At 40.0% G+C, this 240,688-nt stretch overlaps 8 protein-coding genes and 2 long non-coding RNA genes across 17 annotated transcripts; 6 read left to right on the forward strand and 4 right to left on the reverse strand.

Annotated features, from left to right (window-relative positions):
* The first annotated feature begins 6,728 nt into the window (after nt 1-6,728).
* On the forward strand, nt 6,729-26,471 carry rin3 (Ras and Rab interactor 3). Its single transcript, XM_038728783.1, has 14 exons — nt 6,729-6,931; nt 11,649-12,231; nt 13,614-13,725; nt 13,875-13,947; nt 15,038-15,129; nt 16,772-17,834; nt 20,031-20,211; nt 20,368-20,539; nt 22,352-22,473; nt 22,660-22,846; nt 23,021-23,152; nt 23,309-23,475; nt 23,813-23,927; nt 25,202-26,471. The coding sequence occupies exons 1-14, from the start codon at nt 6,897-6,899 to the stop codon at nt 25,465-25,467; spliced, it is 3,300 nt and encodes a 1,099-aa protein (XP_038584711.1). The 5' UTR covers nt 6,729-6,896; the 3' UTR covers nt 25,468-26,471.
* Nucleotides 26,472-29,764: 3,293 nt separating this feature from the next.
* Nucleotides 29,765-35,177, forward strand: pth2 (parathyroid hormone 2). 2 transcript variants are annotated; one of them, XM_038729245.1, is made up of 4 exons: nt 29,765-30,038; nt 30,870-30,974; nt 31,177-31,356; nt 33,848-35,177. In XM_038729245.1, exons 2-4 carry the CDS (start codon nt 30,871-30,873, stop codon nt 34,023-34,025), a joined length of 462 nt encoding a protein of 153 aa, XP_038585173.1. In that variant the 5' UTR covers nt 29,765-30,038; nt 30,870; the 3' UTR covers nt 34,026-35,177. The 2 variants fall into 2 exon arrangements, with proteins under 2 accessions (XP_038585173.1, XP_038585172.1); XM_038729244.1 differs by lacking the exon at nt 29,765-30,038 and having other exon boundaries at nt 30,075-30,974.
* An 81-nt stretch (nt 35,178-35,258) lies between these two features.
* tedc1 (tubulin epsilon and delta complex 1) lies at nt 35,259-40,451 on the reverse strand. Of its 2 annotated transcripts, none has more exons than XM_038729242.1 (8): nt 40,142-40,451; nt 39,854-39,941; nt 38,497-38,702; nt 38,257-38,391; nt 37,915-37,977; nt 37,340-37,426; nt 36,882-37,025; nt 35,259-35,929 (listed from the first exon to the last, which is right to left on the reverse strand). In XM_038729242.1, the coding sequence occupies exons 1-8, from the start codon at nt 40,283-40,285 to the stop codon at nt 35,561-35,563; spliced, it is 1,236 nt and encodes a 411-aa protein (XP_038585170.1). In that variant the 5' UTR covers nt 40,286-40,451; the 3' UTR covers nt 35,259-35,560. The 2 variants fall into 2 exon arrangements, with proteins under 2 accessions (XP_038585170.1, XP_038585169.1); XM_038729241.1 differs by having other exon boundaries at nt 35,259-35,932.
* A 328-nt stretch (nt 40,452-40,779) lies between these two features.
* dnal1 (dynein, axonemal, light chain 1) lies at nt 40,780-45,866 on the reverse strand. Its single transcript, XM_038729243.1, has 8 exons — nt 45,797-45,866; nt 45,292-45,330; nt 45,046-45,155; nt 43,626-43,681; nt 43,473-43,528; nt 43,202-43,328; nt 42,864-43,004; nt 40,780-42,206 (listed from the first exon to the last, which is right to left on the reverse strand). Exons 1-8 carry the CDS (start codon nt 45,797-45,799, stop codon nt 42,157-42,159), a joined length of 582 nt encoding a protein of 193 aa, XP_038585171.1. The 5' UTR covers nt 45,800-45,866; the 3' UTR covers nt 40,780-42,156.
* A 24,532-nt stretch (nt 45,867-70,398) lies between these two features.
* On the reverse strand, nt 70,399-72,506 carry LOC119910994. The gene is made up of 2 exons (XR_005445733.1): nt 72,442-72,506; nt 70,399-70,692 (listed from the first exon to the last, which is right to left on the reverse strand). It is a non-coding gene; the product is annotated as an uncharacterized LOC119910994 (long non-coding RNA).
* gphna (gephyrin a) lies at nt 71,706-118,403 on the forward strand. 2 transcript variants are annotated; one of them, XM_038729873.1, is made up of 24 exons: nt 71,707-72,623; nt 79,962-80,040; nt 81,049-81,106; nt 81,448-81,540; nt 83,074-83,168; nt 83,336-83,402; nt 87,182-87,484; nt 89,836-89,937; nt 91,781-91,918; nt 95,433-95,475; nt 95,797-95,934; nt 96,125-96,217; nt 96,496-96,551; nt 99,715-99,834; nt 100,470-100,528; nt 100,648-100,801; nt 100,923-101,044; nt 102,328-102,415; nt 102,640-102,713; nt 103,725-103,789; nt 112,512-112,615; nt 113,469-113,565; nt 114,429-114,567; nt 114,687-118,403. In XM_038729873.1, exons 1-23 carry the CDS (start codon nt 72,422-72,424, stop codon nt 114,560-114,562), a joined length of 2,484 nt encoding a protein of 827 aa, XP_038585801.1. In that variant the 5' UTR covers nt 71,707-72,421; the 3' UTR covers nt 114,563-114,567; nt 114,687-118,403. The 2 variants fall into 2 exon arrangements, with proteins under 2 accessions (XP_038585802.1, XP_038585801.1); XM_038729874.1 differs by lacking the exon at nt 91,781-91,918 and having other exon boundaries at nt 71,706-72,623.
* Nucleotides 113,399-119,744, reverse strand: LOC119910993. The gene is made up of 3 exons (XR_005445732.1): nt 119,594-119,744; nt 114,781-114,868; nt 113,399-113,548 (listed from the first exon to the last, which is right to left on the reverse strand). It is a non-coding gene; the product is annotated as an uncharacterized LOC119910993 (long non-coding RNA).
* Nucleotides 119,745-119,856: 112 nt separating this feature from the next.
* Nucleotides 119,857-155,908, forward strand: mpp5a (membrane protein, palmitoylated 5a (MAGUK p55 subfamily member 5)). The gene is made up of 17 exons (XM_038729875.1): nt 119,857-120,018; nt 138,638-138,969; nt 139,438-139,615; nt 140,158-140,258; nt 142,466-142,573; nt 145,452-145,529; nt 145,641-145,781; nt 147,318-147,479; nt 147,862-147,939; nt 148,048-148,231; nt 148,442-148,513; nt 148,737-148,808; nt 151,351-151,518; nt 151,611-151,700; nt 152,639-152,751; nt 152,870-152,980; nt 153,172-155,908. Exons 2-17 carry the CDS (start codon nt 138,763-138,765, stop codon nt 153,346-153,348), a joined length of 2,040 nt encoding a protein of 679 aa, XP_038585803.1. The 5' UTR covers nt 119,857-120,018; nt 138,638-138,762; the 3' UTR covers nt 153,349-155,908.
* A 3,458-nt stretch (nt 155,909-159,366) lies between these two features.
* Nucleotides 159,367-207,269, forward strand: ccdc88c (coiled-coil domain containing 88C). 5 transcript variants are annotated; one of them, XM_038729656.1, is made up of 32 exons: nt 159,367-159,662; nt 159,761-160,019; nt 161,651-161,763; nt 163,486-163,594; nt 175,932-176,001; nt 177,248-177,306; nt 178,255-178,338; nt 179,487-179,630; nt 180,002-180,216; nt 180,785-180,866; nt 182,556-182,714; nt 183,020-183,166; nt 183,405-183,555; nt 183,667-183,848; nt 184,027-184,164; nt 184,269-184,553; nt 184,665-185,462; nt 186,095-186,222; nt 186,344-186,485; nt 186,830-186,961; nt 187,290-187,451; nt 187,561-187,838; nt 189,657-189,800; nt 190,046-190,232; nt 190,520-190,665; nt 190,948-191,037; nt 191,193-191,497; nt 197,145-197,234; nt 197,864-197,974; nt 198,062-198,199; nt 198,416-198,654; nt 202,442-207,269. In XM_038729656.1, the coding sequence occupies exons 2-32, from the start codon at nt 159,960-159,962 to the stop codon at nt 203,207-203,209; spliced, it is 5,856 nt and encodes a 1,951-aa protein (XP_038585584.1). In that variant the 5' UTR covers nt 159,367-159,662; nt 159,761-159,959; the 3' UTR covers nt 203,210-207,269. The 5 variants fall into 5 exon arrangements, with proteins under 5 accessions (XP_038585584.1, XP_038585583.1, XP_038585586.1 ...); XM_038729655.1 differs by having other exon boundaries at nt 159,367-160,019; XM_038729658.1 differs by having other exon boundaries at nt 159,367-160,019; nt 198,080-198,199.
* Nucleotides 207,270-209,598: 2,329 nt separating this feature from the next.
* LOC119910855 (ovarian cancer G-protein coupled receptor 1) lies at nt 209,599-239,987 on the forward strand. Its single transcript, XM_038729666.1, has 7 exons — nt 209,599-209,788; nt 231,372-231,668; nt 233,272-233,421; nt 236,300-236,433; nt 236,603-236,825; nt 237,143-237,323; nt 237,412-239,987. The coding sequence occupies exons 2-7, from the start codon at nt 231,567-231,569 to the stop codon at nt 237,885-237,887; spliced, it is 1,266 nt and encodes a 421-aa protein (XP_038585594.1). The 5' UTR covers nt 209,599-209,788; nt 231,372-231,566; the 3' UTR covers nt 237,888-239,987.
* Nucleotides 239,988-240,688: the final 701 nt, after the last annotated feature.

Raw genomic sequence — 240,688 nt, forward strand, 5'->3', positions numbered from 1 at the left:
CACCTACAGCAACACAAACTTCATCCAAATCAAAAAATCCAAGGAAGAAGATGCCGCCGGGCTGCCCACATTGTTTGACTGACACATTGCAGTAAACATAGCATAAGCAATATACTTCTTCATAGAAGACGATATTTAATAGAAGATGAGATCTAGAAATTTCTAATCTGTATCTGAATCCTGAACTGTGTCAAGATTAAAGTGCAAATACTGAGTTAATGAGGGCGATACCAATGTCAGTATTTGAGGGTTTTAATAATCAGATTATGATATACTGGCCAGTAATGATTTTTCAATACATCAATCAACAAAATTATATGAAGGATCTCTCAAATTTGGTCATTAGGGGATGTGACCAAGATATGAAGTGAGTGGGACATTTTACAGTTGAAAAATAAACTTGTCTATGCTCTCTGGTGGACAAACTATGTAATGGAGACACTGTTTCTAAATTCCCTGAAATGTTGTTGAGATTGACAGTTCATTTCAGTCACATCCACATTTCCATGACAACTGGGAAGATCCATCTGCTGACTAAGATTGTGTCTCAAACAGCTACTATGTGGGTTTTCTTTACTGCAATTTCTTGTTACTTATCAGCTGACTTATACTCTGATATAGCTGTGATAAGCTCTCATTGGACAATATATAGTCTCTATGCAAAATATACAGCGTGACAGACACGATGGTGGCCATGACTTTTAGTCATCAAAATCCTATGCAGGAACATCAGGATCTCATAAGAGCCCAAATTGTGCACAATTTCGAATTAGTCTGCATCACAACCACTGATTCATGACCTGTTACATTCCGAATTTATTTCCATAGTTGATTTGTGCCGGCACATTTTAAATTTTGGTACAGTTACACTCTATGTTCAAGAGTTACAGCAGTTGATTTTAATTGGACCATGCGTACAAGAAGTGGAAAGTGGTAACCATGTGGACTATTGAAAAAGATCATCCAAAATTAGGAGTAGACAGGAATAAAGTTGTAGCAGGAGTAGTTTTGCAAAACTTTATAAAAAGGAAAAGAAAATGTGTTGAGAAACGGGTATGGAATCCCTTCCTTCTGGGCTCTTTGACCACCTTTCCATCAAAGTTCATTGAAATCTACAAACTATAAACTAATTAACTACTATAAAATGTCCTAACTAAAATACAAGCTGAATACTCAGACTCAATATTATCACTGTGCACAAGGGAATCCTCCTTTTTTAGAGCTAATTTGGAAGAAATTAGGAAAACATTTTGACTTTTTGTCAGTGAAATCAGTGAAACAAAGCGTCCTTTAGCATCAAACAGTCCTGCAAGAAACATCAGGCTTACTCAATGCCAAGGCAGTGTGTCCACAAAGAGGATACATGTGGTTCACTACACAAACAACTGTGCAGTCATTGTGCATTAAAATGAGATAAATGAAATCAATAACATACAGAGAAATACCATGAGGGTTTCAATAGCAAGCTGTACCATTCACCACAGTCTTGTTAAAATTGGGCCAGTCGGTTCCATGATGTTTTCTGAGATTGACAGAGACAAAGACTGACTCACACTCCCCTTTATTATGCTTGTTCGCTATGTGAGCTCAAGTGGTGTTGACTCTGTGAGTCTGTTGGAGAGAAAGACAGACGGGAGACAGAGAGAAGCAAGAGAAAGAGCTCAGTCAACAGAGTAAAAAAATACATTGTCTGAAAAGAAAGGGTGAATTTGCCTGAAAATCTGTGGAAAGTTGGATTTCCTGGTGTTTCCACACTGAGCAGTTGAGCATGTTGTGTTTGATAAGACCAACAGACCAACATGAAGGCTGACAGTAATTAAGTTTAAGCTTATATGTTTCCTGAGGTCTAACCTGTTAATGGGGGGTAATGGTTTTATCTTAATGTAAGGCCACAAGCTTTGGGTTGTGATCCAAACATACCCACGGTGCAAATTTGAGATACTTGCACTTCACTTGCACACTAAGCTCAGCCATTGCACTACGGTTGTGCAAATTCCCCAAATGCTGGAATCTTGCTGACACTGAGGTGTAAACTGTCACGGTATATCAAATCAGCAAACAAGAACTCAAGGCAGAGGGCCCAGATGCAGACACAGTGGCAGAGAAGGTTCAGTTCAATAATTTAATAATAATAAAAGACAATACTGTCTAACAACAAGGTGAAAGCAGACAAGGGTCCAAACAAGGCAAGCAATCCACAAGGGAGCAGGCAATAAACAAAAACCAAAAGGTCCAGAAAATAAACCAATCCAAATCCAAAAAACACAAGGAATAGTGGGAAAGGACAGGAATGCTTGACATGAAGTCGACAACAGACAAACTGGGTGTGAGGGGAGGATAACACAGGAGAAACTAATTAGGGCAGCATAGACGATAAAATCATGGGCACGTGTCGAGGAGCTGAAGAATGGAGCTGGTGATCCCACATGGCCAGCCTGGGGGCAGGACCAAAGCGGAGCTAGGGACCTCAGGCAGGCGGCCTGGGGGCAAGACAGAAGCAAAGTCCCAATGAAGGGAGAACAGTTCTGCAGGCCGGTGGAGGAGACAGCTGCTGCAGCTGAACATGGTCAGGAGAAAGCTGCTGCTGGTAACTGCAGTGCAGGAACTGGAGACAGCAGCAGCTCAGGAGCAGGCCCCAAACGAGGAGCCAGGAGCAGTGGTTGATCGGGCTGCCCGCTGGAAACGAAGAAGCAGGAGTCAGCCGGGCCGCTGACTGGAAAGCAGACAGGACTGGTGATCCTGGGCAGCTACATCTCTGTGGCGCTGGCCAGCAGAGTCGCTGGGGTGCCTGCAGGATGACAGGGAGCCTCTACATCTTCGAGAGCTGCGCCTTCATAAGGTGGGCCAGCTTTAAGGCTAGAAAGAGAATCACTGGAGGTAGAATCAGGCATATAACAGGCCAGAGTGAATGCTGGATTCTAGCAGGCCAGCTGCTTGCATGCTGGAGGATAGCACTCTGGGGACTCGCAGGCTGGAGGTTAGCTGTCTGGAAAGCAGGCTTAGATGCAGGCTAAAGGCTAGAAGACTGGAGCTTGGGTGACTCAGGAATTGAAGCTAGCAGGTGGCTGGCAGGCTCCATGCTAAACCCAGCCTTAGAGTTGTAGGGTGAATCCAGGCAGGACTACAAGCTCCTCTTTAGACTGGCACTACTACTAAACACTAGATCAGGAAACAGGAACTGAAGGGAGTGGGACCAGACACAGGTGCCAAGGCAGAGCAAGTTCAGTTCAACAAGGTGGAATCTATTTTTTCTTTTTCTGTATGGATTGTAATCTGAGCACCACCCTATCCTCAATGTAAATGTGTAGATATAAAGAAAATAAGACATAGACCAAATAAAGATCTAGAAAAAGAGCACACAATTCATTACATTTCATGTGAGATGGTGAAGGTTTTCAGTAGTTTATGTATTCGGGTGTTTTTGAACATAACATTTCAGTGTGGAAGTGACCGTTTTAGTGCTATATGTTAAATTATATATGTCTAATATTCCATATGTGTATGTGAATGGTACAGTACCTGGCCTCAGCTTCATTATCTCCATCAGTCGTGTCTATCTCCATCAGGGAAAAAAAACTCATGCTGTACGAAGAGACAGCTGCGTTCCTCCTCATTTATTGTCATCAGTAAGGAATTTTGAAAAGACAGTCATATCCCACAGCCAGGCCCTGCTGAACAAATGAATCACCTAAACCAAATGCTCAGTGTCTCTTTCAGCGCAAACAGAGTAGAGTGGCTGTGTTCAGAAAGCAGATAAAAGATAAAGTACTGGTTGGAAATGTATTCAGAAGCACCACAGTAGGCGTCTGGCACAGCATATGGTGGCCTCTAACTGACACAAATACCACAAATCATATTTTCACAGTAAGGCAGTGAGCTTGCAAGTAGGGCGGAGATAGTGAAATATAGAACATTAACTATACAGTATACAGGAGTGATAATAAATCTTTTTAATCTTTTTACCTGCTATTTTGCAGTGATGGGTGTGGATGCTGCTGACCTGGCTGATGAAATATAGGTTAGGTTAATTTAGTTATACCCATAGGTAGAAATAGGGTCAAGTTTGCCTATGTAGTGGATCTTTAAAGCTGCACTATCAATATTTTTACATTATCATAGGCTCAACTAATGTGAACAGGGTCACTCGTAATGATGAACCCACAGACTCAACTCTGCAGTTCCCCTCAGCGCTACGAAGTATTTTAGCATCTTTTAGCTTATTATTTAATTTTACAAGCCTCTCAATAACCATTTCAAGCAAAAAAGCTCTGATAAACCCATTGCAAAACCCAGCACCAAACAGACAGACAAAGTTAGAGACTTTGCTGGTTCAATTTTAAATTTTGTTGTTGTAATTGTGTAAAACGACAAAACACTGAGCCACATGTAAATGGAATAAAGTAAAGTGATTAAAAATAGATAGAATGGTGCGGGAGTGGCTAGGCCTGGGAGAGTTTGTGTATTTGTGTTGTTTTGCTTTATATGCTGTGTGTTTTTTTATTTATATTTGTTTTAAGATGGGTTATCTCAAGAGGCTAAGCCTTCTAACACATTTTTTTCAATTGCTTACAAGCATTGGTCAAAACTTTTTCAAAACTCTTCAAACAGTCTGTATTACCAACATTCCAGTTCTCAACTCCAAAACTCATTCAAACCACCAAAACACCTCATGTCTCAAATTAAACTCATTCGTCCAAACACTGACAACAGTTCTCGCTCATAGCACACACGGACCTAAAAAACACTAACAACAGGGACACACATAAATCAATATTTCATTATAGAATAAGAACATATTTTCTCTTTATTGACTGTAGTAAAGAATATGTAACAAGAATAAATCAGAAATGCAGAAATTTCCTTCAACATCCTTTTCTATATCATTGTCTATAGCAATTTACTTGTGAAAAATAAAAACAAAAAACTGATTCATAAAATTTCAGAGCTATCATACAGTTTTTCTCAATTGTCTAGACAACAACACTGAAACTTGAGCTACAATGACCACAAACTGAAATTCATGTACGAACAACCTTAACAAAGTCTACTAAAATACAAGCACATTTCCTGCTTTACACTCAGTTCTAACCACACTTCTGTCCAAAACTGCACACAGCTCTCAGTGCACATAGACATAAACATAGCTTTTACGTAAAGATATTCTATATATTTCAGTCTGATTGCTGCAGAAATGCAGGATATTTGCATCATTCTGTTTTGAATATGTTTTTAACAGTTTTGGACACAGGGTAACAGCATTTGAAAAAATGTGCTGCAAATACACAGTGTTTCGGAGGTGGTGGAGTAGGACTGAGACATTAGAGAAAGTGGTCACTGATTGCATTTAGTGTGAAAGCAATGAAACATTTTTCACAGTTTGGTCCACATACACTTCCTTTCTGTTGCCTGTTCAATGAGTTTTGACATTGTGACTTCAGTTTTGAACAATGCATGTTAGCAAAAGTTGAAAAAAACTGTAGCAGTCCACCACCATCACTGGTAATGGGTTGCCAATCTGGTTACTACTACTGCCACTACAGTTTGTAATGCTCTGTACCATAACTCCCTCCAGTGGTTGCTCAATGCTGGTGGTAACTTGTGGCAAAGCAATTTCAGGGCTAATCTGAATCTGAAAAAAGTTCAATGGAAAGGTTAAGAGGCTGCAGAATAACAACAACTATGACCACCTATGTTTGCACAGGAAGCAGCTGCACAGCCAGCACGCTTGGCTGCATTGTGTGATTTTGTGTGTGTGTCCTGACCACATAAGCATGTCCATGCACATGCACCTGTAGGTTTTACAATAAATGTGAATGCGACCTCTGGGACCTACAGGTCAGAGCAGGGTGGGGGAATTTTATTTTGCTTTTGAGCTTCAGTTTAGGAATAAAATGCAAAACATGTGGACCAGTCCAAAGTGAGACAGTGACCTTTGAACCATGCTTTTGGTAAACTGAAACTGTGCTGATGGTAGCTTCTGATTAGGATCATTATTTTCTTCCAATATTCAGAAGTATTTATTCTTTCCTCCTGGTTTGTATTCTTTACACTCCAGTAGGCCTACGTCAGTCCAATCTCAGTGATCTACGCAGATGCAGAAATCAAAAAAAGTGAGGAGGTTAAAAAAGATTGCAAATGAGAGGAGGTGGGGAGCAATGACTTTTAACTGTGAACGTAAAAGGCTGAGGTGAGAGGCAGGGAGAGAAGGGGGGGAGGGCGCAAAGAGTGAAGCTTGCAGCAAACATGAAGTTGTACATTCCACAGTTTGAACGGGGGAACATCTGGAAATCTTTAGAGGAGAGGGGAGGGGAGAGGGGAGGGGAGGGGAGGAGGAGGCTAAACGAGCATCTGTTGAATATTCACGCCACATGCACACAGAATGTGAGCAGGGTCGTATTTCCATAAGACTTTTTTTATTTCAAGATGTGTGTCGACCCGTTTGAATATGCAAAGAAATGAGCAAAGATGAAAAGATCAGATCAAATCATTTGGATGATTTGTTCATTTGACTGCTCACTATTAAAAAAAAAGAGTAACAACACTAGAGGGGAATGTCAGCAGCAGAACGAAAAAGCATTACTGCATGAGACAATTATAAAACAGTATGTCATAGACCAAAAAAGACAGCGAGAGCAGGGGAAGTCTGGCCTCAGTGCTCAGCCTCTTCCTGCTGACGAGCAGCTCAGGAAGTAAGAGGCAGAAACAGAGGAGAGGGCTGACACACAGAAACATATTTTCCCCTTGGCCGTTTAGTTTTTCCTTATTGAGTCCTGCTAAGATCAACAGGAGAAAGAAAAAAAAGGGGGGGAGCAGAGAGGGGGCGGGGTTTTAGATGGAGCTGAGAGAAAGACAGGAAAGAGTGTCAGAGAGCAGTCGAACACCCAATCTGTGGAAATATGATGGAAGCCAGCGTTGTTTCCAAGGACACAGGGTGAGTTTGAGAGGGGTCTGGGATCATGTATAGCTGGGTGAATATACAATGCAGGAACTGTACTCTGTCGGGATTGGGAGATGTTGTAACTGTCATGGGGGTGGGGGGGTGGGGGGGGAGTAGGGGTCGAAAGTCAGGCAGCCAGAGCAAGAAAACCAGATGTGATGACTCACTATTAACTAATAAATAGGTCAGTATAGCTTCTCAGGGTTTTTGAAACACCAGATCCTGATTTCATGTTGTCTCACCAAGTCATATTTCTAATATGTGAACTGCACCAAGAGTGTGACCATTTTGCAACAGAAGTGCTGACGAGTTTGTTTGATCCTACTTGTATGGGAGAATGCTGACCATTTAAAAAAAGGCAGATCAGACCGTTATAAGGCATATGGGAATGTAACGTTAAGCATTTTAAATGAACACAGCAAACAGAGTTTAAAAGTTAGATGAATAATTCACTCTTTACAGTATAGCTACAACTATAAAATATGTTTTGGTTATGATGCTGACGCAAAATGGGATTTAGGATCCCCTCTACTTGAGCCATAGCTTTGTCGTTGGACTTTGATGAACTTCAGTTACCATGTCAAGCCTGTCAATGCTGAATCTACAGTGCAACAGGTTATAATGGCATTTATGTTTTGTCCATTTCTGTTGTGGAAGAGCTAATGCCAGGATGGTGTTGCCTTTTTTTATACTTTCATGAAAATATGATTATCCTAAAGGGTCAGGGGTTGATGAAGTAATCTATTCAGATCCTTTACTGATGTAAAAGTATACTGCTTTATAAAAATACTTTATTTCAAGTATATGTCCTGCATTGAGAATGTCACTCAAGTAAAAGTAATACAGGAAGTTGGCCCCTTTGAGTGTTATATCCTACCCATTATTTATTTTCTAACTGAATTATTATTATTAACGATTGTTTAATATGTAAGAAACATTTTACTGTTGATGTTAGTCGAGGTGGAGCTGATTTTAACTTCTTTTATATACTGTATATAAATCAGAATTTCTAAAGTAACTAATAACTAAAGCTGCCAAATAAATGTAGTGGTACAATATTTCTGAGTGGGGTAGAAGTATAAAGTAGATTAAAGTTTAAATACAATTAAATTAGCAAAGAAAGCATTTCACACATTTAAAACAATTTTGACCCTTTGGGACCATATAATTATATTACTTGTAACATCCCCTATTATAATAATAATATGTAGTAAATATAAATGTATGATGTTACCAAATGGCAATAAAGAGAAACATCAAACACAGTATGTTCCAGGATGGAGTGTTTTACTGACAACTGCTAATTCCAGTGCGATCCCAGCTCGAATATTTAGCTGACCTAACAGTAATTCTACCCCTTTCCTGTGAGCGAGCATGACACATGTGGCACAAACGGCTTTTGCGGTGTGTTCTCTAGTCATGGGATTTTTCTCAGTTTTGCAGGAAATTCCTTTTAAATTCACAGATTATTTTGTTTATTCAAGAGTGACCTCACTCAAAACTGGAGTCTGTGTGGCTTCAAATGTTAAAAGAGATTCAGTGGTGTGCTTCACACCACATTGAAAATTTACATTAAAAAACATTTAATTGCAATTACTCTTTTATGAAGCGGTGTCCATGTCAATGTGAATACTCTACATACCTCTCTGGATTATACAGAGGCAGGGCGTTGGGGTGGAGGAAGAAATTTAACAGATGGATATCTCAAAACTGGGCAATAAAAAACAAAACTATCTGTATGACCAGACTACTAGAGAGATGAGAGAGAGACAAAATTTGTGGTGGTTTCCCACAACAAAAGAGTACTTTTTTCTCTTGTTCAAACACAAAGCTAAGCTGTAAAGCAGAAGCGCAAAAGCAGCATATTACTTCATTCTTGTTGTGATGCATTATACACAATTTACTACAACATGTCAACTGTGATTCATACTAGCTAGCAAACCTAAGATTACAAGGGGGAAACAAGCAATCTGAACAGCACTGGAAGCCACTGTATTAAAGAAATTCAACTGACAAACTATTAAAGTGAGTTAATATCCGCCTGCTGTAGTATTTAATACAGTGCTGGTTGCAAGTGGAACTGGCTTAGAGATCAATCAACACCACAACACTAGAAGCGTGTAGTTCTCTGTCATCAGTAGGACAAGTGGAATTTGCTGGTTGCTAGTTGTAGCATGACTGGCACTGCAGCAACTGGAAGGAAATGCTGTGACCTGGCATGCAGTTTAACATGTAGCATTTTAAACATTAACGTGACATAAGTTTTCCACGTAACCTCAATGTTTCCTCTTACATTGTTGCCACATGACATCTCTTCTCCCTTCCTAGTGTTAGAAGAGCAAACATTAGGATAAGAGACAAAAAAAGCCACAAGCCCTAGATTAGTAGCTAGTGATGTTAGCTATCAGCATGCTGACCATAGACTGTATAAAAGATTCTGACCAGTTAAAGGATAAAAATAAGGGTAGTCTCCATCAAATGCACCTGTTTGACTAATGTTAACTAAACACTACTTTGCTCAGCTGTTTTAGTAATTGCGTAGCCTTTAAAAAAAAATTTATTGTATAATTGTGACCTAATTTTACAGCATTAATCAGTAATTTTATCTCATTTAACTATGTGTAGGCCTAATGTGAAAACCCACAGAAAATTATCACCAGCACTACTGGGTAATTTAGTGTTTTTCAGCTCATTGTTTTGGTTTTACCCGTCGCTTTCATCAGCGTTGTTCTCAGCAACAGCAGGCCTTCAGTGAAAAAGCTCTTATAAACCCACTGAGCACTGCAGTACCAAAGTTACAGTTAGGGTGACCAGACGTCCCCGTTTTCCGGGGACAGTACCCCCTTTTGGTGGCCTATCTTCGTCTAGAGCTGTCCCTGGAAATGTCCCCGTTTTTAACTGTGTGTTAATCATAGACTGTAGAAGGTGTTGACAGACCTGAAATCAGATTTTATGTGGACAGCAGATCATGTGTCGTGCCCAAAACTGATTGCCGTCCGCGGGAGCACGCACAGCACGTGACCTTATCGCCCTGTCTCTTTACGTCTACAGCTGCTTTTATCTGGATCAAACAGACATAACGTGCAAATAAACATCACTTTATGTCCATGGTAACAGCAAAGGTTTGTCTTTGTGATACTTTAACATTTCTTTTAACGGAATAATCACAATTGTGGCCAAATAAGTGTTTTCACTTTATAGCATAACCAGGTGTGACATTTACGTGATTATAGACAATAATAGAAGCCTGTTGTTGCTGATAGATTATGTGTTTGGTGGGCCTATGTCTAATATCCTTGTTTATATTTAAAAAACGGAATGTATCCTATAATTAACACGACTTACTGCTGAGTTATATCCTATATAAAATAAAGACATGATCTCTTTTGCAATTATCCTTATCTACATTATTTAACTTGCTGTGGACCAACCAATCCAGTTCTTTTTACCTGTTAAATATGTAATAAAATTATATTTTTTAATGACATACTGACCACCAAACCAAAAATGCCCCCTGTTTTCATTTAAAAAATCTGGTCAATCTTAAGTTACAGGCAAAGTTAGCAACAAGCTGGTGAGCATAATGGAGCATTTAGTAACTAAAGGGACAAAAACAGAGTTGAAGGAGAATTAATATTGGCCTCATATTCACTGGGTGGGCAGAAACATGACAAATAAATGATAATGAAATAAATGTTGCTCTGTGGCTAACATGCTCACCGTTACAACTTTGCAAGGTGATTTTATGTCAATTTCTCAAGTAGCCAAAAATGGTTTTTAATCCACCTTTAAAGAGTTTTAAGTAGCGGGCTGTGTGCTTCAGATGAGGAGAGGAGTAAGGGACACTGGGAGGTATTGTGTGATGGGCAAACATGTTTTCATGGTTTTGGTCTTTTCACAGAAATAGATGACAAGAAGAAAAATATAGAATAACGCCGGCTTTATCCTTTGAGCTTTATGTCAACTAGAGGCTTTTCACTGCAACAGGAGAGCGTTTGTCTCTTTTTTGCCATAAAGCAACCTCTATGCAAAACAATCCAACATATTCCTTAAAGCATTGCAATGGCTGCTGATCTTCTCAACAACAGTTTCAATTATTCATATCATGTGTCACAAAATGTATGCAGTACACAATGTACACTTTAACTCCAGTCAGTGTTTCAGCAGTCAAAGAGAAGGAGTCTGAACTCATTACTACACATAAACACAATCCCAGGTTTCTGTTAAAGACTGTGGATCAGCTGGTAAACCCGACCCCTCCTTGTGCCTCAGCTGGAAGTAATGATGACTGTGAATTGTTTTTATCTTATTTTACCAATAAGGTGGTGTCAATCAGAGCTTCTATTACCCCCGCGGCCTCTTACTCAGAGGTTCCTCACCAGCAACAAGAGAGTTTTAACCAGTTTTATCCCATCGACTTGTCTGAGCTTTTAAACGTGTATTTTAGTCTCTTCAATGTTTTCTTGGTTTTATCATGTATTGTTTTTGTGTTTTCTTGTCTTTACACTTGTTAAAGCACTTAGTAACTTGTTTTTGAAAAGTGCTCTACAAATAAAGATTATTATTATTATTATTATTATTGTTATTATGATTATAAAGTTCTGAAGACCAGATACTTGTGTCCGGAGGGAAACTGAAGCAGAGACCAGCTATAAACAAATCCTCTGCATGTTATTTCTATCCCTGACCTTTTGGTCCTTTTTCTTTACAGCCACACAAGCTCTCTGACAGGAGCACTTAACACTCCATCCATCCCCGCTCCTGCCTCCATCCCTCCATCTTCTGTCCTCTCTCCACCTTCCCTGCCCTCCTCTTACCCTCCGGCCCGGCCATCTCGACCCAAACCACCACCTCCTGCAGCAAAATCCTCCCAGCTCCCCTCTTGTCCACCTCTGCCTCCATCCGTTCCTCCGTCCCTCCTTCCTCCTCTACCCCCTTCATCTGTTCCTCTCCCTCTCTCCTCCAACCCTCCTCCCCCATGTCTTCCTCCTCCTCTCTCCCCTACTCCAGTCTCTCCTTCTCCCCTGGTTTCTTTGCAGACAACTGTCTCCTCTGATGTTACTCCCTCTTTTACTCCCCCTCCTCTTTCTTCTCCATTATCTCCAACAATCCTGTCCTCCTCCTCCTCCTCCTCCTCACCTGATCCTCCCCCTCCGTCTGTCATCCCACCATCCTCTCCAAATCTTCCATTGCTGAGTCCTTTGGATCGGCTGGTTGGGAGTACTGCAGTATGGAAGCCTAAAGGACTCAGCCAAGACCAAGCCACAAGTATAATGGAGAAAGCGACTGCAGGGGTGAGGCCAACGCATTTACACACTGTTCCACCTAAAACTGCCATCACCAAATCACCAAATTGTCAAAATAAAATGTATTAGGTCCCACTTTATTTGACAGTTCCATCATTTTCTATATATTTGTGGAAGTTTGTTAGTCAAGTATGTTTGAGTGTTTGTGGTTGTTGGACATGAGCGGTTGTTGGTTTCCTCCATACTGTCTCACTAAGAAAACTACGACAGCCAACGACAACCAAACACTATTGGTTATTGCTATTGGTTGAGGCTGCGACTTTGCCGGTCAAAGTTCCATATTTGCAAGTTGACATTTAGGTTTCCGTCGGGTTGTGGGTTGTGGGTTGCCAGGTTGCGGTGACAGGTGCGTTGAAATTGTATGTAGTGTATGGATTTTGTGTGTAGATTGTGTTTCATTGATGATCTGGCAACTTGGATGACATCAGACAAACATCCAACACTTGGATCTGTGTATGCTGATTATTCACAATAAAGATTGAAGGCCATGCAAATTACAAGAGTTTCCTGGGAGAAACAACAAAGTAGGAGGGGGCCTGGGAGATGGCATTGAAATAGGGGAAAAATCAAGGGAAAAGAGTTGACAAGTATGAAGTTAAACCATGTCATGTGAAATTCTACATCAGTACACTTTAAGAACAACTATTACTGGGGCCACTACAGAAAATTGCAGATGAGCTTTTCATATCTAGGAATTCACATTATAGACACTACCGCTGACTATCCGTACAACAATTTGGCCACAATATAGCACATTGTCTATATATGTATTCAATGTGCTATATCCTCATATGTCGAACTGTGCCTTTGAACCCAAGTTACGATTCATTCATTTTTTATTTAATATTGGACTTCCATGATTAAATACTGAATTAAATGCTTGACTATAAAACTTTTGCATGACCTGCATGCCACTGAACAAAATAGTTTTTTAGACTGGATTACACAAGCAATTATTTGGTAAGTTTCCTGTCTCAACTTTCCCTAATTGCATAGTCCTTTCCATTACTCTTCCTATGTATTTACATTTACATAGAAAGTTGATTCCTTCTATGAAAGTATAGGAAACCATAGGACCAGAAAAATAAAGTGTTGCCAGATACTGTCATAAAATATTGGTAGCTGGAGCAAAAAATATTAGTATCAGCTTTTAAAACTGATATTGGTTGAACTTTACTACAAGCTGTAGTAGTTGGTGTGTTGTTTTTGCTGTTGTTACAAAATCTTAAATTGTTATGACTGAATTATTTATTTATGTTTGTGTTGTGTGTCTGTGTACATACTGTATGTCTAAAACCATTCAGCAATTTTGCTGTACATGTTTTCTATTCCAACCTCAAAACTATAACCGCTCATGCTCACATTTGCAGGCATTCCTGGTTCACAGCACAGAGGACAAGGGCACGGCACTGTCAGTATGCCTGCCTGATGAACAGGGGGTGCCGCTCATACACAAGCTGATGGTCAAACAACACAAGAAATGTACGTGTTACACACTAGTGCAGCTTCTGTTTCTGAGAGCTATTATTGAAGCTTCGTGTAGTGGAACTACAAAACAGATTTGCTTGGCTGAGCACAGATAACATGGCAGAGTGATTTCTGAATCATTAATAAACTGTGTTCTGTCTCAGATGTCCACTTAGACGGTTCCTATCTGGTTTTTGATGACATCTTCAAACTGATCTCTTTCTACTGTGCCAGCAGGTAACACATGTACACACACATGTGCACATACAGAAAGTATGCATATACACAGAAAATCATGTTGTATTATGTGTACACTGATTAAAAGCATGACACAGTGACAGTCAAGTAATACACATGAAGTAAACAACCATAAACATACACATATGGACAATAAATAAACATACATTGTAGCACTTTACATTATAGCTCGGTAATAACATGGTAAAAGGTAATAATTTGATCATAAAAAAGAAATAATTAAGTAATACCATGTAATTACCAAAGTGATAACCAGGTAAAAGCTCAGTATTAACAAAGGTAATATCACACTGACATTTATGTAACCAGGTGAGAAGGGGCCAAAAACAAAGGGGGAAAATGGGGAAACACATTTAAAGATTGCAACGAGGCAAAATTATTTAGTAATATTATAGTAATATTTTGGTAACAATATGGCAACCTTCTAACAATAAAACCAGTGCAATAGTCGGGTTAAATATGTTAATATGGTAACATTGATGGGGTAATAATCTCATAATAATGAGGTATAGGTTGATGTTCTCACAGTATTATATGCTACTATCCCTATACCTTCCCTTTCGTTTCAGGGTAATACTGTTCCCATTTCTGTTTAATGCCGTGACTTGTTACCTGGAAACACTTGCAACAATGCAAAAATTTCTGTTTCTACTTAATTTCATGGTGAAGAGGATTAATGATGACCTGGGAACGCTTGTGTTAGTTTCTGAGTAATGACCATGAATCAGGGGTGCTCAACAAACAGTTTCTGTTGAATGTCATGGTAATGTTCTCTACTTGCACAATGTAGTGTGACATATACCGATTTTAACTGCAACTCTGTTTACTTCCTGTCAACTCTACATTAGCGTACCGTTCACTTTTCACATTTAGCTTTGTAGGTAATTACATGGAATTACTTAATTATTACCTATTATTATCAAACCACTACCCCAATAGTACCATGTTATCACAGAGCTGTAATGTAAAATGCACACACACACAGACACGGGAAGATTGTGTAATGTCATATTGTTAAACCTTGCTACTTACTTAATACTGGCTTTTTATAATCAAATCCACCAATCAGGGACATCCTGGCCATCCCACTGCGGTTACCCCAGGCCATTACCAATGCAACTAAAAGAGAGGAACTGGAGGCCATCTCTGCTATGGGTGCAGGTAGATAAATCTACATCACTAGTTCATTCAAGTTGGATCATTACTGTTGCAAAGAGCAAGATACACCAATGACAGACAGAAGATAAAGGGAATCGCATTAATAAACACTATTTAGCAGAAATTTTTTAATTAAAATATAGAATGAAAATATATATGAATGACAACATGTATGAAAACATACAAACACAGAATGAATGTACACGCTGAAAAACACAGTGAATTAAGCACTAAGACAAGCAATGTAAAATATGTTTACACTGTAAAAATTATCTAGGTGGTTCAACTTAAAAAAAGTTCAATTGCTGCCTTAAAAATGTGAGTAAACTCAACTTTAAGAAAAGCTTTGTTTCAACTCATGATGTTACATTATACAATTTGTTAAATTAATGATAATTTGTTGTTTGAACTTATTACTGTGAGTTAAAACAACTATCTATGTAACTTGAAGATTGCCTTTGTTTCAACTCATAAATTTAAGTTCATAAAGTGGATATATCTACAGTTTTCTAGTTGTCCCAATGTTAGTTAAATGAACAAGTTTGAGTTATTCTAACTCATAGTTTCAAGTTAAAGCAACTTAACCAAACTAATACTACTTTCCATTTCAAGTTAAGGGATTTAAATTCCAAATTTGTTTCATCTTACATCTATAAAGGGCCTTGAAGACAGACCACAACAACAGCACCACTGTGCTATTATCTTCAATGACTCGTGACAGGGCAGGATAGCTTGCTGGTGCGCCTGTGAACGCCACAGTCAAAGTTCAAAATAGCAGCAGATGTCACCTCCTTTCTGAAAGGGCCTTAAGGCAGTTGTCTGGAACCCTTTCCACAGGTGGAACTAGTCTTGTTTACCACAGAAGTGTCTATATTTAGGTTGGAATTAGAAAATATGACTTATCGGCAGTGTATAATTAGCAGGGGTGAGCAAGAACACCAAATTTTCTGTATCTTAATTTATAAGTGGGCGGTATTAACTGGAAGTTATTTAAGCCTGAAATTTCTATCAGAACTTGCTATATTTATTAGAAAACCATTTACAGAACAGCCTCAGAATTGAGCTTCAGAGAATAGTAATTGATTATTTTATATTCATATATTTATAGTTTATAACAAAACAGATATTGACACATTTTACTCTGATGATACTCATAAAAAGTATCTGTACCGGATACTCGTTTTAACCGAGTACTTGCTAAACCCTAATAATTAGTTGATTATGTATATGTTTTTCTCAAACTCAAAAGACGCAGCACCTAGGCTATCCTCATACTCTCGCCTTTTTTTTCAACTGATAACTTACATATGTAAGTTTAATCAACACGACAAAAGTGTCAAATAGTCAACACAATGAATTAATGCAAGTTTAACTTTCTAAAACTCATACAGTTGAGTTCAAAATCCAAAACTTGTCAGAGCTATTTGAGTTAAAAAGAAGAAGTAAGTTGACATAACAAAATGGGTCTATGATTCTTTTCAGTGTATTTATATAGCCTATATAACACATGTCCTCTTAGGTTATATTATTATTTTTCTTAAAGGACTAGTAGGCCTTTTTGGAAAAAAATAGGGAAGTTACTGAATGATAAATCTGGTAAATAAGTACAAAGCGACGTTTTTGGCACTGACTGAATGTGTTGCAGATTTCTGGACGTGTGACCTGAACCAGCAGACAAAGAACCAGGATCAGAACCACAGCAAACTATACTTGTATGTCAACCCAGTTACTGTGGAGGAGAGCCCCAACAAAGACCTGAACCACACCTCTATCTCTAAGCTTGATATCATTACCAATAAAAGCACCACCTCCTCCCTGCAAAATGGAGAAGCCCCACAGAAGGTCAGCCCAGAGGTTAAATGTCAGCCCAAAACCACGCCCAAACAAGACATTAAATACAAGCGCCCTCCACCCCGACCCCCCAGCCTGGGCTCAGGGTCTGGGATGGGCCTGCTCTTCTCCTCTCCCCCCTCGCCTCACACTTCATCTTCTGTAACTCCAGCAGCTGAGAGAAAAGAGGAAGGAAGGGGAGGAGTAGAGCAGAAAGAAGAGAGGAAGTCAATGTCAACATCACCTCCTCCATCAAGGCCCCCTGTCCCACTTCAGAGCCGAGGCGCTCCCCCTCTGCCTCCTGCTCCTTTCCGTCGCACCCCGTCCAGGAAAAGCTCTGACCGAGAGATAGGAGAGGAGAGAGAGAGAGAGAAGGGACAGAATCCTGCAAAGAAAACTGAGAGAGACGGGGGAGGAGAGAGAGTAGTGGAGAAACCAGGAAGCAAATCAGGTCTGCTGGGTGAGGGGGATGAAAAAGAGAACAGCAGCCAGCAAGAGGAGGAGGTAAAAAAGGACAGAGAAAAGAGAGAGAAAGAGGATGAGAAGGAGGAAAAAGAGATGAAAATGGATAAAAAGGAGGACAAACAAACATCCAGCACCCAGTGTCCATCATCAAAAAAACCGTCCCGTCCGGTCCCTCCACCGAGAAGGAAGCCATGTTCCCTGGACGCACCTGTGTGCCCCAATCAGGCTGGAAGAGGATTAGCCAATCAGAGTGCTGGGATAAGAGTGCCCCCTCCCTCCCCAGCGCAGCGGCCAGATGTGTCGTTGTACTCACCACAGGGGGGCATAGTGTTAGGAACCGACCCCGACTCCTGCTCTACCAGCAGCACAGAGGAAGAAGGAGATCTGAACCAGGAAAAGGAGCAAAACCAAAAGTAGGTCTGCATTGGCTTGTCTGCATTAGTGACTGTTGCTATGCCTGTCAAGCTGTCCATTCTCACATCTGTTTAATTCGGCTTCAATAAATAGCATGTAAATAGCCAGAAAACCTGCAAAAGAAAATGCGAATGAATGTGCATTGCCATCCACTACAGTGCAAATATCAGTGCACAAGTAATGAGTTTCACTCGCACATTGTGCGAACACGGCAACACTGAGCGCTTGGCTAGCTTCTTCTCCTCATTCTGCAAAGGACATTTACGTGACACGTGCTGTTATACGAGAAGTGAAGTAATTTAGGTCCTTTAAGGGCAGTGCAATGTGTGTGCGTAGTGAGTGTGTGGGTGAGAGCGAGTAACAGAAAGTGATGTTGTCAGTCTGGCAGTAAATATAGGTGTAGGTCACAGTGTTTCTGATAATTAAAGTCTGTTGTTTCCCCAACTGCTGGAAAGTGAAGGCAGTTAGCGCTAGCTAACATCTCCTCTGAGCTTAAGGCTCTGGTCTGGACGCTGAGCAGGACTGGTTGGGGCGGAGTCACATGACTACACACATGGTAGTATGTTTTTAAGGGGAAAGTACATGAACAATCACAGTGGGGAAAAAATAAACAAATTTTCCCGACGTGGGAAATTAAATTGGGCCATAAATCATGTACATAAAGTCACATTATGTGTAACATTTCATGTCTTCCCACAGGGGACACTACAGTAACATTAAAACATGATATTTCTACAATTCTGTTGTCTGTAATAAAATGACACTTGGTACACAAGTTCTCCATAAGCATATGCATGACATGAAGACGCATGGCACGATAGCTTCACCTTGAGGCCAGTTATAAAATCCTTTGTGTTTTAGTCAATAACCGTGAGGCAGAGACAACAAATATTTGGAAGACACATCACCCGTGAGAGTGTGTTCAACACAAAATGGGGATGGGGTTGACAGGTATGATGTAGCCTGCAGCCTCTAACCTTAAGCAGACATGTGAAGCGGGCTACAGAGATCTGGTAATTTTTAAACTTGTAGTCTTCAGCCCCAACCGAAGTTGACTCAAGTGACATCACTTGAGGCAATGTATCAGATTTCACACAGCTCCCTCTGAAGGCTTTATACAGCTTTTTTGAATATGCTGTACAACACCTCGGAGGAGTTCCTCTTTAATGGTCCTCATGTCATGCACCTCACATATTCAAGAGTGCACTTCTCCTTTTTTTTTTTGAGAATAATAATCACAACCATTACTATCATGATATATTGCTTATGAAAATTGTATCATGATATATATTATTCTAGAATAAGTAATATATTACAAGACAGTTAAATCCATGCATTACATTCAGCATTTAGTTGTACATTACATAGTATTTCCCATCTCAAATTAACCAACTAATTGTATTAAAGTGAACCAGTAAAAGTAAAAGTACATTGACTCTCAGCCTTTTCCACACACATGCAACAAACATGTAGGGCAGTGCTTAAAGATGTAAAAGTAGTAAAAAAAAAAAAAAGAAAAGAAAAGACAACTAACAGAGAGCAGTTTTCCAATTAAAATGTCTGTGTATTTGGTAAATGAAGGATACATCTCTCTTTCATATAAAATAAAATCAATAAGTCACAAAAGTGGTTCAAGTGTATTAGCACCGTATCGTAGTGTAGTGTGGTGTTTGTGTTGGAAAGTCAGATGGAAATATTAGGTCCAAACAGTATTCAACAAATAGAATATGATTGTATATAAAAGCATATGATTTTTTGGAAGCCCCTTACATCTAAAGTTAAATCAAAAGATTCCACTACATTCAAGAACTGAAGGGCAATAACCTTCTCAGAAGAGAAACTACAAATATATTGTGTCAAGTACATGTAGATTAGTCATGCAAAATGTCTGCACGTACAAGGTTGCTATTTATTCATAACACAGAAAGCAACTTTGTACAAAGTTCAAATCATCAAAACGTTTTGAGCTACACACAAAAAACACTTTATGACACACTTCTTTGCACAGAGGTTCTCAGAGGAGTGAAGGCTGGACCTTATACTCAAACGGTACCATCATGTTGTTCAAAAGATTCAAAGTCACGTGTCCTGCTTGACAGAAAGTTTCTATGTTTGAATGTTTGAATGAGGGTTACTAGTCAATGTAAGACAAAATATAAGATGAAGAAAAACTAAAGAAAAAGACTTCCTTTCAGTCGCCTTGCAGAGAGCTGTAGCCCCAAGGTCGAAGTAAGAAGAACTCCCACCACTGTCATGTTGGACCGAGCCCGCTATCGCCTATCAACCGTCCTAACCGGCCTCATCAGCCATGACCGCCGCCTCACACAGCGCATCGTAGAGCTGGCCAGGGACCCTCTGAGCTACTTCGGTAACCTTGTGAGTACACTGAGGGAGAAAGATCCTCTTTTGTTTTGGATTTGAAGTTCAACAATCAGCTGATATATTTGAATCGGCTTTTCTCTGAATAACAATGTGAACTACAAGTCTAAAATATAAATGGAGTCAAGTTGCGCTTTCATATTTTCTGTTTAGGTAAAAGAACACCGTGCATTCACCTTGGAGACCATGTCGAACCACGCCTCCTCCACTGAGCTGTTACAGGAGATCAGACAGATGGTGACTCAACTGAAGAGTTACTTACTGCAGAGCACGGAGCTGCAAGCCATGCTGGAGCCACAACATCAGTATACACAAGACAAACTGGGTGACTATGCTTTAAGTTTTTTTCAAGTTCAATTGAATTCTTAAAGTGTTATGTAGAACAAGTTATAGGGGGGATTTTGTATATTTTACTTCTTTATATCGTACTGCTCAGCCAGTGAAAATAATGTATAATGTTGTTGGCATTGCTATGTTAACACGTCAGCACCACATGTTAGCCGTACTGTTATGTTGGGGATTTGGGTTTAGATGGCATTAAGATTTATATTAAATAATAGTAATAATTATGATTATTATTATTACTATTATTTAATCATTAATAATAGAATATAATTTAAAGTTATATTCACTTTGGGGCAAAACTCTTGAAACAAGAGAAATTACAATTACCTAGTTCTCATGAAATATAGTAAACTATTTAGTGGGTTGAAGAATTTGGAGTTCTAAACAGCAGAGGTTGGAATCATATTAATTCTTATTCAATATTAAAAGAAACCAACATGTATATACTCAAGCACTTCATTTTAAAGTAAACAAAGCAACAACACACAATATGAAACTGCACTAACTAAAACAAAGAGAAGACAAAGAGATCTGCATGTCTAATAGGGACAGTGGTGTGTGTGTGCGTATGCGTGTGCATGCAGTTGTGAGTGTGACACTATGTGGTCAAACAACATGTGTGGTTATTTTAAGGCCAAATTGTATTAATGTGCCAATGTAAAGGAGATAGTTAGCATGCAAAGACTGTGTGTCTGTTTGAAACATAGCATTTCTATGAGGCTGAGAAATGTAACATTAGATACATAATCCCACGTTAACAATGATCACAACAATAAAACTTAAACAATGAAAAACACATTTACAATGCGATGCCCAGTGCGTTACCAGTCTGTAAAGGAAGAAAGTTGATTTTGGTGTTGTTAGGTGTTTTAAGAATCATTTGGTTGAATTCTTTGCTGTGTCGTGATTCAGATGAGAGGGTCCGGCCGCTCTGTATGTTCTCCTCAGATTTAACTGAACTGGGTTCAGTTTTCCGGTCTGAACAGACCAAGCTGGGAGTCCGCTGCAGCCGGGGAGTGAGTCCAGAGTGAACAGACCTTGTGCTGCAATTTTATCAGCGCGATGTCTTCCGCAATGGGTCATTGACCAATCAGAGCTTGCGGCTGGGTCTGTTGGCTGAGTTCAATTGCTGGTGTGACTTTTCTTGGGGGGTTCACTGACTCACCTGACCAAGTTAAGCCCAGATTACAAATGAACAATCTCACCTCAGTGAGGTCCCTGTGATCCCGACAATGTCTTTTGTGAGTGTGGAGGAGCTTTGTCAAATCTGAGAAATTAGGGGGGGGGGTTTGGGTTTGGAAAGTACATGTTTACAACAGAAAACCTGCATAACGATCTGGGGACATGGAGTTTGAAATATATTTATCAGGCAATTTAACGAAAAGATACTACTGTGTTACATTATCAGAAATGTAGGATCCTGGCAAGATATCTTTGACCATTCTTTTTTTTTTATCTGCTACTTGTGAGTGCCAATTCTTTATTAGAGTGTAATACTGCAATTGCTGGAATATCATTTGAAACAGCCTTTTACTCTGAAAGCACTTAAATGAGTCTGGTTTTCAGTGAAGCTTTTAATGACATGTTTTCCACCCATGATGAGAACACAGTTCCTTTGCTATTTGCTATTAACATCAGTACAGTCTAATAAAAGCCAACAGATCAGCCCTGCTGTAGTTTCAGGTTTTGTGAAGCTGATAGTTAGTGTCTAGTTTGTCCATTGTATCCCATTTAGCAAGACGGGAAAATTAGAAACATACTGAATGCTTTGTGGGTGTGTGTATCCATGCAGAGAATATAGTAGAAGCTGCTCTGTGTAAGAGTGTGCTGAAGCCACTGAGGGAGCCAATTTACCAGAGTCTGGAGAAACTGCACACCAACAACAACAGCCTGAAACAACTGGCACAGAACCAGGTAGGACTGGACTTGAGCGCGTTTGTAGTGGTTACACTAACAGAAGCAAAGAAGTAAAAGTATTATCAATATTTAAAGTGCACTACAGCTGCAAGAGACCACATACAGTGCTGTACAATCCATTTATATTCATAGTAGCAGTAGCAGCTGTGATGCTAATGGTGTGTGCATTATTGTGTGTGTTAGTCTGTTGTTCTAGGCAGCACCACCACAGCATTAGGCATAACCACCGCCGTCCCTGAGGTATCCGCTATGGAGAGGATCAGCATCAAGCTGAACAACCTCCATCTGGAGTATTCTCCCCAGAAAAAGATTGAGCTGCTGCTGAAGGCTTGCAAGATCATCTATGACTCCATGTCTGTCAGCAGTCCAGGTCAGAACCACAACAATCGTATTCAGAGAGTGGCTGTCTTTGCACACACTCTATGTGGATACCAGTCTGCATGTAAAATACAAACTCAAATCTAAGCAGATTACATAACATTCAAATCTGTTTACTTTCTGGAGTTTACTCTGTCAAAATATTTGTGTGTGTGTGTGTGTTTAGGGCGGGCCCATGGTGCTGATGACTTCCTGCCTGTAATGATGTACGTCCTGGCTAGATCCAATCTGTCCACCCTGCAGCTGGATGTTGAATATATGATGGAATTGATGGACCCATCTATATCACTAGGAGAAGGTGTACACACACACACACACACACACACACACACACACACACACACATACAGTATACATACACTGAAATATGCAGTTTCAACCCAGTAAATACAGTAATACCTGTTGACTGCTGATCTGTGATTACATTACTTCACATGCCCGTGTGTGTGTGTAGGTTCTTATTATCTGACAACCACCTACGGAGCTCTAGAGCACATTAAGACTTTTGACCAGCAGAGGTCAGCAACACGGCAGCTCAGCAGAGAGGTTCAGGACTCCATTCACCGCTGGGAGAGACGACGAACTCTCAATCAGGAGCGCATGGCCCAAGGATCTGTTCGGGTACACACACACACACACACACAAAATACTTTATGAACAATGTTATCCTGTGTGGCCTGGAAAGGTCACAGTGACTCACATGATGGAAGAGCCATGGAGGATTTGTATTTGTTGCTGCCAGTCAGTCAGCACTGTGGCTCAAAGCACAACATGATTTGGATGCAATTTTCATCAACACAGATTTACAAATGAACAAATAATAAAACATACTGATAAATGTGCAAAGTATAGTGCTTATGTGTGTGGGGGGGGGAGTGAAAATATAAAGTATCAAGACAAGATGAAAAAAGAGAAACAAGCTGAGATGTGTGCAACTTTTCCTACATGTGTTGTATAGGACTTTCTGACAGTGTGTTGTCCTGAGATTGAAGCCAACCCAAAAACTCTGGGTGTCCTCCCCACCACGACAATCGAGCAGCTAGCTGAGCAGTGTGCAGCACGCTTTGAACAAGGTAAATGTCAGGGATTTTACACTTTCATTTTTCTCAGTTCCTGACCTTATACAGAAGAACATGATTTCTATAGTATTACTCTCAAAGTCACACTATTTTAAAGGGGTACTCCAGCAATTTAATATTTCACTTCCATAAAGTTTGGGGACTTATAAGAGTCAGATTTTTTTATTATCAGCATTGATGCAGCGGACGATGAGATATAGAAGTATGGCTCAAGCTCTCAAACTGCTACCATAATGCAACTCACTACAGTACATCATCAGGGTTATTTTCTCAGCCATGCCAAAGCTTCTCCAGAGGCACAGAAGACATTGTACAGTTTTGACAGGCTAACTTTGCATTCAGGCCAAACGCGAATTTAATCCTCTCAACGCTTTCCTCGTGCAGGTTTTATTGCTGGACTACAGCCAAGTGTTCACACACAACGCTATAACGTAAATAAACATAGCCCGCGATTACTACAGCTGTATGAACCCAAAGTAAACATTTTGCTGTGATTTAATTGCAATAAACAGATCAAACTGATGCCGATTTGTTAAACATATGAATTCATGCTTTGTCAGGTCTGTCAGCAAGACAGCAGGACAACAACTTCTAAAATGTTTGTTTTCTGAATGGAGTTTGGATCGATCAGGGCTATGCTGTGGTAACTTGGTCACAGTAAAGTACAACAATAGCTGGAATAAAGTTACAGACACATGTTTTCTGGACTCACCAGGTAGTTCAATCTCCTCGCTTTCTTTTCTCCAAGTAATGTCCAGTTTTGTCTGGGTTTTATATAAATATGAAGTAGCTCTGGGTGCGAACAGATGCTAACAACAACAGTGGAACTGGATGTGCACAGAAGCTTGCTGCCGAGAATCTCGAGTGAAGATAAATCAACCTTGTAATCCCAATAACTAAAGTAAAAAGCTAATTTAATAAAAGCAGTTAACTCTGAGCTCCTCCCGTGAGTAAACGGCGTAGTGGTCAGAGCAGAATCCAGACCGACTACGGGTGCTCTGGATTGACTTTGTATGTAAACTCACCGCCCCCAACGCTCACTTGGCTTTTGGTCTGAAAGCAGCATAAGTAGCACTTCCCATGACAAGTAAACTGATCTTTAATTAGCAAAACTGATAGCAACAATAGTTCTAGAAACAAGTAATATTTGAGTAGTGTTCACGTTTACTGGTGTAAAGAATTTGCTCTTTGCTGCACTACTATTATATTATATTATCTATTACTACATTGTTATAATTATTATTCTCCTACTTGCTTCTGTCCCCCAGACTCTTATACACTCAGTGTGTATATCGATGGTGTTCATCGGCCCCTGGCCCCTACAGAGCTGGCCGTCAGTGTTAAGAAGAGCTGCCAACCTGGAGCCTGCAGCTTTGTCTATCACCCTATAGAACAAGTCAACAACCAGCCCGTCCGCAGCTGCCCCACTGACCCGCCCCCAGCTCCGCCTGAAGAGAGCTTTTTACCAGCTGACACAGCAGCTATCAATTCTGAGAAGCCAGAGGTGGAAGAGGAGAGTCTGATTAGCTTGTAACTGCTCCAGCATCACAGTGCTACTGTAGTACTGCATCAACAAAGTACTGATTCAAAAGAAGAGGGGAACAACATTTAGGACAGTGTTTCTCACTCAGGTCTCACTTGAAATATTGACCTACTTGAGACTTAAATGAAAAGAATATAAAACTGGTGTGGATTAGAGCATGCAGTATATCACAAAATACTATGATGTGATGAAATATGTTGAATGACTCCTTTCTTTTGAATATATTTTTTATGGGCTAAAGTCTCTGACGCCACATGTTCCAGCATTACTAAAGAGAGCAGTGGCCAACTAAAATGAGACAACAAAGAGTTACAAGACTGATTCTGTATCTCCACCTGGGGCTGGAACCCCAGGCACCACAGGGGGATATGGTTTTATAGAATGTAAAAATACACGTAATTCTAACATGTACAAATATGATCATGTTTATACTGTTTATACTATATGTTTTATGATGCTTGACGCTACGCCCGCTGATGCTCAAGGCTTCTGCTTCAAACAGAACACGTTTTATTTGCTTTTTTTTTTATTTAAAGCACAGGTATGATAGAAGCTATATGGACCAAAACCTTCATTTTCATTCCAAAATCTCAAGTAAGCATCAAGATTGTTGTTTTGTTGTCCTGGGTTTGCTGCATGTCATCCCCCCTCTCTCTCCCCCTGCCTTTCCTGTCTCTCTCTATTGTGTCTATTAAAGAAAGCAGAAAGGCTAAAAGGATAATCTACAAAAAGAAGTTTCATTTCGCATTTTTCTTCCATAAACTGATACTGACTGTATTGTAAATAAACTGCCTTTTACAGTTTACAACAAAAAACAACATATTAAGTTTTAACGTATAACAAACATTTTAAAACTGCATTATTACCAAAAGATCATTTTTCACTACCTGGCAACCACATATGTGTTCTTATAATGGCTAGCAACAGCTCTGTAAAGTTTTTGTAAATTATGTATTAACCCTTAATAAAGTCAGCTGTTCAGCTGAGTCAGTGAACTCTTTTAAGTCCCTTCTTAAAACATACTTTTATAGGAGAGTCTTTACCAATCTTATTTGATTTGATTTGTATTTTAGTCTCTTAAGTGTTTTCTTGTCTTTACCATGTAATTGTTTTGTGTTTTATTGTTTTTACACTTGTTAAAGCACTTTGTAACTTGTTTTTGAAAAGTGCTCCACAAATAAAGATTTTTATTATAATTATTAAATGGAGAAAAGATCTTTCATCTACAAAGGACACTTTTGTCTAGACTCATTACTTCCTCCAATTTACTGGAAAGAAATGTAATAATTACAGGTCCTAAATGCTCAATTACCTGAAATTGAATGAGAAATAATACTGGCTGTGTATGTTATAAGAAGAATGTGTATTCATATATTCTCTCTCTGTTTACCATTCAACTTTTAGGACATGAATGATGGAAGGTCTCTATGGTGTCTTTAAGTAAAAAGAATGACAAGGAAACCATATCCATTGGCTTTGGTGATATTCAGGAAAGTGATTGTACATACCCATGACTATTTATGTTTTTCAGGTCACATTCCACTGTAGTCTGGAGAGCAGAGAATTAGTATTATGCTTCTGTAAAGTAACACATAAACATCGGTGAGAACCCAAACAGTTATGCTATGGGTTATGGGCAATTGTGTAGACCCTCTCGTCAGTAGTTGGTTTTAAAATGAGGAAGAAAAAAACATAAATGTTATGCAAGTTGTATGTGCATGTATTAAAACAAATGTCAGAATGAGCTCCTTGCACATAAACAGTTCTTCCTCCAGCTCTCTTTGTTCATTTTTCACAAACATGAATACCTAAAAAGAGAGACTCCAGGAAAGCGTGCGCCCTGAACACTATTTATACAATTCATTGCATTGAGGATACAAAGGCACACAGAAAGCAAATTTTTCACCCCCAGCCTTAAGTGGTGCTATATTCTAAACAGTTTTGCCCTTACTGTATATGTGGTGCATACTACACACCTAACTCCCTGATAAAAACAGAGTTTTACTCAAAAGCTTCTTTCTGTTAGCTATCTGCTCTGCACTGCAAAGGACAGCAATTAACAGTATTAGTGAATAATGCTTATGCCAGGGGTGTCGAGCTTTAACATCAAATTTGTTCAAAAGCCACCAAACAACATGATTCACTCAAATTTCTGCCGAATTTGATCATTGGTTTAATCAGTGGTTGGAAATCACCAGCTGATGAATAGAGAAACAATTCAGTGATGATGGCACAGATGGGAGCTGACGGTGTTTCTGATGAGAATATAGGTAGTGTGAGGTGACTCAAGTTTTGTGTCTGAAGCTTGTTATCCTCTGAAACATCATTGTGTTGCAGAGCCATTGTTAAGGAAAGCTGCTTCCTGTCCGCAGGTCATTATTTCCAACAAGGTCCATAATGAGGTCCTTAAATGGTAACCAGCTTCCTGTATGCTAACAAACTGCAGAATCTCCACCACTTCAGCTTTTGTCTTGTTTCCAGCCTTTCTCAATACTGACATACTAACAAGGTGTCTCTGCCGTAGTAATGGCTGAGAGTGTAGTGTTCACCTTTTTAAACTGATTTGTCCAGGAAATATTTACCATGCAGCACCGCCCCTACTACAGAGTATCGGATTTAAGAATGCCTTTAGTTTACAGATGTGTTGGCGTGCTTGTGAAATTAAGCTCAGATGATGGAATTGTTCATTATTTTTATTTTCATTGCTGTGTCTCCTAGATCTATGCAATAAATACATTTGTAGGATGACGTCCAGATCTATTTAAATCTGCGTTAGTTATTCTTTGTTATAAATCCCTCATCTTAGACATATTATTAAGACGTAGGCTAGTAGCCTGTGCTCATATTCCTGCAGGTGGAAAAAACAACTGCGCCAATCAGACCTTTGTAGTTGCAATTAAAAATGCAGTAGAAAAACTGCCATGAAAGTGACAACAAGCATGGATGAAGATGGTATCACAGCCTCTGTGTGGACAGATAATAATGTTTATGGGATGGATAATTTATTCACTACTGATGAATGGTTGGGATAAAATAACTTGAGAAATTGATGGCACTACTTTGGATCAGTATGCTGGTCGGTCACAGTGTGATTACTAACTACCATGGAGAATTTAGTTACCAAATATCAAATACAGTCAAACTTAGTAAGGTCATTTCAAATATTGCTTTGAGTGTAGCTGTGTACATCTGTAGTGGAACAGTATACAGTATGCTCTCATAGAATATTTGAAAATATGAACTGAAAAAAACTGACTATGGCATCTCCTCATACATTTGAAGTATTTCTGTTAAATGGACCTCGAATGTTAAACATGGATTTAACAGCCCAAAAGGTAAACTTGATTTACCAGAATTTTTGAATTGTTATGTTTTAATCATACATTATTACTTGCTGGTTGTTTCTACAAAAGAAGCATGTTACATACAGTAGATCTGCCATTTAGTTTAATACATACCATAAAGTTGTAGCCCTTCATGCTACACTGATTACCGACTACCCAACCCTACCGCAGCAGGCAGCAGTTTTCAGTGAAAACCAACTGTGCACTACATGCCCAGCAGCAAATGGCAGATAAAGACTGTTAGCAACTAGCTAGCATAGCATTTAGCAGCTAAGGAGCCAGATATTTCTCTCAGGAGTTGGTGAAGACCAAAACAGAGCTAAAAGGAGAGTGAATAATGGATTTACAGTAGGTTCACTTAGGGGTGTACTCACTTTTGTTGCCAGCGGTTTAGACATCAATGGTTGTGCAATGTGTTATTTTGAGGGGACAGCAGATTTACACTGTTATACAAGCTGTACACTCACGACTTTACATTGTAGCAAAGTGTCATTTCTTCAGTGCTGTCACATGAAAAGATATAATCAAATATTTACAAAAATGTGAGGGGTGTACTCACTTTTGTGAGATACTGTATATATTTCTGCATAGACAAATTGAGACAGTAATGCCTTTGTCTTGGAGAGAAACAACCTGTGTTCGGTTGGCACGTATACACACACAAGCACTATAACGATTTTCAGTAATAAGATGGTGGGCTCTCCACAACAGCGCCATGACTAAGAGTCTTTGAAACAGGACACTAACAAGCTAACAGCACTTCCACTAGGGCTGTCCTCTTGTACGTTAAAGTCAAAGTTGGTTTCATCTAGAGAAGGGTGTGTATGCTTGTTTATATGTGTGGGTGGGTTATGGAAGTCAGGGAGGGGTTAAAGCACTCCATTCCACGATATATAAGTATGTATGACGAGAAACTGTTTTCATCCACCACAGACCTGCAGAAATCCACTTGCAGAAGCAGTCAGCAGTGGAAACACAAAATAGCACGAGTGGAAATCCAAGTTTTTATCCAAACTTCTTTGTATTTAAATTACATGGTAGATAGTAAGCAGCAACAAACAGAAGGTACCTGGCTGCACAAAGTCGTTTCTGTTGCTGTGGTTAGTGGTTTGCCCTGGAACATTTATCTGCTTGTGTGACGTCTGACCCTTAACCTCTGAAGTCCAACCTTGAGAGTCTGCTCGCTCGTACAGACAGAGCAACACCACTGAGAAGCAGGTAAGAAATGAGCCAACAACCAGTATAGTAACTTTAAAAAGTCCCATAACCAATAACCTTTGCATGAAGCTAATGTTAAAGTTAATCTATTAATATTTTCAGTGGTTTAAGAATGCATTCACAGGAAATCTATTTGTTTTTGAAGAATTAGAAAATAGCGTCTCATTAATTGCATCCATGTTGATGAACCACATACTAAACTTCAAAACAGAAGCGCACTGTTTTGGAGTGCAATCTTTTTATATTTTGCTGGTTATGTATTTGTCTTGTTAAAAATGTCAACAAATGACAAAAGAACACTCTTTGGCTGTCTGGAATATACATGCACAGTCTAAAATGGCTCTTTACAGCAGAGGCGACTTCAGGGTGCCTCAAACATTTGAATTCAGCATCTTTTAAGTTGACAGGTCAATTTCAGTACATCCTCTATTTTCAAAACCTTGGAGAGAGCTCCAAGTGAATTACATAGAAATGATTAAATATTCTAAGCTCATTTTATTTCATTTAAAATATAATGTTTCTCAACTCAAAGGTTGAGAAATTGCTTATTTTCTGCATTACACAGAACCTTGACAAAAGTGAAACAAGCCTAAGAAAAATAATGTAAAGAATCCTCTTTGTACATGCTGGTATAAATAAATGTAACAATAAGGTACACGATGTGAGTTTTTTGTATTTTTTTTTCTTCATAAACATCTCTTTGATTTTTATTAATAAAAGCTGAATTAAGCTTCTATTTCCATTGTTTTATTGTTAACTAGTTTGAAGAATATAAACACACAACTCAGTTAATATGTACTTATTGTCAAGGAAGCATCTTGTATTTCTTAGGATGCCTGAGCTGCCTGCTTTCCCCCGCATGTCCTTCCTGTTGCTTTGCATTCTGGGTATGACCTTGGTGACATCTGGCTTCCCTCAGCCTCGACTACCGCTCAGGTGTGGTTACTCACTAAATCTCATCAAGGCACCATAAACTATGAGTGTTAATGGTTCAATGGTTTTGAGTAAATAAGTACCCAAAGTAACAGACCAATCAACTAACTAGTACCTCTGATACCTAACTTTATTTTCTCCTAGAGTATTTCGTATGTATTCGTGATTACAAAAAATCATTCAGTTAAATCTTCTCTGATTTCAGAAGTCCTGATGATTCAGATGAACCTAAACAAGATGTCTGGGACGTCCTCTTCCCCTCAATCTCTCTTCGTGATTGGAGCATTCAAATGATGTCAGCGCCCAGCCTTGCAGCAGCAACCGACAGCAAGGCAGGACTGATGAGGGAGGCGTGGCTGTTTGCCCCAGAGAGGGCTGAGGCGAGGTAACTGCATCGTGCGGGAAAATGCTTATGGATTCACACCTAAGGGTCCAGTTTCTGAATCGAACCCACGCAGGGATGACACATTGTTTAAATTTTCCAACTGGTCCAGTTTGTTCGCAAAGGCCAGTGGTGGAAATGGCGTTTGATTATTGGTCAAACAGTCAACGGGTTTAAGATGATGTAATGTTGAGACAGTTTTTTGACAATGCTCAACAGTTTGCTGGAATCCATTCTACATTTTATATATATACATATACACACACACACACACACACACACACACACACACACACACACACACACACACACACACACACACACACACACACATACATACACACACTGAGGTATTATATATAAATGTAATATATTTACATATTGAATACCTCAATATGTAAATATATGTATTACAATTACATATATTACAATTACATATATTACAATTACATATATTACAATGTTCTTATGCACCTTCTCTATTAACTCATAAACATTCTCTACAGCCCAAATATTCAGCAGGAGGCATCCCACTTCGTCGTGAGTCCAGGTTTGTCCCGGACTACTCGACAATTTGTAAGCAAACGCACTACTAGTCAACAGTCACCAAAACAGCATAAGAAAAAAAATGTAGTCAATCAAATGACACATATAATATTACACTTCCCATTATTGGTTTGAATGGTGATAATACCAGAAATAAACCGCTCCAGAGTTCACTCGTTGGTTGGTCTGCAGCAGAGTTCGAATCTGGCGTTCGCACTAACCCAAACTAACAGCACCAAGGGAATAAACGCCCAAGGTTTTGGTTCCACCGTCTATTTTCTCTTAAATGGCACCATAACTTACTAAATGAAAATCATGCTGTATTGAAGAAGACTGGAAACTAATAAACTCATTAGGAAATTGTTTACTGAGGGAGTGAATCAGTTGAGAAGTAGGGTCATTGTGCCATTATTGTGTCATTGTGCATTTATTTCGGAACGGAACTGGACTTTTTGCAACCAGAGGAGTCGCCCATGCAGATCGCAGGTTTAAGTTACTTCCACATGGCTTCAATTTTCAGACCCAACAGGTTCACGCTTGGTCTGAACACTCAGTTTTAGATTGTGTCTCTTTAAGCACCCCGTTTCTAAAAGCCCACTTTCTTCTGAATGGCCAATTTCATTAAGGTCTGCAGAGGGGCAAGACCTAGCTGGTACAGCACAGCATCGATGTCTGGAGATAGGGCTGACTACGTGAGATTAGGCCTCACTGATTACAGTACAAAAACACAACTTTATTCAACTGTTTAGGTGAAATAGGGTCATATTTTATGGAGAAAATATTTTCCGGTTTCCCCTCTGATGTCGAACTTTAGGAGATTTACAGAGTTTGTTTGTTAGCAGTTAGTCTAGCCGCTAACTACTACTAATGGTAGTTAGTTAGCTAGTTAGTTCAATTAGCCGTTTTGCTCACTCTGCCCGGACTGGGTGTGTTGGTGTTTGCACCTCTAATATTAGTGCAGAAGCTTTGGAGCACTGGAAGAGGGGAAGAGCCAGCTGATTACATCAATTACAGTTAGCAGTAGTTAGTGGTTACTGTAGCATTAGCAACAAGCTATCTGTCCATAAGGAAACACCAGCAGCCAGAGGGAAAACCAGAAAATACATACCTTTCCTTCCTAACCGTAAAAGCACTTTCTGTGAGACCTACTGAACAACCTCCAGCTCTTGCTCTGCAATGGCATGTCAGCTTTGTGTGGTGTCTTCAGTAGGTATTCAGTGGGCGGGGCCATCTACTGGCTGAAGGGCTGGAGGAGGTCTTATGTTATCCAGATCCCTCCATGACAAAATTAGAGCCAAATCCAAACGCCATCTTTGCCCACACATTTACCGAAAGACTGAGCAAGAGAAAAAGGAGAGAGGATGTTTTTCTCTCATAGTTTGGGAATCTTTAGACACACAGACGCCTATTTATGTTGAAATATATGAAAACGTGGATTTTGTATACTATAGCAACTTTTAATTGTTTGTGGCAAAACCATATTTTCTTATTTTTTATTCCTTTAATCCTTTGCAACCTTTGGGGGGGGGGGGGGCACAGCAAAGGAGGGGACCACACTATGTGTAAATTAGAAAATGTGTATTTTTGTAATTTGGGTGAACTGGCTATTTAAAGAAATAGTCACTTGACCTTGTTGAGAGTTGGATGAGAAAATTCATGCTACTCTCTGAGTAGAAAGGCAAAAAGCGTAATCCCCATAATATCAAACTATATCTTTAAACAGGAAGTCTAAGAGGAAATTTTGGGCTTTAGGGTGCTATGGGAGCCTCAACAAAATCAAGCAGTGCATCTTAAAGTAAAGCCTACATTTCACGTCTCACATTCAGTAAAACAAACAAACAAAACCAATAAAAACCCACCAGCAAAATATTAATATGAATGTGGAGCATCTGGTACCTGACTTGTTTGCTAGTTACTGATATTGAGGTCTTGGTTTGTGTATCTCTAGTGTGGAGAGGGCGTGGCCAGCTGAATGGTCACCTCAGGGTGCTGACATGGTGAAGAGGAACATGGTAGTGGCTGATGACGCTGCCTTCAGAGAGAAGAGTAAACTCCTCACCTCCATGGAGAGACAGAAGTGGCTCAACTCCTACATGCAGAAACTACTGGTGGTTAATTCTTCATGATGATTTCATTTTTACAGCTATTTTATCATGTAATCAAACCATTCTCTGCACCCTGCACTAGCAAAAAGCATTTTAAAGGGATATCCTACTCTGGAGAACAAGATAGTGTAGTTATCAAAAGTCAGTAACACCTGCTGTATTTTTAATATCTAGCCTCTCAAATTTCCCCAAAGGATGGTTAAATTTATCAAAAATTTGGTATTGAACATTGAAATGTGTTTGTTGGTCCTGCTGAAATTAATTTGGTGATGGAAATTATGTTTTTGACAACTGTAGCATGTGTTTGACTCTATATAGTAGTATTGGTTTATGACAGCTGAATTTAATATTATTAGTCTAATAACCAAAATAATTTTAATCATCTGTCTATATATTTAACGTAGTTTAACGTTAGCCAAAAGCAGGATGCAAGTCTTTGTGTTGGTTAGATAAATAGCTGTAAAGGTCCATTTCCACATTTTACAGATACATTTAGATATATCTAGCTTTCAAGTAATTTACATTACATTAGCAGTTTCAAATGTTGTACAATATGCTTGTTTCTCTTTCTTTCCAAGAGTGAGATGAGAAGGTACCAATCTCACACCTGTGTGTTAAGTACTAAGCTGGAGTCAGGATGTGGTTAGCCTAGCTTAGCATCATAACTTAAAGCAGGGGGGAAAGCTAACCTTGTCTCTGTTTAAAGTTCAGAAATCTGCCTACCCACACCCTTGAAGTTCACTTATTATGTTAATTCTTGTTGGTTTAAACTGTACCAAAAGCTGTACTCTCCAGTTGTATCTGGAAACCAGCACTATAACTAGCTATATTAAACCTGTGCAGGTGGACACACATAATTATATTTATGTTTTTAATTTATTATTTACCGTTACTGTGTGTATGGATTAAATTGTTTTTTGTAGACAGGTTTCCCCCTGCTAACAGTCTTGTCCCCAGCAACCTACCCAACGCAACAAGTGTATTTCCCTAAATGTTGTATGTATTCTTTTTTCTTTCCTCTATAAAATGTGTTGTTTAACACTCATACACATTCTGAGGACACAGGACTATTTACTCCACAATGTCTCAATATCTACAGTGACTTTGACTGCTGACCTTGTTCATTTTAGCTGGAACGTCTGTGATGTAGGAATTTAATTCCATTCTGTTACATTCACTGCAAGTCATTTTGTGAACTAGATAAATGTCTAAAATATATATTTTTTAATTTGTAAACATTTACGACAGCTTGCATACATATTATTAGGAATTATTTATTTGCTTTATGTTTAGGTTTTCAGATTTATCAGGTGTCTATTGTCTCATCTGTTTTTTAAGTTAGTAACATTACAAAATGACATATAAACGTAATTATCATTTTCAGCTACAACAAACTGAAGTTGTTGAAAGATGATTTCTTTGAAAACTGCAAGAAAATAGCTGGTTTCCATCCAAATGTCAAGTGAATTTTTGGCAAATTAAAAAATGAAAACTGATATTTTGTTGATTTCTTTTCCATCACACTCATCCCATGCTGACTGAGGATAAAAAAAAATCTATGGTGGTATCAACACCAGTTGGTCCAGTTTGCCAACCATCTCCTGCAGCTGCATCCTACTGGCCAGCCTCTGCCTGTCCCTCCTCTCCAGCAGAAGAGCCTCTGTTTGAAGAAGCAGCTGCTCAGCCTGAGATGCTGGGAGCTCACCTGGAGCCTCGGCCCCGCTGTGGTGGCCCCCTGCTGGGTCGCTGATGTTTCTGACTGGCCTCTCAGTCAGGAGCCTGGCTCGGTAGACCTGGGTGAGGGAGGGCATGGAGGGGAGAGAGGAGAGAAGAGGAGGGAGGGAGGAGGTGTCCGATCCACCCTGCAACTTCTTTACTCTTCTTCCTCTATCCTCTGCATCGCTGTTGCCTCTGCTCTGTCCTTTCTGCTAAAAGATTAAAGGGATTTAGACAGGAACATACAGCAGGAGCACACAAATATCATTACAAACAAGAATAACACTACAGTCAATGTATTACAAAATGTGATACGGAGGCAGAAGTGTTTAAAAGTGGGCTGGGCATCAAAGCTCAATTTCTGTCCTTCAGATTCAAGCCCTCGCCAAACAAGTTCCCACAATTCTGATTACACCTATCACCGCCAGGTAAATCTCTCTGTATACGCAGTGTACAGGAATTTTTAAATCTGCTGTCTGCGGTGGCATTCATACATTGGCACAGCGGTAATGATCATCAAACAGCAATGATTGGTCTGCCAGAGCTGAAGGGGATCCACGATCCGCCACTGCTGTACAAATGGTCAACTGGAGAGAATGTTTATTATTGAGAATTGTTTATTTTGTTTAATAATTGTTAATGTGCTTAGGCAACATTGTATTGTATGCAGTCATGGCAATAACTTGAATTTAAATTGAACTTCTATGACACAATCCTCTCTACATGGCTCTGGGGCAACCATAGTGATGGAGTTGGCTGGTGGCTGAGCCTGTGGCTGAAAAAGAGGCATCAAAGAAACATTTCTGATGCTCCAGATAAAAAAGAAACCTGGCATTCAGAAGAAGTATTACAGTTACGTGGTACTGCTCTTGGATAGGTTGTTATTTGTAAAATATTTGGAGTAGGCTGTGTAGCTGTTACATTAACTCATCATGGGCAGACATGCACAGCGTTAACTGTCACCGCCAAGTTCCACACTGCAGGTTTAAAAGCGAATATGACTCAGTACATGACGCTGTTTTTTTTCCCCATACACCTTCATTTTCAGCAACTTCAACAACCTAATTTCTGTCTGAAGTCTGAAGTCTGACCAAAACCAGTAGGCAGTGCCCTGTAGGAGTGAACACCTTTTGTGTATATTGTGTATTGTGTGTTGCACACCTGTCCTGTGGGCAGTCTCAATAACATGTCCTCCAATTTCTCTAGCCCCCGGTTTCCGTGGTGACACACTCTTCCGCTGCCATTGGGTGCATGTGTAGGCTCCTCGACAACAGGATCAGTCAGATGGCAGTCCACCACACTGTCCTACACATACACATACACACACGTGCTTTGTGTTACATTTTCTGGCACACGTGGCTGCTGCCATCTTGGAGATCACAGAGAGGAGAATTTAGCAAATGTGTTGGCTGGTAGCAATAACAAATAAATAAATAATACACCAGTATCCAAATCCAGTCACCTGTTCTCTTTGGTGTGGATTTGCACATTTACTCTTTCAATGTTACATTATTGTTATTATTACTATATCTTACTAGAATTATTAACCATAATGTTGGAAATTACTTCTGTGTTGAATTGTGCTGTTGTTTTCCTGTGTGTTGTTATGTCTAACTCACCATCCAGGTCCAGAAGACTTTCTCCACCTGTTTCCAGTTCAGATATCCTTCTAGGATGTCACAGAGATGCCGCGTACGAACACAGTCCTATAACACACACACACAACCACACACTATAGTTTTAAATACACCCCAAAGCACATTGTGTTACAGTATAAAGATGTACTCACCGATGGATCATTAACACAACTCTTTTCCATGGACAAAGCTCACTGAATTAACTGTTCAATACTGAATTCTTAAACAAAGTACGCTATAGCGTCCAACTTCACTATTATGATATTGCTACACACTGCTTTTCTTTTCACATAGAACATGTTTCCAAAACCATTACAGCCAAACCCTTGGTAATAAAGTTTCAAATAGACAATCAAGAACACGACACACAAAACTATTTTCTTAACATTTACAAAACCAAAATTATTAGTAAAAGATAAATAAGATAAAAAAAATTAGCACTCATGAAAAAGGGAGTTGTAAACAAATTGTTTTGTTATTTAACTATAACTATTCTATAACAATGAGCAGAGCATAATATTAGCAATACATTTTAATAGCAGCACAAACAGCCTTACCTCCCTTAGCACTGTTGATGTTTGATCAGAAGACACAGAGGAGGGGAGGCTGGCAAAAAAAACCTGACAAAAATATAGATTTCTTGGTTAGACATGATTATAACCTATTCCAATAAAAAAAAATCAGTTCCTTGCATTTAGTATTTTATAAGCATTTGCTGATTTTCTGCAGAAAAGCTACTTGTGTACTTTGGCTACTGTTTGGAAAAGTGACTTCTGTCATTTGCAGTCATCCTGCAATTATGCTGGCAAACTTCTAATCTGTTGAACTTTCCCTTTGCAACGACTGACAGATACAGAACGGTAGCCTGGGGAAAGATGGAAAAGAGAAGATTCTCTCACAGCATGGAGCAAACGAGCCCGCTCTTCTTGCATAGACTGCAGGGTCCGCCCCTGGTATCTCAGACAGCCAATGAGCCACTGAAGTTTCCTCAGAGATCCCGAGTCTAACTGGAACTCATTGGAAAACTGAGGGTCCTACCAAAGAGAGAGAGAGAAAGATTTAAAAGCACACAAATACAAATATACAAAAACAGAATTAAGTTTACCAGTATGATGTGGTGGTACACCCGAGGGACTTACAGGTGTAGGTGTGAGTAGTGTTTTGTCCAGTTGCTGTACTTGCTGTGTCAGAAGTTTCTCCAGTGTTCCTGTAGCGAGCAGCCAGCCCAGCGCCAGGAGGAGGTGTCTGCTGGAAAATCTCCCTCCTTCTCCTTCCTCCCTCCCATACATCCAGTCAGCATGGTAGCCAGTCTGCCAGAGGCCTGCAACCACCAGTTTCCTGTGCTCTGAGGTTATTTACAGACGGAAAAAACACATTCAGTCACCCAGCACGTCCACTTACCTGCAAGGAGCAGCACATCTGTGATTTTGTTCTATTTACTGCTTCTCAGGAAGGTAATCAATGGAACTGGATAAGGTTATTAAAGTGGGTGCATGATCATACAGATGTTTTTATACGTTCGCAGAACCCTTGGTAGCGTCTGTCGTTACGAACCCATGTTGTGTGGACAAGCCTTTCACAAACCAAAGATATGTAGCACAAACATATAAAAGCATACTTACTACAAGGGCTGGGCGATATGGCCAAAATGTTATCACGCTACACACATTTCATAGCATTCGATATCGATAATTATCACAATATACATCAAATCATTATTTCTCTCAGGTTTAAAGGCTGATTTTTGCTCCTGAGTGAAAATTGAAGAAACCAGATGGTTAATTATGTGGTTAAACTTTTCTTTATGGTCAGAACGTTACAAACACTTGATGCCAAACAGTGGATCACTTCACAGATCTGAGGGACAACATTCAAAACAACTTTGATAAAATCTTTTTTAACAATATGATTAGTAAATCTTTTATCAGTCCCTTTTTTTAACAAAATAAATATTTTAATAGAAAACTAACTAAAAGTGCTAATTTGTTTGTGATTCAAATGAATTAAACCAAATATTTACTGACGATATATTGAACATTTATTATATTGTTATTGAGGAAAATTATATTGCGATAATTATCATTATTGTTTTATTGCCCAGCCCTACATATAACTGTCAATGAATGAGATGGGTAATTTTGCATGGACAATGTGCCATTGTCTTTTTTGGGTGATGTACCAATTTCAGACTTTACTGTGATGTGTAAAGAAGAAAAGAGTTAGTTCACAGCACAATCTAGAAAATATCCAGCCGATCTGATGGTGCAGTCAGGGTAGGGACTGTTTAGTGATTTTATGCAGAATCACATCATGGGGATGTCATTTTATGAAATTCTGCTGTACAAATGAATGACTCTGAGAAAACTGTAATTTAAAATGTATAAAATGTGTTTTGTAATGGGATGTTCTCAAATCATTCAAAAAGGGGAAGTCCTGAACAAACGGTCGTAAAATCCATTAACACATCTGGAAAACAAAACAGACAATGTGACTGACCTAACGTTACTGGCTGTGCACCAGCTTCACAGGAAACAACACCAGCTGCCTGAAGGATGTTGGTGAGCAGCTGCCAAAACTGATCCTCCTGTAAAAAAAAAAATCAAGAAACTAGTAACTAAGGTTGTCCAATAACTGAAGTAACATAAAACGTAGATTACTTCCCTCGGACCTGCAGAAATGTACTTAAGTACGGACCTCGAGTAAATATAGTAGATAGACTGTATGAAAAACATTTACATTTAGTTAGGTCCCATCCCTGACAGTGACAACCGATAATCAACGTACCACCTCGAGACCACCACCGAATTTAGCCCGCCTGAAGGTCTCCGGTGCGGGCACAGCTTCCACGCCGAGGGCCGCCAGCAGTCTGCACAAAGCTCCAATCACCTGCTTCACCTCCACACTCACTGCCGCTTTAGTCCGCTGCATTCCAGCCACCGCACACTACACGCATATCACCAACCTTGCTATCCTCTCAGCTATCACACTTAGTCCAGTAGAGACACTTTTAAATTCTGAAAGACATTTCCAATAACATTTCTACCGCTTTGAAGTTGAGCAGTTGATACTTCGCGGCGAAGAAACAACTTCCGGGTACGAGGCCGTTGCCAAGGAAGCGAATGGAGGTTGTGATTGATATCTTAGTTGGCCAATTACAAATGTGATTCTAAAAGAGGTAGGTCAAACTTACTTTTCATTGGTGCGCTTGGTGAAGTGTTTTTATGTATATTTATGTAAATTACATATTATTATTCACATACGCTGTAGGAAAATATTATTTCTTAAACTTTCTGTTTAATAGGGGCAAATCCTGGAGAAGAAATATGCCAATTACACGGCCTTAAGTAAGCTCTTGGTTTGAATTACAAAATCCAGTCCTGTTTTTAATTAATTACCATTATATGAAAGTGACAAGGTTCAGCTTATAACTTCAATTGTATTTATTTAAACTATTAAAATAATTTAAAAACCATAAACATCTTACACTTGTATACACAAACATGCTTAAAATGATTAAAAACATGAAAATAATTTTACACAGACACTGGTCTGGACATGCTACACGCATTAACCTTAGTATCACATCGGAAAGAACAGGAACAATGTGGAAATGTGCAGATCCAAAATGAACCTACAACTGACAGTACACTACATGACCTCAGTATTATATAGTCAGGAAGAACTCAGACAACACAGTACCAAACAAAGCTGTGGACGTGTATTTGGTCATGTACGTTTTCACTCTCAGCTATGTTGACTCCACAGTCCTGCCCAAAGGCTGCTGCAATGTAGCAAGCAATGGTCCCTTCATGCCACATAAGAAGTACAGTACATACTAACTTTCTAACTACCTGAGAAGTCTGTGGCTGGCAATAGGCCCTGATTTCAGTGAATTCCTGAATTCCGATAATAACTAGGAAAAGCGGTATGCTGTTAAGTACCACGGCAAGATGCAACTGTTTGCTGGACTTTTCATTTATGGTTGACACTAAAATGTATCACTCCAAATCACTTTTTCTAACCACTAAGTGTTCCACTTCCTAGTCCAATGTGATATAAATGTGGCATAACACATCTACTCTTTAGCTTTATTTGGCCAGCTCTACATGGTGATGTTATGGTGGGAGGGACAGTGTTAGGTATTTACAGCCAACTCCTTTTAGGCTAGAGAAGGTCCAGGGACATGGACCTAATAATATTACCTGATCAACATCTGGTCCGCACAAATTGTTCTGCTCAATTTTGTGTGTGTGTGTGTGTGTGTGTGTGTGTGTGCGTACTACACTGTGCTTTAGGTCTTGCTAGAAGAACATAGAGAGGCATAGACATCAAGGGCACTCTATGATAAAATTGTAAAGTTTGTGTTTTTGGCCCACAAATGGTATGGTACCACCAATTTCCACAGTAAATTTTTAGTTAACAAGAACATTACAATTAGTTTCAATATCCTTCATAGTTTGACAGTAAAAAAAACATAATGCTGTAAATAGCATTAGGAAATATGAAATCATGTAGTTTCACCTACAGCATAAGCTCTCATCAAAACATCTTCCTGGTTCCAAACCCACAAGACTTGCTGTAAGTATTGCAAATTTTCCCTTTTTGTTTTGCTCGACATTTTTTAACATATATAAATTCTGTGTATTTGTTGGTTATTTTGTGCTTGTCGATCTCCAGCAAAGTCTATGCTGTTGTAAAAAATTGTTTTATATAAAGAAATGCATCATAACAAACCATTCGAAACTTAAAAAAGGGAAGACTCTTAGGGAAAAGAGTAGTTTTGCAGATAGTCGTGCTTCTCAGCTCTCTCCATCTCCCTCATCCTCTACCTGTTTGATGACTGGGATTCCTGGAAACAACAGGAAAAGAAATCACCAATCAGACATTCCCAGCAACAAATTGTTGCTAATATGTGCATTGACAATGTAAAAGTTAGTTGTTGTTTTGTATGGTTTCTCCTATTTATTTCACTGATGTTCCAGCCATTTTGGTAAAACTTACAGTCCATAATTACCTCATCATTTTCCTAGATAATAGTGGGCATGTGTTTTAAAAAATTGTCTATTTAAGTAAATATGTTTCATTATTCATTTAATTTACTTTGATATGTTACATTTATTTGTCAAGGGCCATATTGACCAAACATCAATCTCATTCGAGGAGAAAAGATGCATTGTTCCAGATTTAGATACCAGTTCATCTCCATCTGCAATCTCCCTTATTGGATTTAAACTTTTTATGTAATGTATTTGTTGAACTATATGTTTTGCTGTAGACAAATTTTACAATTTTCTCAGTTGACTTACTAAGAGGCTCTGGCAATTAATTTGATATAAATTAGAATGTACTGGAAATTATGCAGAAATTACAGACCGGTAAATTTCTTTCAACATAACATGTAATCATATGGGAATAGCAAGTTCACTTGTTAAAGGATGACAATAGCTGTAGAAATGCTGAATAACAGCAGACATTCTTAAACACACTGCTGCTAAAACACACTTACCATCTAGTTTCTTCAGATTAGGTAGTCTTTTAGAGGCTTCATCCATCCAGTTTGCCTCAGCTGAATGCTTCTCCTCCAGAGGATTTCCAACAAACACCAGGTCTGCAAGGCATGGCAGTTCAGCTAGCCTCACAAACTCTCCTACACAACACAGAAAAGACACCATTAACCAAATTAAATGGTGCCACATTGAGAATTTTAACACTAATAATTCTATAGCTTTACCCTCAACTAAAGGGACTGTTGCTGAGTAATCACAACATAGTCATTTCCAACCTAATTAGCTGTGTCTATTTCAATTGTAATATGTGTTGACTATGTTTATGAATGTAGCTTACCCCATTCTTTGACCAGATTGTTCGACATGTAGAGGACTCTCAGTTTCTTCATGCATTGGATTCCCTTCAGTTTCTCTATCAAGTTATAAGAAATCCACAACTCCTCTAAATTGTCCCCTACTGCCTCCTGTCCGCGTTCACACACATACACACACACAAAAAGAAAGAAAAAAAGGCAGAAATCAAGAAAGAAGAAAAAAAAAAGGACAATGCTAAAACACTGATTGCAATCAAAGTAGTTTGTGTTAATTCTGTTTCATTTGTAACTTACCAGCCCAGTGAGGGCCTTTATATTATTTCTTCCTAATGACAATATCCTCAAGTTCTCTGGAAGGACACAGTACAACATCACATAACAACACCACATCTCCATTCGTAAGTGTGTTTGTGCGTGGTTGTATGTATTTATGCAGTCAGTACTCACTCAGGCCATTGAGATTTGTTATTTTCTCAATGCAGTTTGTAGACAGAGACAGCTTCCTGTGGAGGATACAGTATGACAACGTATCTGGTATTTGAAGTATGATATACTAGTCCAGTTTAAAACATTGGTGAAGAAACACTATCACTATATTAGCTGCTCAGTTACTTGCTCTTAACTGATCTGCATCAGAAAAGTCTGTTCCGAGGAGCCAGTGAACTGTTGGGAGCATCTCTTATGTCCACTTTTATAGTTTTTGTGGAAAACACCAATATAATTGATCTAATGTAGTATCCAATCATTCAGGTACTTCATACACATTAGAGAGAGTGTGCCGAATTTTAACTTAGCATTTGATTTGACCGTTATCTGATTTGTATCCAGTTATTTTGCTTCACTTGGTTTAGCTGATTGTGTAAATTTCTGTGCAACAAAGCACTAAAGTGTTGTCACTCTGTAAGATACAGCACATGTGTTCGTGTACACAGTCTATGATTGGAACTAAAATCTACACAGTGACCTATCTACATACCTTAGCTGCACTTTTGGATATTTGTAGGATCAAATCATAGCTGCTTTCAGAAGCAGGAAACACAACCTTCTCCTTAGTCCTTTGTGCACTGCCTTACACATTTTCTTAACAAATGTTTTCACAAATATTAACCAAACCCAAACAATTAATTATACTTTGCAACTACTTACTGACTACAATCATTGCCTGCCCTTTTGTGGCAAAAAGCTCACTCCTTTGGCACATACAAATTAAAGCTGAATGGATCCGGTGTTTGATCTAAATAATTGGCACATTGATTGGTAATGTAAATGATTGATAGTTGAAGCCCTGGATATAATATGATACAAACATTAGCCGTTTAAGCTTAAACGCATGTATGTTACTAAATGTAAAAAAGGTGAATACCAGCCATCCATTTTTGCAGAGGTATAAAGCTGTATTTCTCCGGACTCCCAAAAAAGCAAAGCAAAACTGTACACAGGAGGAACGCTGATAAACATGAGTAACTCTCAATTTATACTTTCGAAAGTGCAAAACACATTCTGTACCACATTAACAAAATAATATAATATAGTGCCAAATAATAATGCGTAACAGCTAGTCTACTAAGATAACCACTGCATGTTGGGAGGATTCTTAAATTTGTAGCTGTAGGGGATAAAATGGAATGTGTATGGTCTAGTCAAGACACCCATGTGTCTGTTATAAAAAATTATGTTTCACTCTAAAACTATGTGCCATTGAACTGGGCAGCTACTTGATCCCAAAGACAACAATAAATTAGTTAAACTTGGCTAATCTCATGGTATAACATGACATCAAACTGCATGCAAAAACATAAAAAAGACAACCATGAGTTTGTATCACTCCAGGTTAGGTATGGAAATTGTAAATTTCTACAGGACTCACTCGCAGTTGGTTAGTGTGGAGAGAGAAGCATCCATCTTCTCTATAGGAGGAATCTGACCATACAGTTTTATGGCTTTAGCATCGCTCACTTTTTCCCCTGATTTCTCCTCCTGTACACACACACACAGATTACAACAACTAACTTTATACAACTTCCAGTCACGAATTCTACATACTTGTATGAACATAAATAAATTATTTTATTCCACCGTATTGCATGGCATTGTGTCTGTGTTTGCCACTCACCCATTTGGCCAGTGCTTCTCTCACAGTCGTTGCTTTGGCCTGGAGACATTGGATGGCATTTAATTATACAGGTAGAGGCTGGATTATCGCACCACTGTAACATTAAACACGTTTTTTTAAAGCTATAGACTTCGGATATAAATACTGTTTATTAACTTATGTGAACAGCAATTCGATGTAGCTTAACGTTAGTCCTCCTCCTCCCAGTACATGATTTAGCAGTGGGAAAAACGACAAAATAGGCAGACATCCATGCGCGTTTAGTACTGAGTTGATGTTAACCAGCTATTTAACGCTAGGTTACGCTAATTGACATGTAGGGCTAGCTAAATAGCTAATTAGAAGTTAGCCCACCTAGCTCACAGCGACAACAATACTGTAGGTAAGGCCAAATACAGCCTACACACACGAATATACGGAATGTTCGCGTTTGTGGTACAGTTCAGACCGTATATATTATCTAAAAACCGCAAATAGCAACACAAATGAACCGAGAAACACTCACCATGTTGATGGTTGATGTCTGCTCTGGTTGCTATGGCACTGACAGGCAGCCTACAAGCTGCGCCTGCGCAGTGTAAATGCTTGACCCAGTTCAGAAAACAAAATGTAATTGCAGATGAACAAGATTACAATATGTTGCTTTTTATTATTAATGCTTTATTTAGTATTGTATACGTGGCTGTATATGCTGTGAAAGATTCCTCAGCCATTATCAGAAGTGGGTGAAAATTGGATCAAGGGGTGACAATGACAAATGGGCCCCTATTACTCACTAATGTTGAGCCCCGCCTAGGCTAATAGCCTGTCAATTCAAGTAAATTGTATTTATTCCAGTGTCACAAATCAAAAATTTGCTTCAAGGGGCTTTACGGTCTGTACAACATGTGACACCCTTCTATCAGTTAGCCCTCAATTCGATTAGGAAAAACTCATCAAAAAAACATTTAACGGGGGAAAAAAGAAAAAAGGAGCAACAAGGTAACTGTCCACCTTTGTGAATATAGGTGTCATATTGTATTAGAAACAAGTTAGCCTAGTTTTTCAGTGTTTAAATCTGCGACTCCTTACTTATAATATAGAATTTAATATTTTCCTGCAAACCTGACAACTTGAAAGCAAAGACTTCAGACACTGACCATGACTTTCTGTGCCTGCAAACTGAAGAAGGCATATTTCTCATTAGAGATGGGAATTTATGTGATACCCCTTTTTAAAGTATTGCAATATCGCCCTCCAGGGATGAAACTTTAGTACTGCATCAAAGTGTTTGAAACAATACAGACTTTAATGCATTTCTGGGACATCAGCCTTGAAAGTCTTTGACTTGAATCACCTGTGGAGATTCCATTGCAATTTTAACAGTTATTTCAATTAACTCCTGATGTACTCCTGATGTGAAAATACTGTAATTAACTTTATATAAAAGTTGCCTATACAGGAACATGTTTATGGCAATACTTTACTGTATTTTAAAACTGGTTATAGGCAACACATTTCTCCATACTGAGTTCACATTTTCAAAAGTTTTCAGACAGTTCTCTTTACCAACACACAGCTTGGCATAACAGTTAATCAGACTAAATGCACTAATGAAACCACAACACTTCTCAGGAGCACTTTGTCACTCATTAGACATTTAACTAAATGAACACTAACAACAGATAGCATTAGAGTATCACTATTGTCCTAGGATTCAATTACAACAAAAAAGAAAAGCATGGCGTTATTGCCAGGGTTGTGGTGCCTTCATTTTTCTTGCAGCTAGTTAAAACTTAAAACACAGAGAGACTCAGGCACACAGAGTAAGGTACATACACATGATAAAATACACAGAATATCAGTTTGGTGACCTTAGAGATAAATGAATAATTCACCCTGTGAGTAGCTCAAACTCTCCATACAGAGGATAGGGATAAGGGATAAAAACCTTAGAAATTGCTCTCTTACAAAAATTGTGAGACAGATTGGGCAGTTTAACACCAATTATCATACTGGCAACTTTAACTATATGTTGCAACCTGTTCTTGTCACTTATTAAGAGATTACTAAATCAAGTAATTCCAAGTGCAATAAATGAACTAAAGTAATTCCAGTAATGCAATACAAAGCAACACATTTTCACTATAAGTACTTGTATAGGACAGCAGATCTAGAAATAAAACAGTGCTAGTCAACCCCGTCTTCTGCAATTGGCCACAACATCACACCTTATGTCATCTCTTGCAATACACATGGGAAATAACCTTTTTTCATGCCTGATCCATCCCTGGCAATCTTCTGCAATTATGTCCAGACATCCAGCATTCCAAGAGGGACTTTTGATCATGTGGCAAACACCCCCCTCTGTGACAAAATTTCTCTGTAAGATTGAGGAACGAAGAGTAAGGTGGAAGGAAAAGTGACAATATGCTGTGACAGGAAGAGAATGATTAATGCTACATTGTCCCATACAATTATAAAATGTTCCGGATTCTGCCTCACTCGCCCACTTTCCTCAATTGGCGCAAATTTTTCATTGAGTTTATGCAATTTTAGTTTTCTTTTTAGGTGTAGCAGAGTGTAGCGAGCTGCTGTCTATTTTACAATAATTTTGTGTTATTTGAACATTTGCTACAATAGTATGTAAACATGAAAAATGGCTCTTTCCAGGTCTCCATGGTGGCGAGGTCGAGGGGAGGTCATGTGGCGTTCTCATTGATCCATATTCTTCACATGTGTTTACAATCGATCTATAATTTTGTCCTTTCACCCTTATTCTTCTCCCTATACACAGACAGCTGCACCTCTAGTGATCAATCCATCAAGCTTCTGAAGTTTGACACCACCTTCATCTCTGGCAGGGGTGATCATTGAGTCCATCCATCCTCACCTCCTCCGTTACCATCTGGTACGCTGCTGTCACTGCCAAGAACAAGGGCAGACTGCAGCGCATGATTTGCACTGCTGGGAGGGTGATTGGCTGCAATCTGCCATCCCTCCAGGACATCTACGCAACGAGGACCCTGAGTCGCGCAGGAAAGATTATGAAGAAATGTTTTGAAAAACTCCCCTCCAGCATAAGGCTGCATCAAGATCAAAACCTCGTGCCACAAGAACCATTTCTACCCAACTGCAGCCGGCCTCATCAACAAGTCCTGGGATCTCTACTGACACTGACTCTTATCCAGCCCCATGGACACTACAAGTTACATTACATCTGACTCATGCATTACCGCACATTTTTAGATTATTGTCTGTGGTAGAAAAAATTACTTTTAGGTTCAAAATGAACGTGTTTCTGCATTGTCATGGTTAACCGACCCTGACCTTCCAGCTACTTTGCCAAGCATGTGAGGGGGTTCAGACTGTGTGAAAAAGCGAGATTCTGTTATTTAGACTAGGAAGAGCCGTACACACCTTTATTTGTGTTTTCTTGGGTATAATATACAGTGGGAAAGACTGAAGAGAGACTGAACTGAAAGTAAAATTTCTATTCATTATTATCTTTGCACATTGCATGTATTCTTTACACTTTATACTGTGTGTACATATATATTTTACATTTTTTATTTTATTTATGATTCTTGACATTTGCAGTATTTGCTTTTTTGTTTTCATATTCTCTTGCTTATGCACCAAAACACCTAGGCAAGTGCCTTGTATGTGAAAACTTACTTGTAATAAACTTGATTCTGATTCTGATACATTACACTAGGTTTAACTGGGATTGCTTAATTGGCAATATATGCCAAAGATAGCTTTTCACAGTCAGTTATGATAAAATATCCTTCTATGCGGAAGAGTCATTACATCCTGATGATAGCCTGCTAGGAATAGCTCTGACCTTATAAACTGCTGTACTTTATATTCCACAGTAGCCTCACATGTGGCCCTTCATTAAAGCAATAATTCTGACCTAATAAATCAAGTTATTTTGTCCACAAAGAGAGCATCTTTGTTTTATGTCCATTCATTCCTTATCTACTGATAATGATCCTATCATCTATCATCTGAGCTATGGCCCAAAAACACTTGGCTAAAGTTATAACATTTGGGCAGAACTAAAGGAAAACACACACCTATTCACACACAAGTGATGCAATCTTGAATCTGAAATATCAAGAACTGTAACTCTATCTTGCTCATGAGCTCACTGTCAGTTGCAACAGTGGCAATTAAAAAAATAAACTATGGATTGTAATGCAAAGTTTAGGTCTCATAATGCTGTCTCAGAATTTTTTTTCACCAAATAGTAAAATATTTTGTAAATGTAAGAATTCAAATCCACAACTCTGGCTAGCAGAATATGTGAGCTTCCTTTGAAATCTGAATTTTGAACTGCCCTCCTGTCACATAAACATATGCATCCCTCACTGGCTGTCAATGGAAGAAGTGAGCTCATTGCAGTAGGCTGGCCGGCCCTTGCAGGCGGTGTATAGTGTCACTGACCAAAACACACAGCTCATAATACATCCACTGCAACTCTAGAGCTGATGCCTGTCTCAGACACATTGTAGTGTACAGTATCAACATGTTTAGTGATGTAAAAACTGAAGGGAGCGATACTGTCGTCATTTGTCTTTCTGAATTGCCATCATTTTGGGTGCACAGTATTTGTAAGACCATCCAAGGCAAATAATGTTGTCTTAACATTTAACATTTGGTAGATTCTGTCAACATTTGAGACAATCTTATGTTTCTTATCATCATATGATCATTTTCTTCTTTTTATTGATTCCAATCACAGTGTATTGCAAGACTTGCACAATGTCTCTGACAGCTGCTAAATAAGCCCCTGCTCCCCTTCCCTATTTGAACAGTAACTGTAATTAAATGACAAAGAGGATTTAGATGGAGTCACTGAGGAGCTCTTAAAAAGAGAGCTTGAAAATTGAAACCTTAGGTTTAGGTTTGCAGTACACACTATCATCATGTTCTGCTCTAACGATCTCATCCTATATATCCACAGTAAGAGATCAGATACCATCAGTGGTGAATATTTTACAGGAGTCTTCATCCGTTGTTGTTTGGAAGACTGTTGCTCTTGTCAGGTGAATGAAATGCACCAAAGACACAGGGACAATAAAAGACATTCAAGGAATAGTTCGACATTTTGGAGATAGGCTTGTTTGCTCTATTTGATCCAAGATTGAAATGAGACTATGATAGATGTTGATATCAATATCTTGTATGTGTGTTAAGTACAGTGCTGGCTTCAGGACATGGTTAGCCTAGCTAGAGAAACAGCTAACCTGGCTCTATGTACATGAAAAAAATACATATATATACAGTTTATTTAAATACAAAAATCTAGGATACAAAAATATTTAGGATGGGTTACATGCTGGAAGTCATGTGAGGTTGTCAGGTTTGGTACAATTGTTCCTGTAAATAAAACCTGTGTTTACCAACAGCATCTGGCAACTTCTGCTAGAGCCAGAGATGCTTCACAGAAGTGCTGGGAGGATAGATCAGTCGTTGTTTGTCAAGAAACAATGAAAGCACATAACCACATTTAGCCTACAGATTCAACGAACGAGATTCAGCATGTGAATCAATGAGCTCTAGGGGTATGGGTGTGTATGTATTTTTGAAGTAGGCTAGCCATTTCCCCCTGCTTAAAGTCTTAAAGCCTAACGACATAACTGAACCATGGGGAGCAGCGCGACAGGAAACATATGGAGAAAGACTGATCAAAGAGGAAACAGACTTTAAGTGCATTTTCATTAAGCATATCCATCATATTTTCCACTTGGTTTTCATTTATTTGAGGTTTGATTAGGGCCTTTTTACTGTAATTATGTCATCTCGTTGCGCCTTCTTCTCCTGCAGTGGTTTAATGGCACCCAAATGAAGAATTGTTGCCACCACAAAGGGACCATGTGTAGTTTTCAGTGGCCTCTAGCGTTGAGGTTTCAGATCGCAACCACTACTTTTCTGCGTTTCCAAGAGTGTGCCCCAACGCATGCTGGAACTCATGAGCGAGCACTCGGCATCGGCCAAAACAGAGACATAACAAGAGACAGCATCAAACAAAATGCTGGAAACTCAGGTAAACACCCACAGCAACGTTACAGTAGCCTAATGTTTTATCAGATTGACACTGAACTAATCCGTGCTCGTTATGTGATAACACTACATTGTGGCGTTGAGGATCTTTCACCAAAGAGGCTCAGCAGTGTCAGCATAGCTAAAATGTTTTGGATGATACCGAAAAACAGTTAGTGAGCTAGACTTAATATTAAATGAGATTGTTGCCACACTAAGTATATAAGTCTGACCATAGTAAGTAACATTACTGTCACTTACTGAATGGGATTTCAACTTTGTTGTTGTCCTGCACTCTTATGTTGCATTATTGTATAAGTAATGTACTAAAACATTACATGTAACTAAGCTGGCTGGCTCTGCCTTGTATCACTATTGGCTAGTATAAACAAATCACTTGACATTTGCTTTGTACCGTTACATCATTTTTTGCAGGCTAAAATCAACACTTTGACATAATACCAGTGGTACACAAGATATGGACCACGTTAGCTGGTGAAGTGGAGAGCCATGCAATGGATAACGTTAGCAACTGGTCGGCGTAGCCAGAGACGTTTTATAGAGGAGACACGCCACTCAATCACATCCTCGATACAACTCTACGGGGAAAGCCTGTAACGGCAAAGATGGCTGTTATCCTGCCCCTCCCGCTAGAAAGCCAATCGTCTGCTTTTAACAGCCAAAGCGGGAATCATATTTTAGCCAGTCGTGTGGTTCCACTGACATAAGGGTCTGTTTTACTTATGTATAAACTGTGGGGAAAAACGCTTTTGAAACCTTATTTTGGGGCAAAGTCGTCAAGTTTTTTTGCCGATATTTATTAGATTTTCCTGCTGATTCTATTCATCTTCAGTTTTCATGTTCAGGTCACAAGTAAATGCGCAGTTCTGACTCTCTCCCCAGTCTTGTTAGTCTGAAATAGCGGCCCGGAGGCGTTGCCAAGATGGCAGCTGAGTGACATGACTTGCCCATAAGGACTTTGGCGTAGCTGACAACCTAAAATTGTTTAATTTGACTCAACTAAAGCACAAAATCACAATATATTTGCTTTGCAGTGAAAGTACAACCTGTTCAGAAGCAGGCAATAAAAAAGTGAAAGTGATTTCACTAAAAAACTACAAATAGCCCCTTTAATCTTGTACACCAACTCTTTTACACTGGCACGAAAGAAAGATTCTCCTGTGTGGTTGTGTGTTGATGATGCATGGCTTTTCATCTACTGTGAAAGAGTTTTGTTCCTTACAGGTAACCAATTAAGGGTAATGTTACAGATCAAGTGTCTGCTCAGGGATGTGTGTGTGTGTGTGTGTGTGTGTGTGCACTTACCAACCTATCTAACAGTGGACCTCGACGTCGTTACACACCCACTAAGAGGGGACTAAAAAGTGAACAGGGGACATTTTTTAGGTCCCCTGTTGGACATGCTTTAAATCATGCTAAAATCATGTCTAAAACCATCTGGTAAATTTTTTAAACTATTGTCAAGAGGGGACCTGCAGGTGTGTGAGTGTTTAAGTCCATACTCAGCAGTGCCTCTAGTGGATCAAGCAAAGATTTTAACGACTCATTCACACACGTCGTTCTTAACACTCCCCTATAGAGTGAATGGCTTGCAGCCCCAGGGAGTCTATCAGACTGTAGAGGGGCTATTATACAAGCTACTCAGTAAAGAAAGCTGTCTCTTGAAACACAATTTCTTAATTTTTTCTAACAAAATATACAGGCTGAGTTTTAGTCGATGTCTTGTGTTTTAAGATCAACATGTATTAAAATACAGGGCTACACTGAAGGCCTGGAGAATTTTAGATTCTAAATAAGGGAACAAAAATAGAAAAACAGCCAGGGTAGAATTATAAATAAAATGGTCAGTATAAAGATACTTTTATGGTTTTAATTCATTATAAAAAATGAATGAATTAATAAAAAAATATTTGACATTTGTTATCTAGAGATTTTAACTTGTTCAGTCGCAAAATACTAACCTGACCAGATTTCACAAGCACTGGACATCAATACTTTTTTTCCCCCCATTATATTTGTGTGCTTAGTCTACACTTAAAGATATGCATTTCATTTATTGATTTGAATTACAGAAAAAGGGACCACACTTGTACTGTGTGGAACGACAGGAGTCCACTGTTCGCTTGTAGATGATGACACAAGTTCCCTCTTAGATAGCATGGAGCGATAATCACACTCCAACTTGTGTGAAAATAATAAGCAAATTTAATCATACTTTTGAGAGAAAATAAACTAACTAAATAGTCTCTTTATTTTCTATACATTCTTTTGAAACAAAATATAAAGGCTGAGTTTTAGTGGATGTCTTGTGTTTTAAGATCAACATGTATTAAAATAAAGGGCTACACTGAAGGCCTGGAGAGTAAAATGGATTTTAGATTCCAAAAAAGGAACAAAAATAGAAAAACAACCAGAGTTGAATTATATATTAAATGATTAGAGGTAAGATACTTTCTATTCAGTTTTAATTAATTGTTAAAAAGTATTTCACATCAGACTTTGACTACAGCTTTAAACTTGTTCAGTCCTAAAACACCAAACTGACCAGTTTTCACAACCACTGAATGTCAATACATTTTGTCATCATATCTATGTGCTTAGTCTACACTTACAGAAATGCATTTTATTTATTGATTTGAATTACAGAAAAAGGGACCACACTTGTACTGTGTGGAACGACAGGAGTCCACTGTTCTCTTGTACATGATGACACAAGTTCCCTCTTAGATAGCATGGAGCGATAATCACACTCCAACTTGTGTGAAAATAATAAATAAGCAAATTTAATCATACTTTTGAGACAAAATAAACTAACTAAATAGTCTCTTTATTTTCTATACATTCTTTTAAAACAAAATATAAAGGCTGAGGTTTAGTGGATGTCTTGTGTTTTAAGATCAACATGTATCAAAATAAAGGGCTACACTGAAGGCCTGGAGAGTAAAATGAATTGTAGATTCCAAAAAAAGGAACAAAAATAGAAAAACAACCAGAGTTGAATTATTAATTAAATGATTAGAGGTAAGATACTTTCTATTCAGTTTTAATTAATTGTTAAAAAGTATTTCACATCAGACTTTGACTACAGCTTTAAACTTGTTCAGTCCTAAAACACCAAACTGACCAGTTTTCACAACCACTGAATGTCAATACATTTTGTCATCATATCTATGTGCTTAGTCTACACTTACAGAAATGCATTTTATTTATTGATTTGAATTACAGAAAAAGGGACCACACTTGTACTGTGTGGAACGACAGGAGTCCACTGTTCTCTTGTACATGATGACACAAGTTCCCTCTTAGATAGCATGGAGCGATAATCACACTCCAACTTGTGAGAAAAAATAAATAAGCAAATTTAATCATACTTATGAGAAGAAACTAATTACAGAGTGTCTTTATTTGGTATAATCTGTTATTGTAAGAAAATATAAAGCCTGAGTTTTTATTGAAGTTATTTTCAACAAAATACAAAGGCTGAGTTTTAGTGAAATTCCTAAATTGTTTCAAGCTTCAGACTACTAAAATGATAGACTACCCAGTAGACAGCAGAATGAGTATTTTAAAAGCACAAAAAAAGTGAAAGTAAAAACAAAATGAATACAAAGGTCAGCTGCAAGATCTCTTAATTTTTAATCAATGGATTTAATGCTGTTAATTATCATGACCAGTGTTTGTATGTGTCCTAAATCTATATTTAGGAAGTTGTTGCTCGCAAACACATTGACAACAGACCTGTCTGTCAATTGAATAGTTAGTTTCCTAAACTGCTGACAAATCTATCCAACACAATGTTGTCAATGTCGGAGACCCACCTTCAAAAAAGTTATCAGCAAGCATGTAAGGAGCCTAGCTAATAAGGATAGCTATGTTAGTTTTAGAATACAGCTGAAAAGTTAGAACGCTGTGCATAACTGGTAGTCAGTAGGTGTGGCCGAGATGAGCTACTTTTATACAGTTGAAATCACATCATGTCAAACTAAAGTGTGAAATGTTGAAAAGGTTAGTTTAGCTACAAATGAACAAGTTCATATGTGCGTGTTTAGGTTTTATGATGTGGTAATTAAGGGGCTAAATGAAGCCTGTCTCTGAAAAATTGAAAATCTTTCTAAAATGCTTCGGCAGTACATTTGTTCTTAGCCTTAGAGAAAGGTCCACAGAGACATTCAGACACACTTTACAAATAATATGAAATAAGCAAAATGGACAATTCGAAAATTATAATCTAAACCAAATATATAAGCTGTAGTGTTGTTGTTTTTGTTTTTTAGAAAAGTGTCACCAGCAATGTTCTCATTGTAGCTTTTTGAAATGTGGGGTTAAACATTTGTTGGCGAATAGAGAAGCATATTTGAGGGCTGTCAAATGGTGCAGCATCGTAACAATGGAACTTAGAGTTTGCATCAACTGGAGAACACACAACCAGTGCTGCATTAAGTTCACACTGATATTTGGCAGGTATTTGTCTTTATAGATTTTTACATCTCAGTATTTTCAACTTCTTTCTTTAGCATGTACAGTTTAAATGTGTGTTAGTGATTTTAATAGCCATTGAAATAGTGATGAGTTACCTATAGATCATCTCAGAACCATCACAACGTTGGATGGCTATTCATAACACAAGTTGTTCAACCACAAATAGAAAACAGTACAAAATATACAGAACTATGTTGAAGCAAACTTTATTGAATGTGCTTTTAAGCTAAGACACACACAAACTCCTAAACTGAAAGTTCCTCATGTGCCCACCCTCTTCTGTGTTCTTACACTGAACAAAATTATAAACGCAACACTTTTGTTTTTGCCCCAATTCCTCCGGTGAGTATGCTGGCCATGCAAGAAATGGGATGTTTTCAGCTTCCAGGAATTGTAATCCTTGCAACATAGGGCCGTGCATTATCATGCTGCAACATGAGGTGATGGTTGTGGATGAATGGCACAACAATGGGCCTCTGGATCTCGTCATGGTATCTCTATGCATTCAAAATGCCATCAATAAAATGCACCTGTGTTTGTTGTCCGTGAAACACGCCTGCCCATACCATAACCCCACCGCCACCATGGGCCACTCGATCCACAACTAGGACATCAACAAACCGCTCACCCACACGAAGCCATACACACGTCATCTGCTCTGCACAGTGAAAACTGGGATTCATCCATGAAGAGAACACCTCTCCAAAGTGCCAGACGCCATCGTATGTGAGCATTTGCCCACTCAAGTCGGTTATGATGGCAAACTGCAGTCAGGTCGAGACCCCAAAGAGGATGACGAGCATGCAGATGAGATTCCCTGAGATGGTTCCTGACAGTTTGTGCAGAAATTATTTGAGGATGCTAAACGATTCTTGCAGCAGCTGTCCGGCTGGCTGGTCTCAGACAATCTTGGTGGTGAAGATGCTGGATGTGGAGGTCCTGGGCTGTTGAGGGAATAGAGAATCGGTTTGTTATCAAACCCAGACATTTGTTTTATAGTACTTTAATGCCACTGTGTAATCGTTGAGGACTTCTTTAGTACCATAACAAGGAGTACTCTCAGAACCGGGCCCCTTCTTTGGAGTCAGTGATGTGTCTTCAAATATATTCCTGCAAGAATTCTCCTGGCTCAGTGTTTTTGGTGGTGATTTTTATACTGAATAAATGAATTATCTGTCAGTCTGTCTGTCATCAAATTCCATGAACGACCAACACTATCTCAGCAATTCTAACACTCGATGGGATCTTATGCAATGTCACCCTAAGGGTTTGGATTTGTATCTACATTTATATAATACACACAAAATTGTACACTATGTATGATGGCAGTGGGTATTTCTTATTTTAATTGTTGCCTGCTTAGCTTGACTGACTTGCTGAGAGTTGAATGACAAGATCAATATTGTTCTCATATCTGAACACAAAATCAAGCTATGCCTTTAAACCATTTTCAGGTTGCACCTTACATGGCAACATATAACTATATATAGTGTATAATACTATGCACACACTTAACAATGCTCCATTTCCTTATAATTCATTAGCAACCAAGAAAGTTGTAGTTAAATACAGTATTGAATAGAGAATCTTATGTTCTGATCTAATACCTTTCTCCTTGTAGATGAATCCTTTCTGAAATTTGGCTTTTTCTTTCTCAGATGCAGTGAAGTTGCAAGGCTTCCTTTTTAGGAAAAACCCTTCTGGTTCTCATTTTCCAGTGAAATGTTTTACAATATATTATACATCATATGGTGTCTTGACTTATAACAAGTTAATTTAAGATTATTGTTTATACAATGAGAAGAACAGCATGATAACTTGGGTGACTTTGTAAAACAATATAAGCTATCAGTACTTTTTCTGTGTACATATATGTATATAGGAATGTAAGGAATAAAATACAATAAAAGTAGAATCAGTTAAAATTCTATGTATTAGTATAAATAATATTCATACTATATAACCCTATATACAATATACAGGTAACATTCTACATAGGTGTAAAAATATTTACACACTAAGCAATCAATATACAATAACAAACTATCTGTACAATCTGATACAGTCAGAATATACTATGTTATACATATATATATATATATATATATATATATATATATATATATATATATATATATATATATATATATATTTAATTTGATAGTTTAGTTACAAACAGCCTTGATGAAAACATACAAGGGGTATTGGTAAAAATGTTCAACTTACCTCTCGCTTTGGTCTTCAGGATGGAAAGATGAAAAAGTTTTTCAAAAGAACAACACAGGTGAAATATGTCTACATACCGTTAAGATAGACAGATAAATGGATGACTGGTAAACGATTAGTAAGAATAGTAAAGAAATTTTAAAGTTGGTTTTCTCCTTCAAAAAACTGCATACTTGTCAACACTTCCACAAGACACCAAAGACTGCCATGCACCTTCTCTGAGGAGCCCAGAATATATACACAATCCTGACTAGCTATCTGGACAGTGATTGGTTCTTAGGATAAGACATCAAATGCTAACTACTGCTGGCATAGTAATGCAAATGTTCTCTGGCAATTAGATATAGGTTTGATTTACTTTTGTTTACTGTGGTAGACATGTCAGACATACTGCTTGAAGGTATTGTTGTGGATTTTTTAGAAAGAGTTACACATGTCTTCAGTTAATGATGTAGATTTAAAAGAATCCTCTACATTTAAGTGACTAGAGCCTATGTGATTCACAAATGTTTTAAGGTTGAAATGTTGAGAGCTGTCTCTGAGAAGTCATCTTGGGTGAGGGTTGTGAAGTTTCAGTCATTGTTCTCCATTGTGTGCAGCGTGGGGGATGGTTTCTTGTTGCTGACGATGGTCGTTAGGGCGTCAAGATCGCAAACCAGTGACTTGGCCTTTAGTAATGCAACTTCTCTGGAGTCTTGTGGGAGATATTTTGAAACTGTAAAGAGCGGATGTACAATACTCCACTTTTGTTGAAAATTGTACCCTATGTTACAAGCTACTCACAAAAAGTAGCTAAATAAGGTGTTTTATACCAGAAAACATCTACTAAGAATTAGTATAATAACCATACATATGTGCGATTTAGTACACCCCCCAAATAATGGGGTTGAATAACTTTTAAAATATCACCAAATTAATTTTAAAGCGATTGTGTATAATATGGAGTTAATTTATTACACTAGTATGGACAAAAATACAGCAACACCTACGCATTACTTTTATGACATCCCATTCTAAATCCATAGGCAAGATTTCCCTTAACAACCCATGAAAACACAGCCCCTACCAAATTTATTAGGACAGGGGTAGCACCTTTGTCCATATAGTGTATTTGGATGGAAATCTATCTCAAAAGAAGGAAGACTGATGGTCTCTCTGATTGGTCTGACACATGATCAACAATGCTTAAAGTCACTGAAAAGGTTTACAAGCAGTGGGAATCATTTAATATGTAAGGCTTACAATGAATGTCAACCAGGCATTCATAGTCATTCAAATTCTAGGTCACTCTCTTCTGATGAATTTAAACTTCTACGTACATTAAGTGTAGTGGTGGAGTTACCTACAGCCTGTCTCAGAACCAACATAATGCCTTATTATCTTGCTCAGATTTTTATTATTTGGTCATTTGTCCTTGCTTTTTGTGCTTCTACCATAGGTATTTAGGCTATGTAGTTAAAAGGCTTCTGTTTTATTTGCCTTAATTGTGTTTATTGAGTGTTTAATTTATTTTGTGTTACATGCCACTTGTGTCAGGGATACTATAATTTAACAGTGGTGAGAACTTCTCTCAGGCTTACCAATATTGTAAATATGCTATACAAACTGGCATACATTTCTTTTAAGCGTATTGTTGAAACCCAAAATGTAGAGTGGCCATTATAGTGCAGTATACAGTAAATTGAGGGTCAAAGTTAAGAGAGAAGAGAGCAAGAAACTTTCAGTTTATGAGCGTGTGTCTTCAGGAGCATGTGCACCATACACAAATGAGTTCTTACTGCAGTGGCCCAGTTCTAATCAAACCTGTGGCTTATTAGCATGCATCTCCTCTCTCCTGTATTTATTTTCTCTCTTTGGCTGTACCATCATCAGATTTTTATTAGAATTGGGTGTTTGGGCACTTTTACTAAACATATGTCTACATATATTTCTACCGTTTTCTTTTTGTGGTTGTAGGAAACTGTGTTATGAATTAGCATCCAATGCAGAGTTAAGCTAAATACAAAATCCTGGAGAAAGTGTGAGTGCGGTCTCTGAGAGGTGACCTGGAGCAGGTGAGGGGTGTGAACGTGTGTCTGATTGTCTGCAGTGAGAATCTGTGTCTGATTGTCTGCAGTGTGGGGGAGGGTTTCTTGCGACCAATGATGATCGTTAGGCCTTTGAACTTGAACTACTTAACATTTCACACTTGCACCCAATATTGTGTCTCGCCTAGTCTTGTAAACTTAGTGTCTCTTCAAACCCCAAGTAACTACAGATTATATTTAGTTTAAATTATAAGTTTCTCTTAGAAATTATCAATTTCTTTTTTATTTATTCATGCTGGAGTGTGAGTGTCAATCCATGCTATCTAAGAGGGAACTTGTGTCATTATGTACCAGCCAACAGTGGACATTTTTGTAATGCAAAACAACAAACAAAATGCATTCCGTTACATATAGATTAAAGATACATGTACATTGTAAAATTGATTGAAATCCTGTGATTGTCATAATTGGTCAATATACTGGGAAAATTGGGGGGCTAAATCCTTTCAAAGGGCTGGTGAAAGTTCATAATAAATCTGTTTTTAGCAAATAAAAAAAGAACATTAAGAATCTTCCTGCTGACCATTTACTTCCTAATTTAAATTTATTTATCATGCTTGAGGAATATTTAATGATGTTGGAGTGTGACTGTTGCTCCATAGGATCTAAGAGGGGACATGTGCCCTATGTAGCAACAGTGGATTCCTGTCATTTAATGTCTCATCGGTAATAGTCTTTTTGTCATGGGTAATGTGGGTTACACATTTCTTAGCAAAGGACAGCAGCTTCTCAGGTGGAGGATCAAACTTCAGGCTCTTGAATTTTTAAGTTGGTAAAGTTTTTTGCTTTAATGTTTTGTTTGGAGAAAGGAGGCAAGTTCAGAATAGGGAATGTGTGTGGGTCAATAAGCGTCAAATACCAGTGAACTAGTTATGAGCAATACTTTTGAATGAAGAACATATTATGAGTTGGAAAAGACTTAATTGAGAGTTATTTGGAAACTATTACTTGTTACATAACAATAGACCTTATTTACAAGTATAACTAAAGATTCTATTTAGGTTACATTATAATTTTCTTTTAAGAATCATACATTTCTTTTTTACTCATCCATGTTGCAGTGTGAGTGTCGATTCATGCTATCTAAGAGGGAACTTGTGTCATTATATACCAGCCAACAGTGGACATTTCTGTAATGCAAATCAACAAACAAAATGCACACCTATAAATATAGATTAAAGAAACAAGTACATTGTAAAATTGATTAAAATCATGTCCTAATTGGTCAATATCATATTTGGAAGATTTGGGGGCTAAACCATTTCAAAGGTCTAGTAAAACTTAATAAATATGTTTTTAGCAATTAATAAAAAATTAATACAAAGTATCTTGCTGCTGACCATGTTGTTCCTACTTTTTATTTATTTATCTTAAAGTACTTATGACTCTCCTGACTTGTGGGCAGCCCTTCATTTTGATGCAGTGTCAAGATTGAAAATGGTTAAGCCATCAACTAAAGCTGAGACATCATATTTCATTACAAAACAATAATAACAAATCATGCTTGAGGAATATTTAATGATGTTGGAGTGTGACTGTTGCTCCATACTATCTAAGAGGGGACATGTGTCGTTATGTAGCAACCAACAGTGGACTCCTGTCATTTAATGCCATACAAGTGTGGACCTTTTTTTCTGTAGGCAATGCGGACCAGTAAATATTATGCATTCCTGATGAAAACTCATCAGGACATTAATGCTTCATGAATTAATTTGGGTAGCCCTTTATATTAGGGCTTGTCCATAAAGTACACAGGTACATCGAAGCTTGCAAGTCTGTAACTAAACCAGCATTTTCATTCCACACTTCAACAAGGGATCGACTTTGCCTCTGGATGTCATGTCATCGGTAATAGTCTTTTTCTCATGGGTAATGTGGGTTACACATTTCTTAGCAAAGGACAGCAGCTTCTCAGGTGGAGGATCAAACTTCAGGCTCTTGAAGGTTTAAGTTGGTAAAGTTTTACTTATGACTCCCTAAACTTGTGGGCAGCCCTTCATTATAATACAGTGTCAAGAGTGAAAATGTTTACGCCATCCATTAAAGCTGAGACTTTATATTTCATTACAAAAACATAACAAATCATGCGGAATAATTATTGATGCTGGATGTTGGAGTGTGACTGTTGCTCCATACTATCTAAGAGGGGACATGTGTTGTTATGTAGCAACCAAAGTGGATTCATGTCATTAAATGCCATACAAGTGTGGACCTTTTTTCTGTAGGCCTAATGCAAACATGAAAATACCATGCATTCCTGATGAAAACCCATCAGGACATCAATTTATTTGGGTAGCCTTTTATCTTACAGTCTGAAGCTTAATACTAGTTAGGAAATCTACTATTGCTGAGCCTTTAAGTTTTGTTTCAAAAGCATATTATCAAATCATGTGTCAACAGACTGCTTAGTTGAGATTATATTTTAAGTATTATTGTTTTTGCTTTCGTTTGTCATACATGCTATAGTTTGAATGTCAAATTATCCTTATTAGAAAAAGGATAACTCATTATCTGTTGTCTGACCTTATTATATTCATAAATGACTTTAGCCCCTAAAGATATCCAAATAGCCTTAACAGAGTGTAGTGGATGTGTGATTCAAAACCAGTCTAAGATTCAGTTATTAAGAGCAAATACAAAGTAACTCTTTAAAATGCATACATCACCATTCCACACAGGTCATAAAAATGACCATCCCACACAGAAGAATATGAATTCCCCTAAGAGAAAGTTAAAATAAGTGCACTAGTGTAATAAGATATTTTATTATTATTTAAACGGTATTTGAAACCTAGATCAAGTAATTTTTGTTGGTAATACTGTAGTGCTTGATATCAATGCATGCAGCAAAGTTACTTCTGAATTAAAGTTTAAAGTTTATTTATTTTCAGTTAAAGTGATTAAAGTTTGGATCACGGTGAAATGTTTACACATCGCTCACATTAAAGTTAAATGATCCATTTTTGAAAGAAACAAAGAAAGTCTTTGAAGGTAAAAACACTCATTAGGTGAGAATGAGCACAGACAGTTCCACTGCATAACAATGGAGGTCCCCTCTTGGATAGGTAGCTATCGTTTAAGGATCTAAGTCCCCTCTTGGCAATTTCTTTAAAAAGCCAAAAAAAGCAAATTTGCAGTAATATTATGTTAAAAGACAGTAAAAGTAAATTTTGTATTATATTTATTTTACTTCAAAAGGACTGGAAACACAGGTCCACACTTGGCAGTTTACTCCGACGGTGCACTGTTGGATAGGTACGCGTGTATGTGTGTGTGTGTGTGTGTGTGTGTGTGTGTGTGTGTGTGTGTGGAGTGGGCGGTTTCTTGAAGTGACAGGCAGTATAAAAGAAGGGTGACAGTCAAGTGGGTTCATGTGCATTAAAGATGGACCACTTTTCCTGACAGAGGATGCAACAAACTGTTGAAGCTATGAAAAGTCCGCACACAGATTTTCACAACAAGCAGGATCGATCAGATTTAAACAGGAGCAGAAGATTCAGACGATGGGGATTAAATGTTACTGAAAGGAAAAGCCTATCTTTGGGAATCGGCATCCAACGGATTGACAGACCAATTGTTGCAGACATCAAAACGCAATCACGCAATCAAATTTGTCTCCAAGCAGCTGCAAAATTAGATAACACAGTACACGTCCTGTCCAAGACAAAATGTCTCATGGGTCGGTCTAAACCAAGCATCCCTCTACCACCTATCAGTGGATCAAGAACCATCTCTGGCAAAGTGGAACGTGATGCTCTTGCAGTACAGAGTAAGGGGTCAGCCAAACCCAAAGGATTTAGTAACAATTTACCAACTGGTAACGTGATGATCGAAAATACGTTTCACGTTTTGGTTACACAGTATGGGAAAGTGAATCAGGAGTCTAACAAATGTAATAAAATCAGTGTTGCTTTTTCAGCAGGAAACAAAGCAGCCGTCCAGGATTCACAGACGTGCAGCAGACTGATTAAACGGACCTTTGATGGTCAGCCAGCTGCAACATTGACTCCAGCACCAGTGGACCCTCTTGTACGACAAAAGAAGAATGACGCAAGTGATCCTGGTGCCAATGACAGCAGTACAATGATGTCAGTCAGGGTTAAACATGATGCCTGTCTCTGCAAAGCAAGACAACAAAGAGATTTCTGCTCTGATGACTCAGCTATTGAAACAAAATCTGAGGGCTCTGAAGACAAAGGTCGTCTGGAGAAGCTCAAGGACAGTAATGAGGAGTACTACACTGACCAGAGAATCACAGAATGGGTCCTTAAAGTCAACTCCAGCCTCTTCTCAACAGGAAATGATGAGTGGAACAGCTCAGAACCTGCAGAGGAGCAAGATGTGGCAACTATAAAGATAATCTACAGTGGAGACTGAAACTGATATAGTATTAGTTATCGTAAGGACAAGTTCCACTCTCTAGCTTTTTTAAAATCTTTCAACCTCATCAATACTGTCTTCATCAGTGAATGGAGTTTGCGCATTTGTGTTGAACTTTCATCCGAGGACAAAGAATTAGGTAATGACGGTAGTGACGTGTCCCTACTAATATCCAGCTTCTACAAAATTGTTCCTAGCAATAATATGGAATAAAAATGTACAGAATATTACAGCTAATAACAGAAAAACAGAATAGGCTTCAAGTCATATGTGCATGTTTAAGTATAGAATAATCTGGTTAAGAAAATATTGGTGTCAAAAGTCAGATAGGAGAAGTTAAGAAAAGGTGGGCCTTGCATTTATGTTTGCTTAGAAAAGCTAGTTAGAAAATCCCTCTACATTGAGTGTGTCAAAAAAGAAAACAGAAAAGCAATGCAACTGATCACTGAAAACTTTGACAGAGGTACAAAAACAAACATTTACTCAAAGTAACTTTTCCTCAAGGGCTACTACCATCAATCAATCATCAGTTGAGAACCGTGGGGTGTAACCAGGTCTTCTTAGCCAGATTCCTGGCAGACCTTAGTCATTCTCAACATTTTAGGTTTTGCTGGTATGATAAGTGTATGATTGTGAATTATTTTATATTCACCAATAAATATCGTCAGATTCTCCTCCTCCTATTGCACCACTTGTCCCCATCCCTCCACCTCCCGTGCCTTCTAGTCCTCCATACCAGTTTTCAGATTTCAGATTTCCTCAGATTTCCTCTGAGGAAATCTGAATGTGGTACTACAATAAATTCTTTTAGTTATCATTACAAACTACAGAACTCCCCAGTTAGCTCCAGTGCATCACATGCCCTCATGTCCTATGCATCGGATCTCTTCCACACCTCTGTCGGATTTTTATCCCCACTTTCAGAGTTTTGAAGACCAGCATTGGACCTGCTCCTTGCTCTGGTAAAATCCTTTTGAAGCAGTCTGTCACCATATAAATGGTTTAAATAATAGCTATTATTATAACGTATTTGTAGTTTGACAATATACTGTAGATGGACATTCGCTCTCAACAGTGGCTGTAAGCAAGCTGCTAGCAGTGCGGACAGTGAGAGTGACTCATATGCTATTCAACAACCTGGCGCCTGACCAGAGAGGTGGCTGCAAAGATCGTGCCAAGGCTAAAGAGGCATTAACTGCAATTAATTTCAGATAAAGCACTGTGTCAGGCAATATTTATGTTTTGTAATTTTAACTTCACAATTGGTTGTTTATAGGCATCAGACATTTCACAGAGCAACAGTGTGCTGACCTCTTGATGACAGTCTGTATTTTATATATTTAGCATGAATGATGCATCTGTTCCAGTCTGCTTTGGAGTGTCAAAGCATACAGGATTTTATACTTATTAATAATGTGTGTTAACTGTGAAATGATCTGCACTCTAAGTTACAGGTTTCAACAGACTTCAAATGTCATATGCTTTCTTTTTATGACAGTCTGCATACAGAGAAGTAATGCGCAGCGTATCTTCCTTGCTATTCATTTGCTGTCACATGAATGGCATTCAAAATATTTATCTTTTTTGTGTCCCATTTTAAATGCATAGCTTTTCACTTGGTCCTAAATAAAAAAAATCAAATCTGTAATCAGTTGAATCCTCTGAAAATACGGAGCAGTTGTGGCCGCAGTCACAATGAAAATCAATGTACTTGCAAAAACATATATCTAAATGTATTTTAGAACAGGTTATGTTTGGCATTTCATTCTGACACAGCAGATGCAAATTTTAATTACAGCAGTGGCATAGAAAAAAACACACCCACCATGCTGTGGGTGTGTGCTGATAACAAATTGAAAGAGGTGCTCAGTTTACTCGACAACCCAATACTGCACTGTGGTTGTGACCTCTAGGGCTTAGGTTTTAATGTCACATTCCTGCTGCGTTTGAGGGGTCAAGCTGATGTTCAGGTTTTTCTGGAGTTAATTCACCATGGGTAGAGGACACACTACAGATTTTTGTACAGTGAACAACCAACAAAACATCTTATGTTTGTGTTTTTCATTTCAGCAATACTTCATTTTTAATTCTACATTAGTGTTTTAAATCAGTCACAGTCCAGAAACCCCCATCTCCACAGCTTTAATGGGCTAAAGATAGGTGTATGTTGGCACCTCAGGTATAGAATGTTTTAAATACAGTGAAGCACAGAAGATATCCTGTGATAAAGGTCTAACATTGTTATAGGTTTTTGCATCACCATTTTTTCTAAAAACATAATGTACTGCATGTGATACAAAACGGGGAGATTGACAAAACAGAACATTTTTGGCCTCTTTGAAATAGTCATAAGGGAATTTTACAGGCTACATGCAAAAACTAAACTTTATTTATTTTTCATTGATTTATTCATTTACCCATTAAATTTCTGTTACTACAAAATGCTGTTAATACAGACTCAATACTTTCTGTATTTATTTCAAATTAAGTGCACAAAATCCCTGTATTTCCCAACAGGGCTTTCATTGTGAAACATTTGCAGGACTGTGTTGTGTCAGAGACTTCCATGGTTCCCAGGTACTTTTGTAGTAATTTTACTACAAAATACAGTTTGACTAGGACATTACATATCTACAACAAAACACACAAACACCGCCACCACTTACTGAAATCGGACAATAACACTTTAGATAAGTAATCCAGAACAATAAAGTGTTGAAGATAGCACCATTATATTGTTCAAATTTATTAAACAAATGTGATGGAAATATACCTTATGTTTAGTTGGTATGCACATTACATAATTTATCCACCCTTGTTTTTTCTCTTTTCTCTAAACTTCAGAGGCTAGTGGTTTGTCTGTGCCGTTGTGTGCATGTATCTGTAAACCCCAGAGATGGCTGTGCGTGAAAATCCCAGTGGATCAGCAGTTTCTGAAATACTCAGACCAGCCCGTCTGGCACCAACAACCATGCAACGTTCAAAGTCACTTAAATCCCCTTTCTTCCACATTCTGATGCTCGCTTTGAACTTTGTTTTTTAGGGGGCTTAATTGATGTTACAGGGGAAGATAAGACAGGTCCATCTTAAAGCCATTAGCTGACCCTACAAGTGTTCACTGACCTTTCAGCTCTAGTTATTTCTCCTTATTAGGGAGATGACAGTTTAACTGATAAGGTAGAGACAGTAGCCCAGGCATCAGGCTAGCAGATATCAGTGTTCTCTGGGAATCTTAAGGTTGAGTCTTACAAGAATATTTACAAGAACTGACTGGCTCGACAGATTAGAGTACAACTCATGGGCAGTGATAGATTCCAATATGACGAAGCACTAGAGTCTAAATATCAGATAGATTTGTTGTTCTAGGTTAAGGCCAGCTAAAGATGACCTAATAGGGAAACCTACAGGCTCTAGGGGGAAGACAGATACATAAAATGTTGTATGCTGCCACTGTATCTCCTCAGCTGGGCTCAGTTAACCATGCTATGTTAAGTTTTCATCAGTCTCCAAAACTACTTCCCACCTGAACCTTGCTCACAGTATTTCTTCAACATTGTCGATGTCTACATGCCTAAATGAACTGAGTGATTGAACAGGTGCACCTAATAAAGTGGCCAGTGAGTGTATAGCGTTACTGACTTGCGTCATGTAATTTATATCATGTGACTTAAGTAACTTACTTATTTAAATCCAAACCACAATGTTTGCCTAAGCCTAACCAAACCGTATAACAATGCTAACCACGTGTTTAATGTCATATGACATGGCTGTGTGTAAACTAATCACCCCTTACTGATAGCATATAATAGTGGGTGCCACAACCACAGCAAAGATGGGGCATTCTCACAGAAGAGCAGGACATTCTTTAGTGCTGCATGGAACATAGCTTGTTGTAGAATTGTATGGCTGTGGCTTTACCATTGTTACTCTTTCTTCTGAATGTTCACTGTTATTCCTGTTTATCTAACAGAAATCTGTAGTGAAATGTACGCATGAGAAAAATAGAAACATAAATAAACCACCCCTTGTAACTTTTTCTAATACAGTGAAAGTACAAAATGTTAAAGTGACTACACATGTACTTGATTTGTAAAATGTTTTTAATAATTTTAGAAATGTGTCTCCATCTAACTGAAATTAGTTTAATATTACTAATCTCTGTTGATTTAATGCCACTTTTGATGGCTATTTTCAGTTGAGTAATCACTCGTTCTTTTATCCTTTGCAGAAATGGCATCCACAACATATCATAACATTTGTTGCTGTCGTGGGGAATCGTAGTATACCTCGGGAGGGATTGAGCAAATAATTGAGTTACAACAAATCGTTGTCTTTGAAGAATTTACTAATAAAAGAGAATAAACAGAGAAGTACTATAACACAAATCAGCTGGACCAGAGGTTCTGTCTCCTAGGACAGTCATAACGTCTGGCCCAGAGCAAAGGGCTGCATGATCATTTACACAGTCTGAGTTTCTATGTTTTGGAGAACAAAGATCCTCTGGGACCAGTCAAGGCTGGGAGAGGAACAGCTAGTAAGGAAAACAATAAAACAACTTCATATCTCTGACCCAACCCTACACATGTGGACAGACTAGAATAATAAGGATAATAATACACGGAAAAGGTTAAAGATTAAAAACAATATATAAGACATAATAATGATAAAAAAAATAGTGCTATTATAAGTACTTGCCTAAAAGATTATAAGAGAAAAACAATTTTCTGCCATCACAGTTGTATTTTAAATATTTCTGTTCCATTTCTCGTTTTCAGTCCTCAGTGTGAGGTATTCCTGCTTTACTCTGTTTTGTATCATTGCAAATTAAACATCATTTAGTTTTGGACTGCTGGCTTAACAATATAAACAATTTTACGATGTCACTTTATGATGTGAAGCAATCCAGCAATTTAATCTCAACTATGGTGTCATTTTATTACCTTCATTAAACAAATGTCAGACAGCTGATGAGGTGATGACTCACAAACATCACATTTTAAACAAATAAAAGACTTAAATCAACTAAGTATGTTGGTTTCACATGATTTAAAAAAATGGGGAAAAATAATTTAAATGCCAAAAATAAGATCTATTTTGACAGTGTATACATTACCTGTTACACCAAAGCAGGCTCACAGGATTGAGACTTCACAGGCCCAGAAGAAGACTGTAGCAGGCAGAGGTGATGGTTGTCCAACCTAATTGAACCAAAATGTTGAACACTACTGCCTCCTACAGCCATCAAGCTTATGACACTGAAGTTCTGCTGGGGACTAGACTGGCTCTTTGAGAGGTAACAACTTATCATACAAACATTATCCTCGCAAGATGAGTTAGTAGTGCTCAATGGATATTTGAATGGCAAGTCTTTACTCTGTCTCAAAATACAAAAAAATACTAGACTCTGAAGGCATATGGAAATTCTGGGCTTTTGGATCAGCGATGCCTTCGTGTGTTTTATTTTATTTTAATTTTTTTTACGTTTTGGCCATTACATGATTCCTCTGTGGGTTTGATCATTCTGACTGTTTGCAGATTTTCTATGTTTTATCTCTAATTTCTTTCTAGTGTAATGGAAGATGGAGCAATCTGAATTGGTATTTTTTCTTTGATTGCTCTGTGACTTGCGAACAATATCCAATGTAAAGCAAATTATTTTGTTTATTCAGATTCCCATTAGTTAATAATGCAACAGCTATTCTTCCTGGGTTCCACATATAACAAACATAAAATATGCATAAAATACCACAAATATAAGAGTATGCAACAGTAGTGCAATGAAGACACACAAGCCTTTACCAAGTTTATTGATTGCAGAAACGAATACAAGTTTCAGATGAAACTTAACAGGAATGAGCCCAGATGCACAACTCAGAGACAGTAATACAAGGCAAAGTTCAGTTTACTCATAACTAAGCAGACTGGATCAAAATACCAGGTTATCAGTCTGAGAGAAAGGCAAACAAATCAAAATCCAATAGGCAGAAGAAGGTCCAGGAAACAGGTGAAGCAGGCCAAGACTAACTAGGGAACACTGAAACGGTAGGCTGAAGACTGGCCAGTTTTGCAAGAGGCTGGTACAAGTGCACAGACTAATAAGCAGCAGGGCAGGTGAGGAGCGAGGCGGGGACAACCAGGTGAAGGGAGTGAGGTGAGGATCAGGAGGAGGAACTGAAATCTGAATTTACAAGAGAGTAAGTGAACAAGATCAAAATAACAGGGACCAATTAAAGTAAAGTTTATGAGCTGGGGAGATTTGTGACAACAAACTTTTAAGAAAAAACTTACATTCTATGTAAATACACAGGAAGTAAATGTAGGACTTTGGTCTTCAACATTAAAGACAAAATATTGCTTTAGAGAGTTATACATTCCCATTGTATTTACGATTAGGGGATGTGTTTTCTTAATTAATAATTTCATGATATTGAATTTCTCTATTCCACCATTACATAGAACTGCCTATTTTGTAATAAGTCAACTTCTTGTGTTTACTTTGTCTCAGTGTTTTGTCGTTCGTTTTCTCAGCTCTTATTGTAACTCTGAATGTTACATGTGATGTGTTCCATTTTTATAAGTGCTGTAATATGTAGAGTAGCTATTGCACTTCCAAAATCTCTCAGTGGTATAAAACTGTGTTTTAACTCTCTCTTAGAGTCTGTTGTGCAGACATTTGCAAGACAAAAAGTGTTTTGCAATTCGGACTTCTCCTGAAGATGAAAGAGCTTTCAACTATTTTTCTGTACATTTAAAATTATTTATTGGTCTGGCTGAAATATGGCTTTTACCATCACAATTTAACGTAGAAGAAGAAAATAAAATAATTAAAATAAAATATTGCAAGGACCCATAGTTTCAATTAATAATGTCACTAAAAGAATTATTTATTTTAAAATTATTTAGTAGTGAAAACCAAACCAGAGATAAAATAAACACACACACACACACACAAAATAGATACATTGCAAAAGAAACTCTTAAAATACATAACAAATATGCCAGTATTAATATATTTCATTTAAGCAGTATTCACTACCATCTGTTCCAAGTCCCAAATCCAAATGTAATGAAACTGTTTAAATTACACAAGTACCAAACCAATCATTACCAGACCCATATGTCAATTCTTAACCTGTTTGTGATTCAGTTAATGTACAGTGAAGACATCATATAATGACATGCATTAGAAAAAAAGAAATAAATTTGGCCTTCAAAAACTCTTCTCATCCAGATATTACAGGTCAAAGGGTGTGTGTTCATCTCAGCAAGCTGATTTTACAGCTGGTCCTCGTGATCTGTCACACATCCATCACTGTTCCTCCCCTGGAGGGGTGGGTTTAAATGGCAGAACAATAAAAACTATTTAAGGCTTTCAGAATGAAAAGGCATTATGAGATTATATTAAAGACAAATGTATTAAAGGATATATGTGTCATATAAACGGAAAAATTCAGTAATTAGTAGTTGGTCATTTTAGCTTATACTGTGCTGCAGTATGCCAAACAAACATTACCAGACAAATCTGCAATCGAACTCGACAAACTACTGAGCACAAAGTAAACCAATGGTCCTCAAAGTCTAGAGGGTCTGCGGCCAGTTGCACCTTTGCCAGCTTTGGTGTGCGACGTGAACATGTCTGTGGTCTCACTATATCTCCATAAGTGCCAAACGTTCTCTTAAAGATAACTGGAAAAGACTATAATAGACTAAATGTGGTACAAAGTGAAGCACTGACTGATGATTGACCAGCCACATTATGGCCAATGTAATGTATTTAAACGTTACACATGGGTCACCTAACTCTTATTTTGGGGTCTCACAAAGTACTAGTCCTGCTTCCTGACTCCATTCGCTACCAGTGTTTTGTTTGTTAGTTTTTTTTGTGTGTTTGCCCCAAATCTTCACTTATGAGTTGGAGGACATTTACCCCAAAGGACACGCGCGCTCACACACATACAGAGTCGTCCTCCAGAGGTGCAGCAGCAGCCCGCACACCACACTGTTTCTATGTATGTGCCGGCACAGTGCAGACAGAGGTTGTAAACATGGCGGCGGACGGTATGGTGCTCACCAACCACGACCATCAGACCCGAGTAGGGATTCTAACGGGTAAGTAGGCTGATTAGTAAAACGTGATAAAATGCTTCGGAATTGTGCACCTCGGTGTCGTTTTGCCGTCGGTTGCCTGTGCACGTTGGTGTCACGATACGAGCTGTCCTCGCTGCCGAGCTAGCTATCGTTAGCCAGTATGCTAAGCTAACCGGTTCCGTTGACTGTCATTGCTCTAACGTTAGCTGCCTGCCTTTTGACAGGTCGGGCAGATGTGGACTTTGCTTTGAAACGACGCTATATGCCATTCTGCTTTGGAGTTTGTAACGTATATATTTAACGTCAACGTTACATGTGAATACTGGCCGTCACATTCGGTGTTGGAAGTTACTAACTTAGATAGACACGGCAGAGGAACGAGATATTTTAATCAGCGTCAAGTGAGACATTAGGAAAAAGAAAGCCCAGCAAAGACTTTCACAATTAAGGGGCTATACCTGTGTCTATACATGTGCTGCAATGGGTTTTAAACTAAAATTGGCGCTTTTATTTTGAAAGCAAAGGCACCATTCTTCCGATTCTTGCTGTGCTGGATGTTTCCAACTTCACGCGAGGGAACGGTATATTTTCTTAGCAATGTAGCGTTACCGAGCCTACATCAGCTGCATTATTCATGTCCCTTTGCAGATCCGATATGTTGGCCGCTATTGATGGTGATTTTCATTATCATTTCTATCACGGTTCTTTTGACAGATGTTTCATACGGGCTAAGTGTCTGTGTTTCGATTTAACGCAGAAATATACATTTATTAATGACACATGCATTTGGTAGCTATATTAAAACTAGTTAGTAGGCAAGGCGCAACGCCAAAGCGAAATGAATTCCGTTGTGCAGGGTCTTTAAGCAGCTTCGCTAATTAGCTCAGCTGATGTTCGCCTCTGAGTCGTGCAGAGGAGGACTGGGACGAGTATACAGTCGTGTGACAGCCACCAGTCACCGGTAGCCCTGCTGCCTCCTTGCCAAGGCAGGAGGAGACGTGAGAATCATGCTAAGAGGATGCGAGCCAGCAGCTGGCTGGGAAGTCTGTCGTGGGTTTGATGAGCTAGCATCTCGGCTAAGAGCAGCTAACCCTGCTTTTCATCCAGCTCAGAGGCACAACCTCCTGTCACATGTTATCACGCCTTGTTTTACACACACGAGTTAGGTCAGCTTTAGGGTCAAAAATTAATGTTAGAAAATTGACTTAGGACATGCTTAAGGGGACATTATATGGAGCGAAAGGTGTCGGAAAACATAAATGCCATTTCGCTGACCTAACTGGTGTGTGTAAAACAAGGCGTAATTAAAAAAAATAATAATATTGACAGTGAATAAATATAAACGGTTGGTTTGTCTCAGGCTAATCAGCATTAGGGGAAGATATGAGATTTAGCCACCTGTAATATTAAAAAAAGCTACTTGTCTCCTGTGATTACTGGGTGGAAGGAGCTTGGTTAAAATTACAGAAGGTGTGCTAAAATCAGCTGAAATGCTTTTAAAAATACTTAATACACAGGCCTTTGCTTTACCAAACATGGAAGTGTCCAAAGGAGAAACTATTTAAAGGTTCAGTGTTTAATATTTCTGAGGATCTAGTGACAGAAATGCAATATAAGATCCATAACTATGTTTACAGTGGTGTATAAAGACCTTACATAATGAAATGTTATTACCTTAGAATGAGCCATTTCTATCTACATAACCGCGGGCACCCCCTTCCATGGACGTCTCCATGTTGCACCGCCATGTTTCTACAGTAGCTAAAAACGGACAACAGAGCGCGCTTCGTCAATACGTTCTTCTTCTTGTAGAATTCTGGCAGTGTAGATGCTCATCACTACATTGAATGTGTACGTTCAAAGAAGAAGAAGTAATAATATACAGCAGGGGTCGGCAAATTTGTTTTGCATCAGAGCAATTTATTTTATCCATTAGATAGTGGGCATAATATTTGAGCACAATTTTGTGGTGTTTGGTTAGCTCAGTTGGTAAAGTGCAGGACTCTCACCTGGAAGGTTGTGTGTTTGATCCCATGTAGGATGGAATTTTTTTTTTATCCCTGTTCAACAAATTGATTATAAAGCCACTTTTTCAAATGCTCACAATAAACCATGTGCTGCAGTGTGTCTGTTCCGGTGTTTGATCACATCCATCATATGGTCGCTTATTTTTAGTTCCCCAGTATCTCCTGGCACAGGACAGTTTGGGTAATCACGTTTTCTGACCGCTATTTCAGAGGTGTGTCAAGCAGGCTACAGACTCTTTTTAATATCCTTCAGAATTTAAAAGCTCTCAAATCAACTCTAAAAAAAGCATTGTTGCAAAAAACGTCATTGTGCTTTTATATTGCGCCCCTAGTCGGTCTGGATTCTGCTCTGACAACTACGCTGTTTACCCACAGGAGGAGCTCAGAGTTAACTGCTTTTATTAAATAAATTTTTTACTTTAGTTTTTACAACTTGATTTATTTTCACTTGCGCTTCTCGGCAGCTAGCTACCGTGCACATCCGGTTCCACTGTTGTTGTTAGGGTCGGATGGCACCAGAGTTCTGCTGGACTACATATTTATATAGGGTGACCAGACTTCCCCGTTTTCCAGGGACAGTCCCCGGTTTTGGTGGCTGGTCCCTGTATGAAAATGTCCCCGGAAATGTCTCCGTTTTTAACTGTATGTTAATCATACACTGTATAAGGTATTAACAGACTTGAAATCAGATTTTATGTGGCCAGAAAGACTGGACAGCAGAGCATATAGGTGTTGTGCTGAAAAGTGATTGTTTGCCAAAAATTGATTGCCGTCCGCGGGAGCGCGTGCAGCATGTTAAAGCTGTATCTGCCGGTATCTTTACGTCTACAGCTGCGTCTGGATCAAACAGACATAACGTGCTAATAAACATCACTTTATGTCCATGGTAACAGCAAAGATTTGTCTTTGTGATACTTTTAACGTTTCTTTTAACGGAATAATCACAATTGTGGCAAATTAATTGTTTGCAATTTATAGCATAACCAGGTATGGCATTTACGTGATTATAGGCAGAAGCCTGTTGTTGCCGATGGATTATGTGTTTGGTGGGCCTATGTCTAAAATCCTTATATTTGGAAAATGGAATGTAGCCTAATTAACAGGACTTACTGCAGAGTTATATATAAAATCGTTCCCCTTTTTTATTTCATATACAATCACATTATATTTTTTGATGACATACTGACCACCAAAATTTGAGAAATCTGGTCACCTTATATTTATATAAAAACTGGACAAAACTGGACATTACTTGGAGAAAAGAAAGCAAGGAAGGTAAACTACCTAGTGAGTTCAGAAAATGTGTGTCTGTAACTTTATTCCAGCTATCGTTGTACTTTACTGTGACCAGGTAAGCAAAGCATAGCGCAGCTCGGTACGAACTCCATTCAGAAAAAATATTTTAAAAGTTGTTGACTTGCTGACAGACCTGACAAAGCATGAATTCATATGTCTAACAAAACGGCATCATATTGTAGTTTCGGCATCAGTTTGAGCCGTTCATTGCCATTAAATCACAGCAAAGGGTTTACTTGGTTTTCATATAGCAGTAGTATCCTTGGGCTGTGTTTATTCGCTTAAAACGCATTGTGTGAACACTCAAAATGTCCAGCGGTCAAACTCACGCGAGTAAAGCAAGGCGAATATATTAATAATAAATTCGCTTTCAGTGTGAACAGACCTGAAGGAGTTGGACAAGTCACTAAACTGCACCAAAGTATCTAATAAACTAGTAAAATCAGCTGATGAAAGTATGAATGAAAGCGCTGCTACGCAAAAAAACAACAACGTTGGATTGATATGACGGAACGTAGCGATCGATTGGTGACTTGCAAATAAAATGTATGCAGTAGTGTTAAAGGATATCAGAAGAGGAAATAAACGGAAAGCCAAAAACTGAGCTTTAACTTTGATACACGTTACATCATTTCAATTTCCCTGAAACATTTAGGCTAATAAATCCCAAGACACCATGATCATACTCAGACACAACATATTCAATAGCAAATTTACAATCAGAATCAATAAATATAAATGCAGATAATATAAGCATTGTGCCAGTAGAAATAATCCTGTGCCTCTGAGCAGGACATACAGTACCTAAATAAAGAGCCGACTGACAGCTGATCCAGCTGTGATCAGCTGTCGCTATCATCAGAAACGGACATCGCTTCACGTGACGCTTCGGGACCAAGGGGGTAAGCCTGAGATCGGACAGTGAAGCCGACCAAAGCCTGCATGGAGGGATCCATGGGCGAGTTCAACGTTTTGCTACGTTTTGTCGGCGCTGAACTTGCCCCATGTAGGGCCAAAAATGACATCAAAACCCTGTGACACCTAGTCGCACATGAGAGATGTAACCGTATTGCTTAGATTATAAACTCCCAGCAATCTAAAAAAAACTATTCGGCCATCAGTGAGGCTGCATTGGTGTTTGGCAGGTGAAAACTGGCTTCACTGCTCTCCATTCAAATCAGCGGGGTGGCTTTGTCCTGTAATTTAATGTCTATGTCTCTAAAAACATATTTCCTCGTTTCCTTCTCTCCTGGCCTGGTTTCTCTATGCATCCCCGGTGGGCGGGATTAAAGGAAGACGCAAGGAAAAGACGCAAGTGAGGGAAACGTGGATGCAATTAAGAGACTTGAGAAGCACCCTGAGTGATGGACTATCAGATTTTTGTTTTTGGTGTTGTCATGGAAGTTGCTCACAGTAAGAAAGATGTGGAATAACACCAGCTTTAGGTTGGTGGCTGTGACTAAGCTTGGTAAGAGTGGGCCGTCCACTAATCGGAGGATTGGTGATTCGATCCCCGCCTTCCCCCAGCCCGCATGTCAAAGTGTCCTTGACAAATTACTGAACCTCAAATTGCTCCTGAAGGCTGTGCCATTGGTGTGTGTGAATAATGACTTCCATTCTGATGTGCAGTTGGCCTCCTCCGCCATCAGTGTATGAATGTGTGTGATATGATGAATGTGACATGTAGTGTAAAGCGCTTTGACTGGTCGATACATATATAGGCCAATTTACCATTTTACTTGTAAAGACCAGACTGGCCAGAGGCGTAACTTGGAGCACAACAAGTCCAACAAGAATTACTGAAGAATATTTAGAAAACATGGATCCATGGTAGAGAAATTCCCAACAGTTTAGGATGGGGTGCAGGTCTTCTACTACCAAATATACAATTACAGTATAGGAATGTACTAAAATAATGAATTAGAGCCCAGCCAACATTAGCACACAGATACATCAGCGTATATGTTGGCCAATGATTAACAGGAAATGGCTTTATAGAAATATTAAAGATTTATTTGTCATTTAGAAACAATGTCTCCATCAAAGAGCACTGGCACATTTATTTTTCACCTGTTGAATGTACCACTCAGTACATGGCCTTGTCACAGTTCTTTCAAAAACTGATTTAAGAAATCCTAATCAAAAATGTTCATGTTATGTACCTCAAAAACACAGTATTGGTGGGACAAAATGAGTGGGAACATGAGTAAATTTAAGAGCTCAGGAGCTTCAACGGTTACTTACGGCACCGGTAATTTAGCTTTGTCTTATTATCCATCCTTGAGAGATTACAGCTGTATCAGTTGGTGACATTGAGTGAGTTGGCAAGCTCAGTTGGCTTCACTCTTATCGAAGCAGCACACTGTGACAAGTCACACAGTTAGGATCACCCTGTCTGTTCATTTTACAATAAGCTCAATCCAGTTAGTAAAATACAAGAATGCACCAATTATTAAATCCAATGTCTTTATAAAATCACATCCTGTAGCTAACCTTTCATTGAAGTCAAGAAGCCTTATTATTGAATCTTCACTACACACAGCCAAATCTCTCAGAACTGCATATTGATGAAAGGGTGTGTCAAACATGGCTATAAGAAGTCTGTGATTATACAAAGAGCAGGAGAAATGAGAGTAATTGTCAAAGTTTGGTTTAGCCGGAGTCCCACTCACTGCCCCGGTGATCTAATTCACTATATTTCTAATGTGTCAATTAGTGTTTGTGCATCTGTGTGAGTGTTGAGGCTGGGTTTTATCAGAGACTGTTTAAGGTAGAAAGACACACCACTGCTTTTTAACAGCTGAACCAGGAAACATACTACTGATGTAAATGCACACTTTATGGATAGAGCTGTGAATGAATTGGGTGTCATGAAACCTTGCTCATGCGTAGTAATTAACCTTTTTAAACCTTATTTTGGGGCAAAGTCATCAAACTATTTCAGCGTTTTTTATTAGATTGTACTAGTGATTCTATACATGCAGTTTTTGTGTCCCAGTGACCAGTGAAAGTGCAGTTCTAGCACTCTCCCCCATTCATTTAGATAGGGGCCTGATCTTGTTAGTCTGAAACAACTGCCCGGAGGTGTTACCAAGATGGCTGCAGAGTGGCAGGACTTGACTATAAGGACATTGGTTATATTCAATCATGCGTTGCTGCTGTTGCTCCAGAGCAACCATGTTACGTCTTAATAACCCTTGGAAAGCTGAAAATAAACTTCCCGGGAGCATTTAGAGTTCTTCATGCTGTGGTTTGGTATTGAATTATTTGAAAGTGAAGTATGTAACTAATCAGATGAAATTTTATCTGCACGTAGTTTATTTATCTTGTGAAGCAGAAATGGAGGAAAATGTTGCTCTTGAGAACACACTCTGTTACATATAAATACCAAAGTTGAAAAGCCTAGCTGATCTCTAAATTTGTGTGCCCTTGAACCCTGTGTAGCAAGCTTTCACAGTAAACTGCTTTTACATCCATGTGTCAGACAACTGTAATGACAGGCAGCAAAATGTCTGCAATTTCTTAAACTGTAATCAATTTTAGTATCTAGCATTAAAACAAGTTGTAGTACTTGTGTGATAAAATATACGTTTTAGACATCGTGGGTTTTCTGGTGAGATGTCAGGCACTTAACTTTTCAAAATGTCTCACTTCCTTTAAATCTTTCAGGCGCTGACATGTTCAGAGTCTGTTTGACTGATTAAAGTTTAAGACACACTCTTGTCAGTCTACACATTTTCTTTGATGTGCATATAGACAATCTCAAGTTCAGTACTTTCATGAGGAATTTATGATATTTGTTTTAATATAAACCACAAATAAACAGTGAAAAGTAGAAAGGAATACTATCATAACCACATATATGAATATGTAATTTAAAAGCATTGACCAACTGCCATTTCCTTTTTTAACATGGTACACTAATAACATAATTATTAATAACTAATTGTATGAACTGCCATTGAAGTGTCTCATTAGTAGACTTCACCCTGTCAGAGGTACGTTGTTTGTTAACTTGAGCTTCTCTCTTCTTCAGTCAGTGACAGCTGTTTCAGGAACTTGGCTGAGGACAGGAGTGGAGTCAACCTGAAGGACCTGGTCCATGATCCCTCACTGTGAGTGCACACACAAGTCTATGGTCTGCACACACACTGACATACTCACTACACACATGCCGGGCTGTACGATTTGAAGAAAAAGTCATATTGCGATTTGCGATTCGATTATAATGGAACAAATGGTACCATGAGTCTATCTGGTTAATTATCAAGGAATGGGCGAAGGTTTGGGTTTGGCTCACTGGCCATTTAACGTTAGCTGTATCAGAAACGTCATATTAAGACAAATTGTAATTCTGAAAATAAACTAAATTTGATGGAGCAGTGCTGAGGATGAATTAGAGTTTAAGAGTCTGATAGCTTGGGGGGGAAAAAGCTGCTCTGCAGTCTGGTGGTGCGGCAGCAGAAACTTCCAAATCTCTTCCCAGAAGGCAGCAGGGTGAACAGGCTGTGGCTGGGTGTGTACTGTCCTTTAGTATCCTTTGGGCTCTGTGTACCTCACCTCACCTCACTGATATCACTGATGCTCAGGAGATGGGTACCAATGATCTTCTGAGCAGTTTAATCACCCGCTCCAGAGCCCTCTGGTCCTGGGTCACGCACATCTCAATGCAAGTTTGTGATGTTTCCAGTCAGGAGGCTTTCTATTGCTCCTCTGTAAAAACCGACGAGAACTTGGCGTACGAATTTGGCCTTCTTATGCGTCCTCAAGAAATACAGTCGTTTCTGAGCTTTCCTCACCAGTGTAGAGATGTGATAGCTGTGTACGTTATCTTGTAAAGTTTACCTAAAGCAGCACTTAGCTAAACAGAATAAATACAAAACAGTATATAGAAATGTTGCTGAAGTCATCTGCTGCCTTTGCAGTGTCTGTGTGACTGTGGGACACGAGGGGGTTGAGCACACTCAGAAATTCTTGCTAATCTAGAATACATCTGGGCATTTCTCACATACACAAAATCAAATTAATACACTATTTTCAATTTGACGTCAAGCTTACTATGAATAAGCCGTTAGTATATGATTTCGAACACAGCCACTCTCTATTTTTGTCACCTCCTGCAGGCTAGGAGGAGTCATAGCAGCCTACAAGATTGTCCCAGATGAGATTGATGAAATCAAGGTAAGTGTCTTCGCTTCGAGTTCACCAGCAATCACATCACTCACAGTCTGACACATAATGATATGCTTAACAGACTTTCTCACTGTCTCAGCCAGTCATGAGTGAGAATGTGTTGAGTTCTCTCTTATTATTATAGTTATTGACCACTTTAGAGCTGGTACGGATTGCCTTGCTCAACGACACTTGAGCAAGGCAGGCGTTTGTCATCACTGGAATTTGAACCCATGTGTTTCTTTGAAGGAAAGTGTCTTTATCCATTGCAGCTTCCTGTTGGGCCCATAGTAGGTAAAGAGGAAGTACGGTGTAGTTGTTAATTTTGCATGTGTGATACATGTGTACAGGATACTCTTTTGGAGTGGTGTGATGAGCTAGAGCTGAATCTCATTCTCACTACTGGAGGAACTGGCTTTGCACCACGAGATGTTACACCTGAGGTACAAACACTGACTGCGACACACAAAAGTGAAATAATAAAACAGAATAATAAATGTCGCAACATTTGCTGAAAAAAATTGCTTTGAAAATAGAATCAGAATCAACTTTTATTGCCAGGTATGTGCAAACGTATGAGGAATTTGACTCTGGATTATACATTTCTCACAATGTGCTTACTTATACAATAATACAATAATAAAATCAGACATAGGCTACAGTAGACAGGTGCTGGTCATATATAATTAGAATATCATCAAAAAGTAATTCCATTCAAAAATTGAAACTTGTATAATATATACATTCATTCCACACAGAAGTGTTCATTCCTTTTAATTTTGATGATTATAACTGACAACAAATGAAAACCCCAAAATCAGTATCTCAGAAAATTAGAATATTGTGAAAAGGTTCAACATTGAAGACACCTGGTGCCACACTCTAATCAGCTAATTAACTCAAAACACCTGCAAAGGCCTTTAAATGGTCTCTCAGTCTAGTTCTGTAGGCTACACAATCATGGGGAAGACTGCTGACCATGCACATGCAGAGGGGGGTGCAATGGGTGCTTGAGCACCTGCCCTTTTGCCCTTTGATGCCCAAAGTGCCCTTTCGTCAATGACATATTTAATTAATTAATTAACTTTTAAATTTGTAAAGGTCCTTTTGTGAAGGCCTGCTGAATCAAACTATTAGTATGAATGTATGAATTAATGATTTTGCAGTTAATAAAATGACCCAATTGATGACCTTTCACCTGATGACCTCCTCCGTGACGAACCCTCCCGACTTGACAGCTGTCCAAAAGACGACCATTGACACCTTGCACAAGGAGGGCAAGACACAAAAGGTCATTGCTAAAGAGGCTGGCTGTTCACAGAGCTCTGTGTCCAAGCACATTAATAGAGAGGTGAAGGGAAGGAAAAGATGTGGTAGAAAAAAGTGTACAAGCAATAGGGATAACCGCACCCTGGAGAGGATTGTGAAACAAAACCCATTCAAAACCCATTCAAAAATGTGGGGGAGATTCACAAAGAGTGGACTGCAGCTGGAGTCATTGCTAGGCCACTATCAGAGCAACCTGGGCTCTCATAACACCTGAGCAGTGCCACAGACTGATTGACTCCATGCCACGCCGCATTGCTGCAGTAATTCAGGCAAAAGGAGCCCCAACTAAGTATTGAGTGCTGTACATGCTCATACTTTTCATGTTCATACTTTTCAGTTGGCCAACATTTCCAAAAATCCTTTTTTTGTATTGGTCTTAGGTAATATTCATTTAATAGTAATATAACATTTGAAATATATTAGTCTGTGTGTAATGAATGAATATAATTTCCAAGTTTCACTTTTTGAATGAAATTACTGAAATAAATCAACTTTTTGATAATATTCTAATTATTTGACCAGCACCTGTAGAGAACACCTACATATACGCACTATAAACATAAACAATACAGACAGAAATAAATAAATCAAATCGAAGCAAAACCAAGTATGTTGTAACTAACTGAGTCCTGGTCTTTGTGTTGTAGGCCACCAGAGAGGTGATAGAGCGAGAGGCTCCGGGTATGGCTCTGGCCATGCTGATGGGGTCTCTCAATGTTACACCTCTCGGCATGCTGTCCAGGTAAACACTTCAGATTTTCATTACTCTGTTTGCAGTCAGTCAGTTAGACATGCTGTCTACACAAGGAGTTGCAGTAGTAATCTGCTAATCTGTTTTATTCTAACCAGATTAGTGTGAGAGTGTTATCCTCTCCTGCTCTAATCTGCTTTCTACCCCATCGTCTCCAGGCCAGTGTGTGGTATTCGCGGTAAAACTCTGATCATCAACCTGCCAGGGAGCAAGAAGGGCTCTCAGGTAGGATTCTGTGACTTAACTGTGCTACACCCTGCTAGAATGGGATACATCCTTGCTCAGGATGGCTTAATATGAGGTGTGGTCGTGCAAACTGTTGGCACGTTGCTATCTTGAGGTAGCAGAAAGTGATTGCGCCGTTAACTGAAAAATAAGCGGCGCAGCATGTCACTGTTTTTTGTTATTTTAGGGGCGCATTACTCCAATAGTAGGAGAGACGCTGTGCGCATTTACACACTGTACTTGAATCTGGATCTGATCATATATTAGGTCACATTCATGTAGAAATACAGAAAAGGGTTCAGAAACTGCTCAAAGTGTAGCCACTGCTTGCTTATATTCACCACAATTTTCAAAGGTGATATGTCAACAGGTGCGTTCGAGATGACGGCGGCTGACTTTCGCCGACTTGATAGTCTAACAAGAGCTGCAGGTGACTGCAGGGGTAGGGAATAAAAATGCGCCGTCAACTCGGATACATTCTACCTGTGTGTGCTTACTCGGAGCTGAGATCAATGACTGATCTTGTGGCATTTGCAAAGAAAAATGCTGCGACACCAGGCAAAAGGTGTTTCCAACTTTATGCAACCGGAGAAAAGTAACAGAGGCCGCCGCACTCAGCGCCCAAGTTAAACATTTAAATAATTTTTTATTTTCATTGGAAGGTGTGTACCACTTGACGCTAATTGGTTTCGGATGGCACTCAATCTGGCGGACCCTCTGTGTGAACAAGCGAACAGAGTGGAAGTAGGTAGGGGGAGGGAGGAGCAAGTACTTTCAGAAAGACCCCCTGTCTCTGTCTCGCTGTAAATGTCTCTGCTCTGCTCACTTTCTCCATTAGCAGTACTTTTCATAAAGTCGCCGTGTTTAATAAACTCACCTGCAATTCCGTTTTTAAGTGAGCCGAATGTAGAAACCAACTTGGTACTGAATGAAATCTGCCGCGGTGCGTTCACTTTCGCTCCGTAATGTAAAATTTCCACCATGTATGTGTCTTGTAATACCAGATAACATCTCTCTGTATTTCCCTGCAAAATGCTTAAATTGGTCACCAAATATTCTTTGGCAGCTGCTAATTTACCTGGGTGGCCCGCCCAAGTAAAGTATATGTGGGAAACACTGTATTTAAAGTTAGCACAAGCTGTAGGCCTATTTTGGAAATATTACACAACCTATTTTATTGACTTCCAACTAGGGCTGCAACTTATTTTCATAGTCGACTAATCTGTTAATTATTTATTCAATTAGTCGACTAGTCACAATTATTTTTGTCTCCCCCTAACCCTAGTTAAACCATTTAACTAATTAAATATCTTTCAAGTGAATTACTGATCTCCAACACACAGCCTAACTAACTAACCTTACCAGTGAACGAGGTTTACTATTCAGAATGAACACCAGTATCAATGCCAGGGGAAAACTAGGGAAGAAGACAAGACAGCGTAGGCGCCTCCTATAATTCACTGATTTACCACCTGTCAACTTGATCCCATTCCCACACAACTTGTTAAAGCCTACCTTCCCTCCCTGGTTCCCCTCATCTCTGTTATCATCCACTCCTCTCTCACCACTGGAACTGTCCCTAAATCATTCAAAACTGCTGCCATTACCCCGATTTTGAAAAAAACTGGCGCTGACCCCTCTAACTTCAATAACTTCCATCCTATATCCAATTTACCATTCATTTCCAAAAATCTTGAAAAAAAAGTTAACCCTCAACTCCATCTTCATCAATCCCACAATAACCTGTATGAACAGTTCCATTCTGGCTTCCGTCCACTTCATAGCACTAAAACAGCACTTATCAAAATCACCAATGACCTCCTTGTGGCAGCTGAGTCTGGACTACTTACCATTCTCATCCTCCTCGACCTGAGTGCAGCCTTTGATACCATCTGTCACTCTGTTCTCCTCAACAGGTTATCTTCTATCGGCATCACTCACACTCCGTTAGACTGGTTCACATCTTATCTTTCTGGCCGCACTCCGTTCATTCAATTTAAGTCTTTTAAATCCTGTCCCTCCCCCGTCACTTCAGGACAGAGCCCTGGGGCCCTTACTTTTCATCATTTATCTCCTTTCCCTGGGCAATATCTTCCGCAAATTTAATATTCAATTCCACTGTTATGCTGATGACACCCAGCTCTACCTCTCGACCAAACCATCGTCCTCTCCCCACCCCACCTCCCTCACTGACTGTATCTCGGAAATAAAAACCTGGTTTACCAATAATTTCCTCAAATTAAACAGTGATAAAACCGAGGTCCTCCTCATTGGAACTAAATCCACTTTATCCAAAACCGACAGCTTTTCTCTTACTATTGACAATTCCTCCGTTTCACCCTCACCCCAGGTTAAGAGTCTGGGAGTCATCCTTGATAGCACTTTATCTTTTCAGTCCCACATCAATAACATTACCCGTTCTGCCTACTTCCATCTACGAAACATCAATCGCCTCCGCCCCTCCCTTACCCCCCACACTGCCGCCATTCTTGTTCAGTCTTGTCACTTCCCGTTTGGACTACTGCAACTCTCTCCTTTTCGGCCTCCCTCACAAATACCTTTATAAACTTCAAATGTTCCAGAATTCAGCTGCCTGCATCATAACTCGAACACCCTCCATCCACCACATCACTCCTGTCCTCCAACAGCTTCACTGGCTCCCGGTCCTGTCCCGTATCCAATTCAAAGTCCTTCTGTTAACATTCAAGGCCATCCACAACCTTGTCCCTCCGTATTTGTCTTATCTCCTGCAGGGTCCAACTTCCACCCGCTCCCTTAGATCCTCTTCCTCCATACACCTGTCTGTCCCCCCCTGCTCGTCTCACCACAATGGGGAGCAGAGCATTCAGCCGCTCTGCCCCCCGTCTCTGGAACTCTTTAACACCCCAACTTAGAAACATCGATTCATTCTCCCATTTTAAATCGCAACTCAAAACACATCTGTTTAAAACTGCCTACCTCATTTGATGTAAATTTTTTGCCTTTAGCTTGTTTTAATGTTCTTAGTTTTGCTGCTTTTAAATGTGTTTTCATCCCTGTACGGTGTCCTTGAGTGCCGAGTAAGGCGCCTTAAATAAAATGTATTATTATTATTTATGCTAACTTTAAAACTTTTAACTGTTCAACAAAAATTTTTGCTTTGGAACTATATAAAATAAAAGCAAGTACCATAACCACAACTGTACACTAACAATTTAATGTCTATTTGGAACAATAAAGCAACAGTCCCCTTTCATACTACTTCTGTAGTTTATTTTTCAAAGTGCTTATAGGTTTTATGCAATAACTCAGTGGAGGATGTTCTGTAGGCTACACCACGAGCCAGATGTTCCTTGATGAACTTTAAACAATTACTCATTACTAATAACTTTTTTAAAGCTGGATCTCCGACATTGACAGCGTTGTGTTGGACAGATTTATGCTGCGGTGTTTATGTGAGAGAGAGAGAGTAAAATAAAATAAATTGATTTCAGTATGTGGCGGTCAGCATTGATATGATATAAATTTATATATAATAAACAAACTTATGGGACTCTGTTGTTGCTGCTGCAGTGGTCTGTGTAACAGGGACCCGAGGGCTGATTAAATAGCTGATTAAACATGTAAAAAACAAAATGGATTATAGTCGAAATTTCAGGGGTGCTGAAAATACAAATGTTTTTGAGTAGTGGGACAGGAGCATTTATAATGCAGGTTCCAAGCTTACTGTTACTGTTGATCTAATGTCTTTGGTTGCTGTTTGAAAGTTTTACTTGTGCATTGTGTTGTTTTTTTTCCAGGAGTGTTTTCAGTTCATCCTGCCCGCTCTGCCCCACGCCATCGACCTGCTGCGTGAAGCCACAGTCAGGGTTAAATCCACACACGCTGCCCTAGAGCAGCTGCCCTCCCCTTCCCCTCTGCTGGCCAACACGCACACCAACACACACAGCAACACACACACCATGGAGCGCGGCACCCAGTGTGAGGAGGAGGAGGAAGAAGAGGAGGACCGTAGGAGAGGTCAACATGTGCACAACCACCACCACCACCACCATCACCAGCACGGCTCCTCCCACATCACCGCAGCCGCTATCGCTGCCAAGGTAACCAGTCGACAGGAAACACCACGACCAGTGCTGCTACTGTTATGCTATAGGCTGCTTCAGGACACCAAACTAAAAACACCTTTTAGTAGTAAAATAGATAGACAGAAGAAAACTTTCTGCAACATTCCTGTCTTTTTTCACTTTCCAAATTATTCTAGTCTGGGCCATGGGGAGTGTGACCTAGCACTAGTTCTGGCAAGTTTGTCCACTTGCTCTGATTTCTTTCTTACAGTGTAAGTTAGACTAGCTAGCAAGGGAAGTATCCCAAATTGCTTCCCTTGATGTAAAAACGGGTTGTACCACACAAGTTAGAGAGTGAAAGGTCCCCGTTATGCAGCCTTCTAACCATTAGTAAAACAGTTCAACAATGGCAATTGATAATAATCATTGAATTATTATTCAGGTAACAGACAAACATGCATTGTAGCATAGAGTATGTTAGCTTGTTCACACATAATAATAATAATAATAATAATAATAATAATAATGATAATAATAATGCATTTTATTTGTCTGCGCAAGGACACTTTACAAAACTAATACAATACAGTAAAAGGTTAAAGAGGCTAAAAACATGTTATATTACGTCCTTTTTAATAAAACTGTCCGTCACATTCTGTCACAATTAATGTTTCCTTTTCTCCAATATTTTCCAAATGTTGCACTGGATGAAACTTAACTCTCTGCAATAATGTTTTATTATGGTCGACTTTCTACTAACTAGTTACAGCATAGCTGTGAATGTCAAAATTATGATCAAATCTACTTTCAGCTGGTGCAATAGGCTGCAGGTGTAAATGTAAACGCCCATGTTCAGATGTCATTATCCAGATAACACATCACCATACCGATACCCCTCCAGAAGTATTGGAACAGTAAGGCCAATTCCTTTGTTTTTGTTGTTCATTGAAGACATTTGGGTTTAAGATCAAAAGATGAGTATGAGACAAGAGTTCAGAATTTCAGCTTTTATTTCCTGGTATTCACATCTAGATGTGTTAAACAATTGAGGACATATCACCGTTTGTATTAGACCACAGCATCCTTAGGTGAGCAAAAGTATTGGAACAAATAATCATAAAGTAAATAACATTTAATATTTGGTGGCATAACCCTTGCTTGCAATAACTGCCTCAAGCCTGCGACCCATCGACATCACCAAACTGTTGCATTCTTCATTTGTGATGCTATTCCAGGCTTTTACCGCAGCTTCTTTCAGGTCTTGTTTGTTACGGGTGTTTCTCCCATCAGTCTCCGCCATCATCAGTTACATCATCAATAAATATTAATGAGCCTGCTCCAGAAGCAGCCATGCACGCCCAAGCCATGACATTACCTCCACCAAGCTTCACAGATGAGCTTGTATGCTTCGGATCATAAGCACTTCCTTTCTTTCTCCACACTTTCCATCACTTTGCTAGAGATTCATCTTGGTCTCATCAGTCCATCAGATTGTGCTCCAGAACTTTTGCGGCTCATCTCTGTACTTCTTTGCAAATTTCAGTCTGGCCTTCCAATTCTTCCTGCTGATGAGTGGTTTGCGTCTTGTGGTGTGGCCTCTATGTTTCTGCTCTCTGAGTCTTATTCCAACAGTGGATTGTGATACCTTCACCCTGCACTGTGGAGGTCGTTGCTGATGTCACTTACTGATGTTTTGGGGTTTTCTTCACAGCTCTCACCATATTTCTGTCATCAACTACTGTTGTTTTCCTTGGCCGACCTGTTGGACGTCTGTTGCTCATTACACCAGTAGTTTCTTTCTTTTTCAGGACATTCCATATTGTTCGATTGACTGGTCGATTTCATGGTCAAGAAACATCTGTCAGTGACATGTTCCAATAGTTTTGCTCACTTGAAAAATGGGTGGGTTCAAACAAAGGGTAGTATGTCCTGAGTTGTTTAACACATCTAGATGTGAATACAAGGAGATAAAAATCTGAAATTCTGAACTCTTGTCTCATACTCATCTTTTGATCTTAAATCCAAATGTCTTCAGTGAACAACAAAAACAAAGGAATTTGCCTTACTGTTCCAATACTTTTGGAGGGGACTGAATGTCAATACAGGTGTGAATGTGGGCCATCTCTCACAAGCAGAAGTCAAATACTTGATTGAATTTTAAAGCCATGTAGATCAGAGCTTGTAGGAATTTTTAGGATCCAATTTTTGGTTATTATTTAGAAGCGGTCCATGAAGCAGCCATTACATTAAAATGTCAACTTTTCGTTACTTCATTCATTAGCCAGATAAAAGCACTCCATTTCATCAAATTCACCTGTCTGTATGTGGGGACATGTGTCTGTCTGTCTATCTGTGTGTTTGCATGTCTGCGTGCGTGTGTCCATCAGACGAGCCATGCTGCGGTCATGGCTAAGGGGGCTCCCTACCTGCCCGGAAACACACCCGCCCCTCCCACTCATTTCACTTGCTCCTGTACCCATGACCAGCAGGTGAGACACTCGCATACACCCCTCCTCTCCTGTCATTGGTCACTTCATCATGTCTGTCATTCACGCACTGTTGGAGCCCTGTTCATCATGCATGGATGACAGTTTTCTGAATCGGTTTATCTTTGCTCTGAAATTCTTAAGATGTGTCCACACCTTTAAAAGTGCAAGCTTATTCAGAGTTAGCTGGACGAAGACTTTTCTTAGGTTAACCACATACTGTAACATACCAATTTTACAGATACAAGTGATCATTTATGAGGGAGATGTTGATATAAACATGATTTTAGATTATATTGTGTAGATCATTAAGAAAATTAAGATGTAATTAAGCTTTGATTAATCCCTCTAATGTACACAGCCTGCCCAGCACAAAATATCAGACAGACAAAGTTGGTGGCTAGCTAGTAAAGAAAGGTGAACATTTAGCAGCTAGAGAGACTTTATGGAGACTGAAAAAGAGCAACAAGAAGAGCATGTGACACCAAATAATGCTAATGTTCTGCTATGTCTGCTGAAGCAACTGTTTGCCTATACAACTTTTCACGGTGATAATATGTCATGTATGTTGTGTTTAATGCAGCTTTAAAAAAAGAGCAAATCCAGATTTGGTTTGGGTAGTCGAAATGAAAGTCTAATCTCTCATTTGAAGTGAATAATTTATTTGAATTTGTCAAAATATATCAAAAGTTTGGCATGGGCTTAATGGGTACCTAATGTACCTTTAGGTCCATGTGTGTTCCAAATAAGCCCACTTCATTTTTCAAAAATCTTAACAATACAAACTTTTCTAATCAAATCTGTAATCTCTTAGTGCTCAACAGGTCTCCACTCCTATTCTATTGCCTGTAAATGGCATTTGAAATTGGCGTGACCATCCTTTTTTGCTGTGTTGTCAATGCAGAAAAACTTCCAACATGTCTTCTTTGAAATGTAGTTTGTAGGTGTGATGGCTATTTACAACAACCTGGGGGAAAAGGCCTTTTTGCATCTTTAGAATACTTGAATAAATATTGTGTACATTTTTTGTGGTCAACTTAGCAATACAGTGATGAGAACATAGACACTTAAACCATCCATATGTCTCCGGTACATCTTTGACTTTAAATATGCGATACACTTTAGTATACGTGATCAAACTGATTTCCAACTTCTCGAATCCAGAGATAATCCTTTGGTCAGGGATTTGGTCAGTAGATTTGAGTGAAACAAAGGCTTTGTTTACCCCATGTGGATGTGCCACTTATTGATGCGGGGGTGAGTTCCTATATCACATGAATTCCCCATTTCCTATTTGCTCATGCTATCTTATCATAAGGAAAGCCAACAGTGGAAAGACATTATGCACACCAATATCCCTCCACAACTACTGCAATATATCTTAATAGTTAATTGATAACAACTTAAACTCAAATAGTTACTTGTTACGCAGTTAAAACACATTTGATCTGTAAGTCATTAGTAAGTTTTAGGGTCTCTGAAAGGCCTGTGTACACATAATCTTATTGGTACACATGCCACGTAACAATATCAGTGTTGGATGAAGCATTGGGGCGAGTGATTGTCTGAGGAAACTGGTTTTAAAACTTGTTCTGGTGACTTGTGGAGAAAGTTCACTATGAGAGTTGAATGCCACAATTGCAACAATATAACATAGATGAAAAAATATAGCACTTCCCTATTTGTAAACTAATATGTTGAAGTTATAAGAGTTTGTTGCTTGGTGGAACTTCAATAGTTTGTGTTCCATAAATCCAAGTCATGCAGACAGCTTTAGTTGACAATTAAACAACTAGCAATAAGTGTGTGTGTGTGTGTGTGTGTGTGTGTGTGTGTGTGTGTATAGATCCCGGACTCTATCATTTCTCGAGGCGTTCAGGTGCTTCCTCGAGATTCAGCCTCTTTAAGCTCCACCCCTTCCGAGTCACCACGGGCAACACAGGCAACCTCCCGCCTTTCCACCGCCTCATGCCCGACTCCCAAGGTACACACAAACTTTCATACATGCGCACACACACAGAAATGAACAATAAGGTCCCATATTATGCAAAATGCACCTTTTCTTGTCTTTTCAACCTAAATATATGTCCCAGATGTGTCTAAAGACCCCCAAACTATGAGAAAAAAACCCATCTGTTCTCTTTTTCGCCTGCTCAGTCTTGCAGTAAATGTGTGTGGAAACACACCGTGTGAATTTGGTTACATTCTTGATGTCATGGAGGGATTTATGTAACATAGGACCTCCTCCAGCCCTTGCGTCTCTTCTGGCCGTCAGTCACTAGCCTTAGCATCTGCTAGCTAGCTATTGAAAAGGCAAATGAATGAACAGAAATCATACTAAACAAACTTGGTTGGTTACAGTCACGGCTAATATGATGGCTCAGTGTTTAGTTCTTGCTAACTTGTCAAAAACCAAAGCGAAAAGACTAGAAAAACTTTTTAAAACTTAGATTTGTAGACGAATTTCGGCTTGTTAGTCTGCCATCTTGTTCATTTTTTGTGAGCTGCCGCTGGCGCACAGATTTATGAGTAATAGGCAGCTTCAAGAAAACTGACTGATACAGTTTGAAGTCATCTTACGAGACAGGAAAAGAACATTTTCGAACAGCACTCTGTCTCGCTGCCCTGTTAGACACCTCCTGAGACAGCATTTGTACCTGTTTTGAACACTACCATTGTGTAAGCGCTGTGCCAGCTAGTTGCTGCCCCTTGGGAAGCTTCGGGGAAGTTGGCCAATCAGAAGAAAATGGGCTTTTAGGGAGGGGGACCTTAAAGAGAAAGGAGTTAAAACGGAGTGTTCAGACCAAGCAGGAGTGATAAAGCAGTGTGTGCTTTAGGGCAGGGCTACTCTGTGATTGAAAAGTCGCTACCATGGTTACCTGTCAATCAGGATAGCGGCTTGTATTCACTGCACTGTGTAAATTTAACCAGCACCATTGAAAAAGCTTATTAGGAGTCAGCTGTTCATTTTCCCGGTAAGTACGTTTAGTTTTAAGGCTGTTTTTCGCTAGCCAAAATTACAGTTCACATGAATTACGGATGCAACATGCTAATCAAGCTAGCTAGCGCCTCCCTCTTGTATAAATTTTGTCACGTCCAGCGTGATGGTGACAACAAACTGCCAAACGCGAGGCTTCAAAACGGCAGTCCACAAGCCAATAGGGGATGTCACGGTGACTACGTCCACTTATTATACAGTCTGTGGTTCAGACAGAGGGTGAATATAGGCGCTAAAGCAATGGACAGTATGAGAAAAATAATGTCTTTTTGAAACATTAAAGCATGTTAACATATTCTAAAAAAGTATAAACCTGAAAATGAGCATAATATGGGATCTTTAAAAATGACTATAAAAATCGATATAAAAACATGTGACACTGCATGAAATTTAAAGTATCTTATATATGTTTTATATTGGATATATATGCAAGAAAAATAAAGCATGCCAACATTACTACTAATAATGGAAAGCTTTTCCAGCAGTTCAAATTAAATCAATAAAGGACATTTCCTGCATGGTGGGAGTTTTTGCTTATTTCCTGGATTCCCTAACCTATTTTGCCGCTGTAGGTTATTTTCTATTACTTATCACTTATTATAACAAATTCCCAGTAAACAAGAGGTTGCCAATTTGATTTCCTAACATTCCGATTATTTTCGGATTTGTTTGGTCCCAATGTAACCACTGAGATCACTTACTAAATGTTCAAAGTGTTAGGTACGGGTATATTAAATGTGAATCCCAATCCTGTCTCAATTTGGCTCTTAAATTGAAATATAAATATGAGACTAAATCTAAAAGGATGTTAGCATCCTGATTCAACCTCGCAAAATGTGACTGTCGGTCTCTCGCTCACAGTGATGGATTCCCCTTAAATTAAAAGTCTCGGGACCTGTGTGCTGTTTGGAATTGAGTGGGAGTGAATGAGACTGTGAGAAATTTCAGTTGTGGTATATTCATGTAAAAATCATCCCAATTAATGACAAGGGATTAATATCAGGAGGGAAAAATTGCAAAAACTCAAATTATGCTAGATTTGTCTTAATGGTCATTGTAAAATGACTATAAATTCTCAAAACGTGATCTTAACTTGCCTAAACTGCAAAGAGAACCAGGCCTTTATTTTCCTGTGGTGTAAGTACTGTATATTTTTATATTTTAGTAACAAGCCTGCCTGTTTTCTGATCTGCAACTAATTGATTTGCTAAATTCAGTATAATGTCCATTTCCACAGCACTAATATCACTGATGCACCAACAATGAGTTATGTCTCACTCACCACTCTGTTGCTCTGAACTAGTCTTCTGTAATAGAAATAACATTATTCAGAATTTCACTTCTGTTTCGCACTTTTTGGATTGCTGTTAAGCTAGCATTAATGGCAACACTTCCTAATTGACTTTTAATTTGAAGGAAGAAAGGTGGATATTGTGTACACCTAACCCAGATAGTGCACAAGCGCAACACAAGCAGCACTCAAAGGAAAAGCTGTCTCATACTGAATTTTGCAAGATTCCTATAATTGTTGCAATGCAATATTTTGACAGACGAGGTCTTGCATTGCATTTGACGCAGACCTTGTTGGTCAAAACTATGCGTCATTAAAGTTTTGGGGGCTTGCAAAATTCAGTGTGTGGGCTACCACTCCTTTTCCTTTGTAGGCTTTCAATTAGAAACGTGAGCCGGAAGTTGGGTTTCATTGACAATAACATAACAGCTATCACAAAAGTAGAAGAAATTGGAATTAATTGGTGAATGCAAACAGTATTTGTGTTTAAAAAGAAAAACTCAGAGCATTAGAGTGGTGTGTATGACATGTTGTTGTATTGATGGCTTTAGTGCTGTGGCTATGAACTTAATGCTGAATTTACCATGTTGGTACAGGAATGTTTTATGATTGGGCTTTATGTTGACCGGCCTTTATTTTTCGTACCAGACATGGCTATTATTTGGATATTGGATTTGTTTAAGAATTAATTTTATTGCGCTGTTTTAAAAAATTTAAATCAGGATGAAGACACAGCTGTAGAAAAAGATGCTACACCTGGCAGAGCAGAGTGTTAAAAAATATGGAAATAATGAAGGAAAAGCATTGCTGAACAACTCAGTTGATATATGGAAAAAGTACAGTATCATCACAGGCTTTACAAACTGTTTTGATAAACCTGTGTTACGACAGGGCAACTTTCATAGACAACACACTGACTGATATGTGATTAAAATCAGACTTTGACTGATCAGACGAACACCATACTGATTCCAGCTTAGTTTCTAATAATCCTGTGTTGTTCTGTGCAATCAGGGAATTAGACACAGAGCAGCTGGTGTGCTGGTTTTTAACGTCATAGCTAGAATTCATGCTATTGATGTTTCCATGTCCTGTGTATTAGACATTATTTATAGATATCGAATGAGAGGTATTCATATTATTCCTTACATACTGCACATTTACATCAAACAGTGACCAAATGTAGAATTTCTGTCTGTCTCTCTGCAGGTTCAGTCACGATGTGGCAGTAACGAGAACATTCTGAGAGCCAGTAAGTTGTGTGTGTGTGTGTGTGTGTGTGTGTGTGTGTGTGTGTGTGTGTGTGTGTGTGTGTGTGTGTGTGTGTGTGTGTGTGTGTGTGTGTGTGTGTGTGTGTGTGTGTGTGTGTGTGTGTGTGTGTGTGTGTGTGTGTGTGTGTGTGTGTGTGTGTGTGTGTGTGTGTGTGTGTGTGTGTGTGTGTCTAACATGAAAGCCTTGCAACAGCAACTTGCACCACTGTGTAAAATAGTATAAATGTTATGGTGTTGTTTATATTAGCATATTCACCATTGACTCACACCCATTTTCTTTAATTGTGTGTGTGTGTGTTTAGGCCACAGTGCGGTGGACATCAGTAAAGTGGCACGTCGTCATCGCATGTCTCCGTTCCCATTGACATCAATGGATAAGGCTTTCATCACTGTTCTAGAGATGACACCTATTCTGGGAATTGAAGTCATCAACTACAGAGGTGAGTCTTCAGAAGTGTCTAGTGCTATTATTAGGAACATAAACATCCACGCTTCGTGGTTTAAGGCAGTTTAGCTCTGAAGTGACCAACTATACATGAGCATATTTATGTATCATTGTGTGTTATTGGTATCTTTCTGTTAAAAATGTGGTTTGCGCCAAATTGACCTGGCTTGAGCTAATTTCTTTAGACGGTATGGGTCGAGTGCTCGCTCAGGACATCTACGCCAAAGACAACCTTCCTCCGTTCCCCGCCTCTGTTAAGGATGGCTACGCTGTACGAGGTGAGACCATTACTGCATAACCTTACGTCGGGGATGCAAATGTAAAACGTGATTCATGAAAATGCCATTAAATTTGAATCAGCTTACCTCTGCATTCATCTATACATGTACGTTCATTTAGTTGTTGGCTTCAAATGAATTAAAGCAAATTCTTCACACAGTATTCTGTATTTAAACTCTCTAAACTCATCTTGGTTGCCACTTGAATCTTAAAAATGCATAGGCATGGTCTGATTTCCATAATTAACTTGATTAAGATCATTATCATTGACCTGTAGCTGCTGATGGCCCAGGAGATCGCTTCATCATGGGAGAATCACAGGCTGGACAACAGGTCAGCTCTAATACACTTAACACTACAGTGATGTTCGAGTGATAACCTAGTACTATTAGTTTTACCTTTTTAGCAGTACAGCTACTAGCACTGCTAATGCAACCTTTAGCACTTCTACTAATACAAATACTACTAGTTATTTTAGTTTTAACACTATGTCAGACACTGTGAGGAACACTGCTAAATAAATGTACTACCTTCACTAGTATTAGCTCTACTATTAACTGCTACTAGTAAAACAATGGGCCCTATGTTAATGGAGCAAGCATAATGACCAGCGTAAAGTGGATATACAGACTGTATATACACTCTCAGCCAGTCACATCACTGGTCTCAAAGCTGAACCAATCATAGTGAAACATGACAACAATAACTCAAGGAAATCAGGAAATCATATTGTCTGGTTGCTGCAGAGCAGCATAATGTGAACGCACAGCACCATTGATATGAACCCAGAGGCAGGTGTTGTGTTTTACAGTTGAGTTTCTGTCTGTTGAGATATTGAGATATTATGAGTCTGATAATGTTATTCGGCCTATGTTGCCAGTTATCTTTTTCACCACAGTGATTTGATAAATAAATCAACACCATACTGTATATACTACATGCATTGTAATGTAATTTAAGAATAACACGAGATGCCACTTTTTGTGTTAAATATTGAAAAGGAGGCAATAGGGGCGCGGTTAGCTTGGAGTGCATGCCCCATGTAGAAGGCTGAGTCCTTACCGCAGTGGCCCAGGTTCAAATCTGGCCTGTGGCCCTTTGCTGCATGTCTTCCCCTATCTTTCGCTCTCCCTCATTTCCCCACTCTATCCACTATCAAATACAGGCGTCTTCTTTTTTTCTGAAAAGAAAAGGAGCTGCACAGGTTTATCAGACTAATATCTGACCAGTGTGGTTTATGCAAAAGTGTGTGTAGTTAGTTTTTTACACCATGGTGTCATCTGCATATTATTTAGGGTAAACATCGTGGATAGATATACAGGTGCTGGTCATATAATTAGAATATCATCAAAGTTGATTTATTTCAGTAATTCCATTCAAAAAGTGAAACTTGGATATTATATTCATTCTTTACACACAGACTGATTTATTTCAAATATTTATTTCATTTAATTGTGATGATTAAAACTGACAACTAATGAAAATCCCAAATTCAGTATCTCTGAAAATTAGAATGTTACTTAATACCAATACAAAAAAAGTATTTTTAGAAATGTTGGCCAACTGAAAAGTATGAACATGAAAAGTATGAGCATGTACAGCACTCAATACTTAGTTGGGGCTCCTTTTGCCTGAATTACTTATGAGAGCCCAGGTTGGTCTGATAGTGGCCTTCAGCTCTTCTGCATTGTTGGGTCTGGCGTATCGCATCTTCCTCTTCACAATACCCCATAGATTTTCTATAGGGTTAAGGTCAGGCGAGTTTGCTGGCCAATTAAGGACAGGGATACCATGGTCCTTAAACCAGGTACTGGTAGCTTTGGCACTGTGTGCAGGTGCCAAGTCCTGTTGGAAAATGAAATCTGCATCTCCATAAAGTTGGTCAGCAGCAGGAAGCATGAAGTGCTCTAAAACTTCCTGGTAGACGGCTACGTTGACCTTGGACCTCAGAAAACACAGTGGACCAACACCAGCAGATGACATGGCACCCCAAACCATCACTGACTGTGGAAACTTTACACTGGACTTCAAGCAACGTGGATTCTGTGCCTCTCCTCTCTTCCTCCAGACTCTGGGACCTTGATTTCCAAAGGAAATGCAAAATTTACTTTCATCAGAGAACATAACTTTGGACCACTCAGCAGCAATCCAGTCCTTTTTGTCTTTAGCCCAGGTGAGACGCTTGAATGGGACAGGAAGGAATGCGACAGCTGAAACCCATGTCTTGCATACGTCTGTGCGTGGTGGTTCTTAGAAGCATTGACTCCAACTGCAGTCCACTCTTTGTGAATCTCCCCCACATTTTTGAATGGCTTTTGTTTCACAATCCTCTCCAGGGTGCGGTTATACCTATTGCTTGTACACTTTTTTCTACCCCATGTTTTCCTTCCCTTCACCTCTCTATTAATGTGCTTGGACACAGAGCTCTGTGAACAGCCAGCCTCTTTAGCAATGACCTTTTGTGTCTTGCCCTCCTTGTGCAAGGTGTCAATGGTCGTCTTTTGGACAGCTGTCAAGTCAGCAGTCTTCCCCATGATTGTGTAGCCTACAGAACTAGACTGAGAGACCATTTAAAGGCCTTTGCAGGTGTTTTGAGTTAATTAACTGATTAGTGTGGCACCAGGTGTCTTCAATGTTGAACCTTTTCACAATATTCTAATTTTCAGAGATACTGATTTTGGGGGTTTTCATTAGTTGTCAGTTATAATCATCAAAATTAAAAGGAAACACTTGAAATATATCAGTCTGTGTGTAAAGAATGAATATAATATCCAAGTTTCACTTTCTGAATGGAATTACTGAAATAAATCAACTTTTTGATGATATTCTAATTATATGACCAGCACCTGTATATCTATCCACGATGTTTACCCTAAATAATATGCAAATGACACCATCCTGTACTCACTTGCACTGTGTGCACTTCTCAGACTGGAGGCTGCGCATTTCTCACAGATATCTTCAGATGACGGCATGGACTGTGGAAGTGACATATATTGTACAGTATAGAGCAGCTGTGGATGAAGGTTCCTATAGATCAGTACAGCTGGTTTACTGGTAAATTTCAAGGTCAGGAAAATACCAAGCTGTCAGAGTGCTGTTTGCACTGGTCATAGTGCTGTCACAAAAGTGACGAGAGCTGTAGTTCATTTAACGGTTTTCACACAAAACAACATGTAACTTTACTTTTTTATGACATACTGCAACTTTCTTGAAGGACAAAATTATCTTTTAAATTGTCAAAGATCATATGTGTAATCAGGGCACAGTTCAAACAGGATCAACAGATAAGTTCTCTCTTGCCATTGACTACGGAACACATTTTTCCAAATTAAGGTCCCATGGGCCGGAAGCGGAAGCGAGTGACTTAGGTTCTCTATCGTTATACTTGTCTTTACTGTGACTTCTGAAGCAAATGTACATTTTCTGAAACGCACTGTCCTACAAGCAACATTCACTCTGAATAAGCTTTGTGTGTGTGCGTGTTTGCGTCCAGCCCACCCATACAGTGATGCCAGGTCAGGTGATGAGGGTGACGACCGGGGCTCCCATTCCTTGTGGAGCGGACGCTGTGGTCCAAGTAGAAGATACAGAGCTTCTGAGGGAGTCTGAGGATGTAAGTGCACGAGTAGGGATGTTACCTTGAACACCGTCTGGTTTACGTTTGTGCTTGCTAATGGCTGTGGAGCTGTGGAGTCTGGATCTGTGGTTGCGGGTCTCCTGCCTCCCCCGTGTTCCTGCTCGACACCCTGTGCTACAATTTTTATTACTAGCCCTATTGTTATAATTATTGTTATTATTATCATTACCTTTACTGTCTGTACCTCTGTGTGGATAATGTGTTGGCTGCTCCCCCCTACCACCCCATCCCCTTCACCCTCTTTATGGCTCGCTCTCACTTTCTCTCTCTCTCCTTCACCCCCAACCGGTCGAGGCAGATGGCCGCCCACCCTGAGCCATGGTTCTGCTCGAGGTTTCTGCCTCTTAAAAGGAAGTTTTTCCTTGCCTCTGTCGCCTAGTGCTTGCTCTTGGTGGGAATTGTTGGACTTCTGTAAATAACTTCACAGAGTACGGTCTAGACCTGCTCTTTTATGAAAAGCGCTATGAGATAACTATTGTTGTGATTTGGCGCTATATAAACAAAATTGAATTGAATTAATGGGTTCAGTAGGGAGTTTACTTCACTGTGTATGGACTAGGATGTGTTTTATAAGCAGGTGATGGAGATATTGACAGTCTGGCTTGTTTCAGGGCACAGAAGAGCTAGAGGTGAGGATTATGGTCCAGGCCCGGCCCGGACAGGACATCAGGTAAAAACAGTAAACCACAATGTGCTAAAAAAGAACTAAGAGGAAGCTCGGTGCTCCTAAAGCTGCATTAGAAACACACTAGCTAATTGCGATTCTAACACGTTTGTGTGTCTGCACAGGCCAATAGGTCATGACATCAGGCGAGGAGAGTGTGTGTTGGCTAAAGGAACACACATGGGCCCATCAGAGATTGGCTTGCTGGCCACAGTGGGAGTGACCGAGGTCAGCGTGCACAAGTTCCCTGTGGTGGCGGTCATGTCCACTGGAAATGAGGTGCGTACACATGAACAGATGAAAATACCCGGATCCTTTTCTTTTAATATTTGAATTTAGAGTTGTGGGTTTGCTACTGAATTAAGATGCTAGTTGAATTCCTCCGCGTGTGTATGTATAGCTGCTGAATCCAGAGGATGACCTCCACCCGGGGAAAATTAGAGACTCCAACCGCTCCACTCTGCTGTCCACCATCCAGGAGCATGGATATCCCACCATCAACCTGGGCATCGTTGGAGACAAGTAGGAGAATTTTAGCTTTATACAAAAGACTGCTCCGCCTTGCTGACGTTTTGTTTCTGACCTTTCCTTGTGACAACAAATGTCATAAATTCAGGAAATGAATATGAAGGTATACAATTTTAAAAACATCAATTGTAGCTTGCAGAAGTCTACACTGCCTGCAGAGTGTTTAGGCTATAATGTGTCAGTGGCAAAAACATTCTACACCCTACGATATTCATTCATCATCTTTTGGTTACAGTGATACATTTTGAATTTCTTCTCATTTCATTCCAGTTTGAGCAAAAGTCTTAGCAGTTTCTGTCAGTAGATTTAAAGGCAGCCTCAAGTCTAGCCTTTAAACAAATATATATATATATATATATACGCTGTAAATAAACTACTGGTGACAAATTCTTCACTCCTGGGCTAACTGCCTTTTAGCCGAACTGTGCTTTTGCCACATACTTCCAGTCACACCTTCAGTAAATGCCCTGTCCACTAACACATCTTGAGTTTGTAACACAAGCTTTCCAATGTGTAGTTTTCAAACCCAAGCCAACATATTGAGGTATCAAAGTGGTTTATTTAGCATCAATTATCAACACAAGGTTGTACAACGAAATGAAGGTCTGTAGTCCTTTCAAGCAAATAGAACTTAATAAATATTTATGTATATTAGAATATGGTGGCATAAAATAAAACAACATATACAGTTATTTATATACATGTATACACCCAGGGAATAATTCTGCAGTGCATTATTTTTGAATTTGCATCTGGGGGAATGTAAAGAAGAACAAGTGATGATAATATGGTTTTCATCTTCACAAAAAAAATCAGAAATTTGGGAAACACACCCAGTCCGCCTCCTCTCCTCTTGCCAGTCCTGTGCCCGCCGAGCGCTTGATCCGGGATGATGGAGCAGGTCTCTGTAATGATGTTGGCACAACAGTCTCTGATTTCATTTTGCTTGGCCAATCTGAGTCCCATTTTGTCCAGACCGGACATTAGCCAGGAGCAACTTTAAGTCCAAGCTGGGCCAGCAATGCTCTTAACACCCGCCACGGTGCCTGGTCCGCTTTGATAAGGCTGGGTGGATCATCTCAAGGTCCGCTGGCTTTTAATCCAAATCCAGGCTTCCTTTTCCAATTACTGTATTTCTGTCATAGGTAATGTGTTTCAGATGAAAAACAAAAATGCAGCGGAGTTTGAAGGAGCAGCACATCTGCATGCGCAGCCATTGCCATAGTCAACATTTCCTGATGACATCAATGTCTGACGTGTCCTGCTTGTGTTTGCAGCCCCGATGACCTGCTGTCAGCTCTCCATGAGGGAATCAGTCGTGCCGATGTCATCATCACCTCAGGGGGCGTGTCCATGGGAGAGAAGGTAACGTCACATCTATGACCCTTCTCCTCAAACTAATGAAAGAAGTCACTGACATGCTGAGTAGATATTCTTATCTTTAATAAGAAAAAAGCCACATTTTCATCAACCTTTTTTGCAAAATATTTCTTTGCTGACTGTTTATGCTCCAGATTTGTTTTTCTGCTCTAACAACATATGAAAGCGGTCCCGTCTCACAGTCTGTCTGTGTTTGTGTGTCTTATCAGGACTACCTAAAGCAGGTGCTGGATATTGACCTTCATGCTCAGATCCACTTTGGAAGAGTCTTTATGAAGCCAGGGTGAGATAGGGGAGGGGGTGGAGTCTGGCTGGGGTTATTTAATTAAAATGGTGGAAACATGATTTTATATCCAAGCCCATTTTCTTTTTGACTCCTGGTGAGAAATAAGATGAACTCCTTCTCTGTTCATATTGTTCATAGTGCTGCTTGTGCTACTGCCTTTATTACCTTTTCTGCTACTTCTGATAACTCTCACTATATGTATTTAGGGCTGGGCAATAAAACAACAATGAGAATTATCGCAATATAATTTTCCTCAATAACAATATATAGTCAATAAATATTTGGTTTAATTCATTAAATTTTCACTCAGGAGTAAATATCAGCCTTTAAACTTGGGAAAAAAATATGATTTGATATCCTGATATTTTATTATTATTTTATTGAATGATATGAAATGTTTTCATCATGATAACATTTTTGGCCATATCGCTCAGCCCTATATGTATTGCAGTCATTACTAAAGTATAAATACTACTACTGTGACTGCTACTTCTACTACTGCCAATACTATTTTTAATGCTACTACTACTACACTTTACTATTGCTTCTTCTACACCTGCACCTGCTATTAGTACTTCCACTACTAGTACTGCTCTTGCTACTACTACTTCTATTTCCATTATTACTACTGCTTGTACTGCTTTAACTACTGCTAATACTAGTATTGTTTGGCTATCCTTTCTACTTCATCTAGTAGTATTAGGGCTGCTACTACTGCTTCAATTGTTGCTGTAGTACTGCTTGTACTAACATCACTACAACTGTCACTATTACTGTAACTACTATTGCTGTTGTTGCTGCTGTTATTATTTTCACTTCTACAATTTACTGCTATTACTACTGTTACTGCTGCTGCTACTACAACTGATGTTGATTATATTATTACATCTTATTGTAGTACTACTGCTGCTACTATGACTGTAGTGCTGTTACTGATGCTGCCACTGCCTCTGATACTATTATGACATCTTGAGGAAAAATAATGACCTCGGTGTGTCTGTTCCTCAGTCTTCCTACTACCTTTGCCACAGCTGACATTGATGGAGCACGGAAACTCATCTTTGCTCTGCCAGGTAATTTATTTATGTCTGCAGTAGCTGGGTGTGTGTTGTCTAGGTGTCAGTGTGTATCTCCTTGTCGTCCAATCCCCTGGACCATCTTTGACACCTCACTGCTTTGCACTAATGGTCTATTTAGTGTTTCTTTGGCTCAATGCCCACTAAGATGATTCATCTGAAGCCATATCCCATTTGCTGTATGTAACCTTCACCTGGACACCAGAACAGCAGGCACACCTGAAAAGGAGTTAAGGACACATGGTAGCACATTACAAGATGCAGTTTTTTATATATTGTCATTCAGAACAATATGTATGTGTTGGTTCAAGCGTTGTTCCTTTGGTAATACATAAATCAAGTGCTCATTCATACCCAATAGAAGCTAGGGATAGTTTAATTTAGAAAAACATAACAAGAGAGCAGAAAAGAAAGAGTGGGTGAACAGAGTGACACGATCGCAAGGCATCTTGGAAATATCGACACGGACTGGACTATTTGATCCATGGTTCCACTGCTGTGGATAAACATACTCACAGCAGGGTGGAAACTGGACCTCCAGAGTGTGTATTGTGACAGTCTTACTTGCTTGAGCAACATTGGCCATTCCTTTCAGCCCCCCTTCCTGCCCTGAACCCACATGTAGCACCAGCCCCTGTCTTGTGTTTCTGTGCTCTAGCTGTCATCGTCTTTGGTGTGTATGGTTTGTTTATGGTTCTGTTCTGTTAGATGGATATACTGCTGATACTGGACTAATAGTTATTAAAAGCAGATATTGGTCAGTCAGTAGCTTTCACATCTACGGAAGCCCTAAGCGGGCATCCATTCAAATATTTTTCTTACTCCGTAAGACCGGGATAATTATCTCGAGATTAGGAGTTAACGAATGTTGTTTTCACATGATAACAATATCATTTTCTCATGATCTCGAGATAAAAAAACAGTAGTTTAAGTTGGCAGGAGTGTTTTTTAATGATGATTTCAAAGTGGAGATAGGTGTTGCTGGTTAGCTCAGTTGGTAGAGCACAGGACAGGACAGTCAAAGGATTGTGTGTCCTTGCTTAGGACCATTTAAAAAAAAAAAAATCTCTTTTATAATCTTCTTCAACAAAGTTGTTATGAAGAGACTGTTTTACATACACACAATAAAACACGTGCTGGACTGTGTGCATCCCGGCGATAAGTCCACATACATCAACCTATGGACTTTTCCATCCACCTTATAACCTCTGAAATAGCCGTCAGGAACTGTGTGATTGGATTCCCCTGAATCTCTTCATAACAACTTTGTTGAAGAAAATGATAAAAAATGTACAAAAGGAGGGGGGAAAAAAACACTGACAGCAGGAGTTGAACTCATAATCCTTGGTATCCGAGTCCTGTGCACTTCGAACTGATCTAACCAGTGATATAGTTTACCTGTTTGAAATTGTTTGAAAGAAACGCACCCTAACCCCTGTCTTCAGCTATGCTTTTTTAATCTCAAGATCACGAGAAAACTATCCCGTTATCACGAGAAAACAACATTCATTATCTCGAAATAACGGGAAAACTATCCCGTCATCACGGGAAACTGGGAAAATAAATATTGAAATAATGGCCGCTTAGGACTTCCATACACATCCAAAAAGAAGGTTCATCTTATTTTATTCAAGCAGTCTCTGGCCTGGCCTGTGTGTAAAACCTGCCTCACTCTGCCTTTAAAGACAGTTCTTCCCATTTTTGCCCTGGGCCCTGCATCTCTTGATCAGTTTCTGGTATGCAAATAAATTTGAGCGTAACACTGTCTGTTAGTTTATTTGTGATGGCATACGTCTTTTTCAACGTATTATGATTTAAGGGGAACATATACAAGTCTACATAGCGCTGCATTATGTGGTGACATTTCACATCCATACATACACAACGCATAGCCTAGCCTGGGTGCACCTGTTCATGGATCAAATGTGATTAAATTGCTTCTTTTCTGGAACGTTGTTGCGCGTCAACGCTGGGAGATATCACAGTGGTGTGACTAGAGCCCGACCGATATGGGTTTTTAGGGGCCGATGCCGATATTAAAAAGTGAAAAAGAGCCTATTTATGAGCTGATATTTTGATTTTAATAATGATTTGGATAGTAGACCGCTTTACTGTATAAACTACACTTAGAACAGGCTGATATTGAAAGCTGGCTTTGTGGCTAATTTAGCAACAGGCAGCGTTAGCTGCTGTAACGTTACGTGATTTTAGAGAACATTTAGAAGTGATGAACTAGAGAAAAATGTGGACCTTTCACTAGAACAGCCACACTGTTTGAAATAAATGTACACTTACGTCTGTCCAGCAGCGTAGCTTTCAACACCCAGCTACCGTAACATTAACCTGCTGTGAGCTGCTACCCAGCAAGCAATTTCACGGTTAAAAGACGTCTAATAGACGTCTAAACAGAGCCCAGACGTCTAGGCTAAAACAGGGTCTCTCGGGTAAATGGGATCCATAACTGCTGCATATGTAAGAATATAAATATAAGTAAACATTTGACAATTTGACATGACTACTATCATCCCATGATTTTAAATGAAAACATACAGTATATTTCTAATTATCATTCTCATGAAGGTTAAAAAAAAATCATTTATAACGTTTTTTTCTTTTTAAAAGTATTTATTACTGACCCATTTATCTCTATGGAAAATATAAAGATACTTGAACAGGACACATGTTTTAGCCATATTGCATTAGAACAACCAAATAGAGAAAGTTTCTTTTATTCTTTTGAGAGAGCTATTTGCTGTCAAAGTAAGTGTTCTGTTCTGAATATTTATTGTTGACTAATATTTAGTGTCAAAAGTCAAAAACTCATGTTTTCATATCATATTGATCTAGTGAGTAAAATATGTGTGGCTGTCATTACAAATTATAATAGGTAAGGTTGTACATGTTTTATTTTCACCCCTTCTGAATTCAGATAATATAGAGTTTGTATGGGCACGAGGAAACCCGTGGGTATCGGTATCATGGAGTCACGTTAAGTTACACTTGCATGCAGCATGTTAAGCTAACCACAACATGCCTTACTCTACACTGTTACCCGCTGAAATGTCCCGGTTCCTACACGTTAACATATAATTTAAATAAATAATGAAGACACAGATACTTATAAGACCAAAGTAAAAGTATTTTCGCTTCCAGTGTTTGCAGTAAACTCTCGCCCGTTGCTCGCTGAAAGGCCGAAATCGTAACGTATCCCTCGTTTAAAAATGGCGGATGTCTTTATCGCGAGATCTGGCCGTCCCTGATGTCTAACTTTCAAGTCTTGCCAGCAGTCAGGTGTCAGTAGGGCTACAGCTGCCATCTAGCGGTTGAAAATAGTAATTGCATTTTGTTTTAATTGAAAATGAAAGTTAAAGTAGTGAACGTTACAGCGAAAATAAAGATAATTTAAATGTTTCAAACGTTTACTTGCATTTGATGAAATTATATAACGCACCTCAACAGCTGCATGGGTGAAAACTACATGTAACCTATTTGGTCTGAAACAGGGCTACAACAATGATATTAGACCACTGATCGCCTCTATTTCGCCGGGTGGGCTAAAAGCCGACTACACGTAGCCTGTCCAAATAAGAGCTAAATCGTAGCTACAGATAGACCATGTCAATTGAATGACACTTAATATCTTGTTGATATTATTATTATTATTATTGATAGTAATTAACTTGACAAAGACAGACTCACCGCTAACACAGCCCTCTGCCTGTTTCTAAATGCTGCGGTAAACTCCGGTCAACTGAACGTTTTCTTCTGTGGTTTTTGTGGTGAGGCAGTGTTGTTAACAGGGGAGCCGATAATATTGGCCGGCTGATATATTGGTCGGGCTGTAGGTGTAACCTGACATGTCGAGATGCTACTTGTATGTGGACTTGCATAGAAACAATTTGTGGTGCTGTTTTGGCGTCATACATTCTCAACATATGTTTCTCTTTCCTCTCTGTTGGATACATGCAGCATTTTGGGTGAAACTTGGTTAGCTCTGTAGCTGGTTTCAGGGTCGGACGTACACACACACACACACACACACACACACACACACAATAATTCTACACTATTCCCATTTTTCTTTAACCTTTTATGAGTGTTTCCACAGTGGTATCGGCCTTTACTACTTTTGCCATCCACAGTGCAGCTTGGTTTGAGGCTTCTGTTGCCTTGAAGTTAATGTTGCTAAACTGTTCTACTCTCCTCTCTCCTCATTTAGTCTCCGTTTGGACAGATTCTGTGATTTACATGCTCAGTCTCAAGTGATGCCGAAGTTTTGTGGGTTGCATGCCCGCAAAGTAAAACTGATTCATTATATTACATTAATATTTCCGTACGTTTTAGCTTAGTCTTTCAGTCTCAAAAACACATTTTGATACTCCAACTAGCTTTGTTGCCTTCATGAGCTGTCATAGCCACTGCTGCAGCTGCGACTGTTGACAGTTATGGTTGCAAGTCTGTGGGCCAAACTACTATAACTAAGTTCCTGTTGTTTACAGAGCGCCTCTCTTACACTCACCACACGCAGTGTCTTTGCCTCGTGTCTCTCCCTCTGACGTTGTTTTTGTTGGCACCAACAGATCCAGTGGAAAATAACTTAAAGATAGGGTTCAGGTTAGAAATGGGCAGAACTGTCCTTTGAAGAGCTGCTAACAATTTAGTGTTCTCTGTGCCGAGTGTTAACAGAATTAAAGACGTCTGCACAAAAAATGGGTTAAAAAGCCCCTTTAGACCCCCAGTCTCTCTTTGACTAAAGCACTGTGCTGTTGTGCTGTTAAAACCTGTGTTGCAGTTCCACTGTTGTTTTCAGTGCTAGATGTCAGTAATGTCATCATAGTAATGTAAAGGCATCCTACAACATAGTGTGTCCTGTGGCCTTAGGCTGGGCCCTTGTGATATGGAGTGTGTTGGTCTTTGCTCCAGTCTAGCACTGTATATGTATTGCTATCGTTATTAAAGGAAACTTCAACTTCAGAGAGACTGGGCCCTCCCTGCTGGAGGTCGTAGCCCCGAGTGAGACCGAGGCCAGACAACCACTAACCCCTGCACCTAGAGGAAGTAGGTCCTGAAACTGAACCCACAATGACCCATAAATGACTCCTCTGACTGCACAGATGCCCTTTTCATCCTGCTTGGAGGAAAGAAGTCCCGATTTCTTCTAAATGACCTTTTACCCAAACAGTGCTAGATATTAGGACACCATTGTAATGAAATTACACTTCACTGCAATACGTCATGGGTATTGCAGTGAACATAAGTGATAATCCAAAGATTTAACTGTACAACTTCAGTTTTGCACATGTGGACTGTGCATGTTTAGAAGCCTTACTGTTGCTCCAAACACTTTTTGCACTGTTGTATCAGTAGTGTACTGTAGCGTCAACAGCTAAAATAAATAGCCAAGAAATTCCAAATTGTTGTTACAGTTACTGTGACCTCCAATCACATCTGTGTTGTGTAACACAGAGCAGTGAAACACAAAGTAAGTGATCAGAGGCAGTTAATGGGGACACCAATATTAACTTTTATGTTCCAATCCTGAATCCCAAATGACCCTTAAAGGTGGGCTAGGCAATTCAACACTATGCCAGCCATTCCATATATGATTTGGTCAGCTAACGTTAAATGACTTAACCACGGACATTCAGCTGACTTTCTGCTGTTGTTGTGATGTTAGCTATAGCAGCAGCAGAGTTGTGTCTGTCTGGAGCTGGTGTGCTGGCTCTGGAACCGTCTTGTCCTCTCTGCATGTTCCAGCAACTGTAACGGCCGTTTGCTAACCCACACATAAGCTAACTGTAGGGCCAGTTTTCTATCCCACACTTGGCTAACATTAATTGCATTGCTTGCTGTGTTATTGTTCACTCTATGTTATGGTATTTGTCATGCTGTTGGATTTCTCCAGAATAGCTTACCCCACCTTTAAATGACCTTCAGGTGTGTGAAACCTCCTTTTGTACCAGAGGAAGTTGAAATGACTGTAAACCCTACAAATTCCTTCTCACTCTGCCTTTAGAATGTTAGTCATACCCTCCAATCCCCTAGAGGTCCTCTAACCCTACAAATCCTTCCTTAAATTGCCTATAAAGTATCCACGTGTCTACAAAACCCTGACCCCCAAGTAACCCTTAATTGAGTGATGATCCCAAATAATAGTGTCATTATTCCAGCAAACCACTCACCTGGTATATTTATGCTCATTCTTGATTGCCAGCTACTTTTCCTGGTCCTTGTTCTTGTCAGATATCATGGCGACCTCAGCCCCTGACTCTGTCACCTCTATCTCTACCTGCTTATCCAGAACTCATTTCATGCTGCAATGACATTGTAGTCTAAAAATGTTTTCACCAGAGGACGTAAGTCAGCCAGCCAACTGCCTTCTTGTTATTATAATGATTTTGATTTCAGTTCATTTCAAATATTTAATGATCTTATTTTGAAAAAGAATTGTGATTGAATCATTCCAGTGTACCACAGATGTTTCGACCAGACTTTTTTAAGGCATCTTTAAAGAGACCAAATGTGATCGAAACCAAACAGGCTGTGACCAGCACCTATTTTAGGTGCTGTTTAGGTGTGCTTGAACCCAAACTGGAATAGCTCAGCCACACTAAAGTTTTTAGTGATATATCATGTTTCTATGTAAAATGCCACTTTACTACTGAAATATGTGACATTTTTAGTGCTGCTGTGAAAATTCAACTTTTGTTACAAGAATTTAGTTCTTGTGGGGAGCATTTTATGTCGTCAGCATTACGGGATTTTACCACTTTGTTTTCCATTGAAAACAATCCAGATTGGCATTACCTGTGCAACATAAATGTACCATTACCCGCTGGTTCACTTAGTTGAGAACTCATCTTGTGGCACTATATTTCATGTGTGGGTGTGGTCAAGGCCTAAATATGTAATCATCACTATTATTATTATGTCTGCTGTTGGTGGCAGTTAAATACAAGTCAGTTCTTGAGGAGATGAGAAAACTGAAGCTCCTAGTAGCTACAGCTTCCTTTTCACCAGCCGTCAGCAAACATATGGTGTCTGCAGTGCACCCAGACATAACTTTTCACCTCCAGTGAGATATGTATTCTGATAATCGACAAGTGTGTCACTGTTTTGAAGACATTTTACAAATTCTGTTAAGCAAAATAATTAAAATCTTTCCACACTGCCATTGGACATAGACTTGGATGTCTTAGTTTGTGGTCAAATCAGAATTATGAAAAAGTAGCAGCTCAGCTCAGGACTTCTAATGTGTTTGTGTTGGGAGTGTCCTCCAGACAGTATTGTTGATTTAGTCCAAGGTTTCCTCTGTGGTTTGACATCAAGATACAGTTATAGTAAGTACAATGAATGTGTCTGGGTCACACTGGTGTAAAGAGATAACACGCAGACATGTACAGGACAGTACAAGACAGACCAGCTTATAGTGCATGCATACATACAGTATCTCTCAAAAGTGAGTACACCCCTAAGGGAAAATGGCCAAATTGGGTCAAAAGTGTCAATATTTTGTGTGGCCACCATTATTTTCCAGCACTGCCTTAACCCTCTTGGGCATGGAGTTCACCAGAGCTTCACAGGTTGCCACAGGAGTCCTCTTCCACTCCTCCATGACGACATCACGGAGCTGGTGGATGTTAGAGACTTTGCGCTCCTCCACCTTCAGTTTGAGGACGCCCCACAGACGCTCAATAGGGTTTAGGTCTGGAGACATGCTTGGCCAGTCCATCACCTTCACCCTCAGCTTCTTTAGCAAAGCAGTGGTCATCCTGGAGGTGTGTTTGGGGTCGTTATCATGTTGGAATACAGCCCTGTGGCCCAGTCTCTGAAGGGAGGGGATCACGTTCTGCTTCAGTATGTCACAGTACATGTTAGCATTTGTGGTTCCCTCAATGACCTGTAGCTCCCCAGTGCCGACAGCACTCATGCAGCCCCAGACCAGGACACTCCCACCACCATGCTTGACTGTAGGCAAGACACACTTGTGTTTGTACTCTTCACCTGGTTGCTGCCACACACGCTTGACACCATCTGAACCAAATAAGTTTATCTTGGTCTGATTAACTTCAGCTACTAGTTTGCGGGCTTTCTTATTTGATGACAGTCATGCAGACCAATTTGATGCAGTGTGCGTCATATGGTCTGAGTACTGAGTGGGGCCGACCCCCCCACCTCTTCAACCTCTGCAGCAATGCTGGCAGCACTCATATGTCTATTTCCCAAAGAGAACCTGTGGATATGAAGCTGAGCACGCTAGAGCAACAAATTTTCAGATCCTCAGAGAGTTCTTTGCCATGTTGGACTTCCTCCAGTGACCAGTATGAGGGAGTGTGAGAGCGATAACACCAAATTTAACACACCTGCTCCCCATTTACATCTGAGACCTTATAACACGGATGAGTCACATGAAACCGGGGAGGGAAAATGGCTAATTAGGCCCAATTTGGACATTTTCACTTAGGGGTGTACTCACTTTTGTTGCCAGCGGTTTAGACATTAACGGCTGTGTGATGTGTTATTTTGAGGGGACAGCAAATTTACACTGTTATACAAGCTGAACACTCACTATTTGGCATTGTAGCAAAGTGTCGTTTAATTTTGTGAGATACTGTACAGTGGACACTCTTCGCTGTGTATGCAATGCAAAACTGTATAGTTAGTGGTTTGCAGACTTTCCTATAGTTATCCTAGTAACCCAGTGTTGTTGTTTTTTTAGGTAACCCGGTGTCTGCAGTGGTGACATGTAACCTGTTTGTGATTCCTGCTCTGAGGAAGATGCAAGGCATTTTGGATCCCAGACCTACAATTATTAAAGCTAGGGTAAAACACACACACACACATAGAATATCACCAACACACAAGGTTAAATTTATAAGCTATTAAGTAATCTATAATAACAAGCAGCCGCAGCATATTAAGTATTAAGTGTAGAGATAATCCTTCAACTTGATGACTGGTTCAATCCCCACCTTGCTGACATGTCCTTCAGCAATACACTGAATTCCTATGAGCCCCAGCATACCTTTGACTAAACTTGACCAATATTTTCACATATTTCGGTGTCGTAATGACTGGTAGGTACAGTAAGTTGTTGTAGATGGCTTCTGCCAGCAGCCGCAGTGGCTGCGACGTATTGCTTCAGGGCAATTGTTCTGGTCAAAATTACGTCCGTGCTTCTTTTTGCAACTGACAGGATGTTGTCAGACACCTGTTATACCAGGGTCCCTTTGAGTGACTCCCAGTGACACCTTTTGTTTTTAAACTGGAAACTGAAGACTTGCTCGACGACAATTCTCGCTCCGAAATCTCGTGAGAGACGATTTGTTGCAGGAAATGCTGGTGGAAACGAGGGAGAGGAATTTGTTGTGCACACAAAGGAACTGCTAGCAGGACTTAATTTCCTAACGTTACCCCAACACAACAAACTCCTCTCTCCAACTCTTCCTGCAACAACTCGCCTCTTACAAAATTTCAGAGGGCAAATTGACCTTGAGTGAGACTTCTGTTTCTGGTTACAAACAAAGGGATTCACCGGGAGTCACTTGAAAAATATATTTGTGAAGCAATGTACCTAGTGAACAATGTTTTATTACCAATAAAAGGTTGGAAGGTTTTTGATTCTATAAAATCCATATTTAATATCTCAGTAACATTTTGTTTGACTGTATTTCAGCTCTCCTGTGACGTGAAGCTGGATCCCAGACCGGAGTACCACCGTTGTATTCTCACCTGGCATCACCAGGAGCCACTGCCCTGGGCACAAAGCACAGGTAAGCACAGGATGTGCATACACACAGACACACTGCACACACACACACACACACACCAGTGTTTACATCATCAGTTTTACCTCATCAACCCCAGACAAATACATAAAATGTATCATGATGCCAAATGCATAATGTGCGGAGATGATGAAATTCAACTACAGCAATGTATACAGTGCATCCAGAAAGCATTCACAGCGCTTCACTTTTTCCACATTTTGTTATGTCACAACCATCTCTGCAGCACTCCACCACTCAGGCCTGTATGGGAGAGTGGCCAGACGGAAGCAATAGGTGTGCCAAGCTTGTAGCATCATACTAAAAAAAGACTTGAGGCTGTAATTGGTGCCAACGGTGCTTCAACAAAGTATTAAGCAAAGACTGAATACTTATGTACATGTGCTTTTTTTTTGTTATTTGTAATAAATTTGCAAAGATTTCAAACGAACTTCTTTCAGGGTGTCATTATGGGGTGTAATTTTGAGAAAAATTATGATTTCATCCATTTTGGAATAAGGCTAACAATATGTGGAAAAAGTGAAGCGCAGTGAATACTTTCCGGCTGCACTATAAATACTCAATCCACCTTTAAATTAGGTAGTATTTTGAAACAGTTGTCTGTTTTGATTGGACCTTCATTACTGATGAACCAACCCCACCATGAACAGGGAGGGGAATTTACACTTGTGCAGCAAAGGGGGGATTTTCAAATAGTATTTACAATGTTAAGATTACCATAGCTGCTGTGTAGAATTAACTCACTTAATTCTGAACAGTTATATTCAGTATATATTTGTTTGTAAAATATGGTAAACACTGCAGACACGTCCCATAAATACATAAATGTTCTGTCACTTTTTCTCTAGGCAACCAGGTATCCAGCAGGCTAATGTCAATGCGTAGCGCCAACGGTCTGCTGATGTTGCCTCCTAAAACAGAGCAGTATGTGGAGCTGCATAAGGGAGAGGTTGTGGATGTCATGGTCATCGGACGGCTATGATGCAGGTTTGTTATATTCTCATCTGTTTTATTCAAGTCACTTGTAGCCTTACAGATGGCCTATAAATGTATTTTACAATTACAAAACGCATTCAATTGTAACACCAAAATACTTTCTCCCCCAGACTTAAATGTCACTCGCTACCGATTACCATGGCAGTGCCAGGACTTCCTGTCTGGACAGGAAATGGGCGGGGGCAGGAAGTGATGCATGTCTACCTGGTCGCCATTAGCTGTGATGTCATATGCAACAGCCAATCGGAGCCAGCGGAGGCTGAATTCTCATTGGTCTGCTCTGAGGAGATCACTGTATTTCAATGGAGAAAAAAATGTGAAAAAATATAAAATATGAGATTTATTCTGTAATATTATTATTATTATTATCCTGATGATAATGATTATTGATATTCTTAATATATATCATGGTTCTTATTGAATATTATCATCTTAGTAGTAATCATGCCCTCTTCTCTCCTGTTCATTTGCTTTGTGCGTTCAACATTTTCCCCTGGTAGATATAGAGATATAGAGACTTTCCCCTCCTTCCTCCCCTCCTCCTGACCTTTTTTCCTTCTCTCCCCCTTCTTTTCTTTTCTGCTCTGCCATCCTCTATCTAGGTATAGAAACTCCTTGATAACCCCTTCCTGCAGGAACACACTGACCCTACCATCCGTATTGAAAGAAATATGAACTAAAGGCATATAAAGACATCTTTTTGGTTGGAGCTGCTGTTATAGTTTGTGCCAGTACAGTAAATATGATTTTTTTTTTTTTTTTTTTTTTTTGCCAAAAAGGAAAAAAATACAAAGAGATTTGTTTTTTATGTTTCCTTCAGATGTAACACTTTCAAACCATACATAAGTGTAGTATAACTCTAAAACTCATCATGACTCAATGAAAGCCATGAAACTCTTTTAGGCGGGTGAGTGGCTCAGCTTTAAGGCAGTGCGAGGCAGGAAAATCCTCTCTTGCACAACATCAAATATAAATATAATTGTTATAATAAAATCCATAATGACTTCTATGATCTGTAGTCAGGGAGGAACTTCCCTCATATCAGAGGTGGGCCACACTGACAGAATAACCGTAACCCTGCATTCAAGTGGTGTTTGATTCACAGAGGTTTATAGTTTACACCATAAAACTATAGTATGAAATTGAAATACTTAGACAGTCTTTGATAATTGTAGTATTTGCATTTTTACAACTATTGAACTATTACAGGATAATGTTTGTGATGTTCAATATTTTTCTTATTATCAACAAATCCAAAAAAAAGGACCAAAACCAGCAATTGTTATTTTTACAATATTTTAATGAATTAAACAAACAAGATATACCATGTTAGCTTTAGAGATGCTGGTAGGTGGATTAGGTTGCCGTCAGACAGAACCAGGCGAGCAGTTTTTCCTCTTGTTTCCAGTCTAGTGCTGACATATAAGAACGTGTGCAAAAAAGATTGCCTGACATGCGATGAATAAGACAGATCCTTTTGTTTAGGCATGGGTACTGAAACCAAGTATGTGTGGTGCGCACACACGCACACACACACAGACAGACAGACAGACAGACAGACAGCAGGTGAAGTGAAGATAATTCGAGTTGACGACAACTACGCTCGTTACTGTAAGTGCCAATACTTCATCAATTCACCTGTTCCAACAAGCAGAAACATATTGAAAGTGACATTAGAATCTGTTCTGTTCTGTCTCTCATCCACCAAGATATTTTTGAGTTTATATAGTTACTTTGCTTTCATAAACCTTCAGCAGGGCACTGTGGTTTTTAGGAAACACTACTCAAACAGGAAGAAACGGTACATTTGTTGGGGACTATTTTCAGCCACGCATTATTACACATTTAGTGAGTATTTCCTGCAGCAGGATGGTGTATGTGGGATTTAGTTAAAATAATCTACAGTGTGTGTGTGTTAATGGTTATGAAGGAGCATGTCAACCAGTGTAACAGTGTGGCTCATTATTGTGTTTTTTAGGAGTTTTTGGACAACAATGGAGCTCTTTGGCACCGAGTAATAAGAAATAGCAGGCTTTGAATACACACACACTTGTTAGGATCTATTGTTGGTTAGGGTCCTTTCATGGGATTTGTTGATGGTAAGAAAAATGTAGAATATAATCCACCTTATCCTTTGAATAGCCAAAGATGAAGGACTATACTGAGTTGACAGCTAGTCTGAAAGGCTGGCTTTTGTTTGGCCAATCAGGCACCCCCCATCTTTTTCTATACCAACGAACATGAACAAAAGAGCTGCTTGAGTGAGTTGTGACATTCTGTTTTCCCAACTCAGAGAAAACTCAGACCCGACATCACTTGAAAGCAGGGTGTCACGTTCAGGTGCTCGTACATTACACAACTGGTGTATTTCTACCATGACAGTGTTAAGGTGCTTGTTAAAGTCAAAAGAATCAACACAGTTCAAAGCGGTAAAACAAACTACGTCATATGACTGCTTTTCTCTCAATGTACTGTACATAGTCTGAGCAACACTGACAAATATAGAAACTTTGTTTGGTATTTAGCCCACTATAAAAGCTTAGTTTACTGTTAGCATTAACAAGTTAGTAGGCCGGCTGGCTGCTGTATCCTGCTGATTAAGCACTGAACTAAAATTGTTTACCAATTAACAAGGACCATTCAAATGCATTATATGCAATCTGTGAGTCCTAAGCATTCACCAATGCACCATACCTTAACTCCTCTAGCTCCTCTGATTCTTCCTATCAGTGCCAAACAAACCCACATGGTCAAAGGTTTATTGCTGCTTTCAGGTCATATTGGAATAACTGGTACAAAGTTCTGGTAGTTTTTGAATTGAATGGTACGTAAAGACACTAAGATAATATTAGTAATTGATGTTTATTTCTAGATGTTGGTTGCTGCTGCTGATCTACATGCTTCAATTACCCCCAGGCATATGATGAGTTAACTTCCAGATGAGAAGCTCATGTCTACTATCGTTTCTCTATGGCCTGAATGCATCACTGGTCAGATTTTCTGAGCTTTTGACCCCTCTCCCCTTGTTCCTCCCTCTCCTCCTCATCTTCCCTCTTACTTCCCCTCCTCCTCCACACATGCATGCCCATAAAGAGGGCATGTCTTTCTCTTTGGGCAGGTTTCATTCCAGGCGTGAGACCAGGGTGCTGCACCTGGGCAGGACTTCTGATCTGACTAAATTACATTCATGGCAGTTCTTGATGCCATTATTGGTACATAAGAAGAGTTCTTAAAGTCCAGGCTCTGGAACCAACACTGTCTTCTCATTTATTTCTCTAGCTCAGATGTCAGAAACTTCCCAGTTACCTCAAATGCACCATATATCTATCTTATCAGTGGCTAATGCTGAGTTCATGTCATGTAAGACAAGGTGGTAGAACAAGGTAACACTTTTGCAGCAGTTTAAAGGTGGTCATTTATTCAGTGGAAGGCCCACATCCAAATGAAATTTTAAAAGTTTTAAAACAATTATCAAATTTATCTTTTCGGCAGCTCATATTTACAGTAAACCAATTATGACATGAATGCAGCATCAGAGAATGTCGTGGTACCTGCCCAGAGAGGATCAATCAAACCCAGATAGATTCATTTGAATAAGAAGAAGCAGGTTATTGTTAAACTGCCTTTGTACTGAGTGATACGTAACACTGGACTGAACTCAGTGTCACACTGCACACACACTATAAACTATGACCAGCACTTGTAATGAAGCAATGACACAGCATTCTACTACTACTGTATAAATATAACGAAGAGGATGTTTTTTTCTGTAATGATATTATTGAAACTGAAGATGAATTAATAAAAATAATCCTGATTATTCTGTATGTTCTGTTTGGGCATGTTTTTTTGTTTTTTTTAATAATTATATGTGATATAATATTGAAGACTTATCTTGAAACACTAAAAAGTCACTTTAGTTTCATTCATTGGCGAGAGCTAGGTGTGCAAAGCTAGAAACATTACAGCCTTATGCAGTTATTTCAGATAAATTTAATAGGCATTTTTGTATCAATAATTACAAGGAAGGATACAACTTCCCTAGGCGAGAAAGAGAACTGAAGGATTATGAATATCTAAACTAATATCTAAATGTATATTCCATCATTCAGACTCAGCAAAAAAAAACTTTGGATATATTTGCAAAATCCATTTTCTCTTTTGTAATTTTGCATAAAGTTTTCTCTCGGCCTTTATATCAAAATACTTGATGTTAGATCAAGCAGCCCAAATTAATGTTGTATAATCTAATTTTAAACCAAAAGAAAATATGCCAAACCCCATGAAGATGAACATGTTTTATTGCTGTAGAAACTTCCTTTTTGTCTTTGCCAAATTTGGCAGAATATTGGAATTTGTTTAATATTGGAAGCATTTTGGCACTTAGAAAGTAAGTTGTGTGGGTTTTTTAAAGATTTTTGTCTTCCAGTGACAAATGCTGTATGGCCACTGATGTTGTCAATGAATGTGAAAATGGATATTTAAACACAATTTAAGGAACTTCCCCAAAACGACCTTTTTCCTGAAAAATTGGTTATATGTTCATTAATACCCTACTTGTGTTACTGTTACTTTGATTTTAAATAATGTAACATCTGTTGTATTTTCAGTAGTATTTTCCCTTTCCCTAACATTACCTATTAAAATATTTTACTTGAGATGAAAACAAAGCCCAGCTAAAGTATTTATATGTAGCTCTGAGTTTCAGGTTAGCTCGACCTTGTGATCCCCATGAACCTGGCATCAAGTATTGACATTGTGGAAATGATGACACATCAACATCAGTATTAAAAGGACATTTTTGTTTGTTCGAAATGCTTTGGGAACACGGTACAGACCCGACTCAGCCGCTTTGCAAATAGTAAACAGTAGGATCAAAAGACATCTATGTCGTTAGCAGTAACATATGGAAGTGTTGTTGCACACATCCTTGCATAAGAATTGAACTACAGAGTAACAAATAATAAATTAAAATGTTATCTTCAACGAAAAATGTCAGAAAGATTAAATGACCCACCAGATTCTTTTTCATTGGTTATCCTGTTTCTTCTTCATTTTGGCGTCGATACTAATTTATCAATAGGCTAGTAGTTATTCCAGTGTGGCGTTCACTTGCCACAGTCTACTGATGTAGCAACGTGTTTGATTGGTTTAGACAAGATTCCTTTCATCGTTGTATCCAATCAGCATCAGTGTTTTATCTAGTTGGTGGCATGTTGTCTCCTCCCCCTGTCTGGCGTTGGAATGACAGTTAGAGAGGAGGAGAGAGGACAGAGCCGCGGTGTCCGATAAAAGAGCAACACGTCTGTTGGAGTGAAACTGAGAATTAGAAAAATAAGTAACGTTAGGAACTACGACTGGTTGGATTACAACTAACACTTAATTACGAGCTCCCAGTTGGATTTAGCAGCTAAAGAAGTACGCGGACAACTCAGAAGCAGAGTGAGTACTCCAGTGGTTTCGGTCTGGTCTGAAGCGGCTTTGTTATCAACAGGTGCTGCAGGAAGGAGCAAGCTAGCTAGTTAGCTGCTAACATTAGCCTGATAACGATAAGTAACATGAACCCACACTTACAAAATAAAGTAAGGTTTTGTGAGGATAGTTACCGCTAAACTGCCGCGAACGGGTTATACCAACTTAAAGCACTTTATTTCTATTGAAAATAAAGCTAATTAGCGTTACGTTATAGAGCAGCTATCGTTACTTTTGGTTTACTTTGATAGTAAAAGACCAAACTGTAACTTCTTATAGCCATCGTTAACGTACACATAGCTAGCTGTCACACCGCCCTGTCAAATACAGAAAGAACTCTAACTTTCAGTGTTAAATAAAATTACATGCTTACATGTAACATTGATTGATAAACGTTAAAGTCAACGGTGGCGTTACAGTAGAGGACTGTGTTTTGTTTTGTCATTTGTGCAGTTTTTATCCCGTAGCGTTGGCTAATATTACAGCGTTTTAATCACACCTTTCGTGAAAGACTCCGTGTCAACACTACCAAACGCTGGCTACTAGTTAACGTTAGCTGCTTAACTTGCTGCTGCTCAAAAATGCATGGTGTTCTGTGGTTATCAGAATACACATACGCCGACTGAAATAAGAAGTTAAGACTGTCTGAGGCGTGGCAGATTTTAATTCAATAAGAATCTAAATCAGACATATTTTTCAAAAGTAATAACTTTATTAGATCTTTATTATGCATTGGATTGTGCCAACATAAAATGAAGCCAATACTTCGGTTAATGTCAACCGTTTTTCTGTCTCTACCACAAGAGATGTAAAGATGGAGGAGGAGAAGGGCAAACTTTACTGAATCATATATTATCAGTCACAACTGTGCTGACACCCTATGTGAGTGAATTAATCTCGCTGTCTGCAGACCTGCATTGATAACACTATGCAGATTTAGTTTGTCTGACATGTTGCCATGGTGTAGCTGCTCATGTAGCCAGGTTGTGTGGTGTGTTTGAGAGAAGCTTAACCTTACAGTCTTCTCCTTAAACAAACATCGTTGGAGTGCACTTGGGCAAGAAACTAGCTTGGAAGATTTTAACAGAGTAATCTGTAGTTTCACTGACAAACAGTCCTGTCCTGTTAGTAAGAACAGGTATGTCGGCTGAAACCATGACATCTCATAATCACCTGTGTACCTGCGATAGGATCAAGTGGAAATACAAATGAGTGTGTCATGGTATTGTCCATCACAGCTGAAGTGTACAATATAGTGTCAACTAGAAGATCATGTATGCACTTAACCACAGGTCTTTACAGATTTATTTTGTGTAGATGCTTCTTTATAATATGTTTTAAATAAAACTTTCATTTGTTTCATTCAGTACAAAAGCAGTTGGTTTGCACTGAATTCCATGTGGTGGCATACGTTTCAATGTGGCTTTCCGCATTGTAGACATTGAAAAGTGACTGATACTGAAAAGATCCCAACGAAACCTGGGCTTGTCACATGTCAAACCTGTCAAGCATTCAGCCGTTACTAAGACATTTTGTATTGGTGAAAGCTTGACAGTTTTACTGACATGTTGAATTTATATTTTTAGATGTCGGTGCTAAGTCCATACTGTGGCAAATACTATGTATTTTAAATTAATGTATTGCATAATGTGTTTTGGTTCCAGAACGCATGTTTGTATGTCATAGCCTGAGATCTGTATCTGTGTAGGAGTTTAGCCTAAAAGGGTTGGGTTTTTCTGGTGTTGCATAGTGGCATAAATATTAGTGGTTCATATCTTACTCACAGGTTTGGACTTGAACCTAACTTAAAGGTGGGGTAAGTGATTCTAATTCATGTCCTTTTGTCAAATTCAGTGAATATTTTCTCTCGGCCTGCTAGCTGTTCAGTGTGTGCACTGAAAAAAAAAATGGTGTTTGTACTCAGCCCTGGCTCTGTAACAAACAATGCAAGTTCCACATTTAGATAAAGTAATAGTAATGTGTTTTTATAGGATAGGAGTAGAATTTGGGAGGAATATCTAGTCATGTACCCTCCCTTAAGTTATAGGCAGCCTAGCCACAGAGCTGCAGGTGCATGTGGTTAGTCGTCGCCAGCTGTATAGTATACTTTATAGGACAGTGTGTGAACACCCTGGTGCTCTATAGAGTGAACTGACCTTTAGATAGGCACTACTACCAGGTATGAGGTCACCTCACTATGGTGACAGGGTCAAAGCTTACTTTTATGACACACACGTACACAGTGAGCTTGTGAAGCAGAGAGGTGAGGACAGGCACATTGGGCCAGAGGCCAGCAAAATACAGAAGTCCTCTGTTCTCTGGAATGCTCTCTCGCTCACTGTCTCACTCTCATTTTCACTCTGGATCTCTGAGCTGATTGAGACCCAAAGTTAGGCTGCTGCCAAGTCAAAATGTGTCACTAAATCAGGATTAGACTTACACTGGGGCTGTTATTGTCACCTGGTCAGTGTCGTTCACCTTGGATATGATGATGGTTCCTTCCTTGCCACTGCTGGTCCGTGTGCTTAACTCTAGTGTGCTGTTTGAGCATTTGCTAAGCAATTTCAGAGTGCCAGTCAGTGAAACAATGGATTGGGTGAGCATGCCGTGTTAGGAGCAGCTTAGCCCGGCTTTCAGTAGAGTTTAAATGTTGTAAAAACTAAATACTGGTTCACCATTCAAATAATAAACAAAATATTTGTATTGTTATTTAAAACATACCAACAAATGGTCGTACAGCCAAATTAGAGCAGCCATGTACCCTGATATATCTGAATGGTGTGGTAATTCAACATGTTTCCATGACTATTTATTGCACCATTACTTCATAGTTAAAAACACTTTACCACTTTAACTATGTCAAGGCTTTGTGTTGTGTTTTTAAGGACATTGACAAAAGATTATAGATTTCTTTTCTTTTTTTTTATTTAATACATGACCTGAAATACTTAAATATAAACCAAGCTTATATCTGTATTCACCCCCTCTCCCTCATTTTGGCTCTTTTTCTCTTTGTCTGGTACAGGGTGGTACAGCCTTTTTTAAGTGTGTGTGTGTGTGTGTGTGTGTGTGTGTGTGTGTGTGTGTGTGTGTGTGTGTGTGTGGTGTGTGTGTGTGTGGTGTGTGTGTGTGTGTGTGTGTGTGTGTGGTGTGTGTGTGTGTGTGTGTGTGTGTGTGTGTGTGTGTGTGTGTGTGTGTGTGTGTGTGTGTGTGTGTGTGTGTGTGTGTGTAACACAAGATAAGAGGCAGCTCTGCTTCTGCTCCCAGTGACATTCACACTTCTCTCACACACACACACACACACACACACTTTGTCATTGATGGAAAGTACCCAAGTATTTACGGCATTTACTAAAGTACTGTACTTAAGTACAATTTTGAGGTGCTTGCACTTTACTGCTACTTTAATCTAACATATATAGATTATTCAAAGATAATTTTTATTACTTGATTAATTTAACAATTAATGGATACAAAATAAAGATTAGATGAGGCACGGTGTTACATTGCCTTAACAGCAGTGGTGTAGAAATTACTTTTAACATTGGGGGTGATGAAGAAACGTATTTCAAGTGAGTACTAATAACAGAAACACACTCTTTGTGTTGATAATCGTAATATACAATGCTTTTGTAGGGTCAAAAGTAAATAGGATTTGCAGTGCTGTCTTGCTGCCGCTGCCGTCTTGACAAAGCGCGCTGGGGTGATTTTGTCTAAGTGTTCGTCAGCGATGGGGATCGAGGCCTGGTTTCAAATTTCTTGAAACCCGAAAATCAATAAAGTTTGATCTTATTGATACTGCTACAGAGACTAGCGGGTCCTATAATGTAACCTGATGTCTCGAGAGACAAGTCAAGTCATTTAAATCAAATCACTGGTGCACAAACATACATACGTTTTTGAATTCAATTGAATTGCCTCCCAAACACTGTTCAACTAAATAAAGAAGAACTGAATTGTCTCACGCATTAATTTGCTTTATTTCTTATTTGGTCAGGCTGGATGTGCAAAGCTGTCAAAGGCTTGGCTACATTTCACTAAAGCCAAGGATAAGGAGGAAGCAAAATGTCATTTATGTAACAAGTTAATTTCTTGTAAGGGGGAGAACACAATGTCACTGCTATAGATATAAATGGTGATGACTAGGTATGCAGCTAACGATGATTTTAGTATTCGAAGCTTCTATAGATTATTTCAAGGATTCATCGATGCGTCGTTTAAGAATGACTCATTTTACTTCAGAATTTGATCTATTCAGTCCGATAACATTTGGAAAGTCTAGATTCCAAATGTTACTGGACTGATTAATTTTATTGCCATTCAATTTAGCGGAGAGCTAAATCGGGAGTTAGCTGGCTCAGCTTTTAATTCAGTGTTTTTATATTGTTTTTACTTGACTGCTTGAGTTTTAAATAGATAAATAAGACCTGTTTCCATTAATATTATTGGTAAGCAACGTTAGTATCTAACTATTCCTGTTCGGCTCCCAGACCGTAGTTGGGAAACACAGGAGAGACTTTGTTTTTCTCCAGGGTTGAAATCAGTGCAAGTTCCCGGCGAAACCCCATCACTCTTTCTTCAAGCTGCAGTTTGTAGTCATCTGTCACCATAGCTTAGACTGTACATTACTTCAAAAGTAAGGGCTTACATTTACATTTACTCATTTGGCAGACGCTTTTATCCAAAGCGACTTACATTTGAGGAACAACATACAAGCATCAACAGAGCATCAAATACAGATCTACAACTGACAATACATACTAGTAAGAACAGCAATAAATACTAGTAAGAGCTCATAATTCATATCGCATCAATGGGGTAAATACCTAGGGAAAGACGTAAGAGTTAACAAAAAAAAAGTGCAATCAATACAAGGTAATTGTAAGGGGATAGAAGAAGAAGAGCACAGGAAGTGCATGTTAGAGGTTAGGAGTTAGAGGTGTTATAAGAGGAAGTGTTCTCAGAAGAGATGAGTTTTCAAGTTAGAGAGGGACGCCCCTGCTCTGATGGCGTGTGGTAGCTCGTTCCACCATCGTGGTGTCACAGATGAGAACAGGGACTGGGATTGCTTTGTGTGATGGGATGGCAGAGCCAGGCGGCGTTCGTTGGAGGAGCGTAGCGGCCGAGAAGGAACGTAAGTTTGTATTATGGAGTTTAGGTAGATGGTGCAGACCCAGTAGTCACTCTGTATGCAAGCATTAGTGACTTGAATTTGATTCTGGAGGCCACGGGGAGCCAGTGGAGGTCACTGAGTAATGGAGTGACATGAGTCCTTCAAAAACCAGACATGCTGCTGCGTTCTGAACCATTTGTAAGGGTTTCACCGCACAAGCTGGAAGACCTGCTAGGAGGGCACTGCAATAGTCGAGGCGAGAGAACCCCTGTGGAGAGGCAGTGGGAGAAGGATAATTGTCCTTGCCACAAAACATTGTAGGAACCACTGAGAGGTAGGATTCGAACCACAGGAGTGCTTTACTTGAGATGCCCATTGCTGAGTGAGCAGATAGCAGGATCCTGTGGTTGACTGTGTCAAAGGCAGCTGATAAGTCAAGCAGGATAAGAACCGAGGATTGGGCTGCAGCTTTAGTTTCAGTAAAAACCAGAAAAACCAGACTGATATGGGTCTAGGAGGTCATTCCGTGAGAGGAATTCTGAGACCTGTTTGAAGACTGCCTGTTCGATAGTTTTGGAAAAAAATGGTAGAAGAGACACTGACCACTGGGTCAAGTGAAGACTTTTTGAACAAGGGTGTGACCCGAGCCCTTTTGAAAGTGGTCGGGAAGGTTCCTGAAGCCAGATAAGTATTTATCACGAGTGATTGTGGGGACCATGGTAGGAGGCATGTAGTGGGATGTCTGTGGGTCAGGAGTTCTAATATTTTGCTCTCTGTGAGAGGAGTAAACGAGGAGAGTGAAGAACCACGGACCTGGGAGGGCAGAGGAAAAGATGTAGTAGGACTGATACAATGGTTGAGTTTGAGTGTTTTTAAGAGAATTGGCTCGTTATAGCCAGCAATTTTCCTGTGAAGAAGGCAGCAAAGGTATCAGCAGACACGTTTGTGGGTGGTGGAGGAGGATTTAGTAGCGCTTTAAAAGTGGAAAATAATTTCCTTGAGTCAGTGGCACTGCTAATTCTGTTATTATAGGACACAGTTTTGGCAGCATTGATGCTTGTTGAGAAGGAGGATAGGAGCAATTGGTAGCCCTTAAGGTCGACGGGGTCTTTGGTTTTTCGCCATTTTCTTTCAGCGGCTCTGAGATCGGTACGGAGCCCACGGATGGTATCAGTTGGTGGATAGAGGACACAGGCTATCCAGGCACGAGCTTAGTGTAGAGCACAGAGATTGTGCGGCATCATTGACCTCAAGTGAGGAAAATGTGTTGAGGGAATGTAGAGTGGAAGCTACCTGTGAGACAAATGGTGTTGGAACAATGGGCTGTTCATGGAGGCTGACACGTGTAGAGGTGTGACTGTTAGGCACTCGGTGGCACAGTTTCGGACAAGAACGAGGTTGAGCACTTTGCCAGCTTTGTGGATCGGTGGGCTGAGAACCCATGGCTTAATGCTGATCGGCTGCTCTCTGCACTGCTGCCATTTAAGGCTCATGCAGACTACACAGCATTCAACGTCGGCAGATCTCTGTGATGTTCAGACTACACGTCTTGTGTCTTGTAATGGGAGTTTAGAAGTCGCTGTGGCATTCAGTTATGTAACTGATCAGTAACGGGGTCCCACACCACACGAGCTGACGACTGTCACCCGATGACTGGTCTCCAAACCACGTTTTGTCAAGAAAACACACGAGTAGTGAGACAAGTAGGTAAAACATAGGCTACTGCTAATGGAGAAAGTCAGGGGAGCAGAGAGAGAGAGAGACAGAGAGAGGTGGGGCAAGCAGGTGTGTTTGCAGTGAGAGACCAGAAGTGTGTGTGTGTGTATGAGTGAGGGCAGAACAGAAGTCCAAAGAGCATTATAACCTGCTGTCATAGGGTGGTATAATGTGAATATGAATATATATATATATATTTTTGATACCATGGGGGAAAATTTACACATCCTTGATTAAATGACTGAATAAAAAAAAAAAAAAACGTAGTCAAAAAATTACAGCGATCATGGACCATCGTCACAACTACCCAAAAGGAGTAAAGTCTGGGACTCACAGCTTGTGTCACAGGACCCCAAAATCATAGGGATAATTTACACTGGGGATGCAATATGTATTCTGAAATTTTACCTGCCACCTGAATTTTGTGTTTCCTTTTATATCAATGAAAACATTTACACCATAAATTGGTGCAGAAACTTTCTCCAGAACTCATGAAATGAATGAATCAAAATTTGCATCATACAGTTGCTTTTATTGCATTTCAATGATCTTGCCTATTTTGTTATTTGGCTCATGACTGCGTGTAATGTTCATTGAAAAACATGGTTATGGTTATAAATACACTATTTGCTGAGAAGCAAATGTAATATTTACATGGTTTAAATTGAGTTGCACTTCCTCTATAAAGATTTGTATGTATGTTGTACTTTATCGTCTATATTCAATATGAAACTCAGTATCTATGAGTGGGCTATTAGCCAATCACAGCACAGTAGAGCGGGACTTGTCGAAACTCTAGCAGGGAAAAAACATAATGTGTCGAAGGCAGAAAAAATAACGTGACTCAACCAAAGCGAAGGAGACAAGTGATGAGAAGACGGCACTAGAATGTATCAATAAAATCCAAACAGCACCCATTCTAACTGGTGAGAAAATGGCAGCAGGTAAAGACAAAGGTTACGATAATTTATGACTCATAAGCCGCATTACGACCAAAAGTAGTAGTACTTTTTAGTCCCCGGATCTCTTTTCAAGGAACTAAAGGTTCCTTCAGCCAATTGTTGTGTGCGTTTCCACCGCGGTCTAAAGACCTGCGAAGATTAGGCAAGTTAACCAGCTGACGTAGGCCTATACGCCGTACAAAGCGATGGACAGGCATCATTATTTAATAACCACTATCCATGAGCAAGATTTATAAATGAACATCAGATTATTACCTGCTGTAATCAGCTGTTGTGCTTGTTTTGGAGAAGAGGCGGCCAACTTCGTCTCCGTGTAGAGACCTACTGACTGATGAAAACTTAAAACAACATCTTATCTTAATATCAACAACATATCTGAGTCTCTGACATGTCCAGAAAAAAACGTAATATGATGAGACTAACGTCATCATTTAATGAGAATTCATAATATTTTTTAAGTCGACCTGCCCTATACTCATGCTGTGCATTACGTTATGGCTTGCTGGTTGGATCCCCTTCAGACCGTCTGACCAACACAGATCTGTTTGAGACTGTACTAGATGAGACAATTGGAGGTAGAAACAAAATCGAAACTAACAATTGTGAAAGGCAGAAATCTTACCATAAATCCATACAGATTAACTTAAGCAACTCCGATTAAGTGCAGCCCAGATTGTGCTTCAGTTTTTAGATGTTTATAATGTAAAACTCTACCAGCGAGTCCTGTTCGCTCGAGACACCATTAGTCTCGAGCCCTGCGTGAAGCATTCAGGCTGATTTCTTGCTTGAGCCTTCTGAAAGTGTCTCAGCAGCCTAATTTGTATCCCTACTGTGTGTTGTATCCCTCATAGTGATGTTAGAAGTTTAATATTTGTTTTTTTAGGACGAAGGCTAGCCTTCCGCATGAGCTGCCTAAATCCTCCTGCATTTACCTCTGCTCAGTGAGGTCTGAATACTCAGACTGCAGGGCCTTTATGACTGTTTTATGGCTCCACTGGCTCTCATACAGAAACTTTATCACACGCTTTATTCCCTTCCATGCACAAGCTGCTCAGTCTAGTGTCTGCCTTTTACTTTATGCTTGGTCAAACCTATTTTGGAGGCTCAAGATAGAAAATATATAAATATTTTTAGTCATTTAAAATCCTTTTGTATTGGAGGACCACAATGGAAATAAGTTTGTAACTTTCTTGTGTTATCCTCAACAGTTCTGATAAATGTATATTGTCACTGTGATGGCATCTTTTTATGCATTTATTTGTGTTACTGTCCAATAAAATCAAATCAAAGTTGGATCACAGAACAATAATGAAGATATTAATGAACTTTGAAAAAGAACGGGCTCTTTCCATGGTGTAGCAGTGTTAACTCATATTGCACAGAGGTAATCAGAGGAACTGCATCATGTTCACCCTTTGAGAAGTGAATGGACCCATTTTTTAATAAAAAGCTAATATTTCAGCCTTTTTTGTAAAAGCAATATAAAGGTAAATCTAGTCCAACATGAATTTCCGGAGGATTGTTCAGTGACTATATTGCTGTCTCCTGATGGGATGATATATTTGTCTGCTGGATCTGAGGCATGTACTGTAGAGAGCGTTTTGGCACAGGAAAACAAGGAAATGGGCAAGCTTGTTGTTTATACTGACATTTGTTACAGGTATTTCACACACATTTCCCTCCAATAATAGATATGTGTAACCGCACAAATGATTTATGAGTACAGTGTGCATGCAAATACTACAACCTACCGTAATCTTTCACCATCTTCCAATGTTCAAAAAATCTGTTTCAACATTTAAAAAAGCTTTGAGACAATGTCAAGGTCCATGCTGAGTGTCTAGATACCAGGGTCTTCTCTTCCATAGTCCTCCACAGTAAAATGGCAATTGGCAGGCAAATGACACAATTGTTGAAACCATTGTTTATATTTTCACTGACATCTTAAGGCATACACACACCGTGCATTTAGCCGATCTTTGAGGTTCATGACATGCTGTCATAGGCTGATAAAGTCATGGTCGCAGTGAATATTAACTTTGAGGCATATTAGGTTGTGCAATCAATGTATTGTCAATCGCAGCTCTACGATGTAAATAGACAAAATGTGCAAGATATTTGATATGCAAAATATTCAATATGGGCAAAAATGTTGTGTCAAATGTCATTTGATATTGAAAATTATCAGTATAAATGTCAAATCATTTCTTTAAAGTTTAAAGGCTCATTTTTGTTCCTGAGTGAAACTTGAAACCAGATGGTTAATTGTAGTTGTAAACTTTTCTTTATGGTCAGAACAAAGACTTGATGCCAACAGTGGATGTTGCGTTTTTTCAGATTTTGAGAAAGGACAGGCTCAGTCCAATGAAAATTAACAAAAGATTTAATTACAAAAATTAGTGAATAAAGAGATGGCATTACAGAGCAAACAATTAACACTGCAGTGGACTGAAAAGTTGGTCATCCGTTCAGATTTACAGCTTTCAGTCAAGTCCTAACAGACTGAGCTAAAGCCGCCTCCAGAAGTGGACTGAAAAGCTGCTTCTCCTCCCAGATCCACAGCTTACAGTCCTGATTCTCACAGAATAAATTGTTAATATCCTCCAGGTATGTGGGCGGGTCCATTTTCCTCCAAATGGCTTAGGTCCATAGCCATTGGTCGTTCGGTTAACTTCTTCGTCACCCAATTAGGAAGGGTGTACCTTACTGTTCTACCTTTTGGTCGAACAAAAGAGCACCGATCCCAGACGTGAAACCCCCCCTTCAATCTACAGGAATAAACTGTCTTTTGCTCTAAACTAATCATAGAGAACAACTGGGCTTGTGTCCAAAATGGTTGACACCCTCTCTTAAGTGTCAATGAAACAGTCAAAACAAAACAGTCCTTCTGGCACTTAAACAAAGAGGTTTCAGTTTTCTTCACATTACAAAGAGGATACAAACCATGGTTTAATCAACATGCAATTGTCTGGCCTAAAATCCTGCAGTTTTACATTTGAAGAAAAACACTGAAACACTGGAGTACATTAAGTTTGTTGTAACTTTTTAAAACTCAGCATGGATCACTTCACAACAAAATTTTCAACAAATATGCATGAATAAAGTTAAAAAGTATAGTAAATAAAGTTAAATCTTTTTTCTTTCCCTTTTACTCATTAAAATAATTCATTTTGTTAAAGGAGCCTTGTCATTGCCTTATTGTCAATGGGCTCAAAACTCACTCAGAAATGAAGCACACGCCTGTTTTCTCTGTTGCTTGCATCGGCCACTATTCTGCTTTGAATGTGGGGACACTGGGACGGATTCAGCTCAATGCGCGCTCCCGAGCCTCTCTCGTACTACAGCGACAACACGGTAGCTAACAACATGCAGTCCACTAACACCATAAAACAACCGGCTCACAGCAAAACACAGGCTCCACGTAAGGATACAAAACAACAATAACGTTTTATGTGCTGAAGCCCATCAGACCAAACAGATGATGTCGAGTAAAAACAAAGTGAACATTAGTAAAGCTGGAGAAACAGAGAAAGTCACGTTAGCTCGACGGCCAACGCAGTTGCTAAAGTTATCCGGTGCAAAGTTATATCGCTTTCCACATTGCCTCACCAACTAACGCGACCCATATTACTATCCTGTGTACCACTGTTGATTTAGCCTGGAAGAAACGAAAAATGCAAATGTGGAGCGATTTGTTTATTATAGTTAGCCTATAGTGATGCAGCCAGGAGCAGCCAGCTAACGCTACAGTAGCTTGGACCTGCCGCATTTATTAAAAAATTATATTGTTATTGAGGAAAATTATATTGCGATAATTGACCCTTCGCTAAGCCACGCCCCAAACACACACCTGGCCAATCACAGCGCAGCATAGGACACGCTCTAACTGAGGTCCAACACTTTCATGGCTGCGCTCCTTAAAGCGTTTTCTAGCTTCTTCTCTCTTTTTTTTGCTGTATTTTTCCAAGATATGGTCAAACACTTTTCCTGGGGCACTTGTAATAGTTACAGTCGCTATCCAGAGAGGTTGAAAGGAGAACGGTTTATTCTCTTTCCAAAAACCCTGAACAAAACCAGAAAAATGTGGATTGTTCCTAATGTAATGTTAGTTAGCTATAGGGCTGCAACAGTTAGTCGAGGTAATCAACAACGTAGACTATAAAAATTTGTTGAAGTGAAATTTCTTTGTTGATGCATCATTACATGGATGCCGTTTAAGTGAGAGATAGCAAACTTCATCTTAGGAACATTTCTGGTTGTTAATTTCTAACTGCAATGCATCACAGGAAGTGCTGGGGGCAGTATCGCTTCCACTGTCTGCCATGACTGCTTGACTGTAAGGCTACTCACTAAGAAGAAGCATTCATGCGAAGAAAGAGGCAAACTGCAGAGCGGCAGTTCACTAAATACACATGTGAGCGGCTTTGAGTCGAGAAATCAGCTGTGTAGAACCATGGCGAATCAAAAATGTGCTCAAACATTTTCGGGGTTGAGAAGTTCCACAAGTGCCTGCGAGGTTAGCGGTGGCAGCCGGCCGACCGGTCCCACCCACAGAGCGCCCCGGTCCCAGTTACTCAGACCACTGCAGCAGCAACAACAGAGCTGCAGAAACAGAGGAAAGGCAGTGTTTATTTGTGGTGGCCCGCCGCAATATCAACGCTGACCACCACATACTGATTTTGTTTTTGTTTTATTTTACTAGGCCTATTTAAAATCTTGTTTGATTGCAGATCAGCGCCGTGGCGCATTTGCGCAGCACATCTCGCTCGTCCCTCTCTCTCACATAAACACCGCAGGGCAAATCTGTCCAACACAACGCTGTCAATGTCGGAGACCCAGCTTTAAAAAAGTTATTAGTAATGAGTAATGGTTTAAAGTAAATCAAGGAACATCTGGCTCGTGGTGTAGCCTACAGAACATCCTCCACTGAGTTATTGCCTAAAACCTATAAGCACTTTGAAAAATAAACTACAGAAGTAGTATGAAAGGGGACTGTTGCTTTATTGTTCTAAATAGACATTACATTGTTAGTGTACAGTTGTGGTTATAGTACTTGCTTTTAATTTGCTTTTATTTTATATAGATCCAAAGCAAAAGTAATTAACTTGAATGATATTTAATTAGTTAAATGGTTTAATTAGGCTTAGTGGGTGACAAAAATAATCGTGACTAGTCAACTAATTGAATAAATAATTAATAGATTAGTCGACTAGAAAAATAGTCATTAGTTGCAGCCCTAGTTAGCTAACGCTAGCTAAATTACTACTGAATGTTATGTTATACAGCCCTACTGTTCTGCTTTTTAATGATGGTAATAGTGAATAGAGACCTACTCAGCAGTACAGGAGCAGTGTTAATCTACAGTGTTAACATCGTTGTCCTCTTTCTCAATAGTCAGATAATACGGTGGTTCACTTTTACTCTGTGATTGGTAGGCTTTAGCTTTTGTCTTTATTTGTTTCACGTTAGTTTGACCACCTGAATAAAACCTTCTGCAAATTACAAAACTGTCTGCTTCTTTCTGAGATCGATTTTTCAAACAATTAGACAATATTTCTCCAGGGAGTGCAGTAACAGACAGTGGCAGCGCAGTGATAAAAGTCTGTCAGGTCCGACAGTTTGTCGAACTTAGCAGCAGTAACTAAGCGGGGTGTGGCGTAGCGTCAATTATCATTATTGTTTTATTGCCCAGCTCTACGACGTAACCTATCAAAACGAGACCAATCTGCTAGTTAATGAATGACCTCTGCACTGGCGTGTTCCTGTTGCTTTACCTGGCACGTGCTTGTAAAACATTCACCGTGTCCGCATCTCATAACATAGTAGATAACAACTCTATCTCTGTTTCTCTGCAAAATGCTTAAATCGGTCGCCAAATATACCGAGGCGGCTGACCAAGTAAAGTCTAAATGTGGGAAATACTGCTACATGTCTCCACTGCAGATCCAATATCCACAACCTGGAGCAGTAACTATTATATATGACTGTATTAGTATACTGTTAATATATAAATTATATGGTAAGGTAATTACACGGTAGGTTATATGGTATGTAGTGTGCTCGTAAAGACGGCACGGACTACCTTGTGATTGACAGGTTGCTACCATGGCGAAGTGTCAATTGGGATAGAGGCGACTTGTTATCCCCTGCTCTGTGTACATTTTTTTTATTAAATGGCTGTCAGCAGGAGAGAGAGCACTTCATGTCTGGGTCTGTTAGTATGTTTTGTTTTAAAAGTATTGTTTTGTTAACCTTTTATTTTTTTTTATAAATAATTGAGTGAAATAGTAGCGCTGTAGAGCCCTGCAGTGTCGTCAAGGACCGCCTTTTTGGATTTCATTTGAATTACACCATGTGTCCAACAATTGTCATTTTTCACCTGGAACAGCCCAATATATAATTAAAAGTAGTGATGCTCCACTCCAATAGACTAGATTTGTGTGAAAATGTGCAGGGTTTTGATCGCTTACACACACAAACACACACCCACCCACCCACCCTTCCCCCATCAGTGGAATTTTGTTCCCAAGGCTGCCTGGCATTCCTCACTGCTGCATCATGGGAGTGTGTGTGTGTGTGTGTGTGTGTGTGTGTGTGTGTGTAGTCCTGCTGGTAAGAGATAGCATATCAAGCATCCTGCTGTTGTTATTTTGGCAATGACTGATGATAAGGCATCCATCTCTCACCTGTCTTTATTTTTACTGCCCCACTCTTTCTTTCTCTCTGTCTCTCTCTCCCTCTCTCTATTTACTTCTACCTTGCTTAAAACAACGGACTGTCTAAAATGCACACATGAAGGCACATTGCAACGGGGCTCAAGCACCATTTGCTTAAATTCTATGTTCCCTGTGACCGAGTATGGTCAGATACCTGCAGTGATAAACACTCCTATAGCATTAGTTGTTGCTTTGGCATGGTCTGAATCTGCAGCGAGAGGCTGCCTGAACGCTGTGGGGAGAAGCACTTGCCTTCCACTCTGTTTTAGTCTTGTTCTGCTAATCACATTCAGGTGATGTTGTTGTAAATGACATACCCAATGTCGGTACACAGTTTGACACTAATCGTTGTTCATTTTTGCTGTAATTGGTTGAGCAACCATAACTAATGCTCCCACGCAGTGAATCTAAGTGTCATGGAATGAACCTCCAGCCGTGGGACCTCATTACAGAAAAATGTCCTAACTGCTTGTCCTATCTTAACTTCAGTTTCAAAGATCCCATCTTCCAGAAGCATTTCCTAAACTCTTGGCCTCGCACATCATCTTAACCCAAGAAACCCTAACTACAGTAAACCCTGTCATTCCTGTAATAGTGTTTAGGATGAGACTGCCTGTATCCATGACAACTGCTCTCTCACTTCACTTGTCAGTGGCTAGCTAGCATACTATGATGGACAAGAAAAGACAGGCTTCAATTTTAGCTTCAGTTTTAGTTTAGCAGTTTATCAGAGGCATTAATCATGTCGGTGGAGGAGAAGAAACCCCTTCTTTTGGGAAGATTTCAAAATTATTGGCTCAGGTAAAGATTTGAACAGACGTAGCACGTCAATCAAATTCAAAATTAATTGTCTTGGCAGTCACACATATATACCCATTAAAGAGGTGGTATTATGCTCATTTTCAGGTTCAAAAACGTTTACAACAACTCCGCATTTGAACAGTCTGTGAAGTTACACTGCCGTGTTTATTTTAAATATAATTCACAACCAATTAAGCATACTTTACAGGTTATGATTGTGAATTTCCAGGCCCAAACAGAGTCAGGGTTTCATCGTCTTTTAGGACTAAACATTGAACTGTTGCCGGTGTTCTGACGATCTATGCTGCCTTGCCGAAAAATGCTACAATAGCGCAAATCGATAGACTCGACTCTACTCGGCCCTGCTCCGTTTTCCATTGCAGGTAGTAGATGAGAGAGATGGTACCTAGCTTGTCGTCATAGCGACGCCACACACAACTGCCGTGACGTAATGTTCAATGCGACACACACACCAGCGACCCACACAGCTTTCTCTTTTTTAAGTTAAAATGTTTTCCTCTGCCGTTGTTGCTGCAGCGGTCTGTGTGACGGCGGGAGCAGAGGGCTCTGTGAGCGGGCGGCTGGCCGGCCTCACACGCTCCTCCCACGGGTTGCCGCAGGCTTCCCCCGCAGCCACGTGGAGCTCCTCAACTCCGAAAACTTTCTAGCACATTTTTGTTCCGCCATCACTTAAAATGTAAAACTGTCAATATTCAATTCAATTCAAATCTACACAGCTGATTTCTCACCTCAAAACTTCTCAGAAGTGGATTTAGTAATGAAATTCCATATGAAAACTGTAAAATATAAAACTTTCTGTTGCTGGCCTCTGTCTGGCGCAGCAGTGATGATGCAGTGAATAGTGAATATTCTGTCGTGTTTTCACGTTACATTTTAGTATCTTTCAGCTCGCTTGGAACCTCGACGGAGGTGAGGTGATATGAAAAAAAAGTACCTGGAAGCAGGTACAGGTACAACATTTCTACAATGAGCCTCCGCTCAGACTAGCTTGGTTTGAGGGCGTGCCTGACCCCACTAGCCGCTTGGCAAGCTTTATGACGCGTTTTCATTGTGAGGTCACAAGTAAAGGAAGTGAAGGGCTGAACCACAAACGAGCTGTTTTCAAGCGGTTCAGAGCAGAGTTTTCTGTGGGAGATGGGAACTCCCTTTGGGCTGGACTTTGGGTTTTTTCACTTTGCAAACCTGTTACATGCACAAAAAAGATATATAACTCAATAAAGGAGAGGGGAAAAGCCAAAAAGCATAATACCACCTCTTTTAATATATTAAACCAGGAATTTAAAGCATCATCATGCCGTTTGAGTAGCCTTTCAGTCATAATATTTTGGTGTTCATTTTGTTCCCCATCATTTCAAACAAAACGTTTCTGTAATGAGGCCCCTGGTCTTTCATTTGGGTCAGATGGCAGTTTGGGACGAATACACCCCTACTACACAGTAATCCTCTGTGTGTGTGTGTGTGCGCGGGGGACCACCCACATGTTGACGAAGCTGTTGTCATGGTTTTGGTTTTGTGTGGCGAGTGGGGGCCGTGATGATGATGATGTTGTCTCTGGACTGTTAAAGAAACAGAGGTAGAAATGACTGGGCCATGAATCTTCTAGTGTTTTAAGTAGTCTGTAAGTCAGCGTACCAATGTAAACACAGTAAACTAGTTGCTCATTCAGTACAATAATTAGGTCAGGTTGTGAACCAGCAGTAACTAGACTGTTCTGTCATCATCCAGGCAGTCAAACCAGTTAGGACACACAGTAAATGAGTCACTCACTAAACCAATAAACTAGTCATGGTTTATAAACTGGCAGTCAGTCCACCAGATCGGTAGCCTTTAAAGGATCTTTCTGGTTTATTACAATTTGGACAAGTAGGGTTCTGTAGCAATAATTTCCTTTCCATGAACAATGGGATCAAACCTTTAAACCAAAGTTGGAACTGTTTTGGGTATTACTAATGAGAAATATCTGTATTGTGTTTTTCTCAAAAGTTTGAAATGGGATGGGGCTGAGTTTGGAAAAAGTGATCACAACAAGTCACAATGTCTCTTCCTACCTCATCTGATCAAACCACACCAACACAGTCCCGATAAGAGATTAGCTGTTTTTTATACTGTTAAATTCTTAAGAAATAAGAACTACCAATATATTTTCCAAACTTTAACATTGATTGAACTTTATTTTGTTATAAACATTTAATGTTCTAGAGAAAATACTGCCATGGCTTACTAGGACACTTGAATAAAAGGGAGCACTTGTTAATGTAACACCTGTGCTTTTCCTACTTTCAGCTGTTTCTGCCAAATTTGTTTAATTTCAAATTTTTCTAAAACGTTTTACCTCCAATAAAGTGTTTTAGGGCATACTCACAGTAAGCTGGGTTTCCTTGAGGTGCCCGAGCACGATTGTCCCCTGTCCCCGCTGGCCCGCGCTCATATTGCGCCTAACGATCTGAGCCTGAGCACGTTTACGTCATTACTCTTTTGAAAAAACAAATTCATGTACAAACTGGACTTTGGGGGTTAAATGTGCTCGGGCACGGTACGGGTTGCCTAGTGTGAGTATTAGACAAGTGTTGGACAGTCAGGCTGCACATCTTGTTTGCAACGTGTCTGATCATCTGATTGCTTGTGTTTCTTGACATATCGGGAGTTCCCAGAATGTTGTGTAATAAAATGACTTTATTTATTTAAGTAAATACTTGTTCATTTGTTTTGTGAAATGTTGTAAATATGTCAGTTTTGAAATTGAGGACTTTGGACTTTGGACCTTTGGGTACCAGTACTGAATTTCGGGTACCAGTATCGCTTCAAATACGAACGGTACCCAACTCTAGCCAAAGATAAATTGACACTGTTCACGTGACCTGGGTCTGATGGTGTATAGGGTTGGGCCGATAGACGATGCCAGTCTGCTCCACTTTCTCCATCAGCAGTATGTTTTATAAAGTCGCCCGAAAAACACAGAACTCGTCTTTTTTCCGTATTTTTCCACCCGCGATCTGTTATCACGACAGCAGGTGAGCCGCTTGTGGGCTTGTTAACGACGCAGCCTATCAAACAACCGAAACCCTGTGTGTTCACTGCCGCTTTACCTGGTCTGTGCTTGTAAAATATCCACTGCGACTTGTAACGTCATAGGCTACCAAGTAGTAGACATCGACCAACCCTAATAGTTTACTTGCTAATCCGTGTTGGAGGAATGTTGAGATGCAGAATGTCACCAGTCAAACTAGATTCATGACATCATTTTACTGCTTTACCCACAGGTGAAGGTGTCATGGCCCCCCTGTTCACTGAGCTGCCCTCCTAGTCTTGCCTCATATAGAGAAATACATGCTTAAACATCCCTAGAACAAACACATCCACTTTTGACTCTTGGTGTGTGTTTGGGATGACAACCTCCCATTTGAACGGCCATGTTGCTGCGGAGGGAGGAGGAAGTGGTGGAGGAGGTGGTGGAGGAGGAGGAGGAGGAGATGAAGAGCTGAGGGCAGGACAGCAGCATCGGGAAATGGCCGTCGACTGTCCAGGAGAGCTGGGGAGTCGGACGCTACCGCTCCGAAGATCAGCACAGCTGGAGAGGATACGCCAGCACCAGGTATGTGTAACACACACACACACACACTTGCTTATTTTACTCATTGTCGAAACTGCAACAAATCATACACCTCAGGTCAACCAAGCTTTTCTTAAAAGCTATACTAGTTCAAAACAAGAATGGAAAATAAGTACAATTAAAAGACCTGTGTGCTATGTCACAATCCCTACCCAGTGATATGTCAGCATATACATTAGAGATAAACTGCTCCTACATTTCCCATAATGCAACACAAAACAGCCAATTGGTCAGGGGCCAGTGTATAGTCTGCCATGTCTCTCAGCCAAGTCTGCAAGAAAAAATCACTCTGTGATCACCTAGACTCATACAGCGAACATGTCCAAAAAGAAAGTAGAGAGGCTGGATGGTGGAAGACAAACTGAGAAACCTTTTAAAAAACCTCCTCTCACATGAACCATGAACATTTCAGTCATAATTCTATCTATGATGCATTTATTTGTGTGTCAGGAGGATCTTCGTCGCCGTAGAGAGGAGGAGGGTCGGCAGCTGGACCTGAACGCCTCGATCAGACTCAGGAAGCTCTCCCAGCATCCCAACATCGGCATCGACAACCCCACATTCCTGCAAGACACATACACACCGCAGCAGCCAGCACTCGGCAGCCAGCACACACACGCACTGCTGGGTAAAAACATGTGCACACACATGTGCACACACATACACATAGAGGAGAGGAGAACTGCAGGTCACTGGTGTAGTGAAGCTCTCAGACAGAAAGGAAAGAAACGAGAGAGGTAAAGATTTGAAAGATCACTAAAATTTGAAATGAGGGAGAGGAGAAGAAGAAGAGGGGAAAAGAAAGGGAGGGTGAAACTAAAGAGATGGAGGGAGAGAGAAAGCTGGCTCAAAGGGAAAGGAATGTAAGGGAAACATGTCTGCCATCAGGGAGGGAATTCCTCAGGGAGGGAGAAAAGGACTTGAGGGCGACTTAATTAAAACTGTGTTAGGGGTGGCAATGTTGACACACATACAGGAGCACACAACATAGAACAAAAGTCTCTCACAAACACATTAATCTGAAGCCAGGACAAGCAGGCTGTCCTTCTTACCCTCATCTGATAGTAAAGTAAATCTCAACTTTTGAGCCTTTTTTCAGCTTTTGTCTTGTGTGGGTTTATATGTAAAAGTCAGTGGTTAGTAATGTGAATGCATTTGTTTTTCTTGCAGAGTTGGAGGAGTTGCTGCTGTCACTGAAGCAGGTCCAGGGCTGCTTGTCTGACCAGCAGAGTCAAAATGACATAGAACTGGTTCTTGCACTACTAAACAAGGTAATATATAATATATAATAATAAAGGGAATTAGATGGAAAGAGCTTCGAGTCAAATTGTAATTGTGGTATTTTTCAAGACTTTATAAAGTACAAGGGATTTACAGAGTGAGCAGTGTTGTCACTGCTGTCTGAGCTGGAGCATCCATCACAACGGGAGCCGCACTAGATTCCCACATTTGGAATGAAGGCTTCAGTATGGGTAGAGGAGGCTGGATGCTAAAGATTGACCATTCAGATGTTTTTGGAAGTGAAGCTACTGATATTAAATCTTCTTAAATTGCATATTTTTATGCCCAAAGCCAACAGTAATTGAGTGCGGCCTGTAGAGGTGGCCCCAAGTAGTCGAAGATTCGATGTTTCGATAGAATCATCGCAGAAGAGTAATGAAATGAGGATCATACCATTTTGGCTGCATGGTGGTGCTCAATGTCTGATTTTACATAGTTGGTTTTCTCCCCAAAAGTTAATATACAGCCTGTTATGATATAAATATCAACATATAATGCTATAAAGAAACATGTGAAAAGAAAGAAGCTTTTTAATGAATCTTAAAAGTGTGTGAATAAATCCAAAATTGTAACCCTAACCATTAAGAAAGAGGGGGTCAGTGTTCATGTGTGGGCAGAGCATGTTATGTGTGTGTGGTAGGGGAGAAAGAGAGATGGAGTATCAGCTGCACCGGAGTTGTGTGTGCACCTTACGGGACGTTTGAATCATCTGTCACCACTGATAAACCACACAAAGAATTATAGAGCGATTATATCATTTTTAAACAGTCCTTGGAATACACCCGCGAGGAACCGCAAGGTGCATGCAGTTCTCGTTGGGTACAACTCTGCAGAAGATTGGTGAATGCCAGGCGAGCAGAGAGAAAATGGTAAACAATAAGCCTCAGTTTAGCTGTAAATGTACAGTGTAAGTTACAGTGTGTAATGTGCACCTTCCCAATATTAATGCAGAGCTACCACACACACAGACACGTGATTCCACGATCAGTTGACTAAAGGCCAGACTGGACAATTCGACTATTGTGGCCATTGAACTTAAGCTGTGCCACTTTAACAGGGCTCCTCTTCTTGAGTCACATGTAAACAGTCCAAATCACAACACTGCAGCCGCTAAACACATCTAAAGTCTGTATCAATTCCCCTTTCTACACACCTTTCCTACATGTTTGCTGAAGAAGCCGAGACTCTGTCCCACCCCACCCTTCTAGCACAGCTGATTATCATCTGATTTAACACAATAGAAAAATAATTGCCCAGAACATTAATTTGACTTCAATTTATAAACCAAAAGAAAAGATTTACATCACCCCAATCAATCAAACTGTGAAAATATAATTTGCAATCAACGCAAAAATAATGACTCAGAACAAAATTATTCTAACAGTGTTGCTGCTGTTTGGTCTTTTTTTGTTTAGTCCAACCACTTGATTATTTGATCATTGGCAATGTTTTGATAATCCATTAATAGTAATTTTTCAAGCAAAAATGCCAAAAACTTTCTGATTCAAGCTTCTCAAATTATGTAAGTATTTCATGCATTTCTTTGTCGCATATTGAATATCTTTAGTTTTTAGACTGTTGGTTGGATAAAACAAGTTACGTGAAGAAGTCACCTTATGTGACATCATAATGAGCATTTTTCACAGTTTTCTGTTTTCATTTATAGACGATGACTAATTGATAATGACAATAATCGTTAACTCCAGCCCTGCATTTTAGCTGACCACACTGCAAAGCTGTTGTCATGAACCTGTATTTAGGATTATTTTTTCAGACAACTTTGTGAAAATGAAATGACAACGTCCCACTGCAGCAGCATGTGAATTACTGTTGGTTAACAGGTAGCGTTTATGAGCTTAGCTCAGTCACTGGTTATTATGCTTGTTCAGGTGTCTGACAACAGAAACACAAAAACAACTTAATTGTGAGTTGGGCTACACTGAAACCAAACCAGGTGTTTTGTCTTATAAGCCTTCAAAACCATTACTGAAATTGGGGTCATAATTCAGTGCTCATCCTAACTACCCTGTAGTAAATGATCAAGTAGATTTTCTGGCAGTTTAACAACAGCAATTGGAAAAACTTTTAAACAATGTAAAAACAGGGAGTTATGTTAAAGGAGGGCATGCATATACTTCATGTGTGAGCTCCAGTTGAGTGGAATCTGACAGAACATGCTTTCTTTTCCCCCATTTAGTCTGATTTCCAGTCAGCGCTGAAGATCCATAATGCAGTGTCCTCCAGCATGCACCGACCCTCTCCTCCATACCCACACACACAGCAGGCACTTCAGCTGGCCATGGAGGTAGGATCGTGGTCATCTGACAGAATGCTAACAAAAACACAATCGCGCACACAGTAACAGTCCGTGTCAGCGAGTGTGTAATAACGAGGTTGGAGACAGAGCGGCTCTGTTAAGCATCAATTAGAGCTGAAAGACTAACACTTACAGTATGTGCGTGTCCACACACAGGCACACACACACTTTTGCAAATACACGCATTCCAGTTAGCCAACTCTTTTATTTTGTGATCATATTTTTAAATAAACTGCCAGTTTAATATGTGGTACCAATGTCAGTTTTGGCTCAAACTGCATTTAATTTGTCAGAAGGACAGAGCCAAAGACTGACGGAAATGTTTTAAAGCAGAATCTAACTCTATAAAGTTGGATTTTTTTGACTATGAGATGACACCAGGTTGATGATAACCACTTTAAGAGAAGCCAGCTTACCAGTACGCTTGTCCGATCAGTGCTGCAATTACTTTTTTGCCACAGTGTTGAGTTGGCTCGCCATAAGAGCTATTCATGGCTCATTTCAGTGGAATCTCATTAAAGAAGCAGCACTATTTCTGCTCCATGTGGGCATCTCCGCCCCCTGCCCTGCATTTGGCTTTATAGGAACAAAAGCTTTTATTTCATACTGTATTCCCAGAAACCCCCTTTGTCATTGTTAATGGAGTGGAAAAGAAATGACAAAAATACAAACAGCCACAATGGGCAAGACAATTTGATGTACTCTAAATGCCTTACCATAGTTCAAGTATTATTCATAGTTTTAGGTTGTATTAGGCCAAGTGGAGAGTGAAACGTCTTTAAATCCTTACCCTTTTTACCCATTAGGGACAAATTTCACAGATTTCATGACATGATGATATTAGTAAATAGCTGAAGATGTATAATTTAGAGCGTAGATGGTTCCTGTCCCATTTTAATATTCCATGTTAGCTAAATACATTGTTATTCCTTATTACCCTAACCGCCCTTGTAGTTGTCCTTTCAATTCTTCTTCCTTGTTTATTTGTCTTCCCATGATGGGCCTGCATCCCAGTTTTTTGGCCCTTACTGTCCTGCCAGTAGGCCCCAGACCAGATTACTCCTTTGATTATAATGAATAGGGAATAAACTCATTTCTTGTAATCTGAGCCAAGCTTTAAATGATAGGTAGGAATTTGGCTGTAAATATAATCAACTTTAAACTTTTTTGCAAATTGGCCCCACCAGGCCAGTGGGTTTGAAACTTACTGGCCCCAAGACAATTTTTACTGTCCCTCCCTCCAAAAGTTGTAATTTAGCAGTGTTACAACAAAACCAAAAACTTATAAGTTATGTTATTCATGTTTAATCGTTCATTAAATAGCCTACATCCTGGAAATAAAAAATATTAAACCAAAATGTAATCATTTAAAATGATAAAAATACAAAGTTAAGAGTTAACAATCAATTTACTTTTAAAACAAAGCATACTAGGGATGCACTGAATGTTCAGCCACCGAAATGTATCGGCCGAAAATAGCAAAATAATAAGGCCTAATAAGCCAAAAGAAATTTTACCGAACAATTAGGTTGACATGTCAGCAGTGTGGAAGCATTTTGAAGTGTCTGAGAAAGATGCAAAAATTGCTGTATGCAGACACTGTTCTGCTGAATTGTCTCCTAGCACATCCACTCCATCTGTGGCTGACTTTATAGAAAAGGCAACAAACGGTCTGACCCGCTTTGAGTGTTTCTGTCACTCGTTTGTGAGAAGGCAATTAAGCTAGCCGCACCTAAATTTGGAGTGCACACGTATTCAAGCCTTTTATGGTAACCAGAGCGAGCTGACAGGCAGGTTAGCGACTTTATCCTGTCAATTTGTCTCTTTACAAAGACAAGTGCTGCAGTATGAGTCCTACCTGAAGAGAGGCGGTGAAGTCTTCATGTTACGCCATATGAGAACCACATCCAACATTATTTATCAAACCGCGTCGGATTTGATGAATTTAGCGCGAGGAAACATACGTGACAACGTCCGGGATTCAAAATAAGGTGTCTATACAGGATGGAAATAAGATTAATTGGATTATATTCACAGAAAGTATAAAACATATTACATGTGTACATTAAAAGTAAATGGACACATGTAATTTACTTTACCGGACCCTCTTAGCCCATTTTGACTATTTAATGCATCATGCGATGCTTAAAAACAAAAAAAGGCAAAATAAATGGGAAAAATGTGCAATTTCTTTCATTATTTGGTTTTGGCTTCGGCCAAGAATTTCCCTTTCGGTGCATCCCTAAAACATACTAACAGGCTGTTAGAGAGAATGCGGGGTTATGTTCCGTCTCCATGGTTTCACTTTCAGACATCAGAGGTTGCCACTTGATTGAGAAATAACATTTGATGTCCTCACTACAAGTCATGATTTGCCAACGGTGCGCACCAAGAGCTGCAAAACAGTTGCGGGATGTTGAGTTTCTAATGCAATTGTTTCGTTTTCATTTTTTTAATACTAATGTTTTGTACTGGCCTGATCGGGCCAGTGAGTTGCTACTTTTTCCAGTCCCTGGGCCATCGGGCCACCGTTATTGTCGAGCCCTGCAAATAATCATTTACTGAAAATGACTCAAGCAAGCAAGCCACTTAACTGACTGGTGGACTGACTGATCAGTGCATCAACTAATTACTTAACTGTTTGACTTTTTTATTTAATTGATTGCAGAAAGATAAATCCTGTTTATTAATTTTGGGTCTTTACCATTGTTACCATTGTTTCTATCATTACGATAACACTGAACTCTCCTAGTGCATTCTGTGTTATGCTCCGTAATGTCCGCAGTAGCTACAGGAATAATATATATTAGTTGTGGTAATATTTCTCATGATGATACAGTTATGTTTTATGTTGCCATGGTTTCAGGTCAGGAATCTCATCCAGCCAAGTCAGAACAAAGAGGGACTTGAACTCGACAGCCTGCTGTCAGACATACACATTCAGGTAGAGACACACACACACAGCTGTATTGGCAAATAAACAGAAGAATTCTGTAGTGGTGGTCACTGCTCTGATCCCATAGCTGAGTTGTATGTGTGCGTGTGTGTTTTGCAGTCATTGCTCCTGGCCCATGACAGCATTGCAGAGAGGGAAATGCAGCCTGAGCCGCTGCCCACCCAAGGAGAAACGCTGACCCAGTGGGGAGGAGAGACTGTCAAGATAGTTCGCATAGAGAAAGCCCAAGACATACCACTGGTAAGACCAACACTCACTCGCTCAAGATTAAGGAGACAGCCGTTACATTGAGAGCTGACATCCTACCACACTTCCACTTTTAGCTTTTATTCAGCTAGCTTTAATTGCTCAGTGTTATTGCTCATGGAGGGGTGACTAGGGTGTGGAGTTTTCATGTTTTTCCACTGCCTGCTTGGGTTTCCTCCAGGTGCTCTGGTTTCCTCCCACAGTCCAGTTAGTTTAATGGGAGACTATAAATTACCCGTTAGTGTGAGTGATAGTATGTCCGTATATTGCAGCTCTGTGATGTCCAGGGTTCCACCTGCCTCTTCCCCAGTGTGAACTGGAATCAGCTTTAGCTGCTCCCTGACTCTGCACTGGATAAGTGTGTATAAGTAAAGGACAGATTAATAAACAACCCCTTCCATTAATCCGCTAAATCTTATTCCAGGCTAAAGGTGCAGCTACTATACTGGCTAGCAGGCTTTGAATGCCTTCTAATTTTACAGAAATCAAACACGGATTATTTTGGTTAGGTATGCAAAAGCATTGTGTGAGTTTCTTCACCTTTGAAGAAAATCCACTGAAAGTAATGTATTTCAGTCTGACATTTTGTAGCTCTAAATGCTAGCTCTGATAGTGAAAACAGCAAATGTTCAGAAATTGTGACAAGGGCACAGGTGCAGATTAGTAGGTGTTAAATAAACTCACCCGTCATTCTGTTTTCAAGTGCACCGCATGTAGGTCAAAACCAAAACTAACGTTAGTGAGTGATATCTGCAGTTGTGCGTTCACTGTCGCTCCATAATGTAACATTTCCTGCTTGTCCGTTAACGTAATACCAGATAACATCTCTCTCTCTCTCTGTGTTTCTGTGTCTCTGTGTGCCCGCCCAAGTAAAGTATATGTTGAAAACACTGTATTAAAGGTTAGTGCACGCTGTAGGCTTATATTTTGTAACTATTACACCTTCAACCAATTTTATTGTCATCCGTGTATCATGTGACTATTTTGGTCAAGTCATGACTGAGTGATCATGCCTGCAACTTTGAATAACCCAAGATGGAGGTATGAACCAAACCGTGGATTTGATGTAAGCAAAATACAAATACTGTTGGAAAATAGATTACAATGATTTTTTTTATTTTAGCAAACAAAGGTTTAAATGTATAAAACATGTGTCTCAATAAATGTCTCCCAGAGTCATTATAATGATTTTCTGTTTATTGTTCAGTGAAAAGAATTACTGAACACTCTACTAGAATTTTTTAAAACATAGTTTCATTTATCATTACCAAGTGTGGTGTGACAAGTAATCGTGATATGGATTACAGAGGTCACGTTACCCCCAGCTCTATCAGCAGCTGTGACTCCCGTAAGGCTTTGAAGCTTTAGCACTTCAGTGGCTAAGAATCATGGGATATGGGAAATGTCAGCAGTAGCTGAAGTGAAAATAACTCTGAAAAACACGTTCTTTGGCCAGTTTTGCAAATTATGCTTTGTTTTTTGCTCTGTAATTGATGTCACCATTTGTCCATCATTCTGTGATTTCTGTAGGGGGCGACTGTTCGTAATGAAATGGACAGTGTGGTGATCAGTCGTATTGTTCGAGGCGGAGCAGCTGAACGGAGTGGACTTTTATCAGAAGGAGATGAAATATTGGAGATAAATGGCATAGAGATCAGAGGGAAAGATGTCAACCAAGTCTTTGATATTCTTGTAAGTATACCCTTGGGCTCATAGTTAATACACTTCTTTGTGTAAGTGATAAATACCACCACAGAACGACTGGTCATTTTGTATTTCATTTTCAGTAATTATATTACAGTTGACTATTCCAAGTGTTAACATTCATTTATAGCTTTTTTTTTTTTAATGTTTCCCATCCTACTTGTACATTGTACCTCCTTGCCACTGATTTGTGTTAAGATGATCATTTCTTGTGTAGTTTCCTTTATATTGATAGCAGTATATGTTCACTAAACTGGGTACAACAGCAATGATGAGGCAGTCTTAAGGTTAAATGCACAATTTAAGTAAGAGTAACTTAATGCTGATAAATAACTGCTTTATATTCTGTGTATGTGTGTGTGTGTCTCAGGCGGACATGCACGGCCTCCTGACTTTTGTGCTTATTCCCTGCACTCAAAGCAAACCCCCTCCTGTCAAAGAGTCTGTGGTGAGTTCGGAGTCCTGAATAAAAGCAAAAAGTACAGACTCGAAATGTTTCCGGCTAGAGATGTACGCCGTCCTGTCTAGTCTCATGAATTTGTCTGTCTTCCTCCAGACCCATGTGAAGGCACATTTTGACTATGACCCGTCGGATGACCCCTATGTGCCGTGCAGAGAGCTGGGCTTGTCCTTCCAGAAAGGAGATATTCTCCACATTATCAGCCAGTCAGACCCCAACTGGTGGCAGGCTTACAGGGACGGAGATGAGGATAACCAGCCGCTAGCTGGACTGGTACCAGGTACTACTGTGTGTCTGTCTCTGTGGCTGGAGTCTTTTGTCGGAGCTCTTTGTTGGGGCATTTAAAGACTGCTTAGTCAAACTCTTGGGGGCAAATGCAATAGATGGGTAGCTGTGACATTCCGCTGTATAAGCTTTTGTTCCTCTCTGTACTCCATGATATGACTGCTGGTTGTTTTCCCTCATATCCCCCAATTTTTTTTTCCCACAGGGAAGAGTTTCCAGCAGCAGAGAGAAGCCATGAAGCAGACCATCGAAGAAGACAAGGAGCCTGAGAAGTCTGGTCAGTTCCTCTGCTCTCTACACTAGAACCTGCTGACTGTAAACAGCCAGTTTAACCTTATAGTTTGGCTAACTCACAGGACACCATTTTGTGTGTGTTTTTTCCACACCCACACATGCATAAATTCCAAGTGAAAGATGTGTGTAAAGTAACATTTGTGTGTTTCTATACATTAAAGGCAATAAGCCTTGTAGCTCAAACATGTATTTTAAATTGTGTACAGGGAAGCTGTGGTGTGCGAAGAAGAACAAGAGGAAGAGAAAGAAGCCTTTGTACAATGCTCACAGGAATGATGGTATGGCCTGTTTTGCCTGTCTTTCTGTGAGTTATCAAATGTAATTGTGTCACAACTTTCATGTGCATATAAACTGCCAGTACTTGTAGACACATGTCTGCATGAAAGTGTAGTCACGGAAAACCAGCTGTGAGGTGAATCACATCACATTTTCTGTTTAGGGCTTTTTAGTGATTGTTGCGCTCTAAAATGCCTCACTGAGATTGCCGACGTGTGACACCGTTTTGCGGGAAATGACATTTGCAGAAAAGTTGCAATGATTGGTCAAAATTGCAAGTCACACCGAATTCACAGTGATTAGTTGAATTTGTGTTAGTAGTTGCGACGACAACAACCTTGAGGGACTGTTTAATGGACTACGGATTTCTACGTATATGTTATTTGTGCAGTACGTAGGCTATTTGGGGTGTGCAATATCACATTGTGCAAGGGTTGTGCTACATTGCGGGGAATGCAGCCAAAAGTGTTGTTCAGTCAAAACTGGCATTGGAAGGAGTCGGTGTTTTACTATATAGGTAACTGTCTATATAGTGTATATGACAGCATGTGTTGTGTTGCATGTGAATATGTGTTGAGAGATTCTTTATTTCTGTTTTTTGTGTTGTCTTGTAAAGCTGCAGAACGGACAATTTCCCTTCGGGGACATTAAAGTATCTTTTCTTATCTTATCTATCTCCAAACAGCATTATGCTTCTTATTTTAGTGTCTTTTTAGTCTAAAATTTAGAATAGTTGCTACATGATCATATCTGCTATAGTATAAAGGAAGTAATAAATAGAATAGGCTCCAGAGTGAGAGTCCTATATCCAGGAAGCATTTGCTGTGCTAACAAGAGAGAAAGATAAGAGAACGTGTACATCTACCCTCTACACAGGCCTGATGACATTTCCATTCATAAAGGCTAAATACATCACTACATTACTACAGGGTGTCCGCGGGGTCTTAAAAAGTCAATTTTGCCTTAATCGCCATTTAACAGGGTATTAAAATTTGAAGATATTTTTTTCAATGTGAAAATCCTGTTTGTCCAAAAGTTTGTTTGCTAAAAGTGTAGGTGAACGTATCTATTTATAATGCGTAGCCAAAAATACTAGACAGGCAGAGAGAAGCGACTGTGATTCCTTTCTGTAACGTTAGGCGCGGGGATCCACCGAGTGCCTATTTCACTCTTAAATGCTCCAAAAAATAGATCCGTGCGAACCGGAAAATGATTTACAAGTAAAACAAGAGCGAGATGTGCCACCAGCAGCGGAATCGGTAAGACAGAAGACAACAGGGAAAATTCAAGGAGCGTGTGGGTTTGGCTAACGTTTGGCTATTTAGCTAAATCTCTGCCTTTTATTGAAACATGTTGAACTTCTCATGAAGCCGATGGTATCGTCGGTGTCACTTTTTGTGAACAGATCAATCACTGGATGGAGGGGGATTTAAAAAAAAAAAGAAAATAAAAAAAAAGTTTGATGTGCTGCAACAAACTTTATAAATGTTGAACTCATTGTTCTGCATAAATGGTTATGATTATTGACGAGTTAGTAGCCTGCCCGAAATCAAGGTTGGTTATCACGTAGCCTGGAGCATTTTTCTTGCACAAGTTAATGAATAAAAAACAACCCCAAACTTAAACAGCTGTAATTTGAATTAATATTGTGGCAAGTTATATACTATTATATTGAACATAATGAATATATTAATATCAAACTTACAGTTTACTATTACGTTAACAATGTACTTTTAACTTAATGTTATAATATTATACTAAGGTTATTCATCACTCAGTTTATTCTCTTCATCTTTGTTCCCTCCTGCCCTATTTGAATTTTGTTGTATTGATCAAGTGGTCGGTGAAAGTTATCACACATATCATTGCGGGCAAGCTCACATTATCTAATTTAAATCAGCTAAAACACAAAATTACACTGTGTTTCACATGATTTGCTGTAATATTGTGTACATAAATGTCACAGCTTATGTAAGACAGTTGCTTTTCGCAGGAAATCTGACCAGTCCTTCACATAGAAAACAATAGGCCCATACAGGCTGTTATAGGCAACTGGGAAAGTTGGTGAATGCCTCAATTTTTAGGTGGCGTTACAACCTGATGGCATATAGGCAATAAATAAAGGATAGAAATATACTTGAATTCCTTTTAAAACTTCAAAAATATCCCTTTTAAAGGTGTGTGGCTGATTTAATCGTTATAGCTCAAAGTGGCGCGGCAGTCTTAAAATATGTTGTTCCTGTATATATACCCTGTACTAAGATATATTTGTTATTCTTTTGTTGTTCTAAACAGTTAAGATCAAATATTTATTACTGACTTGCTGGCCTACATCAGGATTAATATGTCTTAGATATGTCAGCATAGTTGTCGTTTCCTCTCTCCATACGTTCTAGCTCTCCTAGCTCCTAGCTTTCCTGTTTGTTTTCCTTTTTATTTTACCTCTATTCTTTGACATCCTCACCTTCTCCATCTAACCTGCCTTCCTACGGGTTTTCCTTTGGACCTTATTATAACTTTTTCATTGTGTTTCTATTGGCCCAGATATTGATAATGATGACGTTCTCACCTATGAGGAGATGGCTCTGTACCACCAGCCTGCCAATAGAAAGCGTCCGATTGCATTGATTGGCCCGCCCAGCTGCGGGCAGGCGGAGCTCAGGCAGAGACTGCTCAATAACCAACCAGAACGCTTCGCTGGAGCTGTGCCTCGTAAGACCTACAAACACACACGCTGTACACTGTGTGCATATGCTTTTATGTGTTTGTGGAAATACTAGCCTGTGTGTGTGTCTGTGTTGCAGACACCACGCGGAGCCGCCGAGAAGGCGAGATGAGTGGCCGAGACTACCACTTTGTGTCTCGTCAGACCTTTGAGGCAGAGCTGGCCGCAGGTAAGATCACTGAATACCCCGATATAATTCTCAAGCTTAAAGTAAATTAAGAAAAGGGGTTTTACTCCCTGTTTACATCACACACAGGACGATGTCAGCTGTTGTTCCAAAACTGAAAGGGGCAACAAAATCCAGCAATATTATTATTATTATTAGCATTTAGTACTGACCTATCCATTCACCCGTTTATCTACGGATTTACATTACTAATGTACAGACTGATTGTTTGTGAAAAACCTGTGGACATATATGTTAAAGAACCCAAACAGTTTTATATTGTGTTAATTTCTTTTTATAAGCTTTTTCAAACTTTCATGTATGTTTCCGTTAAGGCTGGGGAAAAACAAGCCTGTAACTAAAGTAGGGCTGCAGCTAACGAGGATTTTAGTAATCGAGTATTCTACTGATTTGTTTTCATCGATTCATTGAGTACTCATATAAGAAGTACTTTTGCTTGCCTCTCCGTGGACTTGATGCCAGACCGGGTGCTTTCTGATCAGGGCCGTCGTGCTGTTAGGGTAGGCTACGTTAGTTTTGTTTTCCGGAGGACAGACTGTAACATTACAGGGTTGTTTGTTTTGGACACTTTCTTCTTTGTCCCTCGCTATTTTCTCTCTCTTCCTGCTCTTTGCAAACAGCGCCACCATAATCACGTCGTGTTCACCTGATCACAGCTTAAGCACCGTGCTATATAGTTATATGGATCAAACGAAGCATCGATACAAAGGATTTGTGTCGATGCTTTTTAGTAATCAAATTAATGGATAAATCGTTTCAGCCCTAAACGAAAGTGAGTGGAAAACCATCCCAGGGTCCAAAGGTTGGATAAAGTATCAATTTCAGACTGGAAGGAGAAAATGAAATGTTACATTACAAGTAGTTGCCAGCACATCTATCAAATGTGACAAATGACATTTCCCCTCCTGTGTTTTTCCCAGCAAAGCTGATCGAGTCTGGTGAGTTTGAGAAGAACCTGTACGGGACGAGTACAGACTCAGTGAGACAGGTCATCAACACTGGAAAAATCTGTGTGCTCTGTCTGCACACACAGGTTGGTACACACACACACACACACACACACACACGGCAGAGAGAGAATCTTTCCACTACAGAACAGAAGTTCAACAGCTGGTGGTTGAATCCTAACTTACGTGTGTTTGTGTGTACAGGCTCTAAAGGTGTTGAGGAGTTCAGACTTGAAGCCTTACATCATCTTCATAGCTCCGCCCTCCCAGGAAAGACTCCGGGCCCTATTGGCTAAAAACAACAAGAACCCCAAGGTTCCTATCTAACTGACTATACTCTTTGTTTACACTCGGTCAGAGATAAATATCACTGGTGTTTACATCTCTAAAAAGCTAAGTAATGCTTTTGTGTGTGTGTGTGTGTGTGTGTGTGTGTGTGTGTGTGTGTGTGTGTGTGTGTGTGTGTGTGTGTGCGTGTGTGTGTGTGTGTGTGTGCGCGTGTACAGCCCGAGGAGCTGCGGGACATCATCGAGAAAGCCCGGGAGATGGAGCAGAGCTGCGGTCACCTGTTCGATGCTGTCATCGTCAACACGGACCAGGACAAAGCCTATAACGAGCTGCTACGACTCATCAACAAACTGGACACTGAACCCCAGTGGGTGCCCTGCTCCTGGCTGCGCTGAAAACGCAGCCACACACGCCAGTCTGAGAGTGCACATTAGTAGACATTTAACAAACTGGAACCGTAAATGTTGTGTGAGAGTTCCGGCGGAGTGTCGGGCCACTGTTATCTGAGATTTTGAGAGTTGGAAAAGTCATCATGTTACGGAAAGAAATCTGTAATTTTACAAGAAAAGTGCTTACTACTGTGAGAATTAGCTGTAAGTCACAATACTACAAAAGTTGCAGTTTTACTTGAAACATTCAGAATTTCACTAGAAAAAAGTCATAGTATTTATATATCAAGTCATATTTTAGGGGAAAGGTGGTTATTTTGAGAAGACAATGCACATATATGTCACCATAAAATAGATTACATGTTTTGTTGTCCTGACAGTCCATATATTTATATTATACAGTTACTAATACTTCTCTGACATTGGCAGTTCCCAGCAGTTACCAGCAGAGCAGTAGTATACTACGATGAAATTCTGCCTGCCTGCCTCTCATATCATTTCAACAAAGTCTTAATGTAATTGGTGTCATTTCATTCATATCAAGGTGCTCAGTGGTTAAACCTGTAACCTCAGGTCATCTATATTCCCTCGTTTGACACTTAAAAGCTGACAGACTGGCATCAGCTGTTTCCCATGGCTGGTTATAAATTTATTAAAAATCTAATTTTACAACTTAATTTAAAAAATATTACCCTTTTTTGTAAAATTAAAACATAATCCCATATTAGGACTTTTTCTTGTAAGTCTGTGACGTAATTCTATGACTGTGTTCATAGCATGGGACACTTAGTTCTCGTAATAGATTCTTCTCAAAATATTACAACATTGTTCTAGTAAAATTGTAATACTATGACTTGTTTTCTCTATACTAATTTAACAAATTTTAAAACATACAACATTTTATTCTTGAAATGATATTTTTCCTGTAACACTATGACCCCATCTCAAAATATTACAACTAAAATTTCATTCTCATAATTAAACTTTTTCTTGTAATTTTATGACATTTTCTCCGGAACTAAAACTTTATTACAACAACAGTTGTACAACAGTACAACTAATCGCAACATAGCTTTTATCTTAACCCTCATGTATCCCTTTAACATTAATTAATACTATGACTTTATGCTCAAAATGTTCTTCATATCTCAGATTTGAGTTTTTCTTACTGTTGACCCTGAAACGTTGTCACACTACAGACAGTAGATACACAGCATCTTCTAGAATGTATTGACCTGGTGTCACTGGTATTGATGAATATAAACTTTTTGTGCGTCGACTGTCCTGAAAAACACTGATCTTGGATGGTCCCTACTGGTCCATACTGTTTTTATTTAGCAGTGATATTTATATGAAACTGGTGTCTTTCTTATCGTCACCAAAATATGGACCTGGAAAATACTTTTTTTTTTGTCTGCTTCACCTAAAGAGTTATTCTTTCTCAGAATTGTGAGGTCTTAACTATAATGCATCCTTCGACTTTACACTGTGATCATTTCAACCATTATGATTTTAAATATTTATATTACGACAGTCAAATTATTTTTGCTCTTTGCAGTGCCGAGAATCACTGTAAGCATTTGATTTTGTATTCAAGCAGCTTCATTTTTTTATTGAATAACTCGGGCGTGGCGTGGTGTTGGTCCCGAGCACAAAACGTGTACAAATGAGGCCCCTGTGAGGAGTAAACGTGAAAGTCTCACACACGGAGACGTCAAGTAAAAATGTATGTCCACACTGAGCCACCACATTTATTGCTATGAAGAACACGCACTCCCCCCCCCGCCACACACACATTCTGTACAACACACCGCAGCAGTGGATTAGACGCTGACTTTCCCCTGTTGAAGGGAGTCTGGCGATTTATGGCCTGAAGCTGCAGCCTTCTGAACACTGACTGACTGACTGACTGACTGACTGGTTGAACGGCTGGTTTCTTGACTGGCTCGTCTGTTAAAGTGTACATTATTGCAATAAACACTAAAATAAAGGACATGGCACTTGATATTTCCTGGCTGTTTTTCCTGACTGCCATACGACAGACTATCACGTCAGCTGACTCTTTCTGTCCTGTCTGATCACACTTGAGTAGAAACGACCTCTCAGCCTGAGCCCTGACTGTTTAGAGGGTAACGGAAACGTGAACGTTGTACTTTGTAGATGTGCTCCTGATCGGCACATGATGCTGAATTTATTATATATTTAGTGTGTGTGTGCGTGTGAACGGATGTACGTGTGTTTGTGCCTGTCTTTGAAGACTGAAGTATTATTATGACCTGAAGTAGACCTGACACCACATCACTGTTAATTCTGGGTGGAGCATTTATATATTTGTAATATTAAAATAGATTTATGAAGTCCAGAATGCACCAGTTGCAGGTTTCACCTCCCCCACCTCCCTGCCACCGGTCCAGGAGGAGGAGGGGCTGAGTGAAATGAACTGTGTTGAATGTGAAGTTAATCGATATCACTTCTTGTTTATCAGACATCACTTCTTCCTGAGAAAATTTGCTTTTTGTATGAATATTCACAATGAATAAATAAATAGATGATTGATAGAAAATGACTCATGGCTCATTGTTTTGTTTTTTTAAGGTTTCTTCAATGACAGTTTTTTTCTAAAGACAGACTGAAAGTTATGTGTAAAAAAACTCCTGAAAGTTGAATGGAATTTGGCATGGTGTTCACATGCAAGCAGCAGCTTCTAGCAATTGAGACTGAAAGTTCATGTATGAAGTGTAGCATCTCACTTCAAACCACACAATCCACGTACTAGCTTTTCTGGGGCTTTCAATCGCATCCCATGGTTTTCATCAGTCAACTGAACAGGCTTCGATGACTTAAGTGAGGAACACCACACCAAAACTGGTTATCATGTACTGTAACTGATGTTCCCCAGTTCTTGTCGCTCACACTGTTCCAAACAGCAAGAATTCGTTAGTTAAGAATTGTAGAAGAAAAGAACCGATCCAAGATACAAGCAGCCAACCTGGATCATCTGGTTGGAGGCAGAGAACAGATGGACACAGCCATACTTTTTACTTATGAATTCTATAACTTTTAATGTAAAGGCCCATGGTCCAGCCACTCTCTGTTCACCACAGGCTGTGTGCGGCTAGCTATCAGCTCATCATTATAAGCTACATGTATGTTGCATGTGCTGGACGTGCCCTATTTGTTTGGTTGTAGACCTATGATCTTTTTAACCCAGCCCAGAAACTTAACTTTGGAATAGAAATCTATCTAGAATCTATCATCACTGCAACATGACTCTACAAAATGGGACCAAACACTGGACACAACAGATTTTTACCAAAATCCTAAACAATACGTATGTTCTTTTTTACTATTACAATTCTTCTCAAGTCAATGTACAGTCAGAAATAGTTATTTCAAAGTCTGTGGTATGTTTTTACCATTAACATTACTAATAGGAAGCACTCTGAGCATTGTTATAATTCAATATATATATATATGTCACATGTATATATATGTTTACAAGTAAATGAAGGGTGTGTAATGTATGATAAGATTCTTTATTTTTCGCTATTGTACAGATTGAGCACAGAGATGTTTCTACATTATGTGTTGCTGACAATCAAAATGTTTTGTTCATGTCTCTGCCTCTGGAGCCAATCCCAGCTGACATCGGGCGCAAGGCGGGGTACACCCTGAACAGGTCGCCAGTACACAACAATACAATAAAATAAATCAAATGAAGCATAAATGTACAGCGTGCAATAATTAACCGATACAGACCTACTGGATAATGCAGGTGGTAACTGTAATTATTGGCATTTAGCCAGATATATTTTAAGTACATTGAATTCACAGCACTGTAACAGTCTTGAGAATGGCATCACTTTATTTCTTGTCTCTCTAGAGTGAAATAACTAGTAGACCTGACACCATATCACTATTATTATTCTGTAGAGTAAAACTGAACATAATTCAAAATGCACCAATAGGATTGGAGGGTCCGCCCTCTTCAATTCCTCCCCCTTATTCAGTGCGAAATAACTCAACTTTGGAAAAACTACATTTTACAGTAGCTTCCGCAAAAGCTGAGCAGTCTACTGTGGGATGGCTTTTTGACGTAATATAAAGAGGCCACAAGGCGGCGCTGTTCTCCAGATTATTGATGCCATGCGTGACCTTTGAAGTGGGACAGTTGTCTCAGTGGACTGCCAAGCCACACTCCCCTAGATCCAGCATCAGGGAGAACAAGCTCTGTTTCTCAGAAATACTTTACCTTCATGGAGAGAAGTGTTTGGTCTGGTTCTCAATATGAAGTTGGTAAACTTGCTGTTTCCTGTCTGATCATGCCAAATCAAAAGCACACTCTGGGTGTGAGTCTTCCAAAGAAAGATTCTCCTGGTCTGATCCTTCACTCCTCCACATATCATCACGTCACGCTGCACTGATATCAGCATAAAGAAACTCACTCCAACTTCCCATGAATTTCCTCTGTACAGGTCAGTAAACATGGCGTGTTCACTAAATATTTCACATAGATGGTAACCAGTGGCCTTACAATAGTACAATTGTCACATAGACAAATACCAACATCTACTCATATAAATCCGCTGTGTGTTGGTTCGGTGCAGGTTCCTCACATATTTGATTTCATGTCACCAGTCAGGCCTACTCTTACTTTGCATTTGGCCTTTGTGTGTTTTTTGAGCTGAGCTGATCATCTTTCCTTTCATTTTCAGCCGGTTTGAAGAGCAGTCAGAGAGTCTCAAGGCAGAGCAAGAGGTTTACCCGCAAAGTATGCGTGTGTTGGCTTAAAGGGAAAAGTCACCCTAAAAAACTCAAACACTGTAAACACGGGGGGAGGGGGACTTCAGCATTATTTACCCTGCACTGTTGAAGAGCTACATGGATGGGAATGCTCCCCACGTCTTTGATAACCCAGAGAAAGCGATTGACTACATACAGAGACTTAAACCAGCTTCATCTGACATCCAGAGTTCATAGAATAAACTGGGAAGGCACTTGCCTTTTTTTTCATGGGGTTTGGTTACATGAGGAACATAACCATGAACGACTATTTCATTTGACATCATCATAAGAATCAGATACATTCTGTAGCGATCAGATTGGTCAGGTGTTTTTTCACTACACAGACAAGCACAAGCAAGCAACGGTTGCAGTTCTGATCGGCGAACATGTTCAGTTTCAGTGCTTAGTTTAGAACAAGACAAACTCACTTTGAGTCAGGGGATACATTAGGGAAACTATAGTCGGTTACAGTAAACAAAAACAAGCAAATTCCACAATTTCAGCAATACAATCTCAAGCAGGAACTTTGGTACCTACGCCCAGTAATATCAAAGAGTTTTTTACACTTGGCTTTATAGATCAGTTTGCTGTGCTACTGATAAGGAGATTAATTATTTTCTAAATGACCTAACCCTGAGTAAACTCAATAGCAAGCAACAAGAATATCTTCAAAACCCCATTACGGAAAGAAAGTTCTTCCAATGTCATTCAGATTAACATGATCCAAAAAATACACTGGCTCACTGACAATAATGGAACATTTAACTAGCCATAGTAATGTTAGTGACACTTTTAATACTATGACAGCAAAAATGTCTGCTATGATAAAAAGGTCTGTTGTGCATGGCTAAGCACTGTGAGGTGTTATTATTGAAATCTGTGCTTGCTAAATGTGTAGGTAATTTTCACCTAGCCACATATCTGGTAAACTATCTGTTGGTGTGTTGTCTAGTGTCAAAAAGTAAAAAAAGAGTATGCAAAACACTGACAAACCTTATAAGACCGTAACATTAATTTATTACCAACACCCACTACATTACCTAACTGAAAAGTGATTTTTATATATTTTATTTTGGAAACTCACAAGGACGCTTAATATCTTGTTCAGTCTCAACTCTTCGGTTGGTTGAGTTAGTCTGGCGGCGACGTCAGAAATGACTGCACTGTAATTGGCTGATTTATCACTGAGGGCGGGAGTCGTGTTTCTTGCAGTAAACGGATTGGTCATCACTCCTGTCAATCAATTCCTCTCTACCTCTGGTCTCAGTCAGGTTGATGGAGAGGAGAGCGGTTGGGAGACGTGGTGGAGATGTAGCAAACAACGGAAACAACTATTTTACCGCTCCCTGTTTCCCCCGAACGTGTATTTTAATATTTTCAACTTTGTTTACTTTTCTTTTGTTGTTTCACGGCGGTTTCGCCGCTTTACGGTCCGAGTCGTGTATCCTTGGTAACGCGAACAACTGTCCTGCGAAGTTTGGATCAAGTGTTTCTTCGGACGGAGCACAAACTGGATATTTACCCGCTAAACCAACGTAACTAAGTCCGCGGTGCATATGAGCGTTTGATGAACTATTTCGAACAGTTTTTATTCATATTTAAGTTCTTTTTTTATTTTAAACCCATTGTTTAGGGAAGCGGGACAGCGCGAGACAATAGTGGTGTGAGAGAGGGGAGAGCTCGTGCAGGGGGGAATCGATGCCTCGCGGGGGCTTTGTTCTGTCCTGCATTGAGACCTACCGCGAGCCTGCTGCGGATATCGACTGATTGACCGGTGGCTTAATGATTGTTTGGTGACTGATACGCGGACTCGGGAGCCCTTTGTAGCCGCCATGGATGTGACTTTGTCCGAGTTGCTGGCCACTTTCATGGAGTCACCGCTGGTGGTGTGGGTGAGTGGGAGCAGCACGCGCACACACACAGTTGTGAGGATGATGCTCACGCACTGCTGACCTATGTCTCTGTTTTACTTTCCCTCTTCATTTTCTCTTAGAACTAACCGACTGAGCAGTCGAAACAAACAACTTTGACCTCTATTGTGCCAATCTGCAGTGCTTTGCTCTCTGCACATTAACATTAACCCGTGGATTGACACTGCTCAGACTGTTACATTGCAGGGACAGGGGGAAGGTTTGCCAGGGGAAGAGCCTCAGATTAAGTGAGAGATATTGGTTGATATTTCTGGGACTTTCCAAATTTAGATCTCGTACTAAATATCAAACCGAAAAAGTTCATTCTCTGCTTCACTGGTTACAGCTGCAAGTCTAGGGTTTTTTCCTGTTCATCATATTTTGCTGTTAAAATGCTGATGCATACATTTAAAGACTTTCCTTCATGCAACCCAAATAGTCTCTGTTTTGGGGATTTTATCTGACTTGCTGATGTCCTAGGGGGGACTGTATTTAAAAAAAACGGTCACTATCTGCATTGGAGCAAGCAGCACAGCAGCTGATATTACAAATCTAGCCAGGTTTCAAACACAGACTGAGCAAATAATTGGTTAAAACTAACTGAAACCAAATCCAGAGCAAAGCAGCATCCTTTAACCCACCATAAACATCAGGCGTGGGTTTTTTGTGCACCATATTATGCATATGTTTATTTACAGGCAGATTGTTTAAAGCACTTTTCGGTGCACTTAAAATGCTTCACAACATTAAAGGAAGGCAAAACACAGAAAGGATGTAAACGTTTGCTTGGGACCCATTTGCTCTTCCCTCTGCCCAGTATGGGCTCCCAGCCCAGACTACGACAACCATCAGAGCAGTCATCAGGTTATTAACTCTGTGGTACTTCCTGTTTCCCTGTAACCTCACATCCTGTTGACCTGACCTGTCAACCAACAATTTTTCCCGTCTTTGTTGGACACAGACAATCACACAGTGTACACAGTAGAAAGGCGACGCAGGGCAACTTTCACCTCACTAGTTCCTCTGTTTTTCAGTCCCTTTTTTCTTTATTTGCACATCCAAGTCCAGAGAAATGGGGTTTGTGACTAGAAGTTTAATCCCCAACTGCTCCAGTGTTCAGCAGATCAGACTGTGGATGGGCTGGGCAACTTCCAGCTGTGTCACTGTGTGAGTGTCAGCAGGGCGTTCCTCACAGAGAGCGCATTACTCTCAGTAAAAATAAAGTTTGAAAAACTATGTAATGTCATTTATATGGCATTTTTATTGCCAGTATAGCTGTTAAAGAAAAGGAAAGGTTCACATTAGACATCACATCTTTGAACATTACTCACATGCTCATATAGAGAGAGAGAGAGAGAGGTTATTGGTCACTGTAATTGATCCTGCTGTCCATACAGACATGAAGAGATTAATTATTAGAATTGATTGATTGATTAACTCAGACTCAATCAATCAATTCTAATCAAGTAGGTATCTTTAGTACAAATTTTCTTCTTTGTGTTACTATCCCTCTGCTGCAGCTCGGAAAGGAAACTCTGACCGTGGAAGCACAAGGACAGATTTTCACACTATAAAGACTGTAACTTGTAGTTAACTTCTCGTTCTGTCTCTAGGTGCAGACGTTGGGTCCTTTGGGTTCCTGTGAAGATGTAGGCTCAGATGAGCGGGTCAACATGTTCATGGAGCTGGTGGACGGCGTCTTCCTGCATAAGATCATGACACACATGTAGGTAGCACCGTACAGAATGAGAGTATCACATTTTATTTGCAGTGTCTGGAGTGGGTATATGAGCGGTAAGGTAGTTAATCCAGTGTTTCCTGTGTGTGTGTGTGTGTGTGTGTGTGTGTGTGTGTGTGTCTGTGTAAGTGTGTTTTGTGCGACCACATCCTGACTCGCTGGTTTCAGGTTGTAAACGTCACAGCCAGATGTGCTGCTGTAGTCTGCATCAAGAAACACAGAGAGAGCATGAGTCAGATCATTAACAGTCCCTCCAGAACGGAGCTGCTATAAGACCTGGTGAGCTGCACCAGCAGCAGATCCAGTTTATGCAAATTTTAATGACTGTAAACATGACTAAACATGTTGACATGCTAAACTTAGATGGTGGACATGGTAAACGTTATATCTGCTGAACATCAGCATGTTAGCATTGTCATTATGAGTATTTTAGTTTGCTGAAATTTAACATTTAGCTCCAAGTAGAGTCTCACAGAGCCAATAGCATGGCTGTAGACTCGCCAGTATACCCCATCAGAACTGCTCGCCGGGCGGTCAAATAGCTTAAGAACAATAATGAAGTATACCTACTTGTATGGAATCTGAATCTTCTTGCATCCAGATGGCTCGCTGTCCCCCAATCAGACCACATGTTATTGTCTTCAGAAACAATGATGATCAAGCTATTGTTCACCACACACTAACTGGGGAGGGGGTGATTAGGACTTGGTAGGGGTTTATGGGAAAGTGGGTTACGGAGGGGTAGACCAGGATGGAAGCGCCATGAGGAAAATTAAAATAAAGCCACTCAGAGACAGCTGGTGAATCTGTAAACCTATTATTATCACTGACCATTCAAAACAAATACTGAACTGGGGCAGGAATAATATTGCAGTTTAATGTGGGCCTCTTATATACACGGTGTTGATTGGGGAAACACTCTGGACAACGCTAAATGTAGCATGCTTGCTGCAAATAATTTGGAGTTAAAACATTAAAAATAGTTGAAACACTGAAATAGTAATTTAAATTAAAGTGGTCAGAACATGGTGACTGACGGGATCTGAAAGAAGTCAAGTTTAAGTGTAAGCTCTGAATAAAGTGAAGAGTGAAGTTCAAGTAAAAGTGCTGAAAAAAATATACTTATTCAATAATTGTTGAAATTTTGCCTTATTGTAGGCGGTGAAAAATGATACAATAACACTTTTGATAACCGGTTAATTGTGAGTCAATTTTCAAGCAAAAATGCCATCGTTCTGTGGTTATAGATTCTGCAGTGTGATGATTGGTTAATTTTTCTCCGTCTTACATGAAAGCAAATTGATCATCATTGGGTTTTGGACTACTGTATGAACAAAACAAGCCTCACGGAGATGTCACCATGTTCCTAGATGTTTCCAGGAGACCCCGTCTTAATGCTAGCTCAGCAAAATGGAAGTCTCTTTTCCTGCATCTGTGTGTTTAGAATAGTTTCCATTAGAGCTGAATTGAGGTCTGACATCAAACTACCATCGTGACAGTCATAGTAGGTCAGCCAGACATCGTTACACCCCCCCCCGTTCACATGCAAATCAGTCTGGCACAGGCTGACGTGTGGATGTGAGCGTAAATCCTTCTACAGCACAACCGTTACCCTGGTGTGTGTGTGTATGTGTGTGTGATCTTTCTCTTAAATAGTCACGAATAACGTCAAACTAAGCGCTTCTGTGGTGTGCGTGTGTGTCTCCATAGTGACCCCAGCCCAACCAATCAGAGGCTGAACAAGAATGTGAACAATGATGTGTCGCTTCGCCTCCACAACCTGACCGTTCTCACCAGACACATCAGGACATACTACCAGGTATACAAACACATGGCGCTCGCAGACTACGGCAACACTTACTGGTCAAACTGCACTACAAGCAGCAGTCCAGGTTGTCTTTATTATACGGTTAGGAGATGCAGCTCTTACTGTATCTTCATTTACTTTGCCTTGGGGGTGCAAGTTTTAGCCATCATCATTGTTATGTGTGTCTTGTGACATGTTTTGTTCAGCTTGGAATTTTCTTGTCTTTTTTGATGTTTTAGGCAATTCACAAAGGAGAGTTTGCAGTTTGGTGTTCTGTAAAACACACTAAACGCCCCCAAAAACATATAGGAATACATTACCAGAAATTCTGCTTTCTTTTGAAATCAATCAACTTTGGATTTAAATTATCCAGAAATGGTAAATAGCACAAGAAGACATGACAAGATAAGCAACATTCACCCAGTCTTGACACTTTTTACATGTTCCTATTGCTACAAAGTTCCCTCCTACACTGGCCTGTCTGGACTCATTGTAGCCTTTTAAATGAACTTTGTTTGTAGCGGTGAGGGTGGGTGGCTGGGCGAGATGAGTGGTTTATGGAACCATTGCTGAGATCTGTTTTTCATGTTTTGTTTGGAGCTTGCTCCTTTAGTGGAGGAATGCTGTGTTCAGCTTGGATTTACAGCTTTTACAGTACAATGGATTCTAATAGTGGTATATTTGTAATCTAAGGAACTTCCTGCAGCTTAATCCACTTCTCTGATGTCATTTTACAGCTACAGCGCACACTTAAAAGATTTGGGGGAAGTATCACCAAACTGTTAGACTCAAGTTTCCCCACATCAACAGATGGGACACTGGATGCCTTAGATTTTTGACAGACAGACAAAAACATTTTAAAGCAGTAATTCGAACTGTGCATTCAGACTTGTAAATGCAAATGCTCCGTACTTGTATAGCGCCTTTCCGACTACTCAAAGCGCTTTTACACTACATCGGAACAGGGGGCAAATCGGGGTTCAGTATCTTGATCAAAGAACACTTCGACACGCAACCAGGGGGAGCCAGGGGTTGAACCGCCGACCTTCCGATTAACGGCCAACCCGCTCTACCTCCTGAGCCACAGCCGCCCCAAATGGCTTAAAAGCTTTAGATAATGTATGCAAAGTAGCTTTCTGTTTAAAAGTATAATATAAATAGGGCTGCAGCTAAAGGATTATTTTAGTAATTGAGTATTCTACAGATTATTTTATCGATCATCGAGTAATCGGATAAATACTTTTGCTTGCCGCGCCCGGTACCGGGATCAGCTGTGGAACTCATCAGTGTAAAGTTCCAACCCAAACTCACGGACTAACCAGTCAGTGAACAATAACAACAAATGCACAGTTATACATTTACAACTAAGAATTGTGCCTTACCTTTGCCAGCCTTCATCTTAACTAGCTATCATGGTTTGTTTCGGGTGCTCAGACTGGATGCATTCTGCTCAGATGCTGAAGCGTTGTCGTCGTGCTGCTGTTGACATTCTGTACAGAGTTGTTGTTTTCTTTTAGCTTGAAATGATCCCAGAGTTTGGACACATTTTTCTCAGGCCTGTCTCTTCTTCGGCCCTCGCTATTTTCTCTCTCTTCCTCCATTTTGCAATCCGCCTCATCAAATCACATCATCTTCACTTGTCCACAGCATAAGCGCGCTGTGCGAAACAGTAAACACAATATAGTTATATGGATTAAACGAAGCACCAATTATTTGCATTGATGCTTCAACATACAGAAAGTTGCTTAAAAGTTTTTAGAGAGCCCAAAGTTTGCATCTAGTTCTACAATCCAAGTTTATTTTTAGTGCTTCTTAATTCATTGTTCAAAGTAGGAGGTTTTTTTAAAGATAAGATACCAAGCCAGTAAAATAATGTAACATGAAGATCATTATTATCATACTATGTATTATTATCATTATACATAGTCATTATTAAAGGGAGATCTATCTTAAAATTTTTAATAAAAAATGATTTAAGGTGGAGTATCACTTTACAATTGGCTGGCTGTGCACTGTTACTTTTCATAACTGTCAAACTTGTAGATTGTGCGCTGGAGAGTTTGTACAGTCATTCACATCAGATGGGCATGAAATTCTGTCTTAGTATTACATCCAATGACATAACACACAGAATGCTTCAAGGACCTGACAGAATCGGGCACAGAGAGGAATTCATTTTGTGTGTGTACTGCCTTTTAGTTTGTGCATCTGTGCTGATGTCAGGCCCGTCATGTAATCTGACCATCCTCTCAAAGCTAACCACATCCGTGGGCATAAATCATTTGTGCATGTGTGTGCATGCATGCGTGTCTCTTGTATAAATCAGAGATGAGCTATAATAAGCACAGGTGCTGCAGTCATGTCCTGCTGAAACACACACACCTCTGAAATCTCCAGACCGTGATGGGAGTGTATTGCTTGTAAAGTTTTTTTTTTAATCTCCAGGAAGATTGGGTAGAGTGTTCCTGTAAACTGTGTGTCAGTTGGCCTGTCACCTATGAAACAAATGATGCTATAAGGTAGGGTTGGGCCGATGGACGATGGCATCGTTGGGCCGATGGACGATGGCATCGTCTATCGGCGATGGACGACAGACATCACGACATTTGAGCAGGTGTTATGCCGGGTTTTGCTTGCCTGCCGAGAATTGCGTGCACCTCCAAATACTGCTTTTAAACTCTACAATATTCTTTGTGGGCTTCATCAATGGTGATAAATTATTCGAAGTATATATTTTATGAACGTTTGGAGTCCTTTAATATTTTAATACACTTAGTAGTAGTACCATTCCTTGATATTCAGTAAATATATGTGGTGATAACCGCATTTTATCAGTGAGCACAGCAAAGTGTCTGAAAAGGACCTAAAGAGGTGGATGCATAATTCAGCAGATGAAATCTTGTGGGCTACCTGCCGAGATTTGCATCCACCTCTTTTCTCAGCATAAATGACTGTTATCAGCCGCGAGGTGCACGCAAATCTCGGCAGGTAGAATTCGGCACAACACCGGCATCGTGATTGTAAACCCTCCCCCCAGCACAAAAATTCTCAAATGTTCACGTTGTACGACCCTGTGAAAGCAGCTTTTAATGACCACAAACATTGTTATTATTGTTTTTAAGTACGCTTTGCACCTGCCTCGGAATTCTCTTCTCCCCACACTCTGACACACTCACACACACCTACACCTACAAGTAAACACCCGGCTTGCCCCGCCTCTCTCTGTCTGTCTCACCCCTCAGTATGTTTTATAAAGTTGCCTAAAAGACTGACAACTCGTCTTTTTTCCGTACATTTCCAGCCGCGATCCGTTATCACGGCAGCAGGTGAGCCGCACGTCTGCTTTTTAATGACGCAGCTGATCAAACAACTGAAACCAACATCTGTACCCTGTGTGTTCACTGCTGCTTTATCTGGCCCGTACGTAAAATATCTACCGCTACTTGGAACGTAAGTTAATAGTCTACCAATTTTGTTTACCGAGTGAAGTCTGTGCGAGAACACATGCACATAAGACGACTGGTACCCCCCCGCGTGCATGCGCGTGTCCAATGACATCGTCTGATGGAAATTTTGTAGACATTGCCCAACCCTACTAAGAGAAAAAGAGCATATCATCATTGTACACGTAAAATTTTGCTACGTAAAAAAGAGAGACAATTAAAATGATAGAAAAAAACCATTTTAAGCTAAACCCATCAATATTTCTGGATAAAGAGGTCATAGAAACAGCACCTGGAGGACAGGCATCCCTCGTTAGATTGGAGATGTTTAAAAATAAGTTTTTCTAACTTATTTACTTTGATTAATGTCCATTGTTATTGTCCCTGCTTACCTGTAATCCCCACACAGGTGTTTTCACTTGCGTGAGTACTTGTACTTTTGTTGCACCTATGGTGGGGGGGTTACATCATCATGCTGTTAGCTCCCAGTGCAGCTCCACCCTGAGCAAAGGTCTAATCAGCCAAAAAAGTGAAACACTTTTTAAATACAGCTTTCAACAGAGAAAAGCAGTCATGTTGCAAACTGAAACTCTTGACTGTTGTCTTGCCAGTCTGTTCTCTGCACGCAGGCGTCTGTGCTATTTACACTGGCGCAAAGATGGTTTCCCAAGAAAGAAACACCATTGTGTATATCATTTGAGAGGGATATGACAAGTCTTTTCTTGGTCAAAGAATTTAGCTCATTGCATCACATCATTTTCATACAGGTGGGTTCATTGTGAATCACCATCCACCCATTTATTGAACCACAGCTGAGGTTTATAGCGGCCAACACAAATGCTTCATTTAAGGCTTGTCAGTCAGATATCATTAAGTTGATTTTATATCGTCACGTGACCAGTTCGGGACATGAGCAACTGCATTTTTTCCTGTGATTATTTTCATGTAGAAACTAGATGTGTTTGTAGTTAGATATTTGATAGTACGTAGTCCACCAATATGGGCAAAAGATAGATTTATAGAAAATAATCCCAATTTAAATTGACTGTGAAATATTCAGAAAACTCACATTCAGATAAAAATCCTTGAGCCATACCAAATAAAGATGGCCATTTTCCACATACACCAACTACGTTGGCGGAAATAAGTACCTGTTGATGTCTTCCACAAATAAAATCCAAAGTTTGACTGCACACACAGGCACTGCATGTCCACACAGTGTGTGCATGAACACACTTAAAGATCACCCTTCATTGAACACGCTCATGTTTTTGGTGAATGGTGAACTGAACATATCATGAACAAGTTAAACTCAATATAAACTACCACAATAACAGCAAGGTGGACATATTATGAGGAAAGGTAGCGCAAGGAAGGCGGAACTTAACTTTCACTTCCCTGCTGAACTAATACATTGGTGCACCACTAAAGAGAGAGGGAAAACAGGGGAGCATAGTCTGTAGAGGAAAACAAAATATGGTGGAAAGGCCGTTCACAGTTATTATACAGGAGGATGTGATGTTCGGTTGTTTGAGCTGGACAGCACGAAGGATCTTGATTTTATCTCAATGTGGACACTAGAGACCATGTGTAAATTTATTCGGGTTCAAATCACACCAAAATACATATTTTAATGGCAGGTATAAAGGCGGGCAGGGGAATCCATCCTGATTCCATTTCGTGTGTGTGTGTGTGTGTGTGTGTGTGTGTGTGTGTGTGTGTGTGTGTGCGTGCGCTCTGTGAAGTGGGTCATACTGGGGAGTATGGGGTTAATCTGTCCATGTTGGTTAATCTCTAACCACAGACAAATACCCTGGCCTTAACACACACTCAACCACACACACACACGTGCATGTTACACCTCGTAGTATAACCTTAAGTCAATGAATTATGAGCTCTAGAATGAGACTAAGTTTAGGACCAGCTGGAGGAAGACACACACGCACACCCTCCACCTACCCAAGCAACCAACCATGGGGCTCAGCAGTGCCTTTCTCCTAATTAGATGATGTCTCAGTGGACATACAGGCTGGTCCAGTGAATCCTCCCTGTCTCCCCAGTGACAAAGCACAAACCGACTGTGTGTGTGTGTGGGGGGCGGGGGGGTCCCTTCTGTTTCCTCCCTATTGTACAAAACACAGTAACCTGATATCACAAGCGTCTGGGTTTTCTGGTCCACCCAAGTGCTGAATTTAGACAATAAAATACCATTTAGTGGTTACAGCTTCTCAAATGTGAGGATTACAATATACAGTGTTTCATATCGTTGGTGCTTTTGACTGTTAACTGTCAACAAAAATAAACAATTTTAAGACGGTTCAGTATTTCCTGATGCTTTACAGGCCAATGATTAGACAGGCTGCAGCCTCACTACTTAAATCCCACTGATACATACTCCCTTTTTCACACTGTATCATTAAAGGAAATGAGAAGGTATATATTCATAGTAGGGCTACAATTAACCATTTCATTATTGATACATGTGTCAGAAATGTTTTTATTCATTGATGAATTGTTTAGTCTCCACACTGAAATATCAGGCAATAATGAAACATGCTCTTCAAAATTTCCTAGATTCCAATGTAACTTCTTCAAATAGCTGTTTTTGTCCAGATCCCAAATATATTAAATGAACAATGATATAAAACAGAGAAAAGCAGCAAACCCTTGTTTGTTTCAGCTCCAGTTTGTAGTAAACTAACGTCTCCAATTTCCACTGTGCATTACTTGTCAAAATGCAATACACATGGCATTTTAAATTGCATGACAATTAATGATGGAAATGATGCAGTGTATAAACAGCACACCCAGATATCGGACATGTGATGATTTGACCTCACAATACACTAACTACTAAAAATCAACTCAACAAGCCATCAGACATCACTAGCTGATAAGAAAAGCCAGGAAAGACGTTTGTTTCAAAACTTTTTCTCCGCTCACTCTGTCTGATCAGAATGTGTGTAATACTTTTGAGGGTGTCTGAGTGTGACAGCTCTTGCATTTAGAAACTCTGACTCTTGTGAAAGAGATTTTATTGTTGTGGAGTAACCGAAGCAGAGCCCTCCCTCTCACTTTACCACTCCTTGGTTACTGTGGGAACTGCAGAACAAAGCCCTAAAAGCGTACATGGGATGTTTTGAACTCCATATCCTCTGACTTACTGCACACACACACACACACACACACACACACACACACACACACACACACACACACACACACACACACACACACACACACACACACACACACACACACACACACACGCCCTGGCTGAGTAGATTGGAATATTCAGTGTGTGTGCATTGCTGTATGTGTATGGACTGTGTGTGATTTTTATTTGAACTAACTTAAGTTAGTGTGTGTGTGTGTGTGTGTGTATTGTCATCTCCAGCCCTTTTGAGGGAAGAACTGAGGGCTCACAGACAGTGCTAATGTTCCCTGTGACAATAGAAAAAAAACAAACAGAAGAAAGGAAGAAGAGGAGTTACTATGGAGGGAGGAATGAGCCTTCACTTGTGTCCCTGAATCTGAACTCTCACTGCCCTCTGAACAGAAATTAGTACACGTTTTTATTTTTAAGACACCACAAGGTTTTGTAACATATTCCAGCACAGTCCAACACAGAGTCCAGTGTTTCTCTCTCCACTATTGTGCAATGCGATTTTAATCTGCCACGGTTGTTTTATTTTTTGGCCCTTTTTGTCTGCCACTCAGTTGAATATTGTATCCTACTTATCAGATTTCAGTTAAATTAGATGGCAGAAGGAATGAAGGACTAGATTTTGTTGTGGCTTTGCAGATCCTGCAAAGGGACTACTTTTAAAGCCATTTCTAAAATACAGAAGAGGGCGGAACAGAAACATAGTTTTTCACTATTTGTACAAATTTCTTCAAGACTTGACATCCATATTTGGCGAGTAAGCCTCCCAATATATAGTTAATTGTTATTTAAATATATTTCATGCATTTTCTTGTAACTCGCTGAATTTGACTTTTAATTCTTAAACACATTGTGCACGTGCAGCCAAATTTAGAAGAAAACACAGAATGTCATCGCATTTCAACCACAAGTGGCCAACCACTGTGGTCTGACCCACATACAATTTTGTGTTGTTTAATCCTGGATCATTACTCAGTTTCTTTATTAACTTCATTGAAGTCTCGATTCTTCCCATCAGAAAACATGTATGATGACGGCCTGTAAAGCCCACAGGTATTTTATGTGATCTTTATAAATAAATGTGACTTAATGTAACTGAAATGATCGAGTACAGAGCTTCTAAGGACGAGATGAGAGGGTTTAGATTTGGTTTTTAAAGCCTTGAAAGTGCTGAGAAAGTTGTGGAACACAGAACCCAGCGGCTCAGTTAAAGGCTGATCTCCTGTTAGCTGCCGCCATTTTATTGATCTCGAATTAGAAATGTGAGCCCAGTGTGCCAGTGGGCCATGGATTTAGGCCGTGTGTGTGTGTGTGTGTGTGTGTGTGTGTGTGTCTAAATGGGTCAGTGTAGCAGGCTGTATTGATCCCTTGTCAGTTTGACAGACTGCAAGTGTTAGATCCTGCTGATAAAACACACACACACACACACACACACACACACACACACACACACACACACACACACACACAGCAAAAGTTAGAAAGAGAGTGCATTTAGATTAGACATTGACTTTCACCTAATTCACACAGTAGTAGTATTTAATGTGTATCCACTGATATAGTGCTTGCATAAAAATGTTTCCATACAACACAGTTATTTAATGCAGGTAATATGAGCCAAGTCTCATCTATATTAAACAACCAGCTGGTCTGCACTGACCTAAGCCGTGGCATCAAAACCATAATCGTTTTTTGTTGACTAATATGAACTAATGTCAAAGGTTGGATTTTAAAGTTGAAGACCGTTGACTGCTGCATCTCTGTTTGACCAGCAGAAAGGCGCTCCCGTGTGGCTAAATGAATCATCTGGGAAGACACATACTCCATCCCTTCCATTGTATGGTCCTTTAAGAGCGCACTCTACCACTATTGAGTGCAAAACATTTCCTGTGCATCTAGCGACCTTGTGGACATTTTCAGAGTGGTATGTCATTCCCAGGGGGAGCTATCTTTGAAACAGCGCCTACAACATTTGTGTTCCATACTGTCCTTATGTTTGTTAGCATCTGGTGACATAGCTATCAAAGCCACTAGTGACAGACTGATATCTGGCATTTTGAGATAATCTGAATCAGCCGATAGCTGCACTCACAAGGCCGATATCTACCATGTCAGTGTGGCTGCTGTGGAACCATGTTGGCGCTCCCCCTTGTGAGTTTTGGGAAGGTGGTGAAAAAGTACGTTTGGAGCCCTAAATGTCACCATCATCTTTTCTAAATGTTAACGCGTTTCTCCGATCCTAAATGACAGTTAATCTAATCTAACAGCATTACTGGCTTGCGTTAGATATATATTGTTATGCTGTAGAGAATAATGCATCTGAATGACGTCACTTCTGACAAACTGTACCCCACTCTCCCTTGAACACCAGTCCCGTTCTGAAATCTGAAATTATATATCTGCTGTCGGCAGATAAATATCTGCATTGGCATCGGCCATTGAAAAAGCCATATTGGTTGACCGCTAAAAGCCACACAGATTTTCTGCCTGTGCATGTCGTGTTGCAAAACTCAACTCAACGTCCCTTGACGATGCATATTTTGAATTATAAAGCCTATTTTATAAATTGAAACGTGAATATGTTGTGTATTCAATTACACCCTTTGTAACTGATGGCGCATATCCACTAACTGAACAATTAATTATTCATTTTCCAACAGCTATTCATTAGTTAACCATGAAAAATTAAAGCTAAAATCTAACTAAAATGAACACTCACCATCTACTCAACAGCTTACTTATTTGTCAGAACTTGGACTATTTTCAGACACGCTTGTTACGAAACGTTACATTCTTACAGTTCGCCTGTTTATAATGCTCATTTGTGCAAGTTTTTTGCTAATGTCAGCATTAAGATCAAAGCACAGCTAAGAATAAGTTGGGTATGTTGTGTTTAGTGTAGGTTAGATTGATAAAAGTTGAGCTCAGCCTGACGAGGCTGAGACGTCCAAAAATGGCCCAATATGAATTCTTCAGATAACAACATGGCTTTCGCTCTGGTATCACCCGTGAAATAATTTTTTTTGCCCCACAGTGGTAAGAATGAAAGTGCAAAGGAGTTGCTCTTTGAGAGTATATTTAGTGTTTTGTTAATGGTTGTCGTTGCAATGTGACTTGATAAAACAAACTTCTTGTCAAAGCTTCCAGACGGACAGTGTACTCCCCGTTGTGCCTTAAAGATCTGGTAGCCAGCTCACATGTTTTATTCACACTGTACAGAGTGTGTGTACCTCCTGGTGTATATGCCATGTAACAGTATCTGCAGGTATTGCACTACCTCTACATTCGCTGCCTCAAAGCTGTCAGTGCAGCTCTGTCACGTCTCTGTGGTGTAAGACAATAGTGCGTTTATTTGCCTGGTTAGCAGATGGCACTGTAGAGCAGAGCCCTCTATCTCAGTGAGTGATCACAGTGACCAAATACATACACTGGCATATTGAAGAAACGTGAATGGGGCTTTCCAGCCCATATTTACTGTGGAAACATCACCACCTCACACATGAATTTTGATATCCTACCCGATTGTGAGAAGGTATGTGGAAAACTGCAGGTGTGTGCTGTGTTTGTGAGTGCATTATTCCAGCCAGCCCCTCCCTGCTGACAGTCACTTCCCTCATCCCAAAACACCCAGATCTAACACACACACACACACAACCCCCCCACCCCACCCCCAAATTTCCCTGTTCCTTAGCCAGGGACCATCAGCATGTCTCCTCCCATGTGCCCTTTCTCTAACCCGATTGACCTTATTTCCCTGTCATGTTTCCTCATCTCAGAACAACTTGTTTGGCGGACAAGTTACACATTTTCATAAAAACACTGCACCTCTGCCTCTTTTTTTTGTTCATTAGAGTTAATAAGAACATTTTTTGTGTTTTTAATGAATGTTTTTGTCCTGTCTGGACCATCAAGTGTGTTTTGGGAGTCAGGAGAGGATTTTCTGGTATGGAAAGCATTCCCTCCTAGTGTGCTGTTTCTTTCCAGAGAGAGAGAGAGAGAGAGACACACACACAGACACAGAGTTTCCTGTTGGCTGCTCGCCTATACACACATGCACATATGTAGACACACAAGTCTGAGTCAGTTGGACAGCTGATTCATTTCTACTAAATGTATTTTGTAGAAATTGGCAGAGACTGTCAGCTCTGCTTCCACACTCTGCTCTGCTACAGTCTTCTTCTGTGCTCATTATTATGCTGATTTTACACTGGATTTTCCAAGAAGTCCTGTGACATCTTGTTTGACTTTCTGTAGGTGTCATTATTCTTTATTTTATACTCTACAAAAACAAAAAATCTTCCTGTGCCATGATCCTAGTTGGGATCTACCTGCTAAAGTTGTTGCTAATTTTAGATGAATTGACATGACTCATATTAGAGGCTGATTTTAGCGTATCACAGATATTTAGGCGTATAAATTGGCCATAAAGCTACGAGAAAATTGCAATACAGAAATGCCAAAGATATAGTAGAGGTAATTTAGAATAGTGTCTCCATCGCCATAGAGCACTTACAAGTTTATTTATTAATTGTAAAATTACTAGGGATGCACCAAATGTTTGGCCACCGAAATTAATCGGCCGAAAATAGCAAAAAAACACTTTGCCTAATACGAACAAAGACCAAATCAATTTTACCGAACAATTACGTTGACATGTCGGCAGTGTGAAGGCATTTTAAAGTGTCCGAGAAAGACGCAAAAATTGCCGTTTGCAGACACTGTTCTTCTGAATTGAACTCCACTCCATCTGTGGCTGACTTTATAGAAAAGGCAACAAACCGCTTTGAGTGTTTCTGTCACTCGTTTGTGAGAAGGCATTTAAGCTAGCCGCACCTAAATTTGGAGTGCACACGTATTCAAGCCTTTATGGTAACTGAAACGGCCCAGAGCGAGCTGACAGGCAGGTTAGCAACTTTATCCTGTCAGTTTGTGTCTTTACAAAGACAAGTGCTGCAGTATGAGAGTCCTACCTGAAGAGAGGCTGTGAAGTCTTCATGTTACGCCATATGAGAACCACATCCAACATTATTTATCAAACCGCGTCGGACTTGATGAATTTAGCGCGAGGAAACATACGTGACAACGTCCGGGATTCAAAATAAGGTGTCTATACAGGATGGAAATAAGATTAATTGGATTATATTCACAGAAAGTATAAAACATATTACATGTGTACATTAAAAGTAAATGGTTGCATGTAATTTACTTTACCGGACCCTCTTAGGTCTCGGACCCATCCACCATGGTCTCTCCAAATCCTGTGGGAAACTCTGAGTAAAAAGCACATTTTGACTGTTTAATTTATGCAATGGTGAAAAACCTTGTTCTGTGTTTGGGAAAGTTTTTCATTATATTCGGCTTTGGCCAAGAATTTTCATTTCGGTGCATCCCTAAAAATTTGAGTTATTAGTTTTTTTAACATAAACACACTATCAGCCATCTTTTTTTTTTGTCAATCACAAATATGGATATCCAATATCTTTCAAGCTGTAATACAGTTTTTTGTTGGGTTTTTTTTGGTGCCGACTGAAAGGAGTTTGATAGGAATGTGTGACAAAGATGCACCTAAATACGTTTGTTTGGAACTAGCCAGTTGGCATCTGATGGACTGTTTCTAATGCTCCTGCTGTGTTTGCCAGTCACCATGGTGTGTTATGATTATGACAGTAAAATTGAAAATGTTATTTGTTCTTCATCTCTCTGCCCCACCAACTCCCCAAACTCCTCTTCTTCACTACAGGAGACCTTACGGCAGTTAATAGTCATGCCCCTTCCTAACATCCTCTGCATCGCCAAGGATCCCATATCAGGTAGCGCACACTCCCACACATCAGATACCCTGTTACTAATCACATCCTACATATATATCCATAACCTCCTTGTCTTTAATAGAAATGTATTATAGGCACATATCTTTGCAAATACTCACTCATGACCATACTATACTATATATTGGGATGGTCTTTCTTAACCATTTGTCTACCATCTTATTTATGTAGCTACATTCACCATGAGTGTGAGGAGTTATTCCCTTTCATCACAGGACATAATCTTGTTCACAGTTTCCAAAGTCTGCACTGAATTGTGTAAATAAATGTATGTATGTTTCTTCTACTTGGGTTCTGCAACCATTGCATCATTTTCAACACTGATCTTTGAGAATTGAAGCAGGAGGTTTCTTTTTGCTGCTGATGTTATGATGCATATCAGGCACAGGATTAGGTGGTTAGATTCTTTATTTAATTGCTGCTTGATCGTTTCAAACTTTAACATGTAGTGAAGTTGCATGATGGCCGTCGACTGAAAGAAAATTCATAACAGTATATATTTATTTACCTGATTGCATGTACTCTGTTGCAGTGAACCTCAGTGAGGTTTTCCTGTTTAGATAAAAATGATTAAAAATAAATGTGTGATAGGCTGTTTGCAATGACAGAAACAAAATAATGTGAGTGGGCGATCTGCACTGAATCTTAGAAAGTCTTTCAAACATGTCGTGCTAGGCGTGTTGTTTGCATGAAGAATCACTGATAGAGAGAGAGAGATTTTCCAATCCTCCTAAATTTCGGGTACCTTGTTGTGATATTTTGGTGAACCCAAGTACAAATGACATCATTCTAAGGGAGAAAATATTTCATAATGACTCCAGTGTCTGTGCAGGCAGTGGGTGCCATGAATGCTGTTTAATGATATGATGTTTACTGTGAGAGTCATTGCAGCAAGTAGCAATGCGCAGATTAAAAGTGTAGATACAGCCTGTGTCTTTGCAGAGTTTGCGGTTGCTGTTAAATTGAGTAACATATGAGTCTGCAGTCAGTAGTGAAAACTGAAAGGTTTGAAACCGCCTCAGTCACCATCAACATTTAGAGTATTACTTACTAGGTTCAAAGACTTGCTGTCTTAAGACTTTCTCTTAAAGTGAGTTTTTATTTTCACTTTTGTTCAGCTGTAACACTGTTGCTTGTATGTGAAGTGCTTTGTAAACTCCGCTCCAAAAAGTTGCTGAAAGTTGGTGTGCATTCTGATATACAGTCTGTCTCTGTTTTGTTTTTCCAGCTAAGAGCATGGATGAGCTACAAAATCTTTTGTTGCTGATACTAGGCTGTGCTGTCCAGGTAACATACACATGCTCTCACACACACACACACATACACACACACCCAAACCCTGCAGCTTACTGAACCACCCTGTCTCTCCCAGGAAGCGCATTTGTGTCTGTTTGGTTTTGCATGTCTGAGCACAGCCGTTCAGTGTGCCTGCTGATAAGGTGCAGAGTGGGACTGGATGTGGGTGGGACTGCAGGATCAAAAAGCACATCCAGTCACATGGTACTATATAATGAAAATATTGGGTTTTTCACAGTTTATGAGCCTTGCTTGAAGGCACTGTAACGATAATAAATATTTGTATATGTTAATTAAGTTAACAACAATACTGTGAGTGTATACCAACAAGTTTTGAAATCAATTTTGGGAACCATGAACTCAATTTAAGAATGAACCAGATATGGCAAGTTAGAGTTAACTGGGTTACCTGCAGTTAAAGAGAAAGAGCTCACCATGTGGGAGGTCAGGGCAGAGGTGGTTTCTCTGTCTGAGCCTTGGGAGACGTGGGAATGAGAGACAACAGTTTATTCTTCTTTATATCTCACCTGTTGCTTATCTTCCATTGCTCACGGCTGTTCCGTTTCTCACTGCCTGCTTCCTAATTTCCGTCCCTTTTCTTTCAGTCTTCTCTCCTTTTGTGTCTTTCCCTACCTGTACTGGTTCTACTAGTTCCAGTAAAGAGGGAGGCCACAAGGGAGCAATGAATGGATAAGAGGAAAGGGGGGGGGGTGGATAAAGCCACGTGAAAATGTTATTGATGTTGTGCAAAATAACTCTCCAGCCCAGAAGTGCTCAAATTAACAATAGCTAATCAAACTTGCTTTCTAAATCAAACTACATTTCCCATTGTCCTTTTGTGCTTGACACCAATGTAATGGCAACAGAGAGAAACAATAACTACCACAGTTTTATTCCATGTGTTTTCTGTTTTCATTTCCATTTGTGTGTATGTGTCAGTGTGAGCGTAAGGAGGAGATGATAGAGAAGATCAAGCTGCTGGACATTGAGACCCAAGCTGCCATCGTCTCTCACATCCAAGAGGTGAGTAGAGCACAATGCCAGCCCATGATACATGCAGATCACATGCAGAAGTTCAGATATTTGTTGTTTTTTCCCCTCCAACTTCACTGAAATCATGACTAAACATGATGAATAACTATAAACTAAATTATAAAGACTAAATTAACTAAATAATCTTAATTCAACCTTTTCTGGCACTTTCACCACATCTCAGTCTTCATCAGTGTGTAGCTGGATGATGGAGTTTGCTGATCATGTGACCCAAATATGTATGGATTTTTTACACTGATAACATGTGGGTGTAAGTGGGGGTAGATCGCTCTGTTCAAAGATGGTCTCCAGCATCAGATGTAAATGTCCTCCTTGAACTTTGGCCGTTCAATGACTCCTGCATGAAACTCTGTGCAACATAGAACTTTATCTTAGTTAAGGTGATTAGAGTTCAAATGAGAGATCGGTTTATGTAAATGTAAATGCTCTGTACTTGTATAGCGCTTTTCTGGTCTTTTCGACCACTCAAAGTGGTTTTACACTACATCTGTATTCACCAGCCTAAGTGCTCAACAGCCAGGGGCAAATCGGGGTTCAGTATCTTGCCCAAGGACACTTCGACATGCAGCCAGGGGGAGCCAGGGATTGAACCGCCGACCTTCCGATTAACGGCCAACCCGCTCTACCTCCTGAGCCACAGCCGCCCCCATGTGCAATGTGGCAGTCTTCTTTCCTGTTCACTCGTTAACTTAATATGTTGGTTGATGTTGTTGATATGTTGATATTTGAGCAGCGCAGTTTGATAAATGAGTCACCCAAATACCAGTACCAGATGTCAGGTGGGGTAGAAACTGTTCTCAAGTTACCTAATTATTCTCTTAAGTCCGCTAGAAATGCCTCACACCATGTGCATGTTCTTTTATATCCATGCAGCATGAAATAAATCCAGCATCAGCTAACATCAAGGAACAATATCAGTTTAAAGACCGTGTCCATTTTGATGTGAATGGGATATTTATTATAAATATAAATATAAATCTGCAGCTACTTCAGCAAAACATTTAAGAGAAATGTTAAATATACAGTTGTCCCACTTTATGGCAGAAGGAAGCCACTCTACATCTATGCATAGCTTGACCTATGCTGTATATTGTGCGTGTGTGTTTGTTTTTTTGCAGGTGACTCATAACCAGCTAAATGTTCTTGACCTGTCCTGGCTGGAGGAAGGATCAGAGCTTGCACATGAAGAGCTGGAACCTCTGTCCCGCAACATGGCTGCGTCACTGCGGCAACTGATTGAGCAGAGAGACAAAGCCAGTGAGGTACTGAGACTCTCACACAACAACCAAACAACCACTGATATTGGTATTTTATTAGTAATGATTAAAGATTTTATACACTTAATACTTTACAAAATCTCTGTTAAAAGTCCAGTCATTATTGCCTACTTCCTTTATGATGGATAACATGCAGTAAATTTAGGTACATATGTTTGGTTATTGTGATTCCAATTTGAAGTTTTCCTTTGTGAAATGCTGTAATGAGTTTTCACTTGCACACAATAGTCCATTTATGTCAGGAAATTGGTCAAATTTAAAGATATTACCAGCTGTCAGAAGTCTGCTCGTAGCATTATTTCGATGGGAAAAGAAGACTTAAATGTGAATTTAGCAAAAACACTTCTGCTTTCCAGATGATTGTGGATCTGACCCAGGAGAAGGACTACCTGTTCTGTCAGCAGCCCCAGGAAGGGTGCAGGAACCTGGGGATGGGCAGTCCTGGAGGTGTGGGACTGAATAACGGTGGATCGGCTATGACTGTGTCTGGGCTGACCAAAGAGGAGAAGCAGCATCTGTCTGTGGAGCTCGCTGATACCAAGGCCAAGCTCCGCAGATACCGACAAGAACTGTGAGCCTTTTACAACTTAGTCCAACAAGAAAATTAAAACCTGGATGTTGAAGAGCCTATACAGTATACAAACTATCAAATAATTTCAAGCTGCTCTTATATTTTTATGCTAACATTATATGACTGCTTGTAATGTGAAAGGTGTTTCTCATCGTCAACCCACAGGAACAAAGCTTCCCATGTGGCACATTGCTGGTTTAAGGCAGAACTGTGGTGATACAAGCTGCAGCTGCAAGTCATTATACATCCGACAATGTTTATCACACTGTCGAGTTCTGATGGATATACAGTGTAATCACACAGGGGATCCAACCATTTGGAGATAAACTATACGCTCCCTTTTTACACACAACAACTGGAAGTCATTCTGCATAATATACGGTCTTGATTGTTTTACCTACATATATTAAAGACTAACAGTAAGACAGGTTGACTGTATGTGTCTCCAATCTCATCGTGGTTAGTTGTCAAACTCTTAAATTACTTCAACCTATCTAGACAATACCAGGGTAATAGGTTGTAATATGATTAATTTTTAATAAATGTTTGTGTGTGTTTGTGTTTGCAGGGAGGAGAAAACAGAGCAGCTGATGGATTCAAAACATGAAGTGGAGCGTCAGGATCAGGAGTTACAGAGACTGAAACAAGAGGTCAGTACCTGTTTATAAGCAGTAGTGTCAGCTCTGGATGACTAGAGGAAAGAAAGAGAAGAAAAGCAAACTGGTGTGCATGCTGTCTCTCTAAAGCTAGGGAAACCCCCACCCCCCACCACACTACCATGCCCAACGCCCCAACCCCTCTCAAATCCCATCCAATGCTACCCAATACTTGGAAGTTTTTTTCTTTCCCTGTCCTGTGTATGTGCAGAAATGTGTGTAAAGCTTGATTTATACTCCTACGTAGGGTAGCCATGCATTTATACTTGCGCATCGGTGTCTCTGTCATTCTGCAATTACACCCCCAACGCTTGTTGGCAGTAGCGCTACAGCAGTGGTATTCAATTAGAATTCAAAGAGGTCCAGTTAGAGAAAATTTCCCGAAGCAAAGGTCCGGAACATCAAAACGACTAACTTGCATTATCATTCAGTACCATAACGTATAGTTGGATCAATATATGTTTTTAGTCAACAATGGACTGTCAAATCAAATAATATTTCATAGTCAGTTTTCGCGTCAAACTGGAGGGATCATAAATTACTACTAAATAAACTACTCAAAATGTAAGTAAACTAAAATAAAGTGCTTAATTTTTAGAAAAAACTAAATGAAAAGTGTAGCTTGAAGTGCAGTCTCAACCAATTTTATAATAAAAACTCAACACATCATAGCAAATGAACAGCTGTAATGCCTCCTCTTCTCTTTCATTCCCTCTTATAGAACTACCACTTTCCTACTTTCTCTTGTTCAGTGAGAAACGTGAGCTCTAGTTTGTCCTGCCATCTAGGATTGGAGATCTATGAGAGATTCTGGTTCTGAACTGCCCGTGGGATGAATGTACATGTACAAATCTGTACATTCTTGATTAAAAGCCATGTGAAATCTCTTTTCCCTTTCGTCTCCTCAATTCGTGTGTGTTTCCTCTGGTGAATCTCACGGACTTGACTCGCAAGCATCAGAATGCACAGATTTTACTGGCTGAGCAGAGTCACATGAGACGAGTGGAGCACATGCGATTGGTCTGTGAGTTTCCTGGTCCGCTAAACCAGTACATTAAATGCTAGAAAAGCTGCGTGGGTTAAAATAGCTACGCCCTCACGAGGTAGTAAGTCTCAATAATAAATTGGCTGTAGGTCGGCGGTCCGCCTATTAGTGACCTCTGCGCTACAGCATCCACTGTGTTGACTTTAGCCGGCCGAGCAGGCTAACTTCCGGTTTAGCCCTCCGATAAAGTGTAGGGGGTAAAATTGTATACGTGCGACTGGTGAAGCCTTTTCAAATGTTATCGACCGAATAGATCACATTCTGATAGTGAAACGGGTCATTACGCTGTGACGGTCAAATACACCGCGTTACAGCCACTGGTTTGGCCGCTAGTAGAAGTTACCTCAAAGCAAGGGGCACTTCCTGTCGGCTCGGAGGCATAGCGAGGCTACCCAGCCAACCAATCACAGTTCTTAGTTACATTTTTGAGGAGGTGCACGTCAGCCGACAGCGTCAACGCAGGAATATGAATTGCACTTAAGAGACTACATTGTGTCTTTCTGTCATGTTCTGTATTTAATGAATGTAATGTATGAAAGAGTTTAATTACAAATTAAAGGAGCATCACATTTTTATTTCAGAAGAAAGGTGCCAATATGTTTGTCCATGACAGTAAAACAAAGTGTGTGTGTGTTCAGAACCAGCTTCTGTCTTATGAGGCCCGTTCGGTCAGAGTTTACCGGGATGAGGTAGACTCACTGAGGGAAAGAGGGGCCCGGGTCGACCGTCTGGAGACTGAACTGACCAGATGTAAAGAGAAACTCAATGATGTTCATTTCTACAAGACCAGAATGGAGGTACAAACACAGCCTCACGCTACATACCAATATACACTTTACAGTGGAGCAGTTCTTATTGTTGACGCTATGAGAGACTATATCCTATGTTGGTACTAGACCTGGGCTGGTATGAGATTTTATATCTGGTTGACTTATAACTATAGGATTTATTGAGCACTTTATTTGGATGCTTAGTGTTTTTGAAATGCGATAACCTTTCAGCTGACAGAGGAGACATAAACGCACCATGAAGCCAGACTGACTTAGCAGCTGGCAATGGCATTTCTCTCAATGTGTGTGTATTTATGTGTGTGGTCATTCAGGAGCTCCGCGAGGACAACCTGACTCTGATGGAGACAAAGGTGCTGTTGGAGGAGCAGCTGTCAGCCTCGAGGGCGCGCTGTGATAAACTGCACACATTGGAGAAAGACAATTTGTTACTACGAGCCAAAATACATGACCTGGAAATGGTATTACCCTGTAACTGTTGTGGGTTATTGACATATAGTAATATATGTTCTAGCAACAATTGATAAGTCAAAATAACATGCATAGGCCTTTTTAAAGGGCTTTTACCCATTGTTGCCTTGCATGTCAGTACAAACTACTGCCTATTAGCAATCTCAGTTGAAAGTATTGGTATTAAACTTTTTGCAGAAGTACTCACATGTTTGTTAGGTTTGATAATTGTGTGTGTGTGTTGTACAGGAGAGGGACAATGAACGTCGGAGGTTGGAGGAGCTGGTGGAGGAGAACATGCTGCTGGAGATTGGACAGAAACAGAGTATGAACGAGTCAGCTCATCTAGGCTGGGAGCTGGAACAGCTGGCCAAAAACCAGGACAGCACTGACACAGAGAGTAAAGACACACACTTCTTTCCTATTATTTTCTGTTGTATTGTGTTGTATTTGTGTGAACACAAACGTTCTCTATATTTTGCCAATACAAAAGTATTTTCCTCTGCTACAGCTCGTAAGTCGTTGGTCCATGAGCTGAACGAGTGCGTCTCCAGTCGGGTGTTGAAGCTGGAGAAGGAGAACCGGGAGCTTCAGGCCTCTATAGAGAGGCTGAAAGAGGAGAACCACGTCCTGCAGCAGCAGCAGCTCCACACCCAGGAGCTGGACAGGGAGAACCAAAGCCTCAGCACGAAGGTAGGAGGCCTTAATGTGTTAAAACTCCTCGTACAGTGTGGCTCAGCACAGGCTGGGTCTACAAAATTTACCTGAATTAATGTGGAGGAAGAACAGATTTAAATGTTTCTATTACTTGTTAATCATTTTGTATGTTACTAATAACTACAGTACCTTTTTTATGTTGTTTGTTTGTTAGTTGGAGCGTCTCCAAGGTTTATTGGACCAGGAGAGACTGACCAATCAGGACATGGAGTCTCTGGGAGAGGAAATATTAAAAGAAAAACAGAGTTTGCAGAGAGAAATGCACGCTGTGAGGGCAGAGAAAGACAGACAGGTAGTCAACACAGTCACTCATTCACTCAGGTAAGACATTGTTAATGTTTTTATGAGATACCAAAATGCCATTGACACCTTGTTCCACTCGTCCTGTCCAATCAGATCTCAGAGTTGGAGAATGAGAAGCAGCACCTCTCTGATGTGGTGGCGTCCTTCCAGGAGCGTGCTCAGTCTAATAGCGAGTCGAGGGTCCGCGAGGTGGAAGCGGAGAACCGCCTACTGCACCAGAACATCACTGACACCAGTTCCCGATTGGCCAGCTTAGAAAGCCAACTCAAACTAGCCAATGAGGAGGCAGAGAGGCTGAGGGAGAGGGCGGGACGGTGTGAAGAGGTGGAGAGAGAGGCGGCAAGGCTGGAGAGGAGCAGGGACGCTCTGAACAGAGAGGTAAGAAAATAAGATTTTATTTACAATTCATGTGGGTTTTCTTTATGTTAAACTCTAACTGAACTGATACAAAATTACTAAATGAGCCACACTTTCCTTTTTGGCCTCCAGGTGGTCTCTCTGCGTGCGTGCAGTGAGCGGTCAGAAGCTTTAGAGAAGCAGATGTCCTCCTTGGAGCAGGAGGTGCACAGGCTAAAACGGGAGGCAGAGGAGGCCCAGCGGGAGCTGCAGCGATTGGGGAGGCACGAGGCTGAGAGCAGTCTGCTGTCGAAGGAGAACCTGGACCTGCGCTGCTCCCTGGAAAACCTGCGCTCCTCATCCGCCCGCCTGGCCTCCCTACAGGAGGAGCATAAGGAGACGCAGAGAGAGGCACAGGAGCTGCAGAGGAGGTTGGAGGAGGCCAGAGAGGAAGCACAAGGAGAGAGGAAGAGGGTAGAGAGGCTTGAGCTAAACGTGGCAGCTGTGAACCAGGAGAAACATCGCTTAGAAGAGGAATTACATAAGAGCAAAGAGGAGAGGGAAGAGGCAGACAAAGAGAGGCGGCAGCTGGAGGCCAGAGCAGAGGACCTGAGAAGGGAAGTAGAAGAACTAAAAGAAGAGCGAAGAAGGAAGGAGGAAATTGATGAGGAGAGGAGGAAGCTCCAAGTGGACCTGGACCAGTCAGAGAAGAGCAGGAAGCACCTGGAGAAGGAGAGCTGGAGGATGAGAACACTGCTGGAGAGTAAAGAGGCAGAGCTGGAGGAGAAAGCCAGGCGATTGGCTACAGTGGAGAAAGAACACGCTGCTGTGAGTAAGGAAGTGGATAGGCTGAAAGAGGTGGCAGTCAAAGCCAAGGAGGTAGAGAGGGAGAACAAGGATCTGCAGAAACGGGCGACTATTGACAAGCGGACTCTGGCTACTCTGAGAGAGGTGAGTGGAAGAAGCTTCAGGACACACAGCAAGTCTGCAGAAATGGTCAAGATAGAAGAGCTAAACAATATTTAGGGTTGTCCCCCTGACAACCAGAATAGTACTTGACAAAACAATCAGTCGGTCAATTTATTTACTGTTATTGAGCTTTTAATTGTATCACACCATTTTCATCAGTTTGTCCAGATGTCATGGAAATTTGTTGTGATTAATTTATGGACTTCTCCATGTCTGCTTAAAAGCTGAGTTTCAGATTTCATTCTTGACCTTTTCTAGAGCTTTCAGTTGTGGAGCATATTTACAGTAGCCTACAAACCTTGTCAGTGAACTATGAGTGCAAAAAAAAGAGACAAAACCAAAATAATAGTGATTTTGATTTTAGGTCATATCGTCCAGCCCTAGTCTCAACAATTACCAGCAGAATTAAATAGTTCTACAATAAATATATAACCAAGTTCACTATATCTGAACTGGTATATACAGATTTTAATACAAGACTAATATCGGCTCTACATTCAGACTAATCTACCGTAAACATTATTCTAACCCTGACCTGCATTTTATCGTCTCTATGGAAATGTGTATGCAGAGTTTCAGAGTTGTGTTTTATGTGTGTATCTTTGTGTGTGCAGGAGTTGGTGTCAGAGAAGCTGAGTGTTCAGCAACAGAGTGTTGAGTTGGAGAGAGTCAACGAAGAACTGGAGAAGATTGGACTGAACAGAGAAAAACTACTGCAGCAGGAGCACACACTGGATGACAGGTAGTTTTCTCTGATATGCTGCTATTTTGGTCCTGTTCTAGGGCAATAATCAGATTTAACTGATTTCATGTGTAGAAACAAAGCTTGGATGGGTGATTGATTGGCGGACTGTGTATGTCAGCAGGTACAGGCTGCTGGAGTCCCGGCTGGAGGAAACCGTCCAACAGACAATCAAGATGAAAGAGGAGAAAATCTCTTGTCTGGAAAAGAAATTAGAGGAGAGCAGCAACCTCAATGCTACGCTACGTGCCGAGCTAGCCACTGTAAGGACATACATACAAATTATGTATGTTGTGTATGTTAAAATATAGCATTGCATGTAGTTACTTTAACCTGAATAAATCTTTATACATGCAGCTTGTGTTGTGGGTGGGAAACCTGATGTGAGGGACGGGGAAAAATGAAAAAAGGAGATGGAACATGTGTAAATGTGTTTGTCCATTGCACTGCTGGTACAAAAAAAGATGCGAGTTAGTGATTTCCCACATTAGTGAAAAACAGCTTCAGTATTAAATAATGATAATCTTACAATATTAATTCAGATGTGAATTATAATGAACACTTGTGTGTGTGTGTGTGTTTAAAATATGTTTCTTGTCTGCTGTAGGCTCTGCGTCAGCAACAGCTGGAGGAAGAAAACCACTACTCCCAGCAGCAATTTGGGAGCGACCGAGGTCAAAGGTCAGCCACTGCTGAGCTGCTACGGATCAAAGATCATCTCATTGATGTAGAAAAGAATGTAAGATTTTCCCTTTTTAATTCCTGAATAAAAACCTCACTGTGTATCTCACATTAATTAAGGTTTTTCTTTTTTTATATCATTAGGTATCGCATATATTTGTATTTCTATTTGGATATTTTATGTAGCATATTTATTATTCTTTTGTATGTTTATTTTCCTATACTTTTTAAATTCACCCTTTTTTTTAAATTAGTGTAATAAATGTTATCTGTTTAATTATTGGAGCATCATTGTCACAGGAATTAGTTGATGTGCCTCTTATCTACCATTTGGATGTTTTCTTTTAGTAGCTTAAGTTCTTAATTGGTGCCGTTATTTTGTCCAGAATTCCTCCCTGCAGACAGAGAGCAGTCTATTGAAGGAGCAGCTCAAACAGCTGGAGAACCAGAACACATCTATTAACTACCAGATGGTGACGCTGCAGCGACACACCACCACCCTGCAGGAACAGAATTCAGCCTTACATACACAGACAGCAAAACTACAGGTAAACGAGCTAAGACGTAGCAGTAACATTATTTGAACTATGTTTCTCCAGATAATGTTTTTTATTTATTTATTATCACTGAGTTGTTATGGATCTTACTGTCTCTTAGGTGGAGAACTCCACGCTCTCCTCCCAGAGTGCATCTCTCATGGCCCAGAATGCTGTGCTGCAGGGCCAAGTCACCGCCTTAGAGGCTGAAGTAGAGTCGTGGCAGCGACAGCGTGAAGAGGCGTGGCGAGGCAGAGAAAGCGTGCTAAGCGACCACGAGCGCCTGCTCAGTGTTCATGAGAGGCAAGCGCAAGAGTATGAGCAGCTGATCAGTCAGCACACTGCAGTGAAAGCCAAACAGAGGGCGCTAGAGAGTGAACACAGGGCGCTGCACAGCAAGTAAGTGAATAACATACAAACACACTGAAGTTAACGCAGGACCACAAAATTATCAGGGAGGAAAATGTAGTAAATTATAATCACTTACGTCTTTTGTTCTTAAGGTTGTTATTTATGAACTGTGTATAATATTACTTAAGTTTGCCTTTTGAGTCAGATGGCAAATGAACATTCATCAGCTTTTAATGGAAGAAGCTCAAATAAATTTAGTCTTTGTGAAATGGCGTCACAGTGAAATGGCGATTGGAGTACCTTTATCTTTCGTAATGTGACATTTGTAAGTGAAACGGAGTGTGAACTGTGGGACTGTTCACCTCCATCCATATCTCCGTCACCGTTGTTAGAGAGGTGGAGGGGAGGGCATGAGTTAAATTAATTAGACCCCAAACACATTCTTTGGAAATGGAAACGAAGCTTTTTCTAGCTGAAATACAAACCCACACCTCCTGCTGTGATACTAAATAAAGGTCAAGTGCGGTTTTAAAGGAAGAGGAAAAAGTACCATTATTTCTTATCAGTTCCAAACAAAATAGACATCAGCTGGTGTTTAGTAGGTATAAATCTATATTTAGGTCATAACTAAATTTGGCCTGTCTAGTAAGTAGCTACACTGTAATCCTAATTACTAGTTGTAATATAGTTGTAGTAGATTAAATTAACAGCATTTATTGCATCTTTATACTGCAGAGCAGAACGTCACTAGCTCAGTCTGTAAACAGATGCATGGAGTCACACGAAACAACATGGACACTGTGTTCATGTGCACACAGTCAAGTTTAATTTGTTGATTATTGACAGTTTGTACACAGATTGTGTTTTACCACCACCGGTGGCTGTAGGTCACAGTCTTATTGATCAGCGACAGGGACATCAACCAACACATTGCCACTATAATAACCACAGCCCAACCCTCCTTAATTCAAACTATTTGCTGTAATTATTTGTTCCATCTTGTTTCCAGGGTATTATTATCCTGATGTCCTTTTTTGGCCCAATCCTGATCAGAGTCCTTTAATATTTGGGATCTCTGATACTGATCAGATACTTACAATATTTACCTAAATGTTGATTTAAAAATGATACGTCTTCACGAACATCCAAATACGGAAGGTCCTGGTTCAAAACAGTTAAATTGATGAGCTTAGATTATTGATTAAGGAAAGAGTAATTGAATGGGTCTCTTGAACGTAAACTTTACTGATCTGCTAGAGAGAAGACTTGTCACTCTGAAGTTGTTGGGACTACAAAAACACTCACAAACCGAAAAGCCAAGTATTTTTTTTTTTGGCCTGTCATCAAATTATCCACCCTGCTGCTTGCTGTGTTTTGTCATTCTAACTGGTCAGTGACAAGTTAAAAAATAAGAGAAGCTGCTTCTCTTTTTTTTACACTGATTTTGCTAATAAAAAATCCAGTAGTACAGTACAGTAAAGATTTAAAGTAAAGCTTTATTTTGGGCGTTGCCAATACATTAAATATGCCCAGATCACCCCCATGCCGATGTTTAGGATCAGTTTTAGACAGTTAAGTTAAAACTTTTTTATTATTTATTTAAGAATGAACCTTCCCCATTACTTTTGTAAAGGTTTCAGATATGGTTTACTATTTGGTTAATGATAGAGAACAAGGTGGATTTGATTGTAGATTTATATTATTTATTGTTAAATTTGACGTGAGTTGACTCCAATATGTGGGAAAGCAGGGTGACAAAAGTAGGTGCCATACTCTGCTACATGCCATCAAAGGTTTATGTAATCGCCATGAGGCTTGCTCAAGATGTAATCACAGAGGGTATCAAGTAGCTCTGTCTGTCTGCAGGTACTGTATTTTGCAGCAGCAGAAGGAGAAATGGGAGGAGCAGGAGGGGCGGGGTCAGAAAGAGAAGGAGGAACTAAACCAGGAGATCCAGAGGAATCGCCTTCTACAGCAAGAGAATCTGCAACTAAAGACAGAAGTGGACAGGTACTGTATGTTTATACTGAGTCACATTGTCAGACATTGATAAAAACAGATCAGCTTTGAAGTTGTAGGTATAAGCTATGAAATGGTTATGTTCAGGTACGGTGCTTCTATTGTCTGTTATGGTCAGAGGCAGAATCTGGGAGCACCGTTAACTACTGATTTTAAGATTACATGAGATGGTCACTCAACTTTCCTCATTGGTATTCTTTCCCTTCTTCCTCACTTCTCTCTGTTTCCCCCTTTAGATTGACAGAGAACCACTCACAGCGGTCAGAGCAATGTGAGGTGCTCCAGCAGCGCATAAATGAACTCAAGAGCTCATTAAGCTCCGCCCAGTTGGAAGTGAGTCGATGGATGACACAATATGATTCGCTAACGGAGCAACACCAGGGCCTGGATCTAACCATGACCAAACTAGACAACCACTGTGAGGTAAACAGGGCCTTTTAGTTCAGTTGTGACAGATATTTTATTGTGACACAGCAGTGGTTGACTACAAAACTAAAATCATTTTTGAAACGTTCAATGATGTTCAGGTATTCTCCTTCTTCATCTTCCCTTAAATCACCAAACTATAAAAGTTTGAGTTGTAAACCAAGATTCACTTTTCAACTTTGATTCAGAAAAATGCTACTTCTTTACAATAGCAAAATAGATGAAATTCAGAGTCATCTTCCCTCTTATAAAATCTAAGTGTGTGTGTGTGTGTGTGTGTGTAGCTGCTGAGTCGACTGAAAGGGAATCTGGAAGAGGAGAACCACCACCTCCTGAGTCAGATCAACCTGCTGAGCCAGCAGAACCACACTCTGCTGGAGAGGAGCATGGAGAGCAAAGAGCTGTATCACCAGGAACAGAAACTATACATGTAACTGTACACAACACCCGCCTGGAATACAAACTACACGTGTAGCTGCATACCATAAAACACCTGTCCTTATGTAGTATACACCACAAGTAACACAAACTATAAAAGTACATTTTGAGCAGACACCACCATTGATGTGTAATTATCCAGAACTGCTTTTAAAAAATGGACATATAGATAGTCATATAAACTGTTAATGCAAAGAAGCTTCAGAGAGATGGGGGTGAAAAAATTACAACGTGTTGTCTGTGTTTCTTTCCTTCTTCGTCTCTCTTCATCCAGTGATAAGCTGAACACTCTTCGTCGTCAGAAAGAGAAACTAGAGGAGAAGATCATGGACCAGTATAAGTTCTATGACCCAACACCAAAAAAGTAATGCTTTTATCTACCTTTTTTATTTTTTTTACAGAAAATGTGCAATACTTGTGTGTAGTGTTTTAATTTTCTGCAGCATCAGCCACATATAACTGTTTTATGTATTTCAGATAGTGATGTTTGATGTGTGACATAAGTGTTGGTGTTGTCAGGAGGAGTCAGTGGTCTGGAGCCAAAGCTTTAGCCAAATTGATTAAACCTCGAAAGGAGAGCAGCAGGGAGAGAGGTGGCGACCAAGACAAGGAAGGAGGCAAAGAGAGGGAACGCGCAAAGGGTGTCCCAGACATCCCGCTACCTTCCCCGCCTCCCCTTCTCCCCCCTGAGACCCCACCCCCACTTCCCCAGCGGACGACAAGTGACACCCAAGACAGCGCCCACGCGCACAGTAACCATAGCAACCACACCACCAGCCCCAGTCTGGGACCCCAGAGTCTAACACTCACACCCATTGGCCGAGGTAAACACACTCTCAGACACACACATCCAAAGATAATGAAACTGCTCTTTATACTGCAGAAATTACTGGAGATGGATTGTGATAGATAATTTTACATTTGTTTCAAATTGAGGAGAATTGAATGTCTTGGGTTTTCTCTTTATGAGGTATGGTACAAAGGAAAACTGTATAAATAAAATGTTTAATTTTGAAATGCACATACATCATATATCAAATGCATTTTTTGCTAATAGTTTGGTTCCAAAACCAGAAAGGTTTGGATCAGGCACACCTCTCTATCTGCTCCTATAGAGGGCACTGTTGACCACCACATAACTGACTGAATTACTGACAGTTGCTACACCTCTGTTTCTCTCATCTAATAACATCCACGGGATCTGTTCTCCACTCCCACGTTAACCAGGCTCTGCTCCTGCAGCAGAAATACTAGTAGTACAATTATATTTTACGCTTTCTAGTGTTTCATGGTACTTTTATCAAGGTGACTTACAGTGAAGTGTATACAACAATTTTCATTGAGTTTCAGTTATAGTGTCACTATTGTTTTATTATTTTTTTACACTTAGTAGAAGTGATGTATTGTACAGTAGGTTAAAAAACAATTAGAAATCAACATGAAGTAACATCAGTAGTTACTTTTCAGTGACATTTTTTTCAAAAGGTCCGCATCCTGAAATTACAATGAAAACAAAAGAGTATTATCCATTATTACATTATCCAAAATGTGTATTTTGTTTTGTGCTGGTTATAGTCTGTAGAAAAGGGTTTGGGAATGCAGTCAGAGCCACTGAATTAATGAGCTATGGGCAGTAATCCCAATATTGATAATAGGACTAATAATAACAGTTGTAGCATTAAGAGCTGAACAGGAACACGGGGCCAGGAGGTGACTTGCAACCACAGATCCAGACTGTACAACTCTGGAGGCAGAAACACCTGCAGAAAGAGACAGAAGGAGAGGAGAGAGATTAGAAAGCACAAAACTACGGGAGGGGGAAGATGTTGAGTTAGTAACATGCATTCATTGGATAAGAATGCATACAGATGTAGAAGGAGAGGAGGGGAGAGGAGCTCAGTGCATCATGGGAAGTCCCCCGGCAGTCTAGGCCTATAGCAGCATAACTATGTGATGGTTCAACTATAAGCTTTATCAAAGAGGAAAGTCTTAAGCCTACTCTTAAATGTGGAGATGGTGTCTGCCTCCTGAACCCAACCTGGTTCCACAGGAGAGGAGCTTGATACCTGAAGGCTCCGGCTCCCGTTCTACTTTTGGAGACTCTGCATTCTGGGAGTGCCATGTTCTAGTGCTGTAATTAGAGAGCTGAATCTCTGAGAATGAATGTAATATGAGTGATGCTGAGGCAACGATTTTCCTGCTTGTCAGTCACATAAAATGAATCCACTTACTTAATATTATGACTCAACAACACCAATTGGCCACACTTAGGTAGGAAAGTCGGTCAGCTAGCTAATGTTATCATACCAACCCGTGGCTACAGTAAAGCTAGATAATTAGGAACGGCTTTGCTTGCCCTGTTGTGGCTGCCTCATCTCTATTTGACTGGCTAAAGGCTTCTCATTTGAGGCTAAACAAAATAAGACTAATAATTAAGGCAGGACACTGGCCTGTGTTTACGGTGCCCTCTGAATCAATGGTAGTCATGGTCATGATGGTAATGGAAATTACTGGCGGTGTTGTTACTGTGTTTCACAGCGGAATATAGTACACTGGTATACACTTTAATCCAACTTGTGACAATAGGTCGCAAGTACCCATTGCTTTATTTTTAAGGCTCACATACAGAAAAGGTTGAGAATCACTATACACAGGGTTCCTACTCGGTATGGAAAAGTATGACATTTCAGTTATTTCCAGACTATTGCCCCTGTTATGTTTTTGTGAGCAGGCAGCCAGCGCAGCCAAAATGTTACCATCAGGGAGAGAGCGTGGGCCAGAGCACATAGGTGCCCCCAGAAATCTTTCATAGGAGTGGCCAGAAGGGGCCCCTAGAATTCTTGGGGTGGCACACAAAATCCAAAAGCCACATCTGAATTTCAGAAATTCTTTTATGCTGTTGTAGTGTATATAGACTAGTTGATAGAACGATGTCAATATGAGAGTCAAGGAATTCAGGTATAGGAAGAAGGAAAAAGGAAATAAAAAAATACTGACTTGTTTTGTCTTGATTTCAACCAATCACAATCACAATCTTCCTTGGCGGTGATATGCCCAGGTTTCAACGATGGTGCCCAAAATAGTGTCTTGGGGAACTTGTGAAAATGGCAAAATCCTCACAAAAGAAAAGGTGGGCAGAGCAAGCTCGATATTGTTGAAGGCAATGCAAGAATTGCATGCGACTGAACGATGCACACTCGTACACAGAACTCACTACGACTCACTACGACAACTCATCTGTGACCAAATATACAAAGCATCACAAATAACCAAATATTAAGCTTGTCTCAACATTTGAGTTACAAAGTGATGTTATCAGAAAAGTACAGACTCTTTCTGTGTAAGTAAATCATTACTTATGACTGTTCATGTTTCCATGGACACAGATGCTGTGAAAATGTAAATATTTAACTTCTTTCAACTCATTTTTTTTCACTGTTTTTTTTAATATAGGAGACTAATATGAATATAGGTAGCACCTAGAGGAACGTCATCCAAATTTCTGCCATATTTGGCAACATAAATAGCATACATACGCAGAATGTAACTTACATGTTAACAGTTGGATTTTAAAACCCTTTATTTACAGTGGTGTGAAAAAGTGTTTCCCTTCCTGATTCCTTAGTGTTTGTCACACTGAAATTTCAGTTTCAGATCAAACAAATTGAACTTTTAGACAAAGATAAGGGTTTGGATTTTTTCCCCCCTTGATAATAAAAACGTTTTGTGTTTACTTGTGTTATCTCTGTTTAATATTTCAACTTGTTTTATCTGAAGCATTTCAGTGTGACAAACATGCAAAAAAATAAGAAATCAGGAAGGAACACTTTTTCACACCACTTTACATAATAAACACTTGGCTAAACAAGCCTAAATTTAGATAACTCTACTCAGATGTCAAATATGGTCCTAAAATATTTACTGGTAAGTCTGGAAATTTGAGTCTGGAGAATATTTGGAATGGAAAATGTGAAGGAACCCTGTAGCTACCTGATGCAAACTTTTCATCTTTCTATCCTAATAATAGAACTGAGTTCTAATGCATGGGCCAAACTCTGTTTACATCTTTATTTTCATGGGTTCTTTTTTTTATTGCTCTACTCTTTAATTGAATTCTACTCACGGCTGAGCTCAATTCACTCTTAGTTCAACAAGTGGCTTTTAAATTGAATTCCTCTGGCATGTAGAAGTTGTCACACTTGTATAAGGAGATATGTGAAAACATAATATTGCCAGTTGCTCTACTACAGTATACAGCTACATAAGTCTGTTTGTCATCATAGGTCAGACTCCAAGTTATGTCTGCAGTTTTTATCTGTCATTTCCTGTGCACTGAGCGTTGCTCCAGTATCATACTTTGTTTAAATTCAGAGTGAGTTGAGATCAGTCTTGAGTCTAATGCATGATTTTACAGATTTCTATTGTCTTGTTTTATTCTAATCGATTTTCTTGCATGTTTTACATGTCAATCATATACTTAACAACTTCTTTAATTTACTCACTGTCATTGTTTCATCATTTTCTTCACATTTCTCCATCTCTCCCTCCTGTTTCTCCATTCTCTCTATCTCAGCTCCTCCTGCCCCAAAACGCTTCAGTTTTCTCCGCAGTAAAAGTCAAGACAAGCTCCTCTCCCCACCCTCCTCCTCCCGTCCCTCCCTGTCTCTCACCAGACGACTGCGATTCTGGTCTTCCACTGACATCACAGACGTCCTCACTAGCCAGCCAATCTCAGCCAACGGAGAATTCTAAACTCCTCCTCCTCCTCATCCTTTTTAACCATACTCATCATCATCATCTTCACTATCACCTCCGCATCAGACTTTTCAACAACACTCATCATTGTGACTCTCACTACTACTACACAAAAATTCACATAACGTATGCATGCACTTCATAAACACTAATGCAGGCGCAAGTTGCACACTCCTCAGAAAAACATACAAAGCGCACACAAACAGGTGCATGTTGCAGTTGTGAGCCAGCCAGTATTACTAGTAAGTAGTGTGTGTAGATGGTTTTTTGTATGTGTGTCTGTTTGAGTGTGTGTGTGTGTGCACATGCACAGGTTTCCAAGCACACCAGGCCTGCCCACATATATCTGCATGTCCGTGAATAATTATAGTTATTTTTTTAGTGTCTGTATGGATCATATTGATGTGTGTGCGTGTGTTGTCATCTCCCTTATGTTCTTAATCTGGCGAGTGTGTCTCTGGGATCTCATTTCAGTCTGTTGTTGAAGTTGTTCTTAAGCAGCTGAAGATGGATCTGTTTGCGTCACAAAGCTTTGCTGCAGTTTTCTTTGTATGCGTTCAGCTGTAACAGGTCACAGTATCAACCATGCTACTGCACACTTGTCACATTGCGCCTCTCTTTCAGTGTTGTCTGTCTGAGCTTTTTAAACACCAGTTTCATGCTAACGTCAGCATCTTTAAAGCTGCATTAGCAAACTAGAAAAGATTAAAAAAAAACCGATAAACAATACAATGACTTAATCACAAGTAAAACTAGAAGTAACCGCTGAGACGTGCTTGTGCTTACATCCCATTTGATCAGAGTCAGGTGGCCTACTGATAATGTGGACTGTGGCCAAAAGAACCATAAGAGCAAAATACCAGAGCAAGTGCTATGTATAGTGATATTTGGACTCACTAGGAATGGTCATCACTCTCTCCAGTAGTGTCTTAGTGTAAAGATACCACTTGACAGAAACAGTTGCTACTGTTTGCAGAAAACATGTAAATTTGCACAGCTCAGCTTTTAATTTGAACTTTTTAATGCCAAAAAAGATTTACAGGGATTTTGTGTCTGGCTCATTTTTTCTTCCTGGTTTCCCCCACAGCACTGGGACCGCAGTTCTAGGACCATAGTTCTTTTGCGAAAGCGCCTTCTAGTGGAGTGGTGGTGGTAATGCATAGCAACATGAAGGATGTTAACCCTGTCTGTTGATTATATGCAGTCGACATGCATATAATCAATTACTTAGGTTTAGGCACACACCTGTGATGGTTAGGCTAAGGGTAATGGCCTTCGGGGTTGCTGTCAAGAGTAATACAGTTCCGGTTCTAGAATTCCGGACCTATGATTGCAGTCCTGAAACTACAGCCTCCGGTACTGCAGCTACAAACTACTCGGCAGGACAGTGAGGCTGTGTTTGGGTACATTCTTCTTCATACCTTCACTGGCTTGGTATTTAGATGACTCACTGTGATGCACAGTGAGAACTGTAGAGACAGCTGCCTCCTTTACATAACTTATAGATGCCCTGGTCCTTGTCTAATTAGAATCAGATAAGCTACTTCATTGAATAATAACTGCTTGGTAAGCTTCCAGCATGCCTGAATCAATGAATGGATTCCTAATGTCTTGCTTGGCTTTCTTGCTGCTCTGTTTCACACCACACAACTTATGGTCATATTGTGGCATACAGGTCCAGAATGGTTGCTTACAACATTGTGATTTGGTCTGCAGGTTTGAATAACAGGGGTCATGGTGTTTATCGTAGCAGTACTCCAGGAGGCAGCAGTGAGAGTGTCAATGGAGAAGATGGACATGGACAAGGTAATTAATGATTAATGGCCATAACATTTAATGAAAATGTAGTGATTTCGGCAGGAAAACTGAGCAACTTGATTTAGATGGAAGGTAAAGTAACTGAGAGGAGCTGTCATTTTGTGTTGATTGTGGCGGCCCCTGTGGACAGCAGCGGTAGTGTTTACGCCCCCTGGTGTCATAAAGATCTTGATGTAGCCTGTGCGTGCATTTGTTTTGGAAGAAAAACACAAATTATTTGTAGTTCTCTTTTTAATACCACTGTTTGCAGGATGCATAGCAATGAGGTAATGAATCTATTTGTGGCTTTGTAAGAATAATAATTGCAATATGACAATGGTGAAACAAGGTGAACTTTGTTTTAGTAGCATTCATATACCTAGGTCACATGTAAGCTTACAACTAAAACATTTGGTTAAATTATCAACATTCCTCTATGTTAAGCTTTGGTTTAAATTTTAGAATAAAAGGAGGCGTTTAGATCAAATACAATCTATAATGATGATCAAGGAAGCACAGATGCATCATATTATAAAAGTGAAAGATGCTGCTGCTCAGTATAATATTAATGAATTGTTTAGCAATAAGACATTGGTTTGCTCCTGACAGATTAGCCTATTTGTGTTTCCTGCCCCCAGGTCAGACCCATAAATCTCTGAGCTCCAGTGTGAGCCATCAGTCATCCTCATTGGGCCTAATAAACAATTCCAGCTCCAGACCGGTACATGGCTCCAGCCGCAGGCCCAGAGGTGAGCCAGGTTATTAATACGTGAGCCTTTTATTTAGAAATCAGAATCAGCATCGGTGTATTTATAATGGTGCGTAAAATAATGCAGGTTTGTTATATGATGAAGACTCTCGCTACAACACCTCCGACTCCATGTTTGGTCACCATGACAACACCGGAGGTCGCCCAGGATCGGCAGACTTCAGCTACAACACCTCCAGCTCCAACTCACCTGTCAACTGCAGAGGTACACGTTCATTTTAACAGTTAACTCTGCCTAAAGCAATATGTAGCAGGATATTTTATAGAAATTAATATACTCATCGCTGTTATCTATTACTGATAATAGATCAATGTACAAGATACAAGTTTTACATACAAGTTCTGACCTAAAAACCCTTGTGTAATCAGGTGGTACCCAGTCTCAGTCACTAATGACACTAATATTTCTGTCCCTCTTAAGACGCATCAGATTGTCAGATTCGTTCAACCAGCCTCTCTAGTGATGATGTCATGGGCCTCAGCCAACCACAGCAGACTCTGTCACGTAGTTCCACTCTTCCATACGACCACACACCCCAGAGGGCTCAGCCACAGTATGGAGGCGGGATTAGGACTAAGACCCGCCCATCTTCTCCTGGAAGTGAGATGGTGACGCTGGAACAGTTTCTACATGAGAGCAACCTGCAGTCACCTCCTATGGTAATATTTGCATTTGTTATTTTAAAAATAAGTAGCTTTCAGTGCTTATAAAATAATAATATACAGTATTTGTACACACATAAGAACTATAGTTAGCTCCTGTGGTAATACATACAATCAATCCCATGGAAATACAGTATATTTATATTCATTCATGTACTAAAATAACACTCTATATCCACTGTATTATGTGCACCTCCCTGTCATCTCATCGCTCAAGACAGTGAGTTGCTTACAAATAAAGTAATAATAATAAAAACCCATGACATGTGTTTTCCTATATGTAGACACCTCTTTTGTTCTGGCTTTCAGAGCAGTTCATGTGGTGGGTTTAACTTAGCATAAGGGGTTAAAGACTCTGCACCAAAAGTACCAAACACTCACCAGTGACAGAGGACAAATCCTTATTTCAGGGTTCCCACGGGTCATTGATTTTCTACAGAGGGGTATCTGTACAAGTCAGGTCAGCCAATATGATAACTGATCTGGGGAGGTCCGGGACATAAAAAAACATGAGTCAATCGCAGAATTTTTTTTATGTGAATCACACATTCATTGCATTTGATGGTGTTTTTCAGCCCAGCTGGAGTCTATTTTGAACTGGTCACCCACCAAGAAAAATACATTTTGGTCATGGAATCATTCTGAATCAACCTTAAACCTTCGATAAGCTTCATGGTAGAATCAGTGCTACAGTATTAACATTCTTTAAAGTAAAAAATGTAATTAAGGTTTACTTAATGCTGTCACACATTGATTTTAAGCTCCCTCGCTGAAGAAAGTGGGGCTGATGGATTCAAGTTGATTGATTTGCTTACTGAGCATTTGATTGCTCATACTGTAACATACTCACAGTACAGCCATGAAGCTGAGCCTTTCTTATATGTAGAAATTTAATATATATTTCTGCGGGTTTGGCTGCAGAGACATTTCAAGGAAAGACACGTGTATGTACAAGAAAAGAGACTTCATGTTAATTCACAACTAGACTGTGAAGGAAAATAGTAAAGATTTAATGGAAAATCAGGAGCTATGTAGTAATGCCTCAAACAGCCCCTGAATGCATTTGTTTAAAAATGTCTGTACACGTCACAAATGATCGACATTGAAAAATGTTTTGATAATGATTCTTCAGGGTCTTTCATTTCTATGGTAATTTAATACACTGTGTTCTGAGTCAGAGTGTCGTTTGAGTTTCAGTATAAGCAGTATAGACCTGTTTGGACTGTGCAGTGTAATATAGTTGTGTGGTTATTTGTAGTTTGAAAAGCACACTGATTCTGTTGCGATGCTGACATCCAACTTTAAGGAAAATTGCTTTTTACTCTGAAGCTATTATTTTGCAACCTAGCACCTCACATGAAGTAAGAAAGGACACGTTCTGTTAGAGAGCATTGCACATTTGAGTTATGCCGGCCTCTTGTCATTATTAATAAATGCAGTTTAGGTATCACTACAGAGCAGATCACACTGCTGGCTCATGCTGACATTACTGATAGTTTCCAGCTGAGCAACAGCTACTCATTTACTAGTCATTGTTCAGATGTATTAAAGTAGTAGTTGTGAGACAGACTCCTGCCTACAAATCAGATGTTTCATTCCAGCCTGTCATCGACATATGTACAGACTGAGCCACACATGTGAAATCAGCGTGAGAATATTACTTGAAGTCACTGAACACCTCACATCTTATCAATCTGTTAATTCCAAACAGATTTCCTGTTTCACTAAAATAACTTCACCACCCATACTAATTCTTATTGATGATCCCGCAGAGAGGGAGAGGCCTTCATGGTCGCCTCTAAAACATCACACAATCCTATGACGATAAAATATTTAATACAGGATGATTCGGATAATGATTTAAATCAATATCATAAATAATGTGATAAATGCTGATTCCCTTACATCAAAGGGTTTTGTCTCGCAACCTCAGACATTTCAGTGTAGGCTGGACACGTGAGTTCCCTCATTCTATCAGAAAAAATTATTTTTATCTTCACAAAATGCACAACAGGAAATAATAGTGTGATATGAATGTGCTTGAGTCAGGAAGTGTTATAGATAAAAAGAATAGATGATATGGAACTGGGTACACAGTTTTGATGTTTCCAACTCTATTAACTAAAGTTTGGTGGAGTCACCCGAGAGACGCAATTGGCGCTTTTGGTCACACCGAGTCAAACCATGCTGAGTGGATACGCGTTTTTATTGCCAGTTATAACCCGGTGACCTGAGATTGGCTTTGTCTTACGTGGATGTATAAAGAGCTGCAGGTCTGATTTGACCGAGTGCGGGGCTGAGCTACACCCGAAGCAGAGAGTGCTTCGACTGCATTCACACAGTATTCGGCAACGTGGCTCCTTCCCACAGCGTTGTGCTGAGGTGGCCAATTTATTTAGCTTTAGAACATTACTGCTATGAAACAATCCGATTCACAGCTTAGACCTTGTTAACACCGCTCCCTCTTTTCCTTACTCCTCTAGCTTGCTTGACCAGAGGGGTCATTCTTCTTGCAAAGATACACTTTCAACAAACTATGAAATTTGACATGATGGTCATTGGTGTCCAGCTAACATTCAATTCAATTTTATTTATATAGCGCCAAATCACAACAACAGTTATCTCACAGCGCTTTTCATAAAAGAGCAGGTCTAGACCGTACTCTATGATGTTATTTACATAAATGGTAAAATGGCATGTTGCACTTTTAACACTTTAAACATAATTCATTTTTAAAACTGTGGCTTATGTAAGTCCATCCATCGTCAACCACTTATCCTGCGTACAGGTGGCTTATGTAAGTGTACCACAGAATATGACTTAGAATTGAACAATTTACCTTCATAGAGTGATTATCTTTGTTGCAGTGTGAAGTACCACTTTTACAGAATGTTGGATTACCAACTAGACAAAGTGAAAAACTGCCCCAGGTCACTAATGTTCCAAATGTGTACTACTAATACACAATATTGACCAAGGCATTAGTACCTCATTTTGTAGATCTTGTAGGAGGTCCATGTGTTAGAATTTAGTTTTAGGACCTTAATTATGTTTTGGTTATATAGACAGCCAAAGTAATACCGTCACGTTGGGGCCTGGCCTCGGTTCCCCACTAGCTTCTGTAACTCAGTGCACCCTCTCTTTCAATAATTCTTTAATGTCTTTCTGAAAAATTATGTTCTCATATGAAAAATTACTTCTCAGAATCGCCTTCCACTATAGCAGTTGTTAAGATATGGAAACCTTTGTGATTTTAAAAACTACAGTTCCCATAAGAAAACCTACAGCACTGCAGTGCGAGTACTCGCACCATTGTTACTTGGTTTTGTCCATATCTGTAAAACTCCTATTAAATGTATTTCAACTTTGTAGTTGTCTCTGCTGTCTAACCTGTACAGCATTCAGCCCTCGCTGTCTTGAAGCTATAACCGATGTGTCTGAGTTAGTTAAATGGAGTGTGAGTTTGACAGTGGATTGGTGCTGTGTTAGCAGTAATTTGGGGGTTGTACCAGACCATTGTGGTAAGGAGAGAGCTGAGCCAGATTTACAGCTTTGATTTACCAGTCGATCTATGTTCCAACCCTCACCTACTGTATGGTCAGGCAGTTTCCTCAGTCAGGTCGCTGTGCTCAGCCTCAAAGAATAGGGTAAGGAGCTCAGACATCCAGAGGGAGCTCAGAATATAGTTTACCATTATTCACTTTTCAATCTCAGTGTCACTTGGAAAATCAGTGTTAGCTAACCCCTTTTCATTCTTTCAAATGTTTGTTTTTACTTTGTGTAGGTGTCCACAGGAAGCAAGGAGGACTTGATGACTGACTATTTCACCAGAAGTCCCGCCCCCTCTGCACCAGCTGCCAGAGATCAGGTGACTCCCACCAGCTATGTCATGCCCACTGTGCAGTCATCCAACCAGAGGCCAGGCCAGAACGCCAAGCCCTCCCCTCGCCAGCCTGTAGGCCAATCCCCAGCCTCAGGCCACCACGTCGCCCAGCGAACCAGCCAATCACTGAGCAGGGCTTTCAGTCTGGCCTCAGCTGATTTGCTGCGCTCCAACGGGCCAGACACTTTCCGTGGAAATGAAGGCCAATCAGATGTGGTTGTTCGTAGACAAGGGGGAGGGGCTAATGGGAGAGAAAGGCCCCTCTCTGCTCGTCTGGCTGGTCCGACCAACCAGCGTGGAGATGGCAGCTTCCTAAACCCGCCTGTTCATCATTCGTCCTCTCTCAATCTGCAAACGGACAGACAGGCAGAGCGAGAGGGTGGGAGGACTCCCGTCACTCGGAATGGCCCATCCTTATCCTCCTCCTACCACCACCGTGGAGAGGTCGCTATGGTAAGCCCCGTCAGAGCGGTGCCCACCACCCGACCTGATGAAGCCTCTGAGCATGGGGAGGTGTTAAGGGAGGGGCGGTCAGGTGACTCCTCCCACTTAAAGACTGAAGGTGAGAGAGCGAGATGTGGCTCTGTGGAACGCCCGAAAAGCACACCGGCTTCCCCTGACCCCAACAACGACCCCCAGACTGTGTGGTATGAGTACGGCTGTGTCTAAACAGCGCAACTAATGGACGTATATGGGTGTGGCTATGTCTAAAGATGGGAACAGAATACTTTTACTACAGTCTGCTGGGACTGAGTACTGGAGCTTTATGGGCTTAATGAGTCCAACCCCTCAGACACAGTTAATTAGTCTCTGTGCTGTGCTCTTTGTATTGTGGATAAATAACTCGTTCAAGTACAATATCAACTGGAAATCTGGCTTAATCCTGGAACGCAAAGCCACATTTAAAATCATCTGCAAAGTTGTGAGTTCAGTTTGTATTTTCTGCAACAAACGTTTGTAGGTGAACAACCAAACCTGATTCTATACGCCACCTGCCAATACAGCTGATGGTAACGTTCTATCAGGAAGTTTTGTAAAGCTAAGGAGCTCCAGTCTTGAGAAAAGAAGATCTCGCGCACTGCTCTTGTTCCAGCTGAGGAGCTGCCAGGTCTCAGCTCCACACAATCCTAATCCTACTGGAGCGGTGGAGTTGGTTTCCTCTCACCATTTTTCATCATAAGCTGAATCTCTGTGAGACGCCTCACTGACGGTCTCCTTAAGGATTTAGACTTGAACACTATAGATGATCTCTTAGAATACTGGAATTCATTGACTCTGCCGTTTTATTATCACAAGGGTTACTATAATCCAGCAAGCAGCCTGCGTCCACAACATGGACTCAGGCTTCACCAAAGTGGTTTTGTTTTGGGGGGATTTAACGGCTGAATTGTGGACGTTTTGACTAGATGGTGATCCAGATGTGAAAGAGTGCTATTTTTAACACATACAGTTCATAACTGGAAATGGAAGCTGAAGTCTGGGAATCCATAACACTTAAATCCTGCAGGAACAGAGGACAAGTGCTACATGTGTAGTTGGAGATGAGAATACTAAGGACTGGCTTAGTCTATGAGCTGGAACTCTTTGACTGCCCTGCTAATGTTTACCTGGATGCCACCAGCTCTCCAGAACGGAGATTAGCCATCACCGAGAGAAATGATTGAACTAAAGTGAAGGTCCCAGAAGCACCAGAGCGACTGAATGTATCAGATTTCTCCTCCTTTTTGTCCTCCTCCTCTCCTCTGTTATCTAAAACAAAGAGTGGGAAAGATGAGAAGGCCGGGAAGGCAATGGAGGGATTCAAGCTAAGAGTTGAAGCAAGTGAAGGAGAAAGGGGGGGGGGGAGAGAGAGAGAGAGAATAAATGGATGGATGGAGGGATGGACAGATATAGTGACGGGAGGATGGATAGATAAACAGGACAGAGATGGAAGGGCTCCTCCCAGTGAAATTACAGTCTTTCTCCCTCCATCTTTAGATTCTGTCCCAGCATGCAACACTCTGACACTTTACTGGAAATGTTGCCTGGCCCGAGCCAACACTAGTTTCACGAACACACACACACACACGTATATATAATGATATATACAGACACAGAGGCATTGTCGTTGTGGGGGTTGGTTGTGGCTTTGCTAACCATTGAGCTGGACTTAATTCACGCACACATCCACACACACTCACACCACTGGGTAAACCACTGTGTTTTGGTAGGGAGTACTGCTGCATGCTAAGTTAGCCAGACATTTGTAAGCGTTGCACAACACACAGAGAGAGAGGAATTCAGGCTCAATCCAGATCCACTGTGATCTGGATCGTTAAGTGTTTGCATGTAATCATTTAGCGCTTTGGCAATAGTTTGAAGTTTAATGATAACTCAAAGTACCAAGTGCTGGTAGGTAATTACTATTTGGTAGATGTATATGTAATAAGGACAAATGAATGTTTCGGGTGACTCTCTTACTTTGGTGCACCACATATCAGCATAGCATATGCTGGGTAACATAGTCTATTAACTTCCAGACATCACCTCATTATGTAAATACGATGACATTTTAATGTTGATCTTGTGTATCTCACTTTCACATAGAAGTCACAACTAGGTATTAGTTTTTTCATGCTATGATTAATATGGAAAAAACAATTGTATGACCATAATCATCAAACATTCCCGAAAAACTACTATCAGTGCTTAAGTGTAGTAAAATTACTTCACATCATGATAACCTTGGATTCTTAGTGAACAGTGGCCTGTATACTGCAGCTTAGCTTTGACTCTAACATCAAATACACATCAAACACCAGAAACAAAAGCAGGCTGCTTGTTAAAACTTTAAACCTTTTTGTGTTCTCACAATGATGAAGTTCAGATTATGATCCGAGAACTTTGTAGTAAGTTTAACCTGCCGGCTGTCAAATAGGCAGAACATTTGGAAAAGTGCCGCAAAACATAGCACCATCTCCACACTGCTACCAACAAATACCGTGGCCAGAGCTGAAGGGGACCCGTGAGGAAAAATGTAACAATTTTAGGGCAGGGAGTTTCCTCTTTCTTTAGTGCCCATAAACTAGCCACACACTAGTAGATTTACCAGCTACTGTTAGCATAACTAGACTAGACCAGACCAGAACAGAACTGCTAAAGCAGCCCGCAGCGTTGTGCTGCATTCACACTGCCCTTTGAACTTCAACAATCACAGAAATGACAAATAGAAATTGTAAGTTGCTGTGTTGTTAAACCTGCACATCACTCAGACAGGCAGAGTAATATTTTAGTAAGCAGCACAGCTCACTGAATTGAATGCTGTCACATTATGACTACACACAGAGGTATTAAACACACTTGTTTATTAAGAGCACTCTAGAAATCACTCCATTATCATCGTCTTTGCACAATGAGAATAAATTCCATTTAATAAACCATTGGTTGAAACTAATACCATTTATTGCCATAAATCAATCCTGCTCATGAATATTCTACATCGTCTACAATAAAACCTGAGATACTCAACTGATTGCTATCATTGGTAGATGACTGTTGGGGGAATTTACATACATTCGGTGTTTTCTTTGAAGCAGTTTGAACAGGGAGAAGAGGAGGATGATGAGGGGCTTGAAATGAATGAAAATGTCACTCGTAGACAGACGATGATATTGATGGAAAAAATGAATCTCATGATAATGATGCCGATCAACTGACTGTTTTGCCTGTACTGCTGTTTGTAAATACAAATCTGTGCTTTCTGTATGACCGACAGTAAAGCACTAGAGTGGTGGGGAGGAGGAAGAGGAGGAGGAAGATGTAACACTGGAGTTTTAAAGGACGATCACTAACCTTTCCGCTCAGCTTTTGAACACAAAGCACATGTCAATATGCAAAGCTAAATTATTTTACCCGTCACGTTTGTACATGACCTTAGATTTTATAAAGGGCTGAAATATTAGAAGATTTGGGATACTTTTTCTGTATCTTAAAAATGTTTGTTGATACCAAAACAAAACAAACTCAGATCAATTGTCAACTGTTAAAGCTGTATAATTCCACTGTAAAACTTTAACATTTGTAGATTATTTCAATACTGCTTTAAAAACGATCGTAGTGACATCGTGTTCGCAGATGAAGTGACATGATGTGAAACACTGTAGGCTGATGCTGTCAGTAGTGCGCCAACCTGTCTGTTTATCTGTTGTTGGGTTGGTCTGTGTGTGTGTTGCCTTTGTTGATGTCTGCACTTAAAGCATCTCTGCATTATTAATTCCAAACTGTGTGTGTGTCTGTCTGTCAATCAGTTCGAGTCTGCTGACATCGAAAGAAAAAAATATTGGATTCCCAGAAACTATCCCCCCCAAACCCCATCACACACCTTTGTGCGTGTGTGTGTCTTATATTATTACCATGTTCTTGGCTTTCTGCAAAGTGTGTGTGTGTGTGTGTGTGTGTGTGTACATGTGTGTTTGTGTGTGTGATGAATTCAAATTCCACCGAATGGCTGCAGTGTCATCTGAGAGAAGTGAAAGCAGAAGGTGAAGTGGGCCCGACGTCACTGACATTTCCTGCTGTAATTGGAATAACTGCTACTGTGGTTCACTTTATGACTTCACTTGCTGACTGCTCTGCTGTGATGTGACTGCTGTTGAAAGGCTACTAGTGTGATTCAGTAGAAACAGAGTTTGACGTTATTACACCCAAAAGCTTTTTGCTAATAAAGATGCATAAACGTGCTCCTGCTTAATTGTGTCAGCTGGTGTATTAACAGTGTCTTTCTTTTAAGACCGGTATTTTTCGTAGGTGCAAACTGACAACTACAGAGCTCAGATGCTACAGTTGCAGGCCACTAAAGCCATTTTCGCAGAACTGTTGGTGTTAATAATAATTCAGTTGTATTATTTACACCTGTACTTTTCCTGCTAAGTGTCTGCTGTGAAAGGGCGGATTATCTGCAGAAATGAAAAAAAAAAGCACGGCATTACTCAATTTTTTTGAATAATACGCATAAATTACGCAATACATGTTCTTTGAGATGGAGTTTCCGTGTTCAAATTTTACTTTAATATTCTCTTTACTGGTACTATCATCTTTGATCATTTTTTTAGAGGTGAAACAGGTGATTAATTGATGAGGTCATTCATCAGTTATTCAGAATTCAGAAAATTCGTCTGCAGCTATTTTGATAACTGATTAAAATGTCTTTAATGTCACTCTGAGCTCCAGGAAATTGTGTTGGACAATTTTTACTAGGCTCTGACATTTTATAGACCATACATTTATGACAAAATTTAGACAAACAACAGTTTGCTGATGCTATCGTGCTGACCTGAATCACTTCTTTTATTTCAGTCTAGTAAAACTGGGCTCCTTTTGTTGCCTCCCCAATATTGCTAAAGATCTGTTTACGTGCAGTGGGTGGGCATGAACCTGTTTTGGCTATTGAAAGGGGGTCACGACAGAAAATGCTTGAGAACCACCTGATATCACTGAAAATTGATATCTAACTATTCAAATAAATGTAATAGTTTTGCCTGATATTTATGAAAAGGAGCAGATTGCGTATTCTGCTTTTTCTTTTTCTTTTTCTTTTTTTTTACAGGAAAGTGAAACCATGACCAAAACCTTAACTGAACCTTGACCAAAAATTAACCCTCTTTTAACCCTCTTCCCAACCAAGAAGGTTCAGTTACCAACAGAGGAACCAAATTGTCAAAATGCTCATTAGTGTACTTTTAAAATGCACCTGTTCTGTCATCTGCATGTGAGGGTTTGTTGTTTTGAAGTTGCGCAGAACTCAGAAGTAAAATGTGTCACTCCCATGTTTCCCCCGCCGTCCGACCCTCACCTCACCTTGTTCCCATCCACTAAGTGACATCCTGTTCATCACATCTTGGAAATTCAGGTTTCAGAGGAGAGTTCCTCATTCTCAGGGCTGAATGTTAACATCTAATATCTGCCAGAGCACCTGAAGGCACCACGAGCATCACAATCTGCATCTCATATGTTGCTCGTTGCTCTTCACTGACCTCACGTCATTGTTAATGTAGTGAAATATTCCACCGGAGGACAGTGTGACATGCGATGCATGAGTGCACACAGCACATGTGAGAGGTGTGTGTGTGGGGTAGAGACAAGAAACTGACGTAAGACTCTCTGTGATGGGGAAAGTTGCAATAGGAAACTGATATGTGGTAATCTGAATCATTGGAGCTCCCTCACATTATCTCCTACTCATGAGAGCTGGACTCAGCTATATTGGCCAACTGTGTTTTCCCATAGAAAGAGATTGAATCTGGTATCAAACAGCAAATCTAAACATTCTACAGTCAGGCCATACCATGCTGAACTAAATATGCACTTTACATACATAGGTGGTTCTATTAAGATATGTTTACTCTCACTGATGTAAATGGGGCAAAATGTTGGAAATATCTATGAGTGTAATGCAGTACAATTCAACAGCAGCAGTTGAATCAATGAAAACAGTTTAAACAAAAAAGGTCATGTCTTTGAGTATGTATGTATATCATGTAAGAATGATTATATTAGTCTGTGCACCTACTCTTGGTGGGTGTTTTATGTGTACTGCACTAATCAATCACTCAATATTATGAACTTGGAGACAACCCTACAGAGAATTATCACCCAGCCCTGTGGTTCCCCTCAGTAAGCTCTCTGGAGCATTAACCTGTTTAAGCAAAAGGTTTGGTTGTCTGGACCTTACTGCTTTGTTTCTGTCTCAGTGCTCTCATCAGCCCCACTGGCCACAGGCAACTGTTAAAAAAAACAACAACTGATAAATTCATTATTTAATCCATGCCCAGCACCAAACAGCCTGTTGTTTACAGCTCAGTGTGCTGCACCCAGGTGGCCAGAGAAATCGGCTCAGAAATAGTAACAATAATCAGCTCAATAAATAGAAAATGAACAAAATCTAAATAATTGATAATACAACATTTCTTTAGGTGGGTATTTGCTTTGGGGGGACATGGACTTGGCATTTCTAAAATCATGCACGCTGCCTGCAACACAGTGTGTCTGCAATCCTACATTCTTGCAGGTGTGCAAATATTTATTATCTATAAGACACGAATGCGTCAGAAGACATAGAGGGCTATAGGTTACATCTTCCATGCTGACACACGAGAGTTAAGGAAGAGAGAGACAGCACGCGCCTGTGCGTGTCAACGACAGAGAGAGAGAGAGAGGTGGGGAGGAAGCTGGCCACCAGTTTGATGCAGGCGGTCAGACCGGAGAGATTCGGTAAGAAACACGCGTCTTTATTTCATTTAAACAAGTAAATTACTGCTGGTTGAAGTTGAGATTTCCACAGCAGAGCTTGTGTGTATGTATTTTTGCCTCTACGAACCAATTAAGGAGAGTTTTGTTGTCAGTCAGTGTTGATATTTAGAACTGAGGTGACATTTCAGCGGGTTCCTGCTCAATAGGGATTCCTTTAGAGTGAAGGAAACCTCGTCGCGATCATTTGTAATTGATTGATTTGGGCAAGTTTAGAACCGGTTCTTCAGTCCAGAGTTATTCATATTTTTTCTTAGTGAGTAGGCTGCTGCTGGACTCAGTAACACAGAGACATTTCCATCACTGGCTGGACTTCACTTGCTGTGTGAAGCTGCAACAGCTGCAAGTGGCACTTCTTACTGTAGCTGGTAGAGCTTCATGCATTTTTCATAGAGAGACACCAAGGCTGGAAACGCTGACTGGTGAAGAAGTGTGAGGTATCTCATTTTCACATATTGTGGTCCCTTCATTTCCCTTCAGTGTTCTAAATCAAACTATCCAGATACTGAGAAAATATCAGAAATAAATTACATTCTTACAATTTCAGTTTAGTATAACCTTCTACTGAGCTCAGGCACGATACAAGTTCTTACAGGAGTATCACAGGGATAATATGAAAATGCTGCTGGAGATAACGATACATTTGAATCTTAGTATTGTGCTGTTGTGGTAATGAGGAAGAGCTGGTTTCAGACACATGTGTCCTGGCTGCAGGCCAGAGATGCCTGCTGGTCAACCTCAGCTGCTCTGTCTGCTTCGCTCACTCACAGGCTGACTGGCTGGCTGGTGACTGAGTTTGTCAGAATCTCAGAAGACAACAACAGTAGCTGAGTGACTGATTGGTTTTCTGTTGATGGGCTCAAATAATTGAATCAAATGAACTCTGTACAATGTGTTTGAAATATGATTTGGTGAAAAGATGGATCTCCATCTCTCAACGTACAGAATTTATCCTCTGCGGTGCCCTCAGCTCTGGGGAGCTTTTTTAGGGTCCTTTGGCTCATTGTTTTGGTTTAATGGCCTGCAACTTTGTTTACTGTACATCTAAATAAGTTCTTTGCTAACATGTTAGCCATATTAACTTTATAAGGTGATAATAGATCTGATGTTGTGGCCAAAACAATCAAGTAATGCAACTTTACAGTTGTTGTTTAAGTTCATTTATTACACACACACACACACACACACACACATATATATATATATATATATATATATATATATATATATATATATAATATCTTATCTACAGTATACTGCATCATATATGTTTGTGCTGCTGTTGAATCATATTGCATCACACTGCCAAGTGTTTTATTTTGCCCGCCCCATTATATGAACAAGGATAGGCTAAATAACAGAAATACCTCTCTGTACAACATAAGAATCAACACCTCTAAAAATAGTTTGTATATATAGTATATATGTTCTTTTTAAGATCCTGTATGTGATTGGATGTGCAAGTCCGCTCTTGACCCAGGAAATTCACCAACAACAACCAAAAGTCACTGTCCGCCGCAGAGACATCTTAGAGTCAGATCAGACTCCATCCGCTGAGGAAGACCATGAGATACAGTTGAAAGCTCAAGTAAACTGACTCTTACTCAGAGGTCCCTCACCAGCAACAACAGAGTTTTAACCAGTTTTATCCCATCGACTTGTCTGAGCTTTTAAAAACAGTATCACAAATGAGAGTGTCCTCCGGCCCACTTGATGTAATACCTACAAAATTTTTACTGAAAGTAATAGATTCTGTTGGGCCCCATTTGATCTCTGTTTTCAACAGCTCCCTATCTACTGGTTGTGTCCCTGATTATTTTAAAACGGCTTGCGTGAACCCACTTTTAAAGAAACCTGGTTTAGATCCCTCCCTCCCACATAATTTTAGACCAATTTCAAAACTGCCTTTTATTGCAAAGATTCTAGAAAGAATTGTGTCCAAACAGCTGCTCACTGTGCTGGAAAATAACAAATTATTTGAAAAGTTTCAGTCTGGTTTTAGGAAGTACCACAGCACTGAGACTGCCCTGCTTAAAGTCACCAATGACCTTTTAATGTCTGCTGATGAAGGTATGTGCTCAGTCCTGGTACTCCTGGACCTTAGCGCTGCTTTTGACACCATTGATCACAACATCATGTTAGACAGACTGAGGCACTGGGTGGGGATCTCTGGTACTGCTCTAGAATGGTTTTCATCCTACCTGTCAAATAGGAAGTTTTGCGTGTCTGTAAACAACTATGTCTCTTCATTCTGTCCAGTTAAATATGGTGTGCCTCAGGGGTCGGTCTTAGGACCCATTTTGTTTTCCTTGTATCTGCTTCCCCTTGGACATATTATCCATAAACATGGCATTTCTTTTCATATTTATGCTGATGACACACAAATATACTTGCCCATCAGATCCACAGACCCTGGAATGCTGAGTTCACTTAACAACTGCCTTTGTGAAGTTAAAAAATGGATGTCAAATAATTTCCTCCAGCTGAACTCAGACAAAACAGAAATCCTGGTCATCGGGTCTCAGCAGATGGCAAATCAAATACTGCCATCTGCTGGTTCCCTAGTAAATCACATTAAGCATGTGGCAAAGAACCTTGGTGTTTGGTTTGATAGTCATTTAAATTTCGAGCAGCACACCACAAAGCTTGTTCAATCATGTTTTTATCAACTTAGAAATATAGCTAAAATTCGATCTATGTTAACTTTCAAGGACACCGAGACCATTTTACACGCCTTCATCTCATCACGCCTGGATTATTGCAACAGCCTTTTCACCTGTTTAACCCAAAAATCTATTGATCGACTCCAGACTGTCCAGAACTCAGCTGCCAGGCTTTTAACCAGAACAAAGAAATATGACCACATTACTCCTATTTTAGCTTCATTACACTGGCTCCCAGTATGTTTTAGAATTGACTTTAAAATTCTATTGATCACTTTTAAAGCTCTTCATGGCCTCTCGCCTTGTTATATTTCTGACCTTTTAGTCCCATACGCACCAGCACGTACCTTGAGATCCTCGGGCAGAGGTCTGTTGTCTGTTCCAGAGTCTCGACTGAAAACTAAAGGGGACAGAGCGTTTGCTGTCAGGGCCCCGAGGCTCTGGAACAGCCTGCCCGAGGAAATCAGGTCGGCTGAGTCGGTGAACTCTTTTAAGTCCCTTCTTAAAACATACTTTTATAGGAGAGCCTTTCCCGATCTTATTTGACTTTATTTTATCCCTTTTATTTTATTGTATTTTACTAATTTTATATTAAATTTTCATGCTCTTATCTTTTTTGTATTATTCTTTACACTTGTTAAAGCACTTTGTAACTTGTTTTTGAAAAGTGCTCTACAAATAAGGATTATTATTATTATATTATTATTAAAAATTAGTAAGCAGACCTTGAGTTAAGTTTTTTTTTTTTTTGTCAAACAGTATGTTTAGATTGAATGAAATATTCAAACCCACAGGATGATAATGTACATTTCTCCAAAATATAGCCTGACATAATTTACTGTCTGGAAACATACATTTCAAATGTAAATACTCCATATTTGTATAGCACCTTCTAGTCACCATTCACACACTGAGCCTAAGTGCTCAAACAGAAACTAACATCCACACATCAAGGATACTTCAACATGCAACCTGGAGGAGCCGGGGATTGAACCGCCAAACTTCCGATTAACAGGCAACCTGCTCTAACTCCTGAGTCACATCCTGTGGGTTTGAGGAAAGTTTGACTGCATAGCCTGAGCTTGAAGTGGGCAAATAATTAATAAGTAGGTCTTAGTTTTTCCAGGAAGCTGCCTGCCAGCTCGCAGGTTGCTGTTCAGTCTACCATACATTTACAAGGACCTGAGAAGGTTAGAGCAATGCAATATTGGCTTATAGGGCCTATAGCCTATAGCTAAATAGGCTTTCATCGTCCTTTTGAGAATACCAGAGATAAGATGTGCGAGGAGACTGAGGCATGTGGACACCCTATCACATTTATTGCTGCTTTTCACGGTGTAGGCTCGACCATTCTATACGTTTTTATTCACACAGTGGATATAGGGATATTGGGACATAGATAAAGGCATGCATAATAAAGCCATACTTGGCAAATACTTGCCTTTTTGCTGCTGTGTGGTCATCACTTATCACCTTGAGCACGGCAGCAGGCAGCTGCCCCTGACCCTCAGGGGCTCAAAAGTCCCAGGTTCACTGTGTGTATGGTTTGTGGTCATTTGATTAATTGCAGATTTGTTTGTGACTGTTCACCACTATATTGCATTTTCAATTGAAATGACAAGGGCCTTTCAAGAGGACCTGCATTATTACTAATGACCATATCTATTACTATCTAGTGGGACCATATCCTGTGTCAATTAGCTTCATTATTTCAGCTTATATTGTGCTGTCATGGTGCGTGCTTTTTTTAGGTGACAGGAAACACATACAATGCACAGAGCTTTTTGGTTAATTAAAGGCAGAAGAGGGATGGCACTTGGAAACATGCAGCAACAGTATGATTCTCATCTAAGAAACTAGAGACCATCTTGCGTTGGGGTCACACCAGCCATGACACCCGTCAAAATGTTGATGCTCGGACCCATGAGTACTCAGTAGTCATTACTTCATTATTACATGTGTACTCAATACTCATGGGTCGTACCACACCCATCTTCAGTCTGTCCACTGACAGACTGACTGATATAAACTCCTGGCAAAGTACTCAAAACCACTTCAGTGGTAGTTCCCGCTACAGTAGTTGTCTCCTGGGCCACATTTAGCCGTGATGAAACACAAACTCACAAGGGGAAAACAATACCAGCCCCACGCTGTCACTGCTGGTAATAGCACATTTTATATTTCAGTTTTTTTCAAAATAAACAGAAGAATACCTCCTTAGTTAGGAGGAGCAAACATGAGCTCCATGTGTGAGAGCAAAATCCTGAAGAAAATATGTCACAGTTCTGTTCTGTGGGCAGCTGATCTCTGGGAAATGCTCAAAAAACACCCGCAGCAATTAACGTCTAGCAGCTAAAATTGAGCACAAAAAACAGAGAGTTTTGCAAAACACATACTATATACTGGTAGGAACATATTTTATTACAGCTGACTGTAATCATCACCAGAGTTTGTTGTGAAGCAACTCCACATTTCTTTCTATGGTTTCATGAGCAAGGACCACACCATCAGACAGACATCACAACTGATGGTTTAAATGATTTATTGATGAGACATAAAGAATGTGTGTGAGGCTTGGACTCGCGATACAGCTTTGGTTTGCTAATGCGTTGTGGGGAAACATTGGTGGGAAATCCACCGAAGGGGGTGCAGAATACAAGAGTGATGAAGAGGAGATGGTTAGGTGGGTACTTATGGAAACACAAGGAGTGCCATGAAGGAGGTGTGGTCCTCAGCGATGGACTTACGGGAAAGGGCACCAGCTTCACGTGGTGGGGCAACAGGGTGCAGATAATGAACTTCGCGCATTGATGTGTATTCATCAGAAAGTCACGCCTTTCAAGCGTCGCCGAAAGCTAACATAGACGATCGGTATGGCCGAGCCCCCCCCCCCCCCCAACTAACTTCAGCAATAATCACAAAGTTTCATGGGATTTTGGGCCCTGGGCGTGTGTCTGGTTGGCATATGCTGTAATCCATCCCTGCAGAGGGCCCTTCATCATGTTTTTTGCACATAGGGGCACCTTGTAGGGCACTTTACCACTTTCCTCCCAAATGAACAGCAGTGAGCATTTCACAGAACATAAAAGTGTCACTTATCTGCCAGAACCTGCTACGCGGACCTGACGTGTAGTGATAGTCAAACAGTCAGTTGACCACGTCAGCATTGGATTGGACTCCTATAAAATGTTAAGCTTTTATAACTTGTGCCCTGCGCTAAACTATGATGTTGAATGTGGTAAAAACTACCTGCTAAAATCAGCATGATGGCTTTGTTGTGAGTATAATAATGCATCAATCCTAAATTCAGTCTATTCTGTTATACATAGTTGCCAACATGGCTAGACTCTTATCTTCAAACATTACCACTCACAATACAATTTAAAAACATCTCAATTCAACTGTTGCAGCAATTGTGATTGCAGCTTTTGCAGCATGCAAATACGTTGAACTTTATAGGCTACTGACGTTAGCATAAAATGGGAAGTCCTAAAATTTTAAATGTCTGTGATAGCTTTCAAAAAAACACATCAGCAGGAGTCATTAGGGTGGAATTCAGCATTAGAACCTCAACAACCACTTTTGAAGTTGAATTCCACACTAGTTTGTTGCCATAGTAGCTTTTGTCCCAAAATCTGCTCTTGCCAAATGCCACAAACGTCAAACTGTGACTTTGTACATCCTTGTCTGTATCAAAGAGGCAAACTGAGTAATACAGTGATGTTATTCAGAGTGATGGTTTCATCAGCCTCAGAGGCAGTTGTTTGGCTACGATGGCCGAGCACTGTGAGCACACTTATCTAACTAACAGAAAAGTGAAGGGGATGTGTGGAGCAGATAAATGATGAATTCATATTTTAGGTCATCTCTGAGGTCCTATCTCTGTGAGCTACAGTATCAGGAGGAAAACACATTAGTTCAGTTGATTTATCTTAACAGTAAGTCACAAGTGAAAAGGAATCAAGATTACTTTATTGACTGTTGTTCCATGATAAATTGGAGGTACAGCCTGTGATTCAGATCTGATCATTTCTCGGTGAACCTATTACTAATCAGCTGTCTCAAGCTGACAAAGGCATAGATGATGTGTAATTTAGACATGTGGTTTGAATCTTTAAATGTGTGATAAAGAGATGTTGCTGATATTAACAGGGAGTGTGATGAAAGTGATGATGATGATGATGATGATGATGATGATGATAAAGATGATTTCAAATGCATTTAGTAAGACACATGTCAATACAATACACAGATTATCTCCACACACGTGTGAATGCAGTGGGATGGACAAGCACAGTGCTCATCATGTGCTTCTTGATCGATATGACAAAGGTTGACGAACAGCATAGTTAGATGCAGTATGTCACTTTGCTCTCTGGATGTGTACTGTGTGATCAATCTTATCTGTTGGAGAGCACATAACGAAGAAGACTGTAAATAAAAAACTAGACCAGAGGGGGAAGCTGATTTACCTTCTGGACAAAATGAAGATGATTTCCCTGGAGGAGAAGGAGGAGGAGGAAACCATACAGTAGTGGAGTTATTTTTATATTCATCACATTTTATCAATTGGATTATGCAATGTTATCACCAATCTTTGTTGAAATTGGTAACGGTATGAAGTTTTGATCACTGGGCCACAGGGAGGCCACCACCTCAGCATCTTAAAATGTACAATGTGTAATGCCACATGCCCTAAACAAATTGGGGACAGTAATGTGCAAGTATTGCGTGATTTACCAATTAAAGAAATGACTCTGTTCAAGATTGTGTGCAATAAGAAACACATAATTTCCTCCATTAATCGATTGTAATAAATTTAGAAGATAGTGAGAAATGCTGGCACCCAGAGCTCTAAGTGACACCTTCACAATGCTTGTTTTGTCAGTACAAACCTCATAATGATTAAAAATAGGCCTACATTAAAATAATCCAAAGACAACACAAAACACTGCAAATCTTCACATTTGTGAAGCTGGAACCATTAAAAGTTTTTACATTACAGTTTCTCGATTATTTACACACATTTTCTGAAAGAATGCCTCATATTCTCAGAACTCTACACACAAATCAAAAAAACACACACAATGGGCAAAACCCCTCAATTCTCCTGCAAAATGAAACTTTACATTCAAAACAATGTTATTTCTTCTCAAAATGGTATTATGTTTTTAAATGACACACAAACCATCATATGAATAGACATTCATAAGAACCAGTTGAACACTGATATGCTCAATGTAAAACACTATGATGAATGGAAAACACTTCTTCATTCATCATATTGACTTAGGCCTTTTTTTTGTTCAGTGTTACACTTACTACAGACAGTACATACATAAGTGTGTTGTAAAATATTTGAGAATATTGTGTTTATACTCAGAACACACAAATACACAGTAACAAATATATTTTATTTGTCCCACAAAAACAGTGTACACTGTGTACATCCCATTCCCAACCAACACAAAGATGCACATACACTACATACAAAAACAGAAGAATTTACTGTACACAGTTACAGTAAAACCTAAAAACAAACTATGCTGCATCCTCTCTTCTGTTGCGGTCTGGCCACAGCACCTCATCCACATCACAAGCAATGTTTTTCCTGGCCAAGCAGTGGGGGAAATATCGCCAAGCATGGCGATTCCAGCCATGAAAAGCATCAGCTGCTATATCTCCACATGCATCCTCCATAGCTTGGAGGAGAGGTATACGCGTTTGTGGATTTCGGTCATACACTTTCCATCTCCAGGAAGAAAAAAATTCCTCAATAGGATTCCATCTACCTGATCTGGTGGAATGAGTGTGTTGTGTAGGGTGTCCAGGAATGTGATCAGATGGGCGGTGTTGTAGGGGCCAAGGGTAGCATGGTGATGGATGACGCCGTGGTGGGTAATCGCTGCACACAGTGTGTATTCCCTCCGCGCTGGCCAGGGACTTCAACAATGGCACGCTGGCCGATGACATTCCTTCCCCTCTTTGGTCTTTTTGTGATGTTGAACCCAACCTCATCAATGAAGATGAACTGGTGCTCCACTGCAGCCACCTCTAGCTCAAGGACTCTCTGAAACACACATGACAATATCAGAAATAGACATGGAGTGGTCACTATTGTGAAGCACAATCATTGTGATTACAATATTGAAATATGTATAATTTTCTGTATTCAGTGTTGAGAGTATGCATCAATTGTGGGACTCACTTGCACATAATTATATTGCAATTCTTTGACTCTTTCTGAATTGCGTTCAAATGGCTCCCTGTAGACCTGCTTCATCCTGAGATGATTTCTGCACAAGACACGGTCCAGTGTTGATAAGCTTACCCTATCAATATTTTGAAATATGTCATTGTTTTCTATTATTTCTTTGTATTTGCTGTAATGTTATGGCGTTGTTTTCTAGGACCATGTTTATGATTTCAGTTTCCTGTTCAGGAGACAGAAGACGTTCCCGACCACCTTGTGTTGGTAATCTTTCAGTTCTGCCAAACAAATAGTAAAAGTAGGTATACATTTCCTAAATACTTGAAACATACTTTACAGAATTTTTACAGTCCTACAGAACAGTCCACAGGCAGTACTGTACTACTGTACTCATTGAGTACTGTAGTGATATGCAGTACTGCAATTTGCTAGTGAGAGTAGATTTCTTACCTATTCTCATTTCGGAAAGTCCGGATGATGGATGCTACAGTGTACCTGCTCAGATTTGGCTGTACTCTTTGCCCAGCCTCCCTCATTGTTAGACCATGGTTGACCACATGATCAACCAAAGTGGCTCGGATCTCATCAGAGATTACGGTCTTTGGCCGTCCCCGTCCTCTCACTCCTCTGGCTGTGCCTCTGTTTCCAATGTTGGAATCCATTGCTCCATTGAAGAGCTCACCTGTTGCCCTTTTATGCTAAAGCTCTCGCTAATTGGAAAACTGTGTGACGGGTGTTTGCCCTTGTGATGAGACTGTGTGCATATTTGGTGTTGTTTGGGTGTTCCTTGTGAAAAAAGTGTGTTTTAGAACTGCAATTTGAGTGTAAAGCAGGAATTGTGCTTGTAGTTTAGCAGAATTGGTTCAGGGGGTGGGTGAATGAGTTACATGTTGTGGTCATTGTGTCTCAAGTACCAGAATTTGTGCGTAAACAATTGAGAAAAACTGTAAATAATGATATAATCAAGTCAGCCTACCTACAGACCACTCACCACAGTGTGTTATAAGTAGTAAGTAAGCGCTCAATACAAAACCCACCGTTCAGCCACCAATTAATGAGTCCTTAACTGAGTCCATCTTTCTGTATCCCAGTAAGCAAACAAAAAATACTCAGTTTGAGGTTCAATTCAAATGTTGGCCAACGAAAATAAAACCAAAAAAATAAAATAAAATAAAAACAGTGTCGCCTCTCGTGTTTAATAGACAAGCTTTGTAATTCTCAAACACCGGAGTTCCCCTCCCCCGCAGCCTCCGATGCTGGTCAGCAGTGCACTGGCTGTAAGCAGTAAAGTATATTTCCTGAGCTGACTGGTGGCTGTGTGTGTGACGCAGGTGCCGATCACCACAATACGCTTACCTCACTACATGTGTCTTTCTGTTGTGCATTTTTCCTGTCTGTCAAGGCCGACAATTTCAACCACCAAGTTACCCACAGATGGCGGCTGCTACTTTCATTCCCTTTGTGACACTAAAGTTTATGTAGTGTCAGCTTCTGTCAAGGCCATTGTACAAAAAGAAGGCAAGGTACAGACTGCTTTCCGCTTGGAAAGCATATCGCAAATGCAATTAATCGTTCAGGGAAGGAGCAAACAGGTGAGACACACCAGGTAATCAGGACAATGGGAAGCAAAACCTGACACTAGACACAGACGATTTCACAATAAAACAGGAAGTAAAACGTGCGACAACAGACCAGGACGAAAGTAGCAGAATCAGTGTTACTCAGAAAATGTAATAAGTTACTTTTTACTTATTACTCTTAAAAAAAGTATTTACTTATAACTGGGTATTAAAAGTACCTAATTAAGTTTGTTACATTACTATATCACTTTCACTTTTCTGAGAGCAGTATTCTCTCCTGACGAGCACATGCATCACTGGCAGTGGCGACTGGAGTTTGTTTCGGCAGGTTTCACATTGCCGTGCTGCTTTAGCTGATGCTTCAATAAATTAGATGTAGAATTGTTCGGGGTTGAAAGATTTTATTAAGATTTAGGCAATGTTATTTGCATCTTAGACTGTGACACAATGATGGCAGTATTTACAGCTGTGGAAAGAACGCCTCTCTCCCTCGTTCTCTATTCTTCCTTTAGCTGTTGATCCAGAATGCTGCGGCACATGTACTGATAATAACTAGGAAAAGAGATCATATTTCCCCAAAATTAGCTTCTCTGCTGTGACTCCCTGTGAAATCCAAATGTAGAATCCTCCTCACCTACAAAGCCCTGAATGGTCAGGCACCGTCATATCTTAAAGAGCTCATTGTCCCTTATTACACCACTAGAACACTGAGCTCCAAATGTCATGCCATCCACTCTGACTCCTCGCACGGGCAAACACATGCTGCACATTTGTTTAATAGGCAATCACAGTTTTAGCAATACTGTAAAAAGGCCACAGGTGAGCTCTTCTGTTTTGGAGCAATAGATGCCAACATAGGAGAGAGAGGCAGTCAAAGGAGGAGGAAGACCAAGAGAGCCATAATCTGTCTTGCGTCTTTATATCCTTCTGTTAAACCCACCCTCCATAATCTAGCCGTTAATATGGGTCAGCCTTTGAATCTTGACCAGCAAAGTGTTTGGTTCCCTCCTGTTTCTACCAGCTGAGGAACATTGCTAAACTCAGGCCCATTCTGTCTTTAGCTAAGATGGAAATGATTATGCGTGTGTTTATTTCCTCCTATCTTGACAACTGCATTGGCTATTCAGCTGCCTCAGCAAGACTTCCCTGAAACGCTTACAGGTGGTCCAAAATGCGGCCTCTGACCAAGTCCTCCGAAAGGTCTTATGTAACACCAATCCTGATTTCCCTACACTGGCTACTAAGAGTGTGTTCACACCTGCACTTTTCAGTCCTGTTAAATTGGAGTCCAGTTGGTTTTCTCCCTTGGTGAGATTCGTTTGGGAAGATTTGAACACCGTAATTGCACTATTACACAGACTTGAACATTTAATTGGCATTAAAGTAAACCAAAGATTGATCTCAGTTTGTACACGTTAACGATGATAACTCTATTCACGCCAAAGTTAGTTCCACAAGGATCTGTGCTTGGACCAATCATATTCACCCTATATATGCTTCTTTTAGAAAAGGTCTCATGTAACACCAATCCTGATTTCCCTACACTGGCTACTAAGAGTGTGTTCACACCTGCACTTATTAGTCTTGTTGCTTTTCTCCCTTGGTGCGATTCGTTCGGGAAGATGTGAACACAATAATTGCACTCAGGTGCAGAAGAAGACATTTCCTCTCTGTGCATTCTGCTGGTATAGTTTTGCCTGGTATATTGTGCAGATATTTACCATGGTTATGAGCAAATGCCAACTGTGTAAAATTGCATAGCAAAGTTTCTCTCACAGAAATATGCCCATCCTCTCATTTCTCAGTTTGTACCTCTTCTCCTTGCGTCATAGCCACCCAACCACCGCCCACCTGAGATGTGAGCGGAGGAGAAGAACCGATACGAGGAGTGAGGAGTCATGGCAACAGGCATTTAACTAAATGGCACTTCTTTGCTTCTGAACCGTCATTTTAAATATGACAGGTGGCACAGCTGCATCATCTGTCCGTTGTTTTGTCACAGCCTAATGCTGTATTTTATGATCTCTGTCAGATAAGCATAACAGTCTTAGTGTACTATACTTTTGGAGTGAGTTGCAGACTTCATAATAGGCAGCTGACTTCTATATGACAACATGAAACACAGCAAAGTAGTGCCGAACCACCTTAGCTGGACAGAGGAGTGGGGAGACAATGAGAAGACCCCATGCGCTAGTCCTACATTCCAGCTCCCACTCCAGACACGTGACCGATAAGCGGCGTGAACGTTCTCTGTTGTTTGTTTTCATTTAAGAGTTTCACAGCCTGGGGGAAGAAGCTGCTCTGTAGTCCGGTGGTGTCTGCAACAGCAGATATTGATTTACTATTAACATTAACTCTCTTGACCACATGAAGAATCAGTTTGCTGGGAGCAGCAGGAGCGCCACTAAAGTTATTATTATGAATGCCATCTATATCATTATATTGTCAGAGGTTTTCTCCAAATGTTCAACAGTATTTGTCTGTTTAAGTTTAGCTCGTTTTGTTGGGTCTGATGTCATGGTCAGCCACTAAAAAAACATTAAGGTTATTTTCTTCTACAAGATATAGTTATAACTAACTCAGTTATCGTCTTGTGCATGTGAGTTTAACATACTGTAGGTTTTGTTGGCTTTCACCTCCATAGTTACAGATGCTTTCAGCCTTCTCCATACGTCTGCAGCACACCACTGCCAATGTCACACTCACTGTCATGTGTTATCAGTTTACTCTGTGTGCAACACGTCTCTGTCATGTGTGAAAGTCTCACTATTATTGTGCTTTTTTAAGGGTCGGTTCAGTCAAATATAAAACAACAACACATTATTTTCTAGAATCAACATTTTCTCACTTTGCAGCATGTTTCCACATTCTGCACATGTGTGGTCAAGTTGGTGAAGGTGTTTTCTTAATTTGCTTGTCTAGTTGCAGTGTGTTGAGCTCTCAGGGCCACTGTACCCATCAGCAAGACGATATCATTTATTTGTGCCATCCAAAACAGTTACAAATAAAATCAATATATCAGGTTTTATGATGTGACAACGCTCTGATTAAGGTTTGGTTAGGTTTAGGCAAAAAAACAACTCAGTTAGGTCCAGGGAAAGTTCATGGTTTGAGTCATCTGATAGGGGAAAGGTAAAGTCATTGTTGAGGATGCTCACCCAATTTGTGACAATTTTCACTTTGTATTGATAACTGTCAGCCAACCATTGTCATCCTTTCTGTCAGTTTAGCTGAGTATTAAAACTTATAGTGTCAACTTAGTTGTAATCAGTATTTGGCATTTTCCCTCTGTAATTTAGGCTTTACTGACTTCTCATGGTAAATAATAAAAATAGCAATGTAAATCTAGAGAACTGCTGTTACCTGCCAATGCTATTCCAGTGATTTTTGATTATTACATTATTACACCTGACAGAATATTACAGTCGCGAAAGGAAATTTACTGTGGCTGCTGTCTTTTGACAAGTGATTTAGATAAGGATCAAGTTCAGAAAAGAAACTGATACATTAAAATTGATAATTTCCAACTAACATCCAGATTAAGATGTTTAATGTGTAAAGAAATTGCCCACAGGGTTTTGCTTCATTTGTATTTTACTTAACGTAAATGCTAAGTGCTTGAAATCAGTACTTAATGTTGTTGTGACAATAAGTGCATTTACAGGGGCGGCTGTGGCTCAGGAGGTAGAGCGGGTTGGCCGAAGGTCATTGGTTCAATCCCTGGCTCCCCCTGGTTGCGTGTCGAAGTGTCTTTGGGCAAGATACTGAACCCCCGAATTGCCCCTGGCGGCTGTTCCGCCAGTGTATGAGTGAGTGTGAATGTTAGTTTCCATTTGAGCACTTAGGCTCAGTGTATGAATGTGTGTGACTGGTGAATGCAGATATAGTGTAAAAGCGCTTTGAGTGGTCGAAAAGACTAGAAAGGCGCTATAGTACGGAGCAGTTACATTTACAGTAAAATGACAATGTCAGCCATCTGTGTCTTTGAACTGCAGTAGTATGTTTATGTTAGCAACACTTGTAGCAGTAAGCTGAGCTTTCTCTTAAATGTGCTAATCATGTCTAGAATTTCAGAGTTTTGCATTGTGTCCGATGTCACATGACTCCTTCTATGTAAAAGGGGTCTCTCCCCCCATAGAATCATTACCTGACTCCAGTGGGATAAAGTAGTAACAATGGGCCCCAGTGCAGGCTGTTATGATGGGCCCTTGGGCTACACCGTTAGCAAGCACTCACACACACTGCTTTCCTGTCCAGAAGGGAACCCTTAATTGGCAATTTTATTACCCTTGTTTCCTCGTTTTGCCACTGTTTAATAACTGATAAAATTAGATGCAGTAAATGCCTAATTCAAAGCTGCTTAAATTGATTTCTTTCCATATTAACATATTAAATTCAACAGTTCTCTTTATTTGCGTCTCTCTCCAACACACACGCTGCTGCTGCTGCAGCAGCTGTGTTGTGTGCGCCTGGACGCAGGAGTCTAAAGCGAGAATCATGTGATGGATTTTAGAGTCGGACTGTCTCAACTAGACTTTTGAATTTGCAAAGTACAGAAGTCAAAGAGAAAGTTATAAGGAGCATGGCCAGTGCGGTCATTGTCAAAAAGTGCAGGAGGTGTCCACTGTGCTGAAATAATGTAGACATTTTTCAGGTAATTTCAGTAGAATAACCACCCGAATCACAACAACCACATTCCTCTTCGACAGAGAGGCAAAACATGGTGAACAAGAAAGAAAAGTGGCCTACTCATAACACAACACCATGTGCTGAATACAGACCAGCTACGGCACACTCACAGTTTAATACCCACAAGCACATCCACACAATTAAACAGGTAGGCCTACTCAGCGGTGAGCTGACCCCGAAATGTGAACAGCCTTTAAAACAGCGGCACACCAGCCACACCAAAGCCACTGAAAAAGCACTTGTAAAGTACTCACCTACTTGAAAGGCATCCGACGAGCCTGCATTGAGCGAAATCTTTGATAATGTCCTCAGTAATCCTAAACAATATTATTTGGGAGCTTTGCAGCCCTCTCCTCCTGTTCTTTTCTCTCCCGTCTCTTCTTGAAAGAACTTTTGTGTTTGAATAGTATCACTGCTAAGCTTGCACATGTGCTCTGCTGGTCTACCGGTCAGATTTTCACCCGATTTCTGGAATCTTGTCAGATGATCAAATAAAAATTTAAGATTGGGCATTCATTTACATATTACCCAGCAATCATCACTGCATTTGTTGGCTATGTGGCATGAATACCAAAGAAAATAAGACTAAATACAATCTGTTGAATGTTGTTTTTTTTAATATTTCAGCGTATACCTTATGGCCTACTGCTTGCTACAGACTTTTGTGGGTAAAAAGTCTGTGGTGTCAGACACCATGGCAAAGGGGGAAATTCACATGAGTGTATATATAGCACCTGAATTCCACCAAAGACACGGTTTGAGATGATATGTGTATTTAGTATGCCTGATGACACAGCGTTTTTACCATGCAACTGACAATGACCAGCCCGTAATTCGGCAGTGCCGCTCCTGTGAAGAGCCCCAGTGCAGCTGTGCGGTCTGCACTGTCTATGCCTACGACTCTGTCTGACTCTGCCTTACACCTGATCAGATCACTGTTCTGTTGGTTAAACATTGCTGTTATGTGCTTACACATGTCATCTCTGTGGATTTTCTTCACCAGTGTACTCCTCTATGGTGGGGTCAATAAGTGAACGTGTGCAGAGCAAATAACTTTTTCTACAAACGAGTACATTTCACAGTCCGTCATTTTTAATTTTTAAACCAAATCACGAGATGTGTATGAATTGTAATTTATTCCAGTCACCTGGTTGAATAAGGGTTAAAAGCATGGGTTAGCTTGACTCTTAAGGAATGCACAATAGATCCAGCTGTGCCTAAAGCTGACAGTGGTTTATTTAGGAAGAGCAGAGAGATAGACAGTCACACAGAAGGACAAACTGAGTGAGAGAAGGAGAGATGATGCCTGTGGTTTAAGTGTGTTGTTTTAAATGGCAGTAAATGGTTTTATAGTCTGTTATTATGGAGCCATTCTTAAGAGGTTGGGATGCCAAAGCAAAGGAATATAGGGGAGGTTATACTCAGAAGCTTCACTGTCCATTGACTCTGTTATGTTCAAGCTGGAGTTCACAGAGAGGAAGCAACGCTGCATTTAGATACTATTCATAAATCCAGCTAACTTTCACTGACTGATTTGTTCTAACACGGTCAATGGACATAACTCAAAGTAAATACTTCACATCCTTACATATTTGGGACAGGCCTTCAGTTCCCTTCACATAAACCTCTTGCTCAGCAAAGATGGGATATAGGCAACTATCAAATTGTTTATTTAAACCAGTATGTATATTACTTGTATCAAATTAGGAGAGAGAGAGTGAGATGGTAGCCTTTCTTAGAAAGGATGAAAGCCAAATAATAATTTAAACTTGGATTAATATATGAATAATCAAGAGGAATAGACACATACTGACTTTATGACCGCTTGTAGTGAGTCACCACTTTTTTTAATCTCTCAAAATTAATAGTACTGATGTGCTTAATGTTTCCGTAAAATGAACTGAACGATTGAATTGTGGAGAATCTAACTGATCTATCCATGTGTAGCATGACCATACTGACAAAAGTTTTAACATTTATATTTGTATGCATGATCTAAGCAGCGTAGGCGTCGCTTTCTGTCTGATCGGGGCCTGATTCTTCTTAATACCGCCACCTACTGGATTAAACAGTGCAAAATATTTACAGTGTTAACCCAAAGTGATTCCATTCACTACTATAGTCCGTCTAGTTATATTTTTGTGTCTATAGTAGCATTCTCGCGACCCTCACGGGACCAGGGGGGTCCCGACCCCCAGGTTAAGAACCACTGGTCTAGCGAACCACAGTCTTAAAACTAAATGTACTCACCAGAACAGCCAACTTCTAATAAGCTTTTTCAATGGCGCTGGTTAAATTTACACAGTGCCGTGGGTACGAGTCACTCTAGCCTGATTGACAGGTCGCCATGGTAATGACTTGTCAAGGTACAAGTAATTCAATTTGTAGTTCCTTCGTGCTACACACAACATATAATTAAGTTTAGGCCTATCTTAAAATATGGTAACATTTAAAATAAACTCATCAGGAGTGTGTTTACAAGTGTTTACTGAGGTAATAAATCAGGTGAGAAGTAAGGACATTTTACTATTATTTCTAATGGAACTGGACTTCTTTTTGCAACCAGAAGAGTCGCCCCCTGCTGGCCGTTCAGTAGAACCTTAGCTTGGTAGCAGCTTGTTGTGATGCTGCATGTTTTAGGTGTGGTTGTTTTTTTACAATATCTACTGCACTTTACATGGAAAGACGGCACTACAGGGCATGAGCTAAAACTGAAATCGAATTTGAGGCCTTTATTTAAATTTTTCTGTATATATTATGCTTACATGACGAATTTTCCTGAATTGTTCTTACTCAAGTGAACTGTGAAACTATGTTTAGTCCATGAGTGAGTTAAATACGGGCCCACAGTGCAAATACATATGTAATGAGGTGTGTGTAGTATATTACATCAAAAGGCCCGTTAAACAGCCTGTTATTCACATTGAATAGTATTTATGTCTGAGTGTGAACAATACGATATCATACAACATTAAGAGCGTAACACTGACTTAATATAAAAACAGTGCTTCCTGTGTGTGATGTTACCAAACATCCTGAAACATGCATCACGAGCAGCTATCACTGCAGTGGCTGCTGCTGAAGTAGTGATGTGGTACAGATGCAGGATGGACGACCAAACCAGCTAATGGTAAAATAGATGCATTAAGGTGGAGCTGGAGCTGCTTCAGCTGTAATAAGCACGCTGGGTGAATGATGGCGTAGACCTCAGTGCAGGTTTTTTCTTGGATGAGTAAGTTCTGACTATGGTTTTATTCTTTTTGCTAGGCGCACTGATAAAACACTAATGCTGACGTGAGCAGTAGCGGGGGAATTCTCATGTTGCCTTTCTAATCATTTCTTATTTATTTTATAAAGGCTTTTATGTATTAGTTTCCTTTTGATCTCGATGAGTGTCCAAGGTTAAAGGTTGCAATCTTTAAAATGTAGTGTTTCTTGAAAAGCAAAACCCATTTCACAGGGTAGGGTTATTGAAATAATAATATTGTCTAGACATTTTCATCATCTGTGTGTGCTTACAGTGACAGCATGAATTGTACACCACTACTCTTCAACATGCCAACAATAGTATATACATGCATACGTAATTCTACTAATCTCTAACTAATGACGGCAGTGATAGACTTTAGTCACTGACACAATCAGCTTTAGTTAAATTATGACGAAATGGAAACTGCTTATGGGAACAGGATGTAGTCGTGGTTTTAACAGGAACACACACAGAACAGTATAAGCTGTGCTAAGTGAATATGGTTAGATGATTTTGTTTTGAATAATGAATCCTGACAACTTTGGTGATCCCCTGACTTTTCTACTAGCACCTCCATGAGGTTGGTTTCAAGGTTTAGTGTGTAATATTTCGATATTCCTAATTTAATATTAGGATTTATTGACAGAAATGCAATATAAGATCCATAAATATGTTTACAGTGGTGTATAAAGACCTTACATAATGAACTGTTGTGTTTTTATTACCTTAGAATGAGACATTTCTATCTACATACACTGCGGGTCCTCTTACATGGAAGTCGCCATGTTACGCCGCCATGTTTCTACAGTAACCCAAATTGACAAACTCCTCTACAGAGCACGTTTCATTGCTACGTTGAAAATGTACAAAGAAAAAGACGAACAACAACAACAAGAAGTAATGTTGGTAGTAGTAGTCGTCTGGTTTATTAGAAGTAAGAAGAGAAGTGAAATTTGGACAAATGGAGGCCCACACGTATTATTTAGCAGAAGAGCCGACAGAGCATGTCGGCCACTGTAGCTCCTCCTGCACGCTTAGAAAGGGAGGGGTGAGCGGTAACTAATGGTGCATTTGTGTGGTGTAGGAATAATAAGAATCTTTTTTTTCTCCTCCTATCTTTATTTCAAAAGGAGAAAAAAAGTGGGACATAAAGATTGAGTGCAGGTTCTCCTACTTACAAAGCATGTAGAGGTCTGTAATTTTTATCATAGGTACACTTCAACTGTGAGAAACGGAATCCAGAAAATCACATTGTATGATTTTTAAATAATTAATTTGCATTTTATTGCATGACATAAGTATTTGATCACCAACCAACCAGTAAGAATTCCGGCTCTCACAGACCTGTTAGTTCTTCTTTAAGAAGCCCTCCTGTTCTCCACTCATTACCTGTATTAACTGCACCTGTTTGAACTCGTTACCTGTAGAAAAGACACCTGTCCACACACTCAATCAGACTCTGAGACAGAGACAGACAGAGAGCTGTGTAAGGACATCAGGGATAAAACTGTAGACCTGCACAAAGCTGGGATGGGCTACAGGACAACAGGCAAGCAGCTTGGTGAGAAGGCAACAACTGTTGGCGCAATTATTAGGAAATGGAAGAAGTTCAAGACGGATCACCCTCGGTCTGGGGCTCCATGCAAGATCTCACCTCGTGGGTCATCAATGATGATGAGGAAGGTGAGGGATCAGCTCAGAACTACACGGCAGGACCTGGTCAATGACCTGAAGAGAGCTGGGACCACAGTCTCAAAGAAAACCATTAGTAACACACTACTACTGACACCGTCATGGATTAAAATCCTGCACGCAAGGTCCCCCTGCTCAAGCCAGTGCATGTCCAGGCCCGTCTGAAGTTTGCCAGTGACCATCTGGATGATCCAGAGGAGGAATGGGAGAAGGTCATGTGGTGTGATGAAACAAAAATAGAGCTTTATGATCTAAACTCCACTCGCCGTGTTTGGAGGGAGAAGGATGAGTACAACCCCAAGAACACCATCCTAACCGTGAAGCATGGAGGTGGAAACATCATTCTTTGGGAATGCTTTTCTGCAAAGGGGACAGGACGACTGCACCGTATTGAGGGGAGGATGGATGGGGCCATGTATCGCAAGATCTTGGCCGACAACCTCCTTCCCTCAGTAAGAGCATTGAAGATGGGTCGTGGCTGGGTCTTCCAGCATGACAACGACCCGAAACACACAGCCAGGGCCACTAAGGAGTGGCTCCGTAAGAAGCATCTCAAGGTCCTGGAGGTCCTAGCCAGTCTCCAGACCAGAACCCAATAGAAAATCTTTGGAGGGAGCTGAAAGTCCGTATTGCCCAGCGACAGCCCCGAAACCTGAAGGTCTGTATGGAGGAGTGGGCCAAAATCCCTGCTGCAGTGTGCAAACCTGGTCAAGAACTACAGGAAACGTATGATCTCTGTGATTGAAAACAAAGGTTTCTGTACCAAATATTAAGTTCTGCTTTGTAAGTAGGAAAACCTGCAAAATCAGCAGTGTATCAAATACTTACCCATTGTACATATTTTGCAAACATATCATTTGTAATATGGTTTTAACATTTAGTTTGCTGTCCATGTAGAGTGATCTAGATATCTGTGTATTGTTTATACGTTCTGATAATGCTAATCCAACACATCTTTGTAGTTGCGTCCATGTTGACTCCACATTCCGACTTAAGAGCACATGAACACACACTGAAGTCGGGAGAATGAGTAGGGAATGAGTATGGGACCATCCGAGGAGCACGTGAATACTCTGCTGCAATTCGCAACCCACACAAACTTTTAAGTGAACAGTTCAGTGAACTATCTCAAAAAACAACAGGATGGATTGGTTACATTTTAATGTAAAGGATTGCCATGACATTTGGTACAGACATGCATGTTCTCCTCTGTTCTGACTTTTCATCTAGCACCATCATCAGGTCACAATTTTACTCTGTCCGCTACTTTGGTTTATAAAAAAACACCTGAGAAACCAATGACATTCCCGCCAGCCTCAGCTAATGCAAATTCAGCAAATGCTAGCATGCTAAAACGCTAAACTTAAATGCTCTTTATATCAAAGAATCATCACCAAGGACCAAATCTAATGTACAGTAAAATGTTTCTAATCTCTAAAAAGCTCTGCTTTTTGTTCCACAGCGACCAAATGAACGTGGACTACCAATCAGAGACGCCAAATACTCAACCCGATGAGACAAGTTTAAGCCATCGCTGAGTGCTCAACCAACGTGAAGATTTGTGTGTCTGTGACGTTATAGTTAAGTGTATGTGTGAACATATCTGAAAACATTCATGTGAGTGTGTGGAGTAACTTGAGTGTGAGTGGGGTGTGTTATGATGGTGTTCAACATGTCTGAAGAGGATGTGATTAATTGCACAATCAGCCATGAAATCCACCAGTACCTCTTCTCCAGTGTGTATATCCTCGTACTATTGGTAAGTGTGTGTGTACACCTTGAATACCTGAACGAAACTTTAGAAAAGTGCATAGCTAATGGAAAATGGTTTGATTCCAAATTGAGGTCAGAGTGGTATAAAAAAACTATCACGTCTCAATCTCTAGAAAGTCTAGTTCCTCCTTAAGACCTAAAACAGTAGAAGTGACGCTTAAAGAACAAGCTAAGTTAATGTGTGCAAATTGCAGCATAAGAAGTCTTATGATGCAACTGTGGGGTCATGTTTAGTTCACAAGAATGGTCTAATGTTTGATTTTTGAGTTCATAAGGTATGATGCTGGGCAGTGACACAGTGTCACATAAATCTGTTGACCTTATGGGGTCTCCTCTGGATGCCCCTGTGTCCACCCACGGTTCAAAGACATGGCGTTTAGGCAGTGGCATGTGGTCAGTTAAGGGCGTTCGGTGCCGCCCCTCATGCAATTCCAATTGTAAAATTCATATTTGAGTTAAAAATGCTGTCTGTAGTGTTTTTCTGCGTGCAGAGCGTAGTTTTCTCAAGCCAATGAAAAAATGAGGATGTTCTCTGAGATTAAAGTGGTCTTGCTTTTGTCTTTGAACAGAAGGAAGTATTTCATTATACTGGTTGGTGAGAGTAGCTTACATTAAATTCTGCATACCCTGCTTTAAATAGAGTACAGAGCATTTCATACCAAAAGCACATCTAAACATTTTTTTTCTTGTATATTTGTGACTTAATCTCAGAAAATATTTGAGTTTTCTTGTAAATTTACGACTATTCTTGTCATATTACTCTCCTCCCCTGGCTCTGTAATTTTGTATTTATCTGTATAATGGCCCTAATATGCCGTTGTAGTGACCAGACCAGCTGAAGAACTTGAGTATTAAATGATGTTTTGTTATTATGTTAGATGTTATTCCTGTGACAGGGCTTTTCTTCCAACATTGATAATTTAAACACACTTCATTAACAAAATTCTATATATTTTAATTTTTTCTATTTTGACATTCCGAATGCCTAAAACAAATGTAGGCTACAACTTAAAGGACCCGTTTTAGGGATATCAATTGGCAGAATATGGCAGAAATTATAGATAATATTCACAAGTATGTTTTCTTCTCAGTCAAGTCTCAGCTTTAAATATACACCTAGCTGTTGAAAGGCGCTGTTACCCTCAGCTGTGGGCTTCCATCCTGGCGGGTGCCTAATATCACCAAAAGCCCTAGACTGGTCTTCTCTTCCAGCTCAGTATACTTAGGAATTACATCCATATTGGACAATTCTGTACTTCATAATTGCATCCAATGTCAACATTTATGGAGCGAGGTGGAAGTCAAGGTGGCTCAACCTCAACTGTGCTTGATTTCCCTAGCCCTAGCCATGCACAGATGTTGTAGAAAGCATGGATTTTAAAATTTTACAATTGAATGTCATCTGGGATTGTGCAGAATCATTTCATATGGATGTTTATGTTTGGTTAAAGGGTTGTCTGAGCAGAGGGGAGGCAAGTGTTCTATACACATACTTTAGTAATCAGGTGAAGAAGAGGCGGGCAATGTGAAAAAACTGCCTGATGTCAGAGAATCTAAATAATCACAATGAATGATTTTCTTGACTGTAGATTGGCGTTCCCTCCAACCTGTACTCTTTGTACCACGCTGCTCTGCAGCTGAAGCAGAAGAATGAGCTGGGAATTTATTTATTGAACCTCACTGTGTCTGATCTGCTATACCTGGCGTCATTACCACTGTGGCTACAGTACATCTTTCAGGTAAATGAGAACCACTCATTTATTTTGTCATATATGTATTTTGCTGAATACAGCAACTTAAAAAAAAACAAAGAACAAAAGAACCCTAGGAGGAACTTTTTGAACATTCACTTGTCAGACTTTATCACTATTCTCCGCACGTTCACCAAAAACATTTTGCAGAGCTTTTACTGTGAGGAGCAGCAGCTCTTTAAAGGATTTGCAGGAGTGAAGTGCGCTCCTGTCAATACATCTGACGAACGTCCGCTCTCTGGCCAACAAAATGGGTAGACTGCTGCTTCTCAACAGAGCAAATACACAGACTTTTCTAGATCTGCTGCCCTGTGAGCACATTTCTGATAGCACACTACATCTGCTAGGCTTCCAACTCCTCTAAAGGGGCTGTGTAATGGAGCTATCAAAGAAAAGAGGACACATGCACTCCTCACTTAGGGTCTATTTTGATCAAGTGTAAACTGTTCTATTCACAGTGGGAGATTTCCTTCTTTATTCTGCTCTGTGTTTACATCCCACCTCTGGCCTGACAGCCCTAGGTGAACTCACTGACACTGTGACATTTTATATCAGCTTTTGTGAGGACTGATGGGGGGACAGAAACCTGTATAATCAGACCAGAATCACACTGACAAAGGAGATCAGAGTAGTAAAGAGAAGTTACACTGAAAAGCTGAGGGGAAAAAAAGTGTTTCAGCCAACGGTCCCCAAGAAATCCTCAATTCAATGGCTACAGGCCTGTCGCCCTGATGTCTGTGATCATAAAATCCTTTGAGCAGCTGGTGTTGGCCCATCTGAAGGACATCACAGGCCTCCTGCTGGACCCCCTGTAGTTTGCCTAGAAGGTCAAACAGGTCAGTCGTTGATGCAGTCAACATGGGACTGTCCTACATCTGGCAACCTTCACTCGCTAGGGACATATGCAAGGATCCTGTTTGTGGAGCTCTGCAGTCAAAACCATCCAGGACAGTGATGAGTCTGCATACAGATCAAATCCAAATAATTTCAACCTGGAGCTAAACACACCTAAAAGATCGACAGTGGACTTAAGGGGGAGCCCCCTTTCACCATACTCAGCAGCACTGTGTCTATTGTGAAGGCTTCAGGTATCCACAATCACCCAGGACCTAAAGTGGCCATCCAGCATTGACTCCAGCAGAGGATGTACTTCTTGTGCCAGCTCAGGAACCTGCCTCAGGGGCTCCTTATCGTCCAGTTCTATACTACTATCAAGTCTGCATGTCCATCACTGTCTGGTTTGAATCTACCACCAAACAGGACATAAAGAGACAAACCGTTGCAGTGGTCGCTTATTTAGCAGGATTGCCAGTCATAGTCCCAGTCTGACAAAATCTACTTTGTAATTTACAGCCAGGAAAAACCCTACAAAGGAGTTGGCACAGCCACTAACCCCTTCAATTACCAACACACACAAAAGGACTGCTGAAAACATCATTGGTCCTGTCTGGCTCTCCATTCAGGACATACATCTCCAGAGTCAGGGCACGGTCAGGGAACATTATCCCACCCTGAACACAACCTGCTCCAACCTTTCACAGGCCATCGCTCAGATGAGCAGTTTTGGTCATATAATGTAAAAAAACTATCCCTATGCAATAACCCTGTAACACTAAAACATCTACTTTCCTACAATTTAAATATTTGAATCCTGCAAGCTGTACTGTACATAACCATATGTAATAAAAAATGTAATAAAAAATGAGTGATGGATATTAACCTGCAAATAATTGGACACAGATGTTGAGCACATAACAGAATAACTTTTTGTGTATTATGCAATAACTTTTTACATTTTGTGATCCTAACATTATGATGTCAGTGGCAATGTTTAATGAAAAAATGTACTAACATAGTTAGAGTTCCTAATCTAAAAACCAGGTCATCATCCCTCCTTGGCTTCCCACAGACACAATGCCTTGGACCAAGCTGGAGGCCATGCTGTCCATTTTGGATTATTATTTCAATACACAGTATGTCACATTTTTAATTTAAAAGTTGCCACTGACATCATAATATAATACCATCACAAAATGTAATAGGTTGTTACGTTATACACAAAGTAATTACTTTGTGTCAGTGGTTCTCAACTTTTTTTGGGCCAGCACCCCCCTATCCATTCTCTAGGTCCCTTACCGCCCCATCAAAAATGAGTTGGCTATCTGCCCTGAATATTGTTGATTATTATTGTTGTTGCTGTTGTTACTATTGAAAAAAACACATAATTAAATGACAAACAACATATTTATTACTTTACCAGGAAACAAAAAAGCCATGTGAATAGTAATTAAATATAATTAATAACTGAATGTTCCTCCCAGAAACTGTGTGTGAACCCAGAGACTGTTTTTTTGCATGGGGCACTTAATTTTTTATTTATTTATTTTTAGACCCTGTTTATTTATTTCTGAACTTTTAGTCCCATACACACCAGCACGTACCTTGAGATCCTCGGGCAGAGGTCTGATGTCTGTTCCAGAGTCTCGACTGAAAACTAAAGGGGACAGAGCGTTTTCTGTCAGGGCCCCGAGGCTCTGGAACAGCCTGCCTGAGGAAATCATGTCAGCTGAGTCAGTGAACTCTTTTAAGTCCCTTCTTAAAACATACTTTTATAGGAGAGTCTTTCCTGATCTTATTTGACTTTATTTTATCCCTTTTATTTTATTGTATTTTACTAATTTTATATTTATCTTAAACGTGTGTTTTAGTCTTTTCATTGTTTTCTTGCTTTTATCTTGTATTGTTTTTGTATTATTGTCTCTTGGGTATTATTGTCTTTACACTTGTTAAAGCACTTTGTAACTTGTTTTTGAAAAGTGCATCTGTTGTTTAGAGGCTAGTGTTTATGTACTTTGTGTTGTTTCAGGATGATGACTGGCGTCACAGGGAATGGTTGTGTCAACTGTGTGGCTTCCTGCTCTATGAGAACATCTACATCAGCATTGGTTTCCTGTGCTGTATCAGTCTGGATCGCTACCTAGCTGTGGTCCATCCGTTACGGTAATTTTGATTTGGTATGATAAAAATGCAAGCAGCGGGTCACCACCACTGTTACCTCCGCTCCTTCAACTTTTCACCATTGTTCCTCCGTGCTTATGCAGTTTTATCAATTAACAACCTAATTTGTTTATTTAATGCTAATTACCTGATGTCTTTTTTCTGTCTCCAGGTTCACCTCTCTCCGCTCTATGACTGCTGCATGGCTCGTTAGCGCCATCATCTGGCTGAAAGAAATCGCTGTGGGCATAGTTTTCTTCCGCCATAAAGAACTGAGCCAAAACCACAAGAACCAATCAGTGTGCTTCGAGCACTACCCCATGAAGCCGTGGGAGTATCCAATCAACTACTACCGCTTCACTATTGGTTTCATGTTCCCACTGGCCATTCTATCGGTGGGATAACTGTTTTACAAATCTATTACTGATCACATCTTATTGCATTTTAATCAAATTTGAGTTGAAAACTGCAAATCTACAGCCTTGTGTAACGAATTAATACATGTTTTCTTATTTTCGCTTTGTGTACACTACCTTGAGCATGCAAAACTCTATTACTTATTATCTTCAGACGTGTAACCCTGTTGTCAGTTAAACTGTGTAAATGAATGAGATGCAACATGGAGCAAGAAGAAAGGGACATAAGTCAATAGAGATACGAAGTCAAGTTAGTTATCATGGCAGTGATCCTGGTGCATGTTTTTTCTGACCAGATCAGCTACCTGTGTGTCCTTCGTGCCGTGGGTCGGAGCACTGGCACACAGCCGGATCAGAAGATGAGGATAAGGCAGTTAGTCAGCAGCACCATTCTCATATTCCTCTTCTGCTTCTCCCCCTACCACATCTTCCTGTTAGTACGCACCCTGCTGGAGAAGGACTGCAACTTTATCGCAGGTACAGGTTCTTATCTACAAAGCAATCTAGTGTTTAAGGAGGAAAGCTTCTTTGTCTTAGCCATGTGGTCTGCATTCTTATTTTTCAGGAATATTTAACTACTACCACTTGTCGCTGTTGTTGACCACCCTGAACTGCGTGGCTGACCCCGCTCTCTACTGCTTCGTAAGTGAAAGTGCCCGCCGCGGCCTGTACAGAGCCATATTTCGGCCTGTTAACAGGATGCTCTGCTGCTGCTGTCGCCGCGGCAATGCCAGCCCCAGCAACCCAGCCACTGATTCCAACGAGGTCGCCACCGACGAGAACAATGGCCATCCAACCGTGATGCTGCTCACACACACCAGCACACTCAACAACTTAAAAACAGACACTTCCAGCACCAACACAATTTTAATCACACAGACTGATGAAAAACATATCAAACCCATAATTGTCCAAAATAACAGACATTCACTGCATCTCAAGTGCGCAGACAGCGACAGAAAACCCAGCTGTGTGATAGTCCTAGAAGAGCAGAGCCAGAAGACAGAGAGGACTGAAGAGACTGACAAGAACACCAGCTAAAATTATCCAAGGAGCAGTCAGGAAGCATGCAAGTGCAGAGCAGTGGGATTAAGAGGACAAGGCCTTTTCTCCGACTAAGCTGGAGAATGCACAAGAGAGCGACCAGTAGTCCAATTTAGTCCGTTCTGGTTCAAGGAAATCATGAAGAAAGTTCAGTATGTGTGTCACCACTGATCCTCTGACGTCAGGTTTCATCCAGTTGAGAATATTACTGTACAGTTTGTCATAGAGGGTGACCAGGGCCTGTAGGACTCCATTCATCTTGTCACTGGTGCCTAACTTCTATATCCAGTAGGCTACTTCATCATACTTCATGAAGTCCAATACCAGTGAAAAGTGACTCCTGGCAGGTTGATTTGGGGCTTGATAATCTCTGATTGGTCAAGGTGCAGCACTGAATTGGAACTATTTCTATTCAACATGGCATTGCGAACTTACACATTATGCTTTGTTTCACTGTTATTTAAATTTGAGCAGCTAGCTCGGGCTCATTCCTGTTCTGCTATTAGAAAATGGGTACCATTGTTCTTTTAAAGGGGCTGTATGTAGTTTTTGAATGAAATCACTTATCAATTAATCACTGTTTTATTACCTACTTGTGAACGGGTTGTAACTTCACCACAGGCCTGCTTTCTTGGTGGCTTGGAACAGCTATGGTCTGTATCCTATGTGAAGAAATTGGTTCAGATTTCCTGAATGTGTGCTCCTGAGACTCTGGCCTCCTGATTCTGAACTGTACACACAGCATCAACACTGCAGCTAGCGAAATGGGCCTCCGTTTTGTTAGCTGCAGTGTTGCTAACACCATAAAACGGCTGTAAGGATAAAAAAAAACATTTTATGTACTGAAGCCCTACAGGCCAAACAGGAATCAGATTGACATCGGGTGAAAACACAAGTCAACATTAGCACATGCGCAGGAACACTTGTGCAGGAGCACACATGCTGGAAACGTAGTGGTTACAATCTGAAATGTCACCGCTAGAGGCCCTTAAAAACTACACGTAGCCCCTTTAAAAAGATGTCTGTGAACTCATTTGGACATTATGCAGTCTAAAATGTGACTATTAAATTTGGGACACATTCATCTTGTAATTGCACTGTTAGAAGATGACTGTAGACAGAAACCCTTTAATATCAAGATATCTCTTTATTTGAAAACTCTTTCTGCCATACAAACTAGAAAAATATTGATGCACAAGCACAGCGCATTCTCCACAGAAAAAAAATTAAACACCATTTTGTGTAGTAATAATAAAAAAATGTCGTAGTTATGAGATAAGATGTCATAATTATGATATTCTGATCTCGTAATTATGAGATCCCAACTTCTTTTCTCGTAATTATGAGAAAAATTAAGGAAGCCTAGTTATTATCAGTTTCTGCTTTTAATCTGCTTTTATTTCCTTATCTGTATGAGACACTTTTTCTGTAGTGTAGGTCAGCGATGACTGATGCCTAACTATAGTTAGTCTCTCACACCAACGGCATGTGTCTTATCCACTGGACCATCGCCAAACCTTCATGTCCTGGGGGCAGGGGATCACTGATTTTATGCATCATTTGCCTGTACCTTAAGCTTGTTAAAGGTACAGTTATGTACCCTTTGCTGTCAGCAATGATTCTGTACCTTTAAAAATAAACAAAAGTCCACGGTAAACACCTCAAAGACCATTTCTGTACCTTATAGGGTACTTTTTTGACAAATGTACCTTAAGGGAACAGAAATGATACCCCCATTTCTCTGTGTGTAGGCTTCCTTAACTTTTCTCATAATTACGAGATCCTGTAATTATGAGACAAGTTAAGGAGGCAGTAAGCAGTAAGGAAAAATACGAGATCCTGATCATGTAATTATTACATATTTTCTCATACTTACAAGTTAAGGTGTCTACATTTTTTTTCTTTGGTGAATGCAATGCGCTTACATTGAAAAACAACTCCATGGCTTATATAATATGTTTTCCCTGTGAGATAATACACTGCTCAAAAAAATAAAGGGAACACTTAAACAACACAATGTAACTCCAAGTCAGTCACACTCAACAAACTGTCCACTTGGGAAGCAACACTGATTGACAATCAGTTTCACATGCTGTTGTGCAAATGGAATAGACAACAGGTGGAAATTATAGGCAATTAGCAAGACACCCCCAATAAAGGAGTGGTTCTGCAGGTGGTGACCACAGACCATTTCTCAGTTCCTTTGCTTCCTGGCTGATGTTTTGGTCACTTTTGAATGCTGGCGGTGCTTTCACTCTAGTGGTAGCATGAGACGGAGTCTACAACCCACACAAGTGGCTCAGGTAGTGCAGCTCATCCAGGAAGCAACATCAATGGGAGCTGTGGCAAGAAGGTTTGCTGTGTCCGTCAGTGTAGTGTCCAGAGCATGGAGGCGCTACCAGGAGACAGGCCAGTACATCAAGAGACGTGGAGGAGGCCTTTGCCTTTGTGCAAGGAAGAGCAGGAGGAGCACTGCCAGAGCCCTGCAAAATGACCTCCAGCAGGCCACAAATGTGCATGTGTCTGCTCAAACGGTCAGAAACAGACTCCATGAGGGTGGTATGGGGGCCCGACGTCCACAGGTGGGGGTTGTGCTTACAGCCCAACACCGTGCAGGACGTTTGGCATTTGCCAGAGAACACCAAGATTGGCAAATTCGCCACTGGCGCCCTGTGATCTTCACAGATGAAAGCAGGTTCACACTGAGCACATGTGACAGAGTCTGGAGACGCCGTGGAGAACGTTCTGCTGCCTGCAACAGCCTCCAGCATGACCGGTTTGGCGGTGGGTCAGTAATG

This window comes from Micropterus salmoides, unplaced genomic scaffold (genome assembly GCF_014851395.1).
Source record: "Micropterus salmoides isolate LMB-PRFRI ecotype aquatic unplaced genomic scaffold, ASM1485139v1 Ms_hic_scaffold_19, whole genome shotgun sequence".
NCBI lineage: Eukaryota > Metazoa > Chordata > Actinopteri > Centrarchiformes > Centrarchidae > Micropterus > Micropterus salmoides.

Bases quoted from the DNA above. Each gene is read 5' to 3' on its own strand.
- tedc1 (XM_038729241.1), bottom strand. From the start codon at position 40,285: ATGCAGCGGACTAAAGCGGCAGTGAGTGTGGAGGTGAAGCAGGTGATT. The intron at 37,978-38,256 runs GTGAGAGAATCT...TATTTTTGTCAG, and splicing joins GGGCTCGTTTGCTCCATGCT to GTTTTTTTTGCCAGCCTCCC. The intron at 37,026-37,339 runs GTGAGTTAGACA...GTGTATGTGTAG, and splicing joins AAGTCTTCTGGACCTGGATG to GACAGTGTGGTGGACTGCCA.
- pth2 (XM_038729244.1), top strand. From the start codon at position 30,832: ATGTACTTATTGTCAAGGAAGCATCTTGTATTTCTTAGGATGCCTGAG. The intron at 30,975-31,176 runs GTGTGGTTACTC...CTCTGATTTCAG, and splicing joins CAGCCTCGACTACCGCTCAG to AAGTCCTGATGATTCAGATG. The intron at 31,357-33,847 runs GTAACTGCATCG...GTGTATCTCTAG, and splicing joins CCAGAGAGGGCTGAGGCGAG to TGTGGAGAGGGCGTGGCCAG.
- rin3 (XM_038728783.1), top strand. From the start codon at position 6,897: ATGATGGAAGCCAGCGTTGTTTCCAAGGACACAGG. The intron at 20,212-20,367 runs GTGAGTACACTG...TTTTCTGTTTAG, and splicing joins TGAGCTACTTCGGTAACCTT to GTAAAAGAACACCGTGCATT. The intron at 23,928-25,201 runs GTAAATGTCAGG...TCTGTCCCCCAG, and splicing joins TGCAGCACGCTTTGAACAAG to ACTCTTATACACTCAGTGTG.
- mpp5a (XM_038729875.1), top strand. From the start codon at position 138,763: ATGACAACCTCCCATTTGAACGGCCATGTTGCTGCGGAGGGAGGAGGA. The intron at 139,616-140,157 runs GTAAAAACATGT...TTTTTCTTGCAG, and splicing joins GCACACACACGCACTGCTGG to AGTTGGAGGAGTTGCTGCTG. The intron at 148,514-148,736 runs GTCAGTTCCTCT...AATTGTGTACAG, and splicing joins CAAGGAGCCTGAGAAGTCTG to GGAAGCTGTGGTGTGCGAAG.
- ccdc88c (XM_038729655.1), top strand. From the start codon at position 159,960: ATGGATGTGACTTTGTCCGAGTTGCTGGCCACTTTCATGGAGTCACCG. The intron at 180,867-182,555 runs GTCAGTACCTGT...GTGTGTGTTCAG, and splicing joins TACAGAGACTGAAACAAGAG to AACCAGCTTCTGTCTTATGA. The intron at 198,655-202,441 runs GTAATATTTGCA...TACTTTGTGTAG, and splicing joins ACCTGCAGTCACCTCCTATG to GTGTCCACAGGAAGCAAGGA.
- gphna (XM_038729873.1), top strand. From the start codon at position 72,422: ATGAGTTGGAGGACATTTACCCCAAAGGACACGCGCGCTCACACACAT. The intron at 81,107-81,447 runs GTAAGTGTCTTC...ACATGTGTACAG, and splicing joins ATGAGATTGATGAAATCAAG to GATACTCTTTTGGAGTGGTG. The intron at 96,218-96,495 runs GTGAGACCATTA...ATTGACCTGTAG, and splicing joins GGATGGCTACGCTGTACGAG to CTGCTGATGGCCCAGGAGAT.
- dnal1 (XM_038729243.1), bottom strand. The intron at 43,529-43,625 runs GTGAGTACTGAC...GTGTCCTTCCAG, and splicing joins AACAAATCTCAATGGCCTGA to AGAACTTGAGGATATTGTCA. The intron at 43,005-43,201 runs GTAAGCTACATT...TGTGTTGTGTAG, and splicing joins CAATCTGGTCAAAGAATGGG to GAGAGTTTGTGAGGCTAGCT.
- LOC119910855 (XM_038729666.1), top strand. From the start codon at position 231,567: ATGATGGTGTTCAACATGTCTGAAGAGGATGTGATTAATTGCACAATC. The intron at 231,669-233,271 runs GTAAGTGTGTGT...TCTTGACTGTAG, and splicing joins TGTATATCCTCGTACTATTG to ATTGGCGTTCCCTCCAACCT. The intron at 236,434-236,602 runs GTAATTTTGATT...TTCTGTCTCCAG, and splicing joins GCTGTGGTCCATCCGTTACG to GTTCACCTCTCTCCGCTCTA.